Source organism: Perognathus longimembris, chromosome 6, assembly GCF_023159225.1.
Source record: "Perognathus longimembris pacificus isolate PPM17 chromosome 6, ASM2315922v1, whole genome shotgun sequence".
NCBI lineage: Eukaryota > Metazoa > Chordata > Mammalia > Rodentia > Heteromyidae > Perognathus > Perognathus longimembris.
This window is the reverse complement of record NC_063166.1, coordinates 46,801,910-47,090,267: the sequence shown is the minus strand read 5'-3', so window position 1 is coordinate 47,090,267 and position 288,358 is coordinate 46,801,910. Positions and strand designations below refer to the sequence as shown.

General features: G+C 39.4%; 1 protein-coding gene across 3 annotated transcripts; it reads right to left on the bottom strand.

Moving 5' to 3' along the window:
* Window positions 1-62,298: 62,298 nt before the first annotated feature.
* Stac (SH3 and cysteine rich domain) lies at window positions 62,299-195,089 on the bottom strand. Of its 3 annotated transcripts, none has more exons than XM_048348652.1 (11): window positions 194,847-195,089; window positions 152,362-152,644; window positions 109,775-109,875; window positions 108,002-108,083; window positions 107,689-107,804; window positions 101,021-101,099; window positions 92,325-92,458; window positions 91,089-91,177; window positions 75,329-75,380; window positions 74,614-74,751; window positions 62,299-63,670 (listed from the first exon to the last, which is right to left on the bottom strand). In XM_048348652.1, the coding sequence occupies exons 1-11, from the start codon at window positions 194,955-194,957 to the stop codon at window positions 63,554-63,556; spliced, it is 1,302 nt and encodes a 433-aa protein (XP_048204609.1). In that variant the 5' UTR covers window positions 194,958-195,089; the 3' UTR covers window positions 62,299-63,553. The 3 variants fall into 3 exon arrangements, with proteins under 3 accessions (XP_048204609.1, XP_048204610.1, XP_048204611.1); XM_048348653.1 differs by having other exon boundaries at window positions 92,337-92,458; XM_048348654.1 differs by having other exon boundaries at window positions 152,362-152,611.
* Window positions 195,090-288,358: the final 93,269 nt, after the last annotated feature.

The following is a 288,358-nucleotide window of genomic DNA, read 5'->3' as shown; positions in this document are numbered from 1 at the left end:
TAAAAAAAAAAAAAAGCCTCCACAGAACCCAACTCCAAGCCTACTTATTTCTACTTGTTTATGCAAAGTTTCTCAACATTTTTATCAATAAAAATAAAAATTAATTATGAACACAGAGTTCTGTTTCATTTTATGGTTATCATATTTATCCTTAGATATAAGATCTAATTTTAAAAGTTCCTTACTTTTGAGAGATATGTCAGTAAGTGATTTTATGATTAATAATTACTTTTAAACTTTTAAAATATATTTCAAAATACATTAATTTTTTTATAATAGTTGCAAAGGTAATGCCACTAGAAGGTAAACAACTTAAATGTAAAATGAACAAATGGACTTGCATTCTTAATTCTTCAGTTGGATGAGAAGTACAGGTCCCCACCCCCTAGATGTTGGCTATGGGACTTGCTCTGACAGGTGAAATTCTAGTAGATGTGAGGCCAAGTAGAGGCTTTACAAGTGCTTGTGTGATTTTGAGTTCTTGCCATCTACCATGCTAAAATAATGTCCAGGGAAGAAGACACCAAGGAGCAGACCTGAGCCCTGGGTCTGGAGCCATGTCCAGCTCAACTTGCACTATTGGAATAGAATCTCCACTGAACTCACCCAGAGACTTTAGAAAAGAAGTTATGATGGCTGTTGCAATTCTGTTTTTTGGCACAATTATAAACAAACAAACAAGTAAAATTTGAACTCAAAGTTAGGGTTTCAAACTCTTTTAGATTTGTTGTTCAAAGCTAGTGCTCTACCATTGAGCCACACCTCCACTTGTAGCTTTTTACTGGCTAACTGGAGAAAAGAATCTCATGTACTTTTCTGTCCAGGCTGTTGTATCCTTCTATTTCAGCACCTGGAGTAGCTAGGATTACAGATGTGAGCTACTGGCACCCAGCCCTGTGTAGTGTTATTATAGTAAAACCTGTCTAATGAATTCAAGGCCTGCCTAATGAAACAAAATTAAACTTTAGAGTAGGTAATAAAAACCTTCATAAAAATATATCATATTTGGAATAAATTTTGTGGGGAAAACAGAAATCCAAAGATAGGAAGAGCTTATTCATATAGTTAAAACAATGAATTAATGGTTGATATCAAACCACTTTGACAATTTCTGTAGAAAATGTTTAAACAAGTGATATGTAAAAGTTGTTTTTTTAAATCAACATGTACTCTACACTAGACATTGTATCAATTGCAATTACATAAACTTCCAAGGAGAAATGGTAGGCAGATGTATTTTTCAAATTCTTCCTAGGCAATTATCCATCTATCTATCTATCTATCTATCTATCTATCTATCTATCTATCTACCTATCTATCTTCTATCTATCTACAGATCTCTATATATCTTATATCTATGTAAATCTATGCAGTTCGCAGACTGTCCGTACAGATAAGCTACATGTGGATGATATCATGATGACCCTTTAGTCCAAAGCCCATTAAAGACTGTAATTCTCAAGTTCAAGTTTAGTTCTGCATATGAGTCATTGGATTATCCTTCTGGGCTTATTCCATGATAACTCTTCTAAGGAAGGTTTCATTGTTGAGAAAGACCAAATTCTGATTATATTTCTTTGTCTTATGGTATGCTAATAGCAACACAAATGCCACACTTTTTATGGAATTTGGCAAGAGTTTCAAGAGATACATTTAGTAAAAGAAGACATTTATTTATTTATTTGTTTATTTGTTTATTTATTTATTTATTTATTTTTGCCAGTCCTGGGCCTTGAGCTCAGGGTCTGAGCACTGTCCCTGGCTTCCTTTTGCTCAAAGCTAGCACTCTGCCACTTGAGCCACAGTGCCACTTCTTGCTTTTTCTATATATGTGGTGCTGAGGAATTGAATCTAGAGCTTCATGTATAGGAGGCAAGCACTCTACCACTAGGCCATATTCCCAGCCCCCAAAGAAGACATTTTAGAATATTATACAACTGAAAAATATGCTTACTCATACCAATTTCCCTTATGTTTTTATTTTAAGCAAATGTGTCTGACACTTTTTCTTGATGCTCTACTATTTGAGCCATGCCTCTAGCTCCAATTTCTCTGATCTTGATATTAAATAAAACTGTTCCCACTGAGGACTTTAAACTTGTAGACTTTAAACTCTCTCTGAGACTCTCTTGGTAGGGTAACATGAACCCTGAGACTTGTGTGTGGCTGAAAATGCCACAATATACTCAATGACCCATAGAAATATATCTCCTCTTCTGGAATAGCAATTTCACTTGTCCCAAAGGTTCTGAAATACTAAATTATCTCAAGGATATTGTGGAGTAGGAAGTACATAATGTAATAAAAGATGAGAGACACCACACAGGACTGTAAGATGTTTGCAAGTGTGAACGTGGAAGTGTACCATTTCCCACTATTAGGGGTCCTTGGGTGAAAGTGGGATGACACCTGTTTCCCCTATTCCAGGAGGTCCTTGGAAATGAGGGGAGGGAGCACGCCGGGTATTACAGCACCCACATTTCACACTGGACAATGTGGTCCATGACTTTTGCCCCTTTTCTGAGGCCATTCTGGAGATGGTGTCTGAGAGGAGTTTGCAGAGTCTGCAGCAGTTCTGGAAGGTTTTCTTTCTGGCTGACATTCAAACAGGAACTTTTTTTCCCTTGGGTTACAAGGAGGTCGATATCTCATTAACATCGATGACAGATTGTGGGGTCTTTACAACAGCCTCATGCCAAATGTGAAATTGCCAGTATGTTTATGAAATCGTTTAATCCATAATCATGGCATGTAATGAAAGGGATTGGTGGCTTGGCATTGACATTTACAAGGTGGTCACTATGATATATTCCTGTGAATTCCAGATTCAGCACACTTTAATTTCAAAGCAAGAGGAAAAAGAATCCATCTGGCCAGTTCTTGAAGCTTGTTGAGATAAGGGTGATGTCTTGAATCATTCTGAATTTAAAAAAAATAAATCACACTATTTGAGTTATTTTGCTGTTATTCACAATGTCACATTCCTCTAGACCTTAGCATTTTTCTCAAGGATTTGGGAAACAGACAGGGTGACACTCTTTTCAGCTTTGGTGATTACAAACTTGCTATTTTCCAAAGAGTCAATAGACATGGTACAATTAGGTCTTTTTTTTTGTTGTTGTTGTTGTAATCCAGGAGCAACAGAGCTGTGGCTCAGAGTGCACTGCTGGTATTGACCTTGAAAAATTACTCTAGTTACTTTCATCAGATAAATCAAAAGCTGTAATTTGGTCCCCTAACAAGACCACAGACAAAGCATCTGTGTGATTTCTATAGACTCTGGAATTTCCTATCATTTTTCGTTGTAGAACTCAAGCCTTCTCTGAAGTCTGCCACATTGTTTTCTATCTCAGTGGGTTATTGACTGTGCTCACTGTCTTTTTATTCCTTTATGACTACCTTAAAAACCACCCCCCCCGTGTCAGCTTCCTAATCACATGTCTGTGTTGTATTTGGATCTACAGGTTATAGTTAATGTAGAATCAATAAAGCCATCCCTACTGTGATCTCTGGAGTCTTTACCTGGATGCCAATAATAACTGTATTAATTTTATTATGGTTATATGTATTAAACGGTGCTCAATGTCAGACTGTGTCTTCTTACCATCAGCGTGTATTTGTAGCAGGTTCTTGTAGGGCAGGAAAGGGATCTGGGGTTTAACTCTGCTTTCTTTCTTTCTTTTTTTGAATGGGTGATTCCCAGTGATGGTCAAACTTAGTATTATGGTGTGAGCATGCAGGTTGAACATTCAGAGAACCAAGTAAGTGTCATCTGCATATTGATGTTGTGGGATAGAGACACATTTTTCTTGACAGGCTACATTCTTTAAAATCTACATTTTGCAAAAGAAAAGTGCAATTTTGTGTGTTAAATTTTAGATACCCTTGTGGTTTTTAAGAACAATTGTTTTGAGCAATAGCATTTTATCTCTATGATTCTGCTGGAGTTTTATATTCTAGCCATTAGAGTTTTTATTTGAAAAGTTCCCCCTCCCTCAGAAAAGGCTTATGTGTTGAAGGCTTGTTTCCTTTGATGATATTACAGTGTGGTGATGGAAATTTTAGAATGTAAGCCTCTATGGAGGAAATAGATCATATACTGAAAGGGACATAGGGGTCATAGCCTCTCCTCTCTGCTCTCTGGCTGCCATGAAGTGAGCAGCTTTTCTCTACTAGAATGTCACTCTCTGAAGTGACATTCTGCCTCTCACAGGCCCTTAGTTGTGGGGCTCAGGGATCATGAAACTCAGAACCAAACCAACTTTTTAAGTAGTTTTACTAGGGTATTTTGTCATGGAGACAGAAGCTGACTAGCATAGGAGCTAAGAGATGTGTGCTAAAATGCTGTGTGTATGTAGCTGGAGTTCAGAGGGGTGGTGGACTTGGCACTGGAATCCCTGTCTTAGGTTTTCACTACACCTACCTTGTTACTTTGTTTCTCAGTATTTGGGGTAACTGAGTGGCTTGGGCTAGTGTCAGATGTTGCCTAGGGACCTTAAAAGTATATTTCACAAACCTCAGAACAAACCTTCATGGAAATTCTTCCCAGTGTAAGAGAGTCATTATCTAGTTCTGGGATTTACACAAATAGGAAAATTGGGCCAATTTCTATTTTTTAGAATGACCAACTTCTCTTCTATCCTTAGGGAAGTAATGTGGGCAAGAATATAAGAAGAATGTTCCTTGTAGCTCTGTTTATAATAACAAAGAAACAGAGTTGTGGTTATATATAATCATTATTGAGAGCTCTATCTCTTTGTAACCCATGCAAAAATATTCCCTCCCCTTCCCTTCCCTCCTCCCCTTCTTCCCCTCTGTTCTCCTCCCCCACTTTTACAGTGCTGAGAGACAAATTTAGGGTCTTGTACTTGCTAAGAGGAGCTTTCTTCCATTGAGCTAAATCTCCAACTCCTCTACTTTTCAATGTTCGTCTGGAGGAGACTTTCAATATCACTTTCACCCAGCAAAATTCTCTCAAGTACCAATCTGCAATGGCCTCAAGAACATGGGCAGGGGCCGAGGAGAAGGGAAAGAATTCTGCCTATGAACTTGCGACTCACCAGGAGCAGCCTTACATGGTGGGAAGCAGCCATGGACATGTCTCCCAAGTGTTCTCAGAGGTATAAGGGAAGTAAAAATTAATGTGCCTCCTATATTACACTCCATAATAATTCATCTTTTATTTCAATATCTAAGAATTTGGAAGATAGTGGCATAAAGTAAAATCAAAGCCTCAAAAAGATGTGCTGTGGTTTATCCTGTGCTTTAAGGATCATTGGCATCTGCCTAGGGAGCTGTTTGGTGCTGTAGTGTAAACTTGGAGTTGGGTATAATTTCTACTTATTAGAAGAAATTATGGAAAAGCATAGAATATCATTTGGGGACAGGACAGAACTTCCCTCCTGGTCCGAGAAACCTCCCGGACATGGAAGAGGAGACCAGAAGAGTAGGCAGATCATTGGTGGCAATGTGGACTTCACCCAACTTTATCTAAAATCAGGACTTACCACACTATAGTGAAGTGCTGGGGAAAGCAGTCTTCCAAACTCCATTGGCTCAACAACTGTTGGCAGTTTCTAGACTTGTCTGGTTTTAGGATGGCATGAGCCGTAAAGCACAGGATGATGCTGTGTACAAGGACTAAGGAAGCTAAACAGAATGGAAAAAGAGGAAAAGAAAACAAATGTTAAAAGCAAGGACATGCTTATGCTTATAATCTTAGCTACTTGAGAGGTTAAAATGGTCCTAGACCAGCCTCGGGAGAAAAGTATATGACTGTCTCAGTGGAAGAAATTGGGCATTGTGGCATGTGCCTACAATCTCAGCTATCACAGGAAGCCTAAGAAAGGCATACAGATTACAGTTTAGGCACTTGTCCTGGCAAGCAAGAAAACCTTATCTCGAAAACAACCACCAGGGGCTGGGGATATGGCCTAGTGGCAAGAGTGCTTGCCTCGTATACATGAGGCCCTGGGTTCAATTCCCCAGCACCACATATACAGAAAATGGCCAGAAGTGGCGCTGTGGCTCAAATGGCAGACTGCTAGCCTTGAGCGGGAAGAAGCCAGGGGAAGTGCTCAGGCCCTGAGTCCAAGCCCCAGGACTGGCCAAAACAAAAAACAAAAAAAAACCCACCATAAATAAGGGGTAGAGGTGTCGTGGCTCAGTAGCAAAGCACCTGTTTAGGAATGAGGGTCTCTGAGTTCAAATCCTGGAATGTAAAAACCAAAACAGAGCAAGAACATAGACTCAAAGGCAGAGGGATTGGAGAGTAATAATCATTTAGCCAAAGAATGATACAAGAGACAATTCAGAAGTGACGGTGTTTCTGGCAGGTGTGTTGTCAAAGGAAAGGCAGAGGCTGGCTGAGCTTTGAGCACAGCTTCAGCTTGCAGATAATGAGGCGACATTTGGTTAAGGCTAAAAATGTTCCGGCATAGTGTTACTGTGAGTGAGTCACACACATATGGTCAACTTGAAAAGGTTGGAGGGCCCAGCATTTTTCAGAGCTTCATAATTCATTAGAATGGCTTGGTCTTCCTCCCAAGCAGGGAGATGATATCTCACTTTTTTTTTTTGATAAGGAAGTAAGTATGGATTTGTTTTTGCATATAAGTCACTGTGTGATCCTCTCATTGCCATTCTTTTAAATATGAAGTGTAGTTAGACCACTAATGTTGGGGGAAAATGAGAGATAAGCAGAAGCTTAGATATTTATGACTTCGTAAAAATCCTTTGAAGTCCCATAATTACATCGATCAATTTATATGTAAAAATTATACAAAAATGATGTGAGGATTCTGAGGCCTCTTTGACTATAATACAAATATTCAAGTACTATTTACTATAAATATTTAGGTGTTCTATAAGTAGCATTGTACTGTACCTCGAAGAGCCCTTGGGGTAAATGTGGTTAGAAATTGGACTTTTTCAAGAGCATGAGAAAATATTTTGTGTGACTAGGTTTCTGAATGCTCATTTTGATGGTCTGAACACTTTCTTCTTCATTTTCACATGCTAGGCGTTAGAAGCCTAGCGCTGTACACTGATGGTGGTAACCCCGAGGGGACCTACTGCACAGAAAGTTTTGATGGCTCTGTGTCACAGTGCTTTCATTGTCTCCTCTGCAAGAGATGTTGGCCGGCTGTATGTAATTTCCATCACATCTCTTTAAAAAAAAATTGAGGCTTTCTTAAATCTGGTGAATACCAAGGTACTTCCTGAGGAAAGTTTTGTAGTGTGGAGGCGTCACAACTGCCACCACCATCATCAACCACAATACCACTTTCATCATCATCATCATCAACATCATCATCATCATCATCATCACAAATGCTACCATTGTCACCACCATCACCACCAACATTACAACCATCTCCCTTACTACCCCAACCGCCATCTCTGCCATCACCATCAACACCACCATCCTTATGACCACAAAACCTATCATTGTCAGCACTACCACAACCATTATCACCATTTCCTTCACCAACCTGACACTCAACACCACTACTTCTGTTATCATTACTACTAGTGCCAATGCCATCTTTAATCTTCATAAATTTTAAGACATGCAGACTGATTCACTCATACATCTCTATTAGAGTTGTACTCTATTAAATAATAGAAAGTCACTGAATCAGATTCAAGTTGCTGATATTATAATGATATTGAAAGCATCCAACAAGTCTTCAGCCTTACCAAGCAGAACATCAGTGCAAGGTTGAAGGTTTGAGACAGCTCAAATGGTTTCTAAACAAACGCTAACAAGTACACACAATCACAGAAACCAAAGCTGTACAAAATCCCTCAAAATTCTAAGGGAAAATATGACAGTGTTGTGATATCCTTTGGATTTCTCTAATGAGCTAGTAATGGGGAACACATGTTACATGATCTCCTCTCCTCTCCTCTCCTCTCCTCTCCTCTCCTCTCCTCTCCTCTCCTCTTCTCTCCTCTCCTCCCCTCCCTTCTCCTCCCCTCTCCTCCCCTCCCTCCCATCCCCTCCCATCATCTCTCCTCTCCCCTCCTCTTCCCCTCCCCCTCTTCTCCTCTCCCCTCCCTTCTTCCCCTCCCCTCTCTTCCCCTCCTTTCCTTTTCCTTCCCTTCCCTTCCCTCTTCTCCTTCCCTCTTTTCTTTCCCCTCCCCTCTCCTCCACTTCCCTTTGTCAGCTTCCTTTGTCCCCCCACCCCCAAACTCTTTCAAAATATAAACTATTCTAGCTTACTTGGTATAAGAACAGGCTGTGATTTGAGCTACTTGCTATAGTTTGCTGACTTCTTGATTTGTAACAATAAAAAAATCCAAACTTCAGAGTTTTAAATAAACATGTTTCATAAGTTTATTGCAGAGTAGTTTGAAATATATGATTTAGTTACACATTTGAAGGTCACAAAGAATTCTTGTATTTACTTGTCAACTAATGATTGATAACTTCTTTTGTAGAAGATCTGAGTGATTCCTATATTCAGTCAAACTAAGTAAGTATCAGAACAAGTAAACTAGCATCAATGTTTGAAGCAGGAAATGCATGACACGGGGATGCTGGAGAGGTGAGAGGAAGAATCCTGGGTCCCCGGATCAGGTGGTATGAGGAGTTTAAATCAACACTGTCTTCAGTCTCTTACCTCACGACGTTGGATAAGGCATTTAGACAAGAGCCTCCATGTCTTCAGCTGACAAGGCAGGTGGCAAGATGTCCTGTGGGAAGATTAACTGTGGGAAAGAATGCAAGGGGTGGATCCTCCACAGCCTTCATATCGCTTTATTTCTGCTCTCTTAAAAAATACCTTATTTTAAAGTTGACATATATTAATCATATGAGGGGGCTCTCTATGATTATTCCATACATGAATACAGCATATCTTGAACAAGCTCATGCCCTCCACTATGTCCCCCTTCCCCTCTTCATTTCAAACAATGTCTTTTCTTGTGAGTTTCACTGTGCTATCTTTGTGTATGGATGCAATATGTGTGTTATATGTAGATATGTAACCTGCTTTGATCCTTTTTACCCCTCATTATCCTTTCCTTTGAATATTCTCCTCCCATTGATTCTCCCTCTCTACCTCTTCCTTTTTATAGTTATATCCTTCTCCTCCTCCATGTCTTACCTGCTCCTCCTCCCTCTCCCCCTTCTCCCCCTCTTTCTCCTTCTCCTCTTCCTCCTTTTTCCCATTTATCCTATTCCCCCATCCTTCTTACCCCTCCCCTCCTTCTCCTCCTTCTCCTCCTTCTTCTCTTTCTTCTCTTCTCCCAATCCTCCTTAACCCTCTCCTCCTCCTTCTTCTCCCTCCTTCTTCTCCCTTCTCCTCTACCACCACCTCCTCCTCATCATTTTAGGTCTAGGTTTCACAAGTGGATGGGAACATGTGATATTTGGCTTCTTGAATTTGGCTTGGCTTATCTTGCTCTCCAGTTCCATCCATTTTCCTGAAATAATGTCATTTCAGTTTTCTTTTTGGATGAGTAGCATTTCATTGCGTGTGTATCTCTTGCTCTCTGTATATATATGTGTGTGTATTTATATTTATATTTGTATATATGTGTTTATATTTTGTCTTTATCTGTTCATCAGTGGTCTGGTATTTTTTTTTTTTTTTTTTGGCCAGTCCTGGGCCTTGGACTCAGGGCCTGAGCACTATCCCTGGATTCTTCCTGCTCAAGGCTAGCACTCTGCCACTTGAGCCACAGAGCCGCTTCTGGCCGTTTTCTGTGTATGTGGTGCTGGGGAATCGAACCTAGGGCCTCATGTATCCGAGGCAGGCACTCTTGCCACTAGGCTATATCCCCAGCCCCAGTGGTCTGGTATTTTGATTGATTCTACAGTTTGGCTATTATAGACAGAGTTGCAATAAACATGAGTATGCAGCTATTTTTCTTGTATATTGGTTTACTTTCCTTTGATAGGTGCCAGATAAAGCTATGATGGGGTCATATGATGGGGGTTTTCTAATGTAGTTTTTTGAGAACTTTCATATTGACCTCCATAGTGGATGCAGTAGTTGACATTCCCATTAATAGTGCATAGGAGTTCTTACCCCCCAACCCCCATTTCTTCAGCATTTGTTGTGCTGCTGTTGCCATTCTTATTGGAGTGACACAGAATCTCAGTTGGGTTGATTCTCATATCCTTTATGGCTATCAGCCATAAAGTTATTCTGAGAACTATTTGTTTGTCCATCTATTAATTGGATTATTTGTTCTTTTTCTGTTTACTTTGTTGAACTGTTTGTTTCCTGTTCTTAGGAAGTTCTTGAGAGTGTTATTTTAAAGCGTGTGAGAAAAGCAAATCCAGACCAGGCAGAGATGGCGCCAGTTGGTGACAAGCTATTTCTAGGATGAACTACTCATAGAATTCAGGAGCCACCTCGACAGTCAGGCTTGGCAAGTCTCAGTAGCACCTACGAGTTCCAACTTTAAATAACCCAGGTGATTCTGATGCAGGTGCCCCATTTGAAACAAGGGCCACATTTTGAGAAACACTGCCCCACTACTAAACAGAAAGGATTGAATGAGGTTCCAGGAGCAGAGAAATATATAGCTTTCCTTCCAGATTCCCTGAGAGACTTCATTGGTAGGAAAAGAGTAAAATATGAGGACTCATTCTATGAGGTCCGACTTGGGTTTCCAACTCCTCTATGTTCCAGGGTGACCGGTTGTGATGGGCTTCAGTCTGGGTTGATACAGGCTTATAAGGTGCTGTTGTTGGCTTGGACCATTTGGCTTAGCAGACAAGGCCTTAGGGCAGGATGTTGGATTGACAGGGTTTCAGGAAATGAGGTTAAGGTCAGAAAGGGGGGAGTGGGCAGTCACAAAACTAGATGGGTTCTAAGAGCTCATCCTTAGATCACTTTGCTACTCTGAGGTGCGATGGGGGTGAAACAACCACTTTGATTATTCCTTAGTGAATAATTACTTTGTGGTCCTTCATATTTTCAAGTCTTCCAAATTAAATGCTAAGTCCTAGAGTCATGATGTGGAAATGACATGCCATAAACTGTTAACACACTGTAGGTTCTCAACATACAGAGCTATTGTTATTATGAAGGTCATGTACAGTGAGGTTACAGTTGAATAAATCAGATAAAGAGTACATTTCTTTTTGGACATGTCACCTTTTCCCTCTTTTTCTCCCAGTTTCCCCCTCCCATCTCCACCCCCAGGTTGTATTGTTCATTTTCAACCTAGTGAGTACCACTGCTGCATTTGTTAGAAGTGGTGTTCATAGTAATGAGTGAGTGGAATTCTCTTTCCAGCCATACTCAAAAGAGGCCTAGTTTGGAAGTCATATGCAGGCTAGCCTGGCTTGGACTAGAGGAAGCATTGCTTCATGTGTTGTCTGGTAGCCAGGTGTTATAGTAGTAGAGTTAACTCTTAATGTCCCCTTCAGGGATGTGAGGCTGTATTGTCTCTTCCTGCCTAGGAGAGAAGAAGCTTTTACTGTGGCAGTAAAAGTAGATGGTGAGAACTCATTTCCTACAGTGGCAGGAGCTAAGAAAACTGCTGTGTAGTGTTGGGCATCAAGGTCTTAGCTAGCAGTAGGGACTTTACTAAACGGGAACTGAGATTTCTTCTGTGTTCCAGCCATAAACATCCATTTACGGGGAGGCGGATTTACTTTCAGATTAGGTAGTTAGAGAAACTGAATTTTCCACCTCCTCCTTTTCTCTCTGATCTTCCTTCCCCTTCTGGTCCAACACTTTGAGAGCCTCTGTCCAGGGAGATAAAAAGAGAGATTTTTTTTTTTCTTTTTGGTGCAGTACTGGAGCTTGAACTCAGAATCTGGGCACTGCTCTTGAGCTTTGGTGCTTAAGGCTAATGCTCTACTACTTGAGCTGCAGCTCCTTTCTCAGCATTTTTTGGTAGTTAATTGGAGAGAAGAATTTCATGTACTTTCCTTCCCACTCTGGCTCTGAACCATGATTCTCAGATCTCAGCCTCCTGAGTAGCCAGGATAACAAGTGCAAGCCACTGATAACTGACAAGAAAGATGTTTCAAGTGCCATTCTCTCCCTTTGGTATTTTCTTGCACCCTTTTCAATAATTAGAAGCAAGATTTAAAGGATCACATGCATTATTCTGGCTCTGGTAGGCCAGCCAGCTGGTGGCCAGCCCTTTCTAGATGAAGCCCATTACCGTGTAAAATCTCATGCCGCTTATGAAAGCATCCTGCCACCCCTTGAGGTTGGCAAGGTTTGTTCCTCAGAACTTTGCTTCTGTTAAGGACTCAGCTATTCCTGTTCTGCCATACTTCTGAATATTCCCAGGGGACAATCTTCTTTTTTCTTTTTTCTTTATTGTCAAAGTGAAGCACAGAAGGGTTACAGTTTCATATGTAAGGCAGTGAGTACGTTTCTTGTTCAACTTCTTCCCTCATTTTTCCCCCGCCTCCCCCTTCCCCTTCCCCTCCCCACCCCCATGAGTTGTACAGTTGGTTTACACCAAATGGTTTTGTAAGTATTGCTTTTGGAGTCGTTTGTCTTTTTATCCTTTGTCTCTCTATTTTGGCATTCCCTTTCCCTTCCCTAGTTCTAATACACATATATACAGTATCCAGGGTACTAAGATGAGATACAGTGATAGTGGGGGTAAAATCACAGGAAGGGAATATGAGAGTAAAAAAAAGGTACAGCTTCACATGGCATGTTGAAAATAATTACAACAATGATATAATACTTGTTTCTATAATGTGGAGTTCATTTCACTTAGCATCATCTTATGTGTTCATAAGGGCATAGCTATTGGGCTATTGTGATCTTCTGCTATGACTAGCCTAAACATGTACTAATTATTCCCTATGAAGGAATCCATAAAGTCCATATTTCTTTGGGTCTGGCCCACTTCACTTGGTATGATTTTTTCCAAGTTCTTCCATTTCCTTACGAATGGGGCAATGTCATTCTTTTTTTTTTTTTATAGAGGCATAGAATTCCATTGTGTATATGTACTACATTTTCCTGATCCACTCGTCTACTGAGGGGCATCTGGGTTGGTTCCATATTTTAGCGTTAACAAATTGTGCTGTAAAGAACATCGTTGTGCTGGTGGCTTTAGTGTGGTCTTGCTTTTGGGTAGATGCCCAAAAGTGGGGCTGCTGGGTTGTAGGGGAGCTCTATGTTTAGCCTTCTGAGGAGCCTCCATACTACTTTGCAGTGTGGTTGAGCAAGTTTACATTCCTCCCAACAATATAGTAGGGTTCCCCAGGGGGCAATCTTAGGGTCTTCTTTTGAGTCCGGTCTGACTTTTCGCTGTGCCTCTGTCCTCCTACTTCTCTCCCATTATGTTCCCAGCTGGATTGAGCCACATGTCCTACCTGCTGGAAGCATCCGCTGGTGGTCAAGACCACAGCTGCAGGTCTGACCCAACAATCTGGGTTGGAGCACGGTATGAGTCTATTGTGTGCATTGCTGGGTCTGACCCAGAGATCTGCAGTTGGGGCATCTTGGTGGGATAGCTGTTTTCTAGGGGCACAGAAATTAAGAGAAATTGACATTGGCATGTGAGGAAGCGAAGGATGTGCAGAGCCCCAAACTAGTAGTAGTTGAATCCTATGCACAGAGACAGATGTCATCCAGTGATAGTAAAAGAGCAAGAGTAATTCAATGAGATGTTTTAAAAAATAATAGTCCATGGTTGGAAAAAATTCCGAAGCACAGTTCAGAACTCCATTTCTTGCCTCACTGATGTCTTGTGGGTAGGAGTTTGTGCCCTGGGTGTGCCCAGGCTCCACACAACAGTCTATCAGCTGGGGTGTCACAACAGTGTTGGGCTTTCCAGCCAGCTGCTCTGGCTTTGGCTTCAGCAGTTACAATGGGAATTGAAAGGAGCCATTAGCACGTCTGCCTCCTTGGGAGGACCAGAGTTTATTCCTGGGTTTCCGTCTTTTTTGCTTTCAGATGAAAGCACAATATGTTCATGCTAATTGGATTTGTTTAATTGAAACTCTTTCCTACTATCATAATGCACACAAACTGACAACTATTATTTACAAGAACTTGAAACAAAAACATACTCCCCATAAATGCATATAAAGTTCATTTTGTTTGAAAACAGCGTAATTTTAAAACCAAAGACACAAATGGCTGTCATTCTTTTGCCATCTGCATGGTTTGGAGGCAGAAAGTAGTTGAATATGTTGCTACAAATACACTGAATTTTCAGAGCTTTGAGCACAAATCTTTGAAAGGGATCTGTCTGTTTACTTTGCAGTTTTGCAGAATAGTGACAGGCCACTCAGGTGCTCCAAGCTAGGGCTCTTTCAGAGGCAGTCTGAGGACAGTGATATTCAGCCACATCTGTGTGGTTGGCCCACAAGGAGATGAATGCAGAATTGGCTTCAATTCGCCACTGTGGCCCCATCCAAGATGGCACTCATAGCTTTTTCCTTGAGTGGATTGTAGACGAAATTTATTTGGGGGGGTTGATTGCATGCACCTTAAGATGCAAATTAGTCATACACAGAAGGCCCAAGATAAAAGTTGTAAATGAATGTTTTGGGCTTCCTGAAACTACCTTAAATTCTCTTGTTTCAATTTTTTCATTTCCTAATGTCTAGATTACTTACTATCAAAAAAGAAATAGAAATCATTTAGATGTATATCATTCCCAGGTATAGTGTCAAGCTAATTCAGGTTTCAAATGCATTTGTTACAGTAAAACCTTTAAATGTTGGCATACTTAGTGCTTGCTTGAAACATGTACCAAGGTGCTTTCTGTGAGAAATTGCTGACTCCTAATTTTTACTCAAGTTATAAGTGTGAGATGACAAAAAGTTACAGGCATAATAAAGGTTCTCAGTGTTTATTGCCTCTCTGTACCCTTTCAGAGAATGAGATACTCAGGGTTTGTTCTTTTCCTGTGTATCACATTTGTTCTGCTTATTTTACTGATGAATCAATATGGGGTACATAATTTGTAGTTGCTTAGTTAATCATAAAAAATTAGGACTTCTATCTGTGCATGAGTTTCTGTTTTATAATTTAATTTTTGTTCTGTTTTATAGAACCACAGGTCTGTGATGGTTTGGAAATGAAAGAAAAAGAAACAAGTCTGTAAGTGATTTCAGTTATTTCTCAAACTGAATTTTACTGAACACACATATCTAAATCGGAGGTAGCCACACAGGTCATCTGAAGCAGGATCTCTGAGGAGAAGGCATTTGCACAAGCTTTCCTGGGCATTCTGAATTTTCTTCTTCTTCTTTTGGTTGTGGGGCTTGAGTCTGGGTGTTGCCCCTGAGCTCTTCAGCGCAAGGTTAGTGCTCTATCACTTGAGCCACAGCTACACTTCTGATTTTCTGGTGATTAATTGGAGATAAGTCACATGGACTGTCCTGCCTTGGTAGGAATTGTGATCATATCTTAGCCTTCTCAGTAGCTAGGATTACAGGTGTGAGCCATCAGTGCTGGCTTGCATTCTGAGTCTTAAGTGTGAGAAAGACCTGAAAATAAGAGGCACTATTTCTCATTTTTTTTAAACAAACTTTGGAGTGGGGTGGTATACAAAGGCAGGCCAGAACCATATTCAAGTATTGTATCCACCCCAAATGTCTCCACTCAGAGCAGAGCACAGGAACATTTTCAGACCCTAGATGAGAACAGAGCTTTCACGGAGAACCCCAGGAGCCCCTCCCCACCATAGTTACTTCAGTGACTGTGGATAATGCTAAATGCTCATCATGACAGACTTTGGTCAGGTTAATTGTGAAGCAAGCACATGGGTAAAGTAATTCATTTATCCATATGACATCTTCAAGGACTGAACTGAATCAGTGCTGCACCCTTCTTCTGCTCTGTTTAGCCATTGATTGTTGCAGAATAAGAAAATGGATCTGAAACTGTATTTAATCATGTTCCCCTCAAGCTAGATCCTTTTCTTAATTTTCTCATTTTTATACTGAAAAAAAAAAGATTTTTACTCTATCTTTGATCAGAGCAGTGCACGTAGTGCCTTTGCTTACTTCTCAGGACATTGTGAATCAATTTCAGAGTACATGTTACCCAAGCAGCTTGATTTCTTCCATGCTGGCCCCTAGAGGCAACCTCAAGGTCCTTGCTTGTACTTTTCTTGAATAGATCACTTTTAACATATTCATGAGGATATTAAAATAATTTTTGTGGGTAAATGGAGACAGGATTAATGTCTGTTGCACAAATGCAGGAGCAATTTTAGCCAAACATACATAGTGAACATCTTCATCTTGATCTTCCTTCTGCAGACTCTGATTTACACACACACACACACACACACACACACACACACACACACACACACACAGAATATTTGTATTGTCTTGCTCAATTAGTTCTTATCTACCAGTAAAATAAAAGTTCAGGGTGGCCTGATTACAGAGCATTTATTGTTTACAAAATTTGCCGGCTAGAGGTCTCCACAACCCAAGTTACTTATCAAAATATTCACTCCAAAGCTTGGTTGGTTTCCCAGATTGGACCTCAGTGTTGGAAGAAAGTGGACCTCTCACTCAGTCTCAGTAGCCATGTATGAGCATGTATCATCTTGAACTTCTCTGGGCATATTCTATTGTTCAATTATCGAAAACATTTTTTTTTTTACAAACTCCCAAACCTGTTGGGCTTCAATGACCTGGGGTAATCAGTCAGTCTGCCTTTCCTTTTTATGATGTTTTGACCCTCACTCTCTTGGGTTTTCTTACACAGGGAATTGAGGCAAGGTGGAGGGTCTGTGCCTTCACTTTAAACTGGGTGATAATAAATGTTACAGCTGCATTTATTTTCCCTCAAAGAAAGCCAGGGAAGACTGTAACCTAGACAGAGAGTGCCAGGTCTGCTGGGTGGCCTTCTTGGAGGTTGGTTGTATTTTCTGAGCAAGCACAAGCATTTGTCCTATGCAACAACAAAGTTCATAGATGTGTGGCTGATGCATGGGAAAACACCAATCCAAATGTGGAGGATGAAGCCATTGCTTTAGGAGCCAGGTTAGAGCAGGGCTGGGATTGAGGGCAGTGGTGATGCATGAAGGGGATGGAGATTGGGTACTTAGACTTGCCTCTTGCAGGCCATGGAGCAGAGCTGGGAGAAGAAGCAGGAGAAAAGAGCCTGATGTAGTGAGACCATCTATATTCTGAAAACGCTTTTGGGATGCGGTTTGTCCCCAGCTCAGGGTTCCAAATGGATAAAAACATGTGTACATGTGTCCTAGTGTGCACTGTATCCGTATCCATTGAATGAAGCTCCTGGGGGTGAGCTGTCTTGTTTGGGAAATTAAAACAAAGGGCTTCTGGGAGGGTGTTGATGCCAGCTGCTATCCATCCTGCCAAGAGAGCTTAAAAATAGCGCCAGGGGCAGGAGGGAGAAATATATTGAAGTTTGTTTTTGAATTTTGTGAGGGTCATAGTAAAACACAAGAGGAATTATTTAGCACAAACCAGGAAGTTGTACGTTACTTTTATTTCAGAACAGTTTGAAAATGGTTTGAAATTGTCAATGAAATCAGCATAGGTGGCAGCTATTCTTCTAAGTTCAATGAAAGGATTTCAGAATTAAAGAGACTGGCAAATCCAGCACATAGTGATTTTTTAAAATCTCTTCATTTAGAAATGTGAGACATTCTTTAAGTTAGCTTTCTAAATATTTATCTAGTTTTCTCCCTGCCCCCCAGATGTGCTTGGCAATGGATTGCCATGGGGCTGAGACATCGGGATAGCTTTGGATAGAATTGGGAGGTCTGCATTTTTATCTCAGAGTTTTGTACAGATGGGTGATGTATTTTAGTGGTGTTACAAATGAATGAGTGGGAAACAAGAACTTCGTCCAAAGTCACGGGCAAATATGGTCAGAACTAGAGCTAGAATCATGTATTTTTGCTATTGTACCCACTGAGGGCTTATTTCCCTGGCTGGAAATGGGTCTTTCTGAGATACACCTGTTCATGCCTCAAATCATTAAGTCACAGAAAACCATTTAGCAGTCACTAGGAAAGCCAAATGCAGACAGTACACACTACAGAAGCCAGTGTGTCTTATTTATTGATGTGTAGACCTAATTTGGAGATAGCAAAAAAGCAATAGAGGCTCTTATCTCTGACAGAGGCAGAACAGGCCAGGGCAGGACAACAAATTATGAGGGAGATAGAAACAGCAAGGGCCATTGGCCTCATCTGGCTCTCTTTTTATTTATTCTTGACAAATGTGATTTATGAATCCCAGTTCCTTTGTCCCATTATAGAATGGAGCTATCAGGTTTGAATCCTGACACCATAATTTTGTTTTAAGTCATCCTGTCTACTCTTGTGCATTTCCGGGCCACATTTGTATACACATTTGTCACTTCCATAAATCACTATAGATAAGCAAATCCCTCTCTTAACCTTTTGGAAAGATAACATGACCAATATTTTCTGAACATTTTCCTGCCAAGCTTTCTTTAGGGAGATAAATGTGGCCTGTCTCAGTGGTATACCACCACACAATAGCATGATTTATGGAGCAGAGTGGGGTGGTTTCATGTGGCTCATCCAAAGACTTGCCAAATGTCTATGCTTTTAGAAGCACCATGGTAAGGTGTAATGATTTTTGACAAACACCTTATGGGTTAGCTACTTCTAACTGCCACAGTGGAGTAGAATGTGGAGGCTTTACAAACCACTTGAATTGTTGAATTATCTAGATGCTCTTTTTGAGGGATGTGAATTGTGTGTGTGTGTGTGTGTGTGTGTGTGTGTGTGTGTGTGTGTGTACATTTACAGAGATTCTACCCAATAGGTCTCAGCCATGAAGTCTGTTCCCACCTTCCAAAGACATATACGGCGTCTGCTTCTAGAATGAAGGGACTTTCACTGAGTTGTGGAAGACCAATGGAATGTGTGTGGCCCATGGGAAGTGGGAAGAGCTATTTCCTAGAGCACAGCCATGTTACTGCATAGAAAACCACGGTCCCGTAGTCCCCAGAGGGGCCAGTGTGTAATGGTTGAAATGCAGGCTGAGATATCATCAGGGGTGGGTTTGGTTCTTGTGTGTTCATGGTGTGAACCCTGGGCTAGTGTTTGAATTCAGTTGCTGTGCTTCTTGTCAAAAGGGTGATGTACACCCCTGAGTCCTGTAGAAGTCAACAGGGGCTCTCAATGCAGCATTTCTTTCTCCCTGGGTGTACAGAGCTGGACTTGCCATTGGACTCCTGGTGTGTAGCACATCCATCCGTCTTCATGTACATGCCTCTCTTTCATCATTCTGCTGATTGTCCCTATTGTTCTCAGAAGTCCCTGTGTAAGTCACAAATAATGGTTCATTTCTAACATTTCTTTTTACACAGAATGTTAATTTTTAATCTTTTCTTTTAGCAGCTCAATGGCAGAAACCAACCCTAAGATGAGCTTCCTTTTACAAAAGCAACAGTGAGAGGCTTTTTTCTCATCTGTCTTTAACTAGCAGTTGTTTTTCTGGGGGTGGTAGAGCTTTAGAAAAGGAAAATGATAAATATTCATTGGGCATCTATTATGTGCTTAAGGAGCCTGTTTTGTAGCCACTTTCTTGAAGCACAATGGATTCTGAGGAGGAATTTGATTTGAAAGTTGAGGCTAGTGATACTCATAAAAAATAAAAAGGAGAAAGCTTATTTACATGAGGGAGTGCTGGGGCAGCTGGCTTGGTGCAAGCAGGTACATGTAGGTTTGGGCCAGGCATTAGTGATGGAACCATTACAGTAGCTTGGGCTGAGACGAGGGAAAATTATCTGCCAATGCTATAGGCAGATGTGCATGTATGCACTTTCTAACCAACCTATCTATCTGTAGGGCCAAAGCAAAGAGTGTTGATGAGAAGTTAATAGTCTGACATAAAAAAATGGAGTTACACACTCTATTTAGCACGTCAAGATGCAGTTAGTATTAGCTCCATTAAAAAAAAAAGAGATTGCTTAAGCCAGGCACTGGTGCTCCATGTTTATAATCTTAGGTAACTGGGAAGGTAAGAATGGGAAGATCATAATTCATGGTCAGCTGGGACAGAAGTTTGTCAGGCTCCCCTTTCCTCAACCCATCCTTGGGTGTAGTGGCTGTCATCCCAAGCTACACAGGAGGGTGAGATTTGTTGGGTCATAGTGAAAAAAAAAGCCATGAGTTTGAATGCTAGGCTCTCCAAAAAATAATCTAGTTGCTCAGAGGACAAATTTTCTGTGACTATTAGAGCTTAAAACTGAGATTTCTCTGATATTTCCAGCCTCCCACATATATAAATACACATTATACTTTAAAACAGTTGTATGCATGACAGAGGATGAGTGATAAATAAAACTACCACTTTCAAAATGTGTGAGCTTTTCTTGAATTTATAATGTTGTAAATAAGCATTATGTGTCAGGCAGCTCTGTGATTAAACAAGATTGGAAAATTCTGGGTCAAACCAATTAAATTGGTTTTACTTTTTTTCCTATTAGAATTTATGCATTGTGAATATTTTGAGAGAAATATGCAGAATTTTCCAGTTAGTTTGACCAAGAAATATATTTTGGGGAGATGTTGGGTCCTACCAATTATGCTAGTAGCAGAAAATTCCACAAGTATATGGAATTATAGTAGAATTAAAGATCTCCACAAACTTGATCTTGATGCCCTTATAACCCTTCATTGTATTTTATAATGTGTGTGTATGTGTATGTGTGTGTGTGTGTGTATGGTATACACGTGTGTGCCAGTACTGTGTCTTGAACTCAGGGCCTTATGCTCTTGCTTGTCCCCTCTCCCTCACCTCCCAACCCCCACCCCAGGCTAGAACTCTGCTGCTTGACCTACAGCTCTATTTCTGGCTTTTTACTGGTTGATTAGAGCTAAGAGTCTCAAAGACTTTCCTGCCCAGCCTGGCTTCATAACAGGATTCTCAGATCTCAGCCTCCTGAGTAGCTCAGATATACAGCCAGCACTTGGCTTGACTTTTTTTTTTTTTTTTGTGCCAATCCTGGGGCTTGGACTCTGGGCTTGAGCACTGTCCCTGGCTTCTTTTTGCTCAAGGCTAGCACACTACCACTTGAGCCACAGCACCACTCCTGGCTTTTTCTGTTTATGTGGTGCTGAGGAATTGAACCCAGGGCTTCATGCATACAAGGCAAGCACTCTATTGCTAAGTGATATTCCCAGCCCTTGGCTTGACTTTTATAGTTAAAATAATTTGCTGCGTGTTGGTGGCTCTTTTCTGTAATTCTAGTCAGGAAGCTATGATCTGAGGATTGTGGTTTGAAGCCAGCCCAGACAGGAAAGTACGTGAGACTCTTATTTCCAATAAATTATCAAAAAATCCTGTGGCTCAAGTGGAAGAGCGCTGGAAGCAAAAGAAGCTCAAGGACAGTGCCATAGCTTGGGCTCAGAATTCAAGCCCCAGGACTACCTCCCCTCTCAAAAAATGCAGCTTTTCTTTTAAGGAAAAGCAATATTTTATCTGAAGATTTTAATCAGTGAAAGGGTGGTGGGAAGCATAATAGATCACTATGGACACTTTGATGCATACATATTCTTTCAGATCCTTAAGAATGCATATATTTATAATTATAAAGCTAAGGGATTATATCTTCATTTCTGTTGTGCCTGATTTTTCTTTTTCCTGAATAATAAGCAGATATTCGTTCAAACTAATTAAGTACAACCTTATCAATGCCTTGGAGAATTAAACCTTCATTCTTCAGTGTTCTCTGTAAAATGGGATCTCTCATGTCAGTGATTTTGTAGAGATGCCATGTGCACTGAATAAAGTTTCCCTTGCACATGTCTAGATCATTGTCTAGCACTTACCACTCAGGTGTTGGCTACTGATAGTATTGTTGTACTTAGGCATAGGTAGCATGACCTGGTTGAACTCATTGTTCTCATCACTCACCTGGCCCTTCACTGGCCATGGTCCTTCCTCTTTCCTAGGCCATCATCTAGCCAGACTGAGCTTCCTCCCGTGGAAGAAAGTCCAAGGTATCCAAGGGCCTGAAGAAGAGAATCCAGGGGAGTTGTAACTTCATGGATGTCCTTCTGCCTCACATGAGGAGAATTCATCAGTCCATTGTCATGCCTTTTCCAGACTCCAACCTTGAAACTCACAAACTTTTAAATATGAATATTAGGTGGGTGCCTGCTCATGTTAGCCTCTCTCAGTAAAAGAAGAAAACTTTTGGGCCTGTGAATAATTTCCTTCATTCATACAAATTGCTCTTTCTCGGCACTCTTTTTTTTTTTTTTTTTTTTGGCCAGTCCTGGGCCTTGAACTCAGGGCCTGAGCACTGTCCCTGGCTTCCTTTTGCTCAAGGCTAGCACTCTGCCACTTGAGCCACAGCGCCACTTCTGGCCGTTTCCTGTATATGTGGTGCTGGGGAATTGAACCCAGGGCCTCATGTATAAGAGGCAAGCTCTCTTGCCACTAGGCCATATCCCCAGCCCTCTTGGCACTCTTAAAGCCTAGAACATTTTCTTCTAGAATCTTATCTTGTGCTGTATCTACATGGATATGTTAGGGAGGTCCCAGAAGTTCTGCTTTTGACCAGATTTGCAAGGCTGGAAACAAACATTAAGAAAGCTGAGTCCCATATCTAACAAGCTGATGTGTGGGTTGGAAAAGACTCGCTCACAGTTGGGGAGTAATTTCTTAGAACATGGTGCTTTTATCTCTTCCAGTGAATCAAATCAGCCTTGATATTCTATTCTCAATCTGGTGGCTCCAACTGCTCTGATAAAACCTTTGTATTTTCATTTAGATTTAACTTCACAGTGTGGGGGAGTTCAGTAGCTGGACAAGTCTTGGGTCAAGACCATGTCTGAGCAGAAATACTTGGCTCTAAAGCACTTTGACACAGGACTTGATCCTTCAGACAGCTTCTGCTAAGTCCCATCCATCTAGATATAAGGCTTCTGGCCTTTGCTCACCTGTGGTCATCCCAGGCTCATCTGCTTAGTTAGGCTCATTTTTCTGCACATAAACATTTAGCCAAAAACCAGAACAACTTTAAACAATGGCTCTAGTCCCTTTGCAAGGTGTGTCCCATGTCTAGTTCTATGTGTATTTCTTTCTGCTTTCCTCCCAAGGCAGAGTGGGTCAGGTATTCAATGAGCATAATTGGAAGACAGCTGACAAGATAGTTACAAACATAGCAATAACAACTGAGATGACATATACAAGGACAGAAGACTGAGGAGCTCTAGGGAAGAAGGAGTATCTTTGACAGACTGCCTCTTGTTGATGGTTACAGGGAAAGGCTTTCAGGTTGGCAGAACAGGTGATGTATCAGCCTTTGCTTCAGTAACAAACAGCTCAAATCAAGCTTTTTTTTTTTTTTTTTACATTAAATAACACCTTTGAGTTGGCTGTGATTCTGGGAGGCTTTCCCAGAATCAGCTACCTTCTCATTCCAGAACTCAACCTGAAGGAAAGGCATCTATTTTCCACAGTGTTCTTATAGAAGAAGGCAATAATATAAGAGGCCAAACAACTGGTACCTCTGTCTATACTCTGTCCCATTGCTAGGTGTAGGGTAGATAAGTACAACTGGTCATCCTAGAGGTCTTGCCATTACATGGCAAATGATGTTGGTGAGTGGGTCTCATCACTCATTATAAGGGAGAAACAGGAGTAAGGGTCAAATACCACATCGGAGTCCCTTCTTCCAAGGAATTTGTCATTTAAAGAAATGCAGGTATAGCAATTTAGGAAGGTGGCTGGTCAAAGTAATTTATTTTTTTAAGTGGAGGAAAATTTTATGCATAAAAAGTCGAAGAGAAGCCATAGGGAGACTATGACACCATAATACCCTTAAGCTATCTTCTCTGACAGATTACTTTGTGTTGTCACCCTGCATCTGTCATTCTCTCAGACTTCATCAGCTTTATGAGGCAAGGACTGTTAATACTTTTATTTTATCAGTGAGGACAGAGAATTGGCCAGGATTCTATAACTTGTTTAGACACAGAAAAAGTGAGTAGAGGAGTTGGGATTTCAGTCTAGCATATGGATTGCAAGGTCTTGACTTGCTTCTTATTTACTAGATGAAGAGAATAGGCATATCTCTTTCTCCCTACCATCCTGGACCTTCAAGGAACCCCGTAATCATGTAGATGGTAACTTGCATATTCAGAAGCACAGAGTGATCAAGGCCATTGGGAGGCAGAGATACAATCATTGTGCTTATGTGGACATTGTACCCTCCTATCTGTACTCCCAGTTTGCTGCTATGAGCTTTAGGAAGCTTTGGACTAGAAAAACTGGGCCATTGGCAAGAGGTTCTTCTTCATGACTAGATGTGGCCAAAACAATCAGAACTCTTGGTGATTGTATCCAGATGCTAACTTTCAGCAGGAAAACAAATGGTGTCTACTTTAGCCTCCCCCTGGAGCCAACAGAAGAAGTTTGGGCTTTACTGTACTTCATGGTGGATTTAATGACACATTTCATTTAGGACCAAATGTTCTAAACACAGAGCCTGCATTGTATTTGCTAAATACACATAAGAATATAAACAGAGCTCATATCTGCAAGCACTAAATAAGTGCTTCTTATACTTTAAGAGCCTCTTGGAAAGCATCCGTGCCACAGTGTGTAAGCTTTCTGAACAATTCTCCATAATTGTGTATGCAAAGGATGTATAGTCACAATTGTACGAATGTCTTTAATTGCCTTTGATTACAAGGCACACTCTGTCCTACGTTCTTAAAGGAGGGTTCTTTATACATCAATGGCTTCCTATATTTGATCTAGGTTCCTGTGGTGTGGAATTATGCACAGTGGAATTTTCTAATTGAAGCTCAGGTGAAAGGAGAGAAAGAAGAAATGAAAGGGACACCAAATTAAAAACAAATTAAAGAAAACCTCAAGAATGAATTGTGCTAACCCATTGCTCTTTTTCAAAAGAGCACTGTGGGCAGAATAGGATTGGCACCCTGGCTAGCTTCCCTCTGGAAGCTGGGGGACTTGAATAGCCCTAAGCATCCTCTGATATTGTCTGGAATCTTTCTGGGTCAGTGTCAAATTTGACAGGGCTGACCAAAGGCAAATTTGGGAGAACAGGTGGAGGAAGTATATTTCGTATTTGCCATTCAAGCCTCTGTACTCCTAATTATCTATCCCCATCACCCATGCTTGGGATGGAATTGGCCATGACTTGTGAGTGTCCCATCAGTAGTTGTTCAGTCTGAGGTTGTTTGTATGTATAGAGATAGGAGTTTTCAGGATGAGATAAATGTGACTCAGTACTCAGTGACAAAGGATAATGAGTTGGCTTCTGGTAGTTCACAGTACTTATCAGAAGGCAAGCAACAGGAGGACAATGTAGTAGCATCTTGATTTTCTCAAAGCTCTTCAACACTGCTCATGTGAGCTCAGATCCAGGCCTGGATTTGCAAAATTTCCATTTCATCCCTTTTATGTTACTAGCATTGTCTACTTCTTATTTTCCTCAGTGATTGGCAACTTTTTTTTCCCAAATTTTTATTATCAAACTGATGTACAGAGAGGTTACAGTTTCATACGTTAGGCATTGGATACATTTCTTGTTCTGTTTGTTACCTTGTCCCTCATACCCCCCTCCCTCCTCCCACTTTCCCTTTCCCCCCATGAGGTGTTCAGTTCACTTACACCAAACAGTTTTGTAAGTATTGCTTTTGTAGTTGTTTGTCTTTTTTTACCCTGTGTCTCTCAATTTTGGTATTCCCTTTCAATTTCCTAGTTCTAATACCAGTATACACGGTTTCCAATATAGTCAGATAAGATTACAGAGATAATGTTACAGAGAAAGTGTAGGTACAACCACAGGAAGGTGATACACGAACATCATCTATAATAGATGCTACAGATACACATGGTACGTTGAAAGTAATTACAACTGTGATATAACAATCGTTTCCATAACATGGAGTTCATTTCACTTAGCATCATCTTATGTGTTCATAAGGGTATAGCTAGTGGGCTCTTGTGATCCTCTGCTGTAACTTGCCTACACCTGTACTAATTACTCTCAATAAAGGGAATACCAAAATTGAGAGACTCAGGGTAAAAAATGAAAAACAACTACAAAAGCAATACTTGCAAAAGTGTTTGGTCTAAGTGAATGGAACACCACCTCATGGGGGGGAAAGAGAAAGGGGGTGGGGGGAGGGGAGTATGAGGGATGAGGTAACAAACAGTACAAGAAACGTATCCAATGCCTAATGTATGAAACTGTAACCTCTCTGTACATCAGTTTGATAATAAAAATTTGAAAAAAAAATTACAGAGATAGTGTAGGTACAACCACAGGGAGGTGATACAAGAACATCATCAATAATAGAAGCTACAGATACAGATGGGACATTGAAAGTAGTTACAACTGTGATATAACAATCGTTGCCATAACATGGAGTTCATTTCACTTAGCATCATCTTATGTGATCAGAAGGGTATAGCTATTGGGCTCTTGTGATGCTCTGCTATGACTTGCCTAAACCTGTACTAATTATTCCCAATAAGGGAGACCATAGAGTCCATGTTTCTTTGGGTCTGGCTCACTTCACTTAGTATAATTTTTTCCAAGTCCTTCCATTTCCTTACAAATGGGGCAATGTCATTCTTTCTGATAGAGGCATAAAATTCCATTGTGTATATGTACCACATTTTCCTGATCCATTCGTCTACTGAGGGGCATCTGGGTTGGTTCCAGATTCTAGCTATGACAAACTGTGCTGCAATGAACATTGTTGTGCTGGTGGCTTTACTGTGATTTTGTTTGTGGTCTTTTGGATAGATACCCAAAAGTGGGGCTGCTGGGTCATAGGGGAGTTCTATATTTAGCCTTCTGAGGAATCTCCATACTGCTTGCCAGAGTGGCTGAACCAGTTTACATTCCCACCAACAATGAAGTAGGGTTCCCTTTTGGCCACATCCCCTCCAACAATTGTTATTGTTAGTTTTCTTGATATATGACATTCTTACTGGGATGAGATGGAATCTCAATGTTGTTTTGATTTGCATTTCTTTTATGGCCAGTGATGTAGAGCACTTTTTCATATGTCTCTTGGCCATTCTCATTTCCTCATCAGAGAAGTCTCTTTTTAAGTCTTTAGCCCACTTGATGAGGGGGCTATTGGTTCTTTGCAGTTTTGTTTTGGAGGAAGGTAATTTTTTTAGTTCTGCATATATTTTAGAGATGAGGCCTTTGTCCGTTGAATGTCCGGTAAAGATCTTCTCCCAGTCTGTGGGCTTTCTGTTTATCTTGCGAGCTATGTCCTTTGCCATGCAGAAGCTCTGCAGTTTGATGCAGTCCCATTTGTCCAACGTTTCTTTGATTTGTAGCCTTTCTGGGTCATTGTTAAGGAACTTCCGTCCTGCGCCAAGGAGCCCAAGTGTTTCTCCTACTCCTTCCTTTAGTGTTTTCAGGGTGTCTGTTTTGATTTTGAGATCTTTAATCCATTTGGAATTGATTTTGGTGCAGGGTGATATATAAGGATCTAGTTTTAGTTTGTTGAATGTGTTGAGCCAGTTTTGCTAGCACCATTTGTTAAAGAGGCTATCTTTCTTCCAAACTATTGTTTTAGCTCCTTTATCAAAGATTAAGTAGGCATAGTTCTGTGGGATCATTTCCGGGTCTTCAATTCTGTTCCATTGGTCTTCAGGCCTGTTCTGGTGCCAATACCAAGCTGTTTTTATTACTATAGCTTTACAATACAGCTTGAAGTTGGGAATTGTAATTCCTCCAGCACTGTTCTTTCTGCTTTGGATTGTTTTTGCTATTCTAGGTCTTTTATTGTTCCATATGAATTTCTGGATTGCTTCCTCTATTTCATTAAAAAATGGTGTTGGGATATTAATGGGTATTGCATTGAATTTGTAGATAGCCTTTGGCAGTATTGCCATTTTGATTATATTAATCCTCCCAAACCAGGAGCATGGGAGGTTTTTCCATTTCCTTAGTTCTGACATAATATCATTTTTCAAGCTTTTAAAGTTCTCCTCAAAGAGGTCTTTCACTTCTTTAGTTAAGGTTATTCCTAGGTATTTTATGCTTTTTGAGGCTATTGCAAAAGGAGTTGCTTTCCTTATTTCCGCCTCGGTCTTTGGGTCGTTAGCATAGAGAAAGGCCGTTGATTTCTGAGGGTTTATTTTAAGACCCAAAGCAGCCCTTACCAAGCGCTGTTGTGTAAATCTTACAAGTTCATAATTATATACAGAAACCTTGTATACCTGTCCATAAAATTAGATTTGGTGTTCCTAAAGAATACAATTTCAATATAACAACCGATCCTGGGCCCTGTATTCAGTAGTTACTTATTTACTGTTACAACACTATATGCAATTCTTGATTTTATATTAAGTTCTTTTAGGACTGGCTTTCTCTATGAACCCCTTTGATTCACTCAGATTAAGCTGGGATACCCTCTATCCAATAACCAGGAGTCAATGGAACCTGAAGGTCCAGGCAGTAAGTCAGGAGGGTAAGTTGGAGGTAGTAAAGAGAATAGAGTAAAATGTATTGGGGGGGAGGGGGTGGTGATTTTGGTTTAGTTTCAGTGATGTGGAAATGTGGAGAAGAGTAGAATCAGTAGAAAGAACAAGGTTAAAATGATAGACAATGGAGAGTTAGCAGAAAAGAGTGGAGGTGTTATTCATAGGAAAGTAATTTTTTTTTTGTTGTTTTTTTTTTGGCCAGTCCTAGGCCGTGAACTCAGGGCCTGAGCACTGTCCCTGGCTTCTTTTTTGCTCAAGGCTAGCACTCTGCCACTTGAGCCACAGTGCCACTTCTGGCCATTTTCTGTATATGCGATGCTGAGGAATCGAACCCAGGGCCTCATGTATACGAGGCAAGCACTCTTGCCACTAGGCCATATCCCCAGCCCAGGAAAGTAATTTTTAAAGAAAGAGAACTCAAAGAGAGAAATAAAGTAAAAATACTGGAAGACAGATGCACAAAACAGAGAAAAATTATTTTAAAAAGAAAAAAAATAAAAAGAAAAAAAAAGAAAAAGAACAACCTAAACAAAGAAACAAAAAAAAACTTGATAAAACAAACCGGTAAAAATGGAAAACAAACAAACAAAAAAAAACCAACAATGTTTCAGAAGTGAAAAAATTAAAAAGAATTTTTTTTTAAAAAAGTCTAAAAAATGTTTGAAAAGAAAAAGAAAAAAGAAAAAAAATGGAGTCCTTCTTATTTGGGTGGTCTTTCCCCAGTCTCTGGTTTCCTTGCAATGGTCTGCAGTCTATTTTCCTGATTGGCTGGTTTGACTTGATTTCAGTTTGCAAGGGGTGGATCTGTTCTGACCCTTCCCCCCTGTTGGTGAAATCCTGGGTCTCTGTGGTTTGCACAGCTTGCAGGTAGGCCTTGGGCGTCCTCTGTAGATGGGGACGTGAGCAGTCTCGGGAACTGTGGCTCCTCTGTCTGCTGTGGGGCCGCTGCCTTTGATGCCTGGATTTGAATAGGCTGTGGACTCAGCATGGCGGGGCGCTTCTGGCCTGTTTTACCCGGCTGAGAGTTGCTTGCCTGGGTGGTGGCGGCCTCCTTGGCAGAGGTGGCTATGGAATGCAGCTCTGTTTCGGGCTGGGAATTGGGCTTCCTCTGGGACGGGACCGTTTATCTGTCTCAGGAACTATTTGTTCCCCCGTCTGGTGTTTCTGTGCCGCTGGGAGCTGCTCGCCGCTTTCGCTTTAATTTTAGAAATTCCGGTGGGCAGGACGGGGCAACTCTGGCTAAGATGAGGCCCAGGACTCGCCTCCCGCCTGGGCAGGGGGCGTTCTCCTGGGCGGAGCTGGCTCTCACTGTTTGGTCCCTCTTGCCCTTTTCAAAGATGGCTACTTTGACCTCACTTTTCCCAGGCCCACTTTAGTTCCAATCTGGTCTGACCCTATGCCAGTGGCAAAGATGGCGCTTTGCTCTGGCAGTGGGGGAAGGGCTGCCTTCCAGAAGCTGCTCTGTGGGCGCGAGTGAGAATATCTTTCGTGGGGTACTCACGCTTTCTCTGAGATTTCAGGTCATCCATGCTCAGCCGCCATCTGGAGTATTTCTCTCTGGTCTATGCTGTGTGCTTTAGCCACGTGGAGTGTGGGTTGCTGTGCTGGGCGCTGTGCCGGCGCCGGCACTGGCACTGGCGCGGCAGCGGGACACCGCCTGGAGCTCAAATCTGTGTTTTCAGACAAGCAAAGTCGATTTTTCCTTCCTGGCCAGAATCCCTGTACTGTGAGAACTTACTCTGGCTGTCTTTCTAGGAGTAAAAGTTTCTATGGGGTGAGAAAACTGCGATGTCGGAGGGAGCTCAGCTAGGGCTGTGCTGCTCCTCCGCCGTCTTCCCGGAAGACCTCCCTGAGGGTTTATTTTATATCCTGCAACTTTGCCAAAGTTTTGGATCAGCTCTAGTAGCTTGGGGATAGAGTCTATGGGATTCTTTAGGTATAGGATCATGTCATCTGCGAAGAGAGAAAGTTTAACTTCATCTTTTCCTATTTGGATCCCCTTTTAAATTTTCTTCTTGGATTGGCAACTTTTTATATCACTTTTTTAGGTACCAGTCCTAGGGCTTGAATTTAAGGCCTGGGTGCTATCTCTAAGATTTTGTGTTTGAGTGTAGTGCTGTACCGCCTTGAGCCACGAGTACTATTTCTGGCTTTTTGGTAGTTAGTTGGAGATAAGAGTCTCACAGTCTTTCCTGCCTGGGTTGGCTTTGAACCTTCATCCTCCCATCTCAGCCTCCTGAGTAGCTAGGATTACAGGTGTGAGTCACCAATGCCCAGCTGTAATATTGCCTTTTAGAGAGAGAATTGTTCTGCAAAATGCAGCTCTACTTTTTGGGCTTGTTTTGTGGTACTCACATATCTGGTTAACATTCAAATATTTATGGCTTTTGTTTTATTTCCATAGTGGAGGAAGCCAGTCTAGTTGTTTGCATTTGGGTAATAAAATAGTTCAGTGACTGAGAGCTGGGAGTAATATTTAATTCTTTTAAGCATATGCCACCTCAATAAAAATAGTTTTCATTGAGCTGTGCACACAATGAGACAAACACTGCATTATTGACTCCTCAAATATTTTCTCCTCCAAGATAAGCAAGACACATATAATCACTCCATTGAAACCAAAAGATAGTAGATTTAAGAATATCAGTATATTTCCAGATCTTGGAGTGTAATTGGGTATGTTTGACTGTAGAAGACTGACCTTTCTGATAACTGACTGCCTCATTATGGAATTGCCAAGATCTTTTTTCCTGTTTCATTTCCTTTGGGTCCCTTGTTCCTAGCTTGGAGTATTCAGTGACAAGTTCTTTGTCATCCTCCAGGGTGTCAAAGCTTGATCTGATAACATTTATTTATACTGCTGCATTGCTATCTGTATTTCTTCTTTGAATTGCATTTCAGAAATAGAGTTTTGAGGTTGGTTTAAAGAGATTCCCAAGGGGTCTTGCAAGAGTCTGGAGGGACTTGAAAGAGATTTTTCTAGCCTTGGTGTTTACAGAATTTTGCTAGACAAAATGAGGGTATGTAAGACAGTATTCTGTAAAGAGTCTGCATTATACACACTGTAGTCTCCGAGCTCCCCGGTGTTAGGCTGGCTTATGTACTTTCCTAGTTTCTTTGAATGAAAGCTTCTTTTTTTTTTGGCCAGTCCTGGGCCTTGGACTCAGGGCCTGAGCACTGTCCCTGGCTTCTTCCCGCTCAAGGCTAGCACTCCGCCACTTGAGCCACAGTGCAACTTCTGGCCGTTTTCTGTATATGTGGTGCTGGGGAATCGAACCTAGGGCCTCGTGTATCCGAGGCAGGCACTCTTGCCACTAGGCTATATCCCCAGCCCCTGAAAGCTTCTTATGCTTCATAACTATCCATCTTTTCTGGAAGGTTATCCTGGGATGGAGGAAGTAGATGATAGTATCTACTTCCTAGACTAAAGTTGATACACATTGTGTGTGTGTGTGTGTGTGTGTGTGTGTGTGTGTGTGTGTGTGTGTGTGTGTGTGGTGTGATGGGGCTTGAATTCAGGGCCTGGACATTCTCTTTGAGCTTTTTTGCTCAAGGCTAGTGCTTTACCACTTTGAGCCACAGCTCCACTTCTGGCTTTCTGGTGGCTAACTGGAGATAAGAGTTCTATGGACTTTCCTGCCTGGGCTGGCTTTGAATTGCATCCTCAGATCTCAGCCTCCTGTGTAGCTAGGAAAACAGGTGTGAGTCACTAGTGCCTGGCCAGTTGATACATAACGTGAGGTAATTAGATTTTATTTCAGAACTCTAGATTTACTCTCCCCTTAGATACTTAAAGTTTTAATTAAAAATTGTTACTATAAAGATGACATACAAAATGGTTATGGTTATATAATTCAGGTAATGAGTATATTTCTTTTTGGACAATGTCACCCTCTCACTCTCCTAGGTTTTCCCTTCCCATCCTCATCCATAAGTTGTATAGTTCATTTTCAATATAGTGTTTAGTGAGTACCACTGCTACATTTCTTCACTCTTTGTCCCTCCATTTCTCTGCCCTTCCTCTCTACACTCCCAAAGACAGATAAGTGAACAAACAAAAAGAAAAGAAAACAAAGACAGCAATGAAGAAAAACTTTAATTATTTTTTTTTATTTTAAAGGTGATGTTCAGTTACATAAGTCAGGTAGTGAGTACATTTCTTTTTGAACAATATCACCCTTCCTTCATTTTCTCCCAATATTTTTCCCTCCTGGCCCTCTCCCCGCAAATTGTAAAGTTCATTTCCAACATAGTGTCTAGTGAATATCATCGCTGAATTACTTCACCCTTTGTCTCACTGTTTCTTTGCTTTCCCTTTCCTTCCCAATAGGCATTGTGCCTTTGTGTTCTTCTTCTAAGAATATTCTCCTTTGGTCTCACTGTGTGCAAATGCCTAGAGTCCTGAATAAATTTATCATGTCCAAGTATATTTTATTTATTTATTTTTAATTTATTTTATTGTTTTTTTTTGCCAGTCCTGGGCCTTGGACTCATGGCCTGAGCACCTTCCCTGGCTTCTTCCCGCTCAAGGCTAGCACTCTGCCACCTGAGCCACAGCGCCCCTTCTGGCCGTTTTCCATATATGTGGTGCTGGGGAATCAAACCTAGAGCTTCATGTGTAGGAGGCAAGCGCTCTTGCCACTAGGCCATATTCCCAGCCCCAATTTATTTTATTGTTAAGATGATGTACAGAGGGGTTACAGTTACACATGTAAAGTAGTGAGCACATTCCTTGTCAAAGTTTTTACCTCTTCTCTCATTTTCTCCCATCTTTCCTCCTCTCAACCCCTCCCCCCAAATTGTACAGTTAGTTTACAACACATTGTCTTGTAAGTTTTGCTGTTGCATTGGTTTGCTCTTTGTCTCACCATTTTGCTGTTCCCTTTCCCTTCCCTAATTCACATAAATGTATATACAATACCCAGGGTACCCAAATCAAATACAGTGAAAACAGAGGCTAAACCATGGGGAAGAAAAACGCAAGAAAAAAGAAATAATTTCACATAGTCATAGTGTATTTTAGATATAACTTCATACGAGAAAAAACATGCACCTATTGTGTGTCTGAGCTTGGCTTAACCTCACTTAACACTTAATTTGCTGCAGGTCCATCCACTTCCCTGCAAATGACATTATAGTTTATTCTTTCTAATGGCTGTGTAAAATTCCATTGTGTATAGATACCACACGTTTGGGATCCACTCATATATTGTAGGGCATCTGGGCTATTTCCATAACTTGGCTATTGTAATTAGTGCAGCAATGAACATGGATATGCAACTAACAGTCTTTCTGGTTAGATACCTGAAGTTGATTACAAATACTGTTATATAATTGGGAAAATATTTGATTCTAAATCTTTGTTGTTGGGGGCATGTTTCTTTCTTCACTTTGAGGGACTGTTCTCTCTATGGGTCTCAATGATGAGCTGTGCTCCATCACTTGTCTCTGATATTCCCCATCTCTTTTCCTGGAAGGGTCCTGGCTGGGGTCTGAGCTGGGATCTGCCAGCTCTTGTATCTCTTGGGGAGGACTCAGGACAGCAGGATATTTTCTGTGTGAAATAAATGTATGCCCATTCTTCTAGCAGATCAGAGTGTATAGCTGTTAACTTACTTCATGTGTATTATGCTTTGAATGAATGAGTTAGTATGGTACAGCTTTTTTGAAGGCTGTAGGTTTCTACAAATATTGTTTATGAAAGGTTTTTAAGTCAGTTTTCCTTCTGAATATATCTTCCCAAGTGAGCTTAAAACACTTGAAGGCAGGGGAAAAGAATAGCATAGTAAATCAATAATTTCTTATATCTACTTTCATGATATAGAAAAGCAGTAAAGCCTCCTCTCATTTGTGAATTTTAGACACTGTCCCAGGCTCACTGAGCCACTGCTTATATTGTTCCTTCTGGAATGTTTTCAGTTCTCTTTTCTGCATAGCTAGGTCTCATCCCTGCCTCAGGCTCATGATCCCCAAAAGTCTTCTCACTGATGGTTCTAAGATGACTTCACACACTTGGAACACCTAGAGTATGATCTATACAAACTGGCAAGTAGATGCCATTGCACATCCCTTGTTTGACTGCCAGGTACATTGTATGAGGACATAGTAAAATAAGGCTCTGCCCAAGGAAACACTATGGATTGAATGTTTATGATCCCCTTCAATTCATATGATGCTTAATCCTCAGTATGATGGTATTTGAAGTATGGAATTTGAGAGGTAATTAGATCATGAAGACAGACCCTTCAGAATGGGATGAATGTTATAATAAGGAAAGACTGGGGAGGGCTTATCTCAGGGCATTGTTGAGGACACAGGGTGAAGGCAGTTGTTTACAAGTCAAAAACTGGCCCTTGGCAGATATTGGATGTTCTGGTACGTTAACATGTTGGTTTATGAGTATAATGCATCGTGACCAATGTCACCTCTTTCATAATTCTCCATTTCTCCCAACCTCACCCATCTCCTTAATTTTCCTGATTTCCTTTTTACATATCACCCTTGAAGTTGGTAAGTCTAAATTACAAGTTTTTTCTTTGAGGGCATGTGAATGTTCAAAAGAAAATTACTCTACTATTAGGCTTATGATTCTTTTTTTTTCTCCTTTATTGTCAAAGTGAGATACTGAGTGGTTACAGTTTCATATGTAAAGCAGTGAGTACATTTCTTATCCAACTTGTTACCTCCTTCCTCATTTTTTTCTCCCACCATCCTCCCTCCTCATTTCCCTTTCTCCCTCTATGAGTTGTACAGTTGGTTTTCACCAAATGGTTTTGTAAGTATTGCTTTTGGAATGATGATTCTTACATACATTCATTGGCTTTGAAGTTTTGTACAATTTCTCTAAGAATACAACATCTGCCTCAGAGGAGTATCAATTTTATTTTCTGAAGAAATATAGAAAGATTTTTAAAGCCTTTCTTTAGTGTAGGAAAAGCTGTTTTTTTTAAAGAAAAAGATCAAGTTTTGCTAATATTCCTTTCAACATTATTGTAAGATCGTGTGAAAATATTGAAGATAGCCAACCCTCTTGTGAATTGTATGAACAATCAGTATCCGGTGGGGAACTCTGAGGCTGGGCACTGGCTCACATGAGGTAGAAGGTTTACTGTAAGTTCTTCTGGGCCACACTCCAGAGAAGAATCTACACTCATATATCTGAAATTGTGTTTTTCCCCCACTGAAGCAGCAGAATAGAGCACGTGCTAATTGGGTCCAGACAGTGAGAGGTTACTAGCCTACAAATCATGTGGCCCCACGAAAATAGTCAACTTTCTGTTTCTACTCAAAATACTGTCCTCATTATTTCTCTTGAAGGAAGTTATTTCAACAGATAGAACTTTCAGTAAGCTCTCCAAAACAAAACTAGTCTCTCGGTATCTCCATCCATCCTTCTCTTCTCAGCAAGGGACCACTTGGGAGCTGAAGCAGAGCCAAAATATAAACAGATGCAAGAGTGAACACATGCAACAGTGATACTCACTAGATACTATATTGTAAATGAACGATACACCTTGCGGATGGGGATAGGAGGGGAATGCTGGGAGACAGCAAGGGAAGAGGTGACACTGTTGAAAAAGAAATGTACTCATTACCTGACTTATGTAACTGTAACCCCTCTGTATATCACCTTTAAAATAATTATTTGTTCCCTTGTACCTCAGGAAATGGTGATAGCCAAATAAATTAGCTACATTTTCTTCATTCTCTGCTTCTTTCTTTTCATCTTTTTTTTTTTTTTTTTGCCAGTCCTGTGCCTTGGACTCAGGGCCTGAGCACTGTCCCTGGCTTCTTTTTGCTCAAGGCTAGCACTCTGCCACTTGAGCCACAGTGCCATGTCTGGCCGTTTTCTATATATGTGGTGCTGGGGAATCAAACCCAGGGCTTCATGTATACAAGGGAAACATTCTTGCCACTAGGCCATATTCCCAGTCCCTCTTTTCATCTTTTGAGGGAGTTCTGGTCCACCTGGTGGTCAACCTCACAATGCTTCTTAGAAAGTATCCTTACATTTCATGGAATCAAATCATGGTAATTTAGTAAAGAACAAGACAAATGAAACTCATGGATTTCTTTTCAATGTATTTGTTTATTGTCTAAATTTCCTGAAACAAAGGGAAAGCAACAAAATAATTTAAAGTCAGCAAAATAATGTAATGAACTTTATGTAACTCTCACTCCACTTCATCAAGTGTCAGTCTCCTTCCATTCTTTTACCATCTGTACTTCTACTCCACTTGTCTAGGATAGAATGCTATCTTGGTAATTGTTGTGTTGTTCTTAAAGGTTGAGGTTTATAGTATATTTTAATTCATACACAAAGCTAACCCTAAACCAGGGACTATAATTACATAAGTAATGTTATCCTTTTGTGGCTAACACTGGCTTGATGAATTTTATAATAATGGAGATTAAAAACAAACACTTTTTCTTGATGTGTTTCATCTTGGCTCAACTGAAAAATTAAGCAGTTTGAATCTTTGTAAAAAGAGTTACAAATGCTGGGAGAAAAGGAAGGAAGAGGTGACACTTCAAAAAGAAATATACTCATTACCTGACTTACATAACTACAACCCTTCTGTACAATAACAATAAAATAAAAAAGTTACAAATAAGAAAAAATAAAATAACTATTTGTACATATATGTATACACACATCACACATATATTAAAAAGAATATTGTGGGACACACTTGTTTAAAGAAATAGTTTAGAACCATAGAACATTAGAATGGATTAAAAGAAACCTTATTAAAACCTTATTTATGTATAGGAAAACAAGGCTCCATCTGTACACAGTAGACCTGGAAGGAGAATCCATCTTCATGACCTTTTCCCTGTCACCATCTCTCTCCCTACTGCCTGGAATATTCTTCCTCAGGCTTCGATCATATATCTCTTTGGCTCAAGGTTGAAGCAATGCTAAATAGGATGCTATTCATTTACAGAAGTAGTGGAATAAAAGTAAACTCAAACAGGAGTGCAGGAGTGATTTTTGCGTCTATAAATACTACCTTTCTTAAAGGCAAGGAAAGAGAACACCTCAGTTAAAGCATACAAAATGTTTATAAAATTTGGTATTCCAATGTCTTTTAGGATAGAAAACAAAAAGGTAATCAGGGTGATGTTTGCTGATTCTCAGTATCATTTTAGATTTCTCCAAAGGATGATAGCAGGACCAGCATCTCTGCATTTACTACTCAGGTTTTTATATGAGAATATAATTTAGCACAAACAGATTATATTACAAATGTGGGTGAGTTCTATCTGAATTACTAAACTTGTCATAAAGCTTTATTTAAAAAAATATACATTTCACTTGTATTTTTCCCCCATCTGGTGGTGTTAGGGTTTGAACTTAAGAGCCTTGTACTTGCTAGATTGGTACACTCTACCACTGAGCCACACCACCAGTGAGTTACTTTTTTTCTGAATAACTATTTATTTATTGTCAAAGTGATGTACAGAGGGGTTACGGTTTCATACATAAGTCAGTGGGTACATTTCTTGTGCAATTTGTTACCTCCTCCCTCTTTCCCCACCTTTCCCTCTCCCCCCATGAGTTGTTCAGTTGGTTTAGATCAAATGGTTTTGTAAGTATTGCTTTTGGAATCATTTGTCTTTTTATCCTTTGTCTCCTAATTTTGATATTTACTTTCCCTTCCCTAGTTCTAATAGGACAGACAAAGTGATCTTACTAATGAAAAAGGACATGTTGAGTCTATTGACTCCCTGATGAAGGAAAGCAACAAAACTGTTTGGCTCTCTATTTCCACCATCAGATGGAAAGAAAAGAAGGACTTGCTACAGTGTACAAATATTAAGAAATTTTCATGGTGTAGAACTATTAAGGAATTGTTCTAGCACTGTCACTGTATCTCATCTGAATACCCTGGATACAGTGAGTTACTTTTGAGACAAAGTCTTCCTTTCTTCCCTGGGTAACATCTGGAGTTGTGATCCACCGATTGCAGGCTTCTTGTCATAAAAAGGATAGCAAGCAATCCACGTCCAGCTTTTGGTTGAACGGGTTCTCCCAAACTTTTCTCCTGGGCTTGTCTCAAATGATCATCTTCCCAGTCTCAGCCTCTCAAGTGGCTAGCATTACAGGTGTGAGCCACTGGGGTCTTGCTTACTTCTTCTACATATGCATAAGTGCTGTATGTGAATTTCTGTCAAAATGCTTATAGGAGACTCATTTTTAATTATTTTAGTAATTTATATTTGTTGAGTTTATACTGCGGAATATCTTAGATTCATGAGATTCCAAATCAATTAAAAATAAGTAGTTTCTATTATGATTGGTTCTTAGGTTATAAACTTCACTTTTCTTTCTCTGGCTACTTATGCTATAGGATAGAAGGAATCAATTAACTACTTGGTATACAAGGTAAAACCTCTCAAGAAGGGAATAATCGATAGTTTCCAAGAAGAATGGAGGCCATTTCAAAAAGTGGAAGGAAACCTCTTGAATTTTTCAACTCTGTGACTGGGTAGGCACATCTTTGGGCTCTCATTAGTTACATAGGCATTCATGGCACAGATGGATTCAAAGGACGCCTTGAATCCAAGGAGTGAGATATAAAATATTGCTTCTTATGTATTATTTTATAAAGCTCTATTAATTATTATTAAAATAACCCATTGATCACATAGAAATATAGGGACATGGCAGTGAACAAAAAACAATGCTCTAGCTATGTATAAAAAATGGGGCGAGTAGAAGGCTCACAAGCTCAGATGTAGTGATGCTCTGGGAAATCAGAGCTCAATGGAACACGGATGAACCGAGTCCCCTACAAAAGGCAGCATCAATGTTGGCCTTCCTGCCACTGAAAAGATAAGCAGGGAAGCCAAAGAGCATCTGTAGTCTGGAAAGTGTGTTCAAGGGAGGCTTTGTTAGAGCACAGTTCTCCTAGGCTATTTGGCTATCCTGTTATGCTTGGGATGCAAATATCAGCTATTGGAATCAGCCCCAAACTCTTCTTTGCATTTTTTTTTTTTTTGGCCAGTCCTGGGCCTTGGACTCAGGGCCTGAGCACCATCCCTGGCTTCTTCCCGTTCATAGCACTCTGCAACCTGAGCCACAGCGCCCCTTCTGGCCGTTTTCCATATATGTGGTGCTGGGGAATCGAACCCAGGGCCTCATGTATACAAGGCAAGCACTCTTGCCACTAGGCCATATTCCCAGCCCCCTGCATGTTTTTTTTTTTTTGTGTGTGTCTTTTATAACTTTATGATTCTTTTCTTTTTTTAGAGTTCAATATTTTTGTTTTTGTGATTTTTTAAAAAGTAAAATTATTTATTTATGGTCAAAGTGATGTACAGAGGGGTTTCCGTTTCATACAAAAAGCAGTGAGTACATTTCTTTCTTTTTTTTTTTTTTGGCCAGTCCTGGGCCTTGGACTCAGGGCCTGAGCACTGTCCCTGGCTTCTTTTTGCTCAAGGCTAGCACTCTGCCACTTGAGCCACAGCGCCACTTCTGGCCATTTTCTGTATATGTGGTGATGGGGAATTGAACCCAGGGCCTCATGTATACGAGGCAAGCGCTCTTGCCACTAGGCCATATCCCCAGCCCGACATTTCTTATCTAACTTGTTATCTCCTCCTTCATTTTCTCCCACCTTCCCTCCTTCCCATTCCCCTCTTTCCGTCCCCCTGAGTTGTACAGTTGGTTTACAGCATATAATTTTGTAAGTATTGCTGCTGCATTGGTTCATCTTCTATCCTTTGTCTCTCCATTTTGATGTTCCCCTTTCCTTTGCTAGTTCTAATAAACATATATACAATACCCAGGGTACCAAAATCAGTTACAGTGACATCAGGGGTAAAACAATAGGGAAGAAAGAAAAAAGAAAAAGGCATAATTTCACATGGTACATTGAACCTAACAACAACAATGACAAACCACTTTATGATTCATATTTATTGCATCTTGTGAATTTGCCTATGTTGGAAAATTAGGAGTAGGAATATTGGTTTTGGTAGTCATCATTTAACAAATGCCTGACCTCGTATCAATATTATGTCAAGAACTTAACTCTATGCCATTTTAGGGCTAGGCATAGCAACTCACATCTTTCATTCCAGCCATTTAGGAGGTGGAGATGGGAGGGTCATGATTCTGTTCAGTCCAGGCAAAGAGTTAGAAGATACCATTTCAACAAATAAGCTGGGAAGGGTGGTTTAAACTATCATCCCAGCTACTAGGGAGGCGAAGGTAGGATTGTATTCCAGACTGGTCATGGGCCAAAATGGGAGACCTTATCCAAAAAAACAAAACAAAACAAAACAAACCCACAACTAAAGCAAAAAGTGCTAGGAGCATGGCTCATGTGATAGAGCCACTGCTAAGCAAATGTGGACCCCAAGCTTAAACACCACCATTGTGTGTATTTTCTAAGCCTAAACTCATTAAGGCTTAGTGCTGTGATTGGTTTTCTAGTTTTTTTTTTTTTTTCTATGACCCTGGTAATAATGCTGATTCCGAGTCCAGGGGGAAGAGATCGACTCTGGGGAAGCAGCCAAGGTGGTGTCTGGACCTGCCAGGTTGAGGCTAGAATCCTGACCGATGGTCCTGCCGAGCTTCCTGCCTGCTTCTGCCACCATTCTTACCAGAAGAAATTCCACCTTGCTCTTCTCTACTGCGTTCACATCCCAAGTCTCTGGGAGTGGGAGAGAACCAAGAAAGCCTGGGAGAAAACCACTGGGAGGAGTTTGTCATTTTCCTGAACAAGTATGGAGTGGTTTAGAGTAATTTTTTAAAGAAAAAATTGGTATTTGTCTTTATATCCATGAAAGCTCCGAGTTCACAGTGACGGTATTAATTTCAGAGATGTGGCAATCCACACTAGAAAAAAAAAAAAAGACTTTTCTCACGAAGTACGGCAGAGCTAGTCATGGAGAGTGTTTGTGGTGACCTGGCTTCTATTTAAAGTGCTTAAATATAAGTGATTTATTTTTATAATGGTAGTTCTGAACTGATGGTGTTCAGGTTCCAAAAAGCCCCATTAAGTTGCAAGGAAATTTGAATGGCCTCTCTTCCATCCCTGTTTTCAGAGCAGGATTCCCTCAAGGGTCTGTGATTTTTCCAAGCTTTGTGTCCAGCTGGTGAATGACCGGCTCAGCCAGATGCTTAGTCAGAGGCTCTGTTGGTCCCATGTTGTTTTTTTTTCAGTGAGCAGCACTTGGCACCCAGAGCATACTCAGTAAGCACAGGTGGAAGGGAAGGACCCAGAGTGTCAAGGGAATAGAAAAAAGAGAACACCAGAGAGAAAATAATGGAAGAAACAAAAGTTTGAACATGTGTCTGGAAGAGGAAAGGTCTGTGTTTATAAGCTGTGATTTCCTAATTAGTGCTAAGGAGGATAAACTTAATCCAGTCACAACCTAGTGAATCTTGTGCTCTTAAGAGGAAAGAGAAAATCCTGCCAGAAAGGGTGAGGCAGGGGAGGGAGGAAAGCCTAGAAGGGAATTGAAAAAAAATAGGCTAACAACAAAGAACACCAACTACTAAAACAATTCGTCATTTGCTATAGAGTTGTTATTGGGACAAAGGGTAAATTTGAATAAGGTCTGAGGCTTAGGTCATATAATGACAAATGTCTTCATCATGATAATAGTATATTTGTTAAGTGATGGTCCTTGGGTTTGCAAACCACACACTGAAGTATTTAGGGATGAAAAGCATCATATCCATATTTATCCTCAGGTGGATAAAAAGGATAAAATGAGTGAGTAAAGCATTGACAATTGTTCAGAGGGCTTACTTCATGGAAATTCACTCAGTTCAACAAAATGAACACCAGAAGCTGAAATGAGATTGGAAGTGTACAGGGTGGGAGGTGAGTGGGTAATGGTGAGAGAGAGTGAATGGGTGGATGGATGAAAAAGGAATGGGACAAATACAGTCAGGACTCAATGTATGTACCTGATAAAGGCAATGGGAAATGTGAAATGAGTTTGGTGGAGAGAGAACAGATTGGGCAGGGGAGGATGATGGAAGGATCTGATTGAGAAGCACAGGACACTTGGATGTATTAAATTGTAACTTCCTTGTACAACCTTTAGAGATTCAGAAAAATTAAACTAAAAAATATTGACAGTGAGTAAAAATGCATGATAGATACATACAAATTCTTTTATTATCATTGCTATTTTTCTTTCTTTTTTTTTTTTGTCCGATTTTGATTTTTGGCAGTCCTGGGGCTTGAACTTAGGGCCCAGCACTGTCCCTGGCTTCTTTTTGCTCAAGGCTAGCACTCTGCCACTTGAGCCATAGCGCCACTTCTGATCATTGCTATTTTTTGAAACTTTGATATATCAAAAGAAACATGAAAAAAACAAGTAAAGGAAAGCATTTTGAATTCAAAATGCTATGTTTGGAAACTGATACCAACTGATTGTGAGAGAAAATGAAGGCAGTTTTGCATGAACTTGAGATCCTAACACTGACCACCATCCTTTATGACATAATTCATGAAATTAGGTGAATGAAATAGGAAGAAGCCTAACACACAGGCTTCTGTAGGATTTAAAATACAACTGCAGGGCTGGGAATATGGCCTAGTGGCAAGAGTGCTTGACTTGTATACATGAAGCCCTGGGTTTGATTCCCCAGCACCACATATATAGAAAATGGCCAGAGGTGGCGCTGTGGCTCAAGTGGCAGAGTGCTAGCCTTGAACAAAAAGAAGCCAGGGACAGTGCTCAGGCCCAGAGTTCAAGGTCCAGGACTGGCAAAAAAAAAAAGAGTATAAAATACAACTGCAATTTGGTGCTAATCAGGAGGCTAGATCTGATGATCATGGTGGTATGAAGACATCCAGGGCAGGAAAGTATATGAGACTCTTATCTGTAATTAACCAGCAAATAGCTGAAAGTGGAGTTGTGGCTCAAGTGCTTGAGCACTGGATTTGAGCAAAAAAGCTAAGGGGTTATATGTGACCCAGGATGAGCATGTGAGCGTGCACACACACACACACACACACACACACACTACACCTGAATGTGACACAGAGGGAAGGATGAAAAGCACTGAATAGAGAGTATTAGTTCAGTTTCCTTAAAGCCTCTCTTATAAGCCAATTTCAGAGACAAAGAATTACATCTGACTTACATGGCTCTAGCTACAATTCTCAGTTCTATTAATTAGGGAACATGAATATAATTTATTGTGTTTAAAATTACATAGTTTACATGTAGCATTATAAACATGTTATATTACTAAAATTCTGTTTATTTTGAGTTTAAAAGATTTTACCCACAGAAATATCATGGAGAATTAATTCTAGTTAAAAAATGAATGTTATAAAAACTTGACTATTATAAAAATAATAAAAATATTGAGAGACAAAAAGAGATAAAAGGAAGAATAAATGGAAGTTACTAAGTATTTTTGGAAGTTTAAAAACCAAGAGATAAATGGTTAAATCAGGAAAGCAACAGATAAAATTATAGTAGGGCGGAATTATCAAGGTAGAAGTGTGTATGGGATGGGGGATTTGAGATTCTGAATGGAAGAGCAAGTTCTAGGAGATGCCAGAGATCTTGTTGGAGTCATTGAATGTGACTGAATTCCTTCCATTTCTATGAACATTCCCTTCTTGCTTCTGATTTTATTTTTCCATATTACAACATCTAAAAAAATCTATTTCTGGAACTTTTTATTGCAGGATCAGAAGTGCTGTTGGCAGAGCTCCAGTCTCCAGTAGTCTTCCCTTCTGTGGAGAGCTGTGTGAGGCAAATGGAGACAAGGGGTTAGGGGCAGGGATCTGGGTCAGGACAGTATCACCAATGTGGCTGCCTCCAGCCCTTTGTCTTCCCCTCAGATTGACTTCATCTCTCAAAGGTTGGCATTGAGTGCCTTAAATGGCACAAAAAATATGAGTTCCTCAGCCTTGTAATTACCAGTTTATCAGTGCTTATGGCTGAACACCCAAGGCTGTGACCTGAGAGCCCCCCATATAATAGTGTCTGATAACTAATCCCCAGTGTAACAGTACTAAGATGTGAGGCAACTTTCATAAATGAAATTAGGGCCTGTGTAGAAGAGGCTTTGGGGAACTAGTTTGTTTCTATCTGTGTGGAGGACTTAGCAGAAGAGAAATATTCAGGAAGGGGAGCCAGCTGAATCTCTTGGTTTTGGACTTCAAGTCTCCAAAACCATGAGTGTAAGTTCTACACAGTCTAAAGCATTTTGTTGCATCAGCTTAAACACACTGAGACACCCTAAAATTTTGGAAAAGAAAGTTGAAGTGAAGCAGGATCACTGAATACTAAAAAAGTAACAAATATTTTTATTACTATTTTTTAAAATTAAGATTATGAAAGTAATATGGAAAAATCCTTGAGCCTTTGCTTCCTGGAAGATAGAGTAGAAATATATTTCTCTTTCTTCCCCCTCCCCACAAAAAGTGCAACCCCAAACATTGAATAGTAAGTTCTTTATTCATTTTTTCACCCTTGCCTCCTTTTTGAAATTTCTTTCACAAGTTACTCATCATCTGTATTTTCTTCTGCAAAGATTTACCAAATTTACTGAGTTCAAAAAGCCAAAATTTCTTTCCAGATCTGATTTGAATTTTATTGTTTTATTCTTATGGTTAGGATACTCATGTTAGGAAGTATGCAGGTGCAAGAATCTATTTCACACTTGGAAAGTTGTGGCATCTATCCCCAAGGGAGTCTCTAACCAGGGGCAGATCTATGAGTCAGTCTGAGTCCATTGTTTCTGCCTCTATCCTCTGAAAGGAGAGAAATCAAGTGCTTTTGACAACAGTCTATGATTCAGCTCATGCTTCTTGACTTAGGGAAGTTTTAAATACTGACAATTCCTTCCTGGGTGCCATGTGTTGAGATTGCCTGTCCTGGAAGGATACCCATCCATTGGGCTTCTGGTTTTCCTTGGCTCCAGGCCCTGTTCCAGGAGCAATAGCAGCATCTCTGTTTTTATAATTAACTAGCTTCACATTGAAGATCTTCTTCCTGCTCAGGTGACTTTACCAAGAACCTTGCTGTGGTCCTTCTGGATTTTCTTCCCTGAGAACTCCATATTCTTTTATATCTCTGGATTATGACCTGGTTCATTCTCTATCACATCTATAAAATCACTTGTGGCATTATTTCTGTTAGAAGAGTGTGTTGTGTTTTCTTTGCTTCATGGATAAATTTGCTTTGGATATCTTACTTTCCCTGTACTGTCTTTTGCAATCAGATCTGTGCTCTTCTATGTGTTTTCCACTTGATTGCTTCTGTTTTACTGTTTGATGGTAGCTGGGAAGGGCTCTGTCAGCTTCCAATAAGGAGATCAGAGGTTAGCAGAAAACATGGACAGATCACTACTGAAGAAACGAACATGCAGTCTACAGCCAGAGTGTTAAGGATTCTCGTGTGTGTGTGTGTGTGTGTGTGTGTGTGTGTGTGTGTGTACACATTTGACAACAAAAGCAGGGACATTAGTAAAGGAAAATCAAACCTTTGGGTAGATAAAGAGAGGAAATAGAAAAAAATATAAGGAGCTCTAGGAAAGCCTAGGAAACAGGATGGGGAAACATCTTCTGAAGATGAGATGATTGGAAAAATGTTACAAACAATGCCTTTTAAAAATAATTTTATTGTTATTATTAAGGCATTGTACAGAGGGGCCACCATTTCATGTCAGATAATGAGTACATTTCTTTTTGTGGATAATGTCACCCCTTCCTTTGCTTTCCCCCAGTTTCTCCCTGCCCACAGTAACATAGGTCATATTTCACAGAGTGTGTACTGAATAGCACAATTACATTGTTTCACCCTTCCTCCCTCCCTTTCTGCACTCTCCCCTTTATGAAAGAAAAAACCCATAATCAACTCAAAAGCGAACATCTGCCACCACCACCACGACTACCAACAATAACAACAAAAATCCATGTTTCTTATTCTTGGATTTTGTTTCAATAAATAGTACTTTAAATGTTCAGAGAGGTTACACTTTCATGTTCCTCCTCAAAGAATGAATGCCTAAAGTCCTGGATGGGTTATCGTGTTCAGTTATATTTTGGATCTAGCTTCTATGGGTGAGAGAAAACATGTGCTGTTTGTCTTTCTGAGTTTAGCTAACCTCATTTAGCATGATTTGAAGAACGACGTCTTTGCAGAGGCAAGTCGTGGTTAGAACCTAGTGCAGATTCCATGGAGTTAATGAAGGAAGGTGGGGAGAAAGATTGGAATTTAGGCTATAGAATCTGATTCCCTGATTTTGAACCCCAGCACCACCAGGCACCAATTGGCTTAGGAGAGTCTCCTTGCTCTTCACGTTCTTCACCTGTGAAACATGGAGAGTGGCTGTGCGCGCTGCTGGGCTGCTAAGAGGTACTGTGTGTGTACCATTTAAGAAATACAGAGAATAACATTTTTTTTTAAAGGATCTGACTTTGCAACGGTAGTGGAAGAGATTGTGTGAGGCTGTGTGTCTTTACCTGCCTTGGAGCTAAAGTAGGGTCAAGTTAGCCAGTCTGGCTGCCAGACAGGACAGTTGGGTGTGGTTTGGAGCAAAGCAAACCAGAGCCCACTGTGAAGTGTAGGACCCTGTCTGCCTCCTCTATCTGCAGACTGGGCTGGCATGCAGGAGCTGGGGCCCCTGCCCATATGGAGGAGGTGACAGGTGGGCAGTGATGGATTGTCAGCTATTGTGTGAAGGAGCTGCCACAGGGTCTGGTATTTGCCACGAGCCTTTAGAGAATAGCAGGTATGAGTGATGGTTCCATTTCTGCTTCTCAAACCTACTGCCATCTTTTCCTGTTGCCTACACAGACACAAAACTTTTCAGGCAAGGCCATCCTGGGATGAAGCTCCAGTTGCACTGTATTAATGTGGTACACAGCATGCAAACCCACCACTAGTTCAGGACTGAGCATTGAGTGATCATAAATGCTAATGATTGGCAGTTTTTAACTATGAGAAGGAAGAGATCAAGGGTTTATGGTCTGAGAAAAACCAGCAGCAGGAAGAAAGACGATGATCCAAACCCTGGGAGAATGTGTTCTGATTGAGGTGGTGGTGTAGCAATGGCCTTTCTCCTCCCTCCCATAGTTTCTGATCTCATGTCAGGCTGGCAGGTGGGTTCCTCTCCTCATTTGGATGCTGATCAGAACTCTCCAGTGCCCCTCTTTATTTCTACTCCAGCCCTTCTTTCCTTCTAAACAGAGGCTTACTTGAAACCTAGAAACCTGGCTCCAGATGGGACTTTGTGTTTCCCATGACAGGTGCCATAACCCCGCCTCTGGTATCCTTGTTTATCTGCTCATACTGACTCAGACTCTTTACCCATTTTAGGCAGCCTTCTGTCTCAGTCTCCTCCCTCTCAAATCCCACAACCCTGCCAGCCATGTTAGAAGAGTGGTGGGCTGCCAAACCTAGAAAACACCAGCCACGATGCCTTGCCTCGGGGATTCCCACTGAATGCACACACTCCTATAACACTCTGCTCTTCCTATATAAATGACAAATATCTACATAAGGAGTGAAGAATCTAATTTACCATATGCTGATTTATCCCCTTCCATGCCTCAGTTTATTTGTGTGGAAGATAAGGCTGTCAGCCACCTTCCTCAAAAGGATATTCTGAGCTTTCACATAGAAGGTTTGACATTTATTAACTGGGGTCATATGAAAACCCTGATTTAATCTCTGGAGAAATGCTTTGAGCATTTCAGACATAGGGACCATATAAGCATAAAGAATTTTGCCCATAGCTCTTGAGGGAGGTGGCATTCAGTCCACAGGGGCACCAAGTATTGGTTCTTTCTCTTTTACTCTGGCATCCAGACAAGTGAAGTGGAGAATTAGAGGGGGTCAGCACACACCATGCTAGCTTATTAGCTAGCCAAGGGTGCTTGTGTAGGTGGTGTATTAGCTGTTAATGGCGCACATTTGGAACAAAGATGTTTGGAGAATATTTTTATCATATAAAGGGTTTAATTCTTTTAGTGAAAAGGTTATGTTGGGATTGGGAAAGATGAGGGAGATCTCTAAAAAGGGTGACATTGATCAAGAAACATTGGACTCATAATCTGACCTTTTGAATTGAAACACTTTTATAACTACTTAAAACCAAATTTAAAAGAACAAAAAGTTATGATAGGGTATTAGATTCTTAATAGAATAATAGTATTTTAGAGGGGGATAATAGCAAAAGTTTTGAGGCCATTCTGTGCAAATAATTACACTATACCCTCTCACATAAATATCCCCTACAATACTCTCAATAATCTTTCCAGGTTGATACTGTCATCTTTCAGGCTCATAAAGGTTAAGTAATTTGCTTAAGGCACAGATACCAAGGAATTGAATCAGAATTTGAACTTATATTGCTTTTATTAAAAAAGCAAACACATGATATTCTCATTCTATTGTTGAACACTAATAGTTGCCCTCTGGGTCAGTAGCTATATTATTTACTAGTTACTGTATATGTTCCTTTTTGAGATGAAGAGGCAGTATAAATAAATATAAAAGAAGCATTAAAGAGCCCAACAGTGATGGGGGAGGCTGAGATATGAGGAGCACAGTTCAAAGCTTAGCCAGGCCAGGAAAGTATGTGAGACTCTTATTTCTAATTAATCTCCAGAAAACTGGAAGTAGAGCTGTGGCTCAATGTGGTAGAGTGCTAGCCTCAAGCAAAAAAAGGTCAGTGACAGTGCCCAGGCCCTGAGTTCAAGCCCCACAACTGATAAAAATAAAAGCATGAAAGCATGATGTGATTTGTAGGCATGATGTGTTAGAGCACATACTTAAATTCAAGGTAGACCTAGATAACAGCAAATAAGGTTGTCATCCTGCTTTGCATTTATCAAGTAGATTATACTCCTGGGAAGAAAATTAATGTATAAAGAAAACCAATAGAATCTGAATTGGTGGAAAGGAGAAACATACCTGGAAACAGAAGAATACAATGTTAAAGAAACTGAAAGTGTTATTAAAATAAGAAAGCCAATACAAATAATTTTCTGTAAATAAATGGATATAGCTGTACTTACACCCACAGTCAGCTGAGGAGTTAAAATAGTGAAACTTTCAGGTGGGAGTTAGAAATTTGGCACAGTTTCAGAAGGGAGATTTTCACTAGCACACCATGTGTATTCCCAGAGCCAAGAAGGGCCAAGAAGCTGAGGACACAGGGCTGTCTTTTGGAGCCTGAGCCAGAACAATGGCCTGGAAGGGAGAAACCCTTAGAGCCCTGCCTCCTTGCAACTAGTTGTTCTGAGTGGAGACTTTATTTGTAACCAAAGATGATATTTATATGGTTTCTAATGTGTGTGTGTGTGTGTGTGTGTGTGTGTGTGTGTGTGTGTGTGTGTGTGTGCTGGTACTAGGGCTTGAACTTAGGTCCTAGGTGCTGTTCTTTAGCTTTTTTAGCTCAAGGTTAGTACTCCATCACTTGAACCACAGCTCCACTTCTGGCTTTTTGTTCATTAATGGAAGATAAGAGTCTCACAGTCAGTTCTGCCCAGGCTGGCTTTGAACTGCAATCCTCAGATCTCAGCCTCCTGAGTAGCTAGGCTTATAGGCATGAGCTGTTGACACCTGACCAATGATTTATGATTTGAACTATCACCTAAGTTTGAAGGTCTTGTCAAAAGCTAAGGAGACCATGGCTCTTGCTGAGCATTGTGGAGGGTTTGGATGTAGAAGTGAAGGAAGGAGGTGAAAAGAAATACTTTTTCCTGCTTAGAAGAATCTGAGAAGAATCGGGGGCTCATCAGGACAAGGTGGGAGGCAGCAGAGAGGAGCAGTAAGGGTAGTGAGATGGGGGTGAGAGCTAATATGAAATATCTCCCTGAACCTTTTCTGACTACACTAGGTCAAGTCCATTAAGCTTGAGTGCATAATTTATGGGGTGGATTTCTAATCAATATTGATGAGGAGCTAGTTCTGCCTTCAGCCCAGAAATACCTACAGCAAGGCTAATGGGGCCCAGGAGAACACAAGTCTTTGGGGATTTCTAGAGATCATAACAAAGGCTTTATACTTGCCCAGACTGTAAGCTTGATGCCTCCAAGTAATCCTCTAGATTCCAAGAGATGAAAAGATTGAAGATGGCACCTCTGCTTCATATAGTTATTCAGTTTAATACAACCCTGCCTACTGTTACTGCATAGACAACTTTCTGGGTACGAGAAACATAAGAGAGTAAACTGTAAAATCCATAAATGTATATTGCTAAAACAATACAAATATTGTTTTTTTTTCCTTTAAAATACCCATTATCTAGTAAGAAAGAGAAACTAGGGAACATCCAATTTACAAAGCAGAATGGGCAAGGAAGTCTGCAGGGCATAGAGAGCCAAGGAGCAATGGATTTCAAAGGGTAAAGGCCCACAGAAGTTATAATGACATGCCTGATGTACATGGGCTATAACCTATGCTAAACTCTTTGCACTGAATTCTCTGACAATCCAGTGGGATGGTATTATTGACCTGTGGCTGAGGAAATTGGATGCAAGTTGGCACATCTGGTGATGTGGAGCCAGCCTGGAACCTACCTTGTCAGAACACAGCACTCACCCTGCTGTTGATCACCTTGCTGTGATCTGGGTGCAATGTATGAAAGGGCGTCTTACCTCTTTTTGTGTGTTAGATCTTTATATATTACAACGGTAAAATACAGGTTATATGGTTCATCTCAGGTGCAGATTTGCCTCATGCATCTTTATTTAAACACCACTCATAATTTGAGTCTTGGAAATCATAAAATGCCATGTCTCTTTATTTCCTCTGTTCCCCTCTCTTTCCTCTGGGAAAGCTGGCAGAGGAGTCATGTGGGGCTGCTGGTCAGGGAGCCATCATGTTTAGGCTCTTAATCCAGAGCTGGCAATAGATCTACCACAAGCCTTCCTCACCTGTGTCCACGCTGGGGCTGCTGTCTCTGCCAAAGACTAGGACCCAGTCACACCTCTAGTTCAGCTCTTGAATTTGCTCTCTGTCAGTGGACTTGACTGGCAGATTTAACGTGGTATAGGCAGCAGCAATCATCCAGTCGTGTGCCTGGATGTGCCAAGGGGTGGGAAGGTGTGCTGGTTCTGGCAGACAGAGCTGGGGATGTTTAGCTGTCTCAGAGGAGTGGGGTCTGGATGGTGCTTCCAGAGGAGACTTCACCGTGGAAGTGGGCTTGCTCTGCAGGCCTGGGAGAGCTGCTGAAGGAGTTTTATCAAGACAGCAGCTAGATCAAAGGAAACCTTAAGACGATGGTGCTTTCAGGTTGTCTCAGAAGACAAACCACCACCAAAAAAGGTTTTGCAATAGTGGGGGAGCTGCAAGTACACGGTGCCAGCAGGGTGCTGCCAAGCAGGCTGGCTGACCTCCCTGTGCCACCACAGGCCTCTTCTCATTGCCCTATATGGCTATAGGCTTGGCCTCTCCGTCACAGCCTCCCTCACTCCCAGCCTGCCCCTTCTCTTGTTCCTGAGAGTATTTTCCCTCTATTTCAGCTCCAGAACATCAACTCTACTCTATCCCATCCTGATCAGAACCCCTACAGAACACTGATCTCATCTATATTACATGATACACCATAGATTCTTCTTGTGTTTACTCCTACTGTACTTACCCAAATATGTTAGCGTTTTTTTTTTTTTTTGCCAGTCCTGGGCCTTGGACTCAGAGCCTGAGCACTGTCCCTGGCTTCTTTTTGGCTGGCTCAAGGCTAGCACTCTGCCACTTGAGCCACAGAGCCACTTCTGGCCATTTTCTGTATATGTGGAGCTCAGGAATTGAACCCAGGGCCTCATGTATAGGAGGCAAGCACTCTTGCCACTAGGCCATATCCCCAGCCCTGTTAGTGGTTTTTTTTTTTTTTATTCCCACAAGCTTCTCTTGATTAGACTGCTCTTTCCCTATCACTTTATCAGTTTATCATAATGATTGCTATTTCTTGAAGTATAAATAGAAAGTTTATTTGAGAAACAAGCTGTAGCTCAGGGTAGGATGTGTATTTCTTAAGCATCTCCTTAGATGTCATTGAGTGGAGTGCTCACCTTTGACTTTACTTTCCTTGCTCCTTGTCACATTAGACTCTTATCTCCAATTAACAACCAAAAGCCAGAAGCAGAAATGTAGTTCAAGTGGTAGAGTACTAGTCTGGAGCAAAAAAGCTCAGGGACAGCGACTAGGCACTGTGTTCAAAGGATTCACACACACACACACACACACACACACACACACACACACACACTCCCCCATAAATATTATTCCTTATCTTTAAGTAGTTGTACAAAGGAATTTCACTTCAACGTATAAATTTATGGTTATAATGCATCTTAATCAATGTCATACCCTCTCAACAATCTTCATGCACAACCAGGGGCTCAGTTACATTTCTGCCATCATCTGCCACATTCCCACGGGCAGTGTGATGGCCTGTGTTTCAAATTGATGTTTCTTTTTTTCTTTTTCTTTTTGTCAATTGTGGTGCTTGAACTCTGGGCCTGATGCTATCCCTGAGCTCTTTAGCACAAGGCTAGCCACATTAGCCACAGAGCATCCTCCGGTTTTTTGGTGGTTAATTGGAGATAACAGTTTCATTGACTTTCCTGCCTGGGCTGGCTTTGAACTATGATCCTCAGATCTCAGCCTCCTGAGTAGCTAGGATCATGGGCCTGAGCCATCAGTGCCTGGCCCTATTGATGTTTCTTATTCCGTAAACTTAGTGCTTTAACTTATTCTCACTTATTATCTAACAATCACAGAGATCCCAAGTCCTAAGAGGATCTCTCTGGGCTAGAGATTTCCTTCAGTAATTTGACAAAACTTTGTTGGGGTCCAGCTTGCAGACTCCTAGCAAATCTAATGTCCTGTAGGTAATAAGACTCACCTTCCTAGAAGTCAGGGGCTCCCAAAGGGTTTCTATGTTCAGGAGAGGTAGATCATCACTCTCGAGAGTTCTGAGAATTTTTTCCAAGTCCTTCCATTACCTTACAAATGGGGCAATGTCATTCTTTCTGATAGAGGCATAAAATTCCATTGTGTATATGTACCACATTTTCCTGATCCACTTGTCTACTGAGGGGCATCTGGGTTGGTTCCATATTTTAGCGTTAACAAATTGTGCTGTAAAGAACATCGTTGTGTTGGTGGCTTTAGTGTGGTCTTGCTTATAATCTTTTGGGTAAATGCCCAAAAGTGGGGCTGCTGGGTCATAGGAGAGTTCTATTTAGCCTTCTGAGGAATCTCCATACCACTTGCCAGAGTGGCTGAACCAGTTTACATTCCCACCAACAATGAAGTAGGGTTCCCTTTTGGCCACATTATTGTTAATTTTCTTGATATAGGACATTTTTACTGGTGTGCGATGGAATCTCAATGTTGTTTTGATTTGCATTTCTTTTATGGCCAGTGATGTAGAGCACTTTTTCATATGTCTCTTGGTGATTCTCATTTCCTTATCAGAGAAGTCTCTTTTTAAGTCTTTTTTTCTTGTTTATTTTTTTAAATTTTTATTGTCAAACTGATGTACAGAGAGAGGTTACAGTTTTATACATTAGGCATTGGATACATTTCTTGTACTGTTTGTTACCTCCTTCCTCACTCCCCCCTCCCCCCTCCTCCTTTCTTTGTAAGTCTTTAGCCCAGTTGTTGAGGGGGCTGTTGGTTCTTTGCGGTTTTGTTTTGAAGGAATTTAATTTTTTTAGTTCTGCATATATTTTAGATATGAGGCCTTTGTCCATTGTATGGCTGGTAAATATCTTTTCCCAATTTGTGGGCTTTCTGTTTATCTTGTGAGTTATGTCCTTTGACCTGCAGAAGCTCTGCAGTTTGATGCAGTCCTGTTTGTCCATCCTTTCTTTGATTTGTAGCATTTCTGGGTCTTTGTTAAGGAAGTTCCATCCTGTGCCAAGGAGCCCAAGTGTTTCTCCTACTCCTTCTTTTAGTGTTTTCAGGGATCTGTTTTAATATCGAGGTCTTTGATCCATTTGGAATTGATTTAATTAGCACAGGTTTAGGCTAGTCATATCAGAGGATCACAAGAGCCTAATAGCTATGCCTCTATGAATGCATAAGATAAAGCTAAGTGAAATGAACTCCATATTTATGGAAATGAGTGATATATCACTGTTGTAATTACTTTTGACATGCCATGTGAAACAGTAGCTTCTATTGTTGATGATCCTCTTGTATCCCCTTCCTGTGGTTGTACCTGCAGTATCACTGTATCTTATCTGAATACATTGGAAACTGTATATACTGGTATTAGAACTAGGAAAGTGAAAGGGAATACTAAAATCAAGAGACACAGGATAAAAAGACAAAGGACTACAAAAGCAATACTTGCAAAACTGTTTTGTGTAAACCAACTGAACAACTCATGGGGGAAGAGGGAAAAGGGGAGGGGGAGGGGGGAATGAGTGAGGAGGTAACAAACAGTACAAGAAATGTATCCAATGCCTAACGTATGAATCTGTAACCTCTGTGTACATCACTTTGACAACAAATAAGAAAAAAAAAAGAGTTCTGAGAAGTGCAGCCTGCTCTGCCTTACGATGTTTTAGCAATACCTTAGAGCCTTCCTAGCTGTGTCCTTGGACAATCCTGGTTGCACTTCTCCTTTCATAGAATACACGATGCCCCCAGGTGGCTGATTGTCTTGTGAGTACAAAAATAATTTCTTGGTCCTGAAAGCCACAGATTTCCAGCCCTGGCTCAACAAGATTTCCATGTATGCACATTGCTTCTTGGCATTGAATTTTATGGTTCTTGTGATCACAAATCTTCAAGAATCATAAACTGACCTCCTAGTACTTAAAGTTTTGACTTTGTGGGGAGTAGGGGAAAGCTTTGGCAGTGCTAGGGGTAAAGGGTGCACATTTGGGGGCTCTGTCTATAATTAGAATAGGCTCTTGTAAAATCCATCATGAATATGGTAGACACCTGTCCCACTTGTGATTTCTCAAATTTCTCTTCTCCTGATTATGAAGAAGGCCTGTATATTTGTTTCCATTTTGATAATATTTTAACTTCTATTATTTTATGAATCATTTTTTATGAGGTCCTCACATCAAGATTGATAAGGGAAGGATGGAGTCTCACCTGAATGGATGACTCTTTTGGGGCCTGTTCTCAAGTTGAGATATGTGCTCCTAAGCCTTTTGGGGATTAGATATAACAGAAATAAACAATTCTTTCCTCTGCTCCCACAAAAGCCCACCCAACCCTACTCTCTCTCTCCTCACTATCTCCTTTCTCTCTCCCCATATAATGTTTTGCTAGTATTACTAATAACAGACTATACTTCCAGGGATCATTTCAATAGCTTGTTACTAATATAGCTAATATTTCTCAAATACTACTAACACAAAGGGGACATGCCCTCAAACACATTTTACTAAAAAAAGCAAAAGCAAAAACATCCTATCTTCATTTCATTTCATCTTCACAAAATACTGTACTCTGTCATCTACTAATTCTAGTGAGGAACTTCAATGTCTGGAAATGAGCAGAGAATGACTTTAAAGGATGCTTTCCCATTTCCCAGCTGTAATTTCCTGTTTGGAAATGGATAACCTTTTTAGCATGGGAGCTTTGAACTTTTGTAGACTCTGTTGGTGGAAGAACCAACAGAGTTCCAGTATGCTGTTGTGATTTTCCATACTTTTTCTATTTTAGCATTATTTCCCACTAGATTTCAACAAATATTTATTGATTTAACTGCAAAACTTATGATCATTATGCCTCAGTGCATTTTGTGTTGTTATAAAATAAATACCACAGACTCATTTCTGTGGTATTTATAAGGAGCAGCAACTTATTGGCTTGCTCAATATCCAGGTTTGAGCTTCTGGTGAGATCTTTCTTCCTGGGTCATCTTATGGTGGGACATAGACACACAAGGCAAGACAGGGGATGAACACACTCCAAAATAATAACATTAATTCCCTTGTAAGTGTGGAGTGCCATGAGCTAAACCCTCCCATTAAACTCCAAATTATGCTGGGGATTTAACTCAGTTGTAGAGTGCTCACTTAGCAAATTACAAGGCCCTGGGTTAGATCCCCAGCACCACTAAACAAAAAAAAACTTAATACAAAAAAATAAGCTCCACCTCTAACACTGCTGTATTGGGAATCAAATTTCCAGAGTATAAACTTTGGGAGACATATTCAAACCATAGCACCACTATACTGATGCCTGGAAAATCCACATCCTAAAACCTGCAACATGACATGTGAACCCCCTTCATTATGTGATTTTTCTCCTGTGCATTCTTTTAGGGGGCATTTGTTGGAGCTGTGTGATATGGTCCCCACCCAAAGCTCCTGTCTTTGAGAATTTGGAAATGAGAGTGTACATTACTTCTGAAAAACCATACAATTAGCACAGAAGAAAGCAAAGCAGATATAATGAGAAGGTGCACTGTGAAAAGAGACACTTTTTGGCAAGACTTGCTTGGAAGTAAGAAATGAGCTCTCAAGGAGGCGAACAAGTCAAAATAAACACTAAGCATTGAAGCTATATAGGACTGAGGACAAGAAAAGCTTGTCCAATAGCTATCCAAGATGGTGGGTCCTTCTTGTCAAGGTCACTTTTATATGCCTTGGTTCTCTCAGTTGCCCAGGAGCATACCTTGAATTCTCATGATAACTCTTCTAGTTACAGTGGCCATTCCTTGCAATTTCCGTCTGAGAAAGCAAGTAGATCATGCCTCTCAAGTTTTGCCTACCAGCCTGGTGGATATGCTTTATTCAGTATCAGCTCACAAGCTATCGCTCTGGGATTACTTTCTTAAGGTTGTTGAATGTAGATCCTACCATGAGAGATGAAATTCCCTCTTCTCAATACACTGACACTTATAATGACATTGTAATGGTCACATCACATAATAAGGTTAGACTGTAGGGCATGACACATAATGAGTATTGCTTGCTCATTGTTCTATGACTCAAATAGCTGTCTCGTAGTAGCTATCCACTTAGAAACACTAGAGATATCCTTACACATTCAAAACCTAGCTCTGCCTTTTTAAAAAAGCAATTATGCAAAATTGGGCAAGTGACCTAATCTTTTTGAGACTTAGTTTCTCCATCTGTAAAATTGGAACACTAAGAATCAGTTCTTAGTATTGTTGTCAGGGAAGAAATGATTTCTCACCATACATATACTTTTAATCAGGGTAACACTGACCTGAATTTCTTGTAGAAATTCTCTTTGGCATTACTGCTTTATTGGATGGCTTATATCATTATTTATTTTCTAACTCACCTAACATATTAAATCTTATGATAATTATGAGCTCATAAAGTATGCTGAGTTTCTCAGAATAAGCCTTAACATCTTTTCAAAAATGATTGTGCATTTCACTGTAATTTTCTTTTTTTTTTTTTTTTTTGGCCAGTCCTGGGGCTTGGACTCAGGGCCTGAGCACTGTCCCTGGCTTCTTCTTGCTCAAGGCTAGCACTGTGCCACTTGAGCCACAGCGCCACTTCTGGCCATTTTCTGTATATGTGGTGCTGGGGAATCGAACCCAGGGCCTCATGTATAGGAGGCAAGCACTCTTGCCACTAGGCCATATCCCCAGCCCCCACTGTAATTTTCCCTACAACTCCCTGAACCAAATTCTCTGTACTCAATATTGAAGTTTTCCAAGATTATCTTTGATACAGCTTCTCTTAAAAGTGGCTCCTACGGGGGCTGGGGATATAGCCTAGTGGCGAGAGTGCCTGCCTCGGATACACGAGGCCCTAGGTTCGATTCCCCAGCACCACATATACAGAAAACGGCCAGAAGCGGCGCTGTGGCTCACGTGGCGGAGTGCTAGCCTTGAGCGGGAAGAAGCCAGGGACAGTGCTCAGGCCCTGAGTCCAAGGCCCAGGACTGGCCAAAAAAAAAAAAAAAAAAAAAAGTGGCTCCTACGTAGTTTGTTGCAGGAAGTGAAAGACAATGTCCACATAGGATGTGAACAAAGTAATTTAGATGGGGAGGGGGGACTGAAGGCCTGCCAGTGCCTCCAGGGTTGCAGGGTAGAAGCTGCTGGAGGTCTCAGCAGGTGTCTCTCATTCTCTCCCATTGATGCTTGTTCTTGACTTCTTTGTCCTTAAAGAATGAATAGATTATTAATGTATTAAGGATTTATTTAACAGATACATACTGAACTACATACACTTCAGATTTGACCTTCCCCTTAGCATCCATTGAACATTTATAGAGATTAATCACATATGAGAACAAAAAATAAAATACCAATTTCTCAGCAGACCATACATACTGTATTTCCTGACCACAATGTATAATTGCTAATTTATGCATACAAACAAACATATAAAAATCAAAGAGAAAAATTAAAAAAAAAACCTAGACTTACAGATTATTTAGGAATGAATAAAAATGAAAATACCTCTATAATATAATCAAATCTGACCTCAGGAATGTTTATAATATTAGATAGTTTCTTTTTACTTCAATAAAAATAAGCAAAAGCACGTGGTTTTCAAGAAACTAATAGAAGGAGACGACAGACAAAGAAAAAATTGGCCATGGTTAGAAAAAGATGGAATCAAGAAGTAATTGGAGAACCTGAGTAAGTTCCTGGCGGTGGAGACAACCAACTATTACAGTTGAAGACAGGTCTTGTAAAGTTCCAGAGTGTATTTGCAGGATCTCAGTGTGTCCTGACTACCTCAGAGATCCAGAAGGTGCTTTATAGCTACTTAAACTTGACAACAACATGATTAAAATAAAAACCCCACAACCAAAAGTCAACTGTGCCATTTTAGAAGAGAGCTATCAAAATAAATAGTAATTCTGCTATTAACAATTCAAGATATAGTTAAAGGTAAGTATTACACACAGAAAGACTGAAGACTATTTAAAAAATAACCTCTTCATTGGAAGCTAAGAAAGAAATATATTCCAAGGGTCAAAAACAGCAGGTGTTGTTCAAAACATACCAGAATGGCAACTGAGAGAAATGGCAGAGACGGTTCCAGGATGTCATTTATTAGTTTTCATTTTCTGTCCAAGTTATTTTTAAGGGTTTTGTTTAGTGGTAGATCCGTGGAGCACACCTGCTCACTTAATTTCCTGGGGATGCTATTTTGAGCAAGCCTGAACTTTCTTTTATTCTCAGATTTCTACCAGTTTCCTCCCTGCTGGTCAGAGTTTTCTAATCCTCCAGAGGATATCACTCTTCTTCCTGTGTTTTCCACCCCTTTAGCACACAGGTCCCCACTTTCTTCTGCTCCCCTACAGACTCAGACTCTAGAGTAACACTTGTGTGCCTCTGTCCTTTCCAGTGCTTCATCAGTATCTCAGTGGGACAGAGGAAGACGGGGAAAGCTGGAGGCCTGGAGGGTTATTAGGTAGAAATACAAGAATCCTGTACGACAGAGATTACCAAAGCTCTATTTCCCTGCAATGTTATTATAGGAAAAGTTAATCAGTACCCCCAGTTCTAAATTTCCCTTTTGGATATTCAAAACGAGAATTAGCAAACTAATGGCTCAGAAGTCCTGAATAAAGAAGCCAGGTTATTTCAATATAAGCTGCTACTGGAGCAGGCTGCCAATGTAGACTATAGGACTGGCCGTTAGTTTCCTTTCTAGTTCTTTTCATGGAGCAGCCTGTGACCTGGACTGATTGGCTTTTGGATTTCAAGGTGGTTTTACATTTTTCTTTTAATAGTGAGGAAGACTAACTGGTAAGTCCTATTGTGTATCATACCACTTATTCCTCCACCAGTGGCTTTACATATGTAACCTTGACGTTAGACTTTTTCTCCTGATGGAAATCTCAAATCTCTCTCTCTCTCTTTCTCTCTCTCTCTCTTTCTCTTTGTGCTGTAGCTAGGCAAGGGGATGGCCTATGAAACCTTCAATTCATGTGAAATCTTCCATGGGCTGTCTTTGCAGCTCCCACTGCCCAAACTAATGGATCCACAAGTTTCTGCTAGATATGTTGGGCAAAGGTAGTTCTCTTCTCCACCTTCTGCAACCACAATGAATGATCAATCAGTTCTTCATCCCAATGCTAGAGTAAGGTTGCCCTGTGTAGTCTGATATGGGTGGGGCCTTCACAAAGGCAGGAGACCAGAAAGTATGGGACATTTTTCACACTGGGAAGAATGTTCCCAAATTCATTTTCTGTCTTTTGTGTGCACACTTTCCCATCCTCCCTTGTCTACTCACAGGTGTTTTTCACTTGAAGTCTTGTTCTGATCTTTAGTTACTTCTTGAGTCTTGGAAACCTTCAAGACTTTAGTAGACCACAGTTATCTGTCATTTCTGCAGATAGGCAGGAGATGGGGAAAAGTTCTAGTTCATGGGGAAAAATCTAGGTCATAGATTGTTCATGACTATCTGAGCCAAGAAGAGATTCTTATATGGCTCAATGACTCTTGGTCTTTAGGGAACTCTAAACACTTGTATTTAGAGGACTGTGTATCTGCTAATATTTGACATTTTGGGGTTTCAACATGCAAAAATAATTCTTTTTCCAGCTGGGTGCTTTTGATTCACACTTGTAATCCTAGCTAGTGAGATCCATAAGATCTTGGTTTAAAGCCATCCTGGGCATAAAAGATTCGGTATCCAAACTAACCATTGAAAATCAGAGCTGGAGCTATGGCTCAGGTGGTAGAGTACAAGCCCAGAAAGCAAGTCAGAACAAGTGCAAGGCACTGAGTTCAAACCCCAGTACCTCAAAAAAAACACACAAAAAACCAAAAACAAACCACCCAAAACCAAAATCCAACCAAACAAAAAAACTCTTTCTCCTCTGGTTCAAATTATAAAACGGTTTGAGAGTTTTTGTTTAAGTCACTCTCACACTTAATGAATTTTTAAAAATCCGTGTTTTTCTTGCTCATAAATCTCTGAGGTTGGCAGGGCTCTTCATGGAAGACCAATTACTGGTCTGTGATATCTGGGTACTAAGCTGCTGAAATGTCTGGCCTCTGCACTGGGTCTGTCCTGCATGGTGGGCTCAGCTAGATGATGTTTCATGTGCGTCTCTCAAAGTTCCAAGAACAAGTGTTCTGCGTGATCAAGGCAAAGATGTGAGGCTTTTGGCCCAGCCTCAGATGTCATGTTAGCTCCAAAGATGGGCCCTGACTCAACGTGGGTGCACAAAGGTGAGAATAAGAGGAGATAGGGAACACTGGGACACCACCTTGTAGGCTGGATGCCACATACTCCTCCATCCAGCTTGAAAAGGTCAACTGTATTTAAAATGAAAGGTAGGTATCAAAAATGTTTGATGGCCCAGTACTGGTGGCTCATGCCTATAATCTTAGCTACTCAGGAGGCTTAATATCTGAGGATTGTGATGCAAAGCCAGCTTGGGCAGGAAAGTCCATAAAACCCTTCTCTTTGAATTAACTGGCAAAAAAGCCAGAACTGGAGCTGTGGCTCAAGTAGTAGAGTGCCAGCCTTGAGCAACAAAGCTAAGGTAGAGCACCAGACTGAGTTCAAGCCCCTGTACCTGAACAAAACAAACAACTTGGGCTGGACATCAAAGAGAAAAGGTCAGGACACACAGATTTTTCTTATGCTCCTTCCAGCCACTGTGCTGTTTTTATTAAATGGACAATTGAATTAGAGGCCAGGAGGGTCTGTGGCCAGCATTTGGTTTTACAGAAAGGCAGTCATGTTAACCACCTGGGCTCTCCAAAGAATCCCTCTTGACTCTGTGAACCTGGCTTTGCATATTGTACCCAGGCAGGGGTTTCTGGATGCTGCCTGGAGAATGGGAGTAAGGCATTCATACCATGAGGAAACCAGCAGCCACCCTAGGTCAGCTCCTAACTTTATGCTGAGCAAGAACAAGAAGAAATAAATGGAGATGAACAATGTTTTGTTGTGGGGGAATAATGTCACATGCACTGAGTGCCTCCACTGAAGTCTCTTCCAAAACAATGATTCTGATGATTTTATTGCTCTGTGACAAAACAGATGAAACTAACATTAATTCCCAGGTCACTGTGAGTTGAAGATGAGCCATATTAGTGACTGAGAGGATAGAGTTTGGATTTGTTAGGAGGGGCTAGGGAGGAGGCACTGCTGTGCAGTGTGTCCTTGTAAACATTGCCAGGGGAGAGCAGTGGAGACAACCCTAGGTGATGCTAGATGGGCCCCCATTCCTCTGCTTCCCAAATGCATGAAACCATAGAGATTCCTTCCCATTTTATATCTGCTAGTGTATAATGCACTACCCTAAAGAAGAATGGATTCCGAGTTGACTGTTTCTCCTAAGATGCTGTTGCTGGAGCCGCTCTGTGTCCCTGCTTCCCTTCATGGTGGGCTCAGTCTCCACAATGGAGTTCTACAGGACATAGGAAGGCAAGTGCTGTACTCAATACAGATGGAATGGAATGCAAATGAAGACCAAATGTGTCATGTTTGCTCCAAGGCTCCATTTGCTTCGGGAAAGAGCTTTATAACTGCAAGGACTGGATAATCTTCAACACACATAGCTCTGCCCCTCCTCACCCCCACAGATTCTCCCTGATTGTTCCTATGCCTTGTCCTGCTCTGTCTCCTCTGTGAGTTACCAGAGTAGCAAGGGCAGCTGATTAATAATTTTGGGGGCAAGTCTCTTCTTTGCAGATGGTGCAAGTCAACTTAGCTATCACTTCCAATGCATATTGCCATGGCATACTTGGAGGGCTGGGGAAAGACATAACGATCGGGAGAGCACAACCACAAAGTGAGCAGGCCCCTGGGGAAGCACTGGAATGTTGGCAGCTGGGAAACAGGCCTTCTTGGTTCTCTGTAGAGAGACTCAATGGCACTGATTAGATGCCAGTGTGGCACTGAGCTCCACAAATCTGAACCTCAAACGGGGCCCATACCACAGCCTGGAGCACACTGCAGCAGGTGGTGGACAGAGAGGGCATCAAGTTGGTGACATCTGTGGCTATAGCCTTGCTGCTACCACCAGGTGTGCGTTTATCGCTGCCCCCCTCCCACTGTCTCAGCCTTCTCCCCACATCAGGTAGCCTGGCACGTGTATGATGGGCCCTGCTTTGTAGCAGACACTCCAGTCTCAGACCCATGAATCTTGTCTCCCTGTTTCCTGGGGGCTGGGTCAGTGTAGCAGCTCCTTAGAGGGGAACACAGTGAGATGAGCAGAGCTGGCCTACAACTGCACAAGGAGAGGAGGGGTCCATAGTCAGACATTTTCCAGAACATTGAGGGGGACAAGGCCTCTCTTCTTCCCACTGAGGACTCTGATGAAGCCATTTTCTTCTACTTCTTCTTCTTCTTTTTCTTCAGAAGCCACACAGATCTGAATGCCAAGAAAGAAGAAGCAATGCATTTTAGTGTCAATAGAGGGAACAGATGTAGGATGGTTCTGAAGAGAACCCTGTGTGTTGCTTCTCTTGAATGGCTTCCTTGAGTGGTGATTATATCTTAGGTTGCAAACAGAGCCTAGGATGGGGGTCTTTATGTGCATGTCTTATTGATCATGCTGTTAGGAGATGGGAAGACAGAGCAAAAGGATGGTCATAGAAAAAAGCCAAGTCAGGATAGAAACTGGGCTGGAGACAAGTCCAGCCTTACCCACAGGATTTCTAGAGCATGGATTAACCTAGAGCACTGTCGAACTTTCTGGTCTTAAAGGCCTATGTCAATCAATAGTGGCTGTTGGCTGACCTGGTGATATAGTTGAGGCAGCCCTGATCCTGCAAAGTGGCTCATTGAGGAAGAACTATGAGGTATTTTAGCTTGTAAAAAGTGAGTGCACCCACTTAGCAGGAAGGACATGGGCAGAACTCACCAGAGCAGGCTCTTCTGTTGCACAGAATAAGAGGATTGAGCAAGAATTGTAAACAACTTCATTTGTGATCCCTGGTGTTTGAGGACACATAATGGAATGATTGTGCTTCAGAAACCTACTGTATAGAAATCTACTTGAGTGGAAAGAGGCTCAGAAGAACAATTAGTGGTCAGTATGAGAACAGAAGTGCAGAGGCTGCCTATATCATGGAGATCAGGTGACCAGGTGTGTGTGTGTGTGTGTGTGTGTGTGTGTGTGTGTGAAAGAGAGAGAGAATACAAATGAGTGTGCCAGGGGTTACATTGTCTCTAACTAGAGCCTTATGTGTACCCCTCAAAAGAGATGGATCACCTGATTTTCAAAAGCAGAGACCCAACATTGTCCATGTCAGAAATATATTAGACAGAAACCCTTGTGATGGGCAGGAAATGTTGTCCTAAAAAAACAACCTTAAATTACCTCTATAGACGGACAGAGTGCTTTTTCCCTATTAAAGTATCAAAGGTCAGTAATCTTTAATATGTCTAACCAGTCAGCAACAATGAAAAATTGGGGCATCTATCCCTGCACAGGCCTTTGCCAGGTGCTCATCTTTCAAATGTTTGGTGTAAATGTTAGGCAGAGCTGAGAGCCTTGCATGTATCTGGGAAGACAAGTACTCACTGGTCCATCACATATATGATGAGTGCAAAGGCCATGCTGGTTTTGCTCTCTGACTATCCTGAGGATAACTGGACTATCTAAGCTCCCAGTACAAATCAGGAGTGTTTGGGAATGTATGGGTGGAAGGAGGAAGGGTACTAGTGGGACTAGATATGGTAACCTGATTGAGCCTAGTTCTTGAAGAAGTGATGTTTAAGCAGACAGAGGTGTTGTGGACCAGAAAACAAGAGCATTGCAAGAGTAAGTTCCTATGTCAAGAAATTAGGGCACTTTGTGGTAACTGTAAAAGTTCAGTGTAGTCACAACAGAGGTGGAGGAAATAGGGAGTGGGAGAGGAAGTGTAAAAAAAAAATCAGAGTTTGTGCAGAAAATGTAGGAAATGCCAGCCATACAAGCCCCTTACCTCACCTTTGGGTCTGGAAAACAAGCCAACCACTAAAAAACCCACTGGCAAGTAGGATGAGACCAATTCAATTAATTCAATTAGGACTGGTGAAGTCACTAAGACACAAGTGAGAACAGAAAACATTCAGGTCTCTCTATCATAGGAAAAGGGCAAGACGACCCCTGGCACTAATCAGAAGGGTGGGTTGCAAGTGAAGAAACAAGTTGGTTGGATTTATTGCAAACAGTAGTTTTTTCTTGCCATCTCTCCTATCCTGTTCTTTCCTCATTCTATTTTCCTTTTGTCTCTTGTTGTCTGCCTCAGCCAGATACATCTCTGTGCTTCTAAGGACTTAGCATTTAGATGTGGCTGGGAATCTGGAATCTTAGACAGTCAAAGGAAATTTCCCATTTCCATTTCTATAACCCTAACTCACATCTGAAAAGTACCTTTCACACGAAATCTGGATTGTTTCCTATTGGTGTTATAACAGATCACCACGGATTTAGTGGTTAAAGCAATGAAGATCTACTATCTTATAGTTCTGGAGGTCAGATAGAAGCTCTCAGGGAGAACATGTGTCCTTGTTTTCTCCAGCTTCTAGAGCCTATATATCATCCTTGGCCAGTGGTCCCTTCCCTTATCTTCAAGGGCAACAGCACAGCATCTTTGGATCACTCTCTCTCTCTGTCTCTCTCTTTTTTCTCTCTGTCTCTGTCTCTGTCTCTCTGTCTGTCTCTGTCTCTCTGTCTTTTTCTGTCTTCATCTGTCCCTGTCTGTCTCTTTCTCTCTCTCTCTCTGTCTCTGTCTGTCTGTCTATCTCTGACTCTGACTCTCTCCATGTCTGTCTGTCTCTGACTCTGTCTCTGTCTCTGTCTGTCTCTGACTCTGTCTGTCTGTCTGTCTGTCTGTCTGTCTGTCTCTGTCTCTGTCTGTCTCTCTCTCTCTCTCTTAGACTTCTGCTTTTGTCATCCCATCTACTTTTCTGCCTCTAATCTTTCTGCCTTCCTCTGATAAGAACCTTTGCGATTCATACTGGGCTCACTCATAGCATCCAAGATAATCTCCCCACCAGAGACCCTTGCCTTAATCGTATCTTCAAATTTCCTGTTTCTGTACAAGATATCATCTTCAAAGGTTTGGGGATTTAGGCTATGGGCAGTTTGGGCAAGTGATACTTTATGTAACAAGATGAAAGGATTAAAACATTGCAGGAAATATGCACATATATCTGAAAAGATAACTTGTGAGGTGCAGTAGGATGAAAGAAGGAAGACTGTTCTTGATGTTAGAAGGAAAGAATCTTTTGGTTTTCAAGTTGTCATAAGATGTGAAAAACAACAACACTGTAGAGGCAAAGAGACCAAGAAGAAACAACCACAAGAGAATAAAGAATATATTAAAGGCTAGTAAGAAGAAATGAAAGAATGAATTGAAACTTAAGAAAATCAAAGTGAATCAGAGACTGTTTTGAAAATTCTCTTAAGAGGAAGAGGAGACAGTTATAAAATGAAAAATGATAAAGAGATAAAAAGTATTTGGGTAATACCATGAACTAGAGATGACCCAACTGAGGAATGAGTAAGCTCTGGAGGAAGGAGGATTGAAGATTGAAAGGCAAATAATAAACTGGGGGAAATGTTGGCCACAGATGACAAGCCAGGTATAAATATTTTGAAAAGATAGAGAATTTTTTAATAGTATAAGAAAATGGGCAAAGTACATAAGCAGATTATTCAAATGCCCAAATAGATACATGACAAAATTTCGAGCTCTTACAGTATCCAGAAAATTCAGAGTAACACATATTCTTTAGCTATTAAAGTGATAGATATCAAATCTAGTCATGTTTACTTCAGGCTCTGTAGGCCATATACTTAGATGGCTTCCATGCTCAGCTCAGGAGTTATAGGGTGAAAGGAGCCATTGTATGTGTGTGTGTGTGTGTGTGAGAGAGAGAGAGAGACTATCGATGAGTGTAATGAGGTGTAATAATTTTAGCTTCTTTTTTTCAGTGCTAAGATTGAAACCAGCACTTTGAGCATGTAGGCAAGCACTTTTACATTGAGTTATATCCCCAACTTGAATGTAGCTACGTCCTAAGAGCACTTCCTTTTAAAAAATGGTTAATTAAAATTTTATTATCTTTAAGTAGTTGTACAAAGGGATTTAATTCAACATGCCAATGAGTACAATGCATCTAAAGCAGAGCAGATAGGCTCCAGTGGCCTATGCCTATATTTTTAGCTACATGCTTATATTCCTAGCTATGTTCCCATTCTTCTAGGTAGAGATTGCAAAGTGGTTAGAGGTCTATCTGGGCAAAAACACACACAGGATCTCTCCTCAACTGGAGCTGAGTTGGGTGGTGTGTTCCTCTCATCCTAGTTACAAAAGTACACCTAACATAGACATACTGTGCTCAGACATGCACTCAGGCAGGAAGTTAGACTCAATTTCAAAAATAACCAGCCTAAAAGAGGATCAGCAGTGTAGCTCAGTGGGAAGACAGCCGGTCTAGCAAGCACAAGGTCTTGAGGTCAAATTCCAGTAATGTCAAAAAACATAGAGTGGATAAGATTTAGTCAAGAGCTTTAAGTTGTCACCCCTGATTCTATATGCAACTGTTAAACAATTGTATTTTGGTGAACATGTAATGACTATCTTAAAAATTAGGAAACTGGACAGAATGATATTAAGCTACTTAAAGATAATAAGAATATCCTTTAAAAAGGAAAATTTGTAAAACTAGTAAATGTATATAGCTAGACTTAAAATTCCAAGCTCCGTATGTAAAAATCAGTTGTATCATATACTACAATCCTAAATCTTCAAAATATGATTGAATAGCATGATTTTAACAGCAAAAATATAAATTAAGAGAAAAATTTGTTATGAAATATCCCACAGTATTTATGTTAATTATAGTTCAATAGCTGAATTGCTTGTGGTTACTATTTTCTCTTTTTAAAAATGTTACTTTCTAAGTTTTCTCCATAAGAAATGTATTCTATTTTTATAGCCGAAAAATAACTTTTATGTTTTAAATAGAACAGAAGGAATAATAAAAATAGTTCAGTAGGTATGAATGTATAGAAGCATGAACACTTTTTAACTTAAAAAATCTAGAATATATACTCTTGCATCAATGCAAACTTATCTATGTTCAGAATGGCTAAGTTAATTCTATTTGGAAGCAAGAGCTCTGTGAACAAAATAATATAATAATTACAAGACAAATTAAGCCCAGAGGCAGAACTTTGATTTAATAAAAAACAATGCTTTGAATTTATTTTCAGAATTGAAATTCTATTTTCCTGCTAATCACCATTTATCTCTTTATATTTTTGAGCTATAAATATCACACTGTTGCTTTTTGGTTGGTGCTGACTGGATAGTTTTAGGTGTCATTATTCACTACAGGGCAGATGAATTCTCCATTTAGGCTCTGCTCTGAGGGATAATAGTGGTGAGAAATGACCTTTATTAAGCATCTACAATGTCCAGGTATTGCTAGCTTTTCACAGGTGACCTCACTGAACTCTCACATTAAGAAGAAAATGTCAGTGCGCTGATTTTATGGGTAAGAATGTTGCCATTCAGAGGTGACTGCCACACAGGTCAATTTCAATGTGACATTGGAATCTGTCTTCTTGTTACACATCACACATTCCCAATTGATAAGCAAGTTTTGAAATCTTCCACCTAAAATAATTTAGGACACTAAAGTAGAGGCCAATTTTGAAATGTGTTTTTTTCCTTAATAATTGCTTATTTATTGTCAAAGTGACATACAGAGGGGTTGCGGTTTCATATGTAAGGCAGTGGGTACATTTCTTTTACAATTTGTTACCTCTTCCCTCATTTCCCCCCTCCCTGTCCCCCTTTCCCTCTCCCACCATGAGTTGTTCAGTTTGTTTACACCAAATAGTTTTGTAAATACTGTTTTTGGAGTTGTTTGTCTTTTTATCCTTTGTCTGTCGATTTTGATATTCCCTTTCTCTTCCCTAGTTCTAATACCAGTATATACAGTATCCAGGGTACTCAGATGAGATACAGTGAAATGTGTTTTTCATAATAAATTTCTCAAATGCAGATTTTGTTTCACGTGTTTTTTTTTAAACAAACAACAAAACTTGCTCCATTTAATGAGAGAGGTCGAAAATAGAGAATTTACGTAAGGTCAAAAGACCTCATTATCTTCTATTGACCTATATCTAATTGGAAGGGACCCATACCTGAGGGTATAAAGATGCTTTCAAGAATAACTACCAATAGGCTGGGTGCTGGTGGTTCATACTTGTAACCCTACCTACTCAGGAGGCGGAGATCTGAGAACTGGGGTTTGAAGCCAGCCCAGGCAAGAAAGTCCATGAAACTTATCTCCAATTAACCACCAGCGAACTGGAAGTGGTTCTGTGGTTCAAAGTAGTAGAGAGCCACCTTTGAGTGAGAAAGCTCAAGGACAAGACCTAGGCCCTGAGTTTAAGACCCATGACTGACCAAAAAAAAAAAAAAAAAAAAAAGAATAACTGATGGACTTAAAATGAGATAATAGAAGTAAAAGCCATCCTCAAACTTCAGTTTAGGAGTTTGTAAAAGACGTCTACTATGACCTGTATTGGAGAAGTTCTGAGTATGTTTTAGGATGCATTTTTGACAAATGTTTCTGGCTCATAGGTGAGTCTGATTCAGATGGTCCAGAATCTCTACTAGGAGATTGGACATATGATCAAGGATGACGGCATGTTTTTGCTCAACACCAATATAAAGCAGAAGCATTAGGGTTCAGGTTTGGGCTGGCATGTTTTATCTTTAGCATATCTAGCTGTAGAGCCTGGGTGGTTTTCTTCTCTGCTCACCTGACTCCCACATCCAGAAGATGGTCAGTTCCACCACGAGAAGGCAATGTGGGGAGAAGGCAGTGTGTGGAGATTGCAGCATGATGCCCAATCCCTCAAAAAGTTGTTTGGAGTAATATGCCAAGGAATTGGTGGGAGTCACTGAGCAGCTGTTCTGTTTCTAGAAACTGATCAACTTGAGCAAAGTTTAATTTGCCTTCTGGTTTCACAGATTTGTAATTTAATAACATAAGACAATGCTTATCTCAAACGGGGAGGCCAAGGTTATTCTGAGAAAAAGCAAACACGGTCACAAAATTACTTAATAACATTTTCCAACAATGACGAGCATCTCTACTGAATTTATTTTACTTAAAAGGCTTTCCAAATTTTTACAACAGGAAGGATAAACTTAGAGAATCTTGGTAATAGAGATAAGGTCTCAGCCTCATGATATTGATTCCATTGTCTGCTATAGAGATCAGCTCAATAGGTATCTCAGGGAAGCAATCATTTGCTTTCAAGAATTCTCCTGGTCTGCAAACATTTGCCTTTACCTTTGTTCCCTCTTGATAAAGGGATATAGAAATAACAGTTAGGGACTGAAATAATTAAACACCTGCCTAACAAGCACAAGGCCCAGTGTTCAAATACCAATACTATCACCAATAAAAAGGAAAGAAAAATAGAAATAATGAATAATCATTTACAAAATTCACATGATGTGTGTGACCTTGAAAATGTAGGCATATAGCTTTGGAGGTAACAAGTTGAACAAGAAATGTACTCACTGCCTTACATATGAAACTGTAACCCCTCTGTACTTCACTTTGACAATAAAGGAAAAAATAGAAAAAAAGAAATATATATAAAGTTTTTGTGTTCATACACACACACACACACACACACACACACACACACACAAAAGGGATTCCCTAGATAGGCTGTCATTAAAGACGTGTTCCTTAGGAGTCAATACTCCTTGTGGGCAAAAAATGGCTTTGTGCTCTTACTCTGTGGAAACTTTGAGTAAGTGATGTGTCAAGATAGACACCTGCCTCAGGGAGAAGAAATGATTTTGAATTGAAAATTATTGCAGAACAACCATGGCTGTTGATCTCTCTCTCTCTCTCTCTCTCTCTCTCTCTCTCTCTCTCTCTCTCTCTCTCTCGGTAGTGGGGTTTGAACTCAGGGAGGGCCTGGGTGCTGTCCCTAAGCTCTTTTTGCTCAAGGCTAGTGCTCTACCTCTTTGAGTCACAGCTCCATTTTCTGATTTTCTGGTGGCTATTTGGAGACAAGAGTCTCTTACACTTTCTTGCCCAGGCTGTTTTTGAACTGCCATCCTCAGATCTCAGCCTCCTGATTAGCCAGGACTACAAGTGTGAACCACTGGGTCTCTTTAAACATATGTTATATCCAAAGTGACCAGGTAACAGAGAGGTTGTACACTTTACAAAATGCAGTGTGTCCTCAACTGGGTATGTCAGGTAAGCAAGTTTTAGAAAAGGGAAGAATGCTAGTTACAAAAGAAGCTCCAAAACCTGGTTTAAATCAGAGTTTGAGTCCCCAATTTCTTAATATTAGACATCTTAGCAAACAATAAGCTAGAGAGTGGGGTGCCAGTGGCTCTGTAAACCCATGGATCTGAGGATGAAAATTCAAAATCAGCCTGATGAACAAATGTAAAAGACTTGTATCTCCACTTTACTTGCAAAACACCTGAAGTGGAGGCTTAAGTGGTGAGGCATCAACCTTGAGTGAAAAAATTCAGGCAAGAGCACAAGTTCCTCAGCTCAAGTCCTGCTATTGCCCCCCCCCCCACACACACACAGCTTAGGTGGAAGATAACACTAGTATTTGTATTTAGTAAATAGCAGCCACTACCATTACATATGGCAGTGTGTGGTGTGGGCTTGTGTGTCACACATCCATGAACTTGTACATACTGGAGCATGCTCAGGGAAACCCCAGCAAGATAAGGCACTATTATTATTATTGTTTTCATTTTAAATTTAATTCTTCAAAATTCATACTGTGAAAACAATTTAAATGGAAAGACAAACATCCTTATATTATTTCTACAGTTATATTATATTTAATATATCATATATTCATATTATTTTTCACACCTATTGCATCTTTCCGTTTAAGATCTTTCACTATTTTTAAAAGTATCTTTTAAGGTAGTGAGAATCTAGGTACACTGGCACACAGCTATTATCATAGATACTATAGAAGTGGAGGGAGGAAGAACCCAAGTTCAAAGCTAGCCCAGGCAAAATTGGTGAGACACTATCTCAAAAGTAAAATGTAAACAAAAGAGCTTGGGAGCATGGCTTAAGTGTAGAGTACTTGGTTAACAAGAGTTAGGCCTTCAGTTCCAAGTACTGAAAAGGAAAGAAAGAAGAAAGTAAGAAAGAAAGACAGATCCACAGATAGAAGGGGAAGACCTACAGGCAAATAGAAAGAAGGAAAGAAAGAAGGAAGGAAAGAAAGATGGTGATAGTGATGGATGATACTGAATAATTGAAGGCCTCTCGGCTTTCCAATTCTCTTGTTGCTTCTCCAAAAGCAAGAAGCATGAGGTATCATTCAGCCACATAACCCAGAGTTTGCCTGTGTCTGTGATTGCTTCTTTCAATCTTCTTCGTGGCAGAGACCAGGCCCTCTGGTCTGTGAGGACAGTTTTGCTGCCCATTTTTATGACCTTGTCCTCCCTAGGGCCATGGTGCCACTGGATCCTGAGACTGAGTGTGGCCCATGGTGGTGTGCGGCCGGTGGAGGGAAGCCATAGGAGGGAGGGAGGCCTATTTGAGTCCCTGGGTCACATCTCCTACTCTGTCTGATTTGCCATGACTCCAAAAAGAGCAGGGCTTTTATGCAGGTCCCTCTGCACCTGCTCTTCTCCCTTTATGTTTACTTACGAGACCTGGGGCTGCCTCCAATGTTTTGTCTGTACTATTATCATCACATTGCTAGCATTATTTCTTCAGCAAAGTATTATTGTTGACATAATTGTGATGTGCAGTTATTTCTAACTCCCATCATTATGAACAACACTCTGATGTCTGTCATTTTTCTCTCTTGTATTAGATTATTGTCATGGGTGCATTATAAAGTCTAGAATTACCGCATTCATGAGGTTGGTCAGTTTCCATGGCTCTTCATATATGGCACCAGATCACCATGCAAAATGAACAAGCTTAGGTCTTTTAGCAATTATGAAAACCCCAAGTTACTGACTCCATGTACCATTTTTTTAAAGTATACAGATAAGGAAAAAGATACTCAGAATTAGGGTATCTTATTTAAAAAACATTTTTATTTCCTTAAATATAAGAGGACTTAGCTTTAAAAAATCAGTTTCAGTACTTTTCTTTAAGGGATTATAACTCATATATAAAGTAATAAGGGATTTTTTTAAAAAAAGTATGTGACTCCGAAACTGTTTTGGAGGGAATTCTAAAGAAAATGATGTTTAAGATCTGCTTTGGGCAACTCTAACTGATGCGTAATAAAATTATTAATGACTTTTTTCCATATTTACTTCCTGATAGGGTTTCTTTTTTTTTCTTATTTATTGTCAAAGTGATGTACAGAGAGGTTACAGTTTCATATGTTAGGCATTGGGTACATTTTGCCTTGAGTGATATTAGAATTATTATACCAAGGAAGCAGGAAGAGACAGGCAAGCTTTTGTTTTCCAAAATTGGAAATTGATCTACAGTGAGATCTCATTGGGAGTGCAAAGAAATTCCCCAAATCCTAATACACTGAGAACAGACTTGGAACTCAGAAAATATAGTGAGAACAGAAAATTGACAGGGGGAGTTCCAGATAAGCAGGCGGAGGAGGAGGTCCCTCCCTGCTGGATGAAAGCAGGATGAACAGAGTTAAGGTGTGGTTTTATTTCTTGTATCACCACTCCAAGGAAGAAGTTAGGAATCCAGAAGCAAAGAGCACATACAGGGGACTCAGGAAAATAGACAGCACTGTAAAGAATTCTACATTCAGTGTAGCACTGGGATGAGAAGGTGCATGGCGCTTCTGCATTAGATGGCAAGAGATGCTCTGCCTGTTGGGACTGTGCTGGTCTTTAGTTATCTCTGTTGTTTTTACTGGGATTTATGCTGTTATGCTGTCAGTGAACAGTGGACAAGACCAAATAGGACCCATGTGGTTAGAAGCAGACACAAGGAGCCCTGGAGCACAGCAGCAGTAACAAACTGTCCTCAGAGACACTGGTGGACACAACCACAGAGCTCAAACTGGGGAGGCTGCTTACTTACATCAATGACCAGAGTCCTCAGGTCATGCATGGGATGCCCTCAGCCTGTCCCATGGTAGCTATGCCTCCTCTTGTGAGCATAAACCACCCAGGGACATTCCTAAGATTTTGGGAAAGTGTCTTTAGCTCTTAATTGTTCAAATAAGATTGGCATAGTAATATCTTTTCCCATGCGAAGTGAATACTTCATCTCACTCATCCTGACTGATGTGTGGTGCTGGCTTTGGTGTACGTGTGTATATATACCTTGTATGTGTATTTATGGGGTACTCACTTGGTTCTCTTTCAGTGTAATCTGTCCCTGCTCCTTGCACCCGATGAAGGTTCTAACACACCTGAAAATCTTCTCATTTTGTTGTACTCTCTGGACAAAGTTGGCTGGAAAGAAGCCAATTCTGTCTTGAATTTTCCCCTGAAAGGAAACAAGAGGCACTTATAGGAAACTGTAATGTTTATTGTAACTACTTCCCTCTCCCCTCCCCTTCCTTCCTTCCTTCCTTCCTTCCTTCCTTCCTTCCTTCCTTCCTTCCTTTTTCTTTCTTTCTTTTTTCCCTTTCTTTATATCTGTCTCTCTCAATTCTCTCCCTTTCTCCTTTCCTTCCTTCATTTCTCTTTCTTTCTCCTCTTTTTCTCTTTCTTCCCCTCTTTCCCTCCCTCTCTCTTTTTCTCTCTCTCCCCCTCCCCCCTCAGATTTCAACTCATGGCTTTGCTAGCGCTTGTGATTGCCACTTGAACCATTCCCTTTAATATCCAGCTCTTTTATTGCTTTAGTTATTTTTTGGATAGTGTTTCATGGTTTTTGTTGTTGTTTTGTTTGTTTTGACTGATACCATGATATTCCTACCTACACCTCCTGTGAGGATAGGATGACAAGTATGCCTCAACATACATCATTTGATTATTGAGATAGGGTCTTGCTACCTTTTTGCCTGGGCTGACCCCACAGGCATGTGCATTGTGCCTACCAGGGCATAGTAAGTAATACTTACTTTCCACCAGTCTTCGTTGGAATCCTCTAGAAGAGTAATCATGTCTCCTGGACTAAAATGAAAAATGGATAAGTTCAGTGGGGAAGTACAGGAACCAAAAGGAAGAAAGAATGAAAAACAAGTGCTATTAAACCGATCAAGATGCACTGAATTCATAAACTGCTTTGTTGAATGGCAACTCCTTTGTACACCATTTAAAGAAAATAAAAATTTCTGATGTAATGTTTTTTCATTCATGTACATAATGCTAAAATCAATAGAAATAAAATAAACATAACTTTTGCTAGTTATTTCCTACCCCCCAAAATAGAAAACAAACATAATTTATGTGCTTTAGTTAAAAATTTTATTTAAAAATCTTTAAAATACCATAGCCATCTGCTATGTTGGTATTATTTGGAATTTGTTTCATCTAGATTTGTGTGTTTATATCATTTGTCAAGATTTACTAAGTTTAATCTGAAGACTTCAGTGATTTTTCTGGTGTTGTTGGAGTTACGGTTGTTACCTGCTACTTCTTGTTAGCTTTTATTTAAATTCATGTAAGGCATATGAGTGTGTTAGTGTACAGGCCTATATTTTAACTCCTTTCCTAGTGCTCACCAGAGTTTTTGCAATCTGAAGCCTCTTTCTTTTCACCTAGGGAAGGTTACTCTTTGCAGGTTTCATTGTTTTACTTTCATTTCTCTCTCCTTTCCTTCTAGAGATTCCAGTTAATACATGTCAGACTTCCTCTATCTCTCTTGTTTTCTTTCATATGAATTTTCCATCTTTTTCCCCCTGTGTTAGCTTTTTACTTAATTTAGTCTCCTAATGATCTTTTATATCTGGGCCCATCTTTTCTATTATGTATCATAATATTGAGTAGTATTTTTAAATTAGAAAAAAATGTAACTTTAAAGCATTCTTTATTGTTCTCAGAAAGCTTTCTTCTTATTTCTTCACTATTCTATGAAAATTTTCTGGATTTACTGGCTGCAATAATGGTTTGTTCTGAGGAGTTATCACATTGTTTATTATTATTGTTCTTCTTCTTTTGCTTCATCTTTAGTTATACAAAGGGGTTTGTACAATACACGTTGGCGAATTTTCACTCCTTCCATCATTCTTCCTTCTCATCTATCCCAACCAGTTATCACATCTGAAAAAGAATATTGTATATATAATTTATTTGCAATGTTGGCTCCAACTAAGAAGAACTTTTCAATTTATCTTTGTCTTGTGTATGCCCATGCTACAACTTACAGAAAAGATGGCACAAGAGCCTGAAGGAGGCATATATTGACTTAACACATAACCGAGGCCATAGGCCCCAAGTAGCAGAAGTGAGATATGAAATGAGTGTGAAGGACCAACAAATACTCCCAACAAAATACTCCCACGGGATCCTAATTTCTCATGCTCCTGACACAATAATTCCTTCCTTGACTGAATTATTTGTTTCCTCTAAGATTAGTTGGCTCATCTTTTTATCTTATGATTTCTCCTTCTGGTGAGAGCATTTTCTTTTACACCTGATATTTCCTGATTGTCTCTCTGTATTAAGGAGTGGAATGGAGGCAGATGATGTGGACAGCTGAGCAAACTTTTCTGTGGTGACACACATCTCTGGCCTGCCCAGGGTCTTCTAAGTGGAAGGGCTGTTGACAGGCTCTATGTAAGGAATCAGAGTGTGTCAGTCAATGCATCTCATTTTTGTATACTTGAAAATGCAGTAAGCATGCAGTTTGAGAACTGTGGTCACTACCCTAGTGGTGTCAAGGAGGGCTTGCTTCACTCTTTGTAAAAGAGAAATTCATTTCCTTCTATGTTAAGAATGCCCTTTCTTTCCATTTTCCCTGTACTTTGAAAGGTCTGGTCTTTAGTTTTTCAGTCTTCTTTCTTAGGCATCAGTGTCCATTTGGACGTTTCTTGGAGCTTTGGCAGCTTTTCTGTGGAGGGCAGACAGTGGTTTAGCTCTGGAGTCACACATGATCACGTAGCAGTTGCTCTTCAGAGGCAATGGTGTAGTGTTTCACACACTGAGGGGGCTCTGTCAGTTATACGTGGCTGCAATGATGCCTGGGACAGCAGCCACAAAACCCGAAGGGCTCACTTGCATATCTGAGAATTGGCTGGCTAGGGGCAGAGGTGACTATGGTGGTGACTTTTCACAATTACATATTTCTCACACCCTTGTAGCCTTGTAGTTTGGAGAGTTATGGTAATTACAGAAGCTCAAGAGCAGCAATTGGAAATATGTGAGATGACATAAGGCTTCTACCTAACACACATGCTCACAAAGGACCCACTGTCACTTCTGCCTCACATTATTCTATGAGGTACAGGCACAGGACCAGGCTGGCTGTACTCAGGGGTGGGGGTAAGATGTGAGAGGAACTGGGAAATTTCATGGTGAAGGGCACTTGTACTAGCAGTGTTTCCACTGTAGATGCCCCGCCCCCTTCCCTTCAGTGAATTTTCCTGGTGTTATTGAATATTGACTTAAATCTAAAGTTGATTTCTTATTCCCTGAGCATTCTTTGTTTTGGGGGTTTTAATTGTTCACTCCTGATTGCTTTTGCTTCAGCTTGCCAGGAAATTCCCAAGATTTCAGGTTCTCTTCTAGCATTCTTCTAGTTAGTATTCTTTTTTTTTTTTGGCCAGTCCTAGGCTGTGAACTCAGGGCCTGAGCACTGTCCCTGGCTTCTTTTTTGCTCAAGGCTAGCACTCTGCCACTTGAGCCACAGCGCCACTTCTGGCCATTTTCTGTATATGTGGTGCTGAGGAATCGAACCCAGGGCCTCATGTATATGAGGCAAGCACTCTTGCCACTAGGCCATATTCCCAGCCCCCTAGTTAGTATTCTTATGAACACTGTTGATGGGCATGCAAACTGCTTCAACCACTCTGGAAAGCAGTATGGAAGTTCCTCAAAAGACTAAACATAGAGCTCTCTATGACCCAGAAATCCCATTCTTGGGCATTTAATCAAATGATCACAAACAAGGCTACACTAAAGCTACCAGCACAACTATGTTCACTGCAGCATTATTTACCATATCTAAGATATGGAACCAATGAAGATGTCCTTCAGTAGATAAATGCATCAAGAGAATGTGGTACACATACACAATAGAACTATGCTTCCATCAGAAAGAATGGCATCACAAATTCATAAGGAAATGGAAAGACTTGGAAAAAATCATATTAAGTGAAGTAAGCCAGACCCAAAGAAACATAGGCTCCATGGTTTCCCTTGTTTATTACAATTAGTATATGGCTAGGATAGTTGTAGCAGAGGATCACAATAACTCAATAGCTATGTACATATGGCCATATAAAATGATATTAATTGAAATGAACTCCAATATATGGAAACAAGAGGGTTTTTTATTTTTAACATATCGTGTGAAATTATTTCTCTTTTCTTTCATTTCTCCCCTTTTTTCTTTGTCACCGTTTTTGATTTTGGTACCCTATGTCTTGTATATATGTTTATCTGATTTGGGAAAGAGAAAGAGAATAACGAAATGGCAAGACAAAGGACAAAGGCTGAACCAATGCAACAGTGACACTCACAAGGCAATATACTGGAAATAAACTTTACAACTTGTGGGGAGGGGAGTCAGAGGGGAAGGAAAAGTGGGAGAAAAAATGAAAGAGGGGTTAACAATGTTCAAGAAATGTACTCATTGCCTTACTTATGTAACTGTAACCCCTCTATACAACACTTTTACAATAAAATTAAATTAAAAAATAAAATAAAATAAAATACCAAAAAAAGATGAAATCCTAGTTACTTGTGAGGCAGAGACTGGGAGATTGCATTTCAAGGCCAACTCAGGCATAAAACATTCCTGGGAATCCATTTCAACCATTGGTTGGGTGCTATGGCACACACCTGTTAATTAGCCTGGGTCAAGGGGAGGTACAATGGCTAGACACTGAGACATGCACTTCCCATCTCAGTGATATAGGAAGTGTAAGTAGGATGAAGTGAGACCCCACCTCAAAAATAACGAAGGCAAAAAAGGATTAGTGTATCTGCTTAACAAGCATAAGGCCCCAAATTCAATCCCTAGTACTGGGGAAAAAAGATTAAGGGAAAGATTAGGGAGGAAATGCAAAAATAACAATTTTTGCTCACTCTCTGACAGTCTCCCTGACGCACTGAATACAACTGACATTTTGATATTTCAAGTCACAATTTCCCTCTGATCTACCTGAAAACAAAAGGGCTGAAAAATAACTTTTGCAGGTAAAGGATTTAATTAAGCAAGAAGGATGAAAATCTATGTAGAGAAATCCTCTATGTTCCAATAGATTTTATTTAACCCATTAACCTTAGAAACAGGTGACAGTAGCAAATACAATGACTGCACAATGAAATTCTACTCCATCAGAAAGAGCAATATTATACCATTTGTAAGGAAATGGGAAGACTTGGGAAAAGTTATATTAAACAAAGTTAACCAGAGCCAAAGAAGCATAGGTTGCATGGTTTTCCTCATTTGTGGTAACTAGAATGTGGCTATAAATCTATAAGTAAACACACTGAATGATTAAAAAATATATGTGCACACACACAAACATATATATATATAAATCTATAAATAAACACACTGAATGATTAAAAATATATCTGGGACATGATAAATTATATAGGACAAAGGATGATATGCATTGGAGTTGTTGACAAAGGCTCAATAGCTATGTACATATAATCATATAAAATAATAAAATAATATTTTGTGAGACTCACTCATTAATGTGTGTAGGGTGGACAGTCCCAGAGCATATGTACTTACTAACAGCGCAGTAAAGCACTTGGCATATAAGCTATAATTTTATAAGTAATACCAGATAGACTCCTGATAGAGTTATTTTTTTTCCCATAAAAGAGCGGCCCCAGGATTAGAAAATTGCTTGGTGAGTAAGGAGAGTTAAACTGATGTATTTATTCATGACTTTGTTTTTGCTTGCTCACCTATTCAACAAATATTAACAGGATGTGGGTTCTGAAAGGATTATTTTGCTAAGTACTGAATGCACTTTGGGGAATAAAATCCTCACTGGAACAAATGTTCTAGTGAAAAAGTTTGATAGTAAACAAGGAACTAGATAATAAAACATTTAATAAATACATAAATAATAAATATATAATATGCTACATGTATACTCATTGAATATATAATTATGAGTTAACTTAAGGTCTATGAATAACATAAACAGAATATAGCCAGAAAGACTAAAAATGGGTTTCCCCCTGACAGTAGTCAAATCATCTGAGCTGCAGGCAGAGAGAGCTAATAACATTTTTTCTTTTTTTTACTGTAAAAAGACCCCTGGCTAAGGGTAGCACTTGGATCCAAGAAGAGGATAACATCTGAGTCAGCAAGCCTGAGGCTTGTGGAATTTGTACTGTTTCATGCTTCTCCAAGTACCAGCCAACAATGGGAACATTCTTTCCCTCTGAGAGTGTACTCAGATTCACAATCTATTTCCATACAAAATGGATCAAAAATATAACGTTGCTGGAAAAAATAAATTTTAAGTCAGAGTAAGACTTTCCTTAGTCATGTCAGAAGTGCAAGCAAAGGCTCATTCCATGGAAAAGGGCCCATATCAGCCATAGAAACATGAAAGTACGGGAAAAGTCATACACAGACAGTATTCATCCTCAGAACAGCCAGAGCAGAAGGATGGGCAGGAGAGTCACCAGCATGGGGCCTCCATCCCCCAGGACCAATGGCAAGGCTCTCCATGCAGAGCTGGTATGCATAATATGTTAATTTAGTTAATTGATAGCAGAATACAGCACACAGAAGAGAACTAAGTTGAGAAAGGATTGAGAAGGTAAACTCACAATTGAGAATCAAAGCTTGCCTGGGAGTCAGAGTTCTAGTCAGCTGGAGCTGTGGCGACAGCTTGTGAACAGTACGCTAGGACCTTTCTAGGGTTTTCTGTAGATCAGGTACTTTGGATAATTTAATAGGCTCCAGGGTATAAGGCCAGAGTATACTCTGGTCCCAGGTTCCAGAAAAGGTAGTGAGACCTGTTACTTAGAAATCCAGATGGGAAAGCCCTGGGAGACGAATTGTTGGGGTTGTAGAGTTGCTGATTTAGCTACTCAAGAGGACAAACTTACCAGACTCCAGTCAAAACTGGGTTCAGACATTCACAAAAGCACTGAAGCAAACCTATGATACTACAGAGTGGTTTTTATCACATGTCTAGCCAGATCTACTACCAGGAGTTCAGTATGGAAATGGATTCTGAATCTGAGTGCTGACTCAGAGGGAAAGAATGCTTTCATTGTTGGCTGGTACCTGGAGAGGCATGAAACAGTACAAATCCTACAAGCCTCAGGCTTGCTAACTCAGATTCCTAGTAGTGAGAAATCCCCACCTCCTGCATTGGAGAAACACCTGCACCCCGCAGCAATCACCTGGAACTTCAGTCTGGTCCTATTCGGGAAAGCACATGGTCATCCAAGCAGGATGATCTGGGGCCTTCTTCATTTCCTGAATATTTGGGATGTACTGAATACTTCTGGAATTGAGAGAAAATGTTTTTCTTCACTCTCCCATCTCTGCACACATAGGCAAATTTGGGTATATGGAAGTCAAGTTAATATTTTCTGAATGCTTGTGGAGTTTTAGGACTTGAGTGTATACTACACATGAGAGGACTTGGTCAAGCCTCAGTTTCTTCAACTCTTAATGTGAGGATAACAACAATACCTATGCCATCAGTTTGTGAGACACTAATCCTGGTAGTATTTGTAGGGCTCATTTAGATAATTCCCCAATAGCAGATTGCCATCATTGTTGTTGAGAGGTAACTGCTGTCTCCTAGATGTTGGATATCTCAGAAGACAGGGTATATAAACTGGGAATTTACAGTGAGTGTTATCCCCGAATGAGAAGAGAACACCAAGTATAAAACTGATCCAAATAAAAATTCCCAAACCCATATGCGTCTCTTGGAGTCTCAACTGTCTTAATTATATTTTTATGCTTGTGCATTATGCACAATAAATATATTATGAACTATATTTGCTTTGCAAAGTTGCTGTGTGTATTAAATGAGAAAGCATATGGGGAATTCTCTGGCACCATGAAACCTTAAACCTGTCATTTTTCACTTAGAAATTAGAGGATTTAATGAGTATTTCCCTTTTCATTTGAGATGGAGACCTGCTATGTTGCCCAAGCTGGCCTTGAACTTGCAATTGTCTGCCTCAGCCTCCATGTAGCTAGGATTATAGGTTCATACCATCACTCTGGTTATATTGCCTTTTTAATGAGTGTCCTACAGGTTTAGACAGAGATGGTGGCTTAGTAAGATCTTTGATTTCAGTGGCTTTAGACTAATTCAGAGCTTCAGAAAAGTATCTCCTTCTCTTTACATCAACTTCCATACCCTACTCCTCTACTGGAGTTAGTGAACACAAGGTTATATCAGAACAATGGTAATTTTGGTAGTGTTGAGGGAAATCACCATATACCTTGGAAGGGGAGCACAGAATATTCACTGAATGAAGTGGGCAGGGCTAGGTTTGTTTTCACACATGTAAGCAGGTTCTGAGAGATTTCATAGGAAGGGATTGAATACATGGCTAACTTCACTAAACCAGGTTGATTTTTGTCTCAGGCCTTCCTCTGCAAGACTGCTTGCCCTTTCCCAAGCCCAGAGAACAGCAGGAGAATCCAGCAGAAGGGTCATTTGGAAGGAATGTGGGGAATGTTCCTGAACTGTCATGGATCAAGCTCTCCAGAACCTAATTGAGAGAGGCATTGGAGTGGGGAGGGTGAGGGGCCTTCTAAACTCATTAGTGACATTTGGGAAGATCTGGGTTTCTTGACAGAGTGCAGCTTCAGAACATAATATGCACCAGAGACTTTCCTCAAATAGCCTTAATTGCATTTTGATGTCCTGGTGACTGTGAAGATTATTTTTAAATCAAATTGGTGCATTAGAATTACATTTAGTTTTAATTAAGTTGATGCATTTGCCAAGAAGTAATGTACTTAGAGAATGGGAACAAGACACCCAGGGAGTCTTCTGTCTTTCTCTGTCTCAAGACGTTTTTGTTTCTTAATTTCCAGAGATTTAAAAAATCTCACAAGGTGAAGGACATGAGAACAGGCCCAAAGTACAGACACGTTCACAGGAAAACAATGGAGAATCAGGACATTGGTATTTTGGTTTGGTCTGTCATTGGCCCACCATGTGTCTTTGTGTGAGTCATCGTGGGTCTCAAACCTGGCAGTCTGAACTCAAGAGAACCTGTAAGCCTTCAGATGTCCAAGTGGGATTTGATGTTGCGGGTGGAGTTCTAGGTGGAGCCTAGGAGCCACTGGTAAGTGTTACCATTCTAATTAGTTTTCTTCTCTGTATGCTACCATTTGCTCAGGTAGCACTGCAGATGGCTAAAGCAAAGAAACAAACATACCAACAAAACTCTAAACTCCTGAACCTCCTCCCAAATATGACTGCTCTGTATCCAGTCTCCTTTGTGCTTGCAGGTTATCTCCTTCCTTTAGGTACCTTTGAATTATTTTGCATGCTGTTTAAGTTGTAAAGAACGGATCATAATTTGAATTATTTTTCCCACAGAAATAGAAGTGAGTTAGGAAGAATCCAATGAATTATTGTCCCATTAATAGTGACCCCTTTTGAGTTTGTATTCTTTATGACTTACATGTATGTTGCCACATGGGTGATACTGTGACTTCTCCTTTGAACTAGGTGTTTGTAGTTCTCTCATTAATTTGAGTCAAATAATAATTTTGACATGTCTTCATTTTATGTTTGTATGAAAATCATAATTTTATTGTAATTTTTAAAGTTTGCCTATATCAGGAATGGCTTTTTGTAAATACACTGTACAGATCACAGATTTCTTGGTTAGACAGTCTCAGATTTAACAATTCTAAGAGACTTATGAGAAGTAATGTGAATGACTAACCAGAGTGAATTAAAATTAATACATTGCCTTGATCCATTGATGAAAGAAGAATTGAGAGAGGATGAGTAATGGTTATAGACATACAGGTGCAGAGAAAATAACTTTCAATGTTCTACAGAACAGTAAGTTAACCATGGCTGATAAAAATTTAATTTTCTATTTCAAAAGATCTACTAGGCAAGATATTGACAGTTTTTTAAAATATAAATGAGAAATGCTTTTGCTGTCTCCATCCCCCTCGCTCCTGCTTCCTGCACGGCTGCTGTAACTAAAGTCCTTGTGCTCTTGCTTGGCTTTCTTGCTCATGCTGGCACTCTACCACCTGGACCACATCTCCAGTCCAGGTGTTTGCTGGCTAATTGGAGATGAAGTCTTGCCAATTTTTCTGCTCTGGCTGCCTTTGACCTTGAATCTCTGGTATCAGCCCTCTGAGTGGCTAAGATTAAAGATGTGAGCTACTGATACCTGGTTCAGGAATGATAAATCTTTAAGACAATATATATATATATATATAAATTATGTGTTTATATATATACACACACATATGTATATACATATATACACACAGGTGTGCCAGTACAAATTTAAATTATTTAATAATTTATAAAACTCCTTACAAAAATGTCAACTATTTCAGAGAGGGAAACCTACCACAATCAACACAGTTCGGAAACTGAAGGCAGGAGAAAGGCCAGTGGATTTGGAGTCAGTTTCCCTGAGTTCTTGGGCTTGGTTCTCCTACCTAACTTCCAAAAAGGTGAAGATGCATAAATTGTTTCACTGGAAGATGAACTAAACAGCCAGGTGTTTATTTCAAACTACTTTGAAGTCGTTTGCCAGAATTAAGAATGTAATATGTGTTTATCTAAATGTATTGCCCCTGCAATAGATTTTTACCACCTTTTTGTTTTATAATAGTGGTTGCATCTTCTCTCCTCCACAATTTGGTATTCCTGCTCCCCCCACCCCCTTGTTGTGCTGGTATTGGGGCTTGAACTCAAGGCCTGGGTGCTATACCAACTTATCTTTTTCATTCAAGGCTGGCACTTTACCACTTGAGCCACACTCCACAGCTTTTTGGTGGTTAATTGGATATAAGAGCTTCAAAGACTTTCCTTCCTGCACTGGCTTTGAATTGTGGTTCTCAGACCTTAGTCTCCTGAGTAGCTAGAATTACAGCCATGAGACTCTGGCATCATTTATTTCTTAAAATAATTCTCTTGTTCTGAATTTTAGGCCATTCATCCACATCTTTTCCCCATGGGGGAATAGCTTCACAAGTACCCATGGCCTCTCCTTCTTTCTGGAAGTCTAGCATTGTGATGTTGCTTCTTTTCAAGGCCTTGCCTGACTTCCCATGGCTGCTTTGATGTCTCTTTGAGGTGTTCTGTAAACCTCACAACACTTCCCAGTTCAAACAGTTCCCACTGCCTTCTAACTGCTTGCCTACTATTCTGCTGGCCCTAGGCCCATAATCCCTTGAGCTCCTTGAGAACAGGGAATAACTCTTTGACAACAAACCCTGGAAATAAACAAGGGTTAAAAATCACTTTCAACTCCATTTCAAGTTGGGCTTTCAGAAAGTCCAAAATAGATGAATTCAGGCCCTCCCATCTCTAGAGCTCCTTGTATGTATGAGCTAATAGGACATGTGATTGCCCAATTTCATTAGCCCATGAAAAACCTGAGACTTACTGTTTACAGTAATCTGATGATTCACACATCTACATCCTTGTTTGGTTAAAAGGAGCTGTGTTTTTCTTTGATTCTTCCTCCAATATAGGTATTTGTACAGACATCAAAGTGGTAATTAATTTGTAGCTTTCCTAGAATTTTATAGTCATGAAAAAAGTTCTCTCTTAGTCTTTCTTAGCTTATAAGCCCTTTCTCCTCCTTCTCTCTTCCTTCCTTATGAAAAATGGCCATTATCATATAAATCTGTTTGAAGAAAACTAATAGCAATGAAAATGACTTAGATGTGGAAAGTCAAAACTGGATTATTTGTAATAGGCATGACATGGTCACTAAAATAAGCATCTAGAACTTCTGATTTGTGTTTACTCAATCTTTTGTTTCTGAGTCCCTAAGATGCTTCAATAGTTTGTGGCACTTGGGTATTTTTATACTTGCTGATGAGTTACATGAAATATCATCCAGCAAAGCCATAAAAATAACTTCTGTTTATTTTTTGAAAAGGTGTCTTGATGTGAATGAGAAGTTAATGACCCCAAGATTTTTTATAGACACCTGGACCCAAAATCAGTGAAGATATTGGGACTAGTGTGCTTGTCAGTAATCTGAGTGTGAATTGTCTATCTTTGGCTAATATTATATGCATGAGTATATGGATGTGTTGTGTGTGTGCCTGTAAGTGTGTGGGTTTATGGCTAAATTTGTTGTGTACAAAACTGTGTGTGAGAGAAAGCATATACAAATGTGAGTGTATCGCATATACACACGTGTGTACACATACTGGAAGTGGGGCTGTAGCTCAAGTGGTAAAACAGAGATGGCACAGCTCCTGAGTTCAAGCCCAAAGACAAATGGGCTGGCATGCACGTGTGCATGCACACACACACGCACACACACACACATACACCTGTGAATTTCAGATAGTGTTTCAAAGAGCTTTGCCTATGAATTTGCTGAAAGTCCATAAAGTGTGATTTCCAGGAGTTTTTTTGTTTTTTTCCTTTTTGGACTCATCAGTAGTTAAGATTATAGGCCTGAACCACCAGTGCCCCAGCTTCCAGGATTCTTAAAATACTTGATTATAAAGGTCCTAAGGACCATTCTCTAAGACCTTTAGTAACAGATTATCTACTACACAAGCCTATTACACAAAGAATTGTGTGAAATTTTATTTGATCAGATTTTAGGTCATCAGCAATGGTTTGGAGACCCCATGTAGGACCCCATCACATCTCGCGTGTCTGTGGTCAAAACTACAGATTTACAGCCTACCAGTAACTGCCAACCTACCCTGAAGATAAGCACAGGGTGCCATAGCTTCCTTATTGTTGGACTTGTCAGATAGCCTCCCTGATGATGTGCCAAGGCCAGAGGGAGATTTGTCTATACTGTCTCTACTGAATCTTCCGACTAGTGCTCATGAGGATATTCAGAAGACTATGAGATAAAACATACAATAAAAGAGGCAAGGTTGAAAGACAAAGTGTCTAAAATATACTGTGCACTTCATTTCATCTTGGGTATAAAATCCCACCTTTTATTTTAATTGTCATCTGTCTTCCTAGGAAGGATGAAGCTGATTGTCAGGAGATTAAATTGCTTACTCAAGTTGATTACTCAGATTGATGCAAACATTGTCAGAGTTGGAGAAGAATTCCCTGGCAGGTAGCAGTCTGGACTTTCCCTTTGGGGAAGGGAAAAAGGCCAGTGTGAGTGAAACAGAGGCCATCAAGGATGAGGAAAAACTGTACCACAAATAGTCTGTTCTTTGTCCAAGGACAGTAGAGTTTTCAAATATATGTGCTGTGAGTGGGACTAAGGCAGTTTCATGAGTCCAGGAGCAGAGGCTCAATTGGCTCAAATAACTCTTTCAGAATTCATGGGGTCACCCAGCTGAGTGGATGGCTTGGCTTAGACTTAAATCCAGGCCAACTGAGGTTCCTACTTTAATTTTTTTTAATGTTCAACGAATGCATGCTACTATATTCTGCCTCTGTCTTTCTTATATCTTAATTCTGTAAAACAAACAATTGGAAGTAACATGGTTCAGTTCTTGCAAGTAGAAGATCTTTTATTTTTTCATTACTTCTATCATAGATAGACAGACCTGATTACCTTTATTTCCAGTATGAGCAAACCAAGGGTCGCAGGTAGATAATTTGCTGTACTGTTAGAAGTGAGGCAGTAAGATAAGATTCTACCCCACCTGATTCCAGAGTTCACATAAACTGAGACCTAGGAGGCCACTGCCTAGTGAATGCACTCAAGTTCAGGCCCTGCCCATAATGGGTAATAGGGAAATGGAAGGTTAGAAACACAGAGAACACACAGGGCCTTCTAGAAACAATCCAGGCCCAGTGAGAGATGAGTCGAGGATGGGTATGGGAGATTTTAGGCAAAGAAAATAAGTAAGGAATGAACAACAAATACATTCCATGATGGAAGCAGAGGGAAGCCTCTGTGGATGGTGAGAGGTGTGGGCAGATGGTGACATCATTTCTCACAGGGCAGGTTTGTGGGAGGAGGGAGAGCTGAGCTACTCTGTCTATTGCTGGGTAGGTAGGAAGGAGCCCAACTCTGGCCATCTGTGGAGAGTCTGGACCATAGCCTTTGGCTTTTCTTATTATTGGGCAAATTTATAGTGAATGCTAGTTGAAGCCAGTGTACTTCCTGATTTATAATAACTGACTTTGCCACTTGGGCCTTTTTACCCTGAGTTCGTGCTTCTAACTTTTCTTTGCATTTTGTTTCCTTTGTTCTTTTTTTTCCCTGAGGATAAAATATCCTTATATCCAGCCTGTTCCCTTGGGTCAGAATGCAAGTGGATAAGAATGGTATGCTATCAAAAGGACATTTTTTCTTTCTTTTATGATTTGAGGAGAGAGAAAGATAATTCATGGAGCCTCAGTTCATTCAAGGAGTTATACTCAATCCCTAGAGCATTACCTTACACATTCTAAATCAAGTTTCTAGCACTTAAAACGGGAACCTACAGCCTCTTGGCAATAAGGTATAAGTATGATTTATCATTCCAATCTTGCCATGTATGTAATGTAGACATTTCACTCTTGGGAATGAATAATCTTGTTTGCCTTGAGGCAGACTGTAAATGTGTGAGTTGTGATCAGACAACTTGACTCTTCATGGCCTGCAACAAACTAAAATAGGCACACAGAATTATGACCGCCAGTAGCTGCTAGACACGCCCCAGGACCCTCCTGTAACATTGGGTATCTCTGGAGGAGTGCTTTATTAAAATCTCATAATTTCAGAATACTCTTCTAGTTTTGTATTTACTACCTATACAAAATGTCTGAGACCTATTCAGTCAACAATCATCAAACATTATTTGTAGATAATCAAATGGCATTCTCAAGGAGCACTCAATATGCAAGGAAAAAATACACATCACCTTTGTCTTCACCAGCAGATCGTTAATGGAGGGCCATTAACTATGGCTAATGGAAGCTAAGACGTCATCCCAGCAACAAAGTCCAGGCAGGCTCTGCTCTGACTCACCGAGCTTGTCAAACCTCTGACAGAATAGGGTCCACTTGATAAACGCCATGCTCTCCTCCTCACAGGTAATGTTTATGACTCCAGCCAGTGTGATCAGCATGGCAGCTTTACTCAACGAGGGAGAAAACTCAGAAGTATAAAAGCCTAATCATCTCTACTTTGGAAAGGCCCAAGACTCACTTGGAATCAGACTTCAAATCTTCACTGAAACAGAGCTGACTTTGGGGTGTGGCTTGGGTGTGCTGTCAGATGTAGAGAGGATAAAAACATTTGTCCATCATGAGGGTGGTGATGAGGGGAAGCTGAAGTGGGTAACCTGTAAAAGGCAGATGGAATCCAGAAAACAGGGACACACTGGAGCTCTTTGATGGCTCTCTTTGTGTGTGGGAATTTGGGGGAAGGGACAAGAGGAGAAAGCTGAGTTCACTGATGTAAAGGACCATGCCCAGCAAAGGACATAACTTGAAGAGGTAGAGACATCCTGCCAGCTCCAGGAGCTACTCAGGAGGCTGAGATCTAGAGGACTGCAGTTTAAAGCTAGCCTGGGGATAAAACTCCATTTCCAAAATAACCAGCCAAAGTAGGGTTTAAGTGGTAGAGTACCTGCCAAAGGAACAAGCAAACTGAGCAAGCAGGAGACTATGATTCTGAGCCCCAATGTCACAAGGACAAACAACGCAATAAGCAATTATAATAACTTCTCCTTACAATATGTCTGATGCCTGAGCACTGCAAGTGCTATTTTTTCTTTTCATTCAGTCTCAAAAAGCCCTTAAGAATATTTTACAAGTGAAGGGATCAGAGTAGTGGGATATTTGTAAATGGCTTAAGGCCACATAAGAAGCAGGTAGTAAACTCTAGACTAACTCCTGTTTAGACATCCCTAAGAGAGCGGGAACTTTCAGGTATGGCTAAGAGAACGGTTCAGATTTCATAAGGTCATGAAACATCTTTTCTTCCTTTGTGTTTTAATTACCACAAAGTATAAGAACCCTAGTTAACAGTTTGCTTTTTTGTTGTGCTGGTACTGAATTCAGGTCCTTGCACTTTCATTTGGCATTTATTTCCCCTTTTTGTTCAAGGCCGGTACTCTATCATTTGAGTCACTCCTCTACTTCCAGCTTTTTGCTGGTTAATTGGGGATAAGAATTTCACTGACTTTTCTGGTTTTGAATTGGTACACTCAGATCTCAGCTTCTCAAGTAGCTAGTGTAGCCATGAGCCACGAGCACCTGGCTCCTCTACCTGTGTTAGTATGAGGATTATAGTCTTTGATTCTCTATCAGAATCCACTTGAAGCCAAGTAGTAATGCCCTTTATGAAAACTTCCACCAGCTACTCTGTTGATCATGTGCTAATGCAGTGCTTCCCAAAATGTGGTCCTCAGACCAAACGCATCAGCATCCCCGTGGACTAGCAGAGATGCCAAGTCTACTGGACTAGATGTTGTGGGGATGGGACCCAGAAATCCTTATAAATCCCACAGATCACTGGACATTGTATTTCAGAATCATTAAAGCACACGTGAAATTATTTGTTCATGTGGAAAACCTTGATTTTAACATTGTTTTTCATTCATTCAATTCTTTTTACCTCATTTCTAAGTCTTCATTCTCCTGTGGTACAAATTTGTACAAGGCAACATAGGTGTTCATCTGTAATAGGTCTTTGGAAAGAGATCCCTGAAAGAGAAAATAAAAGAAAGATGAGAGAAGGAATGAGAAAGGACGGAGGGAAGAAAGAATGAAAATGAGCAACAGAGAGGTAGTTATAATGGAATTTCAGTATAGGGATTGTGGGTGTTCAATATCTAGCATTATTAGTGTTTTTCTTCTCAATCTGACATTTATTTTTAATTTCTTAGCTGAGTTATATTTTATTATGGACCATTCTTAAACAATTACTTGGAACTCATTGTCAGAAATATTGCAATTTTCTTCAAATAATTTTTTCTTTTAAATGGTTTTTCATAAAAAAGAGTCAGGTTTAGCCCCAGGAATGGAAATATTATTTCTGAAGAGAAAGGGATATGTGAATAGTAAGACAAAATTCTTATTTCCTAAAAGTGGCTTTGTTTTGTTATTCCTATTGAGGGAAAAGAACAAATTTTGGCACCAGACTGAAATGTCAGGCACCAATACCTACTGATTATGAAATCTTTCAACAGTAATAATAAAAGCTACTGATTTTGACAGCTTACTATGTACTGGTCATCATATTACTTGCAATGGCAGCATTAAATGTCACCACAATCTTGTTAGGCATATTTTATTATAGTTCTCAATTACAGACTATAGGAGTCTTGCGTCATATAAATATTAGCTATTATTATTAAAAATACATTTCAGTGGTATAGAAACACATTTTTATAATATACAGGCTAAAATGATGTGTGGCATAATACATAATTGCATGATGCATTTGAATATGACATAATAAATATGTACTATATAGGTATAAAACATAAAAGTTGCATGTGACTATGTGTATTATTTCTTAACCTATGATTCACTTTGCTATTTAGAACTCAGGTGTATTACACTCTCTTATTTTATTACAATTATATGTATACATAAATAATCATATAAATATAAAATATAACAAGTATATGCCTTTATTCAGTGTAATCATATATTGCCATTTTATAATTTGCACATTGTATGAGTTAGCTTAGATGAACATATATGACAGAAATGAAAGGTGCACAATGCATCATTTATCTTTTCATTGCCTTTTGTACTCTGTGCTATGGAATGTTATACTACATTATTCTATTTTATTCTCTCACAGTTCTAGCCTGGGAACCACACAATGGATATGATGACCCACTTGGGTGGTGACCTGAAGTTTGTTCTGAGGACTCCAGTCTGATCTGTCTTCTGTGACTTCCACGGCTACCTGGTGGTTTGCATTCTTTGCTTGGTCTCTGAAATCATCGGCGCCATTTTCCGGATATGTAAATACTGAGGGAGAAGAGAGAATGGTGCTTGTGAATCCAGCCACCATGTTTGGAACATGACTAAAGGAGGTCACTTTATTTATTCTATGCACTGTATCTTCTCCCTTGATCCTCATTGCCTTTCCCTCATCCCAATGATTCTGCCTTGTGTCTTTTCCCATGCCCTGTGTTCCTGCCTCCTCACCTCTGCACTCCATGGCCTCTTATTCACCTGGCCAGAACCCATCGTTAGCATCACTGGGCAGCTATGTCTCATCAATTAACTAGGCTCATTTGGCCCTATCCTCAGGACCATGCTGTTCTTTCATCCATGCTGAACATGTTGAGTCACTTGTTAATGGGGTGGTGGGGAGGTGTAGTCTCCTTCAATTGCCTTTGAACTGCTTTTACTACCAGAGGGTTTATGCTCAATATCTTGATTCTAACTCCTTAGTGATATCTAGATTCTGTTTTTGAAGATTAAAGCTTTTATTTCAAACTTCAAAAATATTTCCTTGATCCCTTCCTTTCAATGCATTGGAGCTATCCTTATCATTTTAGTTTATTCTTGGAATGTATGATTCTCTTTCTTTAGCACGTACCCAGTCACATTGAAGAAGGCCTTTGATAGAGGACAGACCGTCTCAAAATAGGCAGTTTTCACTGTCTACACAGGCCATTGTGGGAGGCCCCTGGTGGAGATATTATGTGTTTGGTTAGCCAGGTCCCCTCAGTGACAACCATAACATTACCATTCTCACCAGATTGCAAATGTTTTCAAATGTATACAATAGAGTTATAATGTCTAAAAATTCTAATCTATCATTTAGATGAGTTGGCATTTTATTTATGCATTTATTTATGCATGTATTTATTATTTAGACAGGGAAAATTTATTTGGAAGTGAAAAGAAAGTCACACAAGTAGAGATACTCTTTGAAGGGAGGGGCCTCAAAGAGGAATCCAGTGGAGTGGGCTAGAGGGTGGTTTTATATATAGTCCACGGCTCTTCCCATATCTCTTCCGCTGCCTTGGATTGATGGTATGTTTGTGCACTGCCTCAGGTATTTTCATTGTTGTTGACACACTAAAATCACCCATTACTTCTTTATTTATGCCTTTTATTTTCCTTCAGATTTTCAAGAAAATGCCAGCAGAAAGAGGGTGTGCACCCCGGGAAAGAAGAGTTACACAAAAGCCACAGTCTATTTCATGAGTGTGAAGATAATTTTTACTGTTCTTAAAATAGACTCAGCATCAAGGATGAACTGAAGCCTATTAAATATCTATTCTACTTAGTTTATAGCTGCAGAGTTTATGGAGAACATTCCACTATTCTGAGGAAGCCTAACTGAAAGATAAGTCCAGTTTCACAGACCTTGTTGGCCTCAATATTTGGCCATTCAAATTGGTGTTTACCAGTTTAAAAAGACATCTGTTTCTGGAATTGTGTCACTCTGAAACCCTCGTGTAAAGACTTGATTTTGTAAGTATAAAACTTAAAATTTCTAAAAGGATATTAAATATTTGAGTGGGAGCATGCGGAGAGAATCTTGCTAGCAAATTCTGGATTGAGGTTAAAATGGAAACTATATAAGAAGTTCAAGATGGATTGATTTTTAAGATTTTTGCAAACTCATATTTTTTAGCTTTTTATTGAATCTGACCATCTGATTCAAAATGGGTAGCATTTTTGTGAACTATGCTGGAAATTACCTGAAATGACCTTACATGTGTTTTCAGACACAGTTGCAAACAGGACTTGGAAGAGAGCATCATGATTTTAAAATCTATTCTTCCAAGCCATTTTTAAGATTTTGATTTGAGGAAAGAAAAGAAAAATAACTTTTCTAAAATATACAAACTCTTCTATGGAAAATAATGTTTTTAATTTCATCCATGACAAATATCCAAGGCATATGTCCATTATTCAGGCCTATTTTCTTTAGTTACAGAGGCAGAACAAATTTTTCACCTCCTCTTTGAAAGCTGGATTTTGTTCTCTCTCTCCTCACATGGCATCTTTGTCTTTTTTGCTTCACAGATCTGGAAAGCCCATGTGCACCACTGTTTCCTGAGAAGGTGATTTGATTTTTTTTTTCTTTTTTCACATTGTGCCAGGACAAATTACATTACTGAATTATCTGATATTGACCCACATTTGAGCCCGTAGAATAAGTCCAACTTGGTTTTATGCAATGTGCTTTAAAAATCATGGATTTTTGTTTCAGATTTCTGTATCTATGTTCAAGTGGGAGGCTGGCCAGTGATTTTCCCTTTTCCATCCTTGTTTGGTTTTGGAGACAGTATGGGAACCTCATAAACCAAGTTAGAGAATGCAGCCACCCTTCCCCCTGCTGATTTTATTTCTTTAAAGAGCTTATGTAATCTGGAAATTTTCTAGTCCTTTAAATGTTTGCTAGAATTTACCTATAAACTTGTCTGAGCCTGATATTTTTACTGTGCAAAAATTTAAATATTGATTCAGTTTCTATAAGGATTAGAAACAAATCAAGTTTTCTACTTGTGCTCCTTGTCAGGCTTTAGTCATTGATATCTTTTGGGTGTCAGCCCATTAACAAAAAGTGTTTTGTTAATCAGCAGGAATTTGGTTAAGGTCATTATTTTCAATTTTTTATTTTCCATTTCCTGTTATTGCTTTCTGTTTTATCTTTCCCTTATCTCTTAAGGAGCTGTTAGAGATAATAAATTTTGACATAAAAAAACACTGGGGATTTATTGTAATTTATTTATAATTTCATAAACCATGTTCCTTTTCTTGTCTTTTTGGAAGGGTTTGTTGTATTTCATTTTCTGGCTTTTCAAGTATGGTTCATAGATTATGACTTCACAAATTTTCTTACTTTGTACCAGTATTGAAGCTGGAACTCAGGGCCTTGTGTTCTCACTCAGCTCTGTTGCTCATGGCTAGCACTTTACAACTTTAGCCATGCCTCCAGTCTGCTTTCTTATTTGTAAATAAAATAATTTTGAAGAAAAGTACTTTAGTCACAATTTTAATGCCATCCCACAAAGTTAGAAAGTATAATATTTTAAAAATTATTTTAAGTAGTTATACAAATTTGTTTCAGTTGAACATATCAAATTATGATGAATGTTATGCCTTCTATTATTCTTTCCCTTTCCTATCTGTCCCAGCCCTGCCCATTCTTTCAAGTTACCTGCTTCCATTGGGAATTATGACTGTTAATTATTATTCTACAATGTATTCCAATTTTAATTTTATGAATTCCTTTTAAAAATGTATGTGTAAATTTTCCAAATGATTGCTTTCCTGGTCTTTTTGATTTTTTCTTTCATGGTGCTGGGGATGGAACCAGGGCAGTTCACACACCACATCAGTGCTCTACATTGAAATATACTCCCAGCCATCTGGAGTATTGATTTTGGCTATTATCTTCTTTCTATGATGGACAGAAAGATGTGTTCTATGTAATGTTAATTCTTTGAAATTGATGAAGCTGGTTCTATGATCTAGTGGACAATGATTTTTTTGTGCTTTTTAAATGTTTTTTAAAAAACTTATCTTTAAGTGGTTGTAGTTGATGAATTTTTATAATCGTTCCTTGTGTTCTTAAGATAGAATATAAATCCTCTGCTATTTAGACAGTGCAACCTTTTAAAGTAAGTTATATTAGGATTGGCGAATGTATCACCAAATTGTTGACATTGGTGCCAATAAGTGAAAGGTATGAAAATTTCTCACTATGAAGAGCAATGGTAATTAATTTTCCTAATGATTTTTAAAAATTTCTCTATTTGTATATTAGAACTAGGGAAGGGAAAGGGAATTCCAAAATCGAGAGACAAAGGATAAAAAGACAAACTAATCCAAAAGCAATACTTACAAAACCATTTGGTATAAACCAACTGAACAACTCATGGGGGGAAGGGGGGGAAATGAGGGAGGAGGTAACAAGATGAACAAGAAATGTACTCATTGCTTTACATATGGAACTGTAACCCCTCTGTGCTTTACTTTGTCAATAAAGGAAAAAATATAAAAAAAGAAAAAAATTCTCCTTAAATGTGAAGCTATGCATCAATTATGTGCAAGTTGATTATCTATCTATCTATCTATCTATCTATCTATCTATCTATCTATCTGCATTGCTAGTACTGGGGCCTTGTACTTGCACTACTTTAGTTATGCCTCCATTCTTTTGATTAAAAAATGTTCTTTAAGGTAGGGTTTCATATTTTTACCTAGGCTGGCCTCAGACCTTGATCCTCCTACCATTCCAAATGTGCAGTGGGAGTACAGACATGTCTCACCATGCGAATGTGTTTCACCATGCTAGTTTATTATTTGAGCTAGCATTTTTTTAACTCTCCTTCATAGGTTGGCCTCAAATCACAAACCTCCTACCTCTACCTCCCAAGTAGCTGGGATTATAGACATGAGCCACTACTCCTGTTCAGAACTTGTGTCTTCTGATGACATGCATATGTATATGATGATGCTTTGTATGTCTAGCAATTTCTTTTTGGTCTTCAAGTTCATTTTTATACATTAATATACAACTTTTCTTTTGCCTATTCTCACCCCTTCCCTCCTTCCTCTCTCTCCAAATGTGATGCATATGCCTCTCTCTTTCCTTCTCTCTCCTACTTCCCTTCTTTCTGTTTTCTCCTAAGCTAAGACTGATACCACATATTCCTCTGAAAGGTATTCTCATTTCCTGGTGACATGATGGATACAATTTTTCCAAAGGCTTGTCATCAAAATGGTTGTTACCTCTCATCCCCCAGGTTTTGTCCTCCATTTACATACATGGGATCTAATATGATCCCCTCTGACGTTGCACCACTGGGCAAAGTGGTCATTGTCCTGATTATCTCTCCGCTCACTCATTTTAATGTCACTTCTGAATCCTAAAGAATTCTCCTGTTTTGCTGCATAACTAGAAATTTCTTTTTAGGTCTCTTTCCTAACAGTTTTAGGAGTGCTAAATTGGGGAACTTTCATAGTGCATCCATGCTTCTGTATTGCTTCTTCCATGCTTTCAAAGAGATCTTTACTTATTCTAGATCTCAAGTTTTTTTTTTCAAAAACACATTATAAATACTTACATCCACAACATAGGAATTTTTCTACCAGAGAGGCATAAGAACTGGGCATATGTCAGCTGACTCATTAAATATCTGCTTCCATTTCTTCTTTTTTAGTGACAAGTTAAGATTTGAGATGTAGAACCAAAGAAGGCTAAAGGCAAGGTTAAAATTTCCAAATGCATACATTTCCTGAAAGCTGCTTTTTTCTTTTATTTCTGGGCAAAATTTCTTTGCGTAAGTGCAAAGTAAGATGATATTAAGTTTGTAATATCCTTGAATGCATGTGATAAACCCAGATCTTTTTGAAAAAAGATAGTAGGAAATTTGTTTTTACTTCTGTTCTTTCTATTTTTTCCAGAAAACTCTGATCCCATAAGTCACAATGAAATGCAATTACCAAAGGCAGTCAGAAATGTTATTATTTGGCATTTTGAGCCAAGATAGGCAGCTTCTGCTTATTAGTTTGTTACGAGTGATGTGTCTAGCACTTAAGTCAAAGGGAAAGACTAACAACTTTCCCCCTCTCCATCTCTGATGCATCCAGGATTTGCACTGACAAGTGGAAATAGACCTACCCAAGACAACTTATGAATGAATGCATAGCAATAGCAGTAAAGGAATAAGTGTGAGACGTAAGCCCTCTTCTAAGCTGAAAGTAGAGCACTCATCAAGAAACCTGTCATAATCCCTGCCTGGGAGAAACAACATGCCTGCTTTGGGTATTTATTTAGGACATAAATGAGGTGCATGATACAGAACGGGCTGTGATCTGCATCCCAGACATGGCTGCTGAAAAGCCAAACCTTCTTTGACACAACTGAGAAAATCTCTGGGAAGTTGGACCACATGAACTGAATGTTTTCTCCATGATGCTTCTCAAACTGCATGGATAGGGGATTAAAATCAAAGGAAAATATTTTGAACCAAACTGTTGTATAATTAATCCCCTTGGCTTCTAAGGGTACATTGTAAAGAATGCTATTGCTGATCAAAGGAATTATTAATAGATCTCCAAAGAGTTGTGGTAGTTTATAACTAGCTAAATTCTTTTAACGAATCTCTCTCTCTCTCTTTCTCTGTTAGGACTCACATGTACTTCAGGTTGGCCTCAATCCTCCTTCCTTAGCCTCTCAAGTGTGAGCTCAAACAATCTCTTTTAATAAGGCTATGAAACTGCCCCTTAACAGACAGAAAAGAATTAATATTGTGTCCTTGAGTACATTAATAGCAATTTTAGTTTCCTTATCTATATGGTATGTGGCAAGTGTGTATGTGACAGAGAGAGAGAAAAAGAGAACGACATTTAAACTAAATAATCTTTAATTCTACTTCTCAAATTTTAATGATCATAGAAACCACAGATTCATATGCGGATTCTATCTCAGCAGATCTGGCGGCCTAAAATTCTGCATTTTTAACAAGCTTTCAAGTGATACCTGGTCCGCTGGTCCATAGGTAACATGTGGAACAGTGCATGTCTGTGTTGTATCTCTGACACTTGAGGACTTTATGATGACTTTGTGAATAGCAACTATGCTTCCTATTGAAGATTCCTAACTACAGCTTACTACTTTAAATATATCTTAATATACTTAGCATATTGTCTAACTATAATCTATTGAAAGAAGAACTCTAGGGTAAAGAGGTCTTAAATAATAGGTGAGTGGGCTGAGCAAGCAGTAGTTGATAGGATCAGACCTGGAAGGCTGAGGCAGAGAATTAAACAGGGAACATTTGTTGGACATAAATTTGAGAGGTTGCAGATAGATTTTTTCTGACAGACTGGATGTGAAATGTGAGAGGAAAGGTGAGTCAAGACGGACACCAAAGACTCTGGCCTAATGGAGTGCTTGAATGGCATGCTTATTTCCTGAGCAGAGAACTGTGGGAAGAGCTGGTTTCGATGGGTAGATGAGAGGACCCGCAGGAAAGCTGTACGTGTTTCCAGGTAAGGAACCTTTGTCACATTCAGAGGGCCACATCCAGTAGGCTCTAGGAATTTGGAAATGTCTAACAAACTCAATGTCTGGTAACTCAGACAGAGAGAGGTTGAGTCAGTGCTTCAAGTCATGTGATTGTTAAGTGAAAACCAGAGGCCTTCCTTCAAAGCAAGGAGGAGCCAAGGAATTGATATTCATCACAGACAGTGGTGATGAGGCCTCAGGCCATGTCGGTTGAGAGAGTCTCAGCAAAAGGATGACAACAGAGCTGGGACTCTTTTGAGTTGCTGACAAAGCTTTAAAACATGAATGTATGAGTCTGAATTATATATTTGTCTCTGATGAGCTAGGTTTTCAGATGTTGAACTCTAGGGTGGCTGGCCAAATTTAGTTGGTAAATCTGCATACCAAACTAACTTGGACTAGAATGGCTCTTGCAATGTAATATCATTTTCTCCCTGACAGTCTGCCCCCTCTAATTAGTCTCTCTAATGACACTATTTACTAAGTGCTCAGCTAATGTTTGCCCTGATCTAGCAGCACAGTTTCCCTTGCGGTACTGAGGAATCCTTACCCTAGCAGTGAGTGTTAGCAAGTGTGTATGGGTTTGCCACCAGGGGCATGGCAAATGCTGATGTATGCATGTGGGCTTGGTTGCCTGTCTTTAGTCTCTGGCTTAAGAGGCAGTTCTTTCTTCTTATTAACAATCAGTGCTGTAGAGCTATCATTTAAGAAACATTTTAGAGGTTATTGTAACAAAGATAAGATTTTTCATGAGTAAATCATATTCATAAAGAATATCTGGCTGATTTAAAACAGTAGCTTCATTTGTTGATGATCCTCTTGTATCCCCTTCCTGTGGTTGTACCCACACTATCACTGTATCTCATCTGAGTACCCTGGATACTGTATATACTGGTATTAGAACTAGGGAAGTGAAAGGGAATATCAAAATCGAGAGACAAAGGATAAAAAGACAACTCCAAAAGCAATACTTGCAAAACCATTTGGTGTAAAACAACTGAACAACTCATGGGAGGAGAGGGAAAGGGGGAGGGGGGAGGGGGGAATGAGTGAGGAGGTAACAAATAGTACAAGAAATGTACCCATGGCCTAACATATGAAACTGTAAAAAAAAAAAAAAAAAAAGAATATCTGGCTGGGTAGTTCATAATAGTTTTTGACAGTCTGTTTCCCGCACCCCCCCCCCCCCCCCAGGGAAGCAGCTGAGTGAGAACCTTCCCAACTTCCCCTAGAGGTCAAGCTTTCTGATTTAATCTAGGTAGATGGAGGAAGCTGAGGACTCATCAGTCCTCAGAATGTCCTCAGAATGTCCTCAGAATGACTATGTCTGTCTATAAGTTCTTCTCAGAATGGATAGGAGATAGAATCAGGGATATTTGACAGTGGAATCACCAGAACCACTCAGAAACTACCCTTCATTTCCTTCTAGCCCCCATATTGGACTATTGTCCAGATGGGATTCCCAAGCTAGCAGAGCAAGAGGGGACCACAAGTGGACACAGTCCTTTGGCTGACCCTCCTTTGCACTGGGTAGTTTTCTTGCTCACCGCTGCTGCTTCTCTTCCTCAGGTCAGGCCCGTCTCCTGGTCCATCAGCTTCTTCAGGAACCTCCACGAGATCTGATGTCTTGGAGGAAAGAAGAAAACAGCATGGAATGAGCCATAGTATAGCATGGGTCAATGGAGTAGAAGTTCTGATACTAGTAAAAGAGCGAAATTGGGGCTGGGAATATGGCATAGTGGCAAGAGTGCTTGCCTTGTATACATGAAGCCCTGGGTTCAATTCCCAAGCAACACATATATTTGGCCAGAAGTGGCGCTCTGGCTCAAGTGGCAGAGTGCTAGCCTTGAGCAAAGAGAAGCCAGCGACAGTGCTCAGGCCCTGAGTCCAAGGCCCAGGATTGGCCAAAAAAAATAAATAAAAAAAAATAAATTTAAAAAATGTACTAATGTAAAAGAGTGAAATTGGAATTTGCACCATGAGTGTGAGTCCAGTGATCACTGCCTTTGTTGCTTGCTCTCTGAGAGGCCATGTGTCTAGTGCCTTTCTTCAGGTGTTTGTGGCAGGCTCTAGCTTGGCCTGAGTGCCCAGAAGTCACAGGCCACAATCAGCTATGCTCAACAACAGACAACAGAGATAAGTAATAATTCCTGTTCTTGTCCATCATTCAGATATTTCAAGGAAACTACAGCATTTCTTATTGATGAGTTTAAGGTGCAAATCACAGGGCATGGGTGAGGGGGTCCTACTGAGGGAGTCACTATAAGTTAAAGGCTATTTACGTTGCCAAATACTCAATTTTTATAATATTTATTCTAGCTTTTATAAAATAAGTGAAGTCATGATCATTTTTTCTACTTGGGTTCAGACATAAGGATAAGACCAACAACCATAGCAATACCACCACTCTAAATAGCTAATGATTAGTTGCCACATACTTTTAAGCACTTTGTGCTATTGTTTTTGTTTCCTACGATAAACATATTCTTTCCTTCCTTCTATCCTTCCTCCCTTCCCATCTTCTTCTCCTTCCTTCCTTTCCTTCCTTCCTTCCTTCCTTCCTTCCTTCCTTCCTTCCTTCCTTCCTTCCTTCCTTCCTTCCTTCCTTCCTTCCTTCCTTCCCTCCCTCGCTCCCTCCCTCCCTCCCTCCCTCCCTCGCTCCCTCCCTCCTTCCCTCCCTCCCTCCCTCCCTCCCTCCCTCCCTCCCTCCCTTCCTTCCTTGCTGTATCAATCCTGGAGCTTGAACTCAGGGCCTGGGCACAGTCCTTGAGTGTTTTTTTCCCCCCTCAAAGTTAGCAGTCTACCACTTGAGCCATAGCTACACTTCCAGCTTATTTAACTGGAGATAAAAGTCTCATGGGACTTTCCTGCCTGGGCTGGCTTTGAATACAGGCATGAGCCATGGTGCCCAGTGATAGATGCATTTCTTAGCCAAGAATCTGAAGCCTACAGGGAGTCAGTAACATGACTTGGGGTCCCACAGAATAAGTAGTGGGGGGGGGTAGGAAGCATCAGGCTTTGTCTCCAGAGCTTAGGAGCCCAAGTCCTATAGTCTGTCCTCTTGAGGAACTGGCTCTGTGGGTTGGTGAGAGTTTTCAGGGTCACACTGGTGGAATGAAATTGGTCATGGTAGAGATATTTATAGCATAGAAATGGGTAAATGTTCTAAATCAGATCCTGCTTCAAGATGGTGGAAAGATCATCAGTATTTTCTGATGATATCTTTTCAAAGTTTTCTCTCTGCTTGTCTCTATCATCTTCAGAAAGAAAGTTAGATGCCTTTGAGGAAAGGCAAATTTAAAAATAAACTATATGTCTTCCAACTCTACTACTAAGCTCAAGATCACTGAGAACACCAGGCTAAGATTGATTTTGTTGTTACAGTTTAGCTTTAAGACTTTTCCCCCCCTGCATTTTAACTTTCTTAAAAAGAAAAAAAAAATAAACAGCCAAGAGTTCTAAGTCACTTGACTTTAGTCCCTTTGAAGCTCATGGTTTCTGCCCAGAAGTTGCTTTGTAGAGAATTTCATTTGTTTTAATTTAATATTATGAAACTGAAGATGGTCCACAAACTAGCCAACTAACTCCCAGAAAGTGGGTTTTTAAAAAATTTGGTTTCTGGCTTCTCCAAAGCCATCAACCCTTTTATATTCTAGAACATTTGAAAGCATATTAAAAAAATCATAACAATTTGGAAGCAATCAGGCAGGAGTGTCCGATAATGTAAAACAAATGCCTCTACAGTCCTGGAAGAACATGGTTGAGTAGAAAAATGCTTTGTTATGTGGGGATTTGTTAGTGTTAGGATAGAACAATGCTCAGAATGGCTGAAGTTCATTACTACTTGACACTGTAGGAGGGAACAAAACCATTTAACCAATTGTTCCTGTTTTTTTCTATTGGGGTCAGTTGGACATCGAGGCAAGAGTGGAGTGACAGATATGTAGGTACAGTGTGATTTGTCTTTGTCTCCCTGAAGCTGTCAGAACACTGCCTTCAACAATCAAACCCCCAACAAACATTTGTTGAGGGAACCACTCCTGGGTAAGTGGATGGTTGACACCTTATTGACATTCACAAACTGGGCTCTTTGCTTTTTACTACAAGGTTCAGATGTTGCTAGAAGAAAGTTACTTTAGAGATGAGAGAGAAAACCCTTCATAGGTCCTTCTGATGGTCTCACTGCTTATTAACTTCAGTAAGAAAGAGTGAAATGTGTGTTGCTACTGTGGAGTGTGTCTGAGGTTGTCGCCTCACATAGCCATTACTGTGTATGTGGGTCATTCAGGGTCATCTCTGTGTGGGCACCTTGTTGCCCTTCCTTCTCTGGACTGGCTTTCTTTTTATTCCTCTTTTTTTTTTTGTCAGTCCTGGGCCTTGGACTCAGGGTCTGAGCACTGTCCCTGGCTTCTTTTTGCTCAAGGTTAGCACTCTGCCACTTGAGCCACAGCTCCACTTCTGGCCATTTTCTATACATGTGGTGCTGGGGAATTGAACCCAGGGCTTCTTGTATACAAGGCAAGCACTCTTGCCACTAGACCATATTCCCAGCCCTGGACTGGCTTTCTTTATTGAGTGGAACAAAGCTTTGTTAGGTGGAATGTGTTCCTTCTCCTAGTGTTGGTCTCCTACAAGGATAGGAAAAGCTTGTGCTAGAGTGGAATGAGGAAATAGTTATTGGCTTTCACCAGACAGAAGAGCAGGCAAGCTTGCTCAGTGTGCAAGTCAAAGGGAACAGAGGTGCTTCTGTTCTGGTCAGTTTTATTTCTGCTTTTCTTTTGACTTGCTGGGTGGTAGCTACAAAATCGAGACTTATGAGGCAAGAGAGCTGCAGATGGCAAGCCAGTTCTCTCTGGCTTCTAGGGAGCAAATTTCATTAGCAGGCATAGCTCTTGTCACTTTCTGAGAAAGCTGTAACATGGTCTGTGTAGTTAGAGTGATGATTAGCATTTTGCAGTCTCCTGATTTAAAAGCTGTTCTCACATGGAGGGACAAGAGCAAGTGTGAGCCAGGAAGGGAGGATATGAAGAACGAAAAGTAGAGGGGGCTGGTAGGGACTGACTTCCTTGGAAGCAAGCTTATGCTCACTGCCTTACGTATAAAACTAACATCTCTGTACATCACCTTGACAATAGAAATAAAAGTTTAAAAATTACCCATAATTCTCATCAGAATAACCTAAAAGATTCATTTAAAAGATAGAGGTGGAGAGAGATGGTTGTTCTCCCAAGATGAGTTTTTTTTATTCTGAAGTTCTGTGTGGGTCCCCAATTTGTACTTCTAACAAGCTCCCTAGTGATGTGAACCCTGCTGCTCAGTGATCAGTAGAGCATGCTGGTCACATGTGTGCACTCACATATCACTTAAAAATATGTTCTCAAAAAGATGTGTCAGTAAGCAACTGTGTCACTGTGCAAACACCACAGTGCGCATACACAATCCCAGATGGTGTAGGCTATATATGCACTTAGGCCCTATAGTACCGCCAAGTTCCTTGGCTACAACCAGTGGAGAATACTGCTGTACCAAATATGATGGGCAAATGTAATACAATAAGCCTTTGTGCCCCTAAACAGAGAAAAATCTATGTATCATTGATCTATCTACTTTTATCTACTGTAAACTCACATATACCTTAAAAATTTCATATATAATCTGTCATTTTCTAGAACATTGTTAGCATGATACATGACAATACTTTAAATCCTAATGCATACTTTGAGTTTTTATCATCACTTCTAACACTGTTTCAATCATTATTTCAGTAAAAAGTCCATGTTTTTTTATTTTCATACATGTATAAAAGAACTCCAACCACATTAATCCTTCTTCACCGTCCCTGTTCCTACCACACTTGCATCTACCCCAGGTGGAGACTTTTACTTTCTAGCCACTCTTTTTTTTTTTAGTATATTTTTATTGAATAAAAGTATTTCTCCATAGTGCTTCACACTTGAATATATTACACTTTAATTAGGTTAACCCTATCCATTTCTCTCTTTCCTTTTCACTCCTTCCCCACTGTAATTCAACACATTTGGTGAGTTTCCTTACGCCATCTCCCTTTGGGGAGATCATCTGAATTCAGGTGTCCTCACACTATTTTTTTTTTTTTTGGCCAGTCGTGGGCCTTGGACTCAGGGCCTGAGCACTGTCCCTGGCTTCTTCCCACTCAAGGCTAGCACTCTGCCACTTGAGCCACAGCGCTGCTTCTGGCCGTTTTCTGTATATGTGGTGCTGGGGAATCGAACCTAGGGCCTCGTGTATCCGAGGCAGGCACTCTTGCCACTAGGCTATATCCCCAGCCCATGTCCTCACACTATTGAAGTAGTGTCTATAGAAGCTAATACAAAGACAGGAAATCATCTTACTATGAAATCCTTCAGCAGTCATATGATATAGTTGTTAGGGTCTCCTGAACAATACATTAAACTCTTAACCACACAGAGTGATACAGGTAAAAGAGTATTTTTCAGAAATGCAAAACAATATTACTGCCATCAGCATTCTTCTCTAAAGGTTTGGCCCTTAGAAATAAGTGGTGCATCTAAAGATATAGAGTCATGCCCTCCTCCTCTTTTGTATCTCCATAGTGCTGATAAACTATAGACTGTTCCTTCATGCTTGCTGAAGAAAAGAAAGGACTATTTGACATCAGTTTTATATATAACCCAAGGAAAAGGCTGAAAATTACTTTTGGTTCTTTCCTCTCAGAATCAGTGGAATGCCTGAAGGACAAAGCTTTTGATGAGCTTAAAGGTGGTTTCTAGTATAACCATAAGAGGACCTATAATCAGTCAGAGGACCGATAAGTCTTCCTACTCACATACTAACCTACACTTGTTCTTACCAGCTACAGTCCCATTCTATCTTAAGGAGTGACCAGCATCCAATGAAGAAGCTGTTCCAACTCAACCTGAGAGTTATTCTCTGCCCTTCCTTCCATAAGCACCCCAATCACAGGATGTGAAGAGGACTCAGTGGTACAGACAGTTTGGAGGCCTATACCTGGCTTTGCTCCCAAGCCCCCAATCCAGCAGGGGCTGCAACTGGCTACAGGCTCTGCTAAGTGGGAGTGTGAAGTGGAAATTCATTGCTTCTCTGTAGGAGGGATGGTGGGGCTCAGAAAGGGCTGCAGAGTAGGAAAGTATTTTGGAGCATTTATGAAAATTCTGAATGTGATAGCCAGAAAGAAGATAATAACAGCTTACAGAAATGAGTGCAACTGCCAGTTGATAAAAAGTAGGAAGGTATTTGGGGAGGTGAGTGTTCCTCAGAGAAAGGTCTCACCTAGTCACATGTCAAACCATTCCAGGAAGGATTGTTTCTGAATGAGATCAAGGTGTGTACTCTGTCTTAGGGTTTTTTGTTTTTTGCCAGTCCTGGGGCTTGAATTCAGGGCCTGGGAACTGTCCCTGAGCTTCATTGCTCAAGGCTAGCACTCTACCACTTGAGCCACAGCACCAATTCTGGCTTTTTCTGTTTATGTGGTACTGAGGAATCAAACCCAGGGCTTCATACATGCTAGGCAAGCGCTCTACCACTAAGCCACATTGCCAGCCCTCTGTCTTAGGAAAAGACAGAAAATGTGAAAATTAAGTAGCTATATCTTTCTACTGGGAAGTAGCTGGAAGGAGACTTGAAAACACGTAGGACTTCCTGGATACAGCTCTTTGCTTGTGCCAAGTATTTTCTGTATTTCTTACTGTGTTTCCTGATGTATTATCTACTGTTGGTGGGAAGGTGAAGGAGAGGAAGTACATAGGGTCACTGTGAACCATGAGGGTGGTCTTTGAGCAGGAAAGTAAATTTTTTTTAATAGCTCTTGAGCTTACTTCAATTTTAAATAAGTTTAGTATATTTTTTCAGTATATTTTAGTATATTTTGATATTATAAATCAAACATGGTCTGAAGAAGTATCGGTTTGAAAGCAAACTATAAAGACTGAAAGAAAAAACATGAACAGAAGCTTTCCACTGCCTTAGAGGAGTGTGATAATTATAATACAAGTAAAATGTTTTATGGTGCCAGAAAGTGAACTTTAATTGTCCACAGCATTCTGGGTTTCCCTTTGGAGGTTGCTCGGCTCAGCAAAGACCACCTCAGCTTGCGGTTAGGCGGATTTCCTCACAGTGCACTACCTATGACCACACCTGCCTGATAGTCTCTCCGGGAACCAAGGGAGAACAGACAGAGAAATGATGGGATAATTACAGAGGTTCTGTGAGGTGAGTCAGAGCCACTGCCAGAGCTCCCCTTCTTCGTTCTCTGGGCCAAGGAAGTCCCAAAGCGGAGGGTCTCATAGACAGGGTCCACCTTATTGCCACATGCTGTAAGAGAAGAGAAGCAAAGCTTATCTCAGAGCATCTGGTGAATAAGCCAACCTATCTCTTGGGTGAACAGCCCCTGAGAAGTAAGTTCAAGGTAGCAGACCACTAAGCGATTTCCACTGAGTTATGGCTTCACATCAACCTGTTTGCTTTCATGATTGCACCCAGCACCTCCTATGGAAACTGTTCCAACTCACCAATGGGCATAACTTCTTTAATGCATCCGAACTGTTCATGAATAAGCAAGGGGGAGCTGTAGTAACGCCGAAAACCTTTTGGCTGGAGAGAAGGAAAAAAAGAGAGAAGGGCTTACTTGTTACCAAAGACATGGCAAAACCTATGCATAAGCCCTAAAGTGAGACCAGTTGGTTTCTTCCTCTAAGATGCTGACTTACACTATTAATTCTATAATTCACAACTGATGGGGTGGGAGGGTGGAACAGAAGACAATGAATAAGTTATGCTTATCCAGAAAGCGAGCTACTGGCCCTAGCCTTGCCTGTCCGGCTTCCTTACTTCTCCTATGCATGAAGCCTCCACTCCAGGCAACACTCATTTTCTCTCAGGACATCCCAGAGTTTATTATTAGGGGGTTATTAAATTCATACAAAGGCTAGCCATGGGAAATCAGATAGTGGAAAAGGCCTGCAGTAGGCCCTTGTGTTTCTATAGACTCACAAGCAATCACTGACCTCACTGTCAGTTCTGTCATATTTTTCATGCCTTTCACCCATGTGTAGTCTTTTGCTTGGCTTGTGAGAATCACCACAGGAAAAGGCAGAAGATCACTAGGGTGTCAGAGTTTAAGAGATGAGCACATTGAAGAACAGAATAAGTGGATGGGCTTTCCAAGAACCTCAACTTACTCAGCCCCAGTGCTAGAAGGAACACAGTAGCTCAGTCTTCCCCAGGATTCTTGGAAGGGATGTATTCTTTTGTCTTATCACTGTTAGTATTGGAAGAGCGGGGAATGAGCACTGCCTGATTCTAGATATTTGGTGACATTATCTCTAGTGTCTAGAAAAGACAACAGAATTCCTTTTTTTTTTACATGATGTGCTCTACATTTCCTGAAGACAGATACAACACCCATCTAATATCTAATTGTTCTTTAGAGTAGACATTCTTGGAAAGGTTCTTTGGCCATGTAGTTTTGAATACCCTCAGATATGCTTTGGGTTGCTTTTTTAAAAAAAAATCAATGTGTGTCAATAGGACAAAGGCCCCTTTTTCTGTGGTGGTATGATCAGAAATACCAAGACTGACTCAGGAGGCTGCCAGAGATCTAAAGATCTCAGTTCAAAGCCAGCCCAGGCAGTAAAGTCCACGAGACTCTCATCTTTAATTAATCACAGAAAAAGTCAGAAGTGGCACTGAGGCTCAAGTGGTGCTAGCCTTGAACAAAAACATGCTCAGGGACAATGCCCAGGCCCTGAGTTTGAGCTTCAGGATAGAAAAAAGGCAAGCAAGCAAGCAAGAAAACAAACAAATGCCAAGACTATCCACTACCCCTTCATTTAACCAATGTGGTTCTGTTATGATGAAGCAGACTTTTACTGCTGGGTGCCCTTCAGTGGGGGTTTATTTTCTTGACACCAGCTCAGTGACAGCCAGTTAAGCACCAGCTCACCAACCACCCTATTTGCCTGCAGTGGACGGCATTTCTGGGGTGCATGACTTTCACTTTGAAAGGATAAGTAGTCCTAGACAAGGGCTGTGCAGTACTAAAACAGAGACAGTCTCAACCTGGGAGAAGTGAGGCATTGTTCCAATGTGGGTATGTGTCTATGAGGTTGGCATGGCTCTTTCTCTTCTCTGTCATAATGCTAAGGAGGATGACAGATGGGGCAGGCCACTGGGTCTGTGGTGTTTCTAGAGCCACAGGTAAGGAGCTGGAAGGAATGACCTCCTTGAAACAGGCAAGATCCCTGGGCAGAGAGTTCTGGGTCCCTCCTAGCACATGCCCTTACCAGCTTGCCCATGCACCGCTGGGGTGTGAGGCCATCTGCACACTTGTGGTGGATGCTCATCTTGCAGGCTCTGCAGCGCAGTCCGTGCTTAGCATTTGTTCCTGTCAGGCACATAGCAATTTTGATTAGGATACAAATTGCTTTTTCCTAGTGACTAGTCTAACCTCACTAAAAAAAAATCCCACAAAAACTGGATACTGTATATACTGGTGTTAGAACTAGGGAAGTGAAAGGGAATACCAAAATCGAGAGACAAAGGATTAAAAACACAAACGACTCCAAAAGCAATACTTGCAAAACCATTTGGTGTAAAATAACTGAACAACTCATGGGGGAAGAGGGAAAAAGGGAGGGGGAGGGGGGAATGAGGGAGGAGGTAACAAACAGTACAAGAAATGTACCCAATGCCTAACATATGAAACTGTACATCACTTTGACAATAAATAAGTATAAAAAATTAACATTACACAAAAAAACCTGATTAACCTGAGCAGGTAATTTGTTCTTGTGGAGTTTTTCATAGTGTTGCAAAATGGAAAACAAAAACATATTCTGGAAGTTCTCCCTTCTGTACTTTCTGCTTATAGTATCAGCTCTGGCTTCTCCCATTTCTTTCATATTCATGACTCTAGCAGATCTAAGCTACCTCTACTTTCTTTGTTCTCTTATGGAAACTAGTAAGCTGCACTCTCTTTGCTATTTATGTAGGTCAACCATTTCTGCTTTTTGGTATCTTTACCAAGTTCCATGGGTTCTAATAACATTTCATTCATTCTCCTTCCTCTTCTCATATGGTCTAGGCTTTTGGGTAAACAGATAAAGTGGAAATGGCAATGTCTATTTGAGAATGAGACTCATGGTCTCAGCTGGGGAGAGGGGCCTCAACCAGATACCACCCTGCCTAAGAAATGAAGAGGGGAAGGATATGATGAAACCATTGTTTCCTGGGCCAGGAAACCATCATGGGCCCAGAAGGAAGAAAAAAGAAGAGGAGAGAGGAGGCAGAGAGCTGTTCAAGAGTCAAGGCAAAAAAAATGGAAGGACAGAGGGAGGCCTGACATAGGTGGGCTGAAGGAGGTTCCAGGTGGCAGTGACACTGGCACCTTTATTGTTAGGAAGGTGGAGGCCAGAAGTTGTTAAAATGGGATGTCTCCATTTCATCTAGGATAAAACAATGGCAGGACAAGAGGTGACAGGAAAGCCGATGCCATCTTCACTGATATTCCAAAGTAGGTAGTAGGTCCTCATGTAGGCCTCACAGTTTGTTGGTAGGCCCTCCGTGTGGGCCTTAATGTGAGATGCCTAAGTGGATTATGCTACTCTGAGATGGCCAAGAAACTCTAATATAAAACAGAGAACAGAAGGTAGGAGAAGGGAGAGTGGGTTTCTCTGTAGAATTGAAGGGGCAAAGGTCTTATGCCCCTACTCCTTTCCCTTTCTCAATTCTGCTGAAGGGTCTTCAAGGAGACTATTTTCAAGGCTTTGCCTACATTCTCTGAAGTCTGTAGGGTAGGTGGCTGTGGCTTGGGAAAGTCTGAAGGTGAGAGACATGGTGACTCACCTATGAGGAAGGGTAGCTTTGAAGGCTAGGTCTGCACTCCAAAGGCTAGTCAGAAAAGAAGAAAAGGGAAAGAAAGCACAGAATTTCTAGACAGCAGCTGTCGGTGATGTAGAAGGCTTCCTAATAGAGCACCTGGCAAGGCAACTGGAGTCCAACAGAGTGATCTTGAGCATGTAAATGGAGGGATGAATGTGTCCATATATTGTGAATGATGAGGACACATGTACGACTCCCATGGATGACTATACACCCAGGATGAGGAAGCTCTGCGGTCATACCAAAAACCCACCCTCTCTCCCACCAAAGATACTTATCCTAACTACTCTTGACTTTCATCAGTGCTTGCCCTTTCCTAACCTAATAGAGAGGCAGTGGCCAGAGTAATCCTTTAAAAACAGATTGAAGTGTAAAGGACTCTCTGGAGAGCACAAATAATATAATTCTTTAAAAAGAATGAGTCAATAACATGGAGTTCATTTCACTTAGCATCATCTTATATGATGATAAGGGTATAGTTATTGGGCTCTTGTGATCCTCTGCTGTGACTTGTCTAAACCTGTGCTAATTATTCCCAATAAGGGAGACCATAGAGTCCATGTTTCTTTGCAATTGTCATATCACAGTTTTAACTACTTTCAACATCCCATGTGTATCTGTAGCTTCTACTATTGATGATGTTCTTGTATCACCTTCCTGTGGTTGTATCTACACTATCTCTGTAATCTTATCTGAGTATATTGAAAACCATCTATACTGGTATTAGAACTAGGAAATTGAAAGGGAAATTGAATCGAGAGATACAGGGTAAAAAAAGACAACTACAAAAGCAATACTTGCAAAACTGTTTGGTGTAAGTGAACTGAACACCTCATGGGGGGAAAGGGAAAGGGAGAGGAGGGTGGGGGATGAGGGACGAGGTAACAAACAGTACAAGAAATGTATCCAATGCCTAACGTATGAAACTGTAACCTCTCTGTACATCAGTTTGATAATAAAAATTAGAAAAAAAAAGAATAAGTCAGAACAAGTATGAGGAACTGGGTTGCAAGAGGGTACATGGTTCTATGTGTGGACCCAAATATCCTCTCTCCTCTTTTTGTGATCAAAACTGGTTCTCTACTAGTTAAGTCATGCCTCTGGTTTTCCTCCCTACTTCTTAGGTGGTGCAGATAAAATTGGGGCTAAGTAAATGATAAGACAAAGAGGTTCAACAGCCTGGAATTTATCTGAGAAATGTAATGGACAAACCCTTGACTGAGTGAAGAAATAGAGACTTTCAGATGAAAGTGTGATATGGAAACTCTTGTCTATTCTCACAACCACAGACAGAAAAGTTGGAGCGACACATAAATACATAATAAATTATTGGGTATTTGTGCTTGTTCATAAATACTGGTTGGAAATGATCTTTCTTCTCTCAGGAATAACAATTTCTCAGAAAGATTTCACAAGGCTAGACTTTGAAAGCAATTGCTTATGTGGGAAGGTAAGTAAAAACTTCAAAGAAAATAGTTGTTTCCTTGTGTGCTAGACTCTAAAATAGTGCCATTATATAATAAGGTATATTTTCCTTTAGAGCCAAATACAGTGATTTCTGTTTTCCTTGTCTGTTCTCACACACTGCACTGTTTTGTCTGAGTCAGACCACCAGTAATTATTTGGTTTTAGGTGTTCTGATTTCCTCTGTGGAAGATTAAGAATGATTGAGCAGAAAAGCTTTCATTCTGAAGTTCAGAGAATAGCACAAAAGAATGATTCACATCATAGCAGTGACATTAATTTATTGTAGGATAATTTGGAGAAGCCATAGTCTGACCCATTTTGTTACTTGTGTCCTCAATCACCATATGCCTGAGTAGAGAGAATGAAACACTGAGTTTAGAATTTGAATATGACTATGTTGTCTTTTTAAATTTAAGCACATGTCTAATATTCCTGAAGCCTTAGTAATCTCAGCATCAAGTGAGAAGAGTTACTTACTGTCAGGGTTTCAAATAGAATAGTGTTAAAATATAGACACTTCTGGACAGATGATACAGTTATGTCCTTATAAACTCATCATAAGCTGAAAGTATTGTCAGTAAAAAGTATATCATGCTCTTTTTTGGGGGGGGTCAAGTAATAAGCAATGAAATCAGAACTTCGTATTTGCTGGGATGGCTTGTTGCTCAGCTGGCACTCTATCACTTGCACCATGCCTTTAGCCCTCAGTCTTCCACATTTCAGCCTCCTGAGTAGTTGATTACAGGCATGAGCCACTGGTGTGAGCTAGCAATAAACTTTAGAGTAATGGGTGGGTCGCTGAAGAAATCATACAGAAAAACTTTGAAATTCCTAGAAACAAATGAAAATTAAAACATAACTTACCAGAGTCTTTGGAACACAGCAAAGAGATTTGTAGATATATATATGTACATTAAACAACAAAACAAAACAAAACAAAACAAAACAAAACAAAAAAAACAACAGCCAGACGTCCATGGCTCATGCCTGTAATACTAGCTACTCAGGAGGCCGAGCTCTGCAGATTGCCATTTGAAGCCAGCCTGGGCAAGAAAGTCTGTGAGACTCTTATCTCCAATAAACTACTCAGAAAAAGCCTGAAGTGGTGCTGTGGCTCAAGTAATAGAGCACTAGCCTTGAGTACAAAGAGACTCAGGGACAATGCAGAGGCAATGAGTTCAAGCCCTGGGACTGGCAAAAAAGAAAACATATATACATATATGTTTGTTTTATATATATATACATATATATATATATATATATATATGAGAAAACTCGTAAATAACCTGATGATGCACCTTTAGGTCTTAGGAAAAGAAGAATAAGTCAACCTCTAATTAACAGATGGATTGAAATAATAAGGGCAAAATAAATAATGGTGAAATAGAGACTTAAAATAAAACCATGGATCAATGAAATAAAGAAATGCTTCTTTGTAAAGATGAAAAAGATTGATGAACCCCTAGTTAAACTAACCAAAAGAGAGAAGACACAAATTAATAAAGTTTGAAATGACAAATATTTATTTATGCATGTATTTATGCATCACAAATCTTCCAATAACTGAATATCTAGAAGAAATAAATACATTTTCTGACACATATGAACCACCACAATTGAATCAAGAAGATATAAACAAGTGAAACAGATCTGTGGTGATCAGTACTATTGAAGCAATAATAAAGAATCTTCCAGAAAAGAAAAGTCTAGAACTGGACAGATTTGCTACAAATTTTGCCAGACATTTAAAGAATTAATACCAATGGTTCTCAACTATTCTATAAAACAGAGATGGAAGAAACAATTCAAAACTCAGTCTGTGAAACTGGTATTAACCTGATGTCCAACCTAATCAAGGAAAACACACGAACACAGACTACAGACTAATTTCCTTGGTAAAAATAAAAACATAAAAACTCTCAATAATTATATCTGTCTTTGATGGGGAGTCAGAGGAGCCATAGAAATGGAGGAACAAAGGGTGAGCAAAGCAGTGATACTCTAGACACTGGGCTGAAAATGAACTATACAACTTGTGGGTGAGAATGGGAAGGAAAAACTGGGAGAAAGTGAAGGAAGGAATGACATTGTCCAAAAAGAAATGTACTCATTACTTGACTTATGTAACTGTAACTCTTCTGTATATTACTTTTATAATAACAATAAAAAATCCCTCAATAAATTATCACGAATGATCATACATTGTGACTGGTTTCATTCCAAGGAAGCAAATATACATATATTAATTAAAAAATACAGCACACAGATAAAAATCAAGAACAGAAACCACTTGATCATCTCAATAGTGCAGGAAATAGCTTTGGCAGAAGTCATCATCCTTTTATGATAAAAGCCTTGAAGAAATTAAGAATGGAAGGAGCAAAAAAAAAGAATGGAAGTAACATATTCCTATATAACAGAGACTGTATATGACAAGCCAGTATCATAGTAAATGGGGAAAACCTCCTCCAAAATAATGAACTTTCTCCAAAACAATGAACAAAACAAGAATGTCTACATCCTCCTCTCTGATTTAATAGTTCTTGAATGCTTAGCCAGAGCAATGAGGAAAAAGGTTAATAACATAAATATCTAGGCATTTATCTACTTCCATACACACATACATGCATGCATGCATAAATAAATGGGATTTAAATAGGAAAGGAGGAAGTAAAATTATCTCTACTTGCAGACAAAATAATCCTGTACTTAAGAAAACTTAGAGACTCCACTAAAAAACTCTATGTCTGATAAATAATTTGGCAAAGGAGCAGAAGACAAAAACCACATACAAAAATCAGTAGCCTTTTCTTATACCAATAAAAAGGCTTGCTGAGAAAGAAATAGGAAAAACTATAATAAATAAATAATAGACTAAATAATAAATAGACTAAAAATCCAGTAGGAATAAGCTTATCCATGGAGGTGAAATACTTCTACAATAAAAACCATAAAACTCTGAACAAGACAGTAGAAGATAGAATAACCTCTCATTAATAATCTGAAAATTGTCACATAACCATAAACAACCTACTGATTTAACACAATGCCCATCAAGATCTTCACAGAATTAGAAAAATTAACCCTAAAACTCACATGGAAGCATAAGACATTGACTAGACAAAGAATTCTGAGTAAAAGGAGCAATGCTGGAGGTATCACACTACTTGACTTCAAATTATACTACCATGCCATTGTAACAAAAATAGCATGGTGCTGACAGAAAAACAGGCACATAGACCAATGCGAAAGAATAGAGGAACCAGAAACAATCTGGTAGTAGCTGCAGCCACCTGATTCATGACAGAGAGAGCAAAACCTTTGGTGGGGAAAATGTATCCTCTTCAACAAATGGTGCTGGTAACATTAGATATCTACGTAAGAAACCTGAAACTCTATTCCCATCTCTAACCCTGTAGAAAAACTAATGCAAAATGGACCTATGACTTTAATATGACTTGAAACTGAATTAATACATGAAAACATAAGGGAAATGCTAGAATAGACTAGAACCCCAGTAACTCGGGAAATAATGTAAAGAACTGATGAATAGGCTTACTTCAAATTAAGGAGCCTTTGTACAACAAGGAAATAATTACCAGAGGGAAAATTAATCTTAGAATTGGAGAAAATTATTTTTCCAGATGTTTGATGCTTGAAGGAGTGTGTCAGTGAATATATAAGCATACATACACATCTGAGAGGAAAGAACACTGTGCTAGAAGTTGAAACTTGAATAATTATTTTGAAGAGGAATTAAACATTATTATGTACTGAGACTGTAGTTTCTGGGATGTTTCATTAGTCAATGAGCATTAAGTTTTCTGTGCAAAATGCTATTTAACTAAGGGATGTAGGGTTGAAGTAACTGGTAACTTCATTGAAAAAGACTGAACAGATGTTGAGTATGTGACTCATTAGCTTTGGAGCTCAAATATTGGAGCTTTTATTTTCTTTTAAGATTTCAATAGTAACAGTCCTGTGAAATAAGAATTTTGATTTCCTTTCTCCTATAGTGAATTGAGGCACTAAGGCATGAAGTTAGTAAGAAAAGAGATAGGGTTTACATAGCTCTCTTTCCTTCTTTGCCTCTCTGCCTGCCTGCCTTCTTCCAGGCTTTCACACAGGAGTAAATCTCTACCTTGATCTGTTCACCCTTTTTGCACTGAAATTGATGAGGTAAGAATAGAAGGACATTCATAACCCTCTCAATTCTGATTGTACCTGACAACAACAAAATACAAATACAAGTATGTATGTATGGCCAATGAAGATGGTGCTGGAGAAGTTAACAGGAATTTCCAGGCATCAAAAGTTTCCCAGGGGATGGGTGGGGGGGAGACAAATTGAGTGAGGAAAGATGGGTAAATGCAGTCATAAAATCCAACGTACATATGTGAAAATAGAACCAGGGGCTGGGTGGGGCTGGGAGAGATGGAGTGAATGATGGAAGTGATGACAGTAATCAAGATGCATTGTACTCGCAAAGTGACATGTTGACTTGGAATCCATTTGTACAAATTACTTAAGGATAATAAAAAAAATAAACTGTCAGAAAAATAAGTTTTGCTGAGAAAGCACCGGATATTCAACTGTCCAGCTCCAACACTACCTTTGAGACTCTCAGAGCTGTGCCTTAATGTGGATCTTTGTGACATATTCCAATAAGGGATTACAGGATGAATTGCCTTCTTTTTTATTATGAAAAATCACACCAAATGCTAGTCTTTCTTCCTTCAATAAAAACAACATTCTCATGTTGGCTGATTGTTCTAAAAGGAGTAGTACAACCAGGATAAAGAAGTATAAATGCAAAGAATACAAAAGTAGGAAAGTTGCTTAACAAATTATTACAATTTCTATGCATAAGTTATATTTGGAAGCTCATATCTAAATATTTGGGCAAGTATATATACATATAATTTATGAAGATGGTGAGGTAGGGCAGAAAAAGTCAGGTCTAGAACATCAAAAGACTAATGTCTTTTGTTCTGAGAGCATGAATAAAGACACTTAATCTGTAATTCATGCAAAATTGCATGAGCAAGATGTCTTGAGCTGAATTTGCTGAAACTCCAAGCAGTGATTTGCCCTGAGGCCATGACTTTTAGAGTCTGCTTTTAAGAATTTCTTATCTTTAAGTAATTGTACCCAGGACAACATTCTCCCTCATCCCTCCCAGCCCCACTCCCTTCCCTGCTTTTCTTAATGTTGTAGGATATGCATTAAATTTTATGGCTGCATTCTTCCCCATTCCTGTTTTCATTCATCTACTTCCTTGAGTTTTAGATTCCTGAAGTCTCAGCTGAACATGCTGAACCTTCTCTCACACAGAGAAGTCATCAGTGACAATTTAATGATATTAACAGTACAAGAGAGATTTTTATCATCATTGAAGGTGGTATTTCAAAGATGTGGACTGGGGCAGATCATGTGAGGAACATAGTTATTTGGAGGAAACTAGACCTACTATATATTATCTATTAGCTATCTATTTGTTACCTTTCAAATCCTTTCAAAAACACTTCTTCCCAGAATCTGCAACATCTAGGGAAAGAGCTCACCAGAATAAAAACCTTCAACAGCAAATCTACTGCAAAGTGAGGATTTGCTCTCTGAGGTTTTTTAGCGTGCGTGCGTGTGTGTGTGTGTGTGTGTGTGTGTGTGTGTGTGTGTGTGTGTGCGCACATACACACATGCTTTTAAGTGCCAGTACTGGGGCTCAAACTCTGGCCCTCCCTCTGTAGCTTGGCTCTTTTGCTCACAGCTGGTGCTCTACCATTTTAGCCTCACCTCTCCTTCTAGGCTTTTGTTGGCTAATTTGAGCTAAGTGTCTCCAGGATTTGTCTGTCTGAGCTGGCTTTGATTGGAGTGTCTCTGAGCTCAGCATCCTGAGTAGATACGATTATAGGCCTGACTCACTGGTTCTGGGCATCTGAGGTTTGATTTTATTGTTTTGTGTTTTTTTTAAGAAACAAAAAACTTCAGGGAAGTTAGACCAGAGGAACTTTTTTCTCTTTAATGACAAACTGAAATATTTTAGACTTGGTAGGCCGTGTGGTTTCTGTTCTAATTATTCAAGTCAGGTCATATTAACAGCTAATAAGTAAGAAATAATAAACAGAGAAACAGGCATGGCTATTCAGTCTTAAAACTTTACTTATAGGCACTAAAATTTGCATATCATATAGCATGCATGTGCCATGAGTATTATACTCCCCTGGATTTTTTTTCCAACCATAAAAAAATACAAAGGCCTTTCTTAGTTCATGGGCTTCCTATCCCAGTTTTTTAAAATTGAAATTTACATATATAAAATATAGCATTTAAATGCAAACATGTTGATACATTGAATACATTCACCATGTTATCATCCATAAAAGAAAGTTTGGACCCATTAGGCAGTTGTTCTGTTTTCTTCTCTACCCCCAGTCTCTGTTAACCATGGTTTGATCTATTTCTAAGCATGTTTTAACTCTGGATATTTCAACATAAGCAGAATCATACTGAACATGATCTTTAATTTCTGGTTTCTTTCAATTAGCATAATGTTTTTAAGATTCATTGATATTTGCAACATGTATCAGAATTATTCCACTTAATGAATGTGTAATATTCCATTATGTAGATTTTCATGTACATCCATTCATCCATATACTACAAATGATATTTCTTTTGTCTACCCATTGTGAACTGAGCTGCTAACAATAGGTCTGTGCATCCACTTATCTTAGTACCTGTTTTCAGTTCTTTTCAGAACCTACAAGTGGAATTAATTGTTCAAAAGCTTTCCTGGGCTGTACCTTGTTGTTTTTTTTTTTTTTTAACTTTTCTTTTAAAAAAAGTCTTGTTGATTTCTGAGTGAGACTAAATCTGTGAATTCTTACAATCTAAACTTTTGAATAGAGTCTGATTTTCCTGATAAAGAAGCCTGGCCCCCACTGAAGGTATGCTTTATAGTTATCTCACACCTTAAGCCTGGTAGATTTTCTATATCTTCAAAATGATGTTTCCATGATGTTTGCTTGCCAGAGGACAGTATAGGTATTGTAATTTCATACTTTTCAGAGAGCTGAAGGAGATTCTCCCTACAAGAAGAACTCTTCTCCAAGCCTGCTTCATGTTCAGATGTCCTTGGATTTGTTTCTTTGTCTTCAGGTACAATACTAGGACTTCCTTTCTCTGACCCTTCTCCAAAACCTTTGATGATTCCTTCCAAATATGCTAAATTTTAGGCATACTGAAAATCAAGCATAATTATTAATAATGGAAAAATAAAACTAGACAATGTGTGTATCATTAGTGCACTGACAAAAGTATTTGGGCCATGGTGTGTCCCTTCAAAACTCAAGCATGCCTAGGCTCAGTGAAGAGATCTTTCTCAGAAAGTCAGATGTTAGCCTTTAAAGTAAGAGGCTTTTGATAATGAGTAACATCTCTAACTTCTTCTTTTTTTTTTTTTTTGCCAGTCCTGGGCCTTGGACTCAGGGCCTGAGCACTGACCCTGGCTTCTTCCCGCTCAAGGCTAGCACTCTGCCACTTGAGCCACAGCGCCGCTTCTGGCCGTTTTCTGTATATGTGGTGCTGGGGAATTGAACCTAGGGCCTCGTGTATCCGAGGCAGGCACTCTTGCCACTAGGCTATATCCCCAGCCCCCCTCTAACTTCTTATAATTCAAAAACTCCATGGATTGTAGAGCCATGGATCCAAAGCCTTGTTCAGTTTTTCTCTCGAAAGTATAAGGAAAGTGGGTGGTAATGGCTCATGCCTGTAATCCTAGTTAGTTAGGAGGCTGAGATCTGAGCATCCTGGTTCAAAGTTAGCCTGGGCAGAAAAGTCTGTAAGATTCTTTTTTTTTCTTTATTGTCAGAGTGAAGTACAGAGGGGTTACAGTTTTATATATAAGGCAGTGAGTACATTTCTTGTTCAACTTGTTACCTCCTCCCTTATTTCCCCCCTTACTTTGTCTCTCAATTTTGGTATTCCCTTTCCCTTCCCTAGTTCTAATACATTTATATAAATATCCAGGGTCCTAAGATGAAATACAGTGATATCAGGGGTAAAACCACAGGAAGGGAAAACGAGAGAGAAAAAAAGGGTATATCTAATAATCAGCAAAAAGCTAGAAGTGAAGCTATGGCTCAAGCAGTAGGCCACCAGCCTTTAGAGGAAATAGGTAAGAAACAGAATAGAGACAAAGGATAAAAAGACAAATGATACCACCAAAAGCAATACTTACAAAACCATTTGGTGTAAACCAACTGTGCAACTCATGGGGGGAGAGGGAGAAAGGGAGGGGGGAGGGGGGAAATGAGGGAGGAGGTAACAAGTTGAACAAGAAATATACTCACTGTCTTACATATGAAACTGTAACCCCTAGTACTTCACTTTGACAATAAAGGGAAAAAGAAAAAAGAAACAGCATCCAGGCACTGAGTTCAAGCCTCCCCATCTCCCATCCCCCACATCTACAAAGTGTAAGGAATATAGAAAGATGATTTTAACAATCTGAAGATGAGATAGAAGGAAATGTTGTTAGAAAATCCATTTTCTTGCACCCCCCCTTAAATTAAACATAAATCAACTCATGAAAACAGATCTCCTTCACTGTTAATCACACAAAATAACAGAAAGCGTATTAGTTACTTTGATAAAGCCTCCCTGAAAGGAAGCCCAAAGTTTCCAAAGGAAAGAAGGGAAAATGGAGATCAATTTTAGGAATATAAGTGCTAAAGTTCTAAATCCTTTGCAAATACAGCTAGATTAAAGCCCAGCAGTGACTTCATAGAACAGAAGCAAGCAAGCAAACAAACAAACAAACAAAAAAAACCCTAGAGAAAACAACCAAAACAAAAACCCTCAAACCTCACAGTCTTTACAAGTCCTACAGAGTTGCACAGGATCTGTGGCCTCCACTCTGCCTCTCTGTGTCTCTGCTCCGGTTCCCTATGAACTGCCACTGTGACTAAAAGCACAAAGGTGCACTGCTGTTTTGAGGTCCAGCCACTCAGAATATTAGTTCCAGTGCTCTTTCACCTGCAAGTTTAGCATGAATCTTACCATCTCAAAGATACTTGATCTGAATACTTCAAGTAATTCTGCAACTTGTCTTTTGCCTCTGCATTCCTGATCTTTCTTATTCTGCTTCCTATTTTCCTTCTTTCCATTGCACTGATCATCCAAGGGAATCAATATCTATGTATATGTGTTTATGTATATCTGTCCATCTATCTATCTATCTATCTATCTATCTATCTATCTATCTATCTATCTATCTATCTATCTATCTGTCTGTCTGTCTGTCTATCTATCATCTATCTCTCTCAGGTATCTTTTTTTTTTTTTTTTTGCCAGAACTGGGTCTTGGACTCAGGGCCTGAGCACTGTCCCTGGCTTCTTTTTGCTCAAGGCTAGTACTCTACCACTTGAGCCACAGCACCATTCCTGGCCATTTTCTATATATGTGGTGCTGGGGAATGGAACCCAAGGCTTCATGTATATGAGGCAGGCGCTCTTGCCACTAGGCCATATTCCCAGCTCTCAGGTATCTTTTTATCATCTATCATCTATCTTTCTACCATCTCTCTCTGTCTCCTTACTTATCATCTAGGTTTCTATCACCTGTCTTCCTATCTATCCTTTGTTTTCATAAATAAAATACCAACTCTATGAAAGCAAAGATCTTTATCTGATTTGTTCACTGATGCATCCAAAGTGCTTGAGGTAGAGGCTGGTCCAGATAAACAATGGCATGAATATTTATTGAATAAATTCGTATTTAAGTTTGAAGGAAGCAAATATGCTCAATATTAGTAATACCCAGGCTGCTTGTTCAATAGAAAAGGGAAGTATTTATAGTGAAGGCATGCCAATATTCTCCTAATATGTTTTCAAACTTATCACAATTACAGGTCAAAATCTCAGAGTGAGCTTTGGATAGAACCCTTGACAAAATGATTCCAAGCTCAACCTTGAAATGTATATGCCTAAGAAACATAAACTCTTTCTGTAAGAGAAAATAATCCATTAAATTTGAACACTATTTGTGTTCAAATGACAACCAACAAAATGAGTTTAGTGCCTAAACAAAGTTTCAAGAATTTAGTGTTTGATAAAAGCAACTTCTTGAGCCAGCAAAGAAAGAAGGAGTCGATAAGCAAGTATTGGTACAACCTGATTAATTATTTTGTAAAACACCAGATGCTTAATTCAAAGCATGTTCTGAAATAAAATCAGGGGAGGATACTGTTTTTTGACATTAAAGTTTAAAAACATGCATCCTTGGGAGTACTTGTGTAGATATCCAGCTGTAGACTTTCACAGCTGTTGTAATTCACTTGCTTTTCTGTTAGTTAGAAGCAGTGTCCATCTTCTTCTTCTTCTTTCCTTTTTAAAGTTAAAGGATACTTTATAATACTCTATTGATTTCAAAGCACAATTTCTCTTAAAAATTCAAGCACTCTGAGAGGGGTTTCTCAGCCTATGTCCCACTGACAACTGGGGCTTGATAGTTCCCTGCCCTATGTGCATCTGTCCTCTACTTATTAAGCCACCTTGCCGGCCTCTACACACTTGCAGCATGAACTGCAGATGGACCAGCATCACTGGCAATACCTGACCTTCTGTTAGGATGCAGAGTCTGAGGACCTAACTACCTGCTCATCAGGACAGGTATTTTAATAAGACTTCCATGTAATTTGTATGCACAATCTAACTTGGAAAAGTCCTGCCTTGTCAGTCGGTATAGTCTACACATGGCAAAAACGTGTCTTGAAGCCCTTATCTTGGGGACATAACAGCTGTTAATTACTGTAATTTTCTCACAAGGTTCCTGGGCAGTCATTACCAAACAATTAGTATCTAAGTTAATGTACTTTCTCAGATCTAGCTATCCTTCCATTTTTTATTTATTTTTTTTGTTTTTTTGGCCAGTCCTGGACCTTGGACTCAGGGTCTGAGCACTGTCCCTGGCTTCCTTTTTGCTCAAGGCTAGCACTCTGCCACTTGAGCCACAGCACCATTTCTGGCCGTTTTCTGTATATGTGGTGCTGGGGAATCGAACCCAGGGCCTCATATATACGAGGCAAGCTCTCTTGCCACTAGGCCATATCCCCAGCCCCCTATCCTTCCATTTTATAGATAAAGAAACTGAGGCTCTGAGAAGCAAAGTACTAGAAGTACTAGTAGACTATTAGGAGACTACTAGTCCATAACCTCCTGCTCTGATGGTCTTTTGGTGACTCCAAGCTGTGACATGAACCATTTGTGCAGTGAAACCAAGCTTGCAATGACCTTCTCCTCACCCTACCAGAATGAGCACAAATTGCTCATCACTGTTCTCACAATGTCATGTGTTGCAAAACACTTGAGCTTTGAAGTTGGTGTGTTGCATTCTAGAATGTCCCTCAACTACAGACGTTCCTCTATTAAAGAAGAAAGGGAACATATTTTCCATCACAGTTGCACTCGAGTCATGGGATTTCAATTAAAAATAACCCAGGCCATATTTCCCCAACCCCAAGTTCAAGGAACAAGATTCTTTCCACATTTCCAGGAAATTCAATAATAAGGTAATTTACCAGCCACTTCTGAGATGCCAGCAAGGAAACAGAAGTTGTTCATAAAAGTGGGAGACCCTGGGTCCATCTTTCCCTGCCTAAGTTCTCCCATCCTTGCTGTACTATACTTTTTCCAGCCCTGTTCTGGCTTTAAAAAATTAATGGCATTCTTTGTTTATAAATGCCTCTGTTGATCTTTCCTATTTTGGTTCCTGACCACTAGTGGAAAAACTCTCTTATTTTCCCCACTCCTCACCCACACTTGGCTTTAAAAATAGCAACAGGAGTTGGGTTGGAGCAGGGCCTCTTGTGTATTTGGAGTCCATAGCCCTTGTCCTTTGGGTCATCAAGTTGGGAAGTGGTATCCTTCTGAATGACCACTTTCTCATGACCATCTGGGGAACATCTGGACTTGACCCTCCTCACCCTGGCATATGCTCTGCTACTCTGCTCCCTTCTTTCCTAGCATCTTCAGTGTGCACAATCACATTTGCATCCTGAGGAATTGTTCTTCTGGTTCAAGAAAGAACAATTGTCCAAATCTTCAAATATTATGCTAATCCCATCCCTACATCTCCAAAATGCTATTTGAAGAATTTGGCATATGATTAATATCAACTTCTTTTTTGTACACACCACTTAAACAATCACGAACAGTTTTTGAGCTTTACAGCTTATGAAGTCCTTTCAAATCATTCTTTTAGTTGCCACTAAGTTCTACAATGGAGTATTGTTATTGACTCTTTTCCTTCCTTCCCTCCCTCCCTCCCTCCTTCCCTCCCTCCCTCCCTCCCTCCCTCCCTCTCTCTCTCCCTCCCTCCCTCTCCCTCTCTCTCTCTGTCTCTCTGTCTCTCTGCCTCTCTGTCTCTGTCTCTCTCTGTCTCTCTGTCTCTCTCTCTGTTGGTACCAGGGTTTGAATTCAGAGCCTTTTTCTTGTTTGCCTTTATTTCTTCACTGGCACTCTACCATTGGAGTTACATTTCCAGTTTTCTAATCACATTTTAAAGACACTGGGACTGGGAGAAGGTAAATCTGGTATCTAAAATCCTTTAATCCATTCACTCCTGCCTCTCTACCCTTCTGCCTTTCTCCTGACCTGTCACATGTCTGTATCTTGAGTTTGTGAGTATGACAATCCACTTTCCAAAATTCATCAGTAGCATTGAATATGACTGTCAGGGTAGTGAGCAACAGTTCCTGTTCTATGAACTGATGCTGATTACTGGAGGTTTTGGATTGAGGATGTCAAACATCTTTAAATAGTTATACAAAGGAGATGACATTTAACAAAGCAGTTTATGAATACATTGCATTTTAATCAATGTCACCTCTTTCAACATTCTTATCCACCTGTCTCTCCCAACCCCATCACTTACTCATTCTTCTTAATTTTCTAGGATATACAATGAATTCTTGACTGCATCTTCCCCTCTTCTCCTCATTTGTCTACCTCTTTCCCCTTGACCTCACCCCACTTCTTTGAAGTACTTGCTTCCTGGTGTTTATTTTGTTGAACTTTGACTTTCTAAGTAATTATACACTATTTGAGATTTCCCTTGTACCTACCATATTTCACTTAATGCATTTATATAGACTTGCATATCACCCAACATATTTACTTATAAGTTTATAAGCTCAATATAGCTTCCACATATAAGGAAAAACATGTTTCCTTTGCCTCTCTGGGCCTTTTTCCAGGTCTTTCCATTTCTTTACAAATGGTACACTATCATTTTTTCTAGTGGATGAATAAAATTAAACTTTCAAGAAAACCAACAACCTGATTAATAAATAGGCTAGTGAGCAAAAGAGAGTCTTCTCAGAAGTACAACTGGCCATTTGACACATGAAGAATTGCTCAACATCTCTAGCCATAAAGGAAATGCAAATCAAAACAACACTGAGATTTCAACTTACCCCAAATGGAATAGTTATTATCAGGAAAGCAAATGATAACACATACTAGTAAGCATGCAGCCACAAGGAAACACTAATACACTGTTGGTGGGAATACAAACTTGTTCAGCAGCTCTGGAAAGTAGTATGGAGGCTCCTCAAAAAATTAAACATAGAGATTCCCTATGATCCAGCAATTCTACCCCTGGGCATTTATCCAAAAGATGACAAATTAGGATACAGTAAAGCCATTAGCACAACCATGTTCACTGAAGTATTATTCACCAGAGATAGCGTATGGGATCAGTCCAGATACCCCTCAATGAACAAATGGATCAAGAAAATGGAGTATAATCATTTAGGCAATGAAGTGGTGCAAGCATTCTTGAGCAAAGTAGTAATGTGATGTGAGCTTGCTTCCAGAAGAGATTTGGCAGCTGTGGGTAAAGTGGCTGGAGGAGACAGAGATGGATAGAAACCATACAATTCAGGATATTCTGAAAACAGCTCATGTGAGATAGACTGAACAAGGTGGGAAAGTAAAGAGAGGGAGGGATTGATGACAGAGAAGCCACAGAAGCAGATCTGACAGAGTCTGTCAAGGGACAAGGACCCTGAGATTCTAGGAGAGCTGAGAGGACAAGGATCTGCCTTAACAGGAGAGAGGACTTCTGTAAGGGGCAGACCTTTGCAGGACATAGAGGCTTTGCTCCATGGAAGATGTATTGAAGCATTTCAGCAACACCAAGGAATCTGCCCAGCACACTTTTGGCAGGTGACTTGCAAGATATAGACCTGGAAAACTGACAGCCTGAGGGAGCAGACATGACCTTGTGGCCAGAGCAGGGCAAGAAAGCAGGGGAGAAGCAGAGTACCTGGAACGTGGCTAGCACTTCTGTGTTTGGATGTACCTATCAGATAAGTTCTTTTATTTTTCCCTTTCTTTTCTGGCAGTGTTGAGGACTGAATTCAGAACTTCGTGTTTGGAAGATATTCTACCACTTGAACCAGTCAGTGTTTAATAAGCTATGAAGCAAACACTTCAAAGGGATTTAGCCATGCAATCATTTTCTTTCTGCCTTCTTCTGCCCTTAATAGAGTTGAATTACAAGGTAGACAGTTCTAAATATCCAGGCTGTGTCCCCACTCATTCACAAATCTCACACACATATCTCTGGCCTGGTGCTGCAAGCCTCTTCTCCCCATAGAATGATTCTCTCCCTCCTTCCCTCCTTTCCTTTCTTTCTTAGTCTGACTTCCTTAATTAAGAGTACTTTTTATAAAAGATTATTCTCCTTAAGTAGTTGTACAAAGGCATTTCAATTCAACATATCAGTTTGTGAGTACAATGCATCTGGATCAATGTGACCCCCTTTTACAATTCTCCCTCATCTATCCCAACCCTATCCATTGTTACAAGACAATTCTGTTTTTACTGTTGGCCCAGTTCCATCATTTTATGATGTCATGTCTACTGTGGCTGCACAACCAAGGGGACTGTTCTAAAGTAGGTCAGTGGAACATTGCCTATTATATCAGCTGAATGGAGGATAATTATTTCCTAACAGTTTTGTTGCCTGTGTTCATAGCAGATGATGCCCTACTCTTGCAAAGCCAGAGTAAATTATAGATCGAAGGCAGATAGTCTCTTAGCATTTGTCTATCATGCCTTCCTCTGAATCTCAAGTTGGAAGCAGGAATTAGAAATGTGATAGGCAGAAAAAGAGTTCTCAGCATTAAGTTTAGAAAACTCTAGAATTGTATCCATATCTGGCTACTCCACAGTCCCCATCTGTCTTGACATTGATTTCTTTCCATTTCCCCTGGAATGTATTTTTCTTTTATTCTGTGTAGAATATACCTGGAACAGTGGATCTCAAAAGAACATATATTACACTATATATATTCTAGAACCCTGTATAATAACATGTAATTCAGCTAGAAAATGATACATTTTAAAAAGTTTGAAATGATCAAATACTCTCTTCTCTCTGGACCATTATTTATGCACTGAAAATAGCTTCCTATGTATCATTCATTTCTGATAATGTCTGCTCTTAAAAGTCTGCTTAAATACAAATCTCTTTTTTAAAAAGGAAGGAAGAAAGCTTTACTTTCCTGAAAGATCATTTCTATGCTATGACTTAACCTGCCAAGACAGTTGGAAACTGTGATCTGCAGCTTGAGACCATCTTTTTCATTCCCCCCATATCTGACCTAAAGTTCTTTTTAGCCATTTAAAACATTATTTGACCAATTAAAACATTTGGCTATTTTAAACCACAGCCAGTTGCTTGTAAAATAAATCATTTACAGAAAGAAGTTCTGATTTTTTTTTTACACTGATAAGATAATAGTGGTATCTGGAAACGAGAAAATTTTCTTTTCCCAAAAATTGCTGTGTGATAAAGACTTTCCTTTAATATGATACAAATTCATTTCTCATAGTTACAAGATGTTCAAGGATAGGGTTGAGAGCAGTTTTCATATCTTCCTACCATCACTATGTGAGTATACTAAGGAAATCAGACATGGGAAAATATGTGAAAGTTTATGTCATTGAGATCAAGTAGACTTTAATGATTCCTTTGGTTTTCTGGCTTACTCAAATGAGTACCAAAAATGGAGTACAAATATCTCAGTGCTGTGGCTTTAAGAATCCAAGTCTGATTATCTGGTTGGGTGGAAGGTGGCCTTGGAAGCCCAATGGGAGAGGCATGGGCCTATTGAACTCACCTGTTCTTCTTCTGTCAGGAAGGGAACCCTTGTGGATCTGCAATTTAAGTTGCTGGACCTGTCCTCACTTCTAAACAATGTCTAATCTTTGCTCCCTTTTACTGTACTCCCTTGAATTTATGATGTGATTAGACTATGTCCCAAGGTATCAGCCCCAGGGCCCAGTACACTGCTAGTATTCAGCAATGATGGAAAATAATTATTTAAGTTATCTGTAGTTTACTTCTTTTTTTTTTTTTTTTTTTTTTGGCCAGTCCTGGGACTTGGACTCAGGGCCTGAGCACTGTCCCTGGCTTCCTTTTGCTCAAGGCTAGCACTCTGCCACTTGAGCCACAGCGCCACTTCTGGCCGTTTTCTGTATATGTGGTGCTGGGGAATCGAACCCAGGGCCTCATGTATGCGAAGCAAGCTCTCTTGCCACTAGGCCATACCCCCAGCCCCTGTAGTTTACTTCTTAATTATGAATGCTTTGTGCCTTCTCAAAACAATCTCAGCCACAATTCTAACAGTAGTCTTTCTGAATGATTGAACATTCATTTGTTTATTCATCCTTCACATAACCAATGCAACACAGAATCTTATTATGGGTAAGTGATGAGCTTAGTGCCAAGGTTATGACAGGGCACAAGGCCTGCTGCTTTTGTTCTCTGCAGGCCAGTCTGTCACATTAGTCATCTGCTGATTCCACATGATTGAATTCCGTAACTTACCTCCTTCATTGCTTTCCCCAATGCCCTTTGAAGGGCAATTGAACATTAAAGAGAAAACAATTATAGACAGCATGTGCTTCTGGTGGATACTACAACACAAGAGAACCAGGTATCACAATCAAGGAGTCATAAACAAAAAGTTAAAAAGCTGGAAGATCCCTGGATATATTTTTGATACGAAAGCCTTGTCTGTTGTATAGCTAGCAAAGCTCTTCCAGTCTATGGGCTTTCTGTTTATCTTGTTAGCTCTGTCCTTTACCATGCAGAAATGCTATAGTTTAATATGATCCCATTTATCCAGCCTTTTTTTGATTTGTTGTGTTTCTGGATCTTTAGTCAGGAAGTTTTGGCCTATGCCAAGGAACCTTAGTTTTTGCCCTATTCCTTCCTGTAATATTTTCAGGATATCTGCTTTTACCTTGAGATCTTTGGTTCATTTGGAGGTGATTCTGGTACAGGGTGATATACAAGGATCTAACTTCAGTTTTCTACATGTGTATAGCTAATTCTGCCAGCACCATTTAAACAAGATGATCTGATGATTTTAATTCCCTTATCAAAGATTAGGTGGCCATAGGTCTTTGTGATCATTTCTAACTTTCGATTCTAGTCCATTGGTCCTCAAGCCTGTTCATGTGCTTGTACCAAGCTGTTTTTTTTTTTTTATAACTACAGCTTTATAATAGAGCTTGAAGTTTGGTATTGGTATTCCTCAAGCACTGTTTCTCCTGCTAAGGGTTGTTTTTGCTATTTGGGGTTTCCTATTATTCCATATAAGTTTTGGATTGCTTCTATTTCATTAAGAAATGTTGTTGGGATATTGATGGGTATTGCATTGAATTTGTAGGTAGCTTTGGGCAGTATTGCCATAGTCACAATGTTAATCCTCCCCATCCAGGAACATGGGAGGTTTTTTCACTTCCTTAAATCTGCTTTAATTTACCTTTTCAAGTTTTTATCATAGAGGTCCTTCAACTCTTTGGCTAATGCCTAGGTAATTTTTTGAGGCTATTACAAATTGAGTTGCTTTACTGATTTCAGCCCCACTATTCTCATTGTTGGTATACATAAAACAACTGATTTTGGGGGGTTAATTTTATGCTCTGCTACTTTGCCAAAGATTTGGATCAGCTCAGATAACTTGGAAGAGGAATACATGGGCTTCTTTGAATACGGGATCATGTCATCTGTAGAGAATGGAGTATTTGGATCCCTTTTATATTTGCCCCATGACATTGCTCTGGCTAGGAATTCCAATATTATATTGAAGAGGAGCAGAGAGAGCACATATCCTTGTCTTATTCCTGATTTTATTACTTTTCACCATTAAGTAACAGATCCTCAAAGAAACAACCACTCTATTAATAAGTGGGCTAAAGAATTAAAAAGAAAGTTCCCTGGAAAGGGAATAAGAGTAGCCAATAGACACATGAAGAAATTTTTAACATCTTTGGCCATAAAAGAAATGTAAATCAAAACTAAATTGAGATTCTGTCTCACCCCAGTTAGAATGGCCATTATCAATTAAACGAATAATAACAGATTCTGCAGGCATGGGGCCAAAAGGGAAAGCTTACTACACTGTTGGTGGAAAAGTATACTTGTTCAACCACTCTGGAAAGAAGTATGGGGGTTTCTCAAAAGACTAAAACCAGAGCTACCTTATGAGCCAGCAATCCACTCCTGGGCATTTCCCCACATGATCACTAACAAGGACACACTAACACAATCAGCACAACTGTCTTTATTGCAGCATTATTTACTATAGTTAGGATATGGAACCAACCTAGATGTCCCTCAGTAGATGGATGGATCCAGAAAATGTGGTATATGTATACAACAGACTTCCATGCTTTTATCAGAAAGAATGGCATTACCAAATTCAAAGGAAATGGAAAGACTTGGAAAAAATCATATTAAGTGAAGTAAGCCAGACCCAAAGAAACGTAGGCTCCATGGTTCCCCTCATTTATTATAATTAGTATATATCGAGGAAAGTCCTAAGAGAGGATCACAATAGCTCAATAGCTATGTGCATATGACCATATAAAATGATTCTAACAGAAATGAACTGTAATATATGGAAACAAGAGGGTTTTGTGTTTTTTTTTTAATGTATTGTGTTGTTATTTCTTTTTTCTTTTATTTTTTATTCCTTTTGCTTTATCCCCTTTTGTCACTGTTTATGATTTTGGTACCTGTGTCTTGTATATATGTTTATCTGATTTAAGGAAAGGAAGGGACTTAACAAAGTGGTGAGACAAAGGACAAAGGGTGAGCCAATGTAATAGCCATAAACAAGACACTATGTTGGAAGTGAACTTTACAGCTTGTGGGAGACGGGAGTCAGAGGGAGGGAAAGTGGGAGAAAACAGGGAGGGGATAACACTGTTAGACAAGAAAAGTACTTATTACCTTCCTTATATAACTGTAACTCCTCCGTACAGCACCATTACAATAAAATGACAAGCAACACCATATTAAAGCTACCAGCAATAAAGGAGGTAAAACAATAGTTTGGAAGAAAGATAGCCTCTTTAACAAGTGGTGCTGGCAAAACTGGCTCAACACATGCAACAAACTAAAACTAGATCCTTATATATCACCCTGCACCAAAATCAATTCCAAATGGATTAAAGACCTCAAAATCAAAACAGACACCCTGAAAACACTAAAGGAAGGAGTAGGAGAAACACTTGGGCTCCTTGGCGCCGGATGGAACCTCCTTAACAAAGACCCAGAAAGGCTACCAATCAAAGAAAGGTTGGACAAATGGGACTGCATCAAACTGCAGAGCTTCTGCACGGCAAAGGACATAACTGGCAAGATAAACAGAAAGCCCACAGATTGGGAGAAGATCTTTACCGGCCATTCAATGGACAAAGGCCTCATATCTAAAATATATGCAGAACTAAAAAAATTACCTTCCTCCAAAACAAAACCACAAAGAACCAATAGCCCCCTTATCAATTGGGCTAAAGACTTACAAAGATACTTCTCTGATGAGGAAATGAGAATGGCCAAGAGACATATGAAAAAGTGCTCTACATCACTGGCCATGAAAGAAATGCAAATCAAAACAACATTGAGATTCCATCTCACCCCAGAAAGAATGTCATATATCAAGAAAACTAATAATAACAATTGTTGGAGGGGATGTGGCCAAAAGGGAACCCTACTTCATGGTTGGTGGGAATGTAAATTGGTTCAGCCACTCTGGCAAGCAGTATGGAGATTCCTCAGAAGGCTAAATATAGAACTCCCCTATGACTCAGCAGCCCCACTTTTGGGTATCTATCCAAAAGACCACAAACAAAATCACAGTAAAGCCACCAGTACAACAATGTTCATTGCAGCGCAATTTGTCATAGCTAGAATCTGGAACCAACCCAGATGCCCCTCAGTAGACGAATGGATCAGGAAAATGTGGTACATATACATAATGGAATTTTATGCCTCTATCAGAAAGAATGACATTGCCCCATTTGTAAGGAAATGGAAGGACTTGGAAAAAATTATACTAAGTGAAGTGAGCCAGACCCAAAGAAACATGGACTCTATGGTCTCCCTTATTGGGAATAATTAGTACAGCTCTAGGCAAGTCATAGCAGAGGGTCACAAGAGCCCAATAGCTATACCCTTCTGATCACATAAGATGATGCTAAGTGAAATGAACTCCATGTTATGGAAACGATTGTTATATCACAGTTGTAACTACTTTCAACGTCCCAGGTGTATCTGTAGCTTCTATTATTGATGATGTTCTTGTATCACCTTCCTGTGATTGTAAATACACTCTCTGTAATCTTATCTGAGTATATTGGAAACCGTGTATACTGGTATTAGAACTAGGAAATTGAAAGGGAATACCAAAATTGAGAGACACAGGGTAAAAAAAGACAACTACAAAAGCAATACTTGCAAAACTGTTTGGTGTAAGTGAACTGAACAATTCATGGGGGGAAAGGGAAAGGGGGAGGGGGGAGGGGGTATGAGGGATGAGGCAACAAACAGTACAAGAAATGTATCCAATGCCTAACGTATGAAACTGTGACTTCTCTGTACATCAGTTTGATAATAAAAAATTGAAAAAAAATTAAAAATAAATAAATAAAAAAATAAAGCTACCAGCACCACCATGTTCAATGCAACATTATCAGATGTCCATCAGTAGATGAATGGATCAAGAAATTGTGGTATATATATGTAATGACATTCTATGCTTCTATCTGAAAGAATGACACTCCCCATTTGTAAGGAAATGGAAAGACTTAGAAAAAAAATCATATCAAATGAAGTGAGCCAGACCCAAAGAAACATAGACTCTATAGTTTCCTTCATTGGTAATAATTAGTAAATGCCTAGGATAGCCCTAACATATTATCACAATAGCCCAATAGTTATATACATATGCCCACATAAAATGATGCTAAGTGAAATGAAGTCCACGTTATGGGAATAAGTGGTCTATTAGTGTTGTTATTTTCAACATATGTCAAATTCTGCCATGGTTTAGCCCTGTTGTCAATGTATTTGACTTTGTATCCTGGGTATTTTTTTGTATATATGTTTATCTGAATTAGGGAAGGAAAGGGGAACATCAAAATGGTTACACAGAGTAGAAGGTGAACCAATACAACAGCAATACTTACAAGACAATATGTTGTAAACCAACTGTACAACTCAGGGCAGGGAGGTTAGGGAGGAAGGATGGTGGGAGAAAAATAAGGGAGGAGGTAATGAGTTTGACAAGAAATGTACTCACTACCTAACATACATAACTGTAACCCTTTTGTACATCATCTTGGCAATAAAAATAAGATACAAAAGTTGACAAAGCTTGAAGAATATTTGGAGAAGACAGGGGAGCAAAAGGTAAAATTTCTCAATCAAAAGCTTTATTAGAGAGAGTCCAGTGTAGAATACAATGGAGGACTTAATTACATTAAGCAGCAGTCTCTAAGTTTTTGGATTTTATAAACTAATGTGAAAGGAAAGAATGTGCAACTAGCTGCAGTGAAAGCAAAGCAAGCAAGAAATAGTATAAAGGACAGAGTTGAGGGGCTTTAAAAATCTGCAGGAAGCCTGAACAGGACTGGATCACCAATAAGTCCCATCTTCACTAAAACTCAGCTAGCTCTCTTGTGTTTTCTCTCTTATGTACTTGAACTTTATGCTTTCTCCATCAAGTATATTACTCAAAACATGGTCTCACTATGTAAGCTACAAAAAAGAAATAAAAGTTTAAGAGCCATAGAACTGGTGGTTTATTTTGAAGGATTAAAATTTAAACTAGAAATGTCTAGGTTGTTGTGTAAGTCTTTGTTATAAAATACATGATGGACTTAAAATTTATTCTCAAAAGCATGGATTGCAAAACATGCAGTACCAATAAAATGCAAAATAAAGATGTGTGAATCTTAGTCTGAAAATAGAAGGGAGAAAACTATTATTAGATGAGTGTTGGGATTATAAGGTCACTAAATTTATCCAGAATAATATTGTATTTAATAATATTTTGGTGGACCAAGACACACAACAGCAGTGACGAGAAGTTCGGGTTCACACCGGGTTCGGACAGGGGAACCCAGCGCGGCAGAAGGAGGGAAATGGGGAAGCCACCACGACACTTTGCCACCCCCTGAGGGACCAACGGCTGCCCGGGACACACACACAATGCAGGATCAGTGAGTCCCCCATTACCCCCTCACCCAATGGGAGACCAGCTATCAGAGACTCAAGCCCTACAAAGAAGCTAGGTCTCCCTCCCTCCCCCTCCCCACCTCATGGGAACAAAGAACCCCCAAATCAGGCGGGAAGCTCCCTTCTGGCGCTGGGAAGTCAGTTTAGCAGGGGAAGGGCGGAGCAGCCCCAAGTCCCCACAGGTCCTGAACTGGCAGAACCGGCCCCGCCCCCTTCCCAACAGGGGCCGGGGGACGGCGGGCAGGGCAAGCCCCACCCAAGGTGCCTGGACCTCGCGGACTCTTACAACTAAAATCACAGGCACCGGTGGGCAATACCAGCACAGCAGGGACACCTGGGCCTGATCACGCTCCCCCCTCGCAGCAGAGGCGAGGTCTGAGGGTGCTAACCCACACCCGGACAGTCGATCCCACTGGACCCCTCACATACCGCCCCCCCAACGGACTCGCGGGAGGGCGCAAACGCAACCTAACAACCCGGGGCTCGCTCTGGGAGGCATACCCCGCTAAAGTGCCTGTTGTAGTGGACGCACAGCACACAGGAGGGCGGGGCCCCTGGCGACAGCACCCGCTCTGGTAGGTGGGTACCCTGCACTGGTGGGCGGGGCCACAGCGGCAGCACCTGCTGCCGTAGACACGCCTACACAGGAGGGAGAGAAGAGCTACAAACCAAATCTGAGAAGCTATCCACAGATCTCCAGATGCTCAAATCACAAAGAAACATAACACAGTTCATCAAAGGGCAAGCCAACTCGCCAGCTCCAAAAAGCAGCACGACTGAAGAGGAGATGGAGACTAAAAAAGCAAATGAGGCCATGTTAACAGGAATGATGGAAAGCGTCAGAAATGAAATCAGAAAACAATTCCAGGAGTTTAGAGCAGAAATCTTGAAGGACACCCAGGAAGCCAAGAAAGAAATGGAAGCAAAAATGGATACAATGCAAGCCTCTTTAAAGAAAATCTCCACATCCTGAGAATTGAAATGCATGAAAAAATAGATTTAAAATACAACTTTTTAAAGGAAGAAATTTCCACGATCAGAGCTGATATGACAACTATAAATAGCTCTCTGACATCCATAAACTCCGCAATTGAAACCCTAACACAAAGAGTGGACCATATGGAATCCAGAATCTCTCGCTTGGACGATGAAGCAGCTGACAACAACCAGAAAATGACCACACTCCAAGAAAAGGTGAAGCTACAGGGCAGACTAATCCAGGAACTAATGGACAAAGACAAGAGATATAATCTGCGCATAATTGGAATAGAAGAAGGAGCCGAATACCAGAGCAGAGGGCTTAAACATGTTCTCAATAAAGTTATTGCAGAAAACTTCCCCAATCTCACAGGGGACCCCAACCAGGTAACTGAAGCCTATAGGACACCTGGCAGGCCAGACCCCAGGAAAGCCACCCCAAGGCACATAATATTCAAGACTACAGACCTCAAGATTAAAGAGAAAATTCTGAATTCAGCCAAAGCGAAGAAGGAAACTTTCTACAATGGGAAGAGGATTCGAATAACATCTGACTTATCCACACAAACTTACCAAGCTCGAAGTGAGTGGAAGAACACCATCCAAGTACTTCAGGCTAATAATTTGCAACCTCGGATCAAATATCCAGCGAAATTGGATTTCACATTCGAAGGGAAAACCAGATCTTTCCACACCAAAGAGGATCTAAATGGGTATGTGAATAAAAAACCAGCCCTACAACGAATTCTAAGAGGGGAACCCCACCCAACAGAGATCGTAAAAGATACACAGACAGAATCAGAAAGAAACTTCAATAGCCAAAGTCCAACAGAAAGAACAGCTCACTAAAGACAAGAAGAAAAAAAAAAAAAGAGGAAAAAACATCCCAACAAGAAAATGGAAGGAGAAAAAACACCCTTATCCTTGATCTCATTAAATATAAATGGTTTAAACTCCCCGATAAAGAGAAGCAGACTGGCAGAATGGATTCGCAAACAAAAAGTTGACATCTGCTGTCTACAAGAGACCCACCTTACAGCAAGGGACAAAAACAGGCTTCGAATGAAAGGATGGAGCAAGATCTACCAAGCAAATGCACCCACCAAAATGGCAGGTGTAGCCATTCTGATCACAGACAAGCTGGACTTCTCATTAAAGTCAACTCAAAAAGACAAAGAAGGACACTACATATTAATACAAGGAAAAATCCAGAATCAAGACATCGCTGTGATAAATGTATACTCACCAAACAAAAGAGGCCCTACATATGTCAAGCAAATTCTCACAGAATTACAGAACAAGATAGATGCAAACACAATCATAGTGGGTGACTTTAATACCCCTCTCTCCCCAAGAGACAGATTCAACACCCAGAGGATTAGTAAGGGAGCTGAGGACCTAAATAACACCATTTCCAAAATGGATCTAACAGACCTATATAGAACCTTGCACCATACAGAGACCCAACACACCTTCTTTTCAGCAGCCCATGGATCATATTCCAAAATAGACCACGTCATAGCCCACACAAAGAACCTCAGCAAATACAAAAGTATTGATGTCATCCCATGTATTATATCTGATCACAGTGGATTAAAGGTAACCCTCAACAACAAAGGATACCACAGAGGCTATACACACTCTTGGAGGCTAAACCCCAAGCTGCTATCCAACACTTGGGCCACAGACCAAATTAAAGATGAAATCAATGAATTCATAAGCCACAATGACAATGAAAACACATCACAAAGAAACCTATGGGACGCAGCTAAGGCAGTACTGAGGGGCAAGATCATTGCCCTCAGCACTCACATTAAAAGAATGGAAGCAGAGCAGGTGAATAACCTCACGATGAAACTAAAACAACTGGAGAAACAAGTAATGACAGAATCTAAAACGACTAGGAGGGGAGAGATCACAAAGATTAAAGAAGAGATAAATCTGATTGAAAATAGAAAGACCATTCAACAAATAAATAAGACTAAAAGCTGGTTCTTTGAGAAAATAAACAAAATTGACAGACCCCTTGCAAGACTTACAAAAAAAAGAAGAAAAGAGACTCATAGACATAAAATCAAGAACTCCACTGGAAAAATTACAACAAGTACACACGATATTCAAACAATCATAAGGAGCTATTTCCAAAACCTCTACTCAGCAAAAAACAATAATTTTACAGAAATGGATCAATTTTTAGAGAAGTACAAACTGCCCAAACTGAACCAAGAAGAAATAAATCAACTAAATAAACCAATAACTTACAGTGAGATACAGGAGGTAATCAAGAACCTCCCTACTAAGAAAAGCCCAGGCCCAGATGGATTCACCAACAAATTCTACAAAACCTTTAGTGAGGAGCTAATACCAATACTCCTCAAACTCTTCCACGAAATAGAAACAGAGGGAGAAATCCCAAACTCATTCTACGAAGCTAATATCATACTCATTCCCAAACCAGGCAAAGACCCAACAAAAAAAGAGAACTACAGACCAATATCACTAATGAAAACAGACGCAAAGCTCCTCAATAAAATATTAGCTAACAGGATCCAGAAACTGATCAAGAAAATCATACATCATGAGCAAGTAGGCTTCATCCCACAGTCACAAGGATGGTTCAACATCCATAAATCAATCAATGTAATTCACCACATAAACAGATCTAAAATTAAGAATTACATTGTTATCTCAGTCGATGCCCAAAAAGCCTTTGACAAAATACAACATCCATACCTATTAAAAGCTTTGGAGAGAACAGGAATAGATGGAACATTCCTCAAAACAATAAAAGCCATATACAACAGACCAACTGCTAATATCATATTAAATGGAGAGAAACTTAAATCATTCCCCCTAAACTCAGGAACAAGACAAGGATGCCCACTCTCCCCACTTCTGTTCAACATAGTGCTGGAATCCCTAGCCATAGCAATAAGGCAAGAGGAGTACATCAAAGGGATCCACATCGGCAAGGAAGAAATCAAGTTATCCCTATTCGCAGACGACATGATCTTATATCTGAAGGACCCAAAAAACTCAGTACCCAAACTCCTACACCTAACAAACCAATTTGGCAAAGTAGCAGGATACAAAATCAATCCACAAAAGTCAGCAGCTTTTCTGTACACCAGCAATAGACAAACAGAAAAGGAAATTATGGAAACAATTCCATTTACAGTAACCAAAATAAGAATAAAGTACCTAGGGATCAACTTAACCAAGGCCGTGACGGACCTATTTAATGAAAACTACAAAAATCTAATAAGGGAAATCAAAGAAGACACAAGGAGATGGAAAGACCTCCCATGCTCATGGGTAGGCAGAATCAATATAGTGAAAATGGCCATATTGCCCAAATTGTTATACAAATTCAATGCAATACCTATCAAAATCCCAGCCACATTCTTCACTGAAATAGAGAAAGCAATCCATAAATTCATATGGAACAGCAAAAAACCTAGAATAGCCAAAGCAATTCTAGGCAAAAAAAAAGCAGTGCAGGAGGTATCACAATACCAGACTTCAAGCTCTACTACAAGGCCATCATAACAAAAACAGCATGGTATTGGTATAAAAACAGATCGGAAGACCAATGGATTAGAACTGAAGACCCAGAAATAAAACCGCACTCTTACAGCCAACTGATATTCGACAAAGGAGCTAAAGACATACAATGGAATAAACATAGCCTCTTCAACTACTGGTGCTGGGAGAACTGGGCAGCCATATACAGAAAACTCAAAGTAGACCCAAGCCTATCACCATGCACCAAGATCAACTCAAAATGGATCAAGGACCTCAATATCAGACCTGAGTCCTTGAAACTACTGAAGGACAGAGTAGGAAAGACACTAGAACTTATAGGCACAGGAAGGAACTTCCTGAATAGAGTCCCAGGGGCACAACAAATAGGGGAAAGACTCGACAAATGGGACTACTACAAATTAAAAAGTTTCTTCACAGCTAAGGACATAGCCACCAAAATAGAAAGACAGCCAACCATATGGGAAAGGATATTTACCAGCACAGCAACAGACAAAGGCCTGATATCTGTCATCTACAGAGAACTCAAAAAACTAAGTCCCTCCAAGCCCAATAAACCTATTAGGAAATGGGCAAAAGAGCTAAAGAGAGACTTCACAAGAGAAGATATAAAAATGGCAAAGAAACACATGAGGAAATGCTCAACATCCCTGGTAGTAAAGGAAATGCAAATAAAAACAACCCTGAGATACCACCTCACCCCAGTTAGAATGGCCTATACTCTGAACTCAGGCAACAACAAATGCTGGAGGGGGTGCAGGGAAAGAGGAACCCTTCTCCATTGTTGGTGGGAGTGCAAATTAGTACAACCACTTTGGAGAACAGTATGGAGGTTTCTCAAAAAGCTCAATATAGACCTACCCTATGACCCAGCCATACCACTCCTAGGCATCTATCCTAAACAGCAAAACCTAAGATATCAAAAAGACATTTGTACTTCCATGTTTATCGTGGCACAATTCACAATAGCCAAAATATGGAAACAACCCAGATGCCCCTCCACAGACGAATAGATCCAAAAAATATGGTACTTATACACAATGGAATACTACATAGTGATTAGGAATGGTGAAATATTGTTATTCACAGGGAAATGGTCAGAACTCGAACAAATAATGTTGAGCGAGACAAGCCTAGAACACAGAAAACAAAGGGGCATGATCTCCCTGATATATGACTGTTAACAAAGGGAGACGGAGAGACAGTAGAGACCAAGTCTGTGAATACTATATATGTTCTTGATACATTGTATATTGTATATATGTCTACCTGACCTAGAGAAGGGATAGAAAAACAGGACGTAAGATATCACAAGAAATGTACACACTGCCCTACTATGTAAATGTACCCTTTTTGCACAACACCTTGCAAAAAAATTTTGTGTTCAATTAATAAACAAATAAAAAAATATTTTGGTATTTGAACCCAGGTGCTCTACCATCTGAACCAAGCTTATAATCCTTTTTGCTTTAGTTAGTGTTCAGTTAATGTCTAATTTTTTTTTTTCCTCACATGGCTTGGCCTGCAAACTTTCTCCTTAAGTTTCCTGTGAAGATGAGATGACAGGTGCATGTAGTCTTGCTGAGCTTATATATTGAGATAGGATCTTGTTAACCTTTTAATTATTAATTTACTTTATTGTTATTATAGAGGTGATGTACCAAGGGATTACAATTACATGAGTCGGGGAATGGGTACATTTCCTTTCATATAGTGTCTTCTGTTCCCTCACTCTTTCCCCGTCCCTCCCTCCCATCTCCACCCATGACTTGTAGAGTTCATTTTCATCAGTGTCCAGTGAGCTCCACTGCTGCACTTTTTCTTTTCTTTTCTATTTGTTCTTTCTTTCTCTCTTTCTTTCTTTTTTTGAGAAGTAGAATCTTGGAGTGTTTATTAAAAGGCCTGCAACTGCATGGTAGATTCCTGTCACAGCAAATACACTTAACACTGTTAGGAAGATGTGCCATGAAGGCCAGACAGGAAAGAAAGAACAAAAATAATACCAACTAACCAATTCAGCTCCAATAGAAAGCTGAAGTGGGACACCATGGTGACCAAAGAGGATTATTTTTCCCTCAAGTTCTGTGCTCCCCAGCCCCGCTTTCTGAAGATATACCTTTAGAATACATCATAAATAAGAAGACAGAAATTATCCCAAACTAAAATCTAAAAGAAAGAAAGAAAAAAGGAGGTCTCTTGTTTTCATATTTGGAGTTCATTTCAATATGTATATCATTTTACATAAAAACGAAGAGGCACTTAGATATTGTGCCTTTGTGTGTTTCTTTCCTAAGAGTATCCTCTTTTGGTCACATTGTATGTGTGTATCTAGAATCCTGTATAATTTGTCTTATCCCAGTGCATTTAGATCTAATTTCCACCTATCAGAGAGAACATGCATCATTTGTCTCTCTCAACTTAGCTTACCTCACTTAACATTTGTTCTATTTTCATCCATTTCCCTGAAAATTACATTATTTTATTCTTCCTAATGGCTGTGTAAAATTTCATTGTGTATAGGCATCACGTTTTTTGGATCCACTCATCTATTGTGGGACACCTGGGCTGTTTCCATATCTTGGCTATTGTGGATAGTTCAGTGATAAAAATGGGAATGTAGGTGTCTTTATCATGTCCTGGCTCATGAATTTCAAGGTAGATAGATGCCTAGGAGTAGTATGGCTGGGTCATAGGGAAGGTCTATATTTAGTTTTTTGAGGAACCTCCAGACTGCTGTCCAGAGTGGTTGTACTAATTTACATTCCCATCCACAGTTCAGTAGGGTTTCTTTTATCCCACAAATCTTAACATTTGTTTTGGATGGCCTCAGCTGTTCTCTACCTCCTAATTAGGAACAATTACAGGTATGAACCTCCACACCTGATCAATTTTCTTAAAAATTTTGTATATATTTTTGCTGAGAAAGAGAAAATAATATTTATAAACCTCATATAAGCATATGAAGAGAATATTATGTATCAATATTCCAAAACACAGGAAGCTATTAAAAGGAAGGATAAAAACACACTTAACTCACACATATGACACATGTGACACATATGCATACATGCCTACCTGTACACATACACACACACACACACACACACACACACACACACACACACCCATACACAGTAAAGGAAGAAATGGGAAACATAAAATATAAAGCATGTACTAAGGAGACAGAAGGAAGGACAAAAATTTCACCCATAACAATGAATGCAAACTCATAATCCTCTTCCGTTTAAGGATGCAAGTTGAAGCAAATGGCTTATGCCTATAATCTTGGCTATGTAGAGGCTGAGATCTGAGGATTGAGGTTCAAGGCCAGCCTGGCCTGGGAATCCTGTGAGACTCTTAACTCTAAGTAACTGCCAAAAAATTCAGAAGTGAAGCAGTGGCTCCAGTGGTAGAGCACTAGCTTAAAAACGAGTGGGAAAAGCTAAAGAACAAGGCCCAGGCCCTGAATTCAAGCCTTACTACAGATAAAAACAAACAAATAAAGGAGTGAATGGATGCAGGTTGAGAAAAAGTGAAATCTAAAATCTAATTCTGTTTATTTTCAAATATAACATTTAGAGCTGAAATATGACAATCATATGCCAAAAGAGTTGAAACTTAGATGTAGACAAAAGCATAATAGCATATATTAAACACATGAGAGCAATAATGATAACTTCGGAATTCATGAGTAAAGCCTTAATACAGTCAAGGTGTTAATCTATTAAAGCATAGATATAATTGATAGAGAAGGTGCCCCATTACAACCTATTGCACTGTGTATATTTGTATTAAACAATTCCATGCAGGAAGAGTAAAGAGAAATATGGCAGATGAAGAGATTGGGCCTCCATAGCAAGCTTGCTTTTGTGCTGGTTGGGTTCTTGAAATACTTAGGGATGATGGAGCAATTAGGGATTTTTTTTCCATGTTCTTCTATTTTCTAAAAATGCTTTTATTTGTATTGTTGGTATTTGAAGTCAATGATTTTTCTTTTCCCATTTGCTCATGACTACTTTTGAAATACTCATTCTACACCAGGTGTATGCCATGCAGCTGCTGTGAGGATAGACACACAAATTGGAGCTGATCATGTCTGTAAGGAAGTCAACCTAGGAATGAATAAGTAATCACCACAGAACTGGAGAATGCATTGGAATTAGGTATTGATAGGTGTAGGACTGAAGAGATAAAGAGATGGAGAGAGGCGGGGAATTTCAAGTGTTCCAGAAGGAAGAGAGAATGCTGTAGGACTTTCCAGGGAGATTGGGAAAGGGGTGGGGTTATAGTTACAGGCATACCTCCCCACCTCTTCTTCTGGCTTTTCTTTTGGCAGTAGGTAAAGGATTTCAGATTTTCAAAGTAAGCAAAATGACTTTGAGATTCTATCTCACCTCACTCAATGGCTATCATCAAGGAAACATCTAACAAATGTTGACAAGGATTAGGAAAAAAAAAAAAACCCACCAGAACCCTTATAAAGCATTGGTGGGGATGTAAATTAGTGCACTATGGAAATCACTATGGACATTCCTCAAAGAAGAAAAAGAAAATCTTGTTCCATCACTCTGAGGCATATATGTAAAGAAATCAGTCAGCATACACGTGAGATACCTGCATATCCATGTTTATCAAAGAACTCTTCACAATAGGCACACTGTGGAATCAGTTTAGATGCTTGTCAACTAAATAATGGAAAATAAAATATGGCATGCACAAACAGTGGAATATTATTCAGTCATACAGAAGAATGAAATTGTCGTTTGAAGGAAAATGGATGAAAGTGGAGATCATCCTGTTCAGTGAATATGCCAAACTGAGAAAGAAAAATAATATGTATTTTCTTTCACATGTGGAATTAGATTAGAAAAAGAGAGAATGGTACACATGTAAAATGGAAACCTTTTGGGAGTGGGAAACAGAAGTAAGAGAAGGGCAAATAGAGAGGATGAAAAGAGATTATGATTACTTTATATACACACATGAAAATAGGAAAATGAATTTTTAAGGGGGATAAGAATAATAATGGGATAACTTTTATCAAAATACATTATATGCATATATGGAAATATCACAATGAAATTCATTTGTACTGTTAATATACACTAATAAAAACAAATAAAAAATTAAAAATGATTATATGCACGCCTCACAAGATCTCATTCCTGCAGAAGCCAGAGCTGCTTCTATTCCTGTGTGAGCCTCTCAGATACCTGCTCTGGAGTCTACCCGTCGATTCTGCTCAGTCTTTGCTGGAAGGAATGTGGTTTACTCTTTGTGATTTAAGTGATTTTCAACAAGAGATTTCTTAAAATACATAGTACTTGGCAGCAGGCATAAAAATCTCAGAAAAATAATAGCAAGTGCAACTTTACAAGTATTTTGTGCTGTTTTAGTTGAACGGTACTGGGTACAAGCCATGTATTCATTTATATTTGATAAACTCTATGAGAACATTGGGCCTGATATTGAAATCTTAATATTTCTTTAATGAATTTGCTTTTGCAAGCATTGGATTGTCCTTTGGAATTGTCCCTTAAAGAGATCCACACAAGAGTGTTCAACAGCAGCCAAGTGGAATTAGAGGGATGCAGCTGTTGGGAGAGAAAATTCCTTAGCTACAATCCATTTATTTATTTATTAAATAAAGTTTTATTTTATTTTGCCAGTCTAGGCCTTGGATTCAGGGTCTGAGCATTGTCCCTGGCTGCTTTTTTGCTCAAGGCTAGCACTCTATCACTTGAGCCGCAGCGCCACTTCTGGCCGTTTTCCATATATGTGGTCCTGGGGAATTGAACTGAGGGCTTCATATACACGAGGCAAACACTCTTGCCACTACGCCATATTCCCAGCCCCTACAATCCATTTAAAAGATGCTTCTTTTCTACACTGAAAACACTTAGGTTGCTTTAGGCATGGCATAAATTCAAAATGATAATGCTTGCTATGAATAACTCAAGGGAAGACAGTACACAGAATTTTCCAAATATACATTTTGCTCTCTCTCCAAATCCAATCCATGAGGCTACTTCTATAATATTTGTACATATATATGTATACATACACACACATATATATGTGTGTATAGTTATGCAGATATATACAGACATATACACACATATCTATCTCTTTATCTAGTTACTAGAAGCATATATTCTAATTACTTCAAGTATCTAGAAGCATAGTCTAGTATCTACTTCTAGTAGATCTATCTAGAAGTATCTAGAATCATTGTGATATCCTCCATTGTACACTTGGGATCCCAACTGAATTTAAATTCTCTTCCAGATATGACCTCTTCAGCAATTTGAAGACATTGGTCAAATTACCTTAAGAAGTTTCCACACCAGACCTTGCCACCTCCTGCAAGCATTGCTGATGGTCATCTCCCTATCTGCTTCCTGCAACTGGATTTCTGTTTTACTTGCTTTCACATAAAATTTGGTGAGAATCAACAAGATTCTCACAAGAGCAAAAAGGAGCTATTTGCTTCTGCTGGGTTGGGCATGGCGCTTCACATTGTCCCATAGAAGAAAAGAGCAGCTAGGTTTTGGACACTAAAATCCCATAGGACAAACCACTGAATTCTGGATACTTATTTTAATATTGAAACATACTACAGCCTGCAGGGGACTTTCTGTTTGAAACATTTAAAAAAGTTTTAGAGTTTCTTGTTTACAAGCTGTACAGCTTCTAAAAACATTATCCACTTAAATTAGTACTCATAGCTCAGAGATTCAATTTCATTCTGAGAAAATACAGACTTGACATTTGCTTTTCAATAATTTCCTTGATCTCTGTTTGGCTTTTCTTACCCAAGGACAACTTCATTGGTGAGCAATACTGCCTTTTCTTTTTAGCTTCATGTTTTTGTATTCGTGTGTGTGTGTGTGTGTGTGTGTGTGTGTGTGTGTGTGTGTGTGTGTGTCTGCTTACATTTTGGTTAATGGCTTGAGCAAGAGGATGCAGTCAGAATAGGCTAGGAAGACAAGTCAATGATCAAACAAAATTGTAGTAGAAAGCTCAGTGTTTATGGCTCAAGCCTGTAATCTTAGCTATTCAGGAGGCTGAGATCTCAGGATCATAGTGCAAAGCTAGCCCAAGCAGCAAAGTCTGTGAGACACTTATCTCCAATTAACCACCAGAAAACCAGAAATAGAGCAGTGGCTCAAAGTGGTAGAGTGCTAGCCTTGACTGTATAAGCTCAGGAACAGTGCCCAGGCCCTGATTTCAAGTTCCAGGACTGACAGGAAAGAAAGAAAGAAAGAAAGAAAGAAAGAAAGAAAGAAAGAAAGAAAGAAAGAAAGAAAGAAAGAAAGAAAGAAGAAGGAAGGAAGGAAGGAAAAGAAAGAAAGAAAGAAAGAAAGAAGGAAGGAAAGAAAGAAAGCAAGAAAGAATCAAGCAAGCATAGAAGAAAGGTTTTAGCCTCAGTGGAATGTAGTATTTCCTCAGGTCTGATGAATTGCATTATAATGGTAATGCAGTGTTCTGGATACATCAGTTACAGGATCATCTGCATTTGAAATCTGCTCTTAGTGGAGGATATTTTTATATGCGCCTTGTGGCATTAAGGCATGCATATTGATGTGGTGGGTACTCTGAGTAGCTTGGCTAGATCATATTTATCATGCTAGTAGTATTGGCTGCTAAAGAGTCCTGGGAACCCCTTCCTGTTCTTTTCTTTCTAGTAGTAGGGAATGCTATGCTGCTACCCTTTCCTTTGTGGAAAGCATGGCCATTGGCTGGGTGACAGGAAAAGTATAAGGCTGGTCCCTCATCTTGAGGTAGCATTACCCATTGAGCTCAGTCTGCTATGGGCTCTAACTGAGACGACACCTTTGCTTAAAATGCCTCTTGTTACGTCTCCCACAGTTCTCACCTATTCTTACAAGAATTCCTGTGTTTAGGAATTCCTACACGAGACAACAACTGTCATTATTTTTCCCTATGTTTCCCCTTGGGGTACTTATGAAAGTCAATGAATTTTTGTGCAGTGACTGTATAGGGAAATTTAAAATTTTAAGCAATGACATCCAACTGTTTTGCTAATTGAGTTTATAAAATCTGAGTCCACTTAATATGCTGTACCTTTTAAATGGATTTCAAATAATACCATATAGTTAAGTGAAAGATAAAATTAAAAAAACAAAAACTGGAGTCCCTTGGGAAAAATCTCCTTAGGTGATGAATGTTGGTCTGGACTTCTTTGAGTTGCAGATCTCCGTGTAAATTCAATGTTCTCCTTACAATTCCATGTAAAGATAAATGCCATTGATGGCGTATGTTTGCTGACATCCTGTAGAGATGAGTCCTCCTACTAACTCCTATCAAAACTTATGGACTCCAAGAGTACATCTTCTTAGCTGGTGTCAGTGGCTCACATCTATAAGTAAGCCTAGCTACTTGAGAGACTGAGATCTTAAGATCATGTTTTGAAGCAAGCAGGATAGGAAAGTCCATGAGACTCTTATCTCTCTAATTAACCACCAAAAAGAGAGAAGTGAAACTCTGGGTCAAGAGGTAGAGCTCTAGCCTTCAGCAAAAAAGCCCAGGCTTAGTTCTAAGGTCTTGAGTTCAAGACCCAGAACCAGGACAAAAAAACAAAAAACATAAAATGTGGATCTTCTTGTTGGAGAAAATGTGTTCATTCAACCAAGTATAAGAGCCAGTTCATCATTCCCCTAGTAAAGACCTCCTACTGACCCCCAAACACGGGCATCCATATTGGTTCTGACAGGCCTATGTGAATGTCTACTTTTCTTACATCTCCAGGAAAGGTTGGGTTCTAGCTTTGGTTTACATAGGTGACTCCATTTCTGGGGAGGGGTAGCTCTCAAAGGTTCTGAAGGCTTAGACCAGCCAGAGAGCATGCCTCAGTATTTTTTAACCCCAGAAGACTGGGAGCCATGTCAGCAGGGCAGTTGAGGCAAGAGGCAAAGTTAATAACAGGGAGTTAAGGAACTAGAGACAGATGGGCAGTGAAGGAACCAGGTGTCTAGTTCTATCTTTATTGGCCAGTGTTGTCACAGTCAACATGTAATCTTTCCAGCTTTAACATCTGTGTGCCCATGAGGCACACATGTGGACCCTTGTAAAATCAGCTATGTCTTAGAAATCCTAGACAATCGGCATATCAGACTCATTTTATTTTTACAGATGTGTCCATCAGCTGGAAAGGGCACAAATGAGACTTGATATTTCTTAGCCATTATACAACCTTTAGCTCTCAGTTAAAAAAGGAAAACAATAGCTTTACTCTCTTTTCTAAAATGTCATTGGGAGGTCACAAAACAAGCAGTCATGCTTTAAGACCTAGAATATGAAGACCTTTAATTTAGAGGCACGGAGTTAGATTTAAAGGATAATGAAAGAGTTGTTGGAGGGGGAGGGTGTCTCTTTTAATGATAGTCCATTATTGAAAACATACACATTGTTTCAGGTAGTTAGAATATTTACCAGCCTCTGTTTCATTTCCTTTTCTTTTCCCACCTCCTGCCTCAGTCTTTTCTCTTTTTATTTCATTATCCTACCTTATATCACCCCTTTCTCCTTTCCTGCAAGAAGAGTAGCATAATTTGTTGACTACATTTTGCTTTTAAGATAAAAAGGTATAAATTTAATCCTAAGAGAAAAAGTACAATGCAATTTTAAAAAAATAATCATAATAAAGTCTTCTAAAACTGTTGTGCTTGAGGTATACCTAAAATTCCATTCAAGGTAATGGCTGTGATATTCCACAGGTAAACTCATTTCTATTACTTATTCTTAAAAACAGAGGTCCCTTTGTCTTTTCACATCATCACATGCAATTTAAAATAGACACTCTTCATCACCTATTCTAAGGGTTATGAATAGCACAGCCTTGAAAAAGCCTGATGGCAATTTGTGTGGAAATTGGAAGTGACGCATCCAATTCAGAAGCTGGGCATTCACAAAGACCAAGCAGGAGACAACGTGGTTGCCTTAGTATTCTGAGGATGGAACATGCTGAGATCCCCCATGACTCCCCCACCATGCTGGCATCACTTCCAGATGGAGATGTGTGTGGGAAGGCAGGAGCTTCAAGATCCAATAGAATCTACCTCACATTGAGGATCATTAATTCAGAGGACCCCATCCCCCAAATGCTGGTTGGACCCTGACACTGGCTGTCTTCCCCCTTGCCTTCTTGTCTGTCCTTTTCCTTGTGGCTGGTAACCCCTGCTCCTTAAAAGGAGACAGGCTTCTCTACCTATGACTGTGGGCTGGCTAATTAAGTTGCTCACATACTTGAAGCAGAACAGATAGAAGGAAATGACAGGGAAATTACAAATAACTTAAAGACATTACAAACAGCAGACTCAGGAATTAAGGAAAACAACAAGTAAAGCTAAATAAAATTCACTGAGAGCAGCAAATATTTCTCTATCAGTCCTCTTCCTTTCAATGCTATGTAAGCAGAATGTTCAAAGTGTTATAATCAATGTCTCTATGTTTTGAATAATAACAAGCCTATCCAGTGCTCCTCTCTGTATTTTGAGTAGTAATGAGAATCGTTTTGACCCATTATCTCCATATTTTTGGTAATAGAGCCATGCAAAATCCACATGCTGCATATTTGGGAACCCAAATGATTAAGGTTGTCAGGTGATGCAACTGTTGGTCACATGGTTCAGGCTGGAATTCCTCTCTCCCTGAAGGCATAAATACATGTGGCACAGGGTCTACCATTTTGTTTCTCTCTGCTTCTACATTCTGAGTGTGGCAGGTAGGAGGTGCTCCTCTTTTCTTGTTTTTAAAGCTTTTTCTCCCCCTGCTTAGCTAAATAAAATTGGTGCTAAAACTTTTACTCCATGAGTTGTGTGTGTGTGTGTGTGTGTGTGTGTGTGTGTGTGTGTAACTCCATGAAATATTTTTGTCCTGGGTTTCCATTTCCTATGATTTGCACAGAAATTAGGAAAGTGAGTCAAGGGTTTCCCTCCTCCTTTCTGACAAGGATTGTCCTTGTGTCCTTATTCTTTTCCTTTCTCCAGTGACAATCTAATGGAATGCAGTAGAAGCCAGTGTGACACTTCCAGTCCAAGGCTTTAAGACATTCTTTTATGCTTCTTTCTGTGTTTGTCAGGAGAAAAACATGATGTGACTGGACCATGGCTCAAGGAAAGAGCAAGAGACAAGGATGTGAGAAAATATTATAATTGAGCCAATTCTGATCAAACCCCTATGACCTGAAAGACACCCAAGTGAGAGTAAAAGATGGCTAGTTTTTAGCACTGGAGTTTTCGGGTAGTTGTTAAATAACCTTATTTAGCACTTCCTGTCTGAGACAAGTACTGCTTCTAAAAGTGTTCTGTTATATATAGTAAAATATCCAAGAAGCCACTTATTGAAGGATAGAATCTCAAAGGTTCTATTAGACCATTAGCAGTCTGCAGGTAGCCAGTTGTTAAAAAGCCCTGTAGCCCACAAATACCCTTAACACTGTCAGTCATGTGCCTGGGTCTAGGAGCTTCCTGTGACCCAGCCCCCTGGCCTGACCCTATTTAGGGTTAGATCAGCCCAGGTGCCATGTGTCTGTGTTTGTGTCTTGTGTCCTGTCTTCTGGCTTGTCTCTGGTCACCATGCATCCCAAGTCAGCTCTCCAGAGCTGGATTGGTTTTTTGGTATTGATTTTGTTCTTGCTTTCCTCTCTGGCCCGTTTCCTGATAGTGTTAAGGATATTTGTGGGCTGTAGGCCTTTATAACAACTGGCTGCCTGCAGACTGCTAACGCTTTAATAAAAATTGCAAGATTCGATCCTTCAATTTGTGGCTTCTCAGCTATTTTACTATATAACAGTTCTAAGGTTGAAGAAAGAATGGGAATAGCAGTGATTAGAAAACAAGACTGTAAGTAGACATTCCTTGTCTGGAAACAAGGACAGACCTTGTGTGTATGCCTATAATAGGAGCTAATACTGCTCCCCACTGTGAATATCCTTCCCCTTAAATAGGTCTTGGAAAGGACAAGGAGAACTTCTTCCTGGACACAATGGCCATCCCTGGTGTGTCCAGACTCAGTGTTGGCAGATTCTTGACCTCTTTGGGAAGCAACAAGCATTCAAAGTCTTCTTGGTCAATACTCTGTAATGATAGGCTGAGACAGATGCATAAAGATGACATGCAAGATGACTAATAGGCCTTGGAGCTCATGGGAGATCAACAGGAGTCTGTGTTAATGATGTCACAACCTAGCCTCTCTCTTTGTCTAGTCCCGCCTCCCTTACCTTTTCACACACATGGTTTCCAAGAGCACTCCAGAAAACCCTTCTCCATGTGGCTTTCTAGGGTGAGAGTCCATCGAGGGAACCTGGGCTCAATGCATACAGCTGTTACTCAGAATCCTGGGTGCTGACCTGCAGGAAGGGGCGAGAGGTCTTACCCACTATCATGTGGTTGCAGACATCACAGAAGGTAGGCTTCTTGAAGATGTGCTCCTGGAAGGCGTGGGCCTTGCCACTGCCGGGAGGCAGGCCAGCTCTGGTAGGTGTGGATGTCAGGCTTCCAGGAGTGGGCAGAGGGCTGGGGCCAGTCCTGACCTCCGCCAGCACGTCTGTGTCTGTCTGCAGCTTCACATCACTGTTGGTTCTCGGGAAGAAGTTGTCAGCACTTTTGCTCCGTAAACTCTTAGTCTTGAAAGAAAGTGATCGTTTTAGTTTCTGGAGCTGCAATGCAATGACAGAACAGTCTCTCTTACGATCGATTGTGTAGATTCATGCTGGGGTGGGGGTGAGGGCAAGGATGGGCTCCATGTCCTGTGCTCTTTCACTGAAGCCTGAGCCCTCAGGAGTTTCTGCTATGTCCCTTTCTGGTGGGTGAGACTAGTGCCTAGTTGAGATGGAATTCAGCAGCACGCCTGCTTGCCCCCAAACCAGTGACCAGAAAGAGGCTCCAGAAGCAGAAACTGCCTCGTCTTCCTCCTTATGGCCCCCCAGTGGCTTTGGGCCTTTGACGCCATTTGATTTTTTTGAGTATGGGTAATTGGAAATGATGGATGATGAACTCCTGAGCTCAAAGGCTGGACCTGTACTGCTGGCTTTTCTCTTTTAGGACCACTTGGCAGTCACTTGTATCTACGCACAGCAGAGCACAAGATGCAACTCTCTGATTCAATAGCAGTCAGGCTAAATTATCCATGAAACACAAACCAGAAGCCTCAAGTCTGCTTGGGTCTGAGCATGTGGATAAGTTGTGTGTGTGTGTGTGTGTGTGTGTGTGTGTGTGTGTGTGTGACATAGTGTTTCAGTGACTCCTTTGGTTTCCTTTGCCCATCCTATGGCCTTGCTCCTCATCTTCAGCTATGACAAATTAGCCTATTTCCCCTTCGCCTTTGGGACCTGTGAGTTTGAAGAACCATTAGCCTCTGAGGTGTGGATTTGAATCCAGTTTGCACTTCTAAACATGTCTTCCTGTTGAAGCTGTACACATGGGAGCCTCCTGCTTAAAATCATGTAAGAACTTTTCTTTATCTTATGTTTAGAGAACAGCTTCCTGCCAAAGGGTTCAGGGGCTGGTGTGTCTGGCCCCACCTGTCAGCCTGTATGAGTGTCAGCTTTGCCCATTCCTGCTAGTGACTGTGGTCTTTTGATAATCTCTTCTATTTGCTGTGCTTTTACATCACCAGCCATCTGTACTCATTTCCCCTTTTCCCATGTAGAAGTCAGACACCACATGTCATCTCATCTTTAAGGTGGTTTCCTGATCCATGGCAGTCTTCCTAAGTCTGGAATCAACATCTGTGGCCAAAGCTAGGAGGAAGAGAGTCAGTGTGATATTTTAATAAAATTCTCCACTCCAAATGGCCAGAGCTCCCCTGGTAAGACTTTGATATTGCCTCTCTAAGCCTCCACCTTCACCTCAACTGGCAATGCTACCTCAGAAAATCAGGGGGAAAAGGGTGGTCACCAGTGCTGGGAATATACAATGCACAGACTACATCCCCTCTCCTCTCTTGTAGGCCTGCCACTTTGCAATGTGATTCTGTAGCTACTCTCATCCCAAGTGGAGTTCATTTTTTTTTTTCTACTCCATGAATCTTGTTGGTTTGGAAATTTGGCTGACAGAAAGTAGCAGCAGAAATTCTAAGACAGCTTTTAAGAGTAGGGCTCTGTATTCCATTTGGAAACTGGCCCAGTGGTCCTATAAACAGTCAATCCTAAGCCAGCCTGAAGGATCCTAAGAGACACATGGTTCTCATCACCCCAGGGGATTCCAGATGCAAGCACTCTGCCATCCTCCGAGCCAGGTCAGTCCCACTCAAATTGTCATTTCATACACTTGCCAACCAAAAAGATGACACATGCTTCAGACCATTGAATTGCGTGTATATTTTATGTATATGGCAATAGGTAACTGACACAATACCACTCTACTACCATCATCCTGACCCATGGTGGGTTCGCACTTCTTTGCTCATCTAATGTTGAGTGTGGGCGAGTGAAGCCAGCCATTTGCTTTATGGAGATATAGTAGTCAGGCCCCTAAAAGCCCTCTAAGGAGCCTACAATGGGCATAATCAGTCAGAAAGGGCTAGTCAGAGAGGCATCAACAATTTACATGGAACCCTCAGACACAGTGGCTCACATAGGACTTCTATCTCTTTTTTCCTCTGCCCTATAGTTCAAACCTATGATTGGGACTAGAGCTGTGAAAGAAGGAAGAGGGAGAAGAGATACTGGGTGATTTGAAGTTTGTCATACTTCAACACATTTATCCTGATGGATCTAGGGGAGGAGTCATGAGACCTTGGGAATATGCTATTTATTCCAAAGAGAACACTCCATCTGTGAAAAGGCCAGGTGAGAAGAGGCTATGGAACAACAATTCATTGAGATAGAGCCAGACCAAGGTTAGGATCTGAAAGCAGCAAAGGAGCAACACAGACCTTAATCATTTGACATTCTTCAGGCTACAAACTGGATGGTGCTCGAGGCCAGGAGGCTTAATAGGAGACCAAACTAGAGTTTTCCTTTAGGTAATTTCAATACACTTAAGTAACTAAGATGTTCAAGAATCTGCCAACATTTTCTCATGGATATGCAGCCCAGGAAAAGAGAAGCTTATCAAAGCACATACCATCACATGGAAAAGCTAAAATCATTTTCTGTTTGCTCTTCACTGAGTTCACATAATTCAATGAGCTGGCAACCAATACCTTGAATCAGAATAAGAACTCTATATCCTGATCTCACTAGGGCAAACTGCTGCCAGAGTCATGGAGGTAGTGCATGGAAAAGTGTTCTTAGAATGTGACATGATACACATGGACAGAGGGTGATGGCATGTGGGTGGTAGTGGGGAGCAGGGAAGTGTGGGCCTGGGCCAAGTGCTTCATCTATCCTAATTCTCCCAGCACTCCAAGTAAGAAGTGCTTGTATCCTCAGAGAGAGAAGGCACAGGGATGTGTAAACAATTTGTATAAGGCCTCTGATTTGTGTGAATCAAGACCAAGGCTCAAAGTTTGATCTTCTTTTCTAATGTCTCTGTGGGATGGATGAGGGAGGGAGGACAGTCTCAGAGTGAAAAATGACATGAGAAAGAAATCTATTTCTTTGGGGCGGTGGAATTGGGGGGGGGGTGTCTTTGTTTTCTAGAAGCTGATGTGTGGTGGTTAACTATGGTTCCTCATTTCTTCTCCCTGGAAGATGTAGCTGGAAACAGAGTCAGGCTGCTGGGATTGCTGACCACTAGAGCCAAGTACCTTGTCAAACACAGAATTGGAAACCAATTTGCCATTTCTTTTTTTTTCCCCAACACAAAATTGCTTACTTTATTTTGCAACAATAAAATAGTGGTAGCAACACAATAACTTAGTTACCATAAAGTATCCAATGTAGCAAAATAACAAAGCAAATAAGCAGGCCCTACCTTAGCACAAATTAGTTATCTCCTCTAAACAGGAAAACCTACCACCAAACTAGTGGTTTCTCAACTCTGCCTGCACATTTAGAGAAATGCAGGAAAAGAAAGCCAGTGCTTAAAAAAACAACAACTCTAAAGCTCACCTCTGAATAGTATCTCACTGGAAAGGGATCAGGCAAAGTTTTCTAAAGTGCTGTCAATGTTGAGAACTATAGGTCTGAAGTAATAAAAAACAATCATGCCCTGGAAGTAATTCAAATCAAGAAACTGATCTTACTGACCAGCGTTTTCCTTTTTACAAAGAGGAGGGGGGCAGTCAACAACTTACTGATCTTTATCCATTTTCCATTGCCAGTAGTTTTATAAACATCAAATATTTCAAGTGATTTAAGCATCAAACAAACTGAAAATTTCACTAATGTACATGTACAAAATTCTTCAGAAACAATACGAGCATTTAGACTCTCCTACAGTTTAAGTTTGCACAAATGTTCTTTCAGCTATTTGTTCAACTAAGAGTCAGTAAGATATACAAGACAGGATTTTATTGATATCAGTTATAAAATAATATTCATTGCATGTACCACAAGTAAAAGTTTTTGGTGCAGACAGGAAGAAGAGTTGGATGATTTCCACCAATTTCTAAAACCACTGCAACTCCCTTTATTTTTCATTTCTTATTCAAGTGGAAATATTAGAAGAAATATCCAGCAGTCAAAGGCCAACACGAGAGCTCAAAGGAATATGTTATCTCCAATTATCCTTCAATGATCAGAACTCAGAAGGAACATACAAAATGCAGAAATAGAAGGAAATTCTGATAAATGCAGATGTCACAAAGGAATCAGCTTCTATAAACCATATTCACAATCTGTTCCATTATTCACAATAATGGTAAGACTCACAGAGATCTCTTTGTACCTTATTATGTGCTAAAATAACACCTTAGTAAACATCTAATAAGGGGATCATGTATTCATTTATTCACTAGATAATTCATTCAAACCTTATCAATTGTGGTATTACTATGAAATAAAGCATAGTTCTCAATTTTGGTAACACAGTAGAGGCAATATATAGTCTTTCTCTTTAAGGCTTAAAGTCTAGTGGGTACAAGTGTGGGAGGTCATGCCTAAAATCCTAGCTACTCAGGAAGCTGAGATACAGAGGCTTACCATTCAAGGCCAGCTTTGGCAGAAAAGCCTGAGCGACTCTATCTTCAATTAATTAGTCAAATAATCCAGGTTGGAGGCATGGCTCAAGTAATAAAGCAGCAGCTATGAGCAAGAAAGCTGGACAAATGTCTGGGCCCCAAGTTCAAGCCTTGGTACTACAAAAAAAAAAAAGAAGAAACAAATGAAGGGACTATGTAATATAAGTTTCAATAGACAGAAAGATTACAAAGGAAAATAAAAGCAGAGCCAAGGACTCAGAAAGTGATAAGAAAGGCTTCCCTAACAGGTGACATTTGAACAGAAGTGTGAAGGAAGTATGGGGGGTACAATGGAGAAGAACACTGTATTTAATGGGGAAAGCCAAGAACAAAGGCACTAACAAGAAAGCAATGTTTTCCTGTGCCTGAGAAAACCAGGAGGTTGATGTGTTTGGAAAACAACCAAGGAGAGGAAGGGCATGGACCCAAAATCGGCCCCATATGGATCATACAAGAGCTTTGAAATTAATGCTAAGAATAATAGATTTTGAGCAAGGAAGAATGATGGGGTCTGCCTTTAAAAAACATACAAACAAGAAAAACAAACTATCTGGTAGAAGGGCAAGATGGAAGTAAGGAGACCAGCTGAGAAGGGAGTCACGGTAGGAAGGTGGAATCTGGAGTACATTTGGAAGGGTTTGTTGTGAGGCTGGATGTAGATAATGAGTTATTCCATTGTGTTTGTAATTGAACAACTGGACAACAAGAGGTACCATTTTCTGGAAGGAAGAACATAAGAGAAGACACAAGTTGTTGTGGGTAATAAGATGAATGACTTGAGATGTTTATTTGGAATTCAAGAGGAGCTTCCAGGCCAGCAACTAGATGTATGACCGTGGGACTCAGGGGCAAGGTCTAACTGGAATAATAAGTTGAGAATCATTAGCATATAGATGGTACTTATTGCCATGAGAATAGATGACATCATTATACAGGCAGTGAGAGCACACCATGAAGACAAGTGATCTGAGGATGGAGCCTGGAGACGCACCATTATTTAGAGGACAAGAAGATTCATAAGGAAAAGCAAAGGAACTTGAGAGAGGCTACTGAGGAAGGGGAAGACCTCAAGCAAGGGATAGTTTGCAAACTAGAGGAAGAGAAGGGCTCAAAGTAGAAAGAAAAGTCAATAGCACCAAATTAGTACTAATAATATCAACCACGGAAGGCTGAAGTGATAGCCATTGTGTTTGGCAAAGGAAAGCTCTTGGGGAGACTATCAAGATGGCACATTCACTGAAGCAGCGTGAAGCCTGTGTGACTGGATTTCAGGAAAGAATGGCTGTAAGGAAGAGGGTAATAGTGGGCAGGGACAGTTTTGTTTGTTGGGTTGTTTGTGAGTTGGATGTGGGGGTTCTTTTGATGATTTCTACTTTCTCTGTGGGAACAGAACTAAATTAGCTCTTGGAGTAAAGGGAAGTAGAAAGTAGAAGGAGGAGATGTTAGAAGCAGAGAGGGAGAGAGGCAGAGGGAGAGAGAGAGGGAGAGGTGGAATAGCTCAGAGACTGGAGGCAGAGAGATGATCTAAAGCAATGCAAGGTGGTAGGAGGCAGGGTGGCTAGAGAGATCAAGAAGGGTATTTGCAGGTGACGATCTCATCTTAGATGAAGTAGAGCTGAGAAAAAAGAAACATGGTCATTTATTCACAGTGAAATGAACAGTCAGTTGAAGGTTGGAGAACAACATGGAGAACTCTCTGACTTCGAAACCCACTAAGCCAAATAAACTTTGATGAGAAGTTACTCCACTCCTGGCTTCCTTTCTGTAACATCCTTTGGCTTACTGGGTTTTATTTTCCTGGTAAAAGCTGGCATTTTAGCCATAATCCATGTGGCTTCCATGTTCAACAACACTTCTATGCCAATTAATTAAGGAATGCAGAAATTGGGAATCATAAGAGCAAAGGAACACAGAGAATCCAGCCTGAAGGTGACGGTCACAGCAGGCACTGTGATTCACTAGTCTGTTCTATAGTAGCAATAAACATAATGAACCAGGGCCTGCTTGGTCATTCTTGGTGAGGAACAGTGGGCAAAGGGTGGTACCAACCAAACTCTGCCCACACAAGCAGTAGATCAGGAGACACAGACTCCATGTTGGCCTTGGGCTTAGCATCCTGCCTATTGATGTCAAACTAGTCAATGATGTCTCTTTAGATGCCTTATTGGTGTATGATGGCATCAGGAACATGCTGGCTTTCATGTCTGCATTCAAACAAGGTACTCAGAAAACCTTTGGCAAGTCAAAGTCTCATCCTTGATAATCACTGGAGCTCTTCATCTTAGATTTCTAAAATGAATGCTTGTTTTCCTTTTTGCACAGTTTAACCTTTCTAAAATAGATTTGTGTCTTCAATTGAAAGGCTCATTGTTTTCTTTTGTCCTGAGCAAATATTATTATGTCTATTGATGGCATCTAAGAATCAAGGAAATGATTATTTGTCCTGCTGAATTGTATTAGCCCTCAGGCAATGCCAGACCCCCCTCTTCTCCCCTCCATTGAGTCCCTGAATCAATCTATTCCGTGTTTGGTTGGGGAAGTGGTCTACAAGAGCATGTACACACTAACCCCTGACATTTTACCCAAGACTCAATGGGCGGAGATGTGTCCTTAGGACTAGTGAAAGAATTTTCTCAAGACACTTTTTGATTTGCTTTGAACTCAAGACCTTGTGCTCTTGTTTGGCTTTTCCTGTTCAAGGCTGGCACTCTACAACTTAGGCCGCACATCCACTTTTAGCTTTTTGCTAGTTTACTGCAATGAATTGCAGATCTCAGCCTACTAAGTAGCTAGGAGTACAGGTATGAATCACCAGCACCCAGCTCTCACCAAGATTTTTTTTCCAGTCATAGTCTGGCTTCTTTTGCATGTACAACGTATTTCAGATCTTGATTACTTCAGTTTGGATGGTAGCTTCAAAGTCAGAAGTTCTCTTCTTATATTGATCTGGCTCTCTGTCAGTCAGCTGCAGAAACTACTTGTTAGGGATTATGTTGATAAAATGGCATTTATTGAATTGGACTGCATGAAGATATATGGTCTTGAGCAGGTCCCGAGAACTCTGTAGCTCTTGTTCCATCTGTATCAGGGATGATGAACTCAGTGGCTGCCAGATTCTTTTCCAGCACTGACAATTCAACACACCAGGGGACACAGAAGTCTTTGACTGGCCCACTGTTAGGAAGTCTAAGACTCAATTGCAGAGACAAATAGTAATGCTAAATCCATTGAAGGGTGACACAAGACTCTACATTTCTATTACAAAGTGATGAGTAGTGTTTTGATCACTGCCTACTCTAAGTTGTCAGAGAAAGGAGCTGTCAATGGGAGCTGGAGTAGTCAGAGGCATTTTTTCCAGCTTTGAAAGATAATTTACTTCAGAGACACAGAATTTAACTCTTTAGGTGCCTCCCTTATTCTTGGTGAGATCCTGGGCTCCTGGCTGTGGGACATAAGACTCCTTCTGATAGGCAAAGAGCCATCTGCTCATTTAGTATTATCTCTAGTCACCTTCTTCTCCATCTCATTATACAGATATAGCAAGAATAGCCCTTGCATTTTATATGCTGCATAAGCCATCTGTGCCTTTGTTCTGCTGGGAAATCCCAGGCCCATTTCAATATACTGGAAAAGTGTGGTTTTCCTATGTGCTTAACTTCTCCTCCAGGCCTTACCTGCTCCTACCTGCCTGTGAAGGTCTCTACTATGTGAGCTCAGTGTGCAGCCAGGAGGTGTAGATTGCCTTTCAAGCTTTCTGCTCTCAGGCTCCCTGCTGACCCTGAGGCTACATTCAACAAGCATAGTTCCTGACACATATAATGGCATTATCTTTCATTATACAAAACTCTATCATTACGGAATTCCTATAATACATAAGATGATAAGACCACTTTTGTTTGTTTGCTTGTTTGTGTGTGTGTGTGTGTGCACGCGCGCACACACACACACACACAGGTGCTAGTCCTGGGACTTGAACTCAGGGCTTATCGCTTATCTTTTACCACTCAACACTGGTGTTTGACTACTTGAGTCATAGCTCCACTTCTAGCTTTTTGCTGGTTAACTGGAGAAAAAAGTCTCATGGAATTTCTGGCCCAAAATAGCCTTGAACCCTAATTCTCTGATCTCAGCTTCTTCCTCTTCTTTTTCTTCTTCTTTTTTTTTGTTGTTGGTATGGGGCTTGAATTCTGGGCTTGGATGTTGTCCCTGACCTCTTTCAGCTCAAGGCTGGCACTGTACCACTTGAGCCACAGTGCCATTTCCAGTTTTCTGGTTAATTGGAGCTAAGAGTCTCATGGACTTTCCTGTTTGGGCTGGCTTTGAACCGCGATCCTCAGTTCTCAGCCTCCTGAGTAGCTATGATTCCAAGTGTGAGCTACCAACTCTGGGATATGACTTAAAAAAAAAAAAACCACACAATATCCTAAAAATGTTGTTACCCATATTATCTAAGCCCAGAGTGGTGACAATGGCTGAATATTGTTTAATGGCAAAGATAATATTTCATTTTGTACCTGATTTATGTATCTGTAACCTCTACATCATCTTTCAAAAAGTTTTTTTTTTTTTTAGATCTCACTTTTGGCTAAGCAACACAAATTTCAAATTTTAATACATTTTTTCCATGAAACAACCTTCTGAGTACAGGGGAGTCAATATCCCATTTTACAGATGAAGAAAATGGGATGGCTTTCTTTCCGTCGCAGCTAGTGCTCTACCACTTGAACTATGCCTCACATATGGCCTTTTGGTGCTTGATTGGAGATAGAGTCAGACTTTTCTGCTTGTGCTGGCTTCAACCATGATCCTTAGGTCTCAGCCTCCTGAGTAGAATGTACAGCTGCTACCTGGCTTCATTGTTTGATTTTGATCTTAAAACAGTGGGGTGGGGTTGGAAGTTGAATATAAGCTCTTAGGCTGTGTGTGTGTGTGTGTGTGTGTGTGTGTGTGTGTGTGTGTGTGTGTACTGGTTCTGGGACTTGAACTCAGAGACTGTCTCTTAGCTTTTTCCACTCAAGACTGGTGTTTGACTACTGTGGTCATAGCTTAAACTTTCCCACAGTATGGCTTGGCTACTCAAAACAAACTTGTCTTGAAAAAAATGATTGATGAAGCAAGTCAGTTTATGTACTGCATATTTCATGTATCTCACACAATGTGTACCAGCGTTGCCTTTTTATTTTCAAACCCCTACAGAATACCAATACAGTTGAATGCTACATTTACAGGAACTCAGCAAATGGTTTTCTATTAAGCAGCTTATAGACTAAATGGCTGTCTGAAGAATCAGAGCAGCCAGTAGACTCCCAGCACTGTTTAGAGCCTCTTCTGGTGCTCTCTCTGATCTTACCACTATCCAGCAAGACCAAGATAAGAAAAATTACTTTTCCACAAGACCAACAAAGACTGCTTATCTTGGTAATTAAGCAGAGCCCTAGAGTTTGATTATAGCAAGTGAAGAAAATATTGATTTTTTTTTTGCCAGTCCTGGGGCTTGAACTCAGGGCCTGAGCACTGTCCCTGGCTTCTTTTTGCTCAAGGCTAGCAGTCTACCACTTGAGCCATAGCACCATTTCTGGCTTTTTCTATATATGTGGTGCTGAGGAATCAAACCCGGGGCTTCATGTATATGAGGCGAGTACTTTACCACTAGGCCATGTTCCCAACCCAATAAAGCTGATTTTAAATCTTAGCCCTTGTGCTTTTTTCATTAGAAGAAAGGCCATGCACTGAGATGAGAGGGTGAAGAGCCATCTCTGATGTACACAGGTATGGATATTATGCAATTGTTTTTTTATGGTTGACTTTGAGAAGACTTGTAGACCTCCATATGAAGATGTGGGGTAAAGAGAGTTCAAATTAACTCAATTTACAGTCTTAAACATCACACTTAATTGTCTTCATGAGCCTGAGGCCAGAGAGCAAGGCATCAGAATGACCGTTATGGGTTAAGAAATGTGTTTTCAGATGAAGACAAAGATCAACCAGGAATTACTGACTCCCTAAGATTTTAGCTTTTCAATCTCACTTTGTGGCTGAACACATCAATGTGTTACAAAACACATGGGTGTGTTTGTTTGGTTAATTATCAGCCTGAGTGATGTACTGATTTACTATAGAAAACATAAAAGAACTGATGTTCTTTAAGATATTTTCCAAGATAAATCAAAAGGATATAAACACACACACACACACACACACACACACACACACACACACACACACACACGTTGCCATGCAGGGCAGCAATGGGATAAGTGACACAGGGCCCTGGAGAATCAGTTTCTGTAAGTGGTACAGCTGCCTTGATTTGAATTCTGGTTTTCATTCCTAATAGCTCTATTAACCTCTATGTGAATGGAAACTGTAGGCTGTGGAGATAATTCAAAGAGATAATCCTCAGAAAGCTCTCAGTACAGCCTGGGACATGGCATCAATTTCATAAGAATTAACTGATTATTTTATATTCACGAAACTGTGCAATAGAAACACATATAACCTGGTGATCACACCTTCATACTTATGTACTGATTGATAAACTTACAAATAGACTAGCAAATTGGCTTTCATCATACATGTACACATATACACTGAGAATGCCTTCAAATCTCTCATTCCCTTACTACTTGTCTCTTCTGCCTTTGCATGAGATAACACTGCTGTTTTAAAAGTACATTTTTGAGAATGGAGAGATTATTTTCTCTTTTTTTGAAGAGCTGGCGGTTACTCCCAATGTCTGCCATGGCTCACAGCCTGCTTTCCCCTTGAATGAGTGACAAATATCCTTAGCGAATCATTTTCTCTAAAAATAGACCACTAGGGATGATCCTTAGCTCTGATTCTCATTTCCATACACATTTTAAAGTGAAGGGAAAAGTCAATTCTTTTGGAGACTTACTGCTAATCTATTGCAAGCAATGCGACTTCTCTCGAGGTTTGTACAATGCCCTAGTTTTATCTCATTGGTGTATTGGATTTATATAAAAGAGAAATGTACCACGTCCAGGTTCTACAGACTCTGTCTGTTAAACGTTTTTTTCTGTTGGGTTTTATGTAGCCATTTACCTGAAGTATTTTGCCTTAGTCACTTAAGGCATGACTTGCCTTCTCTATTTCTTTCCCCCTGAGATGCACATGGGTGGATTTAGTGGGTACAAGGTAACTTTCAAGTCTTAATCATTGTATTGAGCCAGATGTCTTGTTTTTACAACTATAAACAAAGCTTTGATAGGCACCATTGGCTTTCTGGGTCCAGGAAATCAGTTCACATCATCTATATTTCTGGTTTATATGTTTAAAGCAAAAACAAACCAACAGCACTGAGGTCTCATTTCATATTTGGAAGCTCAACACTGTTGCTACAACAATCATGGAGATTAAGCATGAGTCCTATTTGCCTCCTTAACAGCTTGATTTACATAAACAGACTCAATTCTTATTTAGAATACACTGCTCCATTGATTTGGATTAGAAAGGTTCATTTAATGAAGGTCTTAATACTGACCAGGAGAGATAGTTCAAGCCTGTAATGTTAGCTCCTTTGGAGGCAGAGATCAAGAGGATTGTGGTTTGAGGCCAGCCCAGGCAAAAAAGTCTTTGAGACCCAGATCTCAATCAATGAAACAAGCTAGTGTGGGAATACACCCTTGTCATAACAGCCATGTGGGAAATGTAAGTAAGATTGTGCACCAGCCCAGCATGAGTGTAAATGTGAGATCTTATTTGAAAAACAGCAATAAGCAAATGAGCTGGAGTGCGGCTCAAGTGGTAGAGTGCCAAATTGGGAATTACAAAGGTCTTCTAGATACATTCAAAGTCTTAATATCAAAATCTTTATCAGCTCCTTAAAGGTGGTCATTGACACACTTACCCTAAATTTTCTTTTTTTTTTAAATTTGTTTTTTGTTGCCAGTCCTGGGGGGTGGACTAAGGGCCTGAGCACTGTTCCTGGCTTCTTTTTGCTCAAGGCTAGTTAGCACTGCACCACTTGAGCCACAGTGCCATTTGTGGCTTTTTCTATATACGTGGTGCTGAGGAATTGAACCTAGGGCTTCATGTATACGAGGCGAACACTCTACCACTAGGCCATATTCCCAGCCCCTTACCCTAAATTTTCAAAATAAAGAATCTAAAAGACTACAGAAATCTACTCATTTTATGCTTTTATTCATCTAGATGCTGTTTAGTAAAATAAGGGGCAAATTTGTTGCTGGTGACACTGGAATTATTCCATGGCCAGATGTATATCTTGTCTATATTGTTAAAATTGCTGTTATCATTATTACTATTGACAGCATCATGATCATTACTATTAATATCTCCTACATAGTAGGTGAAGTAGAGGAATGACAGTATTTTGTCTAGGTTTCATTGTGCACTATGGTGGCTGCTACAGTTGAAGATCAATACGTACATATTCACAATCATTTATGTGACTAAAATGGCAAGGATTAGGAAATCCATTTTTAACCTGGCTTAAGCAATAACACCATTGTGTCATGAAGCACAAGTTCCCAAGAGGATTCTAGGGAAGGTGAATTCAGTAACAGAATAATATCACTAAGGATTTGCTTCTTTTCATCATTTTGCCCTGACTTCCAACCAGCCTTAAAGCTGGCTTAACTCATGGTCAAAGAAAAATGTCTGTCTACCTGCAAATATTCAACAGCATAAGAGTGATTCAATTTCCCCTGCATCTGTTCTTACCATTTAGTTCTCAATGGCCAGAATCGAAACTAACATCCTTTCTGAACCAATTAGTGGCAAGGAGAATGAAGTCATTCTGTTTGAGTTTATACCAATCGAGATTTGCCTCTTGATGCTTGGATTGAGAAGGGTTGGCTATCTGAGTAATATTAACATTTAATTAAAAAAAATTGAAAGTAAAGTAAATGGCTATGGGACAGATAGTAGGGTTTTTAAGCATACAGAGACCCCTGGTGGAGAATGATCATGACTAGAGTAATGGTAGAAGGAGAAGTGATGGAGGCAGACTAGGAGGAGAACACTTAAGGGAAGAAGAAGCCCACACAATCCCAAGGGCAGGAGTTGTGCATATGATTTATAGGCTCATATGCCATTGATGAAGTTATATCCTATGATAGGCTCAGACTCCACTTACTAGACTACATCATATAAAATAGGCTCATACTCCATTCATTAGGTTACATCATATGAGTAAGTCACTGGGACTGTCACCCAGTTATATAGGATTCCATCCAAGAAGACTAGAGTGCAACTATGCTGTTGGCCTTAAAGACTGACAACTTTCATGTGACAGGAGCCAGGAACAGGAGGTAGGGTGAGGTAGGAAGGACCTGAAGTGGCTTCTAGATACTGAGTGTTTCCCTGGACTTGGCTCACATGCAAATAGAGCCAAGCAGCTGCAAGGCAATGAGTTCTAGCAACCAGTGAGTTGGGAAGAGCACCAAGAGCTTCATATAGGATTGTAACCTTGGCTGACATTACAAGTTCAGCCTCAGAGGGGTGCTAAACAGTGGACCACCTAACTTTTACCCACAGAAACCAAAAAGTAATAAATCTGTGTTGTTTCAAGCCTCTAGATGCATATTTTATTACACATCCATTTTCTTTGTTAAGCCAGTGAACTTTGAAGGTTCATAGCATCTAATGTTACCTACACTAAACATTATGGCATTAGCAAGGGATCTCCTATCAAGATGCTAAAGGCTCCACCAATACATAGAGCCTATCCATCTGGCCATGGCATTGTGGAGCTGGTATCTGGGAGCTGGCCTGTAGCAAGACTAGCCCTGCTAATGAAATGGAATTTGGAACAGCTATGACAGATTAGCTGTCACCTTCAAGTCACAGAACTCCTCATTTATGGTATCTGGCTTGCTCTAATTAATTAGAATCCTAGCCAGTGGTACAGAACACGACACCTCTGAGAACCATCAGCCTGTCTGCCTCCTTTATGCAGCAGGACAGGCCTTGAACTTCTGGCAGGGGTGGAGATATTTGGTTTGTTTTCTATCATCTACTTCACTCAGCGAGGTAAGTGGAATGCAAGGCAACTCATGAACCTTAAAATATTATGCAACTGTTCGCAGAGACCTAGTGGCCCTTATTTAAGCAGACACACAGTGTGCATCAAAGTACTGTGCTTGTCATGGCTAATATGCCCTCATTTAAATCTTACCACAATCTGGAAAAGGACGTAGTGTGAGTCCCATTTTATTGGTGAGGCACCTGATCTTGGAGCAGTTAAACACTGTTTCAAAGATAGTAACTTTTATAGCCAAGATACAAAGCCAAATCCATGTTACTCTTTATCTGGACATTATGTCTTTGACCATTCATCTAAAATTCAATGTCAGTCTCATGTATATGACCACACAACACGGATTACCTTTTTTTTCTGCAAGAATTCAAATACAAATGACTTTAAGCTCTGAGGCCACATGGTCTCTGATACTAATATTCCATTCTGCATTGTCAAATGAAAGGAGCCTTAGATAACAATAAGTAAGTGAATGAACATAGTTGAATTTCAATAAAACCGTATTTATAATGGATTGGCTTCTTTGTCAGTTAAATCTACTTACATAAAAATTGCTACTTCTCTCTATTTTTTTCATATTCTTTCTAATCTTCCAGCAATGTTTGTATGTTTCTTCGTTAGACCTATATATTTCTTTTTTTATTATTTTTTTTTGCCAGTCCTGGGGCTTGAACTTTGGGCCTCAGCACTGTCCTTGGCTTCTTTTTGCTCAAGGCTAGCACTCTGTCACTTGAGTCACAGTGCCACTTCTGACCATTTTCTATATATGTGGTGCTGAGGAATCGAACCCAGGGCTTCATGTATATGAGGCAAGCATTCGTGCCACTAGGCCATATTCTCAGCATATTTCTTGTTAGAGATGTTCTTAGGGGTTTCAAAGTTACTATAGTTGGTGCAAGGAAACAATGTAGTTTGTAATCAGAGCATATGGAATTCTCTTATTAGTCATAACAGTAACAATTGATTATTTTAAACAGACTTCCACATAAGCTGATAATAATGTCTGTTTCCAATATATAATGCATGCTCATCTCTCCCATGCTGAGATTTCTAGAGCAATGCTAGGTAACATGGGCAAGGATGTCTTGTCTCATTTCTCACTTTCCAGGATTTGGGATTAATTGCTAGATCGGTGGTTGCTTAAGTTCTCTGGTGTATTTTCCCTGTAAGTGAACAAACCCTAGTTTATTGGGAATCCTTTTATCATCAGAATTCCAGCGGAATTCCTGGAGTCATTGTAGATTTTTTTTTTTAACTGAAGTAGGGGACTACACTGTCTGAGCTGCTTTTGCCTTCTAAAGTTGTATTCTCCTTGGTTCTGAGACCAAGGAGACATATTTCTAATACAATGTCTTTGAAATGCTTTTCCCAGGGTTTAATTTGTACCAATGTACTTTCTCCTTCAGAACCATCCAAGTGATTTGACATTGGGCTCCAGACTGAGCATACTTTCTGTTCACAATCTGAAATGCTGATGCCCTTGACATTGTCTCTGTCTGCTGCCTCTCTGATTCTCATAATGAGAAGGTCATGTATTTCTTAATTTCTGGTGACCTTTGAGAACATTTCTCTATCCTTGTACTTACAAATGTTACTGTTTTCTGCTAGGGTTACTTTCAAATTTACTGTTCATTCTATAGTTTTCCTTAAATTGCTTGGTACTTATTGGGCCCTTTTAAAACTGAACACATAAATCCAATTTTCTTCTACTTTTATTGTTTTCTTAATTTTATTCTTTTTCTTTCCATACCTGCTCATCTCTGTTTTAGCCATTTTCCTTCAGTGGAGATGACTGTTTGATCTATAGCTACTTCAATATCTCTAGAACTTTTCCTTGAATATATTATTTATCTTATATTAAATCTGTTAGATGATCTCTATTTATCTTCCATTTCACCAATTTAGTCTTCAAATTTGACCATTTTTCACACCTTGAACTGATTAGGTAATAAATTGCTTATTAATCAACACATGAAAAATTAGAGAGAAGCTCTTTCTAGAAATTCACAAATTGGTTGCTGATTTCCTTAAAAAGAAATTGAAGCCAGTCCTTTTGGTATGGTCCCAATACTTGAATATATCTGAAAGAGATATGCAGTTAGTTCTGATCACTCCATGTATTGCTTTTGTTTTCTTTAGGTTGGTTGTTTGGTGTATGCAAACTGGTCCTTTGCATTCTGGCTTTGGTAGTCTATTCATATCTTACAGTGAATAACTAGCTTTGCCCTAAACACAGCTGGGGTGAAAGTCCTCTGCAATTTAGGCTCTAAATAGAATCATGTGAGTTGGGAGGTTGACACAGGCTTAACTTTAGAAAATATGGGGTACAAACCTATAGGTTAAATATAGGCAGGGATGGTGGTTAATGCCTGTCTTAACTACTCAGGAGGCTGAGATCTATCTGAGTTGGAAGCCAGCCCAGAATTTCATGAGATTCTAATCTCCAATTAATCCCCCCAAAATTTGGAAGTGGAGCTCTGGTTCAAGGGGTAGAGTGTTACTGCTTGGCAAAATAGCTTAGTGACTGTGCTCATGTCCTGAGTTCAAACCCCGGAATGGCACAAAAGAGCAGAAAAAAGAAACACATAGGCAGATAGGCAGATAGAAGACCTTGACAAGTAATAATAAATAAAGGATTTAGTTGTTTCCATTCATTTCCTTTATTATTCTTGAGTAGAGCTGACTTATTTTGTTATTATTTTCTTGCAGTTATAATTCATGAAGTCTGGGATCATCATGGAATGTGCTTCTCTGGCTTGCCCCAGAGTGTATTTTGGGTGGCTTCCTCAGCTAGTGTTATAGGTTCTTTGTATAAACCCTGAGGTTTCAGCCATCAGTAGTTTATAGAACTTAAGCCTCTTGTTCTGCATCTACAAAGTGGTCATAAAAACAGAACCTATTTGAGCAGGTTGTTGTGAAGTTAAATAAAACAAGCTTTATAATATGTTGTGCAAAACCTGGCCAGGACACCCTTCCTGCTCCCTTTCCACTCTGTCCTTTCATTTTCTTTCTTCTTTTTACATTTACATGTCTTATCACCATTATCACACCAGGCCTGGCCACTTATTAATTCTTTTATACATTAAACAACTTGTTATGGCAGATCACTGGTGGCTTATGCTTATAGTTCTGGCTACTCAAGAGGCTGAGATCTGAGACTTACAGAAGCAAGCTCAGGCAGGAAATTCCATGAGACTCTTACCAATTAACCACTTAAAAAGCTGGAAGTGGAGTTGTGACTTAGAAGGTAGAGAACTAGCCTTGAGCAAAAAAGCTCAGGTACAGTGCCCAAGTCCTGAGTTCAAGCCCTACCTAGGACTGGCACAAAACAAACAAAAACTAAATACAACCCCCCCACTTGTTATCAAATATTTACACACTCCTTGGCCTTGCAGTGAAACAGTCATGAATATTTCCCTATAAGCCTTTATTGCTTCAGTAATGTGAATGTAAAAATGTTAGCAAACAGGGTCTGAGATTCGGAAATGAATCCCAGTGTGAATATGCATCAGCTGGGTGACCACAGCAAGAAAATGCCTCCCCCCTTTAATGTCCTGAGCCTCTGCCTCTAGAGTTTCCTCTTCTGTAAAAAGAGGACTAAAGAAAATAATATACCTCAATCACTGTACCCAGCATGCCCAAATGAAATGGCCAAACTTTGTTCTCCACTCCCCCCGCCCAACTTTTTTGCTCTTCTAAACTATCCAGTGGGGACTGGGCTCTTGCATAGGCCTTGTATTTAATGGACCTTGAGTTTGGTGTTTAATGCTCATTGTTGTGACTGCCATGAAAATTTAAAAACAAACCATCTGACCAAAGGGCTATTTCCTGTGTGCTAGGCCCCACAAATGATGCAGCTGGCCATGCATGCTGTGGTCCAACTCAAGAACCTCAGGGAGGAATCCAGTGCCTGAGGGCAATACCCTGGGAGCTGGGACCAGTCAGGGCTTAGGCTTTCACAGCAACAATGAGGCTCAAGTTCCTGCAGCAGCTGGTGGGGGTTCCCTGGATCCCCTGCCACATTTCTAATTGAAGCTCCAACCTGACACACTTGCTATTTTCTGTCATGGTCCCTAAGGTACCTTTCTGCAAGGTTTTGGAAAGAAAGCAACTCATGGGCTTTGTTCATGGTTTGCTTATGCTGAGTATAAAAAATATACTAGAAATATACTGAAAAAGGCTAGATCATGCTGTGGAGCACCAACAGTATGGCCTTGAGTGTGCAATCCCTGCCAAGTAAACACCTTTGCCTCCTATGACCCTTCAGTTGGCCACCTGCTCCATTATTTCTGCAAGGGATGGATACTGTTTTTTCTATCTTTTTTTTTTCACAAGCCAATATGACTCCACAATATAGGGTTAGGAGCATTTTAGAGGAATGACTCATTAGTATTTTCCAAATGGGGGATATTATCTGGCCTTCCAGCAAGTTAGTCTCTGCCCTATAAGTTGATCTCCTTTGCCTTCTTTAGCAGTTATACTCACTAGATATTACGTTGAAAACGAACTATACAACTTGTGGGTGGGGATAGAAGGGAAAAAATGAGAGAGAGAGACTAAAGGAAGGGGTGACATCATCCAAAAAGAAATGTACTTCTTCACCTGACTTATGTAATTGTAATACATCTATACATCATCTTTATAATAATAATAATTAAGTTTTTAAAGTCCACAACTGGGAGCACTGAGAGGCTAGGTCAGCCCAACCTGGCAGTTTTCTCCCTGCCAACGGAATGAATTCTGGCCACTGGTGTAGCCAGAGCCCTTATCTGTGAAAGGAATGTCTGCAGACCAGCCCATCCTCCAAAACACCGGTGTATAATCAATAATTGGGGTGACTACCTCATTTGCAGAGTAGATATATACTTCGTTCTATGGAGGTGCTTATCAGCATGTATTGTGCTTACTTATCTTATTTCTATTTCTTGAGAAAGGACCTCACTTTGTAGCTCAGGCTGGTCTGGATCCTGAAATCCTTCAATCTCAGCCTCTTGAGCTGGTGTGTTACACCATGCCTGGATATGGGTCTGTTTTCTAAAGTAAAAATGTTTACAAAATTCCAAATTTTGGAGCAGGGAAAATGGAAATAAGTATGCTGAAGAGCAGGCTGGGTAGGTAATGTGCTTCTAGGGTCTTGCTCCTATTCCTCAGCTGCTTTGGCTCACAGACCTCTCTTGTTTCAGAGCTGCCATCAGCTAATGGGACCTTCCCTCTGGGGTCAGGGACAGATCATTAACAAGTTTAAAAATCACATTGTCTTAAGATAGAGACAGCACTGAGGTGAAACTTGGTGTGAGACCACATTCTTGTTTGATCTACTTCTCTTCCTCATCTGTTTCTCCAGAGAGCACACCCCTATGCACTTGATACTTCATCTTAAGTTAAGGTATAAGATAACAAAACAAATTTTCCCTTTTCCCCTTTATTGTCAAAGTGAAGTACAGAAGGGTTACAGTTTCATATGTAAGGCAATGAGTACACTTCTTGTTAAAATTTATACTTTTTGCAGCTATTGCAGCCTGTATGCTGGAAGAAGGCTTCCTTAAGGTAAGTCCTATATGATATGCCCCTTTCTTCCTTCCTTCCTTCCTTCCTTCCTTCCTTCCTTCCTTCCTTCCTTCCTTCCTTCCTTCCTTCCTTCCTTCCTTCCTTCCTCACTCCTTCTCTGCCTCCCTCCATTCCTTCCTTCCCCTCACCCTTCCTCCATTTTCCTCTCTTCTTTTCTTCCCTCTGTCTTCCTTCCTTTTTCCTTCTGTCTTTCTTCCATACCTCCCTTCTTTCTTTTGCTTTCACTTAAACCCATATCTTTGTAGATGGCATTAGAACAGTCTTATTACAATGCTCATATACTGGCAGATGACATTTCAGTCTGACCAGTAGGGTCATGGTCAAAGCTAATTCTCTCATGAGCCTCCTTCTGTCTCACAGCTGCTATCTAAAGTCAATAAAACAGGTGCCCGGGCAAGATGCAGGGCATTTGTGCAGCTGTCCCATCAAGCTGTGGACAGACTTACAAGTAAATATCCAATTAAGAAACAGGAATGATCATGAAACATGCTCCTGGATCTTGATATACATGTGTAACACAATTCCCAACATAAGCACTATGATTTAGAAATAAAATCAATTATCAGATTTTTTTTCCAGTTTGGTATGTGGAGAAGTCATGAGAAGCAGGCAACTTGTGAAAGAAGGCTTGCCAAACTGTAACTATCAGAAGAAATCAACAAATAACACATGAAAGAATATGTATTCCTTTTGTGGATGAATTCATAAAATCCATGAAATTCCAACCGCTTGGATGATCTAGAAAGACCATACATAGTGATTAAAAATGGGTACATTTGAGAAATTTCAGTGGGTTGTGTTGTAGTCTAAGTCTCCTGATTTTTCATCACATCCTTTCTTGTGTTTATGAGAAGAATCTTATGTAGCATGGTTCAATTTTATAAACTGATTTTCCCCCCTCTCTTCTTTTGCTTTCTATAACTTATTCACAGAACACTCTTCTGACCACTTTCATAAATAGAATATATACCTGAATAGAGAGGTAGAACTTGGTTAGCAGTTGAAAAAAACCTACTATAAGGAAGTGACAATAATGGAACCTTCTATTGGGAATTTCTTGCCCATTACCAAGTCAAGGTCATTGAGGATAGTTACCAGAAAACTGACAGATCCACACACTAATCATCCAGCAACATTTATTAATTAAACAGGCGCCAGTGAATTCAGCTTAATATATTTGCTTTTTAAACAAGATTTAAGAAATATCAATGACCTATGGGAAACACAGCCAACAACCAGAAAATTCTTATGAAATATGCAAGTTCTACCAGACTAAGCACTAAATATAAAAACAACACACACACACACACACACACACACACACACACACACACACACACATCCCAAAAGACCAAAACTCAGTTTACTTCTCTGATAGCCCATCAGGTCCAGTGTCTGAGGAATGAGAAATTCCATCTAGTCTAACGATTGATTTTCTAATAAAAAACAAACTAGCAGAGGCTATATTCAATACATAATTAAGATTTTTGCATTTGTATCTGTCATATATGCTTGGCTTGATGAAATTTTGGTTCAATACTTGCTGGAAAAAATGAAGTAAATAAATCAATCAGGCAATCTCATGAACTCATTAATCCCCAAGGTGGGGACTTGTATTGTACTTTTAGAATAAGATTTGTTGGGAAAGGAAGATTTTTCATCAAAATGATGAGCAGAGAAGTGTTTTTTTGTATTGTGTATATATCAATATATCTACATATCTGTATAGAGATATATATCTATATTTAGATATATAGATATATTTTTCCCAGAAAGACACTCCAACTAGAGAAAATTACTCTTGTCCAAAGCATTTTTACTTGACCCTTTGCTGTTTTTCAGTTTTGTAAAGAGAGGGCCTGTATCACAGAGGCCAAAAGTCCAGCTGTTTTCTCACTGGCTGGAGCTGCTCTCTTTTTCCTTCTTGCCTCCCAGTGAGACTTGAGTATAGATTACTGGGACTAACAATCAGTATTGATGCCTAAGGGTCCCTTACAGGGACAGGCAACACAGAAGAAAAGCTGTGAGACTCTATAAACTGTGAGATTAAGAGCTATGATTCTTGATATTATACTCCACTTCACTCTACTTCTTGTCCTCTCCACTGAGATTTTTAGGTCTGATCCTAGGATATTTCCTTAATTACTCTGCTTGTTCACTTTAAATAGATGAGCAGCCAGGTAAGGATCCTCCTGGCTGAACCCTAACTCTACCTTGCTGATTCAGAGGAGTTGGATCCAAGTTAGAACTAGACTCTGTACCTGTCGGAAATTTTCCTCATCTACTCTTTTTTTTCTCTGGCTTCCTATTTCCTCTCTGTCATTGTTTAAGAGTAGATTGGTCAACTCACTAGCTTCAAGTGCTCTTCATGCCAACTTATCTTTGACTTCACTGTTGCATTAATGACAACTTATATTCTCATCTTACAAAGCTAAGCCTCTGCATCCACTTCTAGGGTCTCTTCAATTTTCTCCCCCCAACATGTGTTTTTAAAATTATCTTTAAGTAGTGGTACAAAGAAGTCGCCATTTATCAAAGCAGTTTATGATCAATGTCACCTCTTTCAACATTCTTATCCATTCCTCCTTGCCCACCCATACCCTCAGTCTTCTTAATTTTTTGTAGAATAAACATTGAATTCTTTATTGCATTATTCCCCTCCTCTCTTCATCATTTGTCTTCCCCATCTCTCTACAAATGTCAGAGGCTTTCCTGCATGGGCAGGCTTTGTACCTTGATCTTTCAGATCTCAGCCTCTGGAGTAACGAGGATCACAGGTGTGAGCCACCATACCAGTGTCTGGAGCTGAGGAGAGTTAAGGACACAGAAATGATCCCACAGACCCATGGCTACCTAATCTTTGATAAGGGAGCCCAAAACATCAGGTGGAAGAATGACAACCTCTTCAACAAATGTTGCTGGCAGAATTGGCTGTACATGTGTAGAAAACTGAAGTTAGATCCTTATAGATCACCCTGTACCAGAATCAATAACAAAAGATCAAATACCTTGAAATAAAAGCAGATACCCTAAAAATATTATAGGAAGGGATAGAGGATACACTATGGCTCCTTGGGACAGGTCAAAACTTTCTAAATAAAGATCCAGAAACACAAATCAAAGAAAGGCTGGATAAATAGAATTGTACTAAACTGTAGAGCTTTTGCATGGCAAAAGGCATAGATAGCAAGATAAATAGAAAGCCCACAGACTGGGAGAAGATTTTCACTAGCTATACAACAGACAAGGGCATCATATAAAAAATATACCTAGAGCTCAAAAATTAAACACCTCAATAACAAATCCTCAAAGAAAGAACCACCCTATTAATAAGTGGGATAGAGAATTAAAGAGACTTCTTTGGAGAGGAAATAAGAATAACCAATAGACACATGAAGAAATGTTTAACATCTCTGGCCATAAAAGAAATTCAAATCAAAACGACATTGAGATTCTACCTTACCCCAGTTAGAATGGCCATTATCAAAAAAAACAAATAATAATAGATGCTGGCAGAGGTGTGGCGAAAAGGAAATGCTACTGCACTGTTGGTGGGAATGTACACTTGTTCAACCACTCTGGAAAGCAGTATGGAGGTTCTTCAAATGACTAACCAGAGAGCTCCTTTATGAACCAGCAATCCCACTCTTGGGTATTTACCCAAATGATCACTAGCAAGATACACTAAAGCTACCAGCACAACTATGTTCATTGCAGCATTATTTACCATAGGTAAGAGATATAGAACCAACCCACACAGCCCTCAGTAGATGGGTGGATCCAGAAAACATGGTATATATACACAATGGAATTTTATGCTTCCATGAGAAAGAATGACATCACAGCATTCATAAGTAAATGGAAAGATTTGGAAAACAACATATTAAGTGAAGTAAGACAAAACCAAAGAAACATAGGCTCCAAGGTTTCCCTTATTTGTAACAATTAGTGTATGTGTAGGATAGTCCTAGCAGAGGACAATAGCTATGTAATGTGACTATATAAGATTATGTTAATGGAAATGAACTCCAAGATATAGAAACAAGAGGGTTTATTTTTAAAATGTACTGTTATTTTTTAATTTCATTTTTTATTCCATTTGGCTTGTCCCCTGTTGTCACTGTATTTGATTCTGGTATTCTGTATCTTGTACATAGGTTTATCTGATTTGAGGAATTGAAGGGGAATCACAAAATGGTGAGACAAAGGACAAATGGTGAACCAATGAAACAGTGATACAAGACACTACATTGGAAATGAACTTTACAACTTGCAGGGGAAGGGAGTTGTGGAGAGAGGACGTGGGAGAAAATGAGGGAGTGGGCAACAATGTTCCACAAGTAATGTACTCATTTACTTCCTTAGGTAACTCTTACCCCTTTGTACATCACCCTTACAGAAAAAAAACAGTGGAGGTCAGAGAAGAGAAAATGTACTGGTTTAATGAAATGAAATTCATGCTTGAGTGGATGAAGCATCATTGGAACAGAAGTGCTAAAGGGAATGGCATGGAAAGATACAAGATGGCAAGCATGGATTGACAAGCTTGCAAGTGAGATTCTGGAAAGGATAGGATACACTGTGATGTGGAAAAAGTTTTGGAAATGCTCCTGGAGTTGCAGATACTCATGGAAGGTGGAAGAGAAGATTGCAGAAGGAGAAATGCTTTATGGTTTAAATCATGACACTTGACACACGAAGGATTATGGCAGGAGTCATGGTCATGAACCTGTTTGAGGCTGGTTTTCCATCAGAAGGGACTAATGACTTGTGGTTGGCAGGTGGCTGATGGTGACAGTAGTGGCTGGAGGAACCTAAGAATGTAGAATTTGAAGCTCTGAGTTTCAGGACATGGGGGGAGAGGGATAATAACCTGGAAACATTAGTGAATCTACTTCTCTAAGTACTGGGCCTGAAGAAGGAGAAAGTAGCTACCACTTGGAAGTCTGTAGGAGGAAAAGAAACACATCTGAGATGAAGCTGAGAATGGAGAGTAGGTTACTGAAGGGGAAATACCAGAGAGTAGAGCAAAGTACTGACTTCAAAGGAGGCTGGGTGATGGTGGATTAATAGATGTGCCTGTGAGATGCACAGATGAAAGCATGAGACAGGAAGGAGCCCCGTGGCTTTGTGCTAATACTGCTGATTGAACTCTCTGGGATTAATTTCCAAGATCTTCACATTACCTTATTCTGATGAAACTCAGAGTGCCTCTTTTCCCTCCTGGATGCCACTTTGCAGAACAAAGGAACAATGCGATTTCTAGGAACTCTGAGTGCCCTGGTCCCTCCTCTTTTCTTATGTCTGATGTTAGTGCTTCATTCTGTGGACACAGCTGTTCCCAGATCCAAGGAAAAGATGTGGTCCACAACAAGAAAATGCTGAAACAATGCAGACGGACATCCTGCTTTCTATCCACCTGCTGCCAAATGCCTCCCCCTTGTGCAGGCTTCCAGGGTGATCAAGCATGACTTCCGGTTTTCCAGTGTGGTGAACACCATCGGAGATGGGTATTTATGGATGAACATACAAGAAGAAGAGCACACAGGAAGAAGTGAGGAGACATATGAGTGGAGGATAGAGTTCAGCTGAATGTAGGTCAAATTTAAAATGTGAACATCAAGAGAGATTGTCCAAAGGGCAGATGGATATACACTATTGACCTCAAATGAGATATATCCAGATGGAATTTGGGGCTAAGAGTTATCAGCTGGTGGATGAAACAATATGATTAGGTAAGATCTCTCAGTAAAGACACAGAGCGATGATGAGAGTGAGAAGAGCTGCAAGCTGGAAGTATGACACTGGGAAGATTTATAGGTTGTTCAGAGAAGAGACAGGACAGGCACTAGGACCCTCCATAAGAGCAATCACAGGAGCAAGGCATTGGTGGCTCATGGTTATAAGTGGAAGAATGTCAGTCTTGAGAGAAGAAAACAAACAACAGCATGATCCCTGAGCTCAAGGCCCAGTTCACATTCATATACATCCCCTCCTACATAGGAGCAATAGGCGGGAATACAAAATACAAAGGACTGAAGGGATTTAGGATGAAGGGAACTGAGGGTCCTTTCTCTTGGTAAGGTAGAGATCTAGTGCTGATGTTTAATGCTTCTAATTCCAGATCCAGATCTGAAGGATCAATTTATGCAGAAATAGAGAGCTACAAAAGGAAGTGTTTCTGGGATGAAAGCCCCAAAGTTGTCTTTTTGAGAGCAGATGGGATGAGATTGAGATTGAAGGAAGGTCTTATAGCTGTCCTGCTATAAACACCCAGAGATGTTATGAAGAATTACATGAGATGGACAATTTTCTGGCAAAACAAAAATTAACACAGTTGAATCAAGCCAATTTGGAACAAAATAGAAGAGAATAAAAACAGAAAAAATGTTTTACATTTTTATTTTAAGACAGGTGCTAGGTTTACATATTATTGGCAACATTTTCCCCCCAATACATTCAAAGAGGAGATTCATCTGGCTTCTACAAACTGGGAGAAATAAAAACAACTTACCCATAGGAATCTTCTCAAATCAGTTAAAAAAAAACTTGGTACCATCTTTAAAATAAAATCTTACTAAGAGCACAAAAATGACAGATAAATTGTAGTCTCCTATATGTATATTGGTGAAAAAATAATAAATCTTGGCAACAGAAGCTTGGGAGTTTATTAAAAGAAAATCCTCATGGCCAAGTTGGACTTGTTCCAGGAATGTCAGAAGGGTTTAATATTAGGATATCTATTAATATCATCCATCAGATAAAGAGGTCAAAGGCCAAAATTCAACCACATGATTACTTTAAGACTTGCCAAAGAGTTTTTTGAAACAACTTTGCATCTAGTCCTGACATATTTTTAGCAGGCCAGCATATTAACTATCTTTAATACAGAAAAGATTGTCTCAGTTTTAATTGTGGACGCAAGTGGGAAGCTTAGAATTTGTGCAGAAGGAGAATCTTTTGGCAGGATTATGTTGGAAGTGAATTGTCTTGATGTTGAACTTTCAGAGCATCATGAGATATTTCTCTGAGTGGTTTCAGTGGTTTCCGGAGGGGCAGGTGGTAACCATACAAAATGAGTTTCCCATCTGCCACCTGTCACTAGTTAGAAAGTATAAAAGAAATGATTCGTAGTAGTAACTTGGAGTATGAAACAACCAGGTCTATGTTCTCAATGCTTGTGCTCCCTCCAATAGTTCACTTGTTCAAACTCAACACCAATAAGATGGTAGAGGTAAGCCTTTGGAGTTGAGGAGGTCATGAGCAGGGAACCCTTGTGAATGGGTGTGTGCCCTTATTAAAGAGGACCCACAGAGCTGGCAGGAGCCAGGAAGGAACAGCTGTATAAAGCATCGACCAGGAGAGGCAGGCTCACCAGGCAACTTTCCAGGCTCCAGATCTATGACAAATTCATTTCTGTTGCTTGAGAACTAACTACCCAGTTCACAGTATTTTGTTAGAAGACCCCAACAGATTCAGACACTAAGAAAGTCACTAATGGAGAATTAAGCAGAATGTGAGTATACATACATATACATATATACATATATGTACATATATGTTAGTTAAAAATTCCCAAGCATTGATGAGATACTAAAAATGTTTAAAAATTAAATGAGACAAATATAATACATTTCTGAATAAGAAGTCTCATTATTACCAATAAGGGAGACCATAGAGTTTATGTTTCTTTGGGGCTGGTTCACTTCACTTAGTATGATTTTTTTCTAAGTCTTTCCATTTTCTTATGAATGGGGCAATGTCATTCTTTCTGATAGAAGCATAGAATTCCATTGTGTATATACACATTCATCTACTGAAGGGCATCTGGGTTGGTTCCATATTTTAGTGATGGTAAATAATGCTGCAATGAACATGGTTGTGCTGGTAGCTCCAGTATATGTCTAGGATAGTCCTAGCAGATGACGGCAACATCTCAATAGCTATGTACATGTCATCACATAAGATGATGCTAAGGGAAATTATCTCCAAAATATGGAAATAAGTGATTTATCATTGATGTTATTTTCAATGTACTATGTGAAATTATAGCTTTTTTTCTTCTGCTCATCTTTCCTGAGATTTAGCCCCTGTTGTCACTATATTTGATTCTGGTACCTTGGGTATTTTATATATGTCTCTGCATTAGGGAAGAGAAGAGAAACATTAAAATAGTGATACAAAGCAGAAAAGGCAAACCAATGAAGGAGCAGATACTTACAAGACAGTATGTTGTAAACTAACTGTACAATTTGGGGGGGGGGGAATTGAGGAGGAGGGAATGTGGAAGAAAAATAAGGGAGGGAGTAACAAGTTGGACAAGAACGTACCCACTAACTAAAACCTCTGTACTTCACCTTGACAATAAAAAGTTTTTAAAAATTAAAAAAAGAAGTCTCATTATTTCTAAGATTTCACTAAATGATCTTAAAAGTTGCATGCAAATACTTTTGACACATTACTATCCATTATTTTTTCAGCCCTTTTTTTTCTTTTGGAAATTTTAACTTTTATCTGATACAAATGTTTATAAAAGTGTACATATTTCTGCAATCACATGTAATGCTCTGATACATGTATATATTGCATAAAGTCAAGGTAAACATACCTTCTTTCTCAAATATTCATTCTCATTTCTTTAATGTATGAAGTTTCAGTTGGGTAGGACTAAAGTTCTGGTGAAGTATTGCTTAGTAGAGTGACTATAGGTAGAGATTATGGTTTACATATATATATATTTATATATATATATTTATATATATTTATATATATATTTATATATATATATATATATATTTATATATATATATATATATATATATATATATATATATATTTTTTTTTTTTTTGGCCAGTCCTGGGGCTTGGACTCAGGGCCTGAGCACCTTCCCTGGCTTCTTCCCGCTCAAGGCTAGCACTCTGCCACTTGAGCCACAGTGCCACTTCTGGCCATTTTTCTGTATATGTGGTGCTGGGGAATTGAACCCAGGGCCTCATGTATATGAGGCAAGCACTCTTGCCACTAGGCCATATCCCCATCCCTGGTTTACATATTTTGAAAGGCCAGAATAAGGAATTTTGAATATTTTATTCCACAAGGAATGTTTACATTTTTTTCTTTATTGTCAAAGTGTAATACAGAGGGGTTACAGATTCATATGAAAGGCAGTGAGTACATTTCTTGTTCTACTTGTTGCCTCCTCCCTCATTTCCTCCCCTCCCCCTCCCTTTTCCCCTCTCCCCCCAAGAGTTGTGCAGTTGGTTTACACCAAATGGTTTCTAAGTGTTGCTTTTTGAATGGTTTGTCTTTTTGTTCTTTGTCTTTCGATTTTGGTATTCGCTCTCCCTCCCCCAGTTCCATTACCCATATAAACAGTATCTAGGGTACTCAGATGTAATACAGTGGTAGCAAGGGTACAGCCACAGGAAAGGACTACAAGAGAAACAAAACTCGCCCAACTGCTCAGTCAAACAAACAGACAAGGAAAAGAGAAAAAAAGTAGTATGAGTTCACATGGCATGTTGAGAACAATTAAAACAGTGGTATAACTCTTGTTTCTGTAATGTGGAGTTCATTTCACTTGGCATCTTCTTATGTGGTCATATGGGTATAGCTATTGGGGTATTTTGGTCTTCTACCATGACTTTGGTCATCTACTATGAAAAGAATGTTTTAAACAATATATTATTATAACCTGATATAACAACAAAACAACAGTGTAAATAGATAATACAATACTGAACAGTATACTGCTCTTATATAAATCTACAATAGTTTAAACATAGTAGCCATGTAAAAGTACTGTACAGGGTAATTCTAAGTGCAAAAATAAATTTACAAGTCATTAGAATAAAACAGATGACTCTAAATGAAAAGCCAGCACATATTACCATCTATTACATAATAAATGTAACATTTTAAGTCAAGGAAGGAAGACAGAATAAATTGTTCATGAAATGATTTTTAAAATACTAATTAATCATTTGGAAAAATATATTTCTTTCATATCTTATAATAACATAAATTCTAGAAAGATTCAGATGATCAAAATAAAATGCACAGAGGGAGGATCTAGGAAAACATTATATATATATATATATATGTATTTTTCTCTACTCAGAGTGGAGAAGACTTCCTGAATATAAATGAAAGGAAGAATGTAAAAAAAGTCAAATATATTTTTGACATTCCATGAAAAAGGAAATGTTGAAATGTAACAGGTTATAATATGTATTATGTCATAAGATGTTATAATATATAATATGTTGAAATGCAATAAACAAAACTGGAAAGTATTCAATCTGGATGAATGTTTGTAATACACAAACTATAAATAAAGATTTTAAAAATATCAATAAGAAATGGAAATACATTTCCAAATGCACAAAGCTATGAACTGATATTCCACAAGAAGTGAAAAGACAGATATGCAAATAGTATAAAAGAAACCTTCCCCAGTGAGTAAATGCAATTAAACAAAAAATAAAATTTAGTATTTCCTTATCCTTCAAATTTTGTAGTGCAAAAGTGTGATACTATAACTTGAGAATAAAAAATAACATCAAACTAAGAAATGACTCTCAATCAAATGACAAAGACTCTCAATCAAATTTTCTCTGAAAACAATATATAAATGAAGTTGGGTGACAGTAGTTCACAGTTGTAATCCTAGCTACTTAGAAGGCTGAGAATTGAGGATTATGGTTGAAGCCAGTCTGGGCAGAAAAATCCCCATGAGACTCTTACTTTCAATAAACTATCCAAAAAAACTGTTAGTGGAGCTGTGGCTCAAAGTGGTGGATTGCTAGCTTTGACCAAAAATGAGCTCAGGGATGGTGCCCAGGCCCTGAGTTCAATCCCCACAACCATAGCCACCAAAAAATGATACATAAATGAATTACACACAGATGTTAACATTATTAAACATTAGGGAAACTCAAGGTTAACCTACAATGTAATAACCTTAAACTCATTATAATTAAAACCCTTTGCCCCCCACAAAACAAGGTATTGGTGAAGATGTGGAGAAACTAGAACCAATTCCTCCTCAAAAAATTCAACATGAAATTACCATATGACTTGGTAATTCCTCTTCTCCTTATATACTGAAAGGAAATAAAGGAAAGGATTAGAGCACATGCTTGTATACTATTTTTGTAGCAGCTTTATTCATAACAGCCCAAAAGGTAGCCGAAAACACAAATGTTTATTTTTCCCCTAGTATTAAATTGAAATCAGGGCCTCTGATAAGCACTCTTTCACTTAAATCTCACACCTGACCTCCTGAATATATTGCTGGGATTATGGTCAGGTATGACTGTGCCCAGCTCACAAGTGTTTACTGATGGATGGATGGAATATGTATGTATATAGATATATTTCACACACATATGTATGATGGAAAACTGTTCAGATCTAAAAAAGGAAGAAATTCTCATATATGGTACAACATGACTAAGCTGTAGACATTGGGTCAAATAAATCGGTCACAGAAGGAAAAATGCTGTAAGATTCTTTTGTAGAATGTAGTCAAACTTACAGAGAAGGAAAGCAGAAGCATCTTTATCAGGGTCTGGGAGAAGTAGAGACTAGAGAATTAATGTCGGATGAACAGAGTTTCTTGGAGGATAAAGAGTTCTGATGGATGGCAGTGATGGTTCTCACTGTGTGCCACACATTTCCAATGGTTAAAGTGGTGAACTTGTAACATATACTTTGCCACAGTCCAAAAGACCTGCTGATGGGATTTTGATGACTACTACATAGATAGGAATCTGAAAAAGAGTGTGACTGGACAGAAACAAAATTCTTACAACTCAGGTTAGACCTAAAGTGGCAAAATTAATAAACAAAACAATTTATCACAGACATGCCTTCATATAAATGTGAGATTTAAATTTGTGAAACAAAAAGTTGTCCTGGAAACCCCTGAACTGACAAAGTAGCATTTTTTTCCCTAAGAACTCAGTAAAAGCAGATGCTTGAATGGGATCTATTATTGAGAGAACTGAAACAATCAACACATCCATTGTCTCCCAATGGATTCAGAGCTTTAATGTAATCACAATCAAAATCCTTGCAGGTGGTTTTGTGGAAACTGATTAGGAGATTCTAAAATGCACAGAAATGGAAAGATCCAGAGGAATGACAGAGACATTTTAGTCAAAGAAGACTAAAGCTGCAGGACTTATTCTACTTCTTAAATAAAACCCTGTCCTAGATGGGGCCACACTGGAACAAAGAGAGATAAGAACACCTGTGGGGCAGGATAGAAACCTTCACATAGTTATAGCCAAAGTGCTTATGGCAAAAGCAGTGGTTCAGTCAAGAAGGAATGTTGAAGACAAATGGAGAGAGGAAGGGTGGACAAAAGCAGTCATCCTAGGCAATGGATGTAGGTGAAAATGGAGCAAGGTAGCTTGAGGGGATGGGCTGGGAGAGATGGGGAGAATCATGAAAGGGGTGACACTGACCAAGATACACTGTACTCACAAACTGACATGTCAAACTGAAACCCCCTTGTACAACTATTTAAAAAATAAATTAAGAGAAAGACATCTTACCCTTACTTCATGCCATAGCAATAAAGCAATTCAAATGGACTGCATTCCTACCTGTAAAAGGTACATTGATCACATGTCTAGAAATATTCTTGGGTGTACCTTAATGACTTTGAGGTGGACAATGATTTTCTATGCTGGACATTGAAAAACCAGAGCCATAAAAGGAGGAAAATTAATAAACCACATCACAAAAATTACGAATGCCTGCTAAGAAAACCAGATAACCCAACAGAAAAACAAAGGATAGGTTTGAATAGCTATTTCACCAAAGAGGATACCTAAAAATATATAAACAGCTGATACATGTATTAGACAATGCAACTTAACATCACCATTATTAATCACCCATGAGTGAGTTAAATGAGCAAGATATACAATAGCAAGTGTTGGTAACCCTCAGAGAAGCTGAACAATTACTTATTAGTGGGGGCTATGAACTGTTATGACCACTTTGAAAAGTTGAAGGTACTTACTCTAAGTACTAATGTCAATCCCAGGTATCCACCCAACTGAATAATTCCTGTATGACACCAAACATACCCACAGGAGTGCTCACAACCTCATGACTCAAAGTAATTCAACTGTACTCTGTTCCTACAGTGGAATGCTACACAACCATGGAAATAAAGACTAGTTTGTGTGAAGTGTCACAAATGAATCTCATGACATCATGGAAATAAAAACTAGTTTGTATTCAGTGTCACAATGAATCTCATGACATCATGTTGAGGGGAAGAATCCAGGCATTAAAAATGTACATAATGTATGATTGTATTTGTCAAACGTTCACAGATAAATAAGTGTCATTTATGCTGTTAGAAGAACATTGCCTTCTGTAGAGTAGACTAGGAGGAATATGAGAGCAAATGGGGGGTGCTGGTGACATTTTGCTTTGTGATTATGCAAACAAACAGATCAAAACTTTATTGTGTTTCAAACTTCTAGAAGATGTAGTCTTAATATGGTAAGCATTTGGAGTTATGATCTTATTTTCTGTTTGTTTGTTTTGTTTTTGTTGCCAGTCCTGGGGCTTGGACTCAGGGCCTGAGCACTGTCCCTGGCTTCTTTTTGCTCAAGGCTAGCACTCTACCACTTGAGCCACAGCACCACTTCTGGTTTTTTCTGTTTATGTTGTTCTGAGGAATTGAACCCAGGGCTTCATGCATGCTAGGCAAGCACTCTACCTCTAAGCCACATTTCCAGCCCCCTGATCTTTTTTTCTGTTAGTCTTTGTCTTTCTTCACAAACTTTCATTAAAATATAAGATCATTATATTTCTTCACAAACTTTCTTTGAAATATAAGACCATTATGATCTTATATTTCAAAGAAAGTTTGTGAAGAAAGACAAAGGCTAACAGAACATTTTTGTGAAGGATGAGGTGAATAAAGTAAAACACCCCAGAATTGTTTAACCCAGCTCTAGTACTCTCCCATGGAATTAATTAGAAATATATACAACGTTTACACATCAGGATATACATACCAATATTCTTATTAAAAAATGTACTTGTGTACTCACTGCCTTACGTATGAAACTGGAACCTATCTGTACATCACTTTGACAATAAATAATTAATTAAAATATTTATTTGCAAATGCTAACTACTCAGGAGACTGAGATCTGTGGATTGCAGTTTGCAGTAAGCTTGGCAGAAAAGTCTGTGAAACCCTTATCTCCAATAAATTACCCCCCCCCCCAAAAAAAAAAAAACAAGAATGGAGTTGCGGCTCAAGTGGTACAGTACTAGCTTGAACAAAAGAAACTCAGGGAGAGTGCTTAGGCCCTGTGTTCAAGCCCCAGGACTGGTATAAGAAAGAAAGAAAGAAAGAAAGAAAGAAAGAAAGAAGAAAGAAAGGAAGAAGGAAGGAAGGAAGGAAGGAAGGAAGGAAGGAAGGAAGGAAGGAAGGAAGGAAGGAAGGAAGGAAGGAAGGAAGGAAGGAAGGAAGGAAGGAAGGAAGGAAGGAAGGAAGGAAGGGAGAAAGAAAGGGAGAAAGAAAGAAAGAATGGAAGAAAGAAAATGGGGCTGGGAATATGGCCTAGTGGTAGAGTGCTTGCCTCGTATACATGAAGCCCTGGGTTCGATTCCTCAGCACCACATATATAGATAAAAGCCAGAAGTGGTATTATGGCTCAAGTGGTAGAGTGGTAGCTTTTTTTTTTTTTTTTTTTTGGCCAGTCCTGGGCCTTGGACTCAGGGCTCGAGCACTGTCCCTGGCTTCTTCCCGCTCAAGGCTAGCACTCTGCCACTTGAGCCACAGCGCCGCTTCTGGCCGTTTTCTGTATATGTGGTGCTGGGGAATCGAACCTAGGGCCTCGTGTATCCGAGGCAGGAACTCTTGCCACTAGGCTATATCCCCAGCCCCTAGAATGGTAGCTTTGAGCAAAAAGAAGCCAGGGACAGTGCTCCGGCCCTGAATCCACGCCCCAGGACTGGCAACAAAAACAAAACGAAACAAAGAAAGGAAGGAAAGAAGGAAGGAAGGAAGGAAGGAAGGAAGGAAGGAAGGAAGGAAGGAAGGAAGGAAGGAAGGAAGGAAGAGATGAACCTCCCTCCCCAGAAAAAAACACAAACAAAATATATTTATTGTGTATTCTGCACTTCACAGAATGTTATATGTTTTAAAATTGAATGTGTCCATCTAACTGTCCAATGCTTCCAGAGTCACCCTGTCCATCATTCTCCCTCATCCTGTCTGTTCCCTCCCTCAGATGCATTTCACATTTCCCACTTCCTTCAATACACATGTGCATTGAGTATTATGCCTATATTGACCCTTGTTTCATTTTTCATTCATCCATCCCTCTCTTGCCATCTCCTCTCTTTCAATGTCCTTTCTGCTTCCCATGTGTGAAAGCTGGGGAAAGAAGCTGCATCTGAAACTGGAAGAGGCTGATGAAATGGATCTGGCAGAACAATGGAATGCAACATTCCACTGTTTTTACTATTCATACTGTTGATTAGTTAAGTGTGAGAAAACTATGTAGAACTTTAGGTGGAAGCATGCATTAGGAATAAACCATTACAATTTTAATTTCAGCATGGTCTTCATCAGAAAGAAAATTCATCGGCAATCTAATACACTTTTGTACAATCCTTTTCTCTAAGAAGTTGTATGATGAATAAGATTTTTCCTTCTTTATATTTTCTGGGCTTCCCAGTTACCTAGAGTATATTTTACTCTGATAACCATGGAAATAATTTAAATAGGAATATAGTCAAGCTTGTAGAGGTTGCTGTTTCTGAGCCATGCTTTCAATTATGTAGCTCCAAAGAGAAAAGAAACAGGCTTCCTTTGTTAATACCACTCCTCTGGACTGAAGTTTAAGTAGGATATAAAGACAGTTCAAACAATGATTCTTTCTGGTATCTTGGTTGGCATGGAAAGAAGGCAAGAGACATTAATTCTTGCTTTAGTTAGACATTCTACAATATTTAAGGCTAGACCAGTGTTTCTCAACCTTAGTTGCACAAGAATTCACCAAGGAAACTTGAAACAACCCTAACACCTGTCCTCTCACCATGATTTTTGATATAGTCCTACTATATCCTGGATGCCCCACATGATTTGAATTCAATTCCAGGGCTTCATTTCATTTCCCCTCTCTTCTGAGTAGAGGGGGACCTCCTTATCAGTAACAGCTTCATGCTTGTGTGTGGGAACTCCTGGGTAGAAAGTAGATTATGGATAAATTATTGCTGATTTAAGGACTCAACACTCTTTCTCAGGGTTTAGGGCACAGACTTGGGGTTAGGGACTTTTTTGGCTTAGGCTAAATGGTAGTCTAAGTTTAGAGAGAACCTTGATGCATAGGGATGCCATGACTTATGGATCCACTGAGGCAGTGGATGGCATACAGAACACTTTCAAAAACAAAGTCACATGTTGGTGAGTCTAGGGGATTCAAAATAGCTAGGGTGAAATCTCATTGTAGTAAGAGTGGAACCAGAAATCCAAAGAAAGGAAAATTCAATTATACTATTGGAAAGTCTGTTGTGAAAATACTCCAGTGACAGCAGTTGGGGGTTGGCTAAATGGTAGAAGTCTTCCATGCTGAAAAAAAATAGAAAATAAACAGTAAGGTTTTTTTTTTCCTATACTACATTAAGTATTTTCAACTTCTTAGGTCTAACCATGTCAACCATGTGTTAGCATCCTCACCCTAGAGAAGAGGAAGCCCACGCTGGGAGACAATAAGCAATTTGCCATGGTCTCACTGGTGATGATTGGTGACAAGAGGTTTGCACTCTGGTCGACCTGACCTCAAAGCCTATAATCCCTCCAACATCATCTGACTGGGGCCTTGGGTCACATAAATGCTGTCAAAGGCATCCATATCAAGCCTTCATATGAGCTCTATGAAAGCTTTCTGTGCTGTCAAAAAGTGAATGGGGGAAAAGATGCTTATGGAGACAAGGGAGAGACTGAAATAGGACATTTTTCTTTGGTTCAGTGATCCCTGTCTAGCACTCAGAAATAAATTAGGCTATGGTCTTTCTGGAATAGCTAGTGGGAAGATAAAGGCGTGGGGTGCATTAGTAGCTTTCCAGCTTTTTCAACTCAACAAATGAAAGGGGAAAAAAAAAACACAATTAGATTACACGACATTGCTACATGTGCTTACAGGAACTTGCTGAGAGAAAATCATACTGGGATATTCAAAGTCTAAGAAAGGATTCTTAGCTAGGGGTAAGTAACTATCTGTGCCACTCAGATAAATCACTGTGCTTTCTTGGACTCTGTGAGAGATAGAGCAATAGAGAAAGTGGAAAGAAGGGGGAGGGGGAGAAGGAAGGAAAAGGAGATAGAAAGATAAAGAGAATGAATAATGGAGGGTATATACTTTTTATGGATGTGATATATGCTTTAACCATTTCCTTGGATAACATGTGTGTATATGACTTTGAATGCATTGCTTCTTTTGTTTGCTCACAGATTTTCTGAACATCATTGATGGAGCTCTCTCTCTCTTTCTCTCTCTCTCTCTCTCATCAGAAATGGGGTCCCAGAGAAGGATAGTGAGTTGTATAAGGTGATACAGATAGAATATATTGACCTTTTGATTAAAAAACCCACCTGGGCTACATTCAAACGCCATCATTGTCAAGTTTGCCAAAAGATACCTTTTTCTGAATAATTACTTATTTATTTTCAAAGTGATGTACAGAGGGGTTACAGTTGCATATGTAAGGTAGTGGGTACATTTCTTGTACAATTTGTTACCTCCTCCCTCATCTCCACCCTCCCCCTCCCCCTTTCCCTCTCCTCCCATGAGTTGTTCAGTTGGTTTAGACCAAACGATTTTTTTGGGGGGGGGGTTTTTTTTTTTTTTTTTTGGCCAGTCCTGGGCCTTGGACTCAGGGCCTGAGCACTGTCCCTGGCTTCCTTTTGCTCAAGGCTAGCACTCTGCCACTTGAGCCACAGCGCCACTTCTGGCCGTTTTCTATATATGTGGTGCTGGGGAATTGAACCCAGGGCCTCATGTATACGAGGCAAGCACTCTTGCCACTAGGCCATATCCCCAGCCCAGACCAAACGATTTTGTACGTATTGCTTTTGGAGTTATTTGTCTTTTTATCCTTTGTCTCTCAATTTTGATATTCCCTTTCCCTTCCCTAGTTCTAATACTAGTATAAAATATACCTTTTAAAGGTGCAACTAGCTTGAAATACTTCCAGATTAAATGATTTGATGGCTGGAATTTGTTTTACAATGCTCCTGTGTGTGTGGGGGGGAGGGCAGTATGTGTGTTGGGTGGGATGGTAATACGTAAAACAGTATCATCCAGGAATAATTGATTGAGCAATGGTTAAAGGCCTAATGTTCTGTGATGATTATATTGTTTTTCTTTGTATATACTGAAAAATTTCCATAGCAAAATAAATTTATACAACAAAGTGATCCATAATTAAAACATACTACCCAGAACAGGCAATCTCTAATGTCTCCAATTTGAATACTTTATTATTTATCTTTTAAGAAAATCTGCAGAAAAAATGAACTTCTGGAGACATTTTACATGCTTACCTTAGGTCTGGAGATATTTATGTATTTTATATGCCTCTGCCCATTTATATATACAGGTTTTACATATTTTATGGCATTTTATAGACCTCTAATCCAGACAGCCTATTATAACCCCATTTTTCCAGGCAATTCTGTGATTATCCATTTAATTCCTTCCATAAATATACTTTTAGAAGAAAAATCAGAAAGCACTATTCCTAAAAGCTGGCCAAGAGTTGGTTATTAGTGATCATTTCACATGAATGTGTCTGTGGCTTGATTTATTTCTTATGGGTTTCTTTAGAAGGCACAGCAGTGTTGAAAGTGACTGAAAGGCATGTGTAGTCCTTAGAATAGCAGTTGATAGGGTCAAGGGACAAAGGTACTTAGGCAAAAGATAATTGTGGGAGGGTGAGGGCTTAGGTTCCAGAGTCACTCTGCCTGGGTTCTGCTCTTGTCTGTCAGTGGACTCGCTATGAGATCTTGGGTAGGCCTTTCAAACTTCCTGAGTTCCCACTTCCCTAGACATAACATGGAAATCATGGCAGAATCTTCTAAGATGAAAATCAAGGCTGTGCCTGATTCACAGTAAGCTTTCAATTGTTGCTCACTAGTGCTCATGCCACTGTGCAAATATAAACAAGAAAAAAAAGATGTAAGATACAGATCAAAATGCTACCAGTATTTGTCTCTGGATTGCAAATCAAAGGGCAACTTTTTTCTTTAGTTTTGTTTGGGTTTTTCCAATATCCATACAATATTCATTATTCTTATAATAAGGGAAAAATTTAAGTAACTTCTAAAAGTTCTCTAAGTCTCTTTTTGTATGTGTGCTGGTACTTGGATTAGAACTCAAGGCCTTATGTCCTACTGGTGCTCTACCACTTGATCCATACCTCTAGACTGGCACTTTACTAGGATAATTGGAGATGGAGTCTCACAGATTTTTCTGTTCAAGTTGTCTTTGAATCAGAATTCTCCCTTAGCCTCCTGAGCAGCTAGGATTACAGGTGTGAGCCACAGGTAGCCAGCTGAATAGTTTTAGCTTGTGTGTGTATGAGTGTATATGAATGTTTGTGTGTATGTGTGTGTGAGAGAGAAAGAAAGCAAGAGACACAGAGAGAGTATACTAGGTCTTGAACTCAGAGCCTCAAGCTCTTGTTCACTTCTTGCTCATGATTGGTCCTCTACCACTTGAGCCACATCTCTAATCTTACAAGAGACTTTTTAGACTTTTATGATAGAATTTGAAGCCCAAAGGTGTTGTAACCATGCTTATTCCACGCATTTCTTTAAATTTCTATGTTTTAAACTGAGAGATCATAATTATATTACACTTCTGGAGGACAATGTGATACGTTTCCTATGTGGAATAATTACATTAAGCTAATTCATATATGCATCACCTCACTTACTTGTCCTTGCAGCGATATGTATTTTGGCTTATTTGGAAATATTTATATTTTGATCATGGAGACTGCCTCAGAGGAGAGCCAGGTGGAGAGATGACCTCTGCCTTGCCCATACTTTCCCACCATGTTCTTCTCTTCAGGAAGAAGAGCTTCACAAATGCCAATGAGCTCTACAATGTGCCTTCATGGTAAGAAGCATGGGAGCCTTTCTCTGCTCTTTTTCCATGCTATGGGCCCTGCAACTACATGCTCCTGCATGCCAGTAGCTCAGGTCTCTTGGGAGGCAGAGGGCCCATTAAAACAACCATAAATGCCACATCCAGAATAAAAGAAAATCTCATGTTGGGGAATACTATTCTGTGTTCCATTTCCTGGAGTTCATGGGTCCCTCTAGAGTTCTTCTCCACTAAGATGACTAAGCCGTGACAGAAAATGGAAGAGTGTGTAAGCACACATCAGGAGTAAAGACCACTTTGAGGAAAACTGACTCACAGCCATCAGAAACCACAAGCCAGATAAATGGATGAATAATTATGGGCATTGCATACAAGGTTTTGCTTTGCCAAATAATTTACATTAGGACATCTATAAATAGCAAACCCATACAGTGTGTTTGGACCATGCTGCCTTTAATCCAAATGCTAAGACCTTTCCAGAACACACCTACTGCAGTGGCAGGCCCCCTTCAAAAGTTGAATTCCACGCTCAGTCTTGCTTTGAGCGGCACTCATTCACAGAACTAGGTCATCTTGGAAATCTCTATGAATCCATGTCCATGTCACTTCTGGGACTGATGGCCATGATGGGCACTGTGGGCTCTTTTGGGTGGCAGGGGAGCTATGTGCATGTACACCAGTGAGGCTATGCTAGAGACTCCCCCGAGGCAGGAATAGGAGGGATTTTTATGCTTGGTCTCAGACAGGAGAGAGGAAGAATAATTCATAGCCCTCCCTCCCAAGATGGAAACTAGAAATCCCACCCATTCTTCACAACAATCCTGGAAGGTGTGTGTGTGGGGGGGGGGGGGCTTCCGCCTTCATTTCCAGCTGAATTTTGGAAAAGATGCCACGATCAGATAGTCAGTAATGAACAGGAGTGAGCAAGAGCAAAAAAGGAGGGAAAGAGAGAAAGAGAGAGGGGCCAGGAAGCAAGGCAAAGCTTTCTGTCTTAGATGCTCATCTTTGATGGCTAACATCAGAAGACTGGGCCCAACATCCCACCAAATCCCCAAAGCCACCAGTTGGCTCTGATTCACTACCCAACTTTGCCAGTAACTAACTACCTGGAATGAGCCTGCAGGGAGACCATGTTGCCCTTTCCTTGCCCCAATCTGATCTGGGGGGTGGAGGGTTCTCTCTTTCCTTTGCCACTACACAAGGACTGCTCACATGGCAAAAACACTGTGGGTCCTCACAGAGAAGTGTTTGCAAAGAGCCAAGAGCTCTGTACTTCAAACAATCTACAGAGCTGTAACCCTGCGTTGTGATTTCTGCTCTCAGATGAGTTGCCTTTTGGCATCAAGCGGCTGCTAGCAGCCACATTTTACTTGATCCTCTTCCAACATTTCCAAACATGTGCCTGGCACCCACGCGAGTTTCAGAGGAAGTAAATAGTGACAGTTGACAGAGCTTTGGGGTTGGGTTTTGTGTGTTAGTGTGATTCTGTTTAAAGACAGCTTTACGTTCTAAAGAGTATTAACTTCCACAAGAGGAACACCAACTTTCTCACACACGCAGTGTTTTTCTTTTCGAGCATATAGAAACGTCTATTTACAACTACTGGATATGGTGTTAGGCACAAGGTCTCTAAGACCCTTGAGATAGGACACCCATTGCTGGCCCAGGGTGGGCCTAGGCTTGCCTGTGAGTGTCCCTGGGTTGCCTCTGTCCCCTCAGAGCCACCTCACACAGATTGCAAGCAGGCTGCAAGCACAGGACAGCCAAACCTCCTTGGCAGCCCCAAGAAACCATCTCTGAACCAGGAGTCACTGGGAACCTGTGACTCCTGCGCGCCCAGGGCAGAAGTGTGGCTCAAAGACTCGGGTTCACAGGGACCCAGTCCAGCAGCAGCGTCTGCAATAGGTTCTGCCGGACGCTTCAAGTCTCAAGGGAAGGCTAGGGACTCCTCCTAGCTCCAGTGCCAGTGCCAGGTTGGAGGAAGAGAGGTGGCAGGGACTGGGCAAGCACCCTGAGTTGGTGTGCCCTGGGGTGAGCGTACCTTGGACTCCAGGCTGCTGGTGGACGCAGGCGAGGGCGGCTGCTGGGTGCTCGCCGCCTCCCGGGGCAGTCCGTCCACGCTGTCCTCTCGGGTGCCGCTGGGAGGGATCATTGTGGCCACGCGGAACGGTGTTGGGACTCCCCCCCCGGGAACAGCAGGCTCACCTTCCTCCGCGCCCCCTTACGCGCTCAGGTCCGGATCTCGTGGACGCCCATGCTATCGGGTGCCTTGCACCCTTCTGCCTCGCCGGCCGGGCCCTGCCCACCTCCCCGGCCCTGCCCACCTCCCCAGTGCCTCCACAGGCGGGGACAGAGCTCGCCCCGCCCCGCCCACGGCCACCGTACGGGAGGTCGCACAGTGTGACTGCCACCCTTCACCGCAGGCGGGAGGCAGGAGACCCGCAGAGGCTCGGGGCGGGGCTGCGCGACCGCACGGGGAGCGAGGGCGGGTGGGCACCAGGCATCGCCCACTGGAGCGGTGCAGGGAGAGGAGCGCACCACTCTCTCTGGGTTGGGGATGATTGTTTCGTTGGGGAAGTGAAAATTCAAACCAAACGTGAAAGGACAGAAAACCCTTGAATGACATGGCCAGGAGGGACAGCCTGCTACAACTCCCTCTGTGCTGGTTGAAAAAAAATCGTGGCTCACAGATGTGACTTAACTAAGCTGTTTGTGGGGTTCAGTGTCAGACAGTAGGATAGGGGGAGTTCCTGGATTTTCCCATGAAGCTTTGATCTAAGGTAGGTAGACCATACAGATAGAACGTCTGCACCTGCTCCTCAGGTTGTCTTGATCACACCTTTGCCTCCTTTATTATTCTTAGTCACACTGTGTGGCAAAATGCTTTCACTTTCCCCCTTAATGCAAAACTCTCTGGCCAATTTTCTATTAGAAAACTTGAGTCGAGGTTGATGGACTATAAATGTTTGCAAGACCTGATTTTTAGGTGTGCAACCTAGGGAGTCTTGCACTTGGTTCAGTGCTGCGGTTATCTTGAAATTCTTTAATTAAAAAAATTGACAAAGGCTGTATTTTATCTCCCTCCTTCCCTCCCTCCCTCCCTCCCTCCCTCCCTCCCTCCCTCCCTCCCTCCCTCCCTCCCTCCCTCCTTTCCTTCTTTTTACTGCCCCCTGCCAATTACACACTTTGTTCTGCATGCTTGCCAGATCATGCCTTGGGGAAGAGTCATGACTTTTCACATCCCAGACCTCATTTGCAAGCTTCTGTCTGGTGGTAGCTTATCATTTGCCATTTGGCAATAGTAATTCAGAGTGCTGATCTGAATCCCCTAGTCACTCTCACATCCCTGGCTGTATTGACCAACTTGAATGAGCACAGCCTTTTTCCTCAAAACACAAACCTTTGTTTTATTTTTGTTTACTATTGTATTTATTTTTCAGTTCTATACATTTGTAATATAAAGGGGTTTCATACATGTACACAGTACACTTGGAACAAAATTACAAAATATTTGGTGGGTTCAACTATTTTCTCTCTCTCTTCTTCAATCATCTTTTATTCCTCAACATTCCTCCTTTGCCCCTCATTTCTCTAGTACTTTCCTAGACAATCTCCTTTTATACTCATGACTCATTGCTATAACTATTGTAGTCATTATCATTTTAGGTCTACACAGGACAAATGAGTGAAACATGCAGTATTTGGTATTTGGTACTTGGCTTACTGTGTACAATATAATGATTTCCAGAGCCATTTATTATCTTGCAAAAGATTCATTTTCTTTTCAGTTGAGTAATGTTGCATGGTACATATATACACTAGATTTTCTTTATTAGTGTACTGTTTATTGGGTACCTTGGGTAGCTTGGCTATTGTGAACAGAGCTGCAGAAACTACAGGTCTACAAGGTATCTTTCTTGTGTATTGATTCCTTCCCTTTGCCCAGAGAGTATTATATAAGTAGGTCATAAGATAGGTAAATTTCTAGTTTTTAGAGGCACCTCCATACTGACTTCCACAGTGGTTACACTAATTGCAACCAACTGTGTAGAGGGAGGGGCTCCTTTCTCCTTGTGAAAACAAAGTAACACTGGACATATCAAGAAACAGAGTAACACTGGATGTATTAAAAGACCAAATGTCAAATTACAGAGCCTGAGCAACGAAAACAGCATCATTCTGGTGCAAGAGCAGACACAAACACCAATATAACAGAATAGAAGATTTAGGAATAAAGCCATGCAACTACAACCACGAAACTACCTCATCTTTGACAAAGGAGCCAAAATAATATATGGAGAAAAGATAGACTCTTTAACAAATGGTGTCATGAAAGTGGTTATCTGTGTGCAGAAGACTAAAACTAACTCCCCAAACTTTCATTCATTCAAACTTCATCAAAGATCTTAATGCAAGACTTAAGACCTTAAGACTACTTACTACAGGAAAATATAGGGCAGACTTTGGTAGACATATATAATCTTATTCTAGAGCCCAGACAGAGGTATGTATGACTCAGACTGCATGAAATTTAAAAGTTTCTGCCCATCAAAATAAACAATTACTCAAATCAAGAGACAGCCCACAGAATGGAAGAAAACTTTCACCAGCTACTCAATGGATAAAAGATGAATACCCAGAATATGCAAAGAGCTAAGAAAAATTAAGCAGCAAAAGAACAAATAACCCAGTTCATAAATGGGCCAATAAGGGCTGGGGATATAGCCTAGTGGCAAGAGTGCCTGCCTCGGATACACGAGGCCCTAGGTTCGATTCCCCAGCACCACATATACAGAAAACGGCCAGAAGCGGCGCTGTGGCTCAAGTGGCGGAGTGCTAGCCTTGAGCGGGAAGAAGCCAGGGACAGTGCTCAGGCCCGGAGTCCAAGGCCCAGGACTGGCCAAAAAAAAAAAAAAAAAAAAAAAAAAAATTAATGGGCCAATAAATCTCAGAAGTCCAAATGGTTAGCAGATACATGAGAAAATGTTGAACATCCTAAGTCATTAAGGAAAATCAAACAAAAGCTAAACTAAGATCCCAACTTACCCCAGTTAAAGCAGCAGACATCAAGAAAACAGATGACAACAAATGCTGACTTCTTTCTTTTTTTGGCCAGTCCTGGGCCTTGGGCTCAGGGCCCGAGCACCATCCCTGGCTTCTTCCCGCTCAAGGCTAGCACTCTGCCACTTGAGCCACAGCGCCGCTTCTGGCCGTTTTCTGTATATGTGGTGCTGGGGAATCGAACCTAGGGCCTCGTGTATCCGAGGCAGCCCATGACTTCTTGATAGAGACAGAATTCCAAGAGCTGAAGTTACTACAGCAAAAAGAGGAGGAGCCCAGGAGGTCCCAGTAGCACTGTCAGTGTAACTTTGTCGTCATCTACTTGGTGTTCAAAGCAGATGCAACAGGGAGAAAACAGTTTACATCATTCTGCATCTTGAGTCTAGTGAGAGCAGCAGATTAACCAAATCACACATGCACGTACACATCTTTAACAGAGTACAAGAAGGAAAAGAATAGTGAGTATGTCCAGAATGAGCAGGTAATGTAGGTACAGATGAGGAGGTAAAATTCCAGATCTCTTGGAAATTCTAGTTTTGATGCATGAAAATCATTTATCTTTAGGCCTTAGTTATGTAAGAATTGAAAAGATCACTCATTATATTAATGAGTTAATCAGAGCTTAGTTCTGGTTAGAAATAATATTTGACAATATTAATAGACAATATTAACAGTTTAAATATTGTCCCCTAAGTGTGTGGTGCTAGAGATGGTGCTCAGATATACTCACTGAATTACCCCCTTTCACCCATATGAGATAGAGTCTTACCGCATGGTCCAGGCTAGTCTTCAATTTCCAGGCTCCCATGATTCTCCTGCCTAATTCTCCAAAGTAGATGGGATTACAAGTCTGTAAAACTACACCTGACATGAATTTTTAAAGAAGCCATTTCCTCATCACTTTATGTATCTTTCCCCTCCTTAGTCTGAGACTGAAACTCAACTCAGTACCTGCATTTTCTTTTGCTCACTGGCTAGCACTCTATCAGTGGAGCCATGCCTCCAAGCCCCACTTTATGTATATCTTTTTTTTTTTTAAATTTCTTTAAATCTTGTTTATTTGAAACGAAAAAGTTTAGCCAACATTTCTCACTGTTTTACTTTCTTACTTCAGACAAGCACTTCTATGTGGGTTTATTCTAAATTTGTTGGAATCACAAAATCTATGCTGATTTGTGGATCTAATTTTTTTTTTTTTACTGATATTGGGCAAGGCACTAATCTCTGCAAAAGGAGATAAAGACCTATGTTTCATGGTGGTTTTGAGTAGTAAAAGGTCCAATGCAAAGAATTAAGTTCAGTGCTGGTACAAAAATGCTAAATAAATATTAGTTCTGCTATTACAATATTTAAAATACCTACAAATATACAAATTACATTGTTTACATAATCTAAACACTTTGTTACAGTTTAGATAATCCAGATTAAAATGGACTCATTGATTTTTCTTAAAGGATCAATAAATCTTTAAAATCTTTGAACAGAGATTTCATTTGTGGAGGTGCTAATGCTATTTTTTTAATTTATTTATTTCAAATTTTTATTATCAAACTTATGTACAGAAAGGTTACAGTTTCATACGTTAGGCATTGGGTACATTACTTGTACTGTTACCTCGTCCCTCATACTCCCCCTCCCCCTTTTCCTTTCCCCCCATGAGGTGTTCCATTCACTTAGACCATACAGTTTTGCAAGTATTGCTTTTGTAGTTGTTTTTCTTTTTTTACCCTGAGTCTCTCAATTTTGGTATTCCCTTTCAATTTCTTAGAACAGAAATCCATTATCTGATATATAATGGTTATTTTTCCTATGAATGTATAGAATTATCTGTGACTTCTCAACTAAGTTATGTGTTATAGTCAAGCGAACTGTATACATCTAATCTTTTGTTATCCAGCTTCCTCCTTTTATTGTTCAAGATATATCTCCAAGGCATTTATTATCCTTCAAATTATGGAACGTAACCATAACGCTAATTATAATCCCCAAAATAACACAAAAAATACTAGACTCACTTCTGAAAATGCGAAGCAGTTTTACCTTAAATTGTACTCTATTCCTAACCCTAAAATAACTGTTATAACTGAATCCTAATGTTAAGATAAAAACTCTATTTTGCATTCATCTTAACTGTTACTCAACTTGTAATTCTAAAATTTATTTTTAGTTTACCCTAAACCTTCCATTTCCAAATCCCAACCCTAACCTCACCTGAAACTGTAATCTTAACCATAATTGTATTATACCTCAGTCCTAATAAGACAAATACCATACTTTACATTCATTCTTTCACTGGGCTCCTAACTCTTAAAATTAGTTGCAGTTTTATCCTACACCTTAAACTTTTCCTAATCCTGACCCTAAGCCTAACTCTAACTAGAATGCTAACCCTAGTTATACCCAAATCCTAATATTAACACAAGTAGTTGATATTTATCTTAACTTTTACTCTACTTGTAATTCTAAAATTTAGTTTCAGTTTGATTCTAAACATTACAATTTCCTAACCCTAACTCTGGCTGGAAAATTAACTCAAACCTTAATCTTAATTATACCCAAACCCTAAAAGTAACACAAATACCCATGTTTTCACTCACCCTAACTTTGACTCTCTCATACTTGTTCAATTTGCTGTTCTACCCGGAATCTTACCCTTTTCCTAATCCTAACTCTAACCATTGCTGAAATTCTAATCTTATCTCTAGTCTTAATTATATCCGAATCTTAAAAATCATAGTTTTTATTCATCCTAATTTTACTTCTCTTCTGACCCTAAAGCTAGTAAGATCCCTCACCCTACACCTATATTAGCTCCAAAAGCTAATAGTAAAAGAACTCTCAATATTTATCTTTTTTTTTTACCAGATGCCTAGTTCTAAAATAAGTTTCAGTTTCACTCTAAACATCCATTTCCTAGCCATTCGTAAACAGAATCCTAAACAGCTATTCCTAAACAGAATCCTATTTCTTACCCTAAGCCTAAGCCCAAATAACTCTCCTGGTTTCATTAATCTTTAGTTTCATTCTGCTGTAACTTCTAATATAAAATTTGATCATAACCTAAACCTTACACTTTGCTAGCCTTAACTGTAACTTTAAATGGAAACCTAACCCTAACCTTAATGCTAATTATATACGAATTCTAAAACTAAAATAAGTATGCTAGTTTTCATTTATCCAAACTTCGTTGGGACTCATACATTTTAAAATAAACTCCAGATTGACCTAAAATTATACCCTATTTAGGATTCTAGCCCTAACCCAACTGGAACATTAAAGCTTACTCTAACCCTAGCAATACCCCAATAAACAAATACTATATTTTACATTTATGCTTTTATTCAATGAGTAATTCTAAAGTTTATTTTAGGATTTACTCTAAAGCTACCATTTCCTTAAACTTCATCCTAATTCAGCTTGGAACCCTAACTCTAACCCTAGTTCTAATTATACCCAGATATAACAGTAAAACAAATATTCTAGCTTTCATTCATTCTTTTACTCAACTCGTACTTTTTAATATAAGTTACAGTTTGGCCCAAACCTTACCCTTTTCTTAACTTTAATCCTAAAGTAACCTAACTAGAGCCTAACCCTAATCCTAATGATAATGGGATCCTAGTTTAACGTTCATCTTACTTTCATTGACTTGTACTCCTAAAATTTTGTTTCAGTTTGAACTTCTAACCCGAACCTTAACTCTGCCTGAAAAATAACTATAACCCAATTCTAATTATATTCCAATCCTAATAATCACACCCATGTCTGGTTTTCATTCATCTCATCTTTTACTAGACTCTTAAAATAAGTTACAGTTTTACTTAAAACAATATACTTTTCCTAAATCTAACCCTAAACCATCCATTACAAGACCTTAATCCTAACCCTAATTACACCTAAATGCTAAAATTAACACAAATATGCAATTTTTCATTCATCCTTTTACTCAAATTGTAATTCTATTTTTTTCTCCAGTCCTGGGGCTTGAACTCTGTGCCTGGGCATTGTCTCTCAGCTCCTTTTTGCTCAAGGCTAGCAATCATATGAGCCACAGTGTCATTTCTGGCTTTTTCTGTGATTAATTGGAGATAAGGGTCTTGGGGTTTTCTTGCTTAGGCTGGCTTTGAACAATGATGCTCAGTTCTCAGCCTCCTGAGTAGTTAGGACTATAGGTGTGAACCACCAGCACATGGCTGTAATTCCAAATTTTAGTTTCAGTTTGACTCTGAAGTTTGCCATTTCCTATTAGTAAATGTAAGAAAAACTAGAATGTAACCATAGCATTAAAAATAATTACACTTGAATAAAAAACATAGTACAAATAGAACTACTTTCAATCACCCTAACTTTGATACGATTCATATTGCTTAAATTAAGTTGCAGTTTTACCCTAAAGTTTACACTTTTCCTAAACTTAATCATAACTACAGCTGGCACCACAATTCTAAACCCTAGTCTTAATCATACTCAAATCCTAAAAGTAACAAAAATTACTATAGTTTTGCATTCATCTTAATTTTACTCCTCTTCTACTTCTTAAAATTAGTTACAGTTTTATCCTAAACCTTTTATATTTCCTGATCCTAAGGCTAATCTGATCTCTAATCCTAACACTTATATTTACTAGACACAGAACCTAATAGTAAAAAAAAAAATCCAGCTTATGTTGATCCTAACTTATATTGGACTCCTACTTCCTAAAATAAGTTTGTTTCACTCAAAACCTTACCTTTTTCCTAACCCCAATCCTAACCCCAACCTTAACTGGAACACTAAGGCGAACCCTAACACTAATTATATCTGAGTCTGTATTTTACATTCATCCTAACTTTTCTTTGACTTGTAAGACTTAAAGTAAGTTGCAGTTTTACTGTAAATGTTACCCTTTACCTTTTTCCTAACTCAAACCTCAAGCCTAACTCTATTTAGAGTCTTAACCCTAACTCTATACTAGTTCCTAATATTAGCACCCAAACGCTATTTTGCATTCATTTTAAGTTTTAATTGACTTTTTTTTTTTTTTTTGCCAGTCCTGGGGCTTGAACTCAGGGCAGTCAATAAGCTTCTTTTGTCAAGGCTAGCACTCTACCATTTGAGCCACAGCACCACTTCCAGCTTTTTCTGTTTATGTGGTATTGAGGAATTGTATCCAGGGCTTCATACATGCTAGGCAAGCACTCTACCATGAAGCCACACTCCTAGCCCTTAACTTGTAATTCTAAAATCAATTTTCAGTTTTAATCTAAAGTTTACCATTTCTGAAACATCACCCTCATTCTAATTGGAAAGCAAACCTTAGCCCTCACCCTAATCAAACTCAAATGTAAAAATAACACAAATACATTCGTTTTAACTCATATTTCTTAAAATAAAATTTACATTTACCCTTGATTGTAACCTATTCAGAATCCCAATGCTAACCTAACTTGAACATTAATGCTAACCCTAACTCTAATTATTTTGGAATCCTAATATCAACACAAATACTCTTACATTCATCTTAATTTTATTTGAGCCTACGAGTCTAAATTTTAGATTCAATTTTGCCTAAAGCTTCCCTTTTCCTAACCCTAACCCTAATCCTGCCTAGAACCCAGCTCTGACCCTCATTCTAATTATGCCTAGATCCTAATAGTAAAACAAATATGAAATTCCAACTCTTTCTGGAATCGCAATTCTTAAAATAAGTTACAATTTTACCCTAAAACTTATCCTTCTCTAATTCTGACCCTAAGCCTAACCCTAGCCAGAATCCTAACTGTAAACCTGATTCATTTGACTATAAACCTTACCATTTTCTATCTATATCTCTAACTTTATCAGTAAAGCTAACCCTAGGCCTAACATAATTATAAACAAATCCTAAAAGTAACACAAACAGACTGGTTTTCATCATCTTAATTTAACTAAACTCTTAATTACTAAAAAAAAGTTGCAATTGTGCCCTAAATTTTACCCTTTTCTAAACCTAACTTTAATACTAACCCTAAACCTAACCCTAACCAGAGCCAGAACCCTAATCTCAATCTGAATCCTAATTACACCACAATCCTATTTAACTCAAATACTCCAGTTTTCATTCATATCTTTATCTGACTAATAATTTAAAAAATAAGTTGCAGGTTTAACCTAACCCTTACCCTTTTTCTAACTCTAACCTTAAGACTAATCCTAACTAGAACCCAAATGCTGGCCCTAACCCTAATTATACTCAGATCCGAATAGTAACACAAATACCCTATTTTACTCTCATTCTGACTTTAATCCTCTCATGCTTTTAAAAATAAATTTGTTTTACCCCAAACCTTACTCATTTCATAATCCTAACCCTAACACAATCCTTAACTCTAACCCTTCCTCTAATTAACACCAAATCTGAATAGTAGGAAAAAACACTTTAGTTTACATTGATCCTAACTTTTACTGGAGTCAGTCCAAGTTCCTAAAATAAGTTTTAGTGTGTGTATGTATGTGGATATGTGTGTGTATGTGTGTGTGTATGTATGTATGTATGTTTGGTCATGGAGCTTGAACTTGGAGCCTGGTCATTGTCTCTGAGCTCTTTTGCTCAAGGCTAGTGTTCTACCAAGTTGAGCCACAGCACCATTTCTGGTTTTTGAGTAATTAACTGGAGATGAGAGTCTCATGGGGCATTTTCTGCCCTGGCTGGCATTGTACCACTATCCTCAGATCTCAGCCTCTTGAGTAGCTAGAATTACTGGCGTGAGCCATTGCCACCTGGCTCATTTATATTTTGAATGAATGCCATATTGCTAAGGCAAAACAATGGTGTAGGAACTGCACTAGGGCAGGGATAATGTCATGTTTCCCTTGTTTCTACAGCTCCTGGCCACAATGTTTGTTGCAAGATGGGGAAAGCTGACTTGGTTGTTCTGAGCCAGCTCTAAGATAATCTGGGCATCTGTTACATCATGTACCTAGGGTTTAGAAAATGTTGGGATTTGAAATCAAGCTTCTCATTTTTGAGGGTGTTCCTTTCACTGTGTTAGAGGAGGAGTTTAAACTGAGTTGTGGCTGGTCCTAACAGTGGGACTCACTGACTTTCAAAGTCAGTTGTAGGGAAATCAGTTTTCCACTGTAGAATTGGAAGGAAACATTTGAAGTGCAGGTTTGGTCACAGACATTAATGTTTATGGGTCTACATGGCCATGAGTAGAAGAGAGATGAGGCTCTCCTATTTGTCATGAAAGTCAACCCCGGAACTAGTATTGAAGGGATGTTGACATGTCAGTGGCAATGTTTGGAGGACAGTGGACAGGACCATCCATAGTGTACATGTGCTGGGGCTCTGTGCATGGTAGCCCCACAGTGGTTCTTTGGGTCTCAAGGGTAGGCACTGTCTTTGTGAAGAAGCCAGCAGCCTTCATGGTTGTCTGTGAAGCATCCCTTGCATACCAGCAGTATCAGAATGAGACTTCACAGACGACAACTGGATCTGCATGGGAGGAAGCTGGGACACAGCGTAATGGTGGCTGCCAGCACAACCTCATTTCTACTTCAGGATGGTCAGTCCTGGAGCAAAAGGTTGCAAATAATTATCCTCAGTCTCAAATCTGTGGCAGAACCATGTGATTTCAATAGATTCCTCCCATGGTCCATTTAATTCTAGCTTCCAGATCAGCAGTATGTCAGCAGAAGTGTGGGGTTTACAGGAAGTTATTGCCACTCATTTGACCCAGAAGCCAGCACTTCTGGTGCATTTACTTGTCCATTGCCTGGTAAAGCCCTCTTATAGTCCATACCCTTTGTAAATAACATGGCTGTGCATAAGGGTATGTGAAATATTTCCCATCTTCTCCCATCACTTTGTTAGCAGTTGGGATACAGACACTGGATTTTATTCTGTAGACCTTGACTTCTTCCACAGTCATCTGGTAGGAAGATACTCAGACTGCTTTCAGTACAAAGAACACCCGCAAGAAAAAGAACATGAAGCTCCCCTATGACTCAGAAACCCCACTTTTGGGCATTTACCCAAAAGATCACAAACAAGGCCATATTAAAGCTACTGGAACAACCATGTTCATTGCAGCATTATTTACTATAGCTAAAATATGGAGCCAACCCAGATGCCCCTCAATAGATGAATGGATCAAGAAATTGTTGTATATATACACAATGAAATTCTATGCCTCTATTAGAAAGAATGTCACTGCCCCATTTGTAAGGAAATGGAAAGACTTGGAAAAAAATCACACCAAGTGAAGTGAGCTGGACCCAAAGAAGCATAGACTCTATGGTTTCCCTCATTGGTAATAATTAGTATATGTCTAGGATAGTCCTAGCAAAGGATCACAATAGCTCAATAGCTATATACATATGATCACATAAGATGATGCTAAGTGAAATGAACTCCAAGATACAGAAACAAGCAATTTATCATTGTTATTTTTAACTTACTGTGAGAAATTATACCTTTTCTCTTTTGTTTATCTTCCCTATGGTTTAGCCCCTGTTGTCACTGCCTATGATTTTGGTACTCTGGATATTGTATATATGTTTGTCTGAATCAGGGAAGGGAAGGAGAACATCAAAATGGTGAGACAAATGGTAAAAGGTGCACTAATCCAATAGCAATACTTACAAGACAATATATTGTAAATTGACTTTATAACTTGGGGGGGCATTAGGATTGTGAAGGAGGGAAGGTGGGAGAAAAATGAGGGAGGAGGTAACAAGTTTGACAAGAAATGTACTTACTACCTTACGTATGTAACTGTAATCCCTCTGTATATCACCTTGGCAAGAAAAATAAAAAAGTAAAAGAACTTGAAAGATGATCAGAACATCAGATGGATGGAGACCTGACACACAAAGAGGGTCTCAAGGAAGGGTAGGTTTTTGATACCCAGGCAGGCAGACTCATTACAGATAAAGAGATGATCAGAAGGATATAGGGTTTGGAAATTTGATTTTTGATAATAATGATACCTGATATGTGTTGGGTCTCTATATATCAGAGACAGACATTCTATATATGTCATTCTATTAAGCCTTAAAAAAACTTAGCAAGATAAAGGAAAGTGCCTCACACTGTGTGGTTTGAGGTCAGTCCAGCAAAAAAAAAAAAAAACAAAAAAAACCCCAACCTACTTAAAGCCTATTTCAAAGAACATGTTGGGTGTTGTAGTTCATGCTTGTAATTGTAGCTTCGAGGGAGGGATGGGTAGGAAGATGACTGTGGATGCTTGTCTGGACAAAGGCAAGAGACCCTTTGTGGAAAAATAACTAAAGCACAAAGTACTGGGTACGTGGCTCAAATGGTAGAGTGCTCATGGGGTTTTGAGTTCACAATCCCAAGATCAAAATCCAACAGAAAAATACTCATTATCTCTTTATTCCTGAAGAGTGATGTGACTAGGGGAATACAGTGAGGCAATAAGAAGCCAGACACAATTTATGCCTTCTTCCATGAGATTCTTGCCCACAACTTCAGCCTCTGAGCCTCAGGTTTTCCACAACATGTGAAGAAATATAAAACTAGGTGTGGTCACAGTCATCTGAGAGACCTGCATGACTAGGTGCTGGTGGCTCGCGCTATAATCCTACCTACTCAGGAAGCTGAGATCTGAGGATTGTGGTTCAAAGCTAGCCCAGTCAGGAAAGGCTGTGAGTGAGACTCTTTCCTCCAAAAAAATAGTCAGAAAAAGTAAGAAGTGGCACTGTGGCTCCAGAGGTAGCTTGCTAGCCTTGAGCAAAAGAAGCGCAGAGACAGTGCTCAAGGCCCACATTTCAATCCTCAGGAATAGCAAAAAAGAAAAAAAAGAGTCCTGCATGGCATATGAGGGAAGGACAAGGCCCACCAAGCAGAAAGAATTGGGGGGGCTTGGAGAGAATTCAGAGAGAATTCTGGAAGGGCACAGGGAAGCAAAGAATGGAACAGAGACGTGTGTTGGGATAAACACCAAGGTCTGCCTGTGCAGGATCCTTCAGGTTTATTGTTAGGAAGCCTCTGTCTTGTGTCTTTGGTAGTAAAATCTACTAATCACACAGGAGATCCTTAAGTAAGGGGAACATTTGGAGCTCCAGGAATTATTTGAGTAATGATTGCTAAGTGTTTTTTACAAATGACCATGGAATCTCAATCTGTCTGGAAGAAACTCTGTGTATGAACTGTAACTAGAAGTAGAGGAAGAAAAGCAAAGATTTCCAAGCATTACCAGAGGATTAAATGGGTCACAAAGTAAAAACAAAAAAAAAAAAGAGCCAGAATTCAGAGTTCTGAGAGACACAGACACAGCCAGACACAGTCAACTCTGGTTCACCTTGAATCAGGATCAGATCTGCATACATAGGGGGTTTTGCTTTTACCACCTCTCAGGAATTGCGTGTATCCAACTGCATCTTTTCTTTTTTCTTTTCTCTCAGTCCTGAAGCTTGAATACAAGGCTTTGGTGCTGTCCCTGAGTTTGTTGTTGCTCAAGGTCAGCATTCACTACCTGAGCCACAGCACCACTTCTGGCTTTTTCTGGGTAGTTTGTTGCAGATAGATAAGAGTCTTATGGCTTTTCCTGCCAGCATTGGCTTTGAACCCTGATCCTCATATCTCAGCCTCCTGAGTAGTTAGGATTATAGGCATAAGCAACCAGCCTCTGGCTTCAACTGTATCTGTCTTAAAGGATGCCCCTAGACATGAGAGTTAGGGTTGCATTTTCAAACAAAAGAGAAATGCTGGCAAACAGAGATAAAAGTTGCTGTTCTCAATACTTACAAAACTATATGGTGTAAACCAACTGTACAACTCATGGGGGTGGGGGAAGGAAATGGGGGGGCAGAGCAGGGAGAAAAATGAGGGAGGAGGTAACAAGTTGGATAAGAAATGCATGAACTGCCCTACATATGAAACCGTAACCCCTCTGTACATCACTTTGACAATGAAGAGATGAATAAATTAAAAAGAGTTGCTGTTCTCTCTCTATATATACACATAAAGAGAGATATTATGCATAATATTTCATTAATATTATTAAAATATTATATACATATATAGTTGAACAAAGGAGTTGTCATTTAACAAAGTAGTTTATGAATACAACCAGTCTTGATCAGCATAACCCCTTTCAGCATCCTCACTCATCTCTCTTCAAACCCACCCCTTTCCTCATTTTTCTTAATTCTTGTAAGCAATGTATGAATTTCTAACTTCATTCTCCTCCTTTCTTCTCATTTGTCTACTCTCCTCTCTTGACCTCACCTTAGCCCTTTCAAGTACCCATTTCCTGGTTTTATAATGTTGAACTTTGAGCCTTTCTTAGGAATTGCATTGTTTGAGTTCCCCCTAAACCTATGGTTTTTTCAGTTAATACATTTGTATACATTTGCATACCACCCAAAAATGTTTTCTTTTTTCCACTTTTCCCCCTTATTTTCCCTGCCTCTCTTAAAAAATTATTGTAAAGGTGATGTACAGAGGGGTTACAGTTACATGAGTCAAGTGATGAACATTTCCTTTCAAATGGTGACATCTCCTTCATTCTCTCCCAGTTTTTCCTCTCTTGACTTCCCTCACCACAAAGTTGTATAGTTCATTTCCAACATAGTGTCTAATGGGTTTCACTGTTGAATTGCTTTACCCTTTGTCCCACCTGTTTCTGTGCTTCCTCTTCCCCTCCCCAAACTCAATAAACAAATATATAAGACAAAGGGTACAGAAATAAAAAACAGAGACAGAAGGGGATAAACCAAAGAGAAAGGAAAGAAGAAAAGAAAAGGAAAAAAGAACCACAAACACTTTTTTTAAATCCATAAAGTCTTGCACTAATTTTGAAATATCTTCCCAACACTGGTTGCACCATGCTGAGAGCAAACAAATTTCCACAATTCTCACTACAGTAATATGTTTTCCAAAATGGGTGTTACAGATTGCTTTGTCTTTCTGCCTCATGAGCCCCTCTAAGTTCCTCCAACTGCCTGCTTGGCAGTTACCACCCATCCATCAGGCACTTGACAATTGGCCTGGAAAAGATGACTCAGGGCTTTAAGCCTTGAATGCCAACTTTCTTCTCTTCATAGCTAAGTAAAATGCACCTACAAGGCCTGGATTTAAGAAGCATACCTGTGTTTCATCTGTTTTTTCTCCTGCAGAGTTGACAAAAGAAGATTGTTTTTCCCCCTCTTCAACAGTTAATGGTGGTTGATGAAAGCTAGTAATGGTAGCTTCTGAGATGTGCAGGCAGTAGGGGAAGTCTTCAAGGGGTTGTTTTGTAGGCAGAAATTTGGGGGTGACTTTTCTTTTGCCAGTCCTGGGACTTGGACTCAGGGCCTGAGCACTGTCCCTGGCTTCTTTTTGCTCAAGGCTAGCACTCTGCCACTTGAGCCACAGTGCCATTTCTGGCCATTTTCTATATATGTGGTGCTGGGGAATCAAACCCAGGGCTTCCTGTATTAGAGGCAAGCACTCTTGCCACTAGGCCATATTTCCAGCCCCTGGGGGTGACTTTTGACTGTAAATTTGTGCTGTCTTTCCTCTCAGAATGTTAGCTGCCAAAATGCCAAAATCTAAAATCACATGACTTAGTACTTTAGGGAAGCGTCTTATCATACAATTATAGCTGCTCATGTATGAGGTAAACACCAAGATTGGAAGTAAAATTCTGACGTATTTTACCATTTACTTAATTTTTCTTATTTATTTATTTTTTGCAAGTACTGGGATTTTGGTCTTATGACTTCATGTTTTCTGAATAGGAGCTCTACTGCTGAGCCAAGCCTCCAGCCTTTCTCTGTGTGTGTTTGCTATTTTTCACTTACAGTACCATACTCAGCTTTTTCTGTTGGAGTGGAGTCATAGATTTTGCTACCTGGGCTGGCCTCAAACTGCAATGTTCCTGCATAATTTGTCATAGCTAGAATTTGGAACCAACCCAGATGCCCCTCAGTAGATGAATGGATCAGGAAAATGTGGTCCATATACACAATGGAATTTTATGCCTCTATCAGAAAGAATGACATCGCCCCATTTGTAAGGAAATGGAGGGACTTGGAAAAAATTACACTAAGTGAAGTGAGCCAGACCCAAAGAAACATGGACTCTATGGTCTCCCTCATTGGGAATAATTAGCACAGGTTCAGGCTAGTCACAGCAGAGGATCACAAGAGCCCAATAGCTATACCCTTATGAACACAAAAGATGATGCTAAGTGAAATGAACTCCATGTTATGGAAATGACTGTTAGATCACTGTTGTAATTACTTTCAACACGCGATGTGAAACCGTAGCTTCTATTGTTGATGATCCTCTTGTATCCCCTTTCTGTGTTTGTACCTGCACTATCTCTGTGTCTTATCTGAGTACATTGGAAACCGTGTATACAGGTATTAGAACTAGGAATCTGAAAGGGAATACCAAAATCGAGAGACACAGGGTAAAGAAGACAAACAATTACAAAAGCCATACTTGCAAAACTGTTTAGTGTAAATCTACTGAACAACTCATGGGGGGAAAGGGAAAGGGGGGGAGGAGGGAATGAGGGAGGAGGTAACAAACAGTACAGAAATGTATCCAATGCCTAACGTATGAAACTGTAACCACTTTGTATATCAGTCTGACAATAAAAATTAAAAAAAAAAAACAACTGCAATTTCCCGATTTAAATCTCTTGAGTAGTTAGGATTACAGGTGTAAGTGACTGCATCTGGCTCTATTTTGCTATTTTATTTTCTTCAAGTCAGTTATTTAGTGAGTCACCAGATTCTGTTATTCTTACTTCTTGTGTGGTCATGGAGCAAGAAATGAGAATTCGCCTTAACAAAAAGCAAGTATAGATGTGCATATAAGTGCAATTCTATTTTATTCACTTGCTGATTTATCAGTGTTACTGAGATCTGCTACATACTAGGTACTTTGTTTTACAAATATTAAGGGGTATAAATTCTGAGACCCAGAAGCACATACATTTTAGTGAGAAAGGAAGGATTGAGGACAAATATGAAGATAAAGTGAAGAGACCTTGAGAAGAAAGAGATCATCAAAGAATATAGTGAAGGGCATGTAGCAGTCATTGTCACTTCTGTTTGCTGCTGGTTTGTTGTGATGGTACTTCTTTATATTGGTAATTATTACTTTGAGTCCAGACATGAGTTATTCATGTAATGTCAACAACTTCAGCCCTTGCAATCCTCCTTCTCTTTTTTTAATTTACTTTATTACTGGTCTCTAATTTCCTGTAAATGTTCACTTGAAATTTCTTCACTTCTTATCATACTTTAAAAATATCTTAAAGATGTATGATATTTGAAAACTGTGGAGTTAATTAGCATGTAAGAATGTTTTAAATTGCATAAACATATTGCCCTGTGCCACATTTCCTCTCTCTAACTTATTTCAGGAAACATATTTTGTTTTTTTTTAAACTACATTAAAAGTGAAATGTAAAGATTATTTCAAAACTGATGAAAACTCATGTTGTTGGTTATGTATGTGGTCCTTTCCTGTTGTATAGAATTCTATTGTATGAATCTAAGATCTAATTATTCTGCATTTGTTGGTGGATGGTAGGGATTTTCTTCTAGTTTTATTTATCATAAATAGTGCTACCAAGAATGTTCTCAAGCCTGACATTTGGTGCTAACATGTAAGCATGAAGTAAGTTGTAGTTCTTTTGAATTTTTTTTTTCAATACTGGATGCAGTTGTTATTGTTACATTCATCATTATGGTTCTACTTCCATATTCACTGAAGCATAAAGAAGTGCCTTAAAAAACAAACACAATAAGAAAACCCCACAGAGATCTAGGACTCTAGTTCCTGTCAGCTGGCAATAAGGCTATGGTGTTGTCTGTGGACCCCTCCCCAGGAGAGGATTTTCCATCCTTACTCTGCAGTAAAAAAAGACCTGTCTTTTGGCAAATCTAGAATTTAATGTCCACCTGGCAGCAGAACGGCGATCTTCCCCTCCTCTTGCAGGAGCAGTGTCAGAGAAAGCCAGATATTAGAGAGAAGATCTAAACAAGATTCAGAGTCCCACGACACAACACATAAATGTCCATGTCTCAATAAAAGTTAGTCTTTACACCAAGAAATTGGAAAATTAAAGAATGAATGTAAAAATTTTGAGAGATATCCATACCAAGATAATAGACATGTTAGAATTATCTGAGAGAAGTTTTAAGATAGCAAGACAAAAACACTAAAAACCTGCAAAAACAAACACAAACCAGAATTGCCAGCATCTGAGTAGCATCCATGATTTATATTTCTGAATTTTGAAAGAACCCCCAAAAGGAAACTCTAGGTCAGAAATGACAGAGGAAGATTAAGTAACCAGAACATTGCAACAGTTAAGATTACCCAATTGGAGTAACAGAGGGAAAATAGAGACAAAAATGGACAATACCTCCAGATAAAGACTAACATTCCCACCATCAGAGTCCCAGGGGAGAAGGGAAATAGGGTGGGAGGAAAAAGTACTCAATGATGGAGGAAAGCTTGCCAGATTTAGCAAGAGATATCATAACTCCACAGATTTAAAAGGCCGACCAATACTACAAAGGAGAACTTCAAGAAGATCCGTGCCAAGGTATGCTAGAGGTAAATTTATGAAAATTAAAGACAGCAAAAACACATTTTGAAAACAGCCAGAGAAAAATGATGCCACGTCTAGAAAAAACAAAAATGAAAACAGGTTTTCTCATCAGAAAGCCTGGAGGCCTGAAAAAAGTGGTACATGTTTTATGTGCTAGAAGAGTAGAATCATTAACCTAAAGTCCTGTGACAGTGAAAATATTCCTAGGAAACAAAGGGGCATCAAGGCATTCTCAGGTGAAGGGAAATCAAGTCGACCATCATCCCAATGTCAGGAGGTAGTCTTCCTAAGAGAAACAAAAATTGAGGGAGAAAGAAACCTGAGGCATGGAAAGAGAAGAAAAACATAGTAAGAAAAATTGGAGTTCAATGTATTAGATTTTCATTCTGTGCTAGGCTTTTCTAAACTGTGTTTGTGTAGTGAATGTCTAAACTCTATGATGTGGCTTTAGATGTATGTAAAGGAAACATTTAAGACAAACATGGAATGAGCAGGGGAAGATAAAAGAAGATAAAGTTATTTTTAAAAAATTGTACTCGCACTGTTAAAGTGGTACTACCACAGACTGGAAGTCAGATGCATATAATGTGATGCCTGGGATTTGATGAAACTTGAACAACAACAAAATACCTCACCATAGTAAATCTCAAAGGGATTTAAAAACATCATGATAACCAGAGAGCCACATATAGAAGAAAATATTGGTGAGCCTGATTTCACCGAAACTAAAAATTTTATTTTGTGAAAATATTTGCTAAAGTCATAAAAAAGAGAAGCTATGAAAAATATTACTGACCACACCTACTTAGAATTTGCTTTTAAAAACCCTCTAAAACTTAACATTAAAAAAAGAAAGAATCTGGGTGCTAGTATTGCACCTCTAATCATGGCTATTCAGGAGGTTGAGATCTGAGGATCATGGTTTAAAGCCTGGTGGGGCAGGAAAGTCTGTGAGACTCTTGTTTCCAACAAACTACTCAGAAAAAAAACACCCCAGAAGTGGTGCAGTGGCTCAAGTGGTAGAGTTTTAGTCTTGAGCAAAAGGAGGAAGCTCAGGAACCTTGCCCAGGCCCTGAGTTCAAGTATCGGGGCCAGCACAAAAGAAATAAAGGAAGAAAGACAGGAAGAGACAGACAGAGAGACAGAGAGAGAGAGACAGAGAGAGACAGAGAGACAGAGAGATAGAGACAGAGAGAGACAGAGACAGAGATAGAGACACACAGAGACACAGAGACAGAGACACAGACAGAGAGACAGAGAGAGAGTCAGAGAGACAGTGACAGAGACAGAGAGAGACAGACACAGGGAGTGACAGAGACACACACAGAGATTGAGAGGGACAGAGAGAGAGAGACAGACAGACAGACAGATGTTTGAGAGAGGGAGGGAGGAGGGAAGGAAGAAATCCAATCAGAATATGGACAAAATGCATGAAGAAGTTTGCTGTATTTACATCTGCTTCACTGAAGCATATAAACACATGCAAAGATATTTAAAATCATCAAATCATTTGCAAAATGATAATTGAGATGACATTGAGATATTTTTATACATCTATCAAAATGATTCTACTAAAACTTAATGACAGTAACCAAGCATGGGAGTTCATTTTAACTCCAGTTATTCAGGAGACAGACATGGTAGGATTGTGATTTGAACCTACCTTGGACAAAAGTTTGGAAGCTTTTACCTCAGAAACATTGCAGAAGTAATGGTGCAGGCCTGTAATAACATCTGGGCCAGAGGCAGAAGAAAGATCATACATAGTTCCATACTGGTCCTTGGCAAAACTATTGAGACTTTATCTGAAAGATAAAATGAAGGCAGAAAGTCCTAGATGTATGGCTCATGTGGTAGAGCATTTGCTCACTGAATACAAGGGTCTGAGTTCAAAGGCCGGTGCTGCTTAAAAACAAAGAATAAATAAATAAACAAATAGTGACAACATTTGGTGCTGGTGAGGGTAAGGAGAAACTAAATTACACAGATATTACTCATGGAAATGTAAAATGACAGTTATTGCAGACAATGTTAACTTGAAATTTTTTCTTAAAACTAGTTACAAGCCAGACACTGCTGGCTCAGCTCACACATAGAATTCTAGCTGCTTATAGTAAGTTAAACTCTGAGAACTGTGGTTTAAAGCCAGAAGGAGAAGAAAAATCTGAGGGATTCTTATTAACTAGCAAAACACCAGAACTGGAGCTGTGATTCAAGTGGTAGAGCACCATCTATGAATAATAAAAACCCAGTGAGAGCTTGAGGCTCTAAGTTCAAGCCCCAGCACAGGCAAACAAAACTACAAGAAAGTTACCACTATAAAATGACCTAGTTATTTTGCCCTTCTATGTTTATCCCAGAAAAATGAAGATGCGACAAGGTAACAAACTGTACAAGAAATGTATCCAGTGCCTAACGTATGAGACTGTAACCTTTCTGTACATCAGTTTTATAATAAAAATTTGAAAAAAAACAAAAATAAAATACTTAAATACTTAAAAAAAAAAGAATTCTAGAAGCCAAAAAAAAAAAATGAAGATGCATGTTCTCACAAAAACTTCACAGGTATGTTTATCGCATTTTTATTTGTAATAGCTTCAACATGAAAGAATCTCATGTCCTTCAGCATCTAAACACCTAAATGAAGGGAATCATTCACCTCATGGGATGAAAGTTTATAAAATGAGTTACTGATAATGACTTTTTTTGTGTGTGGGGTGCCAGTTGTGGGGCTTAAACTCAGGGGATGATTGCTGTCTGTGAGCTTTTATGCTTAAGGCTATTGCTTGTCTAGGATAGTCCTAGCAAAGGATCACAATAGCTCAATAACTTTGTACATATGATTATAAATGATGATGCTAAGTGAAATGAACTCCCAAGATGTGGAAACAAGTGGTTTTTCATTGTTGTTGTTATTTTAAATGAACGATGTGTAACTATTTCTTTTATCTTGTCTTTTCCTTCCCTATGGTTTAGTCCCTGTTGTCACTGTATTTTATTTTGGTTTCCTGGGTATTATACATATGTTTATTGGAATTAGGACAGGGAAGGGGACCATCAAAATGATGAGACAAAGGATAAAAGGCAACCAATGCAACAGCGATACAGACAACAATATGTTGGAAATTAACTATACAACTCAGAGGGAAGGTGGGAGAAAAAAAGAGGGAGGAAGGAGGCAACAAGTTTGACCTTACATATGTAACAGCTCTGTATATCACCTTCACAATAAAATAACATTAAAAAGAAATTCTTTTTTTTTCTTATTTTTGTCCAAGTGATGTATAGAGAGGTTACAGTTTCATACGTTAGGTATTGGATACATTTTTTGTACTGTGTGTTACCTCCTCCCTCAGGACTTTCCTGTGAGGACTGGCTTTGAATAGCAGTCTTCAGATCTCAGTCTTTTGTGTAGCTAGGGTTACAGGCCAGAGCCACCAACTTGAGGCTTGATAAAGATTTTGTTGGATAATATAAGCTATTTCCAGAAGATTAATGTTACTTTAATACATTTATATATAATGTTTGGGGGAATAAAAGATTACAGAACTAGAGAACTGCCTAGTGGTTGCTAGGGTTAGGGAGGAGAGGGGGATAAGGGAAATGAGTATGAATACAAATGGAAATCCTTGTAGTGATGAAAATGATTTCAACCTGGACAACATGAAGGCCAATGTCCTGGTTGTGATACTGTTCTTTGGTTCTACAAGATATTACCATTGTAGGAAATGCATGAAATCTCTGTATAATTTCTCATATTGCCTGTGAATCAACAAAATATGTTGAAATACAAAGAGTAAGAATATAATGGATTAAATATATAAATAGACAATTTCTAGACCAGTAGAATTGAAAAGTTAATGAAAGTCTGCTCAATGGTCATTTTTGGTTAGAAAAGTGAAACTCGCATCTCCAGTTCACTGATTAGCTCCATAAAAAGAAGAAAAGAACAATAGCATTTATTTCCAGGGAGAGTCTGATGCAATACACACTCACACTCCTTACCCAGCCTCTTGGGAATGCACCTGTTGCAATAGCTACTCAAATGAATAATTCAGCTGTGTCTGCTACCTCATTTCTGGTGATTAATCACTTCCTAATCAGAAGACGGTAAGAGAAATTATTGATTTTTCTTTTTAAAATTTTATTAACTTTAAGTAGTTGTACAAAGGAGTTGCCATTTAACAAAGCAGTTTATGAGTCCTTATAATCTTTGTGTCTTTTAAAAAAATTTACATGATTGTTATTATTGAGGTGATGTGTAGAGGGATTACAACTACATGAGTTGGGTAATGAGTACATTTCCTTTCATGCAGTCTTCTGTTCCCTCACTCTTTCCCAGTCTCTCCTGCCCATCTCTACCCATGAGTTGTATAGTTCGTTTTCATTACTGTCCAATGTGCACCACTGCTGTACTTTTTCAATTTTTTCCCTTGAGTTCTGTGCCTCCCCCAAACCCTCCTTAAGGTATACATGTGAATACACTGTATATAAGTTAAAGAAAACAGATCATCAAAAACTAAAAGCTAAAAAAGTCTTCTGTTTCCATATCTTGTAGTTTGTTTCAGTATATATATATATATCTATATATATATCTATATATGTATATATAGATATATAGTATATATCTATATGGTACATATATATGCAAGATATCTATGTATCTATATATATGTATGAAGAGGCACTTAAGCATTGTGCCTTTGTGAGTCTCTCCTAAAAGTATCCTCTTTTGGTCTCACTATGTGTGAGTGTCTAGAATCTTGTATAATTTGTCACATCCCAGTTTATTTTAGATCTAATTTCTGCATATCCGTGGTAACATGAGCCGTTTGTCTCTCAGAGCTTGGCTTACCTCACTTAACATGGTTTGTTCAAGTTCCATCCATTTCCTTGCAAATTATATTATTTTATTCTTTCTAATGGTTGTGTAAAATTTCATTGTATATAGGTACCACATCTTTTTGATCCACTCATCTATAGTGGGGCATCTGAGTTGTTTCTATATCTTGGATATGTGAATAGTGCAGCAATGAACATGGATGTGAAGGTATTCTTATCATACCCTTGCTCGTGATGTTCAGGGTAGATACCTAGGACTTGTCTGGTTAGGTCGTAGGGAAGATCTATGTTTAGTCTTTTGAGGAATGTTCAGACTGCTTCCCAGAGTGCTTGTACTAGTTTACAATCCCACTTACAGTGCAGTAGGGTTTCTTACCCCCTTACATCCCTGCCAACATTTGCTATATTGTTCAAATTCACAATGTTGGCCAATCTTAGAGATGGAATCTCAGAATTGTTTTGATTTTCATTTCTTTTATAGCCAGGCATGATGAGAAATTCCTCATGTATTTCTTTGTCTTTCTTATGTCTCCTTCTGAGAGGTCTCTTCTTAGCTCCCTTGCCCATTTTAGTGATTGGTTTATTAGGTTTGGGAGGGGTTAGTTTCTTAAGCTCCTTGTACATTGGATATTGGGCTTTTCCCTGATATATTGCTGGTAAAGGTCTTTCCCCAATTGGTTGACTATCTTTCTGGTTTAATAACTATGTCTTTCTTTCACTGTGTAAAACCTTTTTATTTTGATGTTGTCCCACTTGTATCCTATCTGCTGTGCCCCTAGGACTCCATTCAAGCAGTTCTGTCTGTGCCTATAAGTTATGATGTTTCTCTTGCAGTAGTTTCAGAGTTCTAGTTCTGACATTGATTCATCTTTATAATATTTGTAGAATCTTTATGTAGTTATACCACCTGTAGTGGATTTGTCCCAATGTTGAAGTATGGAAAATGAATACACTTTTTGGTGTTGTCTTCAACATACAAAAAGGTAGAAAGCTGCCACTTTCATCCTTACAAGAAAAAAGTCAGTGGACAATAACTTTTCTGAGATTCATTTGAGATTTCAAATAATAAGGTAACCCACCCTGAAATTTGGGGAGACAGTGAGGCTACAGTGTAACAGTTGAGACTGGCCTATTTGGTGTCAAAGCTATTTGAGCTTTGAACTAGATGGAAGAATGACTAAATGTAACTTTCATGAGTTGCCTAGGGTAGAGGCCTCAGGCAGTCTAGCCTAAGAGCCTTTGTGTAGAGGCCTTGCACTTTCATAGGTTCACCTTCTAAGAACCCTGTCAACTTCTTACAGTGAAGATCATAGAGAAAGCTACTAATGTTTTGGGTAGAAGGAGTGAAAAAGCAACCATATGTCCATAGGCCCATAGCAATCTCCATATAAGAATTGAATCCACTGAAGACATCTTTTTTCAGAGTCATATCGCCCTGAAAGGGAGGGCAATGAGCATCTTCATACCCATCTAACTTTCCTATCTCATTTAAGTCACAGGAGTGGGTGGAGGGAGGAACTGGTATATGCTTAGGAAGGTCACATCCCAGAGACACTGCCCCAGTGACTCATCCCAATATAGTCATACCATAGAATGTTTCCTCTTCTTCTACACTTTACTATCAAGCAGAGGATCCCAGTTCAGTCACGCTGAACACAGCAGAATGGGCTCCAGAGTACAGATGCAAGAGGGATCTCACAGAGACAGATCAGGACAACCGAGAATACAGAAGCAAGGACACCTGATGATTCAGAAACCCTTAAGAGGCACAGCTTCCATGGAAATGTAGCACAGCCCAACTTCTAGTCAAATTAATGTTAGAAATTCACATTAAAAGCATAATTGTCTCATTTCCTACTATCCAAACTTATGTCAGACTTTCAACAAAACAAATCACAACAGTATGCTAAAAGTCAAGAAATGACCAGAAGAAATAATATATAGAGGCAAAGCAAGCTTAGGAACTAGACTCAGGTATAACAGATGTTTGAATGTAGGCAAGAAATTCCAAACAACTATGATTAATATGTCAAAGGCTCTGGGAGAATAAATATGTATAGCATATAAGACCAGATGGGTAATATAGACAGACAGAGACACCAAGAAAGGATAAGAATTACAGAAATAAAGAACACTTCAATAAAAATGAAAGATATACCTGATGGCCAATCAACTAGATTGGAACAAAACAAAGAAAGAACCAGTGAATGTGAAGATATGTCCATAGAAACTTTCCAAAGTAGAATGCAAAAAGAAAAAGATTATTTTTGATGCCAGTCCTGGCTGGGGTTTGAAATCAGTCTGTGTACTGGCCCTGAGCAACTTTTGCTTAAAGGTAGTGCTCTTTCACTTGAGCCATAGCTCCACTACCAGCTTTTCTGGTTGTTAACTGGAGAGAAGAGTCTTAAAGACTTTCTTTATGGGCTGGCTTCAGATCGTGGTCCTGAGATCTCAGTCTTTTGAAGACCTAGGAATAGAGATGTGAGCCATTGGTGCCCAGCTAAAAGACTATTTAAAAAATACAGTATCCAAGACTGGGATAAGTATAGCAGTTCTAATATACCTGTGAAATTGGACCATTCGTTAGGGGAAAAAGTGAGTAAAGAATTGAAAAAATATTTGACATAATAATGTAGAATTTTTTCTAAAATTAATGACAAACACCATAGTTGTATGAATATCAAGCACATAGATTCCAAAACCCCTATGTGTAGGCGAACATTATTCAACCTGCAAAAGGCCAAGAAAAAAAAGAGGAATACTTGGAAGAAGACAGAGAAATGCCACTTTAGAGAAAAATAAAGTTGAGAAGTACTTCTTGTAAAATGCCTGGTGAGTAAGGAAGGAAAGGTTGAAGACAGCATGGATGCAAAAGCTTGAATCCAGTGAAATTATTCTATAAAGAATAATAACCAAATGAAAGGTAGATTTGTACTATTAATATGAGGGAAGTCTTTGAATATAAGGAAAACCTTCAAGGATAAAGCAGAGTATATCTAGTACTTGATAGGTCCAGCAGGCAGAATACCAGAAAGGATATAGCTGAGCTCAATACCATTCTAAGTCAACTGGAATGAACAGACATTTATAGCACATTCCATCTCACAATAGCAAAATACCTATTTTCTCAACATCTTGTGGAACATTCACCAAGATAGATCAGAACTATAAAATATGTCTTCACAAATTGAAAAAATAGGCATTATATATGGTATCTATTAGATAGCAGGGAAATTACATTAGCGATTAATATGGAAAAAATAACTGGAAAATCCTAAAGCCCTCTACAGTCCATGTTTCCATATGAGGAACAGAATTTCTGTTCCAGAAAACAGCCCTGACCATGAGATTTTCTTATTTTATAAAAGTTGTTATTCAACAAGTTCCTTATACCAATCTATACTATCTGGCTTCTGTATACATTTCCAGATTAATTTTGCTCATCATTTATTTCAAAACACTTCAAATTCCTTGATCTCCTTTTTCCTTGTCTTGAATATTCTTTTACCTTGTCTTCAACTTATTTTATCCATCCACATGCAGGTGAATTCATCTTATCTTCATTTTGATTTGTATTTCTCTAACACATTGTCCATGGCAGCATTTTAACGCTTATAATATGTTGCACTTTTTAAATTTTTCTTTTATTTATCCCATTAATAACCAAGTACTTATAAAGCACTTAGTATTAGTTATATTTGACATTGGAATTTGATGGATAAAATTATGTACACAGATATCCTGCCTATTTTGTTAGGGCTCACAATATTCTGAAAATATAAATAAGGAAAGAATTCACTGCAACATGCTGTGATGGTATCTATCTATCTATCTATCTATCTATCTATCTATCTATCTATCTATCATCTAGCTACCTATCTGTCTCTCTAGACATCTTTCTTCTTTATTGTGATAGTGGGGCTGGAGGATGCCTTGGAACGTGAGCACAGTGCACTTTCCTTTCTTACCAACGGGAACTACCCAACCCTTCCCCTCTTGTCATTCTCTGTTACCTACCCTGCTTTTTAAAGACATCCTCTTCAGGTCCTCGTTTTTAATTTCTCAGTCTTGTGGGATGTAAGAAGTAAAAGAGCCAGGTGCCAGTGGCTCGTGCCTGTTGTACTATTTGCTACTCAAGAAGCTGGAGGTTGGAAGTCAAACCAAGGCAGGAATGTCTACGAGAATCTTATCTTCAATCAACCTCCAAAAAGGCAGAAATGGAGCTGTAGCTCAATTGGTAGAGTGCTAGCCTTGAGTGGAAAAGCTCAGTGAGCAGATCCTGAGTTCAAACCCCGGGACCAGCACACACACACACACACACACACACACACACACACACACACACACACACACTGGAATGTGAAAAATTAAGATTATTTTGTGTCGGTCTTTGGAGAAAATCCTTTTTATTATTCTCAAAGGCATGTGCACCATGTTTTCTAAAGTATCACCTGGTAATCAACACTACAATCTCTGTGGGGTGAAGAGGCACACCTTCCACTGCACAGGGGAATGGGATGGGGAGTGCTCAGTCTCAACTATATTTGGTGGAGAGGTAAACAAAAGACTGACTGGAGTTTTCCCTAATTATTATGATATTGGAATTGTAAGCCAAGAAGTGGAATTATTATATGATCAGGAAAGCAAATTGTGAATCAAGTTCAAGGGTTCTCCTTGTCCTTTTCTTTCTCCTCCTTCTTCTTCTACTTCATTTTACAGAGTTCGCCATTAAATCCAGGGCCTCCATCATGCAAAGCTGCATCCCTCTCACTCCTTTAGCTTTTCTTTACTTATCAAATTTTAAAAGAAAATTTACATTCATTGAACATTAAAATGATTTCCTTTTTTTATGTAGCAAAGCAATTTATTCCATTATAAGCACTTACACAGTTAGTCATGGAGATTAACAGGCCTGCTGGTGAAACGGGTCACCCAAAATGGAGATGGTATGACTCTACTGACCAAGGACTTACTCTTTAAAAAAACAACTTTTATCAAAGATTAATTTAATTTTAAGAACAAATATAAGCTATCAATTCAATGTTTTTGTTGGTTGTGGGGCTTGGACTCCGGGCCTGGGCACTATCCCTGAGCTCTTTAGCTCAAGGCTAGCACTCTACCTCTTGAGCCACCGCTCAGAATGAGGTAGGTATGTGAGCCATAAAGTATAAAATTATTTTCTTTACTGATTGTTTCTTCAGTATGGACCAAATAAAGTTTCCAAAGTGGAGAAATGAGACTAATTGTAGAACAATTACTGACAGTCAGGGTTGCTTTTCTCATAGCATGTAAGATAAAAACCCATAAAACCTCTGCATTGTGTCTACATATTCAATGTCGGCAACAGCGTGTGGAGGTGACTTGAGAGGATCACGTGGCTGCTCCTCCAGGGGAAACCTTGGAAATAGGATCAATGGGAAAAAAAAATCAGTGAGAGATGAAATTATTTCTTTCCCACATAAAAATCATTATAATTGACCAAACAATATGCCATTTGAAAGAGGAGGAGAATGTGTATTTCATCATATGGAGATATTTGACTATAGCCCCACATGTATCTAACCGGAGAGAAAACAGGCACCTAAGAAGAGTAGGAAAATGTATAAACCTCACTCATTAGAATTTATAATATGATGGTACTGTGAATCACTGTGCATTAACAAAGACATGACTCCATTGTTTAAAAATCCTTGTGACTAATAATAACCACAGTAACACACCACAGAGTTTTTCCAGAATGCTCTAATATAATTCCTTAATGTTTTGTTTTTTTTCTCTTTCACAATAAACTATCTTTCTGGTCAGTAGCTCCCAGTCAATTCTGCCTCACCTAGAGATAAACTGACTATTGCCAGGAACAAGAATCCAGCAGTGGGATGTCTGTTTGTGGGCTATTCTCATTCTAAACTGACCCTATTCCCACCCTGTATGGGCACAAACTTACTCCAACACCCACAGCTGCAGCATCCATTTACAGTCAGCCCTTCGGCTTCCTTTCCTTGGGGATCAGAAGTGAGACACCCATGTAAAGAGGTACTATTACACATCTCACTAAATAGAAGATGCTTGACTGCGGTATTCTGTGGGTGTTAAGGGACCTGAGCTAATCATGCACTCCGGAACTTGTCCTCAAGTCTACTTTTACCTCAGCAATCTCTCCTTCAGATTTAACCGTTCTTCCCCATTCCACATTGCGCAGCTCCAGGCTATAATAGTGTCTTGCAACACTAATCACTCACAAGCTCTTTCAGCACTGCCAAGCTCTGTCTTAGATGAGATCCAGTAACTGGTGTTGTCTACAAACATAACATGAACCATCTCATTTCCTTCCCAAGGACTTTCCTCAAGCACTGAACATCAGAGAGCTTGTCCTGAGAGTGTTTTTTGTGCTGGCCACTATGTTATAAGCTCTCATACATGAAAGCTTACTGTCCTGCCTGCGTCCAGGAGGTACTAATATTGTTTTCACCTTATAGATGAGAATCCTCTGGCTAAGAGGGCTGACCCACTATTTCAAGAGCACAAAGCAATTAGGTGAAGGTGTCCTGGTCTCAGTCATGTTACTGTGTGTTCTATGGCTTCCAAATTGAGCAGCACCCTGCAAAGATTCAAAATACAATTAGAAATTCAGACATATTTTTATGACTGTCATTTATAGAGACACATAATTAGAGTCTGTGGCATGAATGACTTCAAACAAATTGGAGAAAGGGAGGTTATAAACTTAAATCTAGTTCCCATCAAAAAGCCCTCCTCCCAATTAATTGTGGCAGGCAGATTGGTTCATGTAGCTCTTCTATAGGTTCTTAGGCTCATGGATAAGATTCGGATAAAATTTAGACTGAAGATATATCAGTGCAGTTGTCTATTAGGAAGTTCATTCCTGAAGATTCTTCTCAGATAGTCTGTTAATGAAGAAGAGATGTATTCTCTGGAGCCAGATTTGTAGAGATCAAGGTCTACCTTCGAGGGCCAGGTGAAGCTTAGTGCAAAGACACATGTGAAATACTAGCATATCACTAACTAGAAAAAGGAAAAAAATGTTCAAATGGTAACACACCTCAAACTACTGCTAGTTTTAATTGATGCCAGTTTCTGACAGCCTGTGGAATACAAACATTCACAGTCATTAGATTTTCCTTGAAGGTACTTAAAACAAATTAAATCTACCGTATTGAAAAGGAAAGGGTCACACATTTTGTTTTCTTCATTGTGTTCCATTAAGGGAAGAATTTAGAAATTTCTAGGAAATTAATTCTGTTAGACTTAATGTTCAAGATAGGGAAGTGGAAAGAATTGAACCACTTAGCATTTAGTGTTTTTCAGAGGCCATTAGCAAACCCCAAGTCCTCCTCGCCTTCCAGTTAACTCCTGTTTTCCCTGGGTTTACTCTGTGGGAGATGGACTGGGAACTGGTGTTGGAATTGCAGGAAACAGAAAACTTGGATGTAAGACCTGGCTAATCAGAGGCTCAGAAAGAGAGAGTTTAACTTAGGGGAAAACATCCTCCAAAGTACAGTACATTACCAATGAGCAGTTTTCAAATTATTTTGGAAGTACTTGGATTTGAACATGAGCCTTCATGCTTGCCAGGGAGATCACACTCAATCAACGTAAGCTGTGCATTTAACCACACTCTGCTTACGTTGATTTTTGGCTAGAATCTTGCAGTTTTGCTAGTAGCTTGCTACCCCTACCTGGCTGGGATTACTGCTATGTATCACCACCTCAGGTAATTTGTTGAGGAAAGATCTTGCTAATTTTTTTTGCCAGAGCTGGTCTTGAACCATGGTCCTCCTGATATCAGCCTTCTAAATGTCTGGGATTACAGACATGAGCTGCCATTGTCATATTTATTGATTTTTAAAACCTATGCATGAATGTATGAGACATCTAGATAAGCTCCAAAACCAATAAAAAAACCACTTACTGTTTATGTTTAAAAGCTACTTCAGACCATTATGTGGTGGTCACAGTTACAGAGCCTAGAGCCTCCCATGGGGCCGTCTGTGACATCTGGCTAAATTAAATCCTGAGTACAAAAAAATTATCATATACTTTAACTAGACACTATGTTGGAAATGAACTTTACAACTTGTCTGGGCAGAGGAGCCAGGGAGGAAGGAAAGCAGGAGAAAATGAGGGAAGGCGTAACACTATTAAAAAAGAAATGTTCTCATTACCTTACTTACGTAACTGTAACTCTCTGTACATCACTTTCAAATAAAAAATTTCAAAAAAGAGAACATTTCTTTAGTTAAGGTTATTTCTAAGTATTTTATGTTTTTTAGGCTATTGCCAAAGGAGTTGCTTTCCTGATTTCAGCCTCAGTTTGGGGTTGTTGGCATATATAAAAGCCATTTTGATTTTTGAGGTTTTATTTTATATCCTGCTACTTTGCAAAAGTTTTGAATCAGCTCAACTAACTTGGGAGTAGAGTCTAGTTCTTTAGATACAGGATCATATCGTCTGCAAAGGGAGAGAGTTTAACTTCAACTTTTCCTATTTGGATTCCCTTTATGGCTACCTCTTGCCTTATTGCTCTGGCTAGGAATTCTAGTACTATGTTGAAGAGGACAGGGGAGAGCAGACTACCTTGTCTTGCTCCTGATTTTAGAGGAAATGGCTTTAACTTTTCTGTATTAAGTATAATGCTTGCTGTTGGTTTGTCAACCAAAGAACTGAAAAATCTCTATGATGAGAAATTTTAAAACCTAAAAAATGAAATTAAGGCAGAACTTAGGAAATGGAAAAACCTCCTATGCTCCTGGACTGGGAGGATTAACATTGTGAAAATGGCAATATTGCCATAGGCTATCTACATATTCAATGCAATACCCATCAATATCCCAACACCATTCTTTAATGAAATGGAGGAAGGAATCCAGAAATTCATATTGATCAATGAAAGACCCCTAATAGCAAAAACAATCCTAAGTAAAAAGAACAGTGCTGGAGAAATTTCAATACCAAACTTCAAGCTGTATTACAAAGCTATAATAATAAAAACAGCCTTGGTATTGGCACAAGAACAGGCCTGAGGACCAGTGGAACAAAACTGAAGAATCAGAAAGGAACCCGCAGAATGATGGCTACTTAATCTTTGGTAAAGAGCTAAAGAAATAGTCTGGAAGAAAGACAGCCTCTTCAACAAATGGTGTTGGCAAAACTAGTTTAACACCTGTAACAAATTAAAACTAGATACTTATATATCACCCTGCACCAAAATCAATTCCAAATGGATGAAAGACCTTGAAATAAAAACAGATACCCTGAAAACACTACAAAAAGGAATAGGAGAAACACTTGGGCTCTTTGGCTCAAGACGAAACTTCCTTAATAAAGGCCCAGAAATGCAACAAATCAAAGACAGGTTGGACAAATAGGACTGCATCAAACTGCAGAGCTTCTGAAGGGCAAAGGACCTAGCTTACAAGATAAACAGAAAGCCCACAGATTGGGAGAAGATCTTTACCGCCCATACAACAGACAAAGGCCTCATTCTAAAATATATGCAGAACTAAAAAAATTGAATTCCTTTAAAACAAATCCTCAAAGAACCAACAGCCCCCTCAACAAATGGACTAAAGACTTAAAAAGAGACTTCTCTGATGAGGAAAAGAGAATGGCCAAGAGACACATGAAGAAGTGCTCTACATTGCTGGCCATAAAAGAAACGGAAATCGAACAACACTGAGATTCCACCTCACCCCAGTAAGAATGTCCATTATCAGGAAAATTAATAATAAAAATGCTGGTAGGGATGTGGCCAAAAGGGAACCCTACTACATTGTTGGTGGAACTGTAAACTTGTTCAACCACTCTGGAAACCTGTATGGAGGTTCCTCAGAAGGCTAAACATAGAGCTCCGCTATGACCCAGCAGCCCCACTTTTGGGCATCTATCCAAAAGGTTACAAACAAAAGCACACTAAAGCCACCAGCAAAACTATGTTCATTGCAGCACAATTTGTCATTGCTAAAATATGGAACCAGCCCAGAGGCCCCTCTGTAGATGAGTGGATCAGGAAAATGTGGTACATATATTCAGTGGAATTCTATGCCTCTATCAGAAAGAATGACACTGCCCCATTTGTAAGGAAATGGAAGGACTTGGAAAATATCGTACTAAGTGAAGTAAGACAGACCCAAAGAAACATGGACTCTATGGTCTTCCTCATAGGGAATAATTAGCACAGGTTTAGGCTAGTCACAGCAGAGGATCATGAGCCCAATAGCTATTCCCCTATGAACACATGAGATGATGTTAAGTGAAATGAGCTCCACATTATGGACACAAGTGGTATATCATTGTTGTAATTATTTTCAACATTTCATGTGAACAGTACCCTTTTTTTCTTTTTTCTTTTTTTTCCCTCTCATATTCCTTTCCCATGGTTTTATCCCTGCTATCACTGTATTTGATCTTAGTACCCAGGATACTGTATATACGTGCATTAGAACTAGGGAAGGGAAAGGGAATACCAAAATCGAGAGACAAAGGATAAAAAGACAAACCATTCCAAAAGCAATATTTACAAAACCATTTGGTGTAAACAACTGTACAACATGGGGGAGGAAGAGGGACATTTGGTGTAAACTACTGTACACATGGGGTGGGAGAAGGAAAGGAGGAGGGGGGCGATGGGGGGAAATGAGGGAGGCGGTAACAAGTTGGATAAGAAATGTACTCAGTGCCTTGTATATGAAACTGTAACCCCTCTCTACTTCACTTTGACAATAAGGAAAAAAATAAAATTTAAAAAAGATAACATTATCATATAATTAGTCACAATTTACCTTGGGTTTCCTGTGCACTAGGCCCAGTACTGTCATACTAATTATTTATTTAGTACTCTTAGCAACCTAGGAGACAATTACTATTATTATTCCCATGCCATAGTAGAGGAGATCCAAGTTTAAAGAAATGAAACATATTATCCAAACTCATGGTATGTATCAATTACTTTGTGCTATGCCACAAAAATACCAGAAAATACAGGTTAGTGCAGAAGACTTTGGTTGTCAGGATGGTGCTTAGCTGGAGAGTTGCACTGCTACTCTTGCTGGGTTTACTCACCTATTAGAAGTCACCTGCTAGGTCTCACTAGCTTTTTTCCTCCAGCAGAACTCCAGCATGTTTGCATGGTAGTCTCAAGAAATCAAAGCAAAGGCCAAGCCTACCTAGTGCTCAAGTGCTTGCCTAGCTTCTCTCGTCACAACAGAGGCATGGCAACAGCCTGTTAACACAGCCTAAAATCCCAGGTCTCTGGCTATGTGTCCAGTTCTTCCTCACAGTCAGTGCTGGTGGGGTTTGGTCACTCTGCAGCTCTCACTTCCATTGGAACAGTGGTACATGCTCTGAGTGGTAATTTTATTTCACTAGGATGATTTGAAAGCAACATATTTTGGTCACAGTTCCTTGTTTTGGCAGATATTGTGTACTGTGCTGTAGGCACTCTGGTTCCCAATATCATATACAGGCTTGGCCCTAGTGATTAATCAAGATCAGGAAAAAGAAAAGCATTAGCAGGAAATCAAAGTGGAGCCCTCTACCCAATTCAGATTTAAAGGAGATATCTCCTTCTGTGGGGCCATTTTCATAGGATGTATTTTCTCTTTCCTGACAATACAGTCCATAGTCCAACATAGTGACATCAAGCCTAGCAGTCTTTTTCTCTAGCTGCAGCAAAACTGCACAAATTTGAGAGTTATCTTTCCATTCTAAATTCAGATTTAGAGTCATTATATCTATTAATGTAAATCCCAAGACTAATTTCCTTAGCAAAATAGCAAAGTTAATCTATATACTGCTCTAGGCCCCTGTTTCCTTTATGGACAAATCAGGAGCTTTAAGGAGCTATTCTTTAACATTCTCCCTGTATCCTGCCTGCACTATGATTCTGTTCTCATTTCCTGATGAACCCCCAAACCTCCTATGCTCACAACTACCTACTCTGTTAATTGTCTAGTTGGGATTTTAAAAATTCCATAAGTATTGTTATAAAGAAATTCCATTGTGAACATCCCATGTGCCCATTTCCTTATTAATGCAACTATACTGAAGTACTGTTGGGATTCTTTAGACCTTTCCTGTGTGGGTGCCCAAATTATGTTATTCATTCACTGAACCCATAAATTAAATATTAGCATTGCTAAAATTATAGACGCAATGACTAATGCCTACAGGAAGATATGTAAAATAAGAGAAATTCAAAAATTAGACATGACTGCTAAAACTGAAACCAAATTCTGACAAGTATTTGGCCTTTTCATTTCTACTTTATGATCCTTGGAGAATAGGAACTTTAGAAGTTGTCTTTTGTTTGGAAGAACCATAGAATCAGTGACTGCACTGTTAAATTCATCAGGGTTTTTCAACCTTATTAGTTTGAAAAGAATTCCTGTTGTATAATTGCATTGTAGCAAGAGAACATAATATATTAAAATGTCACATTGTTAGGTAAAAATTCTCTTAGTAGTGCAAGTGTTTAAGCAAATACTAGTTTATATTCTTTGCCTCTAGGCTCACTCAAAATTTTGCAATCCAGGTACCATAAATTTTATGTTTAAAATTAAGGATGTTGAGATTTTAGTGAGTAACTAAAACATTGCTGCCTGAGTAACGTTTCTGTTACCAATTAGTACTATACAACTCCATCCCAGCCCCTCCCCCCACTATTAAATTACAGGGTAATGTTTTATTTTTTTTTCCTTGGGTCTTCTAACAGCTGTTCTCTCCTTTCCTTTCCTCTCCTCTCCTCTCCTCTCAACTCATATCTTCTCTTCTCCCTTCCCCACCCCTCTTCTCCCATTCTTTCTCATTTCTTCTTTTATGGCTTTAGTGGCACATTGATAATATTGGGCCCTCCATTGATGACAGGGACAATTTTTGGTTTTCACTGGGACAGACATAAATTCTTTTTTTTTTTTGGCCAGTCCTGGGCCTTGGACTCAGGGCCTGAGCACTGTCCCTGGCTTCTTCCCGCTCAAGGCTAGCACTCTGCCACTTGAGCCACAGCGCCGCTTCTGGCCATTTTCTGTATATGTGGTGCTGGGGAATTGAACCTAGGGCCTCATGTATCGAAGGCAGGCACTCTTGCCACTAGGCTATATCCCCAGCCCCCAGACATAAATTCTAAGAGTACATTTACTTCTGCCAAGTGTGCTTCCCTACCTTCCAAGAGTTTAGTTAAGAAATCAGTAAAGAGGCAGTAACTCAAAGCCGGGATATAATCCTAAGAATATGAACTAAGTAAGCTTCAAAACAGCTACTGGTTTATGGAGTCATCTCACGCACTCACCCATCTCACTCACTGCTAATTCTAAAAACCCCCTACAGAAATATATTTCTCATCCTGTAAATCTCAAGTCAGTGAGTTTGAACACCTAAGTGATGAGGAAGAAATGCTTCCCTTAGGGACCATTGGTATTGTTCTGATAACAGAGAGGCTGAGCGCTAACTAGTTATTTTGATCTCCTATGCTGCTTACTCAGCTTGCATGGAGTGGACTGAGATGTGTAGTTGCCTTTTCACTGCTAGAAGAAAGGAAGTTTACAGTTACAGTGAACTCCATGTCTGTGACCCAAAGAGTGTACTGTAGTGTCACTGAGAAATTTCTTGCTTCATAATACCAGACAATGAAAATCTGAGAGTACCCAATACTCAGTCCTACTGGTCTGAATTATTTCAAGGGCCTAAGAAGATGTTAACAGAGGGGATGCCTAGTAGAAAAGGGCAGTCAATTTCCTAGTTCTAATACCAGTATACATGGTTTCCAGTGTACTCAGATAAGATACAGAGATAGTGCAGGTTCACCATAGGAAGGGGATACAAGAAGATTATCAATAATAGAAGCTATGGTTACACATAGCACATTGAAAGGAGTTACAACAGTGATATAACAATCGTTTCCATAACATGGAGTTCATTTCACTTAGCATCATCTTATGTGTTCATAAGGGTACAGTTATTGGGCTCTTGTGATCCTCTGCTGTGACTTGCCTAAACCTGTGCTAATTATTCCCAGGGAAAAACAAAATCAAGAGACACAGGGTAAACTGGTTCAGCCACTCTGGCAAGCAGTATGGAGATTCCTCAGAAGGCTCAATATAGAACTCCCCTATGAACCAGCAGCCCCACTTTTGGGTATCTATCCAAAAGACCACAAACAAAATCACAGTAATGCCACCAGCACAACAATGTTCATCGCAGCACAATTTGTCATAGTGAGAATCTGGAACCAACCCAGATGCCCCTCAGTAGACGAATGGATCAGGAAAATGTGGTACATATACACAATGAAATTTTATGCCTCTATCAGAAAGAATGACATTGTTCCATTTGTAAGGAAATGGAAGGACTTGGAAAAAGTTATACTAAGTGAAGTGAGCCAGACCCAAAGAAACATGGACTCTATGGCCTCCCTTATTTGGAATAATTAGTACAGGTTTAGGCAAGTCATAGCAGAGCATCACAAGGCCCAATAGCTATACCCTTATGAACACATAAGATGATGCTAAGTGAAATGAACTCCATGTTATGGAAACAATTGTTATATCACAGTTGTAACTACTTTCAACGTCCTATGTGTATGTGTAGCTTCTATTATTGATGATGTTCTTGTATCACCTTCCTGTGGTGTACCTACACTATCTCTGTAATCTTATCTGAGTATATTGGAAACCGTGTTTACTGGTATTGGAAGTAGGAAATTCAAAGGGAATACCAAATTTGAGAGACACATGGTAAAAAAAAAAAAGAGAGAAACAACTACAAAAGCAATACTTGCAAAACTGTTTGGTATAAGTGAACTGAACACCTCCGGGGGAGGGGGAGGGAAAGGGGGGAGGGAGGGGGGTATGAGGGACAAGGTAACAAACAGTACAAGAAATGTATCCAATGCCTAACGTATGAAACTGTAACCTCTCTGTACATCAGTTTGATAATAAAAATTTGAATAAAAAAATAGACAACTACAAAAGCAATACTTGCAAAACTGTTTGGTGTAAATGAACTGAACAACTCATCGGGTGGAAAAGGAAAGGGGGAGGAGGGGAGGAGGAAGGAGGAATGAGGGAGGAGGTAACAAACAGTACAAGAAATGTATCCAATGCTTAACGTATGAAACTGTAACCTCTCTGTACGTCAGTTTGATAATAAAAATTTTTAAAAAAAGAAAAGGGCAGTCAAAACTATCCATATGGCTACCAGTTGCTTTCTGCTATTATTTCCTTTCATTCTTCCATTTTGAATTTACAGGAAGCATGTTGCAACAGAAATGGCAGTCATTTGAGGCATTGGAGACAGCTGTGACCTAATTGACATCACTCACAAAGACCTGCAGATCTTGGGACATATGTTTACTGTGTTGAGGTTTTAATTTTTTTTTCTTTTTTATTGTCAAAGTGATGTACAGAGAGGTTACAGTTTCATACATTAGGCCTTGGGCACATTTCTTGTACTGTTTGTTACCTCCTCCCTCATTTCCCCCCTCTCCCGTTCCCTCTCCCTCCATGAGTTGTTCAGTTGGTTTACACCAAACAGTTTTGCAAATATTGCTTTTGTAATCGTTTGTCTTTTTATCGTTTGTCTCTCAATTTTGATATTCCCTTAATTTTTTTGTGTAAGATAAAATACCAGATATTTCAAGGCAGAAAGGTTGAGCTAATGGGTGTGGTGGACGTACTTGCTTCTGAAAATCCACTGTTTTTCCCTCTCCATGGTTCTCTCTTGTTCTGTGCTTAGGAGGTTCACTTGTAAGAAATGCATCATTGCCACTCACTCACATCTATATTGCCTGATAAAATAAAGATGATTCAGTTAAAATTGGACTCTCAAGAAGTAGAGGTGTGGCTCAAGTGCTAGAGTGCCAGCCTTGATCAAAAAAGCTTGAAGAGAGCACAAGGCCCTAAATTCAAACCCCAGTACTGGTGCGCGCGCACACACGCACACACACATATGACTTTCAGATAAATAATGAATGAGTTTTTTCAGAATAAAACATGTCCCAACTATTTTGTGGGATATATTTATACTAAAATTTATGCATTGTTTATCTAAATTTCAGGCTTACTTGAGTGTTCTGTATATTTAATTAGCTAAATCTGGAAACCCTCCTCTGCTACCACCTGGGTCCTGGCTGAATTCCACTATTGGTGAACTCCAGGAGAAGACTGCAGTAATGTAGAAGAGAGAGTTCCAAATGTTTATCCTCTTGACTCTGAGCAAGATCACCTTGGCCCAGCTTTGTGCCTTAACTGTGGCTCTCTGCTGCTCACAGAGACTTCTCTACAGAATGCTCACTGTCGAGGCTCCTTGGCCATGTAATGGTCAATGTCAATGGTTCTTCTCAATAAGTAAGTCTGTGCTACTAGATCTTCCTTAAGATCATTTCATACCTTGCCTATAACTTGGAAAATTGTCTCTTTGAAAATTAACATTCCTTTGATTATTTTACTGAAGGAATCCTAGCAAGACCTAAGCCAAGGTACTTTGAAGAAACAGATTCTATTCTAGAGTAAAAGATGAACAAAAATTTACCCAAATAGATTCTTTAGTCAAATGCCTTTCTTCTCTGCATTGATTGGATTTCCCTTAGTATTTAGGAAAAGGAAGTCTCTGTTCTCATGGAACTTATAATATACTAAAGCCATTGATTGGAAAGAAAACTATCTTTAGTTTGCCAGCATTTCCACTGCTTTACGTACATCTTCTCAAATGTTTTTATGGACCTTTTTCAAGTAATTCTCGTAATAGTTCAGTGAGGAGAGTGTTCACAATATACCACAAAGGAGAGAAATGAGACTCAGAAAAGTTACAGGGGATTTTAAATATCTTTGCAAAAGTCTCTCCACCAAAGCATGGCAAAACCATAGCTCTAATGAAGCTCACATCCAAGTCAACTCTACTAGCAACGTTTTCTGGGTATCTACCAAGAGCCAAGCATTATTATAGCAGTCTCTATGTATATATTAATTTCATTTTACCCTAAAACCCTGTGAGATGCTACAAGTATTAACATCATCTTACTGCTAGGAAAACTGAAGCAGGCAGAAAGCTGTGGGGCTCAGGTTTGAGCCATATAGGTGGGTTGTGGAGTTCTTATGCTACAGTGCAGTACTGTCATGCCTTGCTCCAAGACGAGGCTGTCATGGATCTTGGGGCCCAACCCCAAGATCAACGCAACATGAGTGAATTTATGTGTACTTCTAGAGACAAGGTGTATGTGGTGCTAGAAAAGGGCGCTGTTTTTATGTCAAATGCTGTGCTGGGCAATCCTTTGTACTGATAGTTGCAGAAATTTGTCTGATTAGGAGATGGGGCTCCCCTGTGTGTTATATTTGCATTGTTGTGACCAAATTATCAGATAACCATCTTCATGGAGGAGGCATTACTTAGATTCTTGATTTTAGTGAATTGTGATGGAGAGAGTGAGGTACAGGATAGTTGTTCAACTCATGGCAGCCAGAAAGTAGAGAGGAGAGAGGAGGAGATGAAGGACCAGGCATGACTTTCAAGGCACATACACGGTGACCTTTGTCCTTCACCTAGGCTCCATATACTAAAGTTCAAGCTCTCCAGCTGGGGACTAAATTCCACACAGAAGTCAATGTGTTAATTTCTTTTTTTTCTGGCAGAACTGGAGATTGAACTCAGGGTCCTAGTACTTGAAGCCCCTTTTAACATTGGTGATTTTCAAGGGAGGGTTTTGCTTTATCCCCAAGTCAGCCTAGGCTATGATGCTCTTTGTGATTCTTCCTGTCACCAGGGATCATAGGCTCAGGCCTTGGAGCACAGCCCTTGTGCATCCCCTGAGGCTGGGAGAATGGGGGATACCTAGCTATTGGAATCTGGAAAACTTTTTTTTAAAAAGAATATTAAAGAAGCTTTATTTGTAACAGTTCCAAGATGAAAGCAAGCTAAGGGACGTTGAATGAATAAGTATGTAGAATAGTATATTTGTACAAGTCAGTAATAAAATGAATAATCATATTCATACAGTATGGATGAATCTCATATCGTATTGACTGAAAAAACTCAGAGAGTGATCGTTTTGTAATAGTACTAAAAAGCAGCAAAACTATAATGACAGATCAGATGAAAGCTTGTCTGGATGGGTGGAGAGAGGAAGACTGCAAAAGGGCACAGGGAACTTGCAAAAGTCATTGATTTTCTGGCAAACTTTTATGTCCATGGTGACTTCAACTATAATCCCCCTGTCTCCACCTCCCAAGTAGCAAGGATTATAGGCTTGTGCTACTGTGCCTGGCTCTAAGTATTGAACCTAATATTTAAGCTATAAACTCTGGTTGCAAAAGCAGCACAGCTAAAGGTCATACTTCCTTCTCATCCATTAGAAGCAGACTAGTACCAGAAAGGCTTCACAGTCAATGCTTATTTCTCAAAAGTTGGCTATAGCAGGTTTTACAGCCATCTCTGGAGCTGTAAGAGCTGCTAGGATATAGAAATCTCATCTTTTCTTCTGAACTGTATGCACCCCTATTCCTAGCACAGACAGAATATTTTTTTCTCCAAGTAACATGTGACAATGCAATTAAGGAAGGCAGTTAGGAGAGAGAAAAAGAGAACCATGTAAGAAAGAGTGATGGAAACATTTTTAAAATCAGGCATGTGATCATTTAAAGTATCCCTCCAAACTCACTTTGAAATTTAGTTGCTTGTGTAATATATATTAAGATATGGGGCCTTTACTACCAACACATCTATGTCCATTGCAGCATTGTTTACCATAGCTAAGATATAGAACCAACCAGATGTCCCTCAGTAGATGAATGGATCAAGAAAATGTGGTATATTTACACAATAGAATTCTATGCTTCCATCAGAAAGAATGGCATTGCCCCATTTGTAAGGAAATGGAAAGACTTGGAAAACATCAGATTAAGTGAAGTAAGACAGAATCAAAGAAACACAGGCTCCATGATTTCTCTCACTTTTAATAACTAGTGCATGTCTAAGATAATCCTAGCAGAAGATCACAATAGTTCAATTAATAGCTATGTACATATGACCATATAAAATGATGCTCCATATAAAATGAAATGAACTCCAAGATAGGGAAACAAGAATTTTTCCAAATGTACTGTGAAGTTATTTCTTTTTTCTTTCATTTTTCCCCTTTGGTCTATCTCATGTTCTCACTATTTTTGAGTTTGGTACCCTATGTCATGTATATAAATTTATCTGATTTGGGGAAAGGATGGGGCATAACTAAGTGGTAAAACAAAGGACAATGAAACCAATGCAACAGCTGTGCTCACAAGACACTATATTGGAAATGAACTCTACAACTTGGGATGAGAAGGGAGTGGGGAGGTGGGAAAGTGGGAGAAAACTAGGGAGGAGATAACCTTGTTCAACAACAGATGTACTTATTACCTTACTTATATAACTGTAATCCCTCTGTAAATCACCTTTACAATAAAATAAAACTAAAAAGAAAAGAAATGAGACTCTTAGAGGATGGTTAGAGTGAGACAGCTGAACCCTCATGGATGCATTAGTGCCATTATTGTGGGAGAGGTTGGTTATCATTAGGGCTGTTATTGTAAGATTGACTTCCTTTCCCTATCCTGCTCTGTTTCATAGGGCCTCACTTTTTCTTTCTCCCCATGGCTAGGTTGCAGGAAGGCCCTCCCCAGAAGCAGTTCCTCAGCCTTAGCCTTCTTAATCTCTAGAACTATAAATTAAATAACTGCCTACTGTGCATAAATTACCTAATCTGTAATGTTCTGTTACAACAGCAAAAAATCAGACTAAGACAAAAATTATTGCTACTTCAGCATAGCATAATTTTCTCCATGAAAAGTAGAAGAAAACTAGTTTAAAGACAATCACTATGCATGAAATAGTTTAACTGGGTGGTTGGCTAGAAAATTACAGTGGAAATAATATCCAGTGTATTCATGTGAAAAGGGAACTTGGAACACTGAGGCAATGGGTGTAGTTGGGAGGGATGGGCAAGAATGATGAAAGGAGTGACATTGATCAAGGTATACTGAACTCATAAACTGACATGTTGAATTGAAACCTCATTTGTACAAGTACTTAAAGATAAATATAATAGTACTACTAATAATAGAACTCGCTTTCATTTTACCTGCACATACTCAGAAGAACATTTAAAACAATACTCGCAAATAGGCTTTATGAGCTTGTACAGAATTTATCCACCATGAGAGACATAAATCAAACAACTTGTCTGATTCTTATGTGAAGCACCCAGTCTGCAGCTGCTGATGAGGAAACAGGACAAATCCTGTGATTTTAATGGTGGGAGGTGGCGTATCTGGGTGGGAAGACATTCATCAATAACAACAATTTTATATGCATTTAAAATTGTGTCTCTCTGTTCTGATGCCTGAAATTTGGCCAAGCTTGAACCTGGACAAATGAATGTACCCTCCTGAGCTTTCATTCCTCATCTTTAAAATGTAAGGTACCCCATGTGGTTATCACATTGATCAATAAAATTCTCTATCAAGTGGGGGCACAGTGGCTCAATCCTAGAGGCTTGGAATACAAAAATGGGTGGATCATGGTTTGAGATCAGGAAGAATATAAAGAATATAAGACTCCCTAATCAGTGGCAGTAACACACAGTAACACACACCTGTCATCCCAAGCACTAAGAGCACAAAAAGTAGAAAGACCACAGCCCAGGCTTGCCTGGACATAAAGAGAGACACCAACTTAGACATAACCAAAACAAAAACAGGCTGGTGGTCTGGCTTAAGTGACAGAATGCCTGCCAAATGAATGGGAGGTTTTGCGTACAATCCCCAGAAATGCTCCTGGCCAGGGTCTTGCAGAGCATAATGTGACGGATTTTACACAGGTCCTTTGTGAGCGAAGTTGGGCTGTCAGTCTCAGAAGAGAGCACTTGAGCAGGCAACACTGATAACTCCTTAGTTATGGGTGGATCTCTGTGGCAGGCTGCAGTGATGCCAGTTTCAGGCTGGGCAATCTGACACTCCCAGAATGGCCTGGATATGACATCTTACTAAATTTGAAGACTTCCTCAAGGGCCAGAGTGCCCTGATGTGCTCTCAACAATGACAATTGTGGAGCAACCCACAGCTAATTCTTCACCTTGCCCCGCCATGCTTTAAGAGGAAATTACAACCATCCACAAAGTCACCTAGTTCAGTAAAAATCTCAGAGGAGTGTGATTTCATAGGCATGTAATTTTAACCTTGATGCAAGAGGAAAAAAATGGGAGAAGAATTTTCTACTGTACACAGTGAATATGATTAAAATTTACAGGGCACCAAAACTGTGTTAGTCCTACCCCAAACACCGTCCTCATTCCTAGTTCAAGATCTGGAATTACTGCAGTGAGCACTTCCTCAGAGTCCATCATCAAAAAGCAGCCATCCCTGTGGGCAAAGGAAAAGGGAGCACATCAAGTATAGGAGTGCTCCAAATTAGTCTCCAAGCTTGGAACTGTTGATGTAAATTGCCTTGGTTAGGACCACCTAAAGGGAGCTTTCTTTGGAAAGACTATTTTTAGCTCAGTGCCTGACAGCAACAAAACACAGCAAAAAACAAGGCTCCCGCTTGACAAATGACAGAAAGCACACCCCCACTCCATGTGAGATGTGAGTTTTCCTTCCCATTTCTCCAGTACTACACTCAAAAGGATTAAGGTAGAGGCTGAATGCTAAGGGAGATGCCAGGAAAAGCCTGCACAGCCTCAATGTTTGACATGCTTGAGATGCCCAGTTTTTCTTAATTTTAGTGTAGATTGCTCTACTGTAACAGATTGGGAGGGAGTACGATGTTAGGCAAAGCACTTATAAGCACCTCACATCACATCAATCTCCACATTTACTGCAGGTTTCCCTTTTTGAACTTTAGCTGTGTTCTCATCAGCAGTGGAAGACCATTGCTTTTCTCTGATGAATTGTGTTGCTCTAGATCCTTCATCCTTTCCTCTACTGCCCCAATTTGTGTCCCCTCTTCCTCTTAAAGAAAAGAGGAAGGGAAGAAAGAAACCTGTGAAGAAAAAAATATATAGGACATCATCTCTTGTTTGGACTATTAAAAGAAAAATCAGCTGGGTGCCAGTGGCTCATGCCTGTAATCCTAGCTACTCAGGAGGCTGGGACTTAAGGATTGCAGACTGAAGCCAGCCTGGACAGGAAAGTCTGGGAAGAGTCTTATCTCCAATTAATTGTCTTATCTCCAATTAATCACAGACAAAGCTGGAAGTGGAGCTGTGGCTCAAACGGTAGAGCACTAGCCTTGAGCAAAAGAAGCTCAGGGACAGCACCCAGGCCCTGAGTTCAAGCCCTAAGATCAGCAAAAGATAAATAAGTAAAATAAAATTTTTTTAAATGTTAAAAGAAAAAGGAAAACCAACTCCCAGATGTATCTGATTTCTCTTATCCTGTCCTTGCTTACTCTTCCAAAAACAGCCAAAGGATTAGTTCCAAAACAAATGGACTGAGTCCATGGTAAGTCCCTGGGTTCCTCCAAAGAAGCACTCATCTCCATGTTCTTGCCTTTAGACCTATGCTAGGCACATAATAGATGCTAACTAAACATTTGCTTCATTGGAATGGGACTGAAGACCTGTCATTTATTAGCATACAAGGCTAAACTTCCTCCTAAGCCAGAGGGGTCTGTGTGTGTGACCTCATTGTCAGGCTATAAACGAGAGAACTTTTCAAGTGTTTCCCTGATAAAGATATACACTAGCAAGGCTTAAGCCTAATGGAAAGAAGCAAGCTTGAAAAATTATTAAATTCTATGTAATTTGTCAACATATGGAAAAAAAATGTGTGACTTTGTCCTTCTGAATCTGGCTTACTTCACTTAATGTAGTGGCCCTCAGATCCATTCATTTTCCCTAAAAATAACATAATTTTTCCTCTTTATGCTTTCTTTTTACTTTTTGAATATTTTTATTATTGTGAAGTAGTTGTACAAGGGAGTTACCATTCAACAAAGTAGTTGATGAATACAGTGCATCTTAACAATACACTATAAGTATATATACCACATTTTCTTGATCCATTCATCAGTGGTAAGGGTATCTGAACTAGGGCATCCCACCTGTGTGGGATGCTCTGCTAGACAAACCCTTCACCCAAGCTATGCCTTCAAGGTTGTTCTTTGAAGTCACTGTTATTATTTGTGGCCAATACAGTAATTTCACATGGTTCAAGATAATGTCTATGAGAACCTAGTTTTCAGAGGAAGCAGCAGGGACTCATCATAAGTGTTATCTCAAACTGCACCAACTTGGGTCTTGCATGTACTACATGCATTGAGTTTCAAGACAGAGAAATGTCACTGCCAAAATAAGTAAAGGAGGAGAAATGGCAGGTCTTTGTGGCTGCTTGGGCTCATTTTTTTAAAAGTACAAAAATTTTATTCTTTCTGAAAACACAGACAGTGTTGCTATTTCCATTGCAGTTAGACCTAGCTATGTAATTGGTATCTCCCTCATTGGATGTGAAAAGATGTGATAGGTGAGGTGCCAATTTCATAGTTGGTTCATCTGTGCTCTACCTCTTACCCTGGTCCAAGTGATTGAGACAGATTCAGTCCTGACTACCTCAGTTCCAGTCAGAATGACATAATCAAGAGCACAAACAATATGTTCTGGTAAGATGGAGGGAAAGGAAACCCTAAAACCAAGTTAATGGGAATGTAAACTAGTGCAACAACTGTGGGGAGGTAAAAAACAGAATTGCCCCACGATTCAATGGATGTTTATATGTAGGAATGTAATTCAGGATATAATATAGCTACCTATATACTCATGTTTATTATAGCACTATTTATAATAACAAAACTATGGAAATAGCTCAGATACCCTACAATTTATGAATGGATCAAGAAAATGTGATATATATGTGTGTATGTGATATATATATACATACATACATACATGATGGTATATTATTAAGCTGCACTGTATTCACAAACTACTTTGTTAAATTATAACTTTGTTGAATGTACAACTATTTCATGATAATAAAAATATTCAAAAAATTAAAAATAAAGAAAGGCATAAAGAAGAAAAATTATGTCATTTTCAGGGAAATGAATGGACCTTGGGGCCACCACACAAAGTGAAGTAATCCAGATTCAGAAGAAAAAAGTCACACATTTTCTTTCATACGTGGATGCTGGACCTAAAAGATAAGCATATATGTTTATACATAAAGGAATGTATATATGCATGTATGTATACACATATACAACCAACTGATTAAAGTATGATATATGTACATGTGAACTATCATAATAGAGAATCTTTAAAAAACTAACATAAATTTTAATAACAATAAGTATTTGAAGTGAAACCTGGTGAGTCTTGGGTATTAGTGGGAGTGGGGAGTGTGAAAAGAGAGCCCAAGGAGGCTGAATATAGTCAAAACACCTTATCTGCCTGTGTGAAAATTGAACAATGAAGCTTGTTGGTACTGATCTGTGAAGTGATGAGTGATGGTGAAGAGAGTGAATCTGATTTAAGGCATGTTGTATTTATATATGGACATGTCAAAATGAAACACCACTAAGTAACTAATTGATGCTAATAAATACAAATAAATAAAAATATTGCTATTTCATTTTCATTCTTTTGTAGATTCCATCATTATGATATATGTAATATGCAGCAAATAAGTATATATTTTCTGATCCACATATGGCTGGGCATGAACACTTAAATATTAAAAAAAAGAAACAATGGGTGAGAAATATTAAATAACTATTTGTGAACCTCAACAAATTTCCAGGTAGGATAAACGTGCTAAAAGATCCACAAACAGGCACATCATAACAAAAAGGCTGAAAGCCACAGATGGACAAAATCAAGGATGAAAGAATCAAGAAAACAATAAGTTCTCATTTACATAACAGCCTTGTAGAGTTACATATAACTTCTCAGTGTAAATAACTTAGGTCATAAGGCATTGGAGTAAAAACACAGTCTAAACATAGCACAGTACCTCTTATATGTGAAGGTGAAATAAAAACAAAGTTTCACAAGTTGACAGAAGTTGTTTCTAGTAGATCCACGTAGCAAGAAGTATTTACAGATGTACTTCAGATAAGTGACCCAAGACTACATGAAAACTCAAAGAACACTAGAAAAGACAGTGTATTTATTTCTAAAAGAAACTGCAAATGCATATCTTTTCATCTTTTCTCTTGGCTGATTTGAAAAGTAATTGTATAGGAATATGTGCAGGGTGTATTGCAATGTATTTGCCAATAACAGAACAACAAAGGTGGATGGAACAAAGTTGCATTTGCCTGCGGTGATGGCCATAGATGGCAACTCAAATCAGTAAGAACAAGTGAGGGATATCAGAAAGAACAAGTAAGAATAGCCATAAAATAAACTTTTGCTTTCTCTTGGCTTCTTTCAGAGTTATAAAACTTATTTTAACAATGTAATTTTAACAATGCAGTCTTGGGTTAGCAACACTTGTAAATGTAACTGTATGGCAGCGGTACCATGAAAGGGGATAAAAGAAGATAGAATCATGTAGAATATTATTTGTAGATCTATTTGCAATTGGTAGTATAAATCTGAAGTTTATGCTATAAATAAAAATGTTTATGATAGATACCATATCAACCCCCTAGGATAACTTAAAAAGTAGATAAAATGTTAATTATAATGGTATATTAGAAAATGTGAGCCAATGTGAGAGAGCAATAAAGGAGAAATAGAGGAACAACAACAGAAAATGGAACAAAAGACAATGGTAGGAAAACTGCAACAATAGACATAAATCCAATGACATTATTAATAACATTAGCTTTCAATGTTGTAGAAAAAATCCAGTTCAGAGAAATGATGAAGCTGGATGAAACACCAAGATCCAACTCTATGTGCTCCACAGGTGACAGATTGCAATGAAACATACAAATGGATCGGACAGAAAAAAAATTATCCCATCAGGAACTATAAGAAAGTCGAGTATACTAATATCAGGCAACATGGACTTTAACACAAAGTATGTTACAGGAGGGCCATTTTGTGTGATAAAGGCTAAATCTGTATGGAAGATGCACAAATAAGCACATAATCACCCAATATGAAAGCACCGAAATGTATGAAGCAAAAACTAACAAAATGAAGGAAATGGATGGGCAACTTAACAACAGAGATTTTACTATTCCACTTTCAAGGACAAACAGGGTAACTAAAAAGAAGATTGATATGAACTATAGCTCACTATAACAGTTAAGAAAATAAGAAAATCTAGGTATGGTGGAGTGTGTTCAGGAGCCTGAGGTAGGAGGATAGTCAGTTTGAGGCCAGCCTGGGCTATATGTGATATGAAACCTTATAAAAAGAAAAGGAAAAGAACAGGGAAGAGGAAAGGATGTGGTGGTGGAAGAGAAATAGAGATATCTTTCTGTCACTATTATTATATTTAAATTGGATGCTTGCAGCTATCTTGTAGAAAAAACACACAACAGGCCTGTGAGTAAAGTTGATTCAGAGTGGCAAAGCAAAGAGGCAGAAAGACTAGCCATTCTTCAATATCATATGACCATTCTTCCTGCTATTTTTGCTATTCCTATTATTTTTGCTATTCAGGGTCTTCTATATCATCCTGCACCAGAATCAATTGAAAATGGAGCGAAGACCTCAATGTAAGGCAAGATACCATGGCTCCTAGGCACTGGTCAAAACTTCCCAAGTAAAGATCCAGAATCACAACAAAACAAAGAAACTCTAGATAAACAGGATTGCATCAAACTCAAGAGTTTATATATGGCAAAGCTACATATCTCAAGATAAATAAGAAGTCCACAGAATGGAAGAAGATATTTACTAGCTATTCACCAGACAAGGGCCTCATATCTAAAATACACCTAGAGCTCAAAAAATTAACCTCCCTCCCCCAAAAGACAAATTCTCAAAGAAACAACAACCCAATTAATAAATGGGCTAAAAACTTGAAGAGAGGCTTCTCAGAAGAAGAAGTAAGAATGGCTAATAGATACATGAAAAGATGTTCAACATTTCTAGCCATGAAAAAAGTACAAATCAAAAGAAATTCTATCCTGCCCAAGTTAGAATGGCCATTATCAAGAAAACTAACAATAACACATGTTGGCAGGGAAGTGGCCAAAAGGGAATGTTACTACACTGTTAGTGAGAATGTAATCTTCTTCAGCCACTCTGGAAAACAGTATGGAGTTTCCTCAAAAGGTTAAACATAGAACTCCCCTATGACTGAGCAATTTCACTCCTGGGTATTTATCCAATTGACCACAAACTAGGCCATGCTAAAACTACCAGCACAACTGTGTTCATTACAGCATTGTTTACCATAGCCAAGATAGGGAACCAACCCAGATGCTTCTTGGTGCACAAATGGATCAAGCAAATGTGGTATATGCACACAATGTAATTCTATGCTTCCATCAGAAAGAATGATGTTGCCTCATTTGTAAAGAAATGAAAAGTCTTGGAACTAAAGAAAGTAAGCCAGACCCCAAGAAACAGTTTGCATGGTTTTGTTCATTTTCAGTAGTTAGAATGTGCCTATAAATCTAAAAGTAAACACAATGGATGGTAAAAGACAAAAAATTACACTTGTTCATGACAAATTAAACAGGACGCTAAACATTCACACAGTGATACAAAAGGAGGATATTCCTAGGAGAGAATCACAAAAGCTCAGTAGCTATGTGCATTTGATCATATAAACTAATGCTTATCAAAATAAACTCCAAGAGAAGCAAACAAGACGTTTTTCATTTTACTTTTTGTGGTTTTATCCCCGCCTCCCCCCTCCCCCGGCCTTTTGTCACTTTTTTTATTTCTGTGTTTTTGTCTTGTATGTAAGTTTATCTGTTTTGGGAAGGGTAAAGTGAAGCCCAGAAATGGTAGGATAAAGGGTGCACGAATTTAGCAGTGGTAGGCACTAGACACTATGTTGGAAATGAACTATACAACTTGATGGGGAGGGGAATGAGGAGGGAAAACTTGGGAGAAAAAATTGGAAGAGGTGACACTTTTCAAACAGAAATGTACTCATTGCCTGACTTATGTACCTGTAACCCATCTGTATATCACCTTTACAATAAAAGAAAAGAAATAAAATAGTAGAGGATTAAATGATCACAGGATCTAGAGAAGTGTCCCATAGGCTGTGCTCTGTTTCTTTTGGAAACAGATTTTTTTCATTGTTTTTGGTTATCATCTCCATTAGGTAGTTTTAAATGATTGACCACAACGCATCTTGTAAACTGTATCCATCCTTCTATAAGACGTCAAAACTGGGGTTGTCTCCCATTTACTTCTATTCAGTGCAAAGGCTCTTACAGTTATCAACTTGAATGCAGACTTTCTGTAACTATATTTTATTTTGCTTTGTTTGAATTTCTTTATGTATTTTATCCTCTTGCTTTTATTTCTGTATCCAGTCTCAAATAAATATGAGTTTCCCAAGACTAGTTTAAATAAAGTCACTCATTTGACTTTCCCTTTGCTGGACTGTGCCAACTTTATCATGTAATGAGAGAAAAAAGAAATAAGCCAATATCAGACACTTCTTATTACTGTGACTTTGTCTCACTTAAACTTGTCATCAGGACCACAATGATTTGTTCCTTTCACAAAGTCATTCTCCTATATTGCTGATGGTGCTACTGGAAGAACAGTTGAGGATATGAAACCTCCTTGTCTTCATTGACTTAGACCAAGGTCCACAGGACCCAGCTACACAGTGGGTCTCACAGAATCTAAGTTGTCCCAAGGGTCATATTCTAATATTCAGAAACAGTGTGAGGTGTCAAAACTGAGTGATGGAGAGAAGAAAAGGTCAAGGGAGGAAGCTCAAATTTGTCATGGAGGGTCAAGTAGACCTTGAACAAAGGTTTGAAGGAGATGAGGGAGCAAGGTTCATAGAAGTTTGGGGAAAGTGTTCCCAGTAAACAAGAAAATAAGAGCACAGGCTTTGTGGGGAGTATCATGGTCAGTTTGTTGGAGAAACAGTTGGGAGGCCAGTGAGGCTGGAGCAGAGTGAAGGAGGGGAAGACAGTTCTTCTAGTACCAGGAATGCTGACAAAGATCCTGCAGGACACACGATGTCCTTCTACAACAAAGAAATGCCTTACCACAAGTGACCATAGTGCAAAGCTGAGGAACCCTGCACAACAGGTGTGTGTGTGTGTGTGTGTGTGTGTGTGTGTGCTAGAACTGTAAGCGTAACAGGAAGATGGCCTGAAGTTTATTCAATTTACATGTAACCAAAGCATTCTCTCAAAATCTTCAGTTAGTTGAAAATCTGTTTCAAATGCCTCCTCAGCTATCTTCCAAAATTGCTTTATGTACTTAGGGTTGTAGTCTCTTGCCCTTGGCTTCTTACTAACTAGAAGGTCCATGTGGGTAACATTCAGTTTGCAAGAGAAGATAATAATCTTGACTGTGGTAGAAATAAAGAATAGATAGAAGGAACCTAAGTCCTCAGGTTTCTTTGGGGAATCTATTACCTTAGAGCACTTACCTACAGACTATACGATAGATATAAGTAGCATCTACACTTATGACATTGTTTTTAAGGGGTATTCTGCTACAGCATTTAGACCCACATCCTAACTAATATAATTACATGACAGTAATATAAGATCTCAAATCAATTATGCAAAACATTGACCTAGGTCAATGCTCCTGCATCCCAATGTTCTATCTTTGGATCACTATAAATAGCTTTAATTTAATTCTTTATTCACTGTTCTTAGGAGGGCCATGCCTCTTTGGTATTTTTTTCCAATTACAGTCCTTATTGTTGGGTTAATTGTATCTGAAGATGAGACAAATTTCCATGATTATATCTCATTTCCTTCTATTCTAGAATGTCAATGGAAAGGTTTGACCAGGGCTTAAAATATTGCAAATAAACAAATAATTGTACTGAATACTGTGGTAGGCATATATGCCACTATGTTTCCTACTTATCAGATGTAATGTTTCTTTGTTAGCAATGAAAGGCAGTAACAAGATTTTCCATTCATTTGGAGAGGGGCTCAGGGCTGACCTTATAATATGGGGCTCCTCCCATATCTCCTCCCCTGGGCTTTGCACTGATTACTTGATGAACTGTAAGTGTACTGCCTTGGCTCTTTCATTGGATGAATGGGCACCCAGAGCATTATTTGAAGACATGTTTGAGCAAGAACTCATGGAACTATGGACAAAAAAAACCCACCCAATACACTGTGGGAGCAAGAAGAGCCATGATGAGCCTCATGTTACATGCTATGCACTATATTTGCCTATTTTTATAACTGCATACCTAACCAGTTCCTCTTTATGTCAAAATGTTCATAGTATGTCTCAAAGTAGTTAAGGAAAGCAGGGGACAAAACAATACAGAGGGTTATTATGAGCAAAACCCAATAGATACATGTCTGATATTCCATGGTGAAACTGCTTGGGGTACTTTTAATGCACACTAACAGAGCAAGAAGAACAAAGAAGAATGATGGGAAACTAAAATAATCCTCTGTTCAGGGGGGGATTTCTTTTTTTTTTTTAAAGGTATTTTTAATTTTATTTCTTAATAGTTTTAAAAATAAACCATAGAATGCCTATTTGGTCAGGGGGGGATTTCTGTGAGAAGGGTTGGACTAACAAGGATCACACATAAGGATGGACATAGTTGACATATTTTGTTTCCATGTGTGAAAATAGGACAATAAAATCTGTTGAACTTGTTTTGGGCCCTGGGGTGAAGCACTTACAGATTGGAAGGTATTTAACATGGACTCTTTCAATTTTTTTTTTTTTTTTTTTTGGCCAGTCCTGGGGCCTTGGACTCAGGGCCTGAGCACTGTCCCTGGCTTCTTCCCGCTCAAGGCTAGCACTCTGCCACTTGAACCACAGCGCCGCTTCTGGCCGTTTTCTGTATATGTGGTGCTGGGGAATCGAACCTAGGGCCTCCTGTATCCGAGGCAGGCACTCTTGCCACTAGGCTATATCCCCAGCCCTCTTTCAATTTTTTAATTGGCTTATCTAAGTTATATAGGGTGAGGGATTTTTACTGTTACATTTCCAGTGAAACATGGGTGCTGTTAGATATCACTTAGTTTCTCCTCAGAATCTCTTGATGTCTCATGATTCCAGGCCTTGAGCACTGCTACAGTGCCAACTGACGTGGCTCCCATGTGTCCCCAGATCTCTCCTGACCCATCCTGCTCTTCATCTCCCTTTCCAGTGTTCTTCCAAGAGCACTTGACACCTGCTCTGTTACAGCCACTCTGTGGGCTCTGAGAAAAGCTCTCCATACATACCTGGGGTTCTCATCCTTGCCCTCAGACCCATACTTGCTGCCATAAGTATGTACTAAGCTTGTCTCCACTCTTCCCCTTGGGCTATTGTGAGGAACAGAAAGCTATTTTGTCTCTCCAGAAAGGGTCCCTTGAAACCTAGCAATTCATTGGGATTGTTACTAAAGGAAGCAACTCTGTTGCTGCTTCCACACAAGTAAGGACATTGCAAAGGGACAACAGTGAACTACACTCTGGGCTCTTAACCTGTTTCCTGTTAAAAGCATGCTTTGTCATAAGAAACTGGATTATAACACAAATGGATATGTACAGATTCTGATGGGACTCCTTTCCTAGAAATCTTGACTCACACACCTATTGAAAATAACAAAAAAAGAAACAGTTGAAAATGGAATGACTGGGCTGAGAATATGGTCTTGTGGTAGAGTGCTTGCTTCATATACATGAAGCCCTGGGTTCGATCCCTCAGAACCACATATATAGAAAAAGCCAGAAGTGGCACTGTGGCTCAGATGGTAGAGTGCTAGCCTTGAGCAAAATAAAGTCATGGTTCAAGCCCCAGGACTGGCAAAAAAAAGAATGACTTTTAGGGTATGTCAGTGTTATATTCCGTAGTAATTTTGCATTTAACATATTAACTCTCAAAAACAAAATTGACAGTATGGAAAAATATTTTCCTCATTCCCATTTGGAGTATAAGATAAATATTATATAAAAATATAATATCTAACATATATTTACATACATATCATATATTATATACAATATAGTAATATATAATATATAATCATATATATTGTGCAAATCCTGGGGCTTGAACTCAGGACTCGGGTGCTCTCCTGAGTCTTTTTGCTCTACCACTTGAGCCACAGCTCCACTTCTAGCTTGTTAGTGTTTTTTAGGTGGTAACAAAGTCACCAGCTTGAGCTGGCTTTGAACTCCCACCCTTAGATCTCAGACTTTTTGAGTAGGTATGAGCCACTGGAGCCTGGCTGATAAATAATTTCTTAATGTTAACTAGCCAAGTTTAATTATATTTATATTGCAACATGTTTTAATGTTTTGAGTTCCATGAAAAGGTTTTATTTAATATTAAGTCTGCAAACAGAAAGCATTCCCAATTTGTAATAATAAACCTTTAGAATATTTATTTCTGTCTGTACTGGTGTTTGAACTCAGGGCCTTGAATTCTTGCTTGGTTTTTTCCACTCAAGGCTGGCACTCAATGACTTGAGCCATACCTCCACTCCCTGCTCTGTACCAGTTAACAGGAGATAACATGGATTTTTATATCCCAGCTAGCTTCAAACTGTGATCTTCAAACCTTAGCTTCCATAGTAATTATGGTTACAAGTATGAACCTATTGTAAATCTTTAAACTTTTTAGATACAACCTTTTGCTGGGGAAGCCACAGACTTTGACTGACAGCAGTATGCGATTCTAAAGCAAGCCAAGTCACAGGGTGGAATCTTTTCAAACTTCAGTTAAAGGAAGTCTAGGCGAAAGCTGTCATAAACATACTAACACTAATTTAAGCCTAATTCATGTCCTCTTTACATCTCTGTTTGCTTTGATCTGGTAAATCCCTTCGAAAAACAAACTTATGACATATGAGGAATAATTATTGAAAATGTCCTGAACACACAGTTAAAAATACAATGCAAACACTAATTTCTCTGGGCCCATTGCAGTTTAGCATTTTTGAGGACTGTAAGCCATTTTACAAGCAGTAAAAACTTACAGTTTTCAAAATTTTTACAAATATAATGCCAACACTGCAACTAATTTTCTCAACTAGGGCACATATACTGTTTCACAAGAAAGTTTCAGAAAAAATTATAGCTTTTTACTAAGAAATATAAACAATATTTTTCACCTCAGTAAACTCTGATTTCTTGAAAATTATCTTTTAAAATGTAATTTGTTTCCAAAGCAATTCTTACAAAGTTGAAGTCTCAAGGCTAAAATTTTCTGCCTAGCAAAAAGAGGTGTGTGTGTGTGTGTGTGTGTATGTGTGTGTGTGTGTGTGTGTTACAGGGGTTTGAACTCATCATGTAGGGTCATGTGGTTTTGTTTAAGCTGGCTTTAGATCACAATTCTCTTAGTTTAAACTTCTGAGTAGTTGGGATTACAGTTGTGAACCACCAGGCCTAGCTGGGTTGATTTGTATGTGTGTGTGTGTGTGTGTGTGTGTGTGTGTGTGTGTGTGTGTGTGTGTGTTTGCACTAGTCATTGAGCTTGAATTCATGGCCTGGGTACTGTCCCTGAGCTTTGTGCTCAAGGCTGATACTCTACCACATGAACCACAGCTCCACTTTCAGCTTTTTGGTGGTTAATTGGAGATAAGAGTCTCATAAAGTTTCCTGTTATGTTTGACTCTGAACCACAATCTCAGCTTTCTGAGTAGCTCGGATTAGAGGCATGATCCAGGGACACCCTGCTTCTAGTTTGTTTTTAAGACAGGGTCTCACTATCTTTGCCTGGGCTGGCCTTGAGCCACAATCCTTCTGTTTCTAATGCCTAAGTAGCTGGAATTATAGGCAAAAGTCATAGTGTCTGGCCTTAAAGAAAATAATTCAACCTGTAATATAACAGGTTAGTTGGGCTGGGGATATGGCCTAGTGGCAAGAGAGCTTGCCTCGTATACATGAGGCCCTGGGTTCAATTCCCCAGCACCACATATACAGAAAACGGCCAGAAGTGGCGCTGTGGCTCAAGTGGCAGAGTGCTAGCCTTGAGCAAAAGGAAGCCAGGGGCAGTGCTCAGGCCCTGAGTTCAAGGCCCAGGACTGGCCAAAAACAAACAAACAAAAAACTCGTTAGTTGATTCAAGTCTTAGCCTTCTATTATTACGTAGTGTATACTCATTATGTAATTTAAAATGTTAAGGAATATATAGTTCATTAATAATAACACTCATAATCCACAAGTGGATGACTTTTGACAAATATCACATTACCTTGTATAACAAACGCTCCCGTAAGAGATAAACTATTTTCACTCCCTAGAAAGTTCATTTCTGCTCCTTTATAGTCAATTATCAACTTGCTATGAAGAATCACTTTTATACATTAAAAAATACCTATATTACAGGTAACAAATATAGCTCCCAAGTCCACACTTGATTCTGCATTTTTCTTCAGGTGTTCCACTTCTTTCTCAGCTCCTCATTCATCAGTGAAACAGAGGATTCTTAAATTTTCTTTTTCCTCCTTGCCCCATCAGAGCCTTTAGTCATGGATTCAGTTCCTTCTGCTGAGCTGTGCCTGTGTGTTCCACTTTGCTGGCTTCTGAAGGCATAATTCCTTTGGCATGGCAGATTATTTCTTTCAGCCTTCCTTTCATAGCCTCTGAACTTCCTCTTTACCCCCCAACTGTTTCATCAGTCCTAAACCACTGAAGCCAGATCCTCTTATCCAAGCAGATTTTAACTTTCAGGCTTGCTCATGACCTTTCCAGCGCGTGTCCACTGCCATTCCTGATATGCCTGATAGGGATGTGTTGGCCCTGCCCCTGCCATGACTCTCACCTCTCAGTCATTGTGGCCTCTCTACTGTCCATGGCTGTTCTTTCTCATCTTCTTTCTGTCTTCTAAGCCTCCCTGGGGTGGAGGCCCTCACTAGCCAGTTTAGTGCTGCTCCTTTGCTTCTTCAGTTTGGGTAGCAACCTGGAAGGTTCAGTCTGTTAAATCTCTGTAAGCATTTGGGTCTTTGAAGGACTGATCTCAATTTCCTGCTGTCTTTGCACTGGTCTCAGCTCAACCCTGCAAAAGGGCCACATTTCCTTTCATGTCAGCTTTCGAGCCATTATTGTTGCTTTTGAGAGTTTACCCAAAAAATAGAATATATAGGATCATTTTTAAATTGTCTGTCTCCAGGGTCCTCCGTTTCCCCCACCCACTCTCCTACAGTGTCACACCAAACCTGGCTCAGCAATCTGTCCCATGCAGCACAGGGTGAAGACAATCTTCCTTTGAGAACCTTGACCTTGGGAGGGTGGAGCCCACACAGAAGGTTTCCAGAGCTAGGCAGAGCTCCTGGCCAGCCACATTCCCTCTGGTGGCATGGGTGGGTTAAACCATGAAGACATTTTCCCTCAGTGGCTCCTGCCTGGGCCTCCCCTCTGGTCAGGTCATTCAGGTTATTACTTATACCTTATGGTGGCAGGTAGCCATCTTTAGTCTGATTTAGAAGGGAAGCCTGTCTGGTTTAGACTTGATATATAGCTTTCAGCTCTCTGGGTGACTGAGGGTGCCTCAAGCTGCATTTCCTAGAAGAATAGAACAAAACAAGTATTTATGACTTACATATTTTTCAAATCCAAAACCTTTGACAGAGAGAGAGAGGGAGAGAGAGAGACAGAGAGAGAGAGAGAGAGAGAGAGAGAGAATAAAGCTAAGAAACAGGAAGGAGGACTTGAACTGAATGAGAACATAACAGCATTGGTCTGATGGCTGGGAGACATCCTATCTTGTATACCTGTCCCAGAAGGTATTCATGGACTCTAGGCCGCTTTTGAGCAAGGAGATGAGAACACTTATCTCATCACAGATTTAGCCATGTAAAATTCTTCTGAACAGTGCTTTCCCACAGCCATTTCTCATGGAATTGGGGATAGCTATGCCATTCTGACATAATCTGGGTAGGTGAGGTACCATGTGTCCCTCAGAGCCTGATGGGATGCAAGCATGAGTAATATGACTGGTGACATCAAGGATACATCTGTGCTGAGAGTCAGGTAAAGGCTGACTGCTTGTCATTTGTTCTCACCCCATGAGCAACACTGGGAAAGGCAGAGCACCCAGGGGGCTTGCGTTGTCATTCCACTTGCTGGAGCAGTGGAAAGATGACCTCTGCTTGTGCTCATCCTCTATATCTTCCTTTCAGGCAAGGATGGCAAACCAGTGTTCTTCAGGCCTCTTCCACTACACAGGAATGTAGAGGCACTCTAGCTAGTAGTGCAGCATCTAAGCATATTTTCAGCAAGAAGCATATGTAGCTAGATACCTTTGTACAAGGACAAGAGACTGAACTGAATCATCTGTGCAGTGAGTACTGTTTCCAAGTTAACAAGGCCAGAGCAGTGCTGTGAATCGGCTGTAGGAATCTGGCTCTTGGTGCCTTCGACTCCTTACTTCTTCATTCTTAGAGGCCAAGTCACAATTACTGGAGTCCATTTTCAAATGCCTCCCTTCTGGTCCTTGCTGGGATATTGAAATTGGGTCAGAAAAATGGCCTTATGGTAGGGACTGGGTTAAATTTATAAGATCTTATTTTATAGATAAGGCAACAGAATGAGAAAGTTTATGTGGTTTCTAAGGATAAAACTAGGTTCACTTCAAGACCCCAAACCCCAAGATTTCTAAGTCTTATTGCCTTGTATTATAAGAAAAACCAAAAGGCTAGCTGAGCTTACTCTCAGAAATCTTTTCCCACATGTCTGCTCAGTGGAATAACTATATATTCTGAATCCAATCATATTGTCTTAACCACGAGCGTGTGGCAGGGCAGAGGTCTACAAACTTTTTAGGTTGTGGGGGGCAGAAGTGCTAAAAAACTAGATAGTAAATATATGAGGCTTTGCCATATGGTTTCTGTTGGCACTACTTGACTCTGTTCTGTTGCTGAGAAAATAACTGCAGACAGAAGGTAAACAGATAGGATAGCTACATCACAGTGGAAAATGATGGTGGAATTTGTGTTTCAGACTATTGTTCATCAGGAAGCACTCTTCTTCCAATCATCAAAAGTATGCAAAAAGTTCTTATCATCTCAAGCTATACTGAAACAGAAGGCTGGAGTTTGACTCTGGGACAATGCAATAGTTTTAAACACACATCACAAACACATGAGAATTTATTCTAGGGATTGGCACTGTCTATGCCATTATGTCTGTTCCATCTAGAAGTATCAATCATATTAGCCAAAGGGAAAGATCCAATAGGATACATGGTATGTTGAAGGAGGTGCAGACCGGTATAATTTTTGGAATCCAAAGTTCTGTAAACCAGGGCTACTGATAGCCAAGGACAGGAGAAGATGCATATTCTAGCTCCAGAAGAGAGTACCCGTCATTTGTCGTTTTGTTCTACTTAGATCATCAGCAGATTTGGTGGTATTTGCTTATGTTGTGTAGGATGAACTTTACTCAATCTGTTGATACTAAGCTCTGAAAACACACTCACAGACATAGTCAGGGGTTATACTTCAGCAGTCTGGTCATCCCATAGTCAAATCAAGTTGCCCCATAAAACTAACCAGCACATCAACTTTCTATTAATAATGTTGATCAAACTTTCTGTTGATGTTGATTATGAATATTATTCTTTGACCAGGAAAAACATTTCTAATATTTTACCCAGGGAAAAAAAACTCCAAAACATCTGAAATATGTTTAACATATTACAGTCCTACTTTATGTCCTAGATGAAGACATTTTGGCAGGAAGAACATGGGAAGAACATGGGCTAATTACTGCCAAGAAGTATGTCACATCTAGATCGAAGGGATTGCTACTTATAGCTGGAACTGAAAAGAAACTGAGAAAAAATTCTAGGTGTAGAAGATCTCTTGATCATTCTTGCCTCAGATAATAATTAAGATTGAATAAAGTACCCCCCCGCAAAGCTCTAAGTCTTATGTTCTTGTTTGTGAAATAAAATACTTATGGTAGCTTTTTTTTGTAAAAATAAAAAGGTGGTAATGAGGGTCACTCACTTGAGTGAGTAAATATCACATGAGATCATTGGATTCTGTGTAATTGTTTTACAGCCACATGTAAATCAAGCATACACATTGGCAAATCTAATCTCTTCTTATAGATGAAGACAAAATTGATAGGAGTGAAATGATTTTGTCAGTCTTGTGGCCAGCAAGAATGATGGTGTTTGTATGGAGGAAAGAGGGGGGGGAAGGGAGGGGATGGAGGGAGCGAGCAGGAGGGGAGGAAGGGAAAGGGAGAGGGAGGGAGAAGGAGAGGGAGAAGGAGGGAGATGTAGAGGGAAAGATACAGGAGAAGGGAGACAGAGACAAAGACAGAGACAAATGGAGAGTGAGACAGAGAGACAGAGACAGAGAGATTAAATGCTACCTTAGCCTTTTGACATGTGGGAGCACAGTTTTATTTATTAGAACAAGAAAAAGGAAATGATCTATTTTGATATTAAAGTTTGAGGGAAAATTGGAAGGTCCTGATCTTAATCATGATTTTTTAATCTACATATTTGGCAAGTTCTGGATGCCTGACTTGCTCACCTCTGTCTGAGAGATGCAGTGTCCTCTTTGATGAGGTCGATTTGTACACCACTTATCTCAATTTAACCACACCATTTGGGAGTGTTGGAGCTGTGCTATTTTTCCAGAAAACAATTAAGACAATCTCTAGGAATATTGTGAATTTTATCAGGAAAATCAATTCCTCTAACAAGGAAGTGAATCATGATTGATTTTTTTTCCCCTCTAATTGGTCCCGGAGCCCTGGTAGCTTTTCATAAATGGTGGCAGTTTGCTTTCAGCAAATGCATCTTTTATTTTGCAAGGCAGCAAAACAAGCTCCCCAAAGCTGATGCTACTCTCTCTTTCCCTCTCTCCTCTTCTTGTGTTTCTCAGTCGATGATGGTGATAATTAGAGCTTTCAGACATTGGCAATCTCAGTAATGTAATGGTGCTCTGAGTGAATGGCCTCTGTTGTTGATGGGGTACATAGAGGTGGAGAGAGGATGGACATACAGAACAGGTGATGCACAAAGTAGAGCAACAATATTGTAAGGAGTTGTCCATGATCAGAGCAGTGAAAGGAAATGACATATGGTGCCCTTGTTCCAAGGCACTGAGTCACTAAACTCTAAATGGCCCTTGCTCTACCTAGACATACAGAACAGCACGGTGGTCATGTAGCACCAAACTCTTCTCGTATTTTGAGTCTCTGATTTCTGTGAGAAATGAATCATTTTTAAGAACCTTACAAAGAAATAGTAGTGATTAATTTGTTCTTTGTCAAAAAAAAAGAACAGGTGATTGCACAGTTGAGCAAATTGTTATGATGTAACTAAGGTGATCAGTGAAGCATTAATCCACAAGCTTGCCATTCAAGATGTCTGTATGATTTATAAGCATGGCAGGAGTGAGCTGCCTCTTCATGTAGGGTGCCAGAGCAGGGTAAAACATGTGGCCTGGGCTTCTGAGTGCTGGTTGAGGCTTCTGAAGGAGGCAGGCTTCATAGAACAGGTGATGCTTGCCTAACAGATGATAGAAGAATGAAGGAAACCACTGGGCAGCTAAAACTGGGAGAGAGGCACAGGCTACAGTGTTTCCAAATGTGCCCAGAAGCCTCTCAGCTTGAGGCATCCTGCTGGCCTAAAATATATTTCCCTATTTTCCTTTCCTTCTTTAGTTTCCTTGTACTTTTCAACTCAGTCTCAACATCGTGGTAGTAGTTTTAATTATGGAGATATGCACTTGATGTGATAGTCTGAATGTCGACAACAAAATGCATGCTGAAGTTGAAGGTTCATTGTGAGGTGGTGAGAGGTTCAGGTATGGGCTTTAAGAGCTGATTTGGGGCTGGAAATATGGCCTAATGGCAAGAGTGCTTGCCTCATATACATGAAGCCCTAGATTCGATTCCCCAGCACCACATATATAGAAAAGGCCAAAAGTGGTGCTGTGGCTCAAGTTGGCAGAGTGCTAGCCTTGAACAAAACAAAAACAAACAAACAAGAAAAAAATGAAGCCAGGGGTGCTCAGGCCCTAAGTTCAAGGCCCAGAACTGGCAAAAACAAACAAACAAAAAACTGGTTAGGTGGGGAGGGATCTCTCTCGAATGGATTAGTTCTTTCCTGGATAAGCAGGTTAATGGGATAATGGGCCATCTTGTGAATAGGTTTAAAAAGCCAGTTTAGTTGTCTTTCCTGTGCCAAAATATGTTCTTCAGGAAAGACTTAAAAACAAATTGTATGTTTAATGGAGAAAAATAAAAATCTTTAGCCAGGTAATAGTGGTTTACATTTGTAATCCTAGCTACTCTGATGGCTTAGACTTGATACTGTGATAAGGAAAATCTGCTATTATCAGAACTAGTTAAACCCTGACATTATCAGAGCTAACTCAGCCCCTTAAAGAAAAACTAGTTTGACCAGAACTAGCTTGGCATTTACACTTCAAGTAATTTTCGAGAAACTGTAATAGTTGTAGTAAACTAAAACTCAAAACACCTGTTTTCTACCTCAAATTAAAACTCAGAACCCAAGTGCTATAAAGGGATTTGGGATTAGGAACCCCTCTAGGCCCGCTGGCATAATAAACCCCAATTCTCCAAATCTGAGTGCTGTTTGCTTCTTTCCCGAGTATTTTCTGCAACAGCAGAATCTTGGTTCAAAACTATCCTGGGCAGAAAAATGAGAAAGAAGACAGACTGTCTTGACTTGGAAAGACTGTATATACTCTGTCTCTCCAATTAACCAGCAAAATGCCAGACAGGAGGTATGGCTCAAGTAGTAGAGCACCATCCAAGAGTGAAAAAGCTGAACAAGAGTTAAAGACCTCTAGTTCAAGCACTGGTACTGACACCAGAAAAATAAATTTAAAAAATTATATCAACCTATAAGGAACAAAAAAATGGAACTGAAATGCAGACTAACCACACCAAAAATATGAGAAATAAGGGAAAGTAATGTGTTCAACATTTAAAAATTTTGTATTTTTATTATCCTTAAGTAGTGGTACAAAGGAGTTTTCATTTAACATTTAACATGAACATTTCATTTAACATTTTAACATTAACATTTCATTTAACATGAATTAAATGCATCTTAATCAGTATCTCCACTTTCAACATTCTATTCTACCACTCTCAACCCCATGCATCCCTTCAATTTTCCTAGTTTCATAGGATATGCATTGACTGATGTTCAACATCAAAAAGCAAAAGGGAGACAGTCTATTATGGAGATTTTATTTATTTATTTTATTTTTGTCAGTCTTGGTGCTTGAACTCAGGGTCTGAGCACTGTCCTTGGCTTCTTTTTGTTCAAGGCTAGCACTCTACCTCTTGAGCCACAGCACCACTTCTGGCTTTTTCTCTATATGTGGTGCTGAGGAATCAAACCGAGGGCTTCATGCATATGAGGTAAGCACTCTACAACTAGGCTATATTCCCAGCCCCCTATGGAGATTTTTAAAAAATAAAAAGTAATAATTTGCTGAATTTTCATGAATACACTTGATAATCTAGATTCACTCTGTCCAATACTTTAAATAGTGAGTCTGAATTAAGTTGTACTATGTGTAAAATAGACTATACAGTAAGAAAAAGGTGTGAAATAGCTTATTAATAATTTTAATATAAATTATATGCCAAGATGATTGTACTTTCAGTTTATTGGTTAAGTCAAACATATTATATAGATTGCAAAGATTAATGTATCTATTATCTATTTTTTGTCAGTACTTGGCTTTTTCTATATCAATTGAGATGATTATGTATTTTTATTCTTGATTCTGTTTGTATGCTCAACTTGATCGTGGTGTATGATCTTTTTAATGTGTTGTTGAATTCTGTTTTCCAGTAATTTATTGAAGATTTCATTGAAGGTTTTTATATCTATATTTATCAAAGAGATTTGTCTATAATTCTTTTGTTGTTGTTGTGCTTGTCTGGATTTGAAGTGAATGTAATACTGACTTCACAGAATAAGTTTGGTAGTATTTCTTTCCTTTCTGCTGAGGAGTATTAGGGTTACTTATTTTTTAAAGATTTGATAGAATTGAGCAGTAACTCTGTTATGTCCTGGGCTTTTTCTTTTGTTAGAGATTCCTTGTCAGTGCTTCAATCTTGTTGCTTGTTACAGATTTATTTAATTGCTTTATATCCTCTTAATTCAAGTTTGGTGGTCAAATTCATGTAGAATTTTATCCATTTCTTCATGATCCTTAATTTATTTGGATGTAAGTTCTCAAAGTATTCCCTCATGATCCTGTGGATTTCATTGATACTATTTGTTATTTCCTATGTACCATTTCTGACTATCTATTTGGGTCGTTTCTTCCTCCTTTTACCAGATTGGCTAAGGGGTTTTCCATTTTTTTATCTTTTCAAAGAACCAACTTTTTGGTTCATTGATTCTTTGTACAGTTTTCTTAGTCTTCCTTTCATTAACTTATGCTTTGATTTTTTTGTAATATCTTTCTATCTGGTAGTTTGGGGGTTGGCTTGTTTTCGCTTTTCTCAGAGCTTGAGTTATATCTTTAGGTTATTAATTTGAGATCTCTCTGTTTTTTTTTTTAATGTAGGCACTTTTACTTATCAACTTTCTTCTTAATGTTGCCTTCATTGTATCCCAGAAGTTCTAGTAGGTTGCATTTTCTTTTTAATTGGTTTCTAAGAACATTAAAAAAATATGTGTTTTTGTTATCTTTAAGTGGTTGTATGAAGGAGTTGTCATTCAACAAAACAGTTTATGAATACAATGCAGCTTGATCAATGTTACCCCTTTTAACATTCTTCCCCATCTCTCCCAATCCCAACCCTTCCTTCGGTTTTCTTAATTTTGTAGGATATGCATTCAGTTTGTGACTTCTTCTTCTATTCATTCCTCTATCCATACCTCTTGAACCCAATTCCCTCCTTTTGCGTACCTATTTCCTGGTATTTAACTAATCATTCAACAATATACAAGTCTATCTCAATATTTTCTGTAGTTTCCTTTGCTCTTGATTTCTAATTTTATTCCATCATGGTTTGATAGAATATAAAAGGCAATCTCAACTTTTTATGTATTGGTTAAGACTTACTTTGTCTTAAAATATTATTTATTTCATAGAAACTTCTATGGGATGTTGAGAAGAATGTATAGATTGTGCAGATGCTAAATGAAATACTCTACATATCCGTATGTGTATTTGGTTGGTAGTGTTTTTAGTTCTGTAGTTTAATCATGAATAATTACAGTAATTTTCTAATTATGTTATTCTATGTAATTCTATAGAATTATATAATTCTATACCATGAAGAAACTAAGGGATTAAATACTTAAATAGTATTGCAGGTATAAATAATATTTTTTATTTTACTTTATTGTAAAGGTGATATATAGAGGGGTTATAGTTACATAAGTAAGGTAATATGTACATTTCTTTTTTATTTTTATTAAAATTTTTTCTTTATTGTCAAAGTGAAATACAGAGGAGTTACAGTTTCATATATAAGGCAGTGAGTACATTTCTTATCCAATTTGAGTACATTTCTTATAAATACTATTTTATACAATACATAATTAAATTTCATTCACATAATACCAAGAAAATACTTACAGTATAAAAATAAAGGAGTCTGTCTTTAGGAAGTGAAGTTGTAATTCCATGTCCAAGCAAAGAGATGCTTTTAGTGGCTGCTTCTAGGCTCTGAACCATGTATTTTATTTTACTCCCCATGTCTTAATGTTCTCCCACTGAGTAGAAGACAGGTGTGACTTGGAACTGTGTAGACAAGGCAGTAAATGTGATGGTTGGAGTTCTCCTGGGAGTCCACAGTGGTGCATCAAGATCAATGCTCCCCTGATGCTGAGAAGGATCAAAGGACCAGATGTCTTTTGGTCATTATCATTTTCTGCCTCTATGCTACAGCCCAAGTGCACAGTGAGTTAGCCAAATGACATATGGCGTCAGGTTTGCTCAAAAACAAACCATTTCTTTCTTATTTCTCAATTATCCATAGAAAGATTTCATGGAGAGTACTCTGTCATCATTTTAATTTTTATAAATCAAAGTTTTGCTCTGTGTATGACATTGACATCAGCTACATTGGTTTTGTCTCTCTTCACAGAGCTGACAAGGTGTGTTCTCTTTGATTTAGCATCACATCTGTGTGGCAAGGTGCTCTTGCAGAGCCAAATCAAGAGGATATCCATAAAACATGACAACTCTGGAATACAGTGATGAGTTTTTCACTGTTTCTTGCTTAGAGAAAGCTCATCTAGTTACAGAGATTATGGGGAAAGTGTTGGGTTTTGCAAGTGATTTGCTTATCTGGATGGCATGAAAGACAAGTTCTGGCCTCTTATATAACTTGGAAAACTTAAAATGGTAAAAAACTGGAAACTGACATGAAACTATATTATTTATTTTTAACTGTATTATTTATTTTTTAAACTAAATATCTGTATACATTTGGGGAAATGCGTGCATTACAAGTGTGAAGCTTATCAATTTTTTACAAAATGAGCATGACCATTTAACCCAGATGAAGAAACATAGTATTACCTGCACCCTGGAACTCTTCTGGTACTTTTGTCCACACATTAACCCATACCCCTGAAAGAAATCATTTTTAATAATATAGTTTAATAACTATATAGTTATATATATTATATATAGTTATATACATATAACTATATATAGTTTATGTATATTATTATATATAGTTATAGATATATATAACTATATAGTTTAATGACAGCTAATAATATAGTTTAGTACTGACTACAAACTTTCCATAAACAGAACATATTTCTTTGTGTATGGCTTCTCTCACAACATTTTATTTATAAGTCTTACTCATTCTGTTGTTTGCAGTTGTTTATCTTGTATATATCCATTTCTGTATAATATTCCATTATGCCATATGCCATTATTAACAGTTGATTGTCATTTGTATAGTTTCCAGTTTGAGCAATGAAAATAGTTCTTAGTTGGGTGTTTGGTTCACTTCTTGTCACCTCAGCTATTTGGGGAGCAGAGATAGGGATGTTTGTAATTTCAAACTAGTCCAGGTAAAAACTGAGAGAGTCCTCCTTTCAGTCAATATGTTGGGGGTGGTGACTCTAGGATGACACCCATTACCCCAGCTACAAGGTAGGGATAGGTGAGGCGATTGTAATCTAGAACAGCTAATGTTAGAATTTACCTGAAAAGTAATGAAAACCAAAAAAAGGGGAGGGGGCGCTGGGAGAATGGCAAAAGGTATAGTAACTCCCTAGCATGCATGAAGCCTGAATTCAAACTCCAGTACTACACATATATATGCACACACAGAGATTTACACAAATGTTTTGTGAACATTTTTGTGCATGTCCTTCTAATGTACCTATTGTGTATTGCTGGAGTTAAATTACTGGGCATGAATATCTATTTATTCAATTTTAATATACAAATGATAGAGTTTAAATAGTTTTTGTCAATATACTAACCGATGTCTGAAAATTCCAGCTGGGTGACATCATAAATATCTGGCATTATTTACAATTCCTTAGTAGGCATTCTTTGTGGGCGTGACTCTGTGTGTGTATGTGTTGTGGCATCTTTTGTCACGTGATTCTAATTTATATATCCTTTTTATGTGTATGTATGCTGGTCCTTGGACTTGAACTCAGGGCCTTGCACTCTTACTTGGGTTTATTTATTTTTTTGTCAGTCCTTGGTCCTAAACTTGGGGTCTGAGTGTTGTCTCTGAGCTCTTCTTTTGCTTGAGGCTAGCTCGCTACCACTGGAGATAAGAGTCTCCCAGACTTTTCTGCTCAGGATACCTTTGAATCTTGATCCTCAGATCTCACCTGCCTATTACTTGGTATTTTAATCATGACTACTGCTCTAACACTTGAGCCATAACTCCAGTTGCAGCTTTTTGTTGGTTAATTGAAAGTAAGAATCTCCTGGCTACATCTGTTCCTGCTTGATTTGAACCATAATCTTCAGATCTCAGCCTCCTGAGTGTCTAGATTTATAAACATAAACCCATGGCACTTCACTACATTTCTTTCTATAATTAGTTAAAGTCATTAACTTTTTATGAGTTTTGGTCATTTACATGTTTTCTTTTGAGAACTGTCCCTTTTCTTTGTTTGGTATTATACTGTCCAAGTTTTCTTACTGACATTCTTGTTTTGTTCTTCCTATTACTCCTGGACGTTTAGATTTCACACAGGACTTGGTAGAATGATCTGAATGGGCTTGCCTACGAGCTGAGGAATAATTAGCCCTGAACTAAGTGCTGCTTTGGATACATCTAGCAAATCACAAAACAAGAAAAAAGGCATCAAACTATTTCTAAGTAAGATATTGGTGTAGCAGCACAAACCTTGCAGAAATATACTTTCCTATTTGTAGAAAAAAATAATATTGCCATCACTTAGGTAAAATTCAGAATGGCTTGCATTTATTCGAGATTTTTTTAAATGACATACCTTCAGAGAAACAGGAAAATGTGACTCATGATGAAGGGAAAATTTAATTAACTGAACTAGCACTGAAAAAGACATTAGGCATAGAAGAAATAGACATTAAAATAGCAATCATAACTGAATTCCAGGAGTTCAAATAGGTAAGAAGATATATGCAAAATAAAAGATTTACTTCAAATTCCTGGAAATGGGAAAATACAATTACTGACATATAAAACACATGAGATGGGGTTATTCATAGAATACACATGCAGAAAAAGTTAAGAAATTCCAAGAGAGGTATAAAAAACTTGCCCAAAAAGACACAAAGAGAAAATATATCAAAAAATGAAAATAACCACAGCATGTTCTGTGAGTACTTCAAGATCTGTGGAAAAACATGTATGTATATAATGGAAAGAAGAAAGAAAAATTGAGGAAATGATATATAGATAATAGATATAATTGATTTTTTTTCAAGTTTGATGAAAACTATAAAATTACCAACCCAGGAAACTCAATAAGCTCTGGTTTTGAAGATGGAAGAAAGAGGCTCTGGTTTGAAGACATGGTATCTTGAAACTGAGAAGAAAATTCTGAGCTTACAGTCAATAAGGAAAAGCAATATTTATCATACTACAGCTAAAAGATGAAGGAATCTAGATTTTTGCCTTGACTTTAGCCCAGAGACCTAAACCAGAATTACGGGTGACAGAAATGTAAAACATCCAAGCACTATGGTTCACACCTATAAATCCTACTGTTTCAACATCACTTCAGGAAGAACAGTCTACTAGATTCTGAAAATAACAAGTTACGTGCTAGGCTAGAGGCATAGCTCAATGTGGGAGTGTCACTCTACCAAGTGTGAAATCCTGAGTTCAAAGCCAAGTACACACACACACACACACACACACACACACACACACACACAGAGTGAAATAATAAATGTATGTTGTTTTAAGCTCTGAGTTGGCAATGTTTTTTTTTCAACAACCATAGAAAAATCAGGAATAAAATGCAAGTGAAAAGAAGAGAGAGCCTTATCTTTATAAAAGAGGAAAATTTTTGCCATTGTAGAATTCAACACTTAACCAAAATATCAGTGTATGTTTTTGCTTAAGAAACCAGAAAATTGATTCTACAAGTTTTGAAAAGGTAAATATTACTGATAAAAATTCAAAAGAACTAATATATCTTGGTATGAACCCAGTATTACCAATATGGCAATGACACACAGGTAGAAAGTTTGCCAAATAGAGCTAAAATCAGATTACATAAAAAGATCCAAATATTTGTACTTACTTGTCATGTGTTAGAGAAACACTCACATGCAGTAAGGAAGAAGGCCTTTCTGTAAGTGTAGCTGGGCTATCTGGGCATCACATGAAATAAAAATTACTAGGATTGCCTATTTAGCTCCTTAACTATATCTTTTGCCATGCAGAACATATTCGTTTGATGTAATTCCATTTATCAATCATTTCTTTGATTTACTCAGCCCGTGGAGCTTTACTCAGAAAGTTCCTGCCTGTGAGAGAAAATCCTTATGTTCCTCCTGTTACTTCCTGTAGTAGTTGCATGGTTTCAAGTCTTACATTGAGGACTTTCATGATTGGACTGGCTTTGAACCATCATCCACAGATTTCAGCCTACTGAGTAGCTGGGATTATAGCTATGAGGTGTAGATAGTTATAGCTATGAGGTATAACTATAGGTACCAGAACCTGGGGGTATATAGTACAAATATCTGCGTATGTGTAAATATGTATATGTGTGTATACCTATATATACACACACATCTCACACACGTATGTATGTATGTATGTATGTATGTATCTATCTATCTATCTATCTATCTATCTATCTATCTATCTATCTCTCATAGTTATTATAGCTATGAGGTATAGCTATAGGTACCAGGGCCTGGAAGTAAATAGTACCGAGTAGTAGAAAATGCATTTGTTGAATATTATTTTGGGGTAGTGCTGAGGTTTGAACTCAGGACCTCATGATGGCTAAGCAGGCACTTCACTACTTGTGTCACACTTCCAGCCCCTCAGATTTGGTATATAGTGCTTCACTTGGTTTCAAAGAAGTCTGCCCTTTATATTCCTATGACAATCTATTTTGCTTGCTTTATACATTCTCAACAATATTGGTAGTGTTAATTTTTTTAAGTAGAATAATTTCATTTGTATTTTCTGTTCATTTTTTTTAATCTTAGTTTTTGGCAGAACTGGGTTTAAACTCAAAGCTTTGAACTTCAGTTCCTGCTTTACTTTTACTTTCCTCCCTTTACTGCCTGAGCCACATATGGCTCTCATTTCATTAAGTTGTTCCCCCTCATTATTCTTATTCTCTCTCACTCTTTCCGGTGCTGGTACTTAACTTTGAACTCAGGGCCTGGCGCTATCTCTTAGCTTTTTGGCTCAAAGCTGATAATTCACTACTTGAGCCACAACTTCACTTTTAGCTTTTGGTTTGTGAATTGGGTATTAGCGTTTCGTGGGCAGATCCCCCAGCACTGGCTTCAAACCATGATCCTCAGATAGCAGCCTCCTGAGCTGATGTCTATGATTGCAGGTATGAGCCTCCCTGGAATTACTCTTAAAGAAAACTTCTTTAAAAAATGACATTCAGCAATCCTGTTTTCTAAGGTGTCTAATTTGCCTATTTGAAATTAGATTGTCTTTATCTTATTTTATGACATTTCTTGCTTACATTTTTATACTTGCCTATTGTTTTCCTCTGTCTCATACTTTTGTTCTCTTTTTTGTTTCATTTTAAAATTTTAAGTTAAATTTACTTTTTACTAAGAATGTTATGTTTTATTTCCATTACTTCTTACAAAGTAGATTTGAGTGGTAGCAGAAATTCAAAACTGCTTTTTCAAAAAACAACTGACAAATTACAATGTTCTTAGTTCTTTCAGGCACAGAAGTACTAAATCACTTTTTAAATGTTAAAAATGTAATTTAATGTTAATCAGTAACATTTTCAAGGCAGCAAAATTATGAAAAAGAGATGTATGGCAGGCAAGCAGATGCCACCCATCACTATTGACCAGGAGATGAATGAAGGAGTGAAGCTGTATCATCAGGTTAAGCTACAGCAGCCAGCAATGCTTCTTGCCAGACTCTTCCCCTTACAAATCAAAGAAAAGTTGGACAAATGGGACTGCATCACACTACAGAGCTTCTGCATGGCAAAGGACATAGCTTGCAAGATAAACAGAAAGCTCACAGACTGGGAGAAGATCTTTACCGGCCATTCAACGGACAAGGCCTCATATCTAAAATATATGCAGAACTAAAAAAATTACCTTCCTCCAAAACAAAACCACAAAGAACTAATAGCTCACTCATCAAGTGGGCTAAAGACCTACAAAGAGACTTCTCTGATGAGGAAATGAGAATGGCCAAGAGACATATGAAAAAGTGCTCTACATCACTGGCCATAAAGGAAATGCAAATCAAAACAACATTGAGATTCCATCTCACCCCAGTAAGAATGTCATAAATCAAGAAAACTAACAATAACAGTTGTTGGAGGGGATGTGTCCAAAAGGGAACCCTACTTCATTGTTGGTGGGAATGTAATCTGGTTCAGCCACTCTGGCAAGCAGTATGGAGATTCCTCAGAAGGCTCAATGTAGAACTCCCCTATGACCCAGCAACCCCACTTTTGGGTATTTATCCAAAAAAACACAAACAAAATCACAGTAAAGCCACCAGCACAACAATGTTCATTGCAGCACAATTTGTCATAGCGAGAATCTGGAACCAACCCAGATGCCCCTCCGTAGACCAATGGATCAGGAAAATGTGGTACATATACACAATGGAATTTTATGCTTCTATCAGAAAGAATGACATTGCCCCATTTGTAAGGAAATGGAAGGACTTGGAAAAAGTTATACTAAGTGAAGTGAGCCAGACCCAAAGAAACATGGACTCTATGGTCTCCCTTATTGGGAATAATTAGCACAGGTTTAGGCAAGTCACAGCAGAGGATCACAAGAGCCCAATAGCTATACCCTTATGATCACATAAGATGATGCTAAGTGAAATGAACTCCATTTTATGGAAATGATTGTTATATCACAGTTGTAACTACTTTCAACATCCCATGTGTATCTGTAGTTTCTACTATTGATGATGTTTGTGTATCACCTTCTTGTGATTGTATCTACACTATCTCTGTAATCTTATCTGAGTGTATAGGAAACAGTGTGTACTGGTATTAGAATTAGGAAATTCAAAGGGAATACCAAAATTGAGAGACAAAGGGTAAAATAAGAGAAACAACAACAAAAGCAATACTTGCAAAACTGTTTGGTGTAAGTGAACTGAACACCGCAGGAGGGGAAAAGGGGGGGAGGGGGGTATGAGGGACAAGGTAACAAACAGTACAAGAAATGCATCCAATGCCTAACGTATGAAACTGTAACCTCTCTGTACATCAGTTTTACAATAAAAACTTAAAAAAAAAAAAAGACAGCCTGAGAAACAGAGGAAAGAACAGCAGGGAACCTAGCAGGGGTTTAAGGCAGCACACTCACTGCTCCCATTCTCTTTTGATCTGACAGACTGCTTCATTTAGCTGCTCTAGAAGAGTTTATTTCAATCATGTTGAGAATTAACGCCCTGCTTTTGAAATTTCCAACCTGTTCAGTCTGTCAAGCTGACTTCTTGGTTTCCTGGCTCCTTAACTTTACCTCTTCTTTTCCTGGAAAACATGCACGTCCTTCGTGGCTGTTGTTTTATTTTGCTACTATTTTTTCCCCTTGGATTTCTCTTGAAAAACCTTGTGTTTCATGTGACTTTTTAGAAGGCATAGCTCCCTATGTGACAGCAATCTCTTTTTTCAAGACATGTCCCTCCTACCACCCCCCCCCCCCCCCTCCGCCAACAGGATCTCAATCCTGGGCACTTCCAAAGAATTATTTTCTAGGTTAGATCCTTGAGTATCTCCATCTTTCTCAAAGGTAGTAGTTTTATCCTCATAAGTACACAGGCTAATCTTTGTGTGGTCGGCTTGCTTAGTGAGTGCAAGGTCCTGGGTTTATCTCCAGTACTTTGTACATGCATCCTCATCTAGTGTCATTTCCTTTTTGTATTTCGGTTGTGAAATTCTACCCCTTCAACTTGCTCCCTGTTGCTCTTTAGGGGAGAGCAACACTGCAGCTGTAATGAGTCCTGGTTCTGAAAGTGTTCTGGGGGCTGGGAGGGCCCTAGGGTCATAACAGCCAAGCACAGTGCAGCTCCTGTGTGTCTCTGTGGCTTCAGCTGCTACAGCCTCCATACCCATTCCCCGCCTCTTTCTCTGCTCTGTTTTATCTTCTGTCTCTTGTAAGCAGTAGAGAATCTACAACAGGACATTCAAGAGCATATCAGACATGCAGTGGAAATTAAGTTTATTTCACTGACACTTAAAATCATTAAAGTTATATGTATCATGGAGTCATATATACTCTGAATATATGCATATATTGTGTGATAATTTAAATCAGTTTATACATATCTATCTCTTCAAATATTTGTTTATAGTAAAAAAATCCCCGCAAACTTTCAAGATATATTAAATGTACAATATATTAAATGTTCCATACAATTCTTTGTATAATAACATACAATTATAGCTTGTTCCTGTCTAACTGTAACTAGGTACCTGTTGATCACCCCTCTCTCTCCTCCTCTTGTTCACCTCAATTACTCCTCATTCTATTCTCAACTTGTACACATTACTTTTTGGATCCCACTCATGAGTGAGACCATGTGGCGCTTTGTTTCTGTGCCTTCACTTAGCATTGTGAGGGCTGGGGATATGGCCTAGTGGCAAGAGTGCTTGCCTTGTATACATGAAGCCCTGGGTTTGATTCCCCAGCACCACATATATAGAAAACAACCAGAAGTGGCGCTGTGGTTCAAGTGGCAGAGTGCTAGCCTTGAGTAAAAAAAAAAAAAAAGAAGGCAGGAACAGTGCTCAGGCCCTGAGGCCCAGGACTGGCCAAAAAAAAAAAAAAAAGGACTTAGCATTGTGATCTACAGTTTTATCCAGTTGCTAACAAGATTTTATTCTTCCTTGTGACTGAATAGCATTCCACAGTGTATGTGGGACACAGTTGATGACTACTTTGTTTAGCTCCATTTCTTAGTACTACAGTCAAACTGGATAGCAAATGTCTCTCCAACCTTCTGCCATTATTCCAGATGGACAATTGCTTCATTAATATTTCTTAATTCTCAGAGGTAACATTGATGGCATCTCCTACAAAACAACATAAGCATTTTGTTTGTAATTTTCCCCATTATTTCAATCACCTTTTGCTATTTTCACTCTTATTCTTTTATTAAATTAGTAGAAGTTTGGGGAAAGACTTGTGTTTGTTTTTATATTTATTACTCTCATTTGAGTATAGCTAAAATAGCTAAAAATAGACATTTCTTTGAACAGGTCTTGGCTTTCAGGAATTCTTGTAAATCAGGGTTTTGTGCTTGAATTGTGCATTTTTAGCTTTAGTTTCTTCTCAGACAACCAAGACTGATGCCTGAAACTTGCTTACCACTGAGAATTTCTCTTTGTAATATTGCTTGGTTAACAGTGCTCCTGGCCCAAAGCCTCATTTGTTTCAGATGCTGCCTTTGAAGAGCTCAGGAAGCTCCCACTGTAGGTCAGGCACCCAGCAAAGACTGCTGAAGACAGGAATTGTTAGATTTGCACATGGTGCCATGACACCTTCTTAAGCAAGTGCTCTCATTTGGCTTTGCTGAGTGCTGTCTTTTAGTCCTCCCACTCCAGTGTGTTAGTGTAATTACTTTGCCTTCTTGTGTGCAAGTTTTCTAATGTATCTTAGTCTCACTAAAGAGTGAGATTGCCTTTTTTATTTCTTGTCCTACTTTTCAAGACTATACAGTGGAGAAACAAAAAAACTAATTTTTCACTGTTGTTTTCCAACCAAAAGCCCATTAAGAATAAAGAGAAATGATAACCATCATGAATCTAGATTAGGACTGCTGTCAGTTGACAGTAATTTGTGGCACTGTACATGCTGTTCGTTGCTCCCACCAGCATGCCATCCAGAGAGGTCTCGCTAGAAGTCCACTGAGTGGGATCACTTGATCTAGGATTTTCGGGCTCCCAGACTGGGAGTTAAATAAACCTTTTCTCTGTATGATTTACCTAGTCTTGAGTATTTTGTTAAAGCAATAGGAAATGTGCTGATATGCCTAACTTGTGTCTGACTCATAGACCTTTCAGGTTCTAGATTTCTCTGTCCTCCAGGCTTACGTGGACCTCAACCTATTTATTTATTTATCTATTTATGTTTCCTACTATATATGGGTTGACAGGCATGTACCACCTTGCTCGGCTTTTTGTTGTTGGTGGTGGTGGTCATGGAGAGTCCTCAGACTCTTTTGCTCAGTGCTAGAGTTCTACTACTTTGAGCCACAGATCCATTTCTGGTTTTCTGGTGGTTAATTGGAAAGAAGAGTCTTATGGACTTTCTTGCTTGGGCTGGTCTTGAATTGTGAACCTAAGAGCTCAGCATCCTGAGTATTAGCATTACGGATACCAGCAACAAGTGCCTGGCTTTGCTCAGCTCTTTATTGGTTAACATGAAATGATTTGCCTGGGATAGCCTTGACCTGTGATTCTTTTGCTCTTCACCACCAGAGTAGCTAGTATTACAACTATCTGCTATAACAACTATGCCTTAATGAATAAATAATTTAAATATCATGATGCAAAAGTGAAGGAGAGTTTTCAAGTTATTTTATTCAAGAAGTCTGTTAAAGATGGTGTACTGAAAGCACACCACAGACTGAACTCAGTTATGAATGTCATTCCAAATGTTGTAAGGTGAGCAAATGTATTCTAGAGTGTCATGCTTTGTTTGATGCTTCAGGAGATTGACAAGTTACTGTGTCTAAATTCACAAGAGAAGGTGAAGGACGAAGGCAGAAAATGATTTTGCTAAACACGAAGGTGAGGTCAGGGACTTTTTAGATCAACTGTGTATTGTTGTAGACGCTCAAGGGATATATTTTCCTGTGAATGCCAGTAACAAGTTGAAAGAGATACCTTTGTTGTTAAGCAGTGAAGAATTACAGCTAAGAGCTTTAGTTCTGGCTTTGTACTTAAGTCCATATCCAAATTCAAGACATCTACTGTAAGTTGTTTGTCCTTATATTTAGACCCACCCTTTGGATGCTGGGTACCCTAAAAAACACAGGATCACCCTCCATTGTTCTTATAGGAGCTGATTTCTCTTCTTGTAGAAATGCAGTAGCTTTCAATCATGGACACAATTCCTTGCAGCTGCACAAAGAAAGAGGCAGATCTTATCTCCTTTTTTGAAGTTAGGCTGGTCGGTTGACTTGGTTTGATTAGTGGAATATGGAGAATATGGCAATGTGGCCTCAAGAGGCCTCTCAGTTTCCAGCACTGTTCTTTAATTCTCCTGCTGGAGGACAAGAGAAAAGAACTGAGTTATCCTCATCACCCCAGCCAAACCCAAGAGTGGTGAACTAAATATGCATGGCCTCTGTGAGAAATTTCCAAAGTGTTCTGCCCTTTTATTTGTGACTGCTTTAAAAAGTTATTGGTTTCCTTCAAAGTGTCTAGCTGTGTTCAAGGCACGAGGTTGATGGCCTTGTGAGAGCAGCTCTCAGTAAAACTGTCATGCATGAGAAAGCCATTCAAGTGAGTCAGAGGCCCAGTTACTGAGCTGGTAAACTGTGGTGCTTAAGGAGAGGCCTGTGGCTTCCAGGACTCACTGGAAAGGGGCACCGTTCTGGGTCATCGGGGTCCTGTTGGGTCCAGTGTGCCTCACTTTCAGCACTTCCTGCTTGGCTCTCACTGTTAAGTTCCACTGGCCATGAGAGCCAGTGGCAATTCTCTGTGACAACAGGAAGTGATGATCAGCCTCAGAATTACATTGTTCTATTTAGTCTTAATTTAAAAATAAATGCTAGTTGCTCACAGGCTAGCAATTCACATTCCTTGCACAAAACAGTGCTCATATTTGAAAATATCACTTACATTCCAATATTTTAAATATATAGAACTTTAGTAGTGTTCAAATGCCATCCTCATTTAGCATACATAAGTATGATTAGTATATAAATATATGTGCATATATAAATCATATGAATATGTAGTAATCTATATAAACATATACAATAATTACAATATATGTATTGTCATATCTTTTGATTTCTTTCTGTGACCATATACATATTGTATATATATAAAATCTACATATTGAATGTCATCATTTAGTATTTTACTGATATTGTATTTATAATTGATTAACTTGTCCATCTATAATCACATGTATTGGCTATTGCCAACTTTGAGTCTTATCAGTAATGGTTCAGACAGACTTGAATTCCCTAAATTTTAGAAATATTTTTAAAAGCAGAACACTAGGCAGAATTTTAGTGGGAACATTGCTCAGGTGACAGAAAATAGATCTGCATTTTATGTGTCTCATTTTGGAATCTTATGTTAGCCAAAGTTTCCTAAATTCATGACTGAAGTGGGACACCCCAACATTCTGAAGACAATGAAACTCTCTAGACCCCCTACTGAAACTAATTAAAGTGAGGGTCTCTGCGGGCAACCTGTGGATGCACAGCTAGCAAAAGCTTGCAAAGATAGCATTTGTCTAGTATATTTGTCTATTGACCTAATTAGGAAAGTGCAAGAGCACAAAAAACACAAAACATTGTCCCCATTCCTTATAGACAATAAGAGGTCCCTAAACTCTAAAACATATTTAAATACCAATAAAATGAACATCTAGCAAAATCCCCTCCTCTGTCATTTCCAGACAGGCAGCAGGATTTTATTTTCACCAAAAAGCAGCATTTACAGGCCCAGAAGAGGTAATATCATTGAGGAGAAACCACAAAAATCTCAGCATTCAGAGACTGACTGAAATGAATGTGTGGCCCACATGCTCCTCAGAGTGTTGCTGGTGGTTTTTGCCTATACCATGAGATCTTTTCTCTTAATGTCTCATGACTCTGAGAAGTTGGCCTACTTCACACAATGTAGATCAGACAAAGATTTTAGAACACTGGATCTGACTTAGAATATATACATCCTCATCTATCTTCCCTGTCTTTCCTACTGGTATGTGAAGTCATAGTGGCAAAGATCTGCTTCTTCTTTTTTTTTTTTTTCGAATGCAGCTAGCACAAAGGAAGAATAATAATAGTGGTTGGTATTTCCTGTGCATTAGGATCATGCTAAATAATTCATATAAATGACAGATTCATTAGCTACACTCTTCCTGTCTTTTCCCCTCCTTTTTTTTGTCAGTCTTGAGGCTTGAAATCACGGCCTTAGCACCGTCCCTGGCTTCTTTTTGCTCAAGGCTAGCACTCTGCCACTTGAGCCACGGCACCACTTCTGGTCTTTTCTACATGTGGTGCTGAGGAATCGAACCCAGGGCTTCATGTATACAAGGCGAACACTCTTGCCACCAGGCCACATTCCCAGCCCTCCCCTCCTTTTTGATTATTCCCAGTTAACCAGAATTTATATTCCTCTGGCTCAGAGATCATTTTGGGACAGAAAGTTGATGTTGTGGATATCATTTGTTCTGTTTTAATCATTTGGGCAAAGATTAGGGCCTTGGATGACGAGGTAAGATATCAAATGACTGAGATCAGAAAACTGGCAGAGACAATTACAAACCATTTGCCCAATGTATAGTTATTGTAATGTGAAAGCTGAATTTCTAGAATGTTGAAGGTTTTGGTTTAGAATAATGAAACTCTCTGACCAACTTGTATGTATTTCTTCTTCTCGGTGAGTAAATGGTGGTGTCAGAGATGGCCAGAACTTTAGAGGAGATATGTGATGTACACCCAGAGGGACCGAATGGGGTTCCAGCTGTGGGTACTTATAAACTTCCTGGAGATATCCACACCTCACCCCAGATGTGACCAGAATCCACACCTAGCCCCAGATGTGACCAGAAACAACAGAGAAATTAGATCTGAAGATGTCATTCAGGTTGTGAGTACAGACATCTCAGAAGAAACCTGAGTAGATATTGGAGGATTCCTTGTTATACCAGATTATGTGCAGGGCTAGGCCTGTGTGATGAGCTGTGGGTATAGTGATGGCTAAGGCTCTGATCTCAGAAGACTGAGAAAGACAAAATACAATTTGCCTTATGCATGGATAAGGCTGTGATGAGCCAAGAGGGAAGCAGCTAGGGCAAGTTCCATATGAGAAAGAGGCACTGGGTTGTCATCTATGGTATGAGAGTGCCATTGGATGGATAGGCAATCACTGCATCTGAGAGCTTATATGCGAGGAAATCACAGAGGTCAGGGCACATTCAAGACATTAAGCAACTTGCTGTGTAGTAAAAATTACACCATATACATCGGCATCCAAAGCAAGGGATTCAGTTCAAGATGAAGTAACAGGAGAACAAAAATCTGCAGAACCCCAGAGAGAACAGGGGAATAGAACTAAATCTTCTTCGACATTGAGAGGCTTTAGATTCAGAGGCTATACATGACTAGAAGAAGATTGGTAGATGGAGTAAACTTTGAAATTTTCCAAGCAAAAGTAAATGAATTGGCAGCTTTCACACGCTGAGGCAGCCTCAGAAGAGACAAAATCTAGAAGGAGGATTATCGTCAGAGAAAACTGAGATGTGCCTTTTTATTTCCTACCAACAGAATAATTTGGGTTACAATTTTGATGACATTTCATGATTTGTTCCAAAATTCAAAGAGCATTTTCCTCCCTTACTTTATGGACTTCTTCCTTTCAACTTTGCTCTGAGAAAGGTGAATCCCTTTTTAATCTCCTTCTTCAGTAAGAACCACTATTTCTGGCTAGGTACCAGTGGCACATACCTGTAATCCTAGCTACTCAGGTGGCTTATATCTGAGGATCATTATTGAAAAACAGCCCATATAGGAAAGTCCATGAGATTCTCATCTCTAATTAACCACCAAAAGCCCAAAGTGGAGATGTAGTAGGGCATCAGCTTTGAGTGGAAAAAACTAAGGGACAGTGCCCAGGCCCCATGTTTATACTCTAGTACTGACCCTCATCCTTATTCAACCCCCTCCAAAAGAGTACCAATAGTCTGTCCTGTTTTGTAGATTTTAATCCATTGTGTTGATGTTCCAGGTAAGATATTTAAAATCTGATCAAAAGTGTGGAAAACGGGGCTGGGGAGATAGCCTAGTGGCAAGAGTGCCTGCCTCGGATACACGAGGCCCTAGGTTCGATTCCCCAGCACCACATATACAGAAAAACGGCCAGAAGCAGCGCTGTGGCTCAAGTGGCGGAGTGCTAGCCTTGAGCGGGAAGAAGCCAGGGACAGTGCTCAAGCCCTGAGTCCAAGGCCCAGGACTGGCCAAAAAAAAAAAAAAAAAAGTGTGGAAAACTACCACACAAATAAAGTGTGTCTCATCGTTCCTAATTACTATCTGTGCTAAGCTGGAGGGAGCTGAGCAGGCTGAGAATGTGGAGCTATGAGAAGTCAGACCCACTGAAGACAGAGGCTTAGTTTAGTCACTTCTCAACATACTTAATGAAGTGGAGTAGCTCTTCATAATGTGGACTCTTCATAAATGAGGCTGTCACTTAGCCACACTTTTTCTTCACAATTATTGACAGGGATGGGCTTCCTGCCCATCCTCTGAGAGTAGCTCTTAGGATCTGAGAACTAACTGTTGTGTCAGGAAAGTTCTTACACTAATAATAAGTGATGTTAATCACATTATGTTTGTTTAAGGAACATATACCAAGACTCACTGAACTGAATTATAGAACTTTTTACAAATCCTAGAACCACAGGCATTGTCTTTATCTCCCCAAGTTCTCCCAGAGACATAAACTCATCATCATGTCCATGGAGAATAGCCTAGGTTACAGAAAAGAAGTTCATAAAGAAGCTCCCACCTGTGATGCCCTCAGGGAATTGCCCTGGGTATAGTTAATTTCTCTCCTGGCTGAGTTCCCATCATCCTGTGTTCCCTGCTGCTTGGCTTCTTGTAACAGCCAATAGTTTCCTCTAGAACAAGGCCAGGTTGGAAATAATTTCATAATCACTTCTGGTGATAGATAACTTCTTATGCTGTCCATTTAACTTACTTCATTCAAGCTCCCCTGGATCTAAGTATTAAAAACAACCACTTAAAATATATTTAAGTAGTTGTACAAAGGAGTTTCCATTCGATGTGTCAGTTTATGAGTACCATGCAACTTGATCAATGTTATCACTTCCATTTTTCACTCCTCATAACTACTCTTGAGTTTGTTTTATTTTATTTTGTTGTAAAGCTGATGTACTGAGGGGTTACACTTACATAAGTAAGGTAATGAGTTGATTTATTGTTGAACATTATTACCTCCACCAATTTAAAGTTGTTAAGGTGTTTGAGCAGGGCAAGTAGAGGAGCAGGGCTGGTCTCAGTCTTATTCCTTAGAATCTCAGGATGCCACCTACTTCAACCCCCTCCCCACCCCCCCTCCCCCAAGCCCTAGTACTCTCTCCGTGCTCAGCTTTGTAGGGGCCTGGCAAGGAGCCAGAGCATTGTGTCTGAGTTTCAATGAGGACATCAGAGGATGGTGAGAAAGTCTATGGTGGAGGAGATGATGGTGGAGAAAGTCAGAGGAGCTACAATTGAGGAGAGATGGAGTGAGTAGGCAATTAGGAAGAAAGGTTGGTGTCTTTGACTTGAGTAACTGAATTTGGGGCACCACCAGCATGAATGTGAATGGCTATGTAACTCTCTGTAACCACAGCTCACATTCATGTGTCACCATGGAGGCAAGGACAGCACTGGGAGAAGAGTGAAGGGCAGGGCTTGAGGGAGTTGATGGCTGGTACCAAGATAATTGAATTGTTCTACTCTTGATAGGGAAGTAAATGAAAGCAGAAAGGACTTGAGAGAGAGAGAGAGAGAGAGAGAGAGAGAGAGAGAGAGTCTCTAAGGTTGTGACTTCTAAAACTACTTAGTACAGTGAACATTGATTTTTTTTCTAATGTTTAGGTGCTCTGCCTCCTTATCTCCTGAGTTTGTTAGTATTCTTTCAAAACGTAATGTTATCCTCTTTAGCTTAGTATACCGTCGACCACAATTTGAACCCCTTCATCACCTTAACTCAAGCCTAAAATCTTGTCATGTGATTCCTCAGCCTTCTGTCTATGTCACTCAGTTGCTAGGGCTTCTGGATACGCAGAAACTCAGGTATTGCTGGACTGACTGCCTATGGCTTCACCCCACCCACAGCACCTCTCTTCTGCCATTAAGATAATTTGATTCTAGGCTAAGAATGCCATTAGCATCTTTGTGAATGATTTTGATAGGCTTTAAAAATCTCACTTAAAAATGATCAATCATTTAATTATGTCCACAGGTTATTTAATCTCTTAATTGTAAGTTGGATTTTTATGTTTTTTCATAATTTTCATAAAGCACATCCAAGCTGAAAAATCTTATGAAAGGGAACACCTGAAAATAAAAATAGAATATGGTCTTCTGGGCCTTATCTAAAAAATTACAGAGTTGGGACTAATCTCCTTAAGTGGGAATTTTATTTTATTTTTAAAATTAATTTCTGAGCCAATATTGGAGCTTGAACGCAGTCCCTTAGTGTTTTTGCACAAGACTGGTGTTCTACCACTTGAGCCACAACTCCATTTTCAGCTCTTTGGAGGTTAATTGGAGATAAGAGTCTCACATACTTTTCTGGACTGACTTGGAACTTCATTCTCAGCCTCCTGAGATACTCAGGAGGATTATGGGCATGAGTAGGATTATTAAAGCCAGAACTGTATCCTTTGAATTGTATGTTCTCTGCCTTCTGCATTGGAGGCCCTGCCTTCCTGATATCTGAAAAACTTTCTATAATGAGCTCACCACACTTGGCATTATGTGATTCTTGTATGTGTTGATTTTTAATAAGTGTTGTAACTCCAATTTACATATTTTATATGTTCAAATGTGCTCTGAACGACATCCCATCTTTTGATTTTAATGACACATTTGAAATGAAAACATTAACTCTTGCTGAATGTTGACTTTTACTTGGAAAATCACATATATAAATGTGCTTAGAATTCAGAAATTTAACTCATGTTATTTTTATAAATAAAATAGACAAACCATCAGGTGTGGGTGGCTCACTCCTATAATTCTAGTTACTCAGGAGGCTGAGATCTGAGGATGATGGTTCAAAACCAGCCATGGCAAGAAAGTCTTATCTCCAATAAATTATCAAAATGTCAGAAGTGGAGCTGTGGCTCAAGTGATAGAGTGCTAGCCTTGAGCGCAAAAGCTCAGGGACAGTGCCACTGCACATGCACGCATGCATGCGCGTGTGCGCGCACACACACACAAATAGACCTAAAACATGCCCGCTAAAGTTTGTATCCCTTGCATTAGTACTGTCCCTTCATATATACCGAATTTCCACAGATGGGTTACTTTTATACTGGATGTCAGTTTGGACTATTTCATCTAGAGCTAACTATTGCCACATCAGTGACATAAAATTCTTGGTCACTGTAACTTTATTCTAATTTTTGCTATTTTGATATGTGTGGTCCTGAGGTTGATGCTTGGAACCTTTAAGCTGGGGGCTGCTGGGTGATTTTAGGGCACTGGGGGCATGCTCTTGAAGAGGAAATTGGCATGTTGGTCATCCTCCTTTTTTTTCTTTTTTTGTTCTGGTCACAAGGTGTCGAACGGCTTCTTCTACCATGAAGAATGCCCAGGAAGTTTCCTGCAACATGTCCATCATACTTGGAATACTCCAAGAAGCCTAGAAAATTCTTAATATGTGTTAACTCTTCTCCATAGAGCAGCTCCAATTTATTTATCTCATCCATTTACACTGCCTCCACCAGAATGCACAGCCTGTGTGCCCAGAACTAGCAAAGCCAAAGGAACACAGATATCTGAGTTATTTGTTAGACTAAAGGAAAGCTAATATAATACCTTAGCATTGAGTTGCTACCTAGTTGTTTTTTTTTTTTTTTTTTTTTTTTTTTGCCAGTACTGGGCCTTAGACTTAGGGCCTGAGCACTGTCCCTGGCTTCTTTTTGCTCAAGGCTAGCACTCTGCCAACTTGAGCCACAGCGCCACTTCTGGCCATTTCCTGTATATGTGGTGCTGGGGAATTGAACCTAGGGCTTCATGTATATGAGGCAAGCACTCTTGCCACTAGGCCATATTCCCAGCCCCGAGTTGCTACCTAGTTTCATAGACTTTGCTATGCAGACTGGCTTCAATCCACAATCCGCAGCACTCAGCCTCCTGAGTAGCTAGGATTAGAGATTTTATATCTTTACAACAGTAAATCCTTTTATTCAAGAATATAGCATAGATCTCCATTTATTCACTTATCTTCATTTATTCTTTATTTCTTGCAATAATACTTGACACATTCTTCACAAATATGGAGTATATTTTATCAGATTTCCCCCAGGTATCCTACTCTTCTTGTTCTTACTATGAATGGCAACTTGAAAAACTTAGAACTAGTTATTATTGCTAAAAATGTGACTAAGTTTTGAAAATCACTTTGCGCCTAGAAATGGATTCACTGATTCTTATTCTTTGTGTTGACAAACACACCATCTGCACCTGATTCTTCACCTTATTCTTTTCCATCCTTATACCACCTGCTTCCCCTGTCTTACTGAATTTATCTCACTTGTTTGGTCTTACTGACTTTATTAGTGTTCTCAAATTGTTCTGTCTTCTAATCTGTGAGTTTGATTCCTCCTGTGTTTTAAAAAACATTCACCTTATAATTTTTTGTCTGTGAATTCATTTTCAGAGGAATTCTCTTCTATACAGGCCTACTGTTATTTTCAACTTAGAAATACAATTGTATTTGCTTCTTCTGAGCTGTTTCTTCTCTAACCTTTGTGTTTACAAATGCTAGATAAATTTATGTATTAGTCTCTTTTGTAAATATTCAATATGTTTTTGAAGAATTTACCAAAAATTGAATTTAAAGTCTGGGATGAAAATGAATTATAGAGGTAATAACTATAAGCTTGAAAAATCATGGTAACGAGAGAAGAACTTCATGAAAATCCCCCTTTCTTATAACTTTTTTTTATTATTTTATTTTCTTTTGTGTAGTATGTTTTCTAAGATTCCAAGGAAACTGAGGACTCTTATTTCACTTATATCTAGGGGGAAAGCATCACAATTCTTGGGTGCTACCTCTTTTAAGGTACCAAAACCAAAAGACCATAGGCCAATTTCCCGTGCTGGGAAAACCATGACAATGGCTTGGCTGGGTACATGTCAGTATTATGGAAGAGTCCCAAATGAGCAATAATGTTCTTATTTTGATTCCAGCTTTGGGAATTCAAGCAAATGTCTTCCATTCCTTGGGATTCCATTATGATTCTGTTACCCCATGAGACAACAAGCCTCTCACTGTAACTCTGGCCTTCAAGCCAGTCTACGACCAGGAATTCCTTCAAGGGTGAGAATCATTCCCATCACTGTTGTGACCTTATTTTTGTTCTTGTTGGAAATACTCTAGATTAGTGGAAAGAGATAGGTAGAAATAAAAGAGAAGAGCAAAGGAGGCAATAAATATTCCTGAAGAAGGTCCCATGCCCTGGTCAGTTACTTTATCTTTAAGTGATAAAATCACACCATGGTTTGTGATGTACTCTGGTAAGGAGGGATGTCTTAGAGTCTGATGGAATGAATTTGAACTTCTCAGATTACTATGAATTATTATTTGTAAGTAGGGGACGAAGACTCATCCTTCCTAAGTCCCCATTAGCATTGAAGTTGTGGAAAGTCTAATATTAATCACATTATACATCTCCATTGAAAATGAGCTCTGTATATATTATTTATGGTACTTCAAGAGACAAAAGCAATCTAGGAAATTGCTCAGAGAGAAAATACAATAAATAAGTCAATAAATAAATAAAGAGTATTGCTTATCCTCCAAGATAAATGACTCCTAAAAGTCAATAGATTCAAAAAATAGAATAATTTTAGAAAAAAAGAAAAGCAATCTGCATCTAGAAATAAGTTATTATAGCTAATATTTGATAAAGCAAAGAACTCTTACACATTATACAGATCTGAACATTATACTTCTCGAACTTATAAGGAAAAATGGCAGAATAAAATTTTTCTTTCAGAAAAGAAAAATAGAAAGCATTTTTAAATTCATTTACTGTTTTTTGTTGTTGTTGTTGAGAGGCTCTTGCTAAGTAATCCAGGTTGTTCTGGAACTTGTGATCCTCCTGGCTCGCTCTCCTGAGTTCTGGGATTATAGGTGTGTACCACTACGTCCCCCAGAAGAAACAAATGTTATTTAAGAGTTTTACAATCTTTCTCCTTGGCTAGAGGTGGGGCACTAAAAGAAAAGAGACCAGGATATTTAAAGATATGATGCATTATTTATGTGTAGGGCTATTTTTGCAAGCTGTTGTAATAGCAAAGGCAATGGGAAGAAATCAGCAAAAATCAAGTCGAAGCGAAACTTTGATTAATCTCAAAATAAATGCTTAAAATGAAGCCTCATGAATTCCATGGTTCCTTCCTCAACAATTATGGGAAACTTGGGCTATTTTAAAGCATTACAGAGTTGGTAGAGGAAAAAAGAAAAACAATCAGGCAGAGACCCATTTCCCACTCAGATGGGGTCATTGTGTCAACATTGCTCCAGATCAGAAAGCCCAGAATGTGGAGTTGGAAAATCTTGAAATGGAGCTCTAGCATGCATCGGTCTATGGGTCAAAGCTTCACCATTGTTGCAAACTGGTTATATGCACACAACATGTGACTTGGTGGTTCATTAAAAAAAATGACTCAGAAGGATGACTCAATGTGTGAATGTGTGAAGTCACATATTTTTAGGAGAGGATCACAGACTCAGTAGCTATGGGCATCTGATCTTATAAAACAATGTTTATCTAAATGAACTCCAAGAAAGAGGAACAAGATATTTTGTTATTTTGCTTTTTGTTTTTTCCCCCCTCTCCTTTGTTGCTGTTTTGATTTCTGTACTTTTTTTCTTGCATGTGAATTTAACTGTTTGGGGGAGCACAGAAATGGTGGGACAAAGGGTGAACAAATACAGCAGTGATATGCACTAGACACTATTTTGGAAATGAACTATACAACTTGTGGGGGACTGGGATTGGGAGGGAAAAACTGGGAGAAAATGAGAGAAGAGATGACACTGTTCAAAAAGAAATGTACTCATTACCTGACTTATGTAACTGTAACCCCTTTGTATACTTTGTATATCACCCTTATAATAACAGTAAAAATTAAATAAAAAATGGTGGCATGTTTGAAAAAATAAACAATAGATTTTCATCTTTGGAGTGCCATAAATTTATTTCAGAAACAATGAATGCTTGTTGAGTACCCAATGTGTGTCAGGTGTGGTTCTAGACTCTAGGCATTCTTCAGAAAATGAAATCTTTATCTTCTGGAGCTTATATTTGAACTATGAAAGGCAGATCTCAAATAAGCAAGTAAAATGCACTAAGATTTTAAGAAGTGGTGAATTCTATGAAAATATTTGCCTAGATCATTTAAGTGACAGAGAAAGGCTGTTGAAGTTAAGGGAACCATAGTTCTACTTTTGGCTTTTTGGTGGTTAATGGGATATAAGTGTCTCACCGACTTTCCTGCCTTGGCTGATTTTGAACCATGATCCTTGGATCTCAGCCTCCTGAGTGGCTAGGATTATAGGCGTGAGCCACTGGTGACAGGCAGGACTTGTGTATTCTTTCTGAGCAGGGAAATCTGGATTTGTAAGGATAAATTATAGTGTTGCTTTACTAAATAACTGAGGGTAAAGAGTTTGGAGGGTATTTAGAAGACTTCAAATGATTTTCCTCCTTAGTTAATAATGTCCCTACTCCACTAGAGGGATATACTTAATCATGTGCCTATTTGATAAGAGTTTGTTTGATTTTCCCAATCACCTTTGCTTTGAAGAGTGTGGTGTTGAGTGTCCTGAGTCCATGTTTCCATAGCAGAGTGTGTCTGCCCACCCAGAGAGTGGCTACCTTCACACAGCTTGTGATGGCCCAGGCATTTTTTCTCTTCATGACAGTATAGCCTGTTCATGTTTGGTTAAGTAGATGTACTTATTTCTTTATGTTGCCTTTTGGTATGACTGGATTAGAAATTCAAGGCCTCAGGTATGCTAGGCAGACACAAGAAGCTGCACTTATAAAGGTAGAATTCCACTAGCAGTGCCCAGGAAATTTTTAACAGCCTTAACTTTCCAGTGCAAATTACCCTTAGAATATGATTATTTTAAGAAGATGAAAATAGGAACTCTATTTTCTGTCCAACCAAATAACTCACCAAATGCTGGGTTAAGGGCAAAGAAGATAGACAGGTCTTTCTAAAAATGCACTTAAAATGTTAAGTATTTGGTATTAATGTTTGAGGGTAAGATTACTGTTAGAAAGCAAGTTGGTAATCCATTTCAATAGTTATGAAGCTCTATAGTCCTTTGATACAAGAGATTTATTCTAAGAAATATTAAAATATTATGTATGAATGCATCAGTTATGGCACTATCTATAATTCATAAAATAAAATAACACTATCGTTAAACCATCACAAATAATAAATTACCTATTAAATGGGCTCTTGATAAATTATATTGTGCTGGAATTTAAATTAATCCTTCACAAGAGAATAACTGTACAAGAAAAAAATGCCTGAAATATAATAGTTAAGGGAATAAAGTTGGGAAGAATCAGGCTAGCTAACCTTAATAGTACTTTACAAGTTTTGCCAGCACATTAAAAGCTGGCAGTTCTTTTAAGGTTTTTCTTTCTACTTTATTCTTATAATAAAGAAGATACATTTAAGCAAATAGCTTGTTTGGAAACTTTCTTTCATCTTGGGACAAACTTTCTCCCACTTCAGTCACATCTTTTTATTCACCCTCAAACCTGCCCTGAAGTGGGGAGAAAGAACAAGAGAGCAGATGAGAAGATGGGGGACTCTGTGCAGTCTGCTCTTGAGACATGCACCTTCATTGTGTCCTACCCAAACCCCTGACTCAGCAGTAACAATTTTCTCTTCTTGTGGTCATGCAGACACACGGAGGCTGGCGACTGACAGAAATCTCTGCTCCTTTTTAGAGGTGCTCCATACATGCCTAGACAAGTATGCCCTTCCGAAAGTCTAAGGGACATGCTGACAGGGCCAAGGGTGCAGTTAGCCTAAAGAGGAAATACCTTCCATGTGCAGCTTTTGGAGAAATGAAACCCAGTGCCAGAATTGTAGGAAATAATTCCATGAACCAGCAGAAAGGCCATGGGAGAGGTTTATTTTTTCAGTGTGAAGGCACCAAAAATAATTTTACTTCCTCTCTTTAGCTAGTTCACAGTTATCAGCACCAGAGGGATGAACACTAAAAAAAAAATCCCTGGTGCTTTGCTACTGTTAGGTAAGTTTGGTTTTCTGATGGACTTCTGATTGAAATATCCACATAGGTACACATGGACTATTACAATGACAGTGTTAATAAAGGGTATTATTGAATAATGGATTAGCTCTAGAGTGATTGCCTTTCTTTTCCATCCCAAGTGTCATCCTGAGACCTCCACCAGCCTTGGGTCCTTCCCCAATCCCCTGACAGAGCAGTAATACATTTTTTTGTCTTTGTGGTGGCACTAAGATTGAACCCAGACCCCAAGCTTGCAAGACAGGTACCCTGCTACTGAGCACAACATGCTTGGCAAAGCCATGCAATGGGGGTGAAGGAAAAGGGTCATCTAGAATGTCCTGGAAGGAACAGAGGGAGTAAGCAGGGAATCTGGGTGCGCAGATGGGGGCAGGGGGAGGGGGTAAGGAAATGTAATTTCTTTCTAGTCTGCTTATTGAACTGGTCCAGGAAAGCTGTCTTAGATATGGGTCAAGTTGAAACTATATGAATTGTCCTTGAGGCAAATCCTTCTGAGACATTGGTTCTGTTAAAATCAGGAAAGATGGAGATGGAATCACACAGGACACACATATCAATGCAAGAACCCAGAAATACAAAAGGAACAATAAGGCTTTCATGTCACAAGGAAATGGAAGGCAGAGGAAAACTTAACCTGTGAAAATTATGGTCTCAAGATAGAGAAGGAAAATCTGGATATTGTCAAGTTATAGACTTATCAAACTAGATAGGCAGAAGGGAAAATCTCAAATGAAACTTCCAGAATTAGAAAGACTGTCTTCATGTCGGTATGCTTGAGAAATAGAATACAAAGGGTGAATGCCATCTGTCTATGGGGAAAAAAGTGATTTTTCCAGTTAGAATTCCATACATAGGCAATAAGGCATTTTTATTTAGGTGGGAACTCCAAACCACTCCTTCTATTCCATTGGTTTTGAAGAGACTACTGGTTTTCTGAGCAGAGAAAAATGGTGGAGACCTAATTCTCAGGATCCCATTAGTGAGTTTGGGGTAGATTTTTTTTCTGCCTCTCGGTTGGCTGGTCTATCTATCATTTGTCTGTCTGTCTGCCTGTCTGTCTGTCTATTTATCATCTCTAATCTATCTTTTGTGCAGGTACTGGGACTTGAATTCTGGGCCTGGGAGCTGTCCCTTTGCTTATTGACACTATCACATGAACCACAGCTCCACTTCTGGCTTCTTGGTAATTAGAGATAGTAATCTCACAGACTTTCCTGCTGGCTTAGAACCTCTACACTCAGATCTCAGAGCCCTGAAGAGTTTAAGATTACAGGCCTGCAACCCCAGGTGCCTGGCTGGATTTGATTCATATTTTGTGTTTGAACTTTTCTCCCCATCAAGGCACTTGTCATCAACTTTCTCTTTGCCCTATTTCCTTCGCCAGAGTTTTCTGGGAGTTTAAGTCCTAAAAAGACTCAGCAACTGCTAGACTAGAAAAGTGTTCCCTGGATTTTCAGTATTCTAATACTAGAAATCTCACCCTGTGAAGTTTCATCTGATAATGTACAATGAACGAGGTGGACAGATGTTAACCTGATACACCAAAATGTGTAGTTAGAAAACAAAGCCTGCATACCCCCACTGTCAAACTGTTCAGATTTCAGCAAACAATGTCTTTGCCTGTAGTTCTTACTGGAGCTGAGGAGAGTGCAGAGAAGGGAAACAGGGCAGAGTTTATGAACTAGCTGTTAGCTGGTTGGATTCCTTGGCTAAAAAGTCCCAGGAGCAGCCCTCTCCATATATTCTCTCTCAGCAGTTGTTGGGGCCACTTTCTAGTGCACAGGGATGCCACCACCCTGCATCTAAGGCCTTACCTGACCACAGGCACCCCCACTTCAGATTTTATTTGGTTGTTAAAGACATTCTAACTTGCTTTTAACTGGAGGGGCTGCTTCATGCTGTGACCTTCACAAAGGCACATAATATGATCACATCTTTACAAAAGCCTTTTTTTTTTCTATGAGCCATCATCCAGAAAGATGAAACAAACTACCAACCGTGGTCAGCTCTAGAAAGTGGATTTGGGACCAGGAAAATGAGGGAACATGACTTTCATATAATCTGTACTTACATTATTTGTATGTTTAGGATGCACATGATAGGGAGTAAGTTGCAAATTTATTATAATTATCTACTAAATTAACTAGAAAAATGAAATAGATAATT

What these genes read in the sequence shown, in the direction of transcription:
- Stac (XM_048348652.1), bottom strand. Translation starts at nt 194,957, where the DNA reads ATGATCCCTCCCAGCGGCACCCGAGAGGACAGCGTGGACGGACTGCCC. An exon ending in GAGGAAGAGAAGCAGCAGCG is followed by an intron (nt 92,459 to 101,020) that starts GTGAGCAAGAAA and finishes CTTCTCCCTCAG; the next exon opens with TATTTACATATCCGGAAAAT. An exon ending in AATGAAGACTTAGAAATGAG is followed by an intron (nt 75,381 to 91,088) that starts GTAAAAAGAATT and finishes TTTTCATTTTAG; the next exon opens with TCCAGGAGACATGATTACTC.